The sequence below is a fragment of the Dermacentor andersoni genome, chromosome 2, assembly GCF_023375885.2.
Source record: "Dermacentor andersoni chromosome 2, qqDerAnde1_hic_scaffold, whole genome shotgun sequence".
Classification (NCBI taxonomy): Eukaryota; Metazoa; Arthropoda; class Arachnida; order Ixodida; family Ixodidae; genus Dermacentor; species Dermacentor andersoni.
The window spans coordinates 95316633-95581381 of NC_092815.1; the positions used below are offsets into that span (position 1 = coordinate 95316633).

The 264749-nt window shown below is 45.4% G+C and overlaps 6 protein-coding genes and 1 long non-coding RNA gene across 12 annotated transcripts; 3 read left to right on the plus strand and 4 right to left on the minus strand.

The window, feature by feature from the left end:
• Positions 1-269: 269 nt before the first annotated feature.
• LOC126541608 (sodium-dependent multivitamin transporter-like) lies at positions 270-59813 on the minus strand. 3 transcript variants are annotated; one of them, XM_050188453.3, is made up of 16 exons: positions 59613-59813; positions 39175-39673; positions 33118-33183; positions 31657-31708; positions 31165-31232; positions 30104-30258; positions 28168-28308; positions 27395-27524; positions 25291-25379; positions 24578-24690; positions 23171-23238; positions 16860-16946; positions 15220-15401; positions 8846-8946; positions 4160-4281; positions 270-3778 (listed from the first exon to the last, which is right to left on the minus strand). In XM_050188453.3, exons 2-16 carry the CDS (start codon positions 39574-39576, stop codon positions 3563-3565), a joined length of 1992 nt encoding a protein of 663 aa, XP_050044410.1. In that variant the 5' UTR covers positions 39577-39673; positions 59613-59813; the 3' UTR covers positions 270-3562. The 3 variants fall into 3 exon arrangements, with proteins under 3 accessions (XP_050044410.1, XP_054932750.1, XP_054932751.1); XM_055076775.2 differs by lacking the exon at positions 59613-59813 and adding an exon at positions 51615-51856; XM_055076776.1 differs by lacking the exons at positions 270-3778; positions 4160-4281 and having other exon boundaries at positions 8349-8946.
• Positions 51860-53556, plus strand: LOC129387604 (uncharacterized). The gene is made up of 2 exons (XR_008614767.1): positions 51860-52272; positions 52725-53556. It is a non-coding gene; the product is annotated as an uncharacterized lncRNA (long non-coding RNA).
• Positions 59814-80418: 20605 nt separating the features above from the next.
• Positions 80419-97589, minus strand: LOC129387603 (uncharacterized). Its single transcript, XM_055076777.1, has 5 exons — positions 97418-97589; positions 96998-97098; positions 94719-94837; positions 92460-92652; positions 80419-80987 (listed from the first exon to the last, which is right to left on the minus strand). Exons 1-5 carry the CDS (start codon positions 97585-97587, stop codon positions 80869-80871), a joined length of 702 nt encoding a protein of 233 aa, XP_054932752.1. The 5' UTR covers positions 97588-97589; the 3' UTR covers positions 80419-80868.
• A 3254-nt stretch (positions 97590-100843) lies between these two features.
• LOC126541607 (sodium-coupled monocarboxylate transporter 1-like) lies at positions 100844-127677 on the minus strand. The gene is made up of 11 exons (XM_050188452.2): positions 127296-127677; positions 125661-125726; positions 121789-121840; positions 118759-118826; positions 115600-115754; positions 113693-113833; positions 111726-111855; positions 109829-109917; positions 109638-109750; positions 102089-102156; positions 100844-101002 (listed from the first exon to the last, which is right to left on the minus strand). Exons 1-11 carry the CDS (start codon positions 127668-127670, stop codon positions 100844-100846), a joined length of 1416 nt encoding a protein of 471 aa, XP_050044409.2. The 5' UTR covers positions 127671-127677.
• A 59395-nt stretch (positions 127678-187072) lies between these two features.
• Positions 187073-188309, plus strand: LOC126541614 (ubiquitin-conjugating enzyme E2 Z-like). Its single transcript, XM_050188459.3, has one exon. It carries the CDS (start codon positions 187223-187225, stop codon positions 188102-188104), a length of 882 nt encoding a protein of 293 aa, XP_050044416.1. The 5' UTR covers positions 187073-187222; the 3' UTR covers positions 188105-188309.
• A 5957-nt stretch (positions 188310-194266) lies between these two features.
• On the minus strand, positions 194267-216615 carry LOC126541613 (uncharacterized). The gene is made up of 8 exons (XM_050188458.3): positions 216223-216615; positions 215626-215870; positions 215349-215412; positions 215116-215246; positions 213145-213263; positions 210451-210583; positions 209716-209812; positions 194267-205117 (listed from the first exon to the last, which is right to left on the minus strand). The coding sequence occupies exons 1-8, from the start codon at positions 216458-216460 to the stop codon at positions 204996-204998; spliced, it is 1149 nt and encodes a 382-aa protein (XP_050044415.1). The 5' UTR covers positions 216461-216615; the 3' UTR covers positions 194267-204995.
• Positions 216616-216700: 85 nt separating this feature from the next.
• Positions 216701-261668, plus strand: LOC126541618 (tRNA endonuclease ANKZF1-like). Of its 4 annotated transcripts, none has more exons than XM_055076774.2 (18): positions 216886-216912; positions 217800-217932; positions 222321-222511; positions 230097-230191; positions 231710-231806; positions 235020-235218; positions 236942-237066; positions 239360-239471; positions 240703-240856; positions 241919-242141; positions 249082-249318; positions 250672-250866; positions 252967-253459; positions 254549-254660; positions 255589-255675; positions 257103-257183; positions 258775-258845; positions 261362-261668. In XM_055076774.2, exons 3-18 carry the CDS (start codon positions 222322-222324, stop codon positions 261483-261485), a joined length of 2595 nt encoding a protein of 864 aa, XP_054932749.1. In that variant the 5' UTR covers positions 216886-216912; positions 217800-217932; position 222321; the 3' UTR covers positions 261486-261668. The 4 variants fall into 4 exon arrangements, with proteins under 4 accessions (XP_050044418.1, XP_054932747.1, XP_054932749.1 ...); XM_055076773.2 differs by lacking the exon at positions 217800-217932 and adding an exon at positions 220971-221025 and having other exon boundaries at positions 216891-216912; XM_050188461.1 differs by lacking the exons at positions 216886-216912; positions 217800-217932 and adding an exon at positions 216701-216873.
• Positions 261669-264749: the final 3081 nt, after the last annotated feature.

Genomic DNA, 264749 nt, shown 5'->3' on the forward strand with positions numbered 1-264749 from the left:
TCTGTGGGAAGGTCAAGTTAGAAGGGCTCTGCGACATTGTCGCTTAACCTTTGCAGATGTCATCCCAGACGAAAGGTGCCGTCCGCATGTTTTCTTGAGCGAAAAAGCAGGAAGGGATGGTAGGCTCATTGGCAGGGAAAAAGAAAGATGGAAAGCAACCCTGGGTTTCAGCGTGTGAGCAGGCGTTTATTGTGGATATGACCAGTAATGCGCACGGCATGATCAGCGAGGTAACGAAACCGAGAGAAAAAAATGGGTACGCGCAGAAACAGCTGCGTCGGCGAGAGGTTTCGCAGGATCGCTTTAAACAAGAGACGCTCGTCATAGAGACACTTCTGACGGCTCAGCTGCCTGGAGAACAACGATCAAATAAATTTTCCCGCGAAATTGCGCGGTGGAAGAAAGAAGGCACGGTGGATTTTCAGTAATGCTTGACATGCTCGTCCAGGAAGTGACTATTTCGGACAGACATCATCTGCTATAACTCAGTCATACGTGTACAGCAAAACTGTTGATCTACAGAGAGCAAGCTGGGAAAGTGCACTGCTGCACGGAACAACGAGGCAAAGTGGATTTGCGGTGCAACAAGGAATATCTTTTTTCCGGAGAGCAACAGTAGCGAAATACACACGTAGTGGCCCCGTGGTAGATAAAAACGCGACAAAGAAAAAGACCACGGCCGGGAAGTTTGATTGACAACGCAGTTTCAAACGTTTGCATGAAACTTTAAAGCTGACTGGAAATCTTTAGATTATGTAGCGAGCCTGTTAAGAACACGTTGCCGACGTCCTCGATAAGGAAAGCGCGCCATGAAAGGTATTTTTGTTCCCACAACCACATATCACCGCCGTTGGCGGATTTCCATTCCAACAATGAATTCACTTTCAAATGAGGGTGCCACGACATGAACTGTGATCTAAAGTCCTGCACTACCTTTACGTTAACTCGAAGGAGGGACTGCGGAAGACTGAAGTTTAATGCAAGTCCCAATCTAGAAATTGCGCATTTTCACCTTACTTTAGAGCCCTAGAAGAAAATTGTTTCAGCAGAGCTGGAGGCGCTGCTGCTGGTGTTGTTCTCTGTTGTCTAAAGTGCGTACACGTGTGCTATATTATTGATCAGATACATGCTGTGCGTGAACATGTGGACGTTGACAAATTTTCGTTTAATGTTATTGAGTCGTAACAGACTAAAAGCAAAAAGAGACATGGATGCAATGAATGTTCACAATCTTTATTTACACGTTGAATAGATAGTCACCTTTTGCGTGATCTCTTAAAGAAGATGACAAGTATGTACAAATAAGTTACGTCTATGGTGAAGACCAAACTACACGTATGCTTGCCGGCGCGCGATAGCTCGCGCCGGCGCGCCTACGCATGCGCAGATGGTGCGGGACAGATCGTATACGCGTCCAAATGCGGCGCAAGCACGACTAATGCTGCCTCAAGTTTCTACGCGCCTTTCCATGCAGCTACGGCGTGGTACAATCAACACTCAGTGAGGCAGATTTATGTCATGCGGGAATGTGCTTTCTCTTTACGTTTCGCGCTTGTCTAACGAAAAATAAAACAAATTTGTTTATGAATATTTCTGCATTTCAAGGCCCTGTCAATAACGAAGCACGAAATGGTGTCTGTCAAAACGTTAAGAGCGAGCAAAGTGGGCACGCGTACTTGTAGATGCATGCCGTCATTCCTCGCGAGGCGCGGCAAACGCAAGGCGCGCCGTTGCAAGCTTTCGCGCGTCGGCAAGCGTGCGTGTAGTTCGGCCTTAAGAGTTTCGGCATGGAGCTCTACCTTCATATAAAAGAAAATCTGCATGATAAGTTATAGCTAGACAACGGGCCAAGAACTAAATAGATGAGCCTTGGCAAAGAACGTGTGATGTTCGGCGACTTCAAGTCACGAAAGTTACAACCGAGGTTTGCTTAACAGGATACTGCATCTGAACATTTTTTTACGCTTTGAAGTTGTAGTTGTTTGATGAAAGGGGATATTGTCATAAATCCTAAAGTAGCACAAATCTACAAAAAAATAAAAAAAAATAAACACGGGTCTCTAAGAAAGATACCTTCGCAGTTTAAAAAAACTCGTCTCAGATTGAACATGGAACAAAAGCATTGACGGGGTGGCCATCTGTCATTGTGGCTATTCAGGAAGCTAGCAGATCACATGGCGAGGGCAAAATAAGCTATAGAACTCGAACCGCCGGGATAGTCAATATGACTAACAAGCTTTGCTGAAATCCGCAAGGTGAAGGACGTTTCGTGGAAGGGTAAAACTCATGCGCCCGACAGTAGCACAAAAATACACTTCGTTCTAGCCTGAATTCGATCACCGGCCCCGACGAACTTTTTCTCAACTCCAAAGCTTTCTTTTTGATAAACAATATGGGTGTCTTTTGTAGCTTTGGGCTACACTACGGTGAAGGAATCTTTTTTTTCTTTTCATGAAACTCTGTTTCCCTTGTGGATAGTAGCGCAATTCATTTGCCACATCGTGTTTTATACATCGGTATGAATGTCAAATGTTTTCTAGATCATGAACGTGCTCTCCTATTGACGGTAAAGGTACTTTTCGCTTGGTGGCTAGGTGGGTGTTGTTTAGTCGATGAAAAAGAAAAATAAGTTGGTGAAGATGCCTAGCTGTGAATTAAGGTAATTGAGGCAGTCATTTCAGGTAACAGTTCACTCAAGAGTTGTCACTATATGTAACCACAAACTTGTGTCTTGCGAGGCTTACACTGACTATGTTCTCAACCTCATATTTGTAATTCATTTGATTCGCTACTGCTGGATCAGTGTTGATGACTGGTAGGTTACACGCGATCTGAGGCTAACTGTATTGATCGGCAGTTTCCCAGTTAGAACGCCGGTCTCAGGAGCAGAATGGAGTGCCAGCACTTGTCCACAACTGTACACAACTCCAGAGAGGCACAAATGCGGGCACATTTCTAATTTTGCCAAGAGCTTCCATTTATGAGCATCCCTGCACAGACGCACGTTGAAGGCCCTTAGAGATTGCCAAATCCCTTCATCCGGCCTTCAAAACCGGCAGCGGACGGCTTCACTGTCACTTTCATCTGGCGGCACTGATTTCACAGTTTGTATAGCCGACGTAATAGCTGAGAAAGCAACCCAGAAAACAAGAAGCCTAGAGGCCAATGTATAATGTGCGACACAGTTAGGGTGGCTAGAACTGCGTTTGGCTAGTTTTAGCCAGCCTAGCACAGTGTAGCACTCTAGGCACGAGATCGCTTTTTTCTGTACACTGGCACAGCGATGGCGATGGCGAGGTGGCGGTGAAGTTTCAGGTCGCTTTAGCATACCACAGCTGCCGCGCTAGTTCTCATTCCCTCCATTACCTCCGCTGTAACAAACCTGTCTAGCAACAGACCGGCAAAAGAGGAATGTCACACAACTTCAAGAAGCAGACATCCTAGTTCATGGTTAAGTGCTCTAGGCCATGAAACATCACGGCTTCCGCGTGGACGGAGCGTGTATTAGACGGTTAGGAGGCAGTGACTGCAGTGGTCGGCAGTAGATGCGCCTGTGCGCTCTCTACATGTGCGTTTTAAAGTCACAGGACGATGGCGGTATCCGCGGGGCAGGTGGAGGTGGAGGTACCGCTAAAGACGCACTCGTCCCCCGTCGTATGTACGAGACGGCGGCGAGGGAGCTCTCGTGCTTTTTCTTATCCGCCTTCTTCTCGCAGTCAAAGACTACTTGTGGCGCAGAGGCCCGTTTTTCGAGGCTCGTCGGCTTTTCTGGCTCAACCTGCAACGATCAAACAAGAGTCGAAAAGAAAAACGTGTTAGTTCCGGATAGGGAATGCAGTCTACTGTTACCAAACCTTTTCCGAACATACTAGCGTGAGAACACCTTCACTTTATTTCACGCGGAACGAGGTCATCATCCAGGTAATAATTAGAAATGATCGCCTTGCCCTGGAACACCCCGTCACGGCTCTTACCAAGCTGTTGTGAAACAGTTTAGGCCTTCTTCTTAACATTCTTTTCTTACTGCTACTGCAGTTGCTCGGCTAAGCAACTTAGGGAAGGGTAAGTGGCCTCTCAATTCGCCTCGTGCTATTTTTCTTTCCAGTTCCCAAAAGTTTTATGTCCCCACAATAAGTGACAACGTTCTCGCATTACTTACGTAGTCCTTTCCGATGTTGAACCTTAGGCGACCTCGAAATTTCTCCGGCGCAAACCAGAAGACTACATCAGCTACTTGGCATATCAGCTTTGGGTTCATGGTGTCTGTGCTAGAGGATGTCGCTGCATACAAAAAAAAAAGGATACAGGTGAACATGTCTTATAACCGGTTACAATAAAGGAACAGAGACGAGTCATTTTCGACTTTTTATTATTATGAGAGTTCTTGTCTTAAATGAAAGTCCCCGTACCTGAAATTCCTAGAAATAATGTCGACAAGACCTAGACCACCCTGAATAGCCTACTATACGCGTAGTGCGCGCCGATGGACGCGCCACTGGTGGCGGCCTTGCGCAGAACACACGGGAAAGGAGCCAGCCGCGCGCCGTAGTTTGTTGTGTCGTTTATAGCGCTTCTCTGTCTTATTCACATTTTCGGAGCAAGATAGGCAACACCCTTCGCATGTGTGGGGTGGCCATAGCTTCAAGTAATGTTCAAGAATTGTTGCAGGGTTGCAATTGCAATTGTTGCAAGCAACGAATCGTCGCTTCGGCGGGAAATTTCGTGTTCTCATCCTTTCCTTTGTGGCATCGGTGTTTTTTTTTTCCACTCCATCATAGTTAGACGCGTAAGCGACGAAGTTCGTCTGCAGTGCAGCATGCGGTTTAAATGCATTTCGCTAAAGTTCGGAATGTCGTTTGCCGCTTATATTGTTTTCCGCTTCTTTCCCGCATTGCGCTAGCTAGGCAGCACGACTGCACGGGCGCACTGTGTTGTATGTTAAAGCTACTGAAGTTTGCAAGAACTGAAACTGTTGGTTTTATGTGACCCGGTAAATCTTCGTACCAGCTGTCGCGCACTTCATGTTGTTGCATCTATTTTGTGAGTGGCTCCGCACATGTTTAACTGTTAATTGCTAGTTGTTTCATGCGTAACTCTTGCTGATTCTTTTGAGCTGCGAGGTTTTCACCCTGCCTCTTTTGTAAAGGGTCTAAATCACGCTGTGTCTTATTGGAATGATACCAAGCAAGTGCTTCTTTAACAGCTTTATTCTTTTCGCCCGAGGGCATTTTAGATATTGTGGTTTTTTGGGAAATGTGTTTAGAAAATAGGTAGTTCAGGGCGAGAATTGCTAATAGTTGCTGCATATGGTATTTTTGTTCCATTTTTCGCTGAAAAGTTCGCGTCACATTTAATTGAGAAGTCATCACACCTCAATGCTGTCTGAGCAGACTTAACACGCCGAGTAATTTGTTTGTTTCACAACCTAGTCCCTTCTTGCATGTGAATTTTGTACTCAACTGAATTCTTTCGTATTATGCTTACACCGCAGAGGACTAAACCCGGCCTTGCCGCCAGCGCTCATCTACTTTGAGTAGCACTGCTCTGCCTTTAAATATATCATGTGGCACCTCTCTCTAGCAGCATTAAAATAAAGTACTGAAAAGTTAGTCAGACTTTAGCTTTGTGCATTTCTAAGCAGCTCCCTTGGAGAATTTACAATTGCAAAAACTGCAGCGGGACTGGCAGTTCATCGGCGCATGCAGCAGAACCGCATTGGCGGTACAGCGCTAACACGCGCTTTTTTATTAACCCGTGCGTTTGGTGACTTCGTTGACTAGTGTACACGTTTCCATCAATAGATTCGCAATTACTCTTCTTGAGCCGACGTTCACTGCACTTATTCGGCGATGTCACATGTATTCATCGGTTGAAAAATCACAACGGCATATGCAGACATCGCACCGTGCGGGTTTGTTTGATATAAGTCTGCACTAACGACGGGTGCTTATTATTGAGGTACAGAAGCAGCGTTACGGCAAGGGTAGAATTAAAAAAAGGCGATCGAGACATCGCATTACTCAACAAAATTTATCGGCGAGTTAACATCGGCGCCACTTCATGTAAATGGGGTTGGTGGCGTTTGTCTGCGGGACGCACCTGACACTTCAATTAGTAAAGGCAAGGCGCAGAAGACCAGGACTCAAGAAGAACACAAACGACAGGACCGACAGGCGCCGGCCCTGTCGTTTGTGTTCTTCTTGAGTCCTGGTCTTGTGGGCCTTGCCTTGAATAATTCAAGCATGAACCAACTAGCCCAAGCAAGAGTTTTACTTGAGCACCTGGCACGTATGTACGTGCACCATGTTGCCCCAAACACCGGTAACATCGTGTTCATACCCGCTCCCGCAGAGGTCAGCGTCTTCCCTACAGCTGTCACCGCAGAAGATGCAGTGTGGCACCCGAACAAAGGAGAAATCGCAGCCGTGAACTTCAACCATCCTTGCTGCAAAGGGCTGTCGTCTGCTACTGCTCCCGCGCGTACCGTTGCAAGCGCCCGCTAGGTGGCTATCAGTGGCGGTGCACGAGGCGTATAGCAGCTTTCTAGGAATCAACTTCGGTTTCGTTTCCGGGAAGGTGTAAGTGTCCTGACATCATGATACAGAAGGTGGTCACGTGGGAGCAGGACATCGCGACGTTTTGGCACTCGCTCCGGCTTGTTCAGTGGTCTGTCACGCTGCTAACCCAGGCCATCCAATGAGCAGCAGCATAACAGACGACAGAGCGGTCCGTAATGAGTGCCAAAATCTCACAATGAGCTACACCAGCGCGAGAACCTTCGACGCGATTACGTCCTGAATATACGCCTGCTGAGAAACGAAACCAAACCTGCTTCGCAGAAAAGTTATCGTAATATTTTTTTAGACGCTCTTAGGCTTGTCACTATATATTCTGGGGCATTGAAGTCCAGGACTTTCATTTAAAGAAAGAAATGAAAAGTCGTTAATGTCATGTCTGCAATCCTTTAAACATACAGTTGGTTTTACCCATTAGTCACATGTATAAATGGAAGAAAGAAATGAATCCAAAAATACAATAAATTATGCTGCTGGTTCTAGCTCCACAATACTAGAGCGCACAGAGGAATGCGGCAGTGTTTATAATTGCGGTCACTTGCTCTTCGATGAACCGCTTTGACGCCACCTGGGTATGTGCTGTATATGACACCACCACTGGGTATGTGCTGCTCTTCATAATAATCATCATAACATATAAAACATATCATCACCGATTATACACCCATCACAAACTAAACCGCTGTTCTTAATAACGCCGCCAATTATCTCCAGACGATGAATGTGTCGCCATTTTTTTCTCGCCAGGTTTCTTAATGCGAAGCATTCTTTTCTGAGTGCAGCCACTTTTTCAGGTGGTTGGCGTATCTCGCCGTTTTCGGGGGGAGGCCGATTCCTTTGATAGTGGTGTCTAAGATTATGTGCCACAGGGGGACTGGGTATGTGCATTGGGCATGCGCTCTAGGCCCACAAGGCCACAGCTTTCAACCTTATATCTCGCCATTAGAAACATTCTGTGTTATTTTCTGTAAAGTATAAACACTACAGCATATGATATCTACATATCGTTCGCTACACAGCAGTTACATTATAGTCATACAACCGTTCTCAACAAATCATGAATGCTTCTCATTATGTAGGCGTCAGCTACAATTTAGTCTGTCAAATTTATTGTTGCATTTGGCAGTTCTGATCATGTGTGCTGTATTGCTTGTTGTTCAAGGACACTTTCATGAATCCGGCCTCCCTACAAGCAATTTTCATTGATATTGCTGTTTTCATATTACGTTTACTTCTGCTATTAGATGTTCTTACCGGCCTCAATAAAGCTAACATATTCGTGAAGAAGCACAGTTTCCTTGAAGCAAACGCATGCGGCTGGTGCGTTGACAGCTTACTGTTCGTGTTCTTCAGCGTCATTTCGCAGCTTCTATAGCCGGATGCGGAGCAAGGGCATGTGAGCACAGAATATTGCAATCGTAACCGAACTGAGGCAAACCAAAAAGAAACTTATTAAATATTTAAATACACCTTCCAGAAGTAAATATATTGTGTTCGGGCTGGTGATGACATTGCGCTTTAAGCCCATCCCCCCCCCCCCCAATTTACTTTTTTTTCACTACATTTCCTTTGGTCGGGGCCAGTATTAGCGTTGACGCACCGGTTTCACGTTGAGAGGTTGTATAGGGGTAGTAAATTCCTCCGCTTTAGAGCGTAGCTATCAGGTGCCCGTTGCTGCGACGAGCGTCGGCGTTGTCCCTCGTAACCAAGCACAGTTAAAGATGAAAGCGAACGCCGAGCGCTGCGCGGGATGAAAGACGTGAGGAGGAAAGCGGAGGAGGAGGGTATGGCGAAAGGGTGAGAGGAAAAGCTTACTGCGGCGACGGTGGCTACGAGATGGCGCCAGAGCAGCGCGCGTCATCTCGGAGGTCAGTCGGCGGCGGCTGCTGTGAATCGCGCCCGCGCGTCACCCACGCGCGGCCTCTCGCGATCTGCCGATTAGCGAGGCAGTCGCGCCACACTTCGCTCCATTTTCATTGTACCGCGCAAGGGACTGTCCGCGCCAGCCAATATATCGCGAAATAAAAAGACGCATAGAGCTGCGCTCAAATTTCGCATGAGGCAGCATCGCAACCGTCGGTGAACTTTCTATAAGTGCGCATAACCTTGTTCGTGACTTCAATCATCACAATTAAATCTATGAGGATATGTAGAAAAGAACATTGCATTTAGGACAAGAACATATATTGATAATGTCACGCTACTTTTTTATCATTATTCAAACAGAGCACGAAGTGTTGCTCAATGCTCGGTAACAAAAATACACTTACAAGTGAAGCAGCTGACTGGAACGGCCACCGCGATCAAGACGAACCAGGCTAGCATGCTGTACCAAAGGCTTGAGAGAGCGTAAATATCTGGTGACAGACCACTGCACAAAAAAAACATTAAAGGAATTAATTATATCCCTTCCGAAAAATCTCATGAAACATATGACACATATCCATCAATCTCGTGTGATCATATAAGAACACAAGTTTCATATGTGTTCTCATGTGATCATACCAAAATATTGCATATTTAACATATGTATCATGCGGTATTTTGCTAGGAAAGGGTTTCAGCGGTGCCTCTGGTATTTTTTAAAGTATCTTTACTAAAGCTCGCTTTTTTACCTCATTCTATCATACTGGCTCATAATTGAATTGCATAGTCGGGTGACATTGTAAACATGTATATTTCCGAATTTTCATAGCTGTTTTCAAAGGGAACGTTATGTGAGACATTGTTAAAAGGTACTCGAAAATTTATCAAACGTTGTGGGTCTTTTGCCAAGACACCTCTTCCATGCCAGAACAAGGCTCTGTCTAAAATCCAACATACCTAAACAATGGAACTGGAGCAGACGTACTTCTTCTCTCTTTTTGGAAATATACAGCGTTTTTGTTATATATTGCAAACTTAGTAATTGACTTCACCGGTGGTTGCTTACATTAAATTACTTTTCCACTTCGATGCTTCAGTCACTTCGGGGATATAAAGTGGGACCGTATCGAAAACCTTTTTGCTGTCAGTTGCCATGATGATTTTCAATGTCCACGACTGCTAAAGGTATAAGTGCTCTGTTCTGAAAGTAAAAGAAAGGCTTCTAAGGTGCAAACGTGCTTTCACCGAAACCAAGTTGCACGTAGCAAATTGCATTTTGTGGACTCGTGTTTCCTCTAAATATGCCGGGCGTTGCATGACCTTGTGCAGGTTAAACGTTAGAGAGATGTGCTTTAAGCTCGCAGGTTGTTGAGCAGTCTTGTCAGGTTCCAGAGTGATAAATGTACATGAGAGCCTTGAATCATCCGGAAAATCAACCAGAAACTTTAACATACACATAAGGCTGAAATTTAGGTGCACGTTAATGAATTTCAGGTGGTCAAAATTCATCTCGAGCCCTCCACTACGGCGTTTCTCATAAACCCGGTGTTGTATTAGGAGGTTATAATAATGAATCAATCAAAATCGGCAGTTTCTCACATCGAGTTGATGTAAAATAGAAGTTCCTACTGTTATTCTGGAAGATACCGTGTTGATGTGTACTTGACGGCATCAGGCTCTCGCGCACTGTTTACTTTCGAGCCGAAGATTCCTGCTTCGCGTTCCGCATTGACAAGCGGTTAGTTCATTGAATTCATCGCATTTCTTCAGCAGAGGTGGCGTGATCTCTTTGCTTACCGTAATTTTCAACAGAATACTTGACCAAATCGTTTTGCTAGTTCATCAGGTGTTCGAGTGCCAGTGCGATGTTATCTGCTGGTGTCCCCTTCTTTCCTTTTTTTTCATCGAAACTCTGGAATGTATGTCATAACTTGGAGACATCCGGGCTGTAATGGAAGATAGCTCATCGATTCCACCATTGGAATCTGCAGTAAGTTTACAGACTATTTCCTTGCCTGTGCTGTTGCGTGGTGAGGGCGGGTCTTTAGTTACAGTGATTTACCCTCTTTTGTGGAAGCTTGGAGCGCCTATAGCATTGAGGTACATAGATTTCAGAGATTAGTTAAAGGAAACAGTAATATTGTCATCCATCCGTGAATAGCGCGAAGCTACAAACGAACCCCCCCTCCTCCATAAGCATTGCTCAGAAATCTTCACATCTAAATAAACATGCCTCCTTATCTGGGCATCTTACCATGAACCAAGGTCATTTCTGGGTGACGGCTCTACAGTCTGAGCTAATAAGGAGCTTTGCATGTGGCAGCACGAAACAGAAATACCCAGCTAATTGAAGACCAAGAAAACAGAATAAACAAATCTAATGATGCGTGCAACTCTCGGCTACTGTCGAGTTGACGACAATTTATTCCCCTTCATAAAACCTCTTTCCTCTAGCGATTTCTTCAAAATCGATTTGCTATGTCTCCAGTCGTAATTTGGTCATGCAGTCTAACCATTTGCTTTACCTCTCACGTATATGGCATGTAGTGACCCTCTGTGCCTTGACGCCCCCTGTATACTCGTGCCACAACAAACTTGTGGTCTCTGATAGGGTCGTACTTGGCCACAACTTCCCTGGCTTCGTTGCAAGAGTGTAAAGTCTTGAACTGACTTGTAGGAGCACCCCTAGGTGTCGGGGTAATGGCCTGGAATGTTAAGTAGATGGAAGCATGTTATGGGTGAAATACGCGAGTACAATGCACAGTTCGCGCTGACCATGTGAAGGAGAAAAAGACGACGCTGAAGGGCGGCACGAGCTCATCAACGAGATTCGTCGAAGATGAAGACGACGCGCGTCTGTGTCACGAGGTATGGAAAACTGTCGAGCAATGAGAAGTTCTACTGCAAGGCGAGATGAGCAAAAAGGGAAATGCTGCAGTTACAACCGAAGATAATCGTTTAAACAAGCGAATAGCTTATGCCGACCGCAGAAGTCGAATGCACATACTATCAATGCTTCTGAAGTATGCTGCTGACGTCGATAACGGTGTTTGGTGATGGCGGTACAAGTTATTGTGGACATGTTTTGGTAGACGGCATGATAGCGTATTGATTATGATGGTGCGACGACCAGTTTGATGATGACGGCGTGGCAAATGCGGCAGTGTGACAAAGATGGCATGGCGACAACGAGTTCTCGACAGCTTGACGACGACGGTGGCATGACGAAAACGGAATGACGACAGTCCGACGACGATGGCATGACAACGACTGGGCATCTGGCCTGTTCTGCGCTGGCTGCCTACATCAACATGCATGCGGCAAGATGCCCTGACTGTATCTATGTCTACACCGACGCAAGCGCTTGCGCTCAGGGTTCCGCAATAGCAATCGTGAATAACGACCTACAAGTTGTACAGACGGAGGTACTCACAGAGACAAATAATACCTTTGGGGAGATGACAGTTATCGCAATCGTGAAATAAGATATGTCTTCTCGCAGCTCAGCCTCCCCAATAATCATATTTACCGACGCCATGGCGGCATGTAGGGAATTCGCGAAGAACGATGTCACTGGTCGTATCTCCACACTTATGCGAGAGCCCCTACAAGGTCCTTTAGAAATCGTCTAAATGCCTTGTCATGGCGGGATGTCGAAAATGAGAGAGCTAATCAGCTCGCCTGCAAGTCTTTGCACCAGGCACCTGGCATCCCGCGACCAGCTCAGACGACAAGATGCTCAGACGACCAGCTCAGACTCCACTGCTTCTGAGACCTTAAAAAGAGGCTAGGCGCAAGTTACTAAGCTCAGCAAACGTTCACTTGTGATTAGGGTGCACTCATTCGTCAGGTCCATTCTTAAACGCTCCGTTTCAGAATGGACAAAAGGAGGCGAAGGAGGCAAAAGTGCACCTCCTTCGTGCACTCTTGCCTGAGGGTCCCCCAACATGCGGACACTGTGGCGAATACCCGAAGATATTCAACATGCTCTGGTCCTACAGACCCCTCCCACCTCCCCTACCTGCCCCCACAAACATTTCCACTGAACCACATGGCGTCTGGCTAACATAGCCACCATGCCGAGGACCAACGGTACGTTGCGACGTTTATCATCATCATCATCAGCCTGGTTACGCCCACTGCAGGGCAAAAGCCTCTCCCATACTTCAGCAACTACCCCGGTCATGTACTAATTGTGGCCATGTTGTCCCTGCAAACTTCTTAATCTCATCCGCCCATCTAACTTTCTGCTGCCCTCTGCTACGCTTCCCTTCCCTTGGAATCCATTCTGTAACTCTTAATGACCATCGGTTATCTTCCCTCCTCATTACGTGTCCTGCCCATGCCCATTTCTTTTTCTTGATTTCAACTAAGATATTATTAACTCGCGTTTGTTCCCTCACCCAATCTGCTCTTTTCTTATCCCTTAACGTTACACCTATCATTCTTCTTTCCATAGCTCGTTGCGTCGCCCTCAATTTAGGTAGAGCCCTTTTCGTAAGCCTCCAGGTTTCTGCCCCGTACGTGAGTACTGGTAAGACACAGCTGTTATAAACTTTTCTCTTGAGGGATAATGGCAACCTGCTGTTCATGATCTGAGAATGCCTGCCAAACGCATCCCAGCCCATTCTTATTCTTCTGATTATTTCAGTCTCATGACCTGGATCCGCAGTCACTGCCTGTCCTAAGTAGATGTATTAGCACTTACCACTTCCAGTGCCTCACTACCTATCGTAAACTGCTGTTCTCTTCCGAGACTGTTGCACATTAGTTTAGTTTTCTGCAGATTAATTTTTTAGAAACACCCTTCGGCTTTGCCTCTCCAGGTCAGTGAGCAGGCACGCTTCGGCCTCTGCGGCCCCAACCCACGGGCCGCCCTGCTTCCAGCTTTGATCCCCCCGCTACCACTTGGGTGCCCCGGAGATCCTGCGCCGCCTGCTTTAATAAAACCTCAGGTGCTCTCCTGAGGCCTCCGTTTGCCGGTTACATGTGCCCTTCTTGGAGCAGTGCTTGTAAAGAATCCGATCTATCGTCGTGACGAAAAAAGCGACCCGCGACTTATACAACACCAGTCAGAACATTGTCCCTTCAGACACAACGATCACCAAGCGGCGTCCGCGCCCACTACTTCACCGCGCGGGCAGCCAGCGGCGGAGCGTATAAACCAACTCGACCGCACTCCGCAATGCCGGCATGTCTAGGGGACAAACGAATACAACGCGCTCTAAGAAACCTCCTCCGTAGTGCCTAGGCTGAGTCATATATTCAAGGAGCAAAAGCCCCCAGGTTTTCTCTGTCACGCCCGCTCTTACTCGCGCCTGCGCAGAAACGTCGAGCTCCGTCAAAAGCGCCACGTCCCGCTCTACCTACTAGCAATTCTAAAAACGCCTCCCGGACGACCTGAGGCTCCCTCAGGCCGCTGCACCAACACGAGAGGGTCTGGACATAATCACGGAATCTCTTCGCCAGTCAGGCGTGTCACCGTCTCCAGGACAAAAAAAAACAGTCAGCATTGCAATAATGCCACCTTGTGTCATGGGGAAGCACGTAGCAGACGAATAAGTAAACGACCTATAGACTCTGTTGTCTAGAAAATACGCGCAAATTTTGGATTTCAACAGAAGTCAAGATCTTCTTAGCCACTGAAGTCATAAAGCCGACTGACGAGGAGGTGACATACGCGGGGGCGTCAACAGTTACAGTTTATAAAGGGCCGCGCCAGTAAAATTACATCACGTTCAGGTTCGAGCACCGATATTGTTTTGTACTGGTAATACTAAATAGACTAAGAAGATTTAAGACAAAAAGCGTGCGCTGTGAATGCTATGCTTCATGACACTTGTTAGTGGGCTGCCATTCTCAAAATTCTGAGAAATAATTTAGTCACGAGCGTAAAACCACGGTATGAGCAAGTTTAGTGATATGGTATAATAGCAATATAACCCGCATATATGGCGTAGGTAAGCACTTGGCATACATACGCCTAAATATATGAGGAACCCCATGGCGACGGCGATGATGGCGATGAAAATTCGCTTGGTGTGTCTGTATAATCGCTGTCGCAATAAAAGAGACCTTTACTTTGACAAAGGCCGTGCCACCGCCGAAATACGTTAGCAAGTGAATGTGCTTTCTTCGTAAGCGTGCTCTTTTTTCTGAAATATGTAAGAAATTACATTTCCGATGGTTGGTTTCGAACCCTGTTCCCCCGGAACCGAAGCCCGCTGCTCTAGCCACGAATATCTCTTAAAGATTTGCCTCGTGCCCGCCAGCGACGCCTGGCCGCCATGGACGCGTTAGCCTCTCGCAACAGCGACAATTTACTTATAAAAGGAAAGCGCGTGCATCTTCAAGCAGGCGATGACAATTAATCAAGGACGCGTTCGCCGGTCGAAATTGACTCGCGTCTCCTCTGATCGTATTGTGGCGGTGTGGTGCATTCCTACAAAGTCAAACACGTCGTGTCCTGTGATTGAACACGTTTCAATGCTAAATGAAGCTTCTCCTTGCTCTACAAGATACAGCGTGGTGGCTGAGCGACCACTTCGTCACTGAAATGTCCAGCGCGTCTGTTAACGTTTCATGTGCCTTTCCGGCGCATGAAAGCTTTGCGTGCACCGATTCCCATAGTGAGTGGGATCCACAAATTTATTTGTAAAGAGACCCATCATTTTGACCTCTGACTACGTGATTGTAGGAACCAAGGCTTTACCACACTCAAAGAGCATTCCCATGCTTCTTTTGAGAATGCTGGTTCTTAACACCACCGTGGGCTCACCGGCTGGCTTCTTTCACGACTTCCGTGACGACGCCCAAGGTGGCTGAAGTTGCATTTCGCACTTCAGCGGGACAGCCGTCCATAGATGGAGGTGGCTTAGCGAGAGCCATGGAGGTGACGAATTGACCCAAGTTTATCCAGAGTGAGAAGCTCAGGGAAATTATGAGTCCTGAGATGGCCCCCTGCGCAGAATGAAAAATGTGTGGCCTTCGCGCACATGTGAATGTCGCAAGCGACTGTAATTGTTTCATTGAGGTCGACATACTGTGAGAGATTACGGCGCAGCATTGTAAACAGAAACAGAGATTATTGGCAGCGAGAAATTGAAGTACTCATGTTGCATAAAGATGGTTAAGTGGACTGTTTGGTGCTACAATATATTTTAATCAGCACAAAGTAACAAATATGAGATAGAACACAACCCACAACGAACCACTGGGCTAACAACTGCATTCTGCATTATTTAAAAAGGCATTGTTAATCAGGAGTGGCACAGTTCATTGGACTTATAATTGCTGGACTAACATTAAGAGCAAGTATTCTGAAAAAGTAAGGGCTGCTTCTTTCACTAAGAATCGTTCTTTAGTGACTCAGCCCATAAAGAACGTGTATTCCGAATGACATAGATTGAATTAAGATGAAGCTTTAGCTCGGGGCTTCCATCTAAAACTATGGGAACGCAGAAATAATTTTTTTATGTGGTTTGTGGCATTTAAAAGAAAATGTGAAAATCTAGTGGCTGTTGGAAGTGGATCGTTTATTTAGGTGCCCTAGTTTTTAAAATAAACTGTGTGAAAAATAGCGCAATTTCAAGAAATTAAGCTATGAAATTTACAACTCTTTAACTCAGCAGTAAACAATGATATCATGATTCTTAAAACTGCCTCTTAAAACAACTAAAGGGGACAAAATTGATGTATTATACGCTCCTATCAATTATACAAGTAATAAGTGAGTAGGGCTTTTGCAAACACATTGTAAACATCGCAACAAATTCACGTAAGCTGTAAATTATTATTTCACATTTGTCCGTTTCAGAGGCTCTAAAGGATGCAGTTTACAGAACTTCTTGGTTTACAGATCTTTTTTTGGTGAAAAGTTACGAGTTTGTAACCTTCGCGCTTCTATTTTATTAAGCATACCAATTTTCGGCAATTATCTCAAGTATTTGAAGTCCAAATCAATATTCCGCTTCTTACGGTCGCTAGAATCTAGCCTTTTCTCTCAAATTCAAGACATTCAAATTGGTCAAGAGGTTGTTTCATAAAAGCGTTTCCCCGTTTTACATGTATTTGAATAGGCGGCATAGGAGTTGGGTCCGAGCTAAAGCTTGGTCTGAATAGGATAGATCGCTGCTGAGAACTGAGAATGCGGTGGAGTGCGCATAGAAGGCCTAGTTTATAGCTGAGTTAAATGTGGTTTTTAATCACGAGAAAAAAACGGGGGTCTTGATGCTGGCGCCTGTCTGGAATTATGGTGCAAGATGGCGTGTCGTGTGCTTCAGCAATGGTAAGCATGATGTTTTTTAAGATAGTAGGAACGGCTGCATAACCTGACTTCAGTGCAGTTATGTAGGCACAATAGTACATACATTCTTACTTGTGCTACACATTGAACAGACTGCCTCTCAGGGTACTTACTTTGCTGTTGGCACATGGAACAAACATTCCCAATGTAAAGAGGCCCAGCAGAGGTCCACCGATTGAGCTGTTGATGACCTGGGATGCCTGGAAAGTTCGGTGAAAGGGTACAACGTGCCGAAAGCATTGCGACACCGTGAATACGGTGAATGAAACAAATGTGGTTAGGTGAAAGCAGTGCTATTCTTTTGCCTAATTTGAATAGGAAAAGTAACGCAGAAGTCAGATTTAAGAATGTTTAATTTGTTCACATTTTCTCACTCGGCAACAAAACGGACAGAAGGCGACATTCAGCTTCGCCGCAGTGAGCTTAGAGCTTTATCTTGGTGGCTCGTTGTGGATTAGTCATTAACCGAAGGTAATCCCTCCATTGAGTTATGCGTAGATTAGCCTCTGAGAATTTTGGGTGATAGATAGCTTAGCAATTGTTAGGTACTTTTATTGCGTCAGCATAATAATCCGGTGATTTTACCAGAGTCCATTAATCTGTAATTATTCTGCAGTAAAGGGAAATCTCTAGGTGGTGCAACAAAATAGGATGCGATGCTCAGCAGGCAGCCACCAATGATGGTGTGGGCTCCTCCACGATCATCATTGCATTACGCCGAACTGAGTGCTTCAATAGGAGCGCGGCTTTCGCATCACTCTCAGCGGTCGCCTTCTGTCTCCAATACTTGCTTGAGCAGTCTACAGTCGCTCAATGAGAAACAACTCACATTTCCGTCATTGTCCGGGTTTTGCATTCGGGGCGTTCACAAGGTGTTTTTCGAAGCACATGGAACGAATTCGTGCTCGGGAACGAAGCCGCAACCGAAGCTTTCGTCGCAAATACGTCTCCTACGCAGGAAGAAACCGAGTGACCATTCCTTCGTCCATCAGTTTAGGATTCAGAGTGTGTACTTTTATTTACAACAACGTTTACGTGTGACGTTGATATAAAGCTGTGCACTAGGGCCCGCCCGTATTGTACGTGAGGACTGTTCATGCGAAAAAATTTCAACCAATCCAGCTACTGTACATATTATCAGCGAAGGCCGCCCGCCAAAGGCAAGGAACACTTACGAAAGAAAAGTTCGTAACTTCGGCCCCAGATATGAGTTTTCGAAGTGTGCTAATTTTATAAGCAATCACGAAGGGAAGTCGAAGGCGATGTCATCGAACACACACACACAAACGACATTCCTGGCCCTTTTGTGGCAAAGAAATCACTGTCTATACAGCCGATACGACAACAACAAAGTTTTTGTCGTTATGGCAGAAAACTGAGTTTGGTGTACCCGCCCTTTTCGCCACGTCAGACCATGTGGTCGAAGAATTCACTTTCACCGTATATGGTGAAATCGGCAAGCTGTCGCCTCTCAGGATCAAAACCATGCCCCAGTGGCGGTGTTCGCTTTCGAGCTGGACGCTACAATCCCTGCACTTCCGCGAATTTCGAGGCTTGGTAACTTGCGCGGCGATTTGTACGCCACACGGACTGGGAGAGTGGCGGCTTCTGTGTATGCATTTAATAAGCCACAGCAGGCAATGCTAAGTGAATGAAGATGAAGCTGCGTGCATCGCAGAGAGGCGCTGAGTACTAATAAGATGGAGGTGCCCGCCGTGAAAGCCCGCTGCTGTCACAATAAATTAGACACCTTCATCCATCCTGCTGGATCAACGCGCTGAAGTGCTACCTTCGACGGGGCATACATCAACGCGCTCTCTGCCAAGCACTGAAGTGCTACCTTCGACGGGGCATACGTGCTGCAATTCCCTCGCTTGTCTGCTTCCTTCTGTGTAACATTACCCGGGCACAGGAAATGCCTATTCGGAGGCTTCGGGCTGGAGTGGCCCTTACACCGTCCCTTACGTGGGCTGGGGGATCGACAAAAGACGACCAAGGAACGTGTCTCAAGTGTTCGTCTCCAGTCTCAGCGTGAGACGCTCGACACCTGCTTTGTCTGTACCTTGAAACGTGGCCGATCCGATTAAAGGTCTTCAGAAAGGCTGCACTGAAGCCAGGCATATCTGAAAACTATAGCCATTGGGAAGTTCTTGCCCGATGCAAAGTGGCAAGCTTTCATTTGATATTTATTTATTATCCATATGTATCATGGTAAATCACCCCCCCCCCCAAAAAAAAAAATTAAAATAAAAGAAAGGGTTCGGACCTGGAGAAGTCGCCGAAGTCAGTTTCCTTTCTTCAAGTGTTGGGACGTGCAGTTTTGCTACGACAAGAATGATAAAACTTGTTTCCATGTTTTCAACGCAATGCGCATCAAAGTCGATTCCATTGTAGCAACATAGAGCGCCGCATATCGTAAATGCGAAAAATTCTATGCATGACGAATGGCTGCCCCACTTGGAGGGCATTGTGATAAATAGCGCGCCCACCATCACTCTAATGTCCATACCGCAGGACGAGTTTCGTGTGCTACATGGACTGATCGCAGGGACCACGTGACTTGCTCCTAATTCTACTCGTTTCCTGTAATCATACGCACTTTCACGAAGTCGAAAATAGATCTTGTTAAAGGATACTTGTAATTTTTTGAACCGTCAAGTGATGTTAAAAGGAAACAGTGGCGTAAGGAGCAACAATGAGGTAATAGCACCAGTGGTCTCAACGCCGAGTGCTATTAATGCGCGTGTTCGCAAGCAACCTGCCACTTTTTGTCTTTACTTGTCTAGAAGAAACTGACTTGCCTTTATATTTGTAGCATATTTTCTCTTTCTGAGTGACAATAACTCGTACTTCTTTCTTCAGTATTTTCTTCAGTACTTCTTCTTCTTCAGTATTGTCTTGCATAGTGCGACATTTGTGTCATTGCTTTACTTTAGTGTTTGTAGTCTGTCGTCTTGTTCTTTCTTCCATCTTTCCTTCCCTTCTTTCTGTCTTCAATTTGTAAGATTCTGTCCCCTCATTCGTGAATAGTAAGCGTGCGTTGTGGATCCTCCGGTGACAGTTTCTAATCTTCTTCATTTATTCTGCACTCCTTCAATTGTGTATTTGCCTTCAAGCCAAATAATAATATAGACAATAATTTTCTGTCTCTTTTGTCAAAAGATTCCAGTGAATACTACGTGGAACCAGAAAAGATTTCAGGTCATAGGTCGGAGTCCACACCAGCGTACTAAATCTCTAAAATGTAACAGCAACTCTCTTTGCAAGTCTCTCTGCCTTAGAATTCAATAGGAGCTCCACCAAATGGCTTATTAATAGCTATGTCTACGACTGTATTGTCCAGAAACTTCCGACAACCGCTTATGTGTTTGTCATTGTAATCCTAAAACAGTACAAGAAAACCTGCAGAACATTAGCCGTCCTAAGATACACTTATTACCACTTCAGTGAAGAAGCAGTAATTTATTTACCCCTCTGGATACATTTCGAATTTTTTTCCAACAGCAGCACTGGGGATGACACTTTACGTTCACTTGTCAGCGCTGTCGTCTTTCTTTCGGTGCCGCCAATCAAGCGCCCGCCTTTTGAAATTCTGTAGCTTGTTCTTGTTTTGCAAATGTCGTGGTCTTTGGCCTCCACTTAGCGATGAAGTCAGCTATTTGCTCTTCCGTTCAGACCTATGTGAGCACAAAAATGCAGATCTATAGTTTTACAGACAATATTGAATTACTCATAGAACACTGACTGAACGTCTAACAGTTGATCAATGCATTATTTTACTAATTTTATTGTAGGATATTTTTTAAAGCTCTGGATACCTAGATCACGTGCCTCGCCCATGAGCGAACGCGAAGCTCCAATAATAAGCAATAATGCATACCGAGTGAAGCACCATCATTTCTTAGTCGAAACACCGTCCTAGTGTAAATTACCTTTGGTTGTACCGGTAATTAAATCTTGGACCTTCTGTGATATCAATAATTTTCATCCCGTTTCCTTTGTGGTTTTTCGGAGGTTCGGGAAATGGTTATTTACGATCACCTTAATTTTTATTTTAGGCAGACCTCGCCCATGCGACATGGTTTTCAGAAAGGAACATCAGTAGAAACAAACGCGCGTGTTTTTCTTGACTATAGTGTACCAATAGCACTAAAAACACTGTATTTTGACATGACCAAAGCATTTGATGCCATTTCTCATTAGATGCTGTTGTCGAAATTAAAGGCGTACAGATTATGTCTGCGTTATCTTTGATGGTTTGCTAGCTGCCTCTCAAATCGCTAAAACTGGGTGAAGTTTTTTGGAATGTACTTCTCAGCCTTTCGTGTCTTCGTGTGAAATGCCCGAGGATTGTAACCTTGAGCCACTGCTCTTTTTTGTGTTTATAAGTTATTTGTGTGTATAGAGCATTTTGAGCTCTTGCCGTTCGTCGTTGGCCTCAAACTGTATGCAAAGTGCAAAGTGGAATGCTCACATGACTGCCGAGCGTTACAATGTGACATCATTTCCACTGAAAAATGGTGTTTATACTCAACAGGCCCAATTCGAACCCCCCCCCCCCCCAAAAAAAAAAGCTTCAGTAATGTCGTACACTAAGAAATTTGATATAGGAAAGTTCAGTTATTGGTTTTCAGGTGGTCAGATACCACGTGTATCGCATGTAAGGGACCACGAATTTGGGGCAGACAGCGAGCTGCATTTTTGTCTACATCTGTTGAGTATTGCTGACGTGGTCGTATGATATTGATACAAGGCAGAAGCCATCTTTAAACCACGCGCGCAGGTTCGTGCGCCCTCCAGGAGGACAATGGCGTATTGGTAAAAAAACAAAGACGAAGACACAATGGCACGTGCATTGGCCGCACGCACTCGCGCCGTACGTGACCTGTCGGGCAATACAAGCAGAGGAAGAGGTGGAGCGCCGCTCTAGAGAAGAAGAGAAGAAGGCATTCCTGATCTCCTGTTTGGAACGCGCCAGTCATCTCTTTATTTACTCCCCTTGCATAAGTTAGGCCACAATACATAGTTGTATCTGAACTCCTTGAATTGTTCGTTACAATATCTAACAACAACAACAACAACAACAACAACAACAAAAACTTTCATAGACATCAATGTATTCGTGCTCCGTATACTGTGGACTGGATTTCTCACGGCTATAGAGGATGCATAAGTTGTTTGGAACTATGTGTCACTTTCTTAAAGCAACTTAGATAAAAATGTGCAGCATAAGTTTGTGCGCGTGGTCTATTAGAGGTACACTGGCCGACGCCGGTTTTATAGTATAGTTATGAACTGATATTGTCAGACTTCGGTCTTGTCACTGCATCGAAGACGGATCGACCGTGACATAATATTTCTACGCTAAGTTGCATGAGGTGAACTCGACTGCGTCACACTGCTCACGTCCTTACGCTTTCGCATGCTACCAGCTAAAACTAAGTTTCTGCGTGCATTTGATCCTGACGTTTCTTTACCGTGCCCTACGACACGACTGCAGTGAACATATGATTCTATGTTTCGGAACAGGAATACCTTTTTCTTACTTTACATGTGTTATGATCGACCTGTCAGGTGTGAGAAATATTCAAATGGGCTTCCCCATGTCAACATAATTGCCCTCTTCTCTGAAACGACGCCACCTCGTTCTCCACGAGCTGACACAAAAGGATAAAAGAAGAAACCGAAGGTTAAGATGACGTCACACTTTTCCCCGAGCTTACACAAAACAAGACGACGTTCACGCTTTTTCCCGAGCTGACACAAAAGAATAGAAAAGGAAACCGACGGTTAAGACGACGTCACCCTTTTCCCCAAGCTGACACCAAGAATGGGAAACGGGAAAGACAGGCTCCAGAAGAAGACGGTGATGACCACAGGACCACCAGAGGTTATTTAAGGCCGTGCTGGCCCGCGTGTTAATAAGAACCGCTCGAGACTCAGATGAGAGTCACATCCATGTACCAATGAAGTGAATACAACCTTTCCATTTTTTTCATCATCACGATGCCCGGCTTCACCATGGTTTCCCGATTCCTGCGGTGAAGACCCACATCACCCGGTCGAGATTATGTCACATGAAAGTATGCATGTATTTTTGTGTGACTTTGTAACCGTGTTGTTCATGGTTAGCTTTGTCATCGGATTTTACTTCTCTGCTGTGCTGTTGCTCATTTGACAGATTTTTTTGCTATATTATCCTCCCATTGTGCAAAAAATGTGATGTATATGACGTATTCAGCTGCCACCAAGGCCGCAAAATTGTTGGCAGCCACTAGGAGTAAATAAGCAAATAAAAAATAAATCACGGTGCGGCGTCCTTTCCCAAGCGCACTCCCGCAGAGGCAGTTCGGCTCCGATACAAGCACCCTTCGAACGCCCAGGAGGCAAACTCCGGCAGACGGAAGCGCAAGCGTCTACTCACGGCGAGCACGTTGCCCATTTTTGAAGCGATGCCCACCAGGCCGATCGTCAGCAGGCCGAAGAACACCCCTGCAAGAGGACCCACAAGCAAGAGGACCCAGGAGTTGACAGCTGCACGGCGGCACTCTAGACGAATTAAAGCGAACACAAGGAAGCACGGATTTGCTTGTACTCGAACCGGCTATCAAAACATGATTTTATAACGATAGTGTCAAGTTCGGTTAGAACATTATTCCGAGAAAGACATGGCAGCAACTAGACTGAATAAATAAAATATATATATAGTAAAAAAATCACTCAGCAATTCATCTGCGATGACTATCCAACTGCGCGAATAAAATTCTTTTGAGACGAAAATGAATTTGGAGAAGTACGAAAAAAAAATAATTAAGGAGTGCCGTGAACGAGGTCAGGCACACATTTTTAGACAGCGCCCATATTTCAGACTTCGCTACCTACGGGATCGGCCCACGAATACGGTTAGTTTTCGTGGGCCGATCTCGCAGAGAATGCAGGCCGTCGCACAAGAGATAACCTGAAACAAAGCTAGTATGACAATGCCAAGAACGCTATTCGCCTTAAAAACAGCTGCCTGTGTTGCTTTTACTTTCTTTGGTTCTGTTGCTGCGCGGTTTTTCTCGGAATGATTATTTCATAATTGGTGCTATGCTATACGACAGCAGTTCTCCGTGGAAAGGGCAAAGCCTGCTTTTCAGAGATTTGAAGGGTCTGCTTGCAAGCTCAGATTTTTCGTTGTAAAATGTAAATGTGTGCATTCTCGTACAAGTGTGTCTTAAGCGCAATAAATGTATCGCCCTTTTAGGAATGGACACGTTCTCGATTGGCTTTGTCAGCTGTTCTCCGGGTCTTCTCACATTATCGACGCGTCATTCGACACTGGCGCGAAGTGATGCTGGAACGCGTTGCAGCGCCGTGACCCGGTGCTCAGAAAGGGACGGAAAGAACCGTGCGCCCGCATTAATGTCAACTATATTGCGGTGACTTCTCATTATCATTATCAACTATGCGTCGTCAGTTGCGGCACTATACTACCATCAACAGAAAATAATCGAAGAATTCCTTTGTCGGACCCTTACAACTGCCCTCTTGAAGCCTTGATTTGAAGTAGCTACAGCTGGAAAAGGCAGAATGACAAAAGGCGTTATTTTTGTCATTTCTTATGCTCGTTTAGAGAACAAGTGAGTCGTGGGGCTACTTTCTGACCTTTCTGAAGTTAAAGACGGCAATGTATTTCTTAAGAAATGATAATGCGGGTGTAAACACCGAATGTTTGGTTGACAAATGAGAGGTTTAGGACGAGACCGACGAAAAGGTGTAACGTGCATCACCTTCCCTTATGTTTAGATTTTCTTCCCCTCTCTTTGGGTGACGAAGTGCCATCACCTACCTAGTGCCATAATAATCTTTGCGCCGATTTTGTCTGGTATGTCTGGCTTGATGAGGGCAATGATGTCCACGAACGACACCGCACACAAGGCGTTGACTCCAGATGATATGGAGCTATAGAGGCATTATAATGAAACAAAAATGATATCAGCAAGTCTTCTGCAAGGGTCGAAATACTAAGTTGTCCATATTACATGGCACTTTCATGGAATACGTGGCAAGAATATAGGGGAAAATATTCTGCCTTAAAATGGCAAGGTGATGAAGAGAGTGAAATAGCTGTTGTGAAACTTAGAGCGTCAGTGAATAGATGACAAAATGGCATTGAAGTTGCTCGACGATGCATTGAGACGTGGCGAAAGGAAGTGTGCTATATTGATAGCAATGAGATCAGCCTCTAATGCTTTCGTGTTTGTGAGAATTTTGTCCAATATTTCTACAAGCGAATCATTTCCAATGCATGGATTTCAAAAGATTTATTCCTAGTAGTTAGGCGAACCAAGTACAGAAGTACGGCCGTGTGTGGATATTTTCAGTTGTGTGCTTTTAATTAGATAAAAGATGTCCCATAAAGCGTAAGCATTCACTCAATACTTCCCAGTTTGATCCTTTTCTTGTCAGCAAATGAAATTTCAAAATTTAGATGTACCTTCATTTAGTCACTGCTTAGACATACCAAACCTCGATTGAAATCTCTGCAAAGGGGACGTTCACCTCAGTGAAGCCGCAAAGATACCGGCAACGAACAAGCCAGGAACTCCGGTCATCTTTCCAAGCACGTCCATCACAAAGTAGGGCAGCAGCTACGGAAACCGAAAGACCATGGCTTTAACATTAACCGGCGTCATGCTTACTTCACTTCGTTGTCTGATTAAACAAGGTAAACGAAACTAATTTTTTTTTGTTAGCCTTAAACGTGAAACGATTGCTTTTAAAGATCATCCGCGGGTGGTGCCACCTGTAATCTTCAACATTTCCATTGTAACAGCGTCAATTAACCAAGAATAATAATGCCACCCTGCTAACTGCTGGATGCAATACATATTTATATTGTTTTTTAAATGTAACAAATTTTATGATTTAATTTCAGATTTTTAACGATAAAGCGTTATTGACGTCTTAAGCGTCCGGAGGTGCAGATTTGCTTAAACAAGTACAAGTATATGGACGTCAGCTGGCATCATCTGAATAAGTGTATGCAAAGGCTGCAAAAAAAGTACGAACAGCAACATCTGAAATGCAAGTGAAAGAATCTTACATGTACAATAAAGCTCTTGAATAAGCTATGAGCGAAAACGCACGCGTTTTCTGGGCAGCTGTGCCTTTAAATTAAATTTATGAAAGGAGATGGCGTCTCTCCGAACCTGCTAGGCAAAGTAATAAATGTAACGTTAGTCAGCCGAAAACTATACATTAGCATTGTCGCTGAAACAAGACCTATATAATGATAACAATGGTTAAAGAAATTACGACTGACTGCAGCGTCGAGCCGACCATTAATTTTATTGTACAGACTCGAACGAGAAAGGATAGAATATAACTTGAATGACACCTTTACTTCTAAAGCGGTGCATAAAGATAAAAGCAGTGCCACTTTACGTCATATGAAATATGCACTAGTTCGCAGTCTAGGGGCCCTATAACGTAAAACTATTCCAATATGTTTCTATTCCAATCTCCTGACGTCAAATTTGCGTAACCGCCAATGCAAGCACCGGGCGGTCACCCGCAGGGTTGTCTGAACAGACCAATCAAACGCTCTCCTCGTTCATAGGAGGTCACTTCTGCTTGCTTGAAAAACGAATAACATTGCCTACACTGAGCGGCTTGTCGTATCTAATTGGCTGACAAGAGGCAAGGAGGACGCTCAAGTGGAGAGGGATTCGATGGGGCCGAGCCACTGCACTGAAAGTCGATAACCAGATGAAGAGGGTGGTGCCGGCGTCTACGATTGGTCGGCTTTCTCTTACTTAGCTTGCGGTGGCTGGTCGAAAATCGCGGCGGCATGCAACGGAAGCTTAAGAATGACGCTAAAGCGGACCCTCAGCAAAGAACAGTTGGCAGAATGAGGGGTAAACGTGCCGAAAGTGCTCGAAAACGTTACACGGCCACGCAAGAAGCTTTATTATGCCCAAATACACCCACGTACTTCGGCAGGTGCGAGTAGCCAGCGTCTCAGCGATGGGCGGCAGCTATCTTTTATTCCTTTCGGAACAGGGCAGCCTGAGGCTATTCCGAAGAAAATTCAGTTTTGTTCGGCATATTAATGCATCTTTATCGCGTACACGTCACTTTGACGCGATGAGTTCTTGCGGTTTTGTGACGTCGCGTGACAGGCAGGTGAAGTGGGTGCAGCCCGAAAACTTTTTACCAATAGCCGAGGGCTAATGGCGAAAAGGGGTCGAATAAGAAATAACTGGTTTTCTTTTTTCTGTCAAATCATGCATAATTAGTGTGTACACATCATATCAGATGGGGAGGTATCGCGGTTTTCGTGACGTCGCGTGACAGACAGGTGACGTGGGGGTGGTCGAAAAAAGTTTTTGACCAATCGTGGAGCGCTGATAGCAAAATTGGAATAGAAAAGTTTGGAATAGTTTTACGTTATAGCGCCCTAGGTTTCCCCAACACTTTGGAACAGATCCAACGATTATTTAATTATGCATTGTTTTAACCGCACCAGCAATGCCCCAGTAGGCGTCAAATGTTTCAAATGCGTATTATTAGGTATCAAGTAGGCAGAGAAGGCACTTGTGTTTGCCTCGTATAACACACGCTGGCTGATGAACGTGGTATAAATTCATGCTGGGGAGCTCACCTGGTCCTCTGAAAAAATTTGATGAGCTGCCACGGGATCACAGCTGGCGTATTTTACGTAGACTAGTAGACCAGCCAAGCAGCTCAGCGACAACACAATGCACAGCAGGGGAAAGTTCAACCAGACCACGCTTTGGAAAAAGAAAACAAAGAACAGAGAATCAACAAATTTCAAAGCGAGTATATATATATATATATATATATATATATATATATATATATATATATATATATATATATATAATCATAAATCATCATAAACCGTCGTATATATATGGTTCTTTTGCTTCTGTGCAGCTTCGTTGCAGTTCGCATTGTACATATTTATGACGACTGTCTGTCCGGTACATGGCCTCTGGTAGCTTTGGTGGACTGATTCAGAAGATAGCACAGTCCTAATATGCCGGCACTTCCCGTGAATGTGTGTCATTACTAGGCACGTGCCGCTCTTCAACGAACCTCTTTGATGCCAACTTGGGCATTCGCAACTGGGGCGACTGGGGCCACCGGATATGTGCCAATCTTCAATTTTATGTATTTATCACATTACCCACAGCGCCCGTAGACATAAAACTCTTTGACGCCAACTTGGGTCACTAGGCATCACAACTTCTACGCAATCACGATGACATCGGCGTAATGCGTCACATTACGTAGATGTTACCTGGAGCTGTTTCTTAAACAGCTTCTTTTGTTTCTTAAATTATGTTTGAGCTCGGGCACCAGTATACTTATTGATCATGCTGCAATGAGCACGTACTAACAGGTACTCACAACTTGGCTTTGCTGAGTGTAGGTACAGTCAGGTAGCGCAGCACCATCATGTGGTTGGTCGCGTAGCTGGCTGCGTTGTTAAAGAAAGATCCAATAGCCAGGCCCCAGACAGTGTAGTGAACCGTGGGGTCCGGGTCGATACTGAGAAATGAACGAGCCAAACACTGTGAGCCATTTAGGAGACTTTTGCGCAAGCACCGAACATCATGCACATATTATGAATTCACTTCGGCGTCAGGAACATGAATAAGGCTTTCCGAGTCGATGCTTTTTACATTTGTTTAGATAACCTAAACGCCTTAGATGGCACTAAATAGGGTGATAAAAAGTAGAATTATCACATTATTACAACATGCAATGAGATGGCAGAAGACAAAGTTGCCCTGAATGAAATGGCTACAGTTCTGTAATAAAGAGGAGTTCATTCAAACATAGTAAAAAATTGTTCGGATAAACTAGGTCAAACAAACGAATCACAGGAGTTTAGGCTTTAGTCACGTGCTCGCATGGTTCTGTAAGCTCTGAGTGAGTCAATACGCGTGCATTATGGACATGTATTACATTTTCACCAACGCGAACACTAAATTTCACCCCCGCTACAAGCCGAAGCTACTCGGCTTCGTGCAGTCGCTGGGAAATTTCTCCCGTGAGTCAGGAATGCTTACAAGGATCTGTTTGACCCCTTTTTTGTATTCTTTCTATTCTTCCTGTAGGTTACCATAGGACAGCGTTCCATTAACTTACATCATAAAGTTTTTCTATTTTCTATTCCGTTATACGAACACCAGGCTGGAAACGAACCATCACATGCTGTCGCCCGAGAGCATACCAGCCGGAATTTTCTGTCGCACGGACTCCTGAAAGCGAAAAAGGTCGAGGATATTCGCATCAACTACGCCGCGATAGTACAATACTACCGAGTGGAAAGGAGACAGCATCCGCTACCACATCCAAAATTAAGCAAGGCAGAAGCCACCGCCCTCCACAGACTGCGCATGTCTATGGAATAATTATGCCCCGGATGCACCACACACAATTTTTATACCTATGCCGATTCTCTAATGCACCGGGCAAACTCCAACACATGGTGTTGGCGGGCCAACACCGCGAGAAAAACACTCAAGATGAAGCTTCAGAATCCCATCACACTATCGAAGAAACGCGGGAGACAATGTTAGCGACTCCGAGCCTGTGGGAATAGCGAAGTCTGGTGAACTGGGAACGGGCTGCGGCATTAGCCGAGGGCTTTCTGGACTGCTTTCTGGACTGCTTTCTGGACAACCGCTTTCTGGCTTTCTGGACCTAGGGCGAAGAAATAACACTTTGTCGCTGTTTAGTACAATAAACGTTTATTTCTCCTCCATTATATCTACTCATGCGTCTGTTTTCTGTACGTGTTCCAGTGTTTAGTTACTCGGAGTGGTAAGCTTGGCATGGCCTGGACCAGACTTACTTCTACCACCAACACAATCATAATCATCATAATACCGTCGTAATATCACCCGTCGCAACGTGTACCAAAGGGCTCATGCATTAGCGTGTTTAGTTTATTCTCTAGAGCAACGTTGCTGAGGTGCGGGTGTTGCTGACCCGTGAGTTCTCACACCAATTTCAATGTTTCAGAATAGCGGTCCCTTCTCCAATCACATGAAAACACCAAACAAAAGCTAGAGTGACGCAAATATATTTTATTTTCTGAGGGGATCCTAAACTTTAGAATTCTACCGCGAGTCGTCAAACCAATCTTTTTTTTTGCATTTCAATAGAAATTCACTGTTTATTTAGAGCTTCCAAAACGTTCTGCTTCTTATCAGTATTTGTGCCAACAAATAAAGATAATTTTTTCATGGTCAAGTTTGCACCTTTTCCCAACTTGATGCATGCTGAGCAGCGCTTCTCCTACATGCAGAGACACAAGCTCGCCGCAGCAACTCACACATCGAACTGTACACGGCCGCCGCTGAGTGAAGCCCGCCACACTGCCTGCAGTCCTCCCATCTGGTACATGCCCAGTGATATCACGACCAGCATAGCCACCACTGTCACCACCGCCTGAAAGGTATCCGTCAGGACCACTGCCTTGATGCCTCCCTGCAAGAAAGTCCCGAATACCATGCACTGTCGCTGAGTGCGAGATCACAAACGACTACGATCTTTACAGGCGGCTATGTACTGCGCTGTACACAGTTATTGCAACCTTCTAACTTGACTGTGTACCTCTGGCTTACGTGAAAGAGAAGCACTGCTGCTTGAAAAATGGCAGCAGAAAAAAAACCACATGCCAAACGAAAAGAGCACGAAAAGCTAGAAATAAATGTGTCGCTGTGCTACCAATTGCACTGTCTGATAATACTATGACTTGAACAAAGCTAGTCGTTGGGAACACATTTGTATGCATAAGGGAGCGTTCTGCCTTATTCTGAGCAAACACTGCAAATCCTGACCTTTCCTTAATCTGATTGACCTCTCTGCCCTTCATCTCTTAGTTTCACTCTCTCTCTCTCTATCTCTATCTCTTTGACCTTCTTTTGAATGAAATATGCTAGGAGACTAGAATTTGTCGGTCATGCCTTTTTTTTTCTCGCGCCCTTGTTGCTGTGCTTCAGTCTCGCACTATACTGAACCACAACGAGGCTTCTTAAAGCTGTTGGTGCCGTCTTGTGTTTGTCAACAGTCTGGTACCGCAGTTCGACCTAATAGTGGGAATTATGCACGAGCAGTTTAGGTAGAACACCAGTTCGTTCCCTTTTACCCCACTTATTCTGCCATCATCTTGCCGTTTGAAAGCGTCAAGCTTGTATAATGAAAACAGCTGACTTTGCTTGTGTTTGGAGAGTCGGTTCCCCCCCACAGCACACATTACATCTAGCTGTCTAATATCCAGCCTAACCATTAATTATGCGATGCCTTGAGGGCGCAAGTGCGTTCTATATATATATATATACACACACAGAATCACAAAGTTCACAGTAAATGTCTAAATAACTGAACACGTACGACGCTTGTGTAAACAGTGCAGACCAGGCCGATGGCCACGACTGCCGACCACAGCGTCATTCCGGTCACTGCAACGTGAACGAAACAACGAATGTTAGGACAACACGCCATTCTGGATCACATTAAATGTCATGCCCTTTCAAGTTCCCTTCTTTACTCGTGCTCTAAGTGCGCGCGATTTGTTACCGGGATCGCTATGCCTGGCTACGGGCGCCGTCGTAAAAATGCCGCATGACACCACCACACACAAAAAGAAGGCGCACTTAATTTGTAATTACATTACGTCAAACAGCATAAAAAAACAACTTCCACGCAAAGACTGTAGGCGCCTTGCGGCATAACCTTAATGTAATCGGCGCACCCACGTTTTAATCAGTAGTGAAAGCAAGTTTATTTGGTGTGGTCAAGGATTCTAATAAACAGGATCTCACGCATGAATGTTATGCGAAAATGGAAATAAAGTACTACAGAAAATGTTTCACATTTACTCACGTTGAGAAAGTGCCAGAGCTGGAGCATACAGAGATATCGCGATGTAAATTGTCTGAAACAATGAAAATAGATATTGAGACAGTCAGTAAAAAATTTCCCATTCACACTTCACACTCTATTATCTTAGCCAATTGGTCGCTTTGTGTTTCACCGGATTTTTGTACATTTATTTTTATCGTCACCCAAAAGGAAAAGAAAGACATTGTTATTATCGGTCTCTCAGATGTGGGAAACGTTCAAGCGTGCTTTCCCATGTGGAGATGATAGTTCTAATCCCCGAAAAGGCTGTTGTGATCAGCCTGGACTTCGACCTCTCAAGTGTTGGGAATATTCAAGCGTGCTTTCCCATGTCGAGATCGTTTCCCTAATCCCCGAGAACGCTCTTATGGTCAGCATGGACTTCGACCTCTATAGTGTGAGAAACTTTCCAGCATGCTTTCCCACGTCGAGATAGTTGTCCTCTTCCCTGGAAAGCATCTCCCTTCTACGCCCTTAGCAAACCCAATGGAGAGGACGCGAAGGGGACGAGGTCGTCGAGTTCACAACCTGACAAAGGCACTGACACACAAGTTCCCCAAGCTTCCCGAAGAGGCATCGCCTGTCACGAGACCGCAAGGGTTATCTAAGGCCGTCCTGGCCCACGTGTTAGGCAGAACCTCTCAATACTCGGATAGAGTCACAACCATATACCAATGGCTTTGGTGGCTTCTATGGTTGTATGCCTTTGCCTCTTTTAGTTAAGGTAATCGGAGTGCCTGTCAGGCTCGTGTCCTGTAAGACCGACATGGCTCTTTGTGTTTTGGGTGCAGTAGCTCAGTCGCGCTGCACCATAGCACTCCCCTTGTCCGAGGAGGATCGTTGGCCCGAACCAAAGCCTCCCGCCCAGTCAACCCACGTAGAGGGGGAGTGCCGGGTTCAATGTACCGAATGATGTTGGATTGATTAGCACATGAAATTTCTGGAACGCGGCATCTCTGAGTGTCAAGTCATCTTCCCATCTGAAAACGGCACCAATAAAGTGAATATATTCTTTTCAACGTTTTGTTTCCATCGTCAGGATGCTCGCCTTCGTCGTCGTTTCCTGATTTTTCCGGTGAAGACCCACCTCCCCCGGTTGAGCTCTTATCAGCATGTTGAGGAAGGGTAGGTATAGCTTCGCTGCTTACCTTGCTGTCCTATCCATTGGCCTAGGGCTCAGTTCCCCGCCTCTTTGCAGATAACTGAAGCAGCAGCTTGGCGCCGACAACTGAAGTTCTGGTACGTGTAACCGTCAAGTGAATGATGAAAGGAGAAGTGGACTTCTGCTCCCTCTTGCTCCAATGTCGACCGCGCAAACAATCGTTCGTTCATGCCATGGCACTTGAATATGCTTCTTTAAGCTAGGATGGTTTATTTCGCGTCCTATCGCGCTTTGTCCGCTTTTGAATTCATTTGACTGACACGCTCTGCACCACTGCTTACCATTTCGAACATATACAGGATGACGGCAGCCATCCGTACGATCCGACTGAAGCGTAATTCCAGATACTGTAACCAGAAAAGATGCAAAAGCACAAAAATAAAGAAAAAAACATAAGAAGACGTATAGTATCACAAAAGTTGAGTGTAATTAAACAAATCATTTGGACAGAATATGCTGAGAGCAATAAGGGTCAATAATTTTTCTTTCAGCATTTAACAGGAAACCTTGAATACCAACAAAATTCACGTAACATATTGCGTTACGATCCTACATGTTAACCACTCCTGAGTCTGAGGTCTTTTAGACATTTGAACTTCTACTAGACAACGAAAATATCCTTTAATTTGCGAAGTATAGGCTGTGAAAAATAAGTACACCAGGACACCGTGCATCAAAAAGAAAGGACACATTGAAAATTGTTAATCTTACTGATGCGATATGGTTAACTGACCGTGTTGTACCTATTTAAATCCACTTCACTACTGCAAACGTCATGGCAAAAGCATGGACACTTGAGCTTGCGAGAGATAGCTTTTATTGCGAACTGCTCTCTCATGGTTAAGTATGGACAGCTGGGCTTGTTGGTTGTGATTGGCATTATGAAACATCGTTCCAGCGCACAATTGAACACAGGCGAGAAGAGAAGGACAACACAAACACCGGGCGTTTGTGTTGTCCTTCTCTTCTCGTCCGTGTTCAATTATGCGCTGGAACGATGTTTCACAATGTCTGTCATGGCTTACTATACCGGGTGCTTAAGCGAAGATTTTCAATTTATTTAGTACCTGTGGCAGATAGCACAATTTTAGTTCATGAGCTGGTCTACTCAAAGAGGCGGACATTATTTGCACAAAAAAAATTGCAACGGAGAATTGACTAATTAACAAAAATATCTAAATATATTTTTAGCTTACATTATTGCAAATATTTCAATATACAAATTCTGGCATTGGAGTTCAGAAGGTGGATCCACTTGGAAGGAATTGTCAAGATGGCACCAGTCTCAACATATTAACTTCCGAACTTTGCGAAGAAATGCATTGGCGTTCCAGTTATTTTTGTGCTTCAGTGCATAAAACGACGTGGTGCTAAGAAATTAAGTGGAACAACAGTGCATTTTTACTGCAAGTTTGACGGCGCATATCTCGTAAATGCTGTCATCCACACAATTCTTTTCAAGGGGATAAGCCTTGAAAGCTCGCCCGCTGGAATTTATAAATTGCAATAAAATGCCATAAGGTAATCAGTTAAAAACTTAATTAGCGGCTTTTTTGTTAATTAATTGATCATGCATTTCAATTCTTTGTGCAAGTAATGTCCGCCTCGTCGAGTAAATCGGCTCATGGACTAGAATTGTGCGATCTGCCACAAGGAGTTTTTACATATTTTTCAAAGTGTTCGCCGAAGCACCATGTATATAGGTGCAGTTGCCCGGCCAACAAACCAGCATCTAGCTCGGAGATATTGCCATGTGGTGAGGGTGCCTCAGTCATCAATGGGCAATTTTTTTAACTTAGAAGCCTCCAGGCCTCCTGCAGCTTTTTCCCTTACAATTCAAACCAGTGCCAGCAAGCACATCTCTGCCATAAAATTTGAATAGCAATGAATAGCGCGCAGAAGACGCGACAGTAAAATTCAGACACCCACGAACAGTACGTTTGTGTCTGAATTTTACTGTCTCGTCCTCTGCGCGCTATCTATTGTTATTCAAATCATGCACCAACAAGCCCCAAAAGCTACGCTGTTGAATTACATAAAATTTACCCACGCTGAGTGCGTGTTCGTATGGACTGGGAAGTTTTGCCTAAAGCAGTACACGTATGATAACGAACTAAATGTCCTTTCTGGGCACGCATTTTTGTTCCTCGTAAAAAAAAAACGTAAATTTAATGACAAAAGCTATAGTTCGAGGCACAACAGCGCTTATGGGTCGTGAACCTCCACCACTAGTGCGCTTGAAGCGACGCCAGCCTATCGCTCATCAGCCTGCCTGGAACCAGGCACTGCACAGCTGCGAATGACCGGAAGTAACAAATGCGCCATGACTTTCGAGCCCGAATTGTTGCGTAGGTGAGCTAAACAATATAGCGTTCAATTTTGTTGCAGCCGAACGACCTCCAGCTTTATCTGCCCTGTCTGCGCTTTCAATAATTAAATAGTTAATCGCGTAACTTGAGTCAAACATGAAATACAAAACAGCTATTAATGCGATGGTTGCAATGAGATAGGACTAATGGAAATTGGCGGAGCACACCGGGTGCTGCGCTCGGGGGGGGGGGGGGGGGGGGGTGGAGGTGACGGGGTGCAGCTGGGCACTGAAAGGAGGGGCGCGGGGGGAAGGAAACTGAAAATAATTATTTGTCAAAGAAGCGAAAAGTTGCCGGGCGCCTTTCACTTAGTGGAACAGTGGTCCTATGCGCTGGCTAAAGGGAAGAAAAAAGAAGAATGGAAATTGGTAAAAAAATTTAACTCTGGGGTTTTACTCTGCGGTTTGGTTACGAGGCACGTCGTAGCGAGGAGCCCCGAATGCATTTTGACCACTTGGGGTTCTTTACCTTGCACCCACTGTACCGTACATGGGCGTTCTTGCATTTCATCCCCGTCGAAATGCGGCCGCCGTGGCCGGGATTCAATCCCGCGCCCTCGGGCTTACCAGCGCAACACCATGGCCGCTACTCCACCGCGGTGGGTCAGGTTATTTGTCGGAGCGTGCTCTTAGCAAAGCTTAATGACTTAGGGTGCTTTAGAACGTAGAGTTAAAATTAAATATGCATTAGGAACGTCACCCCTGAGATGCGCATAATACGTTTCGCAGATGCACCCGCGTAGGGCTTGTTGTAACTGCTGTAGATATACTTCCCCACCGGGGCCGACTGCGCTAACGACTGGTGCGAGATGAGCATAGAGTTGTGCTTTAATGTTCTTACGAAAGCTCGTTTAAAATATCACACTTTCTACGTAGACTGCATTCTTCTTCGCCTAGTCGCCTACCGTTCCTGGTTCGTCCTCATTTTCCTTTCCTTTCCCTTTAAGGTTTCCTTCTGCGGAGGGGCTTCTTTCAACTTCACTTAAAAGTGTGGATAACCTATTCTTGTATGTACTTATGCGGCTACGTATGCAATGTGCAACGCACCTGGTTTTACATGCACTATGCTTACACATGCACGTACATATCGCTACAGGTCTTTGTACGCGCTCAAGTGCTCGAAGTTTGCGTGTCTGAGATGAATTCGAAGTGTCTCCTGTGAAGCCCCTTCGGATAGCCAAGACATACTCGCAGACAGTTGTTCCGTACTGCCTCAAGTTTTCGTTTGCTTGTGGGAAACAATATGTCCAAGGACATTTCTAGAACCAGTTCTACGTGTAGTATTGGGAGGCCTTCGGAAGCATATCTATCTCGATTACTGCTCAGGTGTCGCCGATTATGCCACGAAACATACGTCACTACCGGACATCGTGCAACATATACCTGGAATCAGTGCAAGAAAAAAATGCCTTATGCAGCGATGCATACCAGACTTCTTTGGAATATTTAAAGAATACGCAGCCGGCAGCACACATTTTGACACGTGCTACAACTCATAGTGTACAACTCACGCGCTACAACTCATAGTCGTGCGTCGTGAGGTTCTTTTGTGCCTTCTACAGGACAAGGATTCTCGTTTCGTCTTGAGTGCGTGACATCACCTACGTCAGCTGAGAGCTAGTAGGACATTAAGAAGGGAATTATGCAGTACTTCGACATCAGCCGCCAAGGAGCTGGGTGATATTTATGGATTCGAAAGCGGCCCTACAAAGCATGTAGAACAGGCAAAAGCGATGTAACAACCAACCTGCAGCCTGTGACATTTCCAGTGGATACCTGGCCATGCCGGGTATTTCCATAAACGAAAAAGCGGATGAAGCTGCCCGAAATGGACTTAAATACCGAAAATTTAGAAGAACGTTTTTTTTACAAAAGCCGACGCTTCGAGTATGGCAAAAAATATGCCCGTGAAGAAAAGGATCGTCTTTAGAATCTGCCGCTTAACCAAGGTAGCTTTATGCAGTCGAATGACCCTGCAGTAAAATGATCAATTCCACAGTCCCTTCCTCGCCACTTAGAGACATTGTACCATAGGCTTCAACTGAACGTAGCATTCACGAACAATTATTTGTGTCGCACAGGGCGTACCACTGATCCCTACTGTGATAACCGCGGCAGGCTAGAGACAGTGGAGCAAACATTGAATGCCTCGCGCACCGTGACGAGAGACATTCTCTTTCGAGTGCCGAATGGACATGATTTGTCATTATTCGCTAACGTTACTTAGCAGCTTAGGTCCAATGCCCGGCCCTTCAAAGCAGCGGTTGGTTCTGGATTTATTGATCCAATACCTATCAGAAATTGGGTTTGTTGGAAATCCCTAAAGAGTCACTGTATGATATAAAAAAATCCTGAATTCACCCATCATCTCACCTGTAAAAATAATTATCAGGTTCACTGGTTCATTTCCTATATATTTTTATTCTATTTCTTTTTTTTTCACTCTCCTCTGGAATATTTTAATTCCTGTGAGAACTGAAATTTGGGCGAGTTTGCGAGAATTCATACTTCACTTGAAGCATAAAAAACGAAGACACAAGAAAAGAAGAACAAACATGACGAGCGCTGCTTCAAACTAAAGTTTATTCTCGGAAAACCACCCCATTTATCAGTCGACACAGATTAAAAGCAACATACATCATTGGGCAAGCGTGCTCCAAACCACCCAAAAAGCCTAAGATGGTTGTAGAATTCAATCAAAGCACTGCTATGCACATAAAAAAACATACAAAAGAACTAAAGACTCTGAGAGCGTAAGACATAGATACAAATCCAATACTGCCAATGCCCACATGATAAGGGCCTGAGTCAGGACTTGTTTCTGTCTTAGGTTCTCGGAGCCTTTAGTTTTTTGTATGTTTGTATGCGCATAGCAGTGCCACGATTGAATTTTGCAACTATCTTAAGCTTTTTGGGTTGTTTGGAACACGTTTGACCAATGATGTATTTTGCTTTTAATCTGTGTCGACTGATAAATAGGGTTGTTTTCCGGGGATAAATTTTAGTTTGGAGCAGCGCTCGTCCTGTCTGTTCTTCCTTTCTTGTGTCCTCGTTTTTTTTTTTTTTGCGCTTCAAGTGAAGTATGACTTGTAGTCCCCTCCCCCTCCTTATACAGAGTAGAATGTCAGTGGTTCTATATACATCGTCAATAATATCTTTTATTACGTGTTTTCTAATATAAACACTCTCTGCCTCTGTTTCAAAGTTTCCATTTGCTGTGTTTTATGTGCGCGTTTATTTTTATAATTTTAATGTGGACACTCCTTTGGCGAAAGTAATTTTGCTCTGTTTATCTTTCGAGAAGGGTTCTTTTTTATTCAAAAATTTGCGTGCTCCTGTTTTTGTGCCTGTTACTACAAAATAAACACGTAAATATGCGCTTTCGATGTGATGTGGTGCTAAATTGCGAGTTGTGGGGTGCGCCCGTTACTTTAGACATTTCAAAAAGAAATAAAGATAATTAGTCGTTAGCTCCGGAACGAATTCACACCGCGCTGAAGCAAGCCAGTGAGATAAAATTGTGCTTCGTTACTTGAAACAAGAATGCGCTGAAGGGAGAGTAGGGGCCGCGGCGGGCCACCCCCCTGGGTGCCGCTGAAGCTATAGTGATGCCACTGCGTCTATGGAAATGAGCCACGTAAACACATGTTCTATATACTACCAGGCTTTCTTTTTCTCTGGTAATCGCGTATTCTGAATCCTAATATCATAGCAGAGGTACACATGCAGACTATATCGACATTGCATAGTTATACAGGAATAAAAAGCGTGTTTGCATTTCTACGTTCGACGGAGAGCCTGATAAGTTCGTCTTTTTGGCCGGGACGCGGAGCTTTTCGGCAGCCGCAGCATGTTTAGCGAGGCACAAGCGCCCCCTGTGCTACTCTCCGTAATCAATTGATCGCGCACGTAGATACATTTGAAGTCACATCTTTCCATTTCCATGACCCAACGCTCACGGTTCACTCACCTCGTAGGCTGTCATGACCTGGAGCTGGTAGAACACGGGCATGAACAGGTGCGCCGTCACGGCCAAAGCAAGCCCGTACGACACGAAGGTCATCATGTAGAGCGTTCCATTGCGATACACCTCGGCCGCATTTCCCAGTAGGTAGGCGGCCGATATAAAGCTGGCCATGAGCGAGGCGCCAACGGGAACCGCGGGAAGCCGCCGCTCGCCGTTCAGCAGCAGCGAGATGCCGCTCTTGGCGTCGCTGCGGCTGTCGTGCCAGGCGCTCCACAGGCCCAGCGAGCCGGACATGGCCAGCATGCACACGAACACCGCGTAATCGTAGTACGTGAACCTCGCCAGAAGCTCCTGGCTGCTCGGAAAATGCAGCAGCGTCGACGCTTGAGTGTACACAGACTCCATGGAATCACGAGAGGGCTGTCACGTGCTCGCTGCGCAGTGGTCGGCGAAGTTCTCGCTATGCGATCTTACAGCAAGCCTGTATTCGGCAAGACTGCAGCTGCAAGCATAACCAGGAAAGAGGAAGCGCTCACTTCGTGTGTCTGCAGTGAACCAAGACCTCTCGTACAAAAGAAGGCCTGCACACACTATCTGTGACTTCAGATAGGATGGCTGACGCCTGCAGGTGTTGAAAACCCCGCTTTGTAAAAAAAGTATGAGCACGCTAAGTGTCGCCCGCATCTCGCTACTGCAGTTTATAGGCTTTCCCGCGCGACGTTACAGATCAATAGAAGCTGGTCTCTTGTTATAGAGGAGAATAAACGCTGGATTGTCGTCACCACGTGCTTGTAGATATCAGAAAAGTAGTACCACGAGACTACTCGATGCGTTCACAGTAGTACGATGCAACATGTTATTTTTTTATTGAGCAGCGTAAACACTAAGAAAAGAAAAAGTAGCAGTTTCGCCCGAAAAGCGAAGCATCGACTGCGATTTCAAATTAGTGGACAGCTATACTAAGTAAGGACAGTAGTTTTATTAGCGGTATAAAGTTGTAGACATAGGCATACTAAGTAAATTAACAAGCATGATGTCACGTGCGCACGAGCAAACATGAGCACGTCTCATCCGATGACTTCGCAAACAAGCTGTCAAAACGCTTCAGTAAGTAAGAGCGGCAACAGTACCGAGCCAATTGACCTTCGTGGACCTGTCGCTTTAACGCGAACAACACGTCGAAAGCGCAGCGCATGCGAAGCCACCGGCACTACGCGCACTCTGCAAACATCGCAGATCGCTTTGAAGTTGAGGCCCGCGCGTCCGCGCGCTTTGGCCACGTCGCAGATTGCTTTCAAAATAAGGCGGCAGCACGGCCGTGCCCTAAGCAGCAGCCGCGGGACGAGAACGCCCCAGCTCCCTATTCGCGCCCTCGTGCCTCGCGCGCGAAAGGAGAGGGCGCCCTTCCGGCCGGCCTTCCTCGCTCGCGCACTTGAGATTGAGCCGCGTTCGCCGGCTCACCTTCGCGCGCTTTCGCTCGTACATACAGCATACGGCGACGATTTTCTCGGCCTTGGACTTTGTACGGAACCTCACGGCGACGGCGACGGTTGAAATGCGCCTAGAGTACCCAAATAATTGCTATCGCAATAAAATGTTGATGTGTACAGATCTTTTGCGAAAGTAGTTTGTCGTGCATTCCCATACAGCGTGCTCCTGTGACTACTGATACCGAAAAAGAGCTCGCAAGCACTGCATGCACTCACTCGCAATAGGTGAGTGATCGCGCGAAATTGCCTCGCTTTTTATTTTTCAGTATTACAAGGAGCACATGTTTTTTTGTGTGTGTGGTTCATGACAATAAACTGAGATGTAAGAAAACATCCCACCTAAGCATACATGTCACTGACACGGACAAGTCATCATAACGTTACAGTGGGTAAAAAATTATTTATTTAGCTCTATTCAGAAGGAACTAGTAAAGCTATTGTCCAGATAGAAATTGCGTAAGGCCTTTTGAGCTTCTCCATTTTTCGAACAATTCATTCACTGATAATTGAGGCCTATTTAGATATTTCCCGCCGATGTTGGTAAAATCGTGGACAACCGATGATGATGCGTTTTACGGAGGAGTCATGTGTGCCCCAGAGTACGTCGTCTGAAGGGTATTTTCCGAATCCGATATAGAAAGCGGGGTGTGTAGCCTACGCCAAAACGGGAAGGGTAAGCAAAGAAAGTGTCGCTTTAAAGACTCAATTCTCTAAAGCCAGACACTTATTTAATTGAGGTTGTTGATCAGCCGACATCGTTTACTTACATTACAGATCTTTACGCACTTGCCGTGGTGGTCCAGTGCCTATGGTGTTCAGCTCGTGAGCACTAGGTAGGGGGCTCGATTCCCACTTCCGGCGGCCACATTTGGGGCTAGACGAAAGAACTACCGTACTTTGGGTGCGTGTCAAAGTTCGACAATATGGTTCAAGTTGATCTGAAGCCACCACCCCATCACGGGCGCTTCTTACAACGTCAGTCTGTTGTTTTGGGAAGACTAACTCCAACACAAATATTTAAACCTCTAGCTCGTGCAATATTTACGCGTTATGGATCATGCCACCGTTGACATGTTAGCTGTTAGCTTCTGGCAACAGAACTTGCGTTGCCCCTATTTTTATCACATGAGCTTGCTCTCTCCTCTTGATCACCGAGTGTGTGGGTGTGTAAGCAAGCACGCTTTTCCGGTGTTCGTCGACGTCGAGGACGTTCTCTTCCAAAAATAAAATGTACAGTGCCATTTTCAAACCGGGTCACGGATGCTTCCTACCTCGACAAGCAAAGAAATGCTAACGTCAATGCACACCTCACCTGTATGTCGGCAGAATTATTTTTACGAAATGCCCTCTTCCTCTTTTTTTTTACTGTAATGCGCAAGGCTGTCGGTCACCATAACCATCATCACCATCCCAAGACAAAGTTCCATTGCAGAACAAGGACCTCTGCAAAAATATCCGTGCACCGCTGTCTTGCGTCAGCCGAAAGCAATCCGGGCTCACAGATTTCTTAATCGCACAGCTTCATTTCCTTCTCGTCACACTCGCCTGGGTTTTCCTGGCTTCCCGTATACTTTTGCGTCACTAATGGACCTCTGCGGATCTGTGCTATGCATTGAATTTTTATTTATTTTATTTCTGACCTAATCGATAACACTTCTTCTTAGCCTTAACTAAAATATCACCAATTAGCAAGTGTCCGATTGACAATGTTTTGTTGTACTTTGTTGGTGCGCCGTTCAAATCCTTACTGTTGCACTATTTCTTCTTTTGGGAACTGCCTTTTTTTTACTATGTATCTTGTATAATCGTTTTTTGAGTACTAAATGCCCCTCCTGCTAGTTCTAAGTTCAGGACCTGCAGTATTTTGCTGAATAAATAGTTTAAGGAACCTATGCTTAACCCTGTCAGTCACGGTGTCACCATTTTGTGACCCAAGTTAAAATTTTAAATCTCCCGACTGTGACGACGAGACAAAAATTGAAAGTGGTGCTGAAAGTAAATATACAATTTTTGTCTCGTCGTGGTGGTGAATGTAAACAAAAATTGAACGTGGTGCTGAATGTAAATGTAGGAAGAACAAGAAGAAGTGTATCTGTTCGGTCGCTGTTTTTAGGTGGTGCTCTGAGTTTTCTGGTTTTTTGGACATTTACGGTTACCATTGACGACGATTGATTAACAAGACGCCGGGTGAAGATTAAACGAGCCAGGCGCCTTACAGGTACGCCATTTCTTGTTTGACGACCTGGCTATTACCCTGCCGCTATGGTGGTCGGAAGCCGAGAACATCGTCACGAGCCTTATGCTCGCCCAAAAGTAACAAGCCATATGAATGATGCTACGGGCCGTAATGAAAAGCCTGGGGCCTTGCAAACGCCGCAAAACTTCATAAAGCCGGCACGTTTAGTTCTCCACAACTCGGAATCAACTTCAGCGAATTCAGGAATAATGGCTGACGGTGAAGCCGAGAGCAAGAAACCTCGCCTAGAAGACAGCAAGCACGATGATACAACATCGAATTATGAGCTAAGTCATGAAGACGAGATGGGTGAAGATGCACCATTTACTTTGGTCACATATAAGAAAAAGCGAGCCGAAGGCATTCCGGTTGTCTTTCGCCCAACAAGTGAAGGTACTACTTTTTGGCAAGTAAATCCAAACCGAGTGTCTGCCGAAATAGTTTCCGCTGCCAAAGAAAAAGTACAGTCTTTCAGGACGACCAGAGAGGGAAGTTTCAATGTCAGCATTGCTTCCTTAGCATCGGCGAAAAGCCTTTTGATGCTCTCAAGTGTAGGCGGCCTGGAAGTCAAGCCCTTTATCCCAGAGGCATACACGCGAAACGTTGGGAAAGTAAAACATGTGCCTCTGCAGTATACAGACGAACAACTCCTACACTTCTTGAAAGACGCAGGATTTATATCGGCACGCTGACAGATAAGGTATTCCCGCCAAGAAGATGGAGGAGTAAAGTCACATCCACTTCACACGGTAATTCTGACTTTCAGAGACGATCGCCCTATTACAGGAAGAATTTAGTTGGGTTTCACCAGTCACCCTGTCGAGGAATACCTAGGACCAGCACTTGGCTGCTATAATTGCCGGAGATTTGGACACATGGCGAAAACCTGCCGCAGCACACGTCGATGCAAAATCTGCTCAGAAGATCATGACCACAAGGAGTGCAAGTCACTTCTTCAACCTAAATGTGCAAACTGTGCCGGGAACCATGCCGCCTCCTTCTCAGGCTGCCCTCAGAAAAAGGCAGCGGCACAAATGTGTCGACATGAACTAATCCATGGAAGACAACCGCGACGCAATGAACCCGCACCAAACCTTGAGATTGTTCATCCAGTGCCAGATCACCCACCTCAGCGGGCACCGGAACCACCGCAGCCAAGAGCACCAACAAGCTATCCCTCCTCTAGAGAACAACCAACAGTGCAATCAAGAGACCAATCAAGAGGATAACAGTCAAATGCCCAGTCTTATGCATCAGTACTACGGAAACCCAGACGACAACAGGCAGAAGGTAATACACGAAAAAGCTCCAGTATTCGCACACATTTCCCTCAGCGACCTTACGCATCTACTGCAGAGGTAACACCAGCAAATAGCGAACATACCACAGCATCGGAGACACAACTGATTTTGCCAATGCTTTTCGCAGCTCTTAAGGCAATCCTATCTGCTCTGCCGGAAGCAAACAACCTACCAGATGTGAAAGCCTCTGGAAGCACTATTGTGTCAACAAACCGGGCTGAAAATGCGGCAGACAGTACATGAATAACCACTACGAGAAGTTCTCCATATTTGAATGGAATGCCAACAGTATTGAAGGAAGTGTGCTGACTTTCATAAACTGCTTGTGCAATACAACTTCCCAATACTTTGCATTCAAGAGGCGGGAATCAATGACGACTTTCGCCTCTCGAATTATGTGATATACAAGACTTCTCGTCAAGGTGCTGTTAGCAGAGTGCTCCTGCGCGTCAGAAAGGACCTACCATCTTATCAAATTCAGTCCAGTGATTCAGACTTCCCGGAATTCATCGCATGTAAAATATCCTTTGGCAAGCTCTGTATAACAGTGATTAATCTGTATCTACAACCTGCAAACCGGATTTCAGTAGAAGCGCTAGTGGTCTTTTTTAAAATAGCTCATTTTAATGTATTTATATGTGGCGACTTCAATGCACACATCATCTGGGGTAGTGATCATTATTATGCACGGGGTAACGTTATTGAGTGCCCCACAGATAAATGCAACTTGGCTGTTTTAAACGATGGGTCGCCAACATTCCTTCGTGGATATAATTACTCAAGCTGCATAGATGTTACCCTGTGTTCACATGATCTAGTGAATGGTGTAGGATGGACAACAGATATGGAAACGCGTTAATCCTTGTTAATCACCCTAGCATGCACTATGATATCAGGCGTTACAGCAGACTAACCAACTGGCAAGATTTTCTGTACCGCCTAACGAATCAAATTAATCAACATGCAACAGTGGAAAGATTTACAGAATTTTTGCAGGATAATATGAACATATGCACAAAAAAGGTCCCAATTCCAGAAGGTTATGCTGCAGTTGACGGAGGGTATGAACACCTAAGAACCATCCGACGCCGATCCGAGAGAGCTTACCGACGGAGCAGAAGTTTAGAAGCATACAGAAACGCTCAGAAAATACAAAATGTAATGCGCCGACGAATGGAAAATTTAGGCAAACGGCGCTGGCGCGATTTATGCGGCACGCTGTTTCCTCGCACGTCTGTCCCACGAATTTTTTTAGTAATTCGTTCTTTAAGCGGACCTGTAACTTAAAAACTTTAAAAGTTTTTAGGTATGTTGATGATTTTTTAGTGCTTTTAAACAATAAGGGTGACTTTACATCCCTTGCTTTTATTTTAGAAGCTTTTAACAACCAAGGCCAAGGGCTTGTTTTTACTCATAAACTTCCTGACGACACAGGCCTGCAGTTCTTAGATTTAAAACTGTCTTTTGAAGTTGGCCACGTCTGCTGGTCCTATCAACCGCGAACCATGAAGCAATTGCTGCCGTACGATTCCGCACACTCTAAAGTGGTGAAGCGAGCAGTTGGTAGTCTTTGCTTGGAATCGGCTTTGCGGAAATCATGCGCACGCCAAATGCGGTCTAGTTTTACGAACCAAGTTGGACGCCTTTTGGCAGCTGGTTTCCCTTTGACGGTCGTCAATGCTATAGTAGAGTCTCTTCTGCAAAAAGTAAAGCTTGGAGCACGAAGGGCGAGCGCTGAGGTCGAACGACCGAAGGTAAGACCAGAGGTTATTCCCTATGTACACAAGGTGTCACACAACCTTAAACAGGTTGCTAACCGTCATGGTATTCCTCTGGTTTTCTCTGCGCCCAACAAGCTTTCGAAGCTGTGTTCTCGAGTTTGCTGTAAGAGCAGGCGGGGCTGCCGCACGAGGCATGAGAAGCCCTTTGTTGAGTGCTCCAGAGGGGTTGTTTATGCAATTCCCTTGCACCCTTGTGGGCAGCTCTACATTGGTCAAACTGAGCGTTGTGTGAATGACCGTTTAAGGGAACATGCGCAAAAACTAAAGGAAAAAGAGGATAAGGGAGCACATTTGGTGGCTCATGTTACCGCGTGTGGTTGCGACGCTCGATTTTCTGCGACAACTATTCTTGGCAGGAGCGGCAACGCGTCTTCTAGGCTCGCACTTGAGGCCTTCTTTATCAAGAAGAATAGAGATAGATGTGTGAGTGAGCCTTCCATCACATTACTGGATGCCGAATTTAACTTCTTGCGCAACCGCCTTTGATGTGCATGTACCGGCTTCTCTTCTGCTTGGTAGGCGCAAGCGTGGCAAGAGGATATATATATATATATATGCACTATCCTTCCTTCCATTAAACAGTTGCGAGTAGCACTTGTCCTTGTCTGTCTTCCTTGTGTCTGTGGTTTTTTTTTTGCGCTAAGCTACTACTTCAAATATGGACGACCAACTAGCCCAACAGTCAACTCTTCTGTAACACAGAGCTTCCCATTTCGTGCTCTCTCTGTAGCTCGGGAAACGTGTGAAATAATAGTTGCAGATGAATTTTGTGAGCTTATTTCCAGACCTGCTTTTTCATCGCAATGTGCAGAATTTGATATTTCACTAATGTTGGCTAAGCGAAAAATTACTGCTTGCTACTGGGCCCAACATCCTCAATTAGATCACACTTTCACATTAAGCGAGCTTCAATGTGCAATTGCATCATGTCGCCAAAAGTCCGCTGCTGGGCCGGACGGCATTACGTACAATATGCTAAGAAACATCGGACCGACAGGTACAAATGCTCTCTTAGACATCTATAATAACTTATGGATAGAGGAAACTGTACCTGACTCTTGGAAAGTCGCTCGAATCATACCAATTTTAAAACCTGGTAAGACGCCCTTGTGCCTTGAATCCTTCCACCCAGTTAGTTTGACAAGTTGTTTATGCAAAGTAATGGAGAAAATGATTGACGCACGACTCCAATGGTGGTGTAATGAAACGAATGTGTTGTCCAACTACTTAGTAGATTTTAGAAAACATAGATGCACAATGGATGCAATATTAGATATAGTAACCTGTGTGGAGCACGAGCGTGCACGTGGAAACATGACTATAGCAGTATTCCTAGACATCAAGAGGGCATTTGACACTGTTAGTCACGTTCATGTTCTGCTAAGCATGTTGGAACTTGGTCTGTCTGGCAGGTCCTTGCGATGGATTTATGAATTTTTATCAGGTCGCAAAATATTTGTTCAGGCGGGTGAAGGAAATAGTGCTGAACATGTTGTCAAACAGGGAGTACCGCAGGGAAGCGTACTTAGCCCCTTCCTTTTTAACTGCGTCATGGCTGATTTAACGAGAAGGCTGCCATCACAGTTAAAGTTTTCACTGTATGCAGATGATGTGTGTATTTGGACTTCTGGGTCTAATGCTCAACTACTTCAGATGGCATTGCAAGACGGCATAAATATCATCAACCATGCAATTTTTGAGAGAGAGGAATGGTACCATCACACGCAAAGCCAGCTGTATTGCCCCTCACTCGGAGGCAGTAAAAAAATTTAACTCTTAATCTGGAAGGACACCCTCTAATGATTGTCACACAGCATCGATTTCTTGGCGTAATACTTGATAGGCAGCTATCCTGGGCACCCCACATAAAAAAACTCGAAAACGAGGTCAGTGCCATAGTGACTGTTCTTCGCAGACTTGCAGGCACATCATGGGGTGGATCAGTATCGTCCATGCTGACTGTTTGAAATGCATTAATCCGACAAAAGATTGTGTATTCCGCGCCAATCTTACACGGACTTTCCCTCACTTCAGAAGTGCGACTTCAAAGACTTTTAGCTAGAGGACTACGCCTACGCCTACAGTTCTCTTGTAATAGCTGAGGCTCGCCAATCACCATTTCCAGTTACGTGAACTACAGAAACATGCCGCCATTATTTCCGTCTTCAAACCCAGCATAAAAACCACCCATTGGCTCTTTACATAATGAAACGAGATAGAAGTTATGTTCCTATAGAAATTCAAGAAAATCTTCACATATTGGCCAAGAAATTAATTTTGGAATTCAGACATCGAATATCCTCCATGGCTGCTTACAGTGCCAAAAATCGAATTGTCAGTAGATGGGATATTAAGAAAAAGAGACATGTTCATTCAAGCTGCTCAACAACTAGCACTTTACCAGATATATATATATATATATATATATATATATATATATATATATATATATATATATATATATATATATATATATATATATATATACACACACATATAGATTCAGGATACACACCCGTCTATACAGACGGCTCCAGTACAGCAACCTCTTCAACTTGATCATTCATTATACCGCACCTCAACAAACAAGAATCATTTAAGTTATCTTGTGCGACTTCGTCCACAACGGCTGAACTGTTCGCAACCCTATGTGCGATAAAATTTATATTGTCATTAAGAGATGATGCGCAAAAATGGATAATTTTCAGCGATTCACAGGCGGCTCTAACATCACTCTGCAGCACAAAGGGGAAAACATTCAGCGACAGTATAATATATGAAACACTTAAAAACCTCACAAAGGCAAGCGAAGCGAAACATGCAGTAGCATTCCAGTGGATACCAGGGCATTGCAACATTCTTGGCAACACAGCAGCCGATGAAGCAGCACGACAAGCGCACCTCAAAGATCATACGGTTCCGCTCCCAATATCAAAGAATGAATTACGCTGCATCATAAGGACAACGTCTTTCAGAATGTCTAGAAACACTTGGTTTGACCAGAATTCTAAGAGCTCGGAATTATACCATATTGATCCATTGATTGAATTCAAATTTTCATTGTCATTAGATAGAACTATGGAAACCCTTATTCATCGATTACGGCTAGGCACTGCCTACACAAAGCATTGCTTACACAGAATTGGCCGAGCGGAAACCCCCGAATGTGATTGTGGATTTGTAGACGAAGATATATACCACCTCCTTCTAGATTGCCCACATCACGACACACCAAGATGCCGACTTAAATCAGCGCTAATTAAACTAGACCGCAGACCTTTCAGTTTAAGGAAACTTTTGGGCCCTTGGCCAACAACGGCCTTGCAGAAGAGCGCTTTAAAAGCAATAAAAACTTTTCTTGAAGACAGCGGCATTGTTGGACGTTATTAGCGCTTTCATTGCTGCCTTCATTTCAATGTCACTGTATATATGCATCTGTTTGTGAATTATGTTAAGTTGCCTGCTCTGTTGTGACTGTACTCGATAATGCATTTACGCGATGTATGTACCACCCGCTGACTAGACAATGTGTTATTAGGCGACAGTATCGTTTGTACTTTTGAGACCTTTATCTACATAAGTGTGGATACATTTAACTTGTATATTGTATGTACCATGTGCTCCTTACGTCATAGTCTTCCTGCGGAAACGTTGCATGATAAGTCCTGGTGCTTGTGTGAAAAGATTATTTGATATGTAACCTTGAACGGAGTATGACGGAACCATTCAGGAGATAAGGAGTAGCCGGCACCTTAAATTGTGCGCCAACATCTCCTTATATCATATCAATAAAAAAATGTAAATGTAAGCCTCTGCTAACCAAAAACCAATGTCATACGTGACTTTAAGAGTAATGAAAAACAAATGGAATTTAAGAGAGCTAGTTGGTTTGACGAGAACTTAATTCTAGCATTTGCTTTTTATTATTACTGTCAATTCGTGTCTTTTCTTGCATGAGTAGCCCATCAACCTAATTTTAAGTAGCCCGTCCACTTGTAAGAAATAAACATTAATAAGAGGTCAATATTCGCAATTGATAAGCTTTGCCAACTGCGAATATTGGCCTGAAGTGATGGGAATAATAGTGCTAAACGTTCGAAAATATTTTCCTGCAGAATTTGCGCCTTATTTTTATACGTGTCGGGGGGTGGGTAGATCACCTTATCCGTTGGAAAATAAAGTTTATTCTATCTATCTATACAAACTCAAATTTAGAGACCTTAAGAAAAATGGAATAATAATCCGTGACTGAAAGGGTTCGAGATGTCTTATTTTGTTCTTGCTTCGTTTTTTCATTGGAGGCGTGCGAGAACTTTTGAAATCTGTAAGAATAATTCTAGACAGGTAAATATTTTCCGTATAAATTAAGCTTTTCCAGTGCATTCCGCTTATTAGTAATTTATTTTTTCACCCAGCCTTGCACTGCACTAATGGCTTTCAACAAGGAACCATATCTAGCTTACATTCACCTTTCTCTAAAACAACGTGAAAGAACACTTCTATCTCCGAGCATGCTATCTGATGGAAATTAGCAACATTTCCTTTATCATCTTGTAACCTTTTTAATGTCGCCCCTACGAACAAGTAGCTAAACAAATATTGTATGCATAGGCTTCTTTGCCCCATGGTTATTACCCAAGCGCATGTTTCAGCGTTCTGGGTTTTTATTTTCCCAATGTTTGGCGCATACTTTCTTCGGTTACCTTTACCTGACAATTAGTGGGTTTTTCTCAATGAACATGCCTTTCCAGATGAACTTTTATCGGCTTCAGTGAATACGTTTTAGCGTCGAGTATTTCTTTTTCTTTTCCGCAGATATATAGCTCGCTATTATGTGCTGACGTTGAAACGCGTTTTGTATAACCGCAGATCCGTCCTTTCAACACTTTAGTTACTCCCAATATACAACAAAATTTTCGAGAATCAGTCTAGACAAAAGCAAAGTGCAACACTGCGATGTGATTTTTACAAGAATATGGTTGAATGCATTTCATAGTCGAACGCGAATAGAGCGAGCATTCACATCTAAAATTATGCAGATGCAAACGTTCAACAAACAATGCCTGAACATATCACTAAGGTCAGTGACACACAGCTCAACCACCCCAGTGGCCGGAAACAAGAAGGATCAGAGCTATTCCGACCTTCTCTGCGTATATAAAACGCACTTCCAGTTTTCGTCGCAGCGGCAGGTTTGCTTGGGTGGCAGGCTGACATGACCTGGCAACTCCTTGCATAGAAGTGCATGTAGACTCGCATGTGTGCGAGTCTACATCTAACTGTCACTCGAGCAAATTTTCTTTCATTGACTCAGTTCAGTTAAAGCACGCTTCCGAAAAAATACAGAGAGGTACTTCTTTTCTTCTTTTTTTTTAACTCAGAGCACTGAACCTTAGCTGTGGGCTATATCGCTCTTGTTTTCTTTTTCTTTTTTTTTGTGTGTATGGCAGTTTTGTTCACCTGTGCTGTGGCACTGTTTTTCAAGGATACATTTATAGATATGACCTCATAACAAGCAATCATCAATGATATTGCTATATCCATCTAACATTTAGTTGTGCTATTAGGCATTCTTACTGGCCGTACCGAAACGGATGTATTCGGGAAAAGGCCAACCAAATTGAAAGAGACGCACCTGGCTTAACATACGTGCATTGACAGCTGACTGTTGTTCACGCGCGACTTGCCTCGATAGCCGGATGCAGAACAAGAGCAGCTGCAGCACAAAAGGATGCAATCGTAAACCGAACTAAGGAAGGCAACAAAGAAAGTGGGAACGGGGATACGAGCGGCTATTATACAGAACAGCCGTCTGGGATGGCGCGATGGCTCGTACGTCAAAGATTTTATATCGTGCTGAGATTGTTGGAAGATATTTTTTTTTTCAGAAAGTCAATTTTGCAGCTGCTCCTTCCAGAAGAAAAGATATCTCGCGTTCGTACTCGTGGTGACAATGCGCTTTTAACGCCTTAATTTACTTTTTATGCCTTGCATGCGTGTATAGACAATATCGTTACTCGGCCGTAAGGTTTGACTCTTGGGTTTAAAGAAATGTGCAGATCCGACGCACATGTTGGGATCTACGCGAAAGGGAAGCTTTAGTTAAGTGGTTAATCGAAAGCTTCGCAACTATAACGGCGCTGCGTACGATTTGGTTTCCCTCACAAGATATGCCGAAATAGAAGCTTCAAGTCAAGCGAAGGCTCTGTGTGACACGTATAGGCAGCGGTGTGACAAGGACGAAGGCGATGCATGTTGCTGGCCAAGGGTAGAACAGCGCACTTCACTATAAGGTAGCTACTTGCGCTTGTTGGTATGCCACAGGTATGCACAGTGTTGAGCATAAAGGACACGGACACAAGAAAGAATGATGGTGACGCACAGTTTAGGCCGCAGACTTCCAACAATTTTATTTCAGAAAGATCATGGCCCTTTTATACGCTTGTGACAACACAGCGTGTGTAAATATCTCTACACGCGTGTGAATCCACTCAAAACAAGCTATCTCTTTTGTTGGCAGTGCAATTGACGCCTAACTGATGCACCCATCTCCTAATTTATAATAAAATTAGAAATAAAATTGTTGTAAGTTTGCGGCCTTGTGTGTACCATCGTTCTTTCTTGTGTCCGTGTTCTTTATGCGCAACATTGTACATGCTGTAGAAAAGTCACTACAGGTGCTGGCACAGGAAAGTATGGCACGTATCAAACAACATTTAGGGATTCTGTACCTCTTGTGTCGCAGTGGGACATGCCCAATCTGGAGGGCTGACCAAGAACGGGCACATCCACCGGCCACAAACCGAATGGCTAAATCCAAGAAAATAAATCAAATAATCCGGTAAATAAAACTCGCTATTATATTAACAGGTCGGTGTGCTTTAGATATATATGCAGTGTGTGCCGACATTATACGTTCAGGCTTTACGCCGGCAACTATGGTGGGACGTGCCCGTTCTGGAGGATTGCCCAAGAACGGGCACGCACCAAGAGGAACATATTGAGTAGCTAAATCGAATAAAATAAAGTAAATGAAGAGAATTCCGTAAATAAGATCCACCATTCCACAAACAGATCAGTGGGTCTTATAAAAGATGCCCTTGTGCCGATCTTGTATGTTTTGGCTTATGTGGAAAGTCTTTTCGGCTACGCATAATTAAAGTGAACACGCTTGGTCAGCTCGTTCGCTGATATACTTTCATTCGGCGCACATACATTATTTGTAAATATATCGATAAATATGTCCGCCGAGATAGCAACCGGCTGAACAACACCCAGCTGCCAGGCAGTCCCACCAAACTCGGAAAAGTAGGCAAAGAAAGGTTCGCCTTAAAAGGTGCGCTGGCAACAAAACATGTTCGCAGTAATACTTCCATGCCAATATCTCTTTCGTAATTTATACGAGGTATTGCACGGCTCATGTTAGAGGACAGGCAGCGGTGCGTAAGGGCGTATGGACCTTTCGCAATTCCTATGATATTATGCTGTAGAAATTATTGTTTGTCAAACAGATGGCACAGTTGTTTTTCTGGGTGGTGTAACCATTATGTTGCTACTGGGCCGATGTAAAAAACAAATGCGCGCGAATAACGTTGTTGTGCAGGCTGTGGATTATTCCGTGTGTGCCAGCTGACTTTAGTCTAGCTGTTCAACGAAAAAAGAATATTTTTTTCCAACTTTGTTTCCCTCTCCCAGTCTGCTTTATGCTCAGTAGAGGATCTTTGGCAATACTTTAAAGATCTTGTGTTGCAATGCGTGAATAACTTTGTACCGACTAAAGTAATCACTGTCCGCAAAACCCGCCCATGGATAACAAAAGAAATTGTACGCTTGGAACGCAAGGCGAAGAAGACAAGAAAACAACTGCGGAAGCACCCCTCTGAAAGTCGCATGCGCAAACTTTCAGCGCTGCGCACTCATTTAAGCCAAAACATTAAAAAAGCAAAAGACTACTACCACAATGTCACTATGAAACAATTTCTCCTTTCGTCCCCTGCAAAATTCTGGCGGCATTTTTCTTCAAAATCAAAAACCGTGCCCACCCTCTGCATTAATGGTGAAACAGTATCGGAGAAATTACAAGTTGCAGAATCGCTCAACAACTTTTTCTGTTCCGTATTTACAGTTGATAACGGTGAAAAACCCATATTTTCGACATTGCAAAGCGTTCCACCTATTAGTAATATTATAATAACGGAAGAAGGTGTTCTAAAGCTTCTACTTAACATTGATACAAAAAAATCTTCTGGCGTCGATGCGATACCCAACACATTCCTATTCCGGTATGCCGAGTGGTGCTCTAAATTCTTATGTGTGATTTTTAATAAGTCGTTACAACTATCCGAGTTGCCTCATGACTGGAAGTTTGGAAAGATTGTTCCAGTGCCAAAAGGAGGAGACCCATCGCTGCTTTCTTCCTATCGACCCATTTCTATACTCTGCACATGTTCCAAACTTCTTGAACACATTATCTTTAAACATCTAACAGCTTATCTTGAGCTTCATGGTTTTCTTGACCCCAGGCAGCATGGATTTCGTAAAGGGCTTTCAACTACTACTCAGCTTATAGAAACCATTCATGATTTCGCAGCTATTCTGGATGAGCAAGGGCAAATTGATATTATTTTTCTAGATTTCGAGAAAGCGTTTGACCGGGTATCACATACCAAACTCATGATAAAATTGAAACCTATACTTAAAAATGAGTCCCTTCTTTCTTGGATTCAAGCATACCTTACTTCGAGACGACAAACTGTAAACATAGACGGAACACATTCACGTTCAAGACCTGTACTATCCGGAATCCCACAGGGATCAGTGCTTGGGCCCTTATTTTTCTTAATTTTCATCAATGATATTGCACAGGAATTGCCAGTTAAAATAAAATTGTTTGCTGACGACTGCGTTTTATATAAAGAAATCCGTAGTCCCGCTGACCAATCGCTGTTAAATACCTCGCTGTCTACAGTGCAATCATGGTGCAGCACATGGCAAATGAAAATCAATGCGAAAAAAACTGTAGCGATGACCGTGACGCGGAAACGACACCCTTTAAACAACCGGTATTCGATCGATGGGCAAATTTTAGACCGCGTGACAAGCTATAAATATTTGGGTGTAGTTATCAGCTCGGATTTAAAATGGAATGAGCACGTGTCATACATAGAAAAGAAAGCCATGCAGAAGCTTGGTTACTTGAGGCGTTGCTTAAGAAATTCACCCCATGAGATAAAGCTACTAGCTTACAAAACTTTCGTCCGCCCGATTCTTGAGTATGGGTCTGTCGTCTGGGATCCACATAGCGATATTAACATACGAAAGGTGGAAAAAATTCAGAGAAAGGCGATAAGATTTGTATTCAACTCCTTCAGCCGGTATGCATCACCAAGTGCTATGCTCGAAACAGCAGAACTGGTTACCCTGCAAAAACGGCGATTTAAAGAACGATTAAAGTACATGTATCTGCTCTATCATGGAAAATTGGGCATCGACAAGGACACGTATACCGAGCCTCTAACTCGTCGATCAACTCGGTCTAGCCGCGCTAAGCAGCTTAAAGATTACTACTGCAAAACAGAAGCCTTTAGAAATTCATATTTTCCCCGAACCATTAGGGAATGGAATGTACTTCCTGCTGCGGTGGTTGCCTGCGACACCATCGAATCATTCTTAAAGCTGCTCAAAGAAATTGTGTAAATGACCGGGGTACATACCTGCCCTCCTTTCCTTTTTTTCTTTTCTTTTCGGCTTGTCCTTCCACATAGCTGAACGCACGTGTTTTCTGATGCTTCTGCCACGGCTACACATTTTTACACACTACCACATTATATTTCTCTGACAGGATGTATGTTCTGTAATCGTTTACCACGAATGGTATGCTTATATTATTCTAGTTTAGTTTTTCTGTCTCTTAAGTGTTTGTGAACTTGGCGCTAAGAGCAGTTTACATTTCCTTCTGGAATAATTTCACATTGTTAGCGCTAATTGCTACGTTTTCGCAAATGACACGCTGCTTATATTTTCAAATTCAGTGCTATTTCATTTTGCTCACGCTTCACACCTTGTACTCAGTCTTGTTCGTCATGTATGTAACCACTCCTGCTTAAGGCCTCTAACCAGAGGCTGGCAGTAATCTTGAAATAAATAAAATAAATAAATTTAAGAAACACGGTGCGCAATAAAATTATAAAATGCATCATGTCCGGTTGTCAGAGGTCTCCCGACCAAACATCGCAGATCTTCATATCTTATTTTGCACCTCTTGTTTTTAATGTTCTCTTTTTCATTGAACAGGGGCCCTATAACGTAAAACTATTCCAATATGTTTTTATTACAATCTCCTGACGTCAAATTGCTTAGCCGCCAACGCAAGCATCGGGCGGTGACCCGCAGGGTTGTGTGAACAGACCAATCAAATGCTCTCCTCATTCATAGGAGGTCACTTTTGTTTGCTTGGAAAACGAATAACATTGTCTACATTGAGCAGGTTGTCTTATCTAATTGGCTGACAAGAGGCGAGGAGCACGCTCAAGTGGAGAGGGAGGCGATGGGGCTGAGCCACTGCACTGAAAATTGATAACCGGATGAAGAGGGTGCTGCCGACGTCTGTGATTGGTCCGCTTTCCCTTTCCCTAGCTTGCAGTGCCTGGTCGAAAATCGCGGCGGCATGCAACGGAAGCTTGAGAATGACACTAAAACGGATCCCCAGCAAAGAAACGTTGGCAGAACGAGGTCGCAAATGGGCCTAAAGTGCTCGAAAACGTTATATGGCCACGCAAATAGTATTATTATACGCAAATAAACCCAGGCTCTTCGGCAGGTGCGAGTACCGAGTGCCTGAGCGATCGGCGCCAGCAATCTTTTATTCCTTTCGGAACGGAGCTGCCTGCGGCTATTCAGAAGAAAATTCAGTTTTGTTCGGCATATTAATGGGTCTTTAGCGCGGACACGTCACTTTGACGCGATGAGTTTTTGCGGTCTTGTGACGTCGCGTGACAGGCAGTGGAAGTGGGTGCAACCCGAAAACTTTTGACCAATAGCCAAAGGCTAATGGCAAAAAGGCGTCGAATTAGAACTAACTATTTTTCTTTTGCTCGGTCAAATCATACATAATCAGCGTGTACACGTCATATCATATGGGGAGCTATCGCGGTTTTCGTGACGTCGCATGACAGAAAGGCGAAGTGAGGATGGTCCAAAAAAGTGTTTAACCAATCGCGGAGGACCGACTGCAGAATTGGAATAGAAAAGTTTGGAATAGATTTACGTTATAGCGCCCCAGCTTGGCTAACGTTAACTGGGACCCGCTATTTATATCTCCTTCTCGCTGCCTGTTAGAAGTAAACTAATATTTTGTTACGAAGAAGAAAATAGAGATACTTCAGAGCATTTGTACGCAACGAAACGCGGGCACTTATGCTCTAGCTTATGAACTTCGATTGGGATCAAGTAGTTTTTTTTGGTCACGGCTTGTGAACTACTCACGGGAACTCGTTTCTGAGTGCTTTTGCGTTGCTATGGATTTGGTGTCCCATGAGTCTCAATGTTTTAATGCATGTCGGTGCAGAGGAGTAGCCGGCACCTCTACGAGGCGCGAAAATCTCCTTACATATATTTAATTGAAAAAAAAAAAAAACAGGGTTTGAAGCTCCTACCTGTACCGTCTCCATCACAAATAAACGAAGCTGCGAAGTGAGGTCAACGAGACCAGGCATAAGCGCTAAAATCTGCTTCATGGATTTTATCGAGGGCAAAATGGCAGATCTTTCGTATTTTGGACGCCAAATATCCCAAGCCCTCAAGACGGGACCACGCTCTAGAGGTAAGCGCGAACCATCGCCAACATGGACTATGGATCAAGTTCGAGTAAATAGTGTTATTTACGTTCGCAGGAAGGACCGGCGTGGATGAGTCGTGTAATGAGCCTAACAGGCATGCCTGCGAATAACCGGCTTCTCTTAAAGTAGCATACTAAAACACATTGGAAGGAAAGTGCAGTCGATGGCGGTGGAGCAATAACCGGAGGAATGAGCTTGAGATATAACTGGTTGACGCAGGAGAGCGGCAGTTGAAGTTCCGCGCAAGACGCCTTCTTCCTCCTGTGGCCACTTAGCCGAGATGACAGAGCCTGTAGGCCCAATCGGTTAAAAAGGTGGTGTCAGCTTTAGCGTGCCTAAATCTGCGCATGTCTCGTGGCGTAAGGGGGGTCCTTTATCGGTTATAAATCTAATCACAAGTGGTTCGCCTTATGTCTTCACAATATCTAGATCGGCTAGGCGCAACCTAGAGTGCTGGATACCAAGCGAGGGTCGTATAGGTCTTGCCACAGGTGCACAGCTTAGTGAGACACATGATGAGCCACTATAAGAACGGAATCTACGTCCCGGGGCGTCCAGGGTGGTGAAGATGAAAGCATACGGTTGGGTGCACAAGCAAGATGGCGGATGTCGACATAAAAAGAGCTGACGGTTGAGTCATTCCGAATGGTATGATCTTTCCAGCCATCCTGACATATATATTCTCAATGGCCAGGCATAGCCAAGCAGTGTGTGCGCTCTCTACAGCGTGAATATTAGTCTTGCTTGTCGTCGACAAATGATTGCACCGGAGTGGTCCTGTCGTGACCATAATAGAAGTAAGGTTCTTGGAAATTTCAACATGAGTCTCTGAGAAGCGTTTCACACTTTCCCTCTAAAGTAGTTTCAGAAATTGGGCCATGGAAGAAGACCTCTTGAAGCTCAATTTGATGGTCAGTGTCACGATGAGCTTGAAACGTTGAGGCTGGCTGCCATACGCATGCGGAATCTCAGAACTCTAAACGACGTTCTGACACCAGTTAGCGCTATGAAATGGTTGTACTGCGGTGAAGGAGCCGTGAACAATTCATAAATAGAATAAGATAACTCTCAATTAGCACACACACAGAAAAAGCTAAATATTGTACATAGATAAATTTGCAACACGTCAGTAGCAGACATGGGGATTAGTACGTTTAACAAACAGTAACAACTGCATCATGTTAAGTGGATTCTTTTGACACGCATAAATTGTCTTCTATGATTTATAATCATCATATCATATGATGATATGATATGATGATTTATAAGCCAGTGCTTTACTTCGGTGTCTAACAAAAAATATTGTGAATGAATTAACGCCTTTATCTTCCCTCTCAGCTTTTGCTTGGTATGAGGTATGCATCCTCATCGTTTTCAAAAAAACATTTCCAAAGTCTGCCAGAAGTATACATGATTGATGATATGCGTGGCATTTGAAGTTAATTTCATGGTGATCTCCTGAGACTTACAGCCTTCGGAGATTTTCGACGCGATATCGGAAAGGTTCCGAGCTCTTGCTGCCGTAAACAGATCACTAAACTATGTACCGAGGGGTACAATACGCAAGAGAAACCATGAAACAGGGTTACCTGACACTTAATAGCGACAGTCAAGAAGCGCCAGCAATGGAGTATTCTTTTGAGAATGCCAGTGCTTCCTGAGGCCACGTGACCAGTCGCGTGCCATACAAAGTTTCATCCCAAGGCCACCAACAGCGGTACATAAAATAGGGAAACAGGAATGAAAAGGAAGGGAAGAGTAAAAAAACAACAACAACGAGAAAAGCCGTCACGAACCTGAAGAAGAATGGGCGCTCCTCCGCAGGGCACACCCGATGGGGTATCTATCTTGCCTTCACAGTTCCAAATGAGGCAATACGAGATGCAGCACAAAACGGCGCAACACCACCGCACAGACTGTCAAAGACAGCTGAGCGGCCTTCTCTCAGCCCGTATATATGCGCCAGCGCAAATGTCGCGCGCGCGTGCTCGGAAAGCACTAAAGTCTCCAGCATAGGGGGGAAAGGAGGCTTCCGATGAGAGCGAGGGACGAGAGGAATGAGGGAGCAGCTGGGCCGAGCGTGTCAGGTCGCTTCAGATCGTATACACGCTGCCACAGGAAGCAGATACGAGCAGTTCTGTTTTACTCGCGTCGTGGCAGTGGGCGTGTGACGTGCGCAATCGTCGTTGTCAGGTTTGTGTACGCGCTCGCCTCGCCCCTGTCTTGTAGCGCACGATCGCACGCGCGTCCTGTCCTGTCGTTGTCGTCGTCTTCGTAGATAAAGATTCCCGGCAAGCGGCGACGACGACCCCTTGCTCGTACGCGATGGATGTGCGAGTCTTAGATAACGGTGTTATGCGTGGCGCGTGTATCCAGAGTATACCTCGACGTAACTGCGCCCCCGCGAGAAACCAGCTCCGGGTGGCCACGCAGTCCGGAACGTCGGTGACACAAAGAAGCTTCTCGATCAAAACAACAACAACAACAACAACTGCCTCGAAAAGCGTTTCCAAGTCTTTATGAGTGCATTTCAGTCGCTGCTCAATTACCACATTCAAAGATACGGTGATGGGTTCCCAACATATTGAAACGCCATGTTGAAACAACATATTCCCAACGCCATTGAAAAGAGACGGCTCTAAATATGACTCTGTTATATCCATTTCGCAGCTGTTCAATCAATACTTCCGTCGTTCAGAATGGGTCTGTGGAATAGGAAAACATTTGGTTTTCGCTCAGCAACCAAAGATACAAAGACGAAACATGCTGTTTACACCGCGAAGTGAAATATTGAGCAAACGTCGACATTCTTTGTTTTTCTTTTTGTTTTTTTGTTCGAATGAGTGCTCTTTTTTGTACTTCTCATTTCGCCGTTCGGCAAAACGATGCAGCACTTCAGTCATATGTCATGGCATAGGGCGATCTCTGAGTTCACCAATTCTGCTTTGCCAAAGGTGGTAGGCTGCACAGGAAGCGGGCAGCAGCCCGTGTGTCGCAGTGGCAGTTATGCTTCGAATGGTAGTCGGGGGGGGGGGGGGGGGGGGAATCTTGTTACAGCAGTTTCAGCCTGACAGACAAGGCCGGCAATTGCTCCGCCTTCAGCGCCTCTTTCTGGATGTACAGTTCGTCGCCAAGCGATGGTCTCGTGTAGAAGTTCGATGATGTGACGCGATGAATTATGCCGGACACAATGCAGGACAGATAGCGTTTGGTGTACGTCGAACTATAGTATATTAACTTCAGCGTTTCGGCATCGCGGGCGCTTCCTGCAGGCTCCCATCAGGAACCGCGTACGGCGCGTCACCTTTACTGCGCAGTGCACAGAATTTGAAGACGCTGTCTTTCTACTCTAGAGTACGACGCGGCGTGAACTGTATACTTGACGTTTGACAGCACATGTATTGGGCGTTTTCAAGGCAGGCGTCGCGTCGACGCCAGAGCAGCGCAACAAAAGCAGCGAGTTAGTTTTGATTCGACAACAGGCTTTTCTGGACGTGCACTTATGCTGCACTTATAGTGTGCACTTATGCACTTATAATGATGACGTCTACTCGTTTTCACGCAATAGTAAGACTAGCTAGCAAGGAAAATACTGTAAAATAACAAGTGCCGTCACAGCCACGGAAATTATACAGCGGAGTCAGCTACAGAAAGCATTCGAAATGTGAGTACATTAAACGGAAACATACAGAAAGAGGTTCACTAGTCAAGGATGATTTGGGAACTCTTGCAACCGTTATATAAAGAATATTGCAAGAGCTATATGCAGGAGATCATACAACTGTACAATGGAAATCAATCGACCAAAGACGGTACAGTAGTAAGTCCATTCCATCTAACTTATCTTCAAAGGTTACACCAAAGATGTTCGTTAGTTATGATAAATAAATAGTGAAAGTAAGTGTCAAATAAAAGGGAGAAAGAGATAGAAGAAGAAATGTAAAACCGAAAGCACCATAGGAATAAAGCACTCATAATAGCACAAAGCAAAACTTCCATTCGCGAATGTAGTACTACAGAAGAGCTTAATAAAATTTAGATTATTAAAAGCACTGCAATACACCATGCAAATCACCATCATACAAATAATCTGATGGACCAACAGATACATCGATATTGCTGCAGAAGCTGATGAAATACAAAATACATCAGACGAAATGGCTAGAATATGTGTCTGAATATAATACTTGAATAAAGGAGCACTCTTAGCAGTCGAGGGCAAGATATTCCAGCATTTTATTACGACAAACGCAGTTCTTTGTTTGGCATAATCAGTGCGTGCTTTCGGAAATAAAATTTTGTTATAGAATGGAAATCTTGTGTTATTGGGATTAGTGAGGTGCTGTGTATATATGAGGTACGGTAGGCTAAGCTTTTTCCAACTGGCAATCAAGAGCACTTATATTGAAGCTTAACATTTCGTTTACGGGAAGAATATGAAGACTGCTGAAAATGTTGGTCATGTGTGCGCTCTAGGGTCTGTGAGTAATGATACGATGCACTTTATTTTGAAAGTGCTGGAGGGGTGCAATATGGGAAGCATATGTTAAACCCCAGAGTAAATGATGTCCGCATATAGTCCTGGACACACTAGTTCATAGGGAGACGAGAGGCGAGGACAGGTTCCATCCCACACTATATTGAGTCCCAACATACGCGTGCTATATACAGGTTGTCTCAGCTAACTTTAGCCAAGTGGTTTAAAGAAAAGAAAGATATAAAAAGTACGTTGCAAGATAAGGTAAGTCCGACGGTGTTCTGTTGTCAGACCTCTGATGACATACCGTAGGCCTTATAATCGTATGTTGGGCTGCGTTTTTATAATCATTTTCCTCTCTGAACAGATTGGCTAATGTTAGCTGGGACACATGGTATAGATAATTTCCAAACCCACACATGAGCGCGATGCAGTCCAAGATTATCAGTGCGGTTTTGCATAGGAGTTCACTACACGGCATTACATATCCTGGGACGCTTCGATCAGTGCCCTTGTACTCGAAGAACTGAAGTATAAAAAAAAAGGCTAACATCGCGACCCGCGTTTCTTCAGCTCATCGCTACAAGCGACCACTTCGCTGCGGTTTTTGATACCACATGCGAAGCTATGATAATCTTGTATAGTGCAAATATTTACAATCACGTTAGCAAAATTATTTTGTCATTGGTCTATGCTGTATCATTTCTATACTCTGTCACTTTTCAGTGAAGCTATTATTGCGACTAGATATTGGGGTCAATGTCAGAGTGCACCAAATGTCGACGAAACTTCTTTTTTGATCACTATTGAAGGTAGTATAGTGAAATTTAGAGGATGTTGGGAGTATCGAAGGTGTTGTGGAGACAAAGTTAGAAAAGTGTGTAGTAGCTATCCGCTCTGCGCAAAATTGCTAAAGTGCTAAATTTCTGTTGAATATGGCTAGCATGGAGCTCTACAAGAAGTGCGCCGGTTCAGATCAGGTATATCACGATAAAGCATAATAAGAACAAACTGTATTTTAGAAAAGAAGCATGTTGAGGAATCCCCAAAACTGTAAGATGCTTTCAAGGCCTCTGTGGGATGTTATCCAGTTTGCGCTATTGGGGACTCCTTTCGAGGCTTCTCGGGAGCTATAAAGCGATTTGCCGTTCGCAAACTATGAGGCACTGAATTATAGATATGAAACTTCGTAGGAATAAACTGCGTGCTGAGAAAAACCTGCTGCGAGGACTTGAAAGTTTTGGGCTCATTGGCAGCGCCGTGGAATGTTTCCAAAGTACTGTCGGAATCCTGGAAACGCTAACTTGAGCAGTGGAGTTACGGTTAAATGTGTTGTGAGCAAGCAGCTCACTATTTCTGCCTGAATCTTTACAGGCGCATACGAGATGTCCTTCTCGGGGTACATATGTGCTGAGAACCAAGCGTTTGAAAGTGTGTCATGTGATGAATGTTGACTACAAAGCGCTAATTCTTAGGCAGTATAGTGTACAGTGCCGCCAGCGAAACAACTGTGGCTATAGGCTAGGTGACTGGAAGCGGTGAGGTGCGTCCACAGGAATCGGAAACGCATGTTTGCCGGCAAGATGGTCGAGACACCGTGGGTTCTTCGTCTATGACCTCGCTTCGCTGAAATTAAGCGCGTCGCGCCTGTGCCACGTCCCCCTGCATAAGTCTACCGGAACTTTTTTCTTTTTCCGTAGGCATTTACAATGCGTACGGAAAAAGAAAAAAAATGCGTACACAATGCGTACACGATGAACGACCTGGAGTGACCAAAATACCCGCATTTAAGGTATGCAGATAACATTGAAACTGATACAAAGCTGCAGCAACGCACGGAGTACTTGACCTGTAGTCATAGAACGTTCGGCCTCATATAGCTTTGACTGTAGAACAACAAGCATGTATTTGAGCACATGGCACGTAAAACTGTGGGCACAGACCTTAATAAGTCAGCAATGAGGCAGCCAAGAATAAAACGGGTATACTGAATGCGTGCAGTATCACAAGGCATGCACACGAGTCATGTATATACAAAAGTATACAGGTACGTGAAGACTTATTCGACTTTCGTAAAAATGTCACCATTATAAATGCGCATTATGAACCTAAAATTTCACGCTTTGATTTGCATATTTTTGCAGCATCCATTGTTTCATTGTGGTTCACTGCATATTTGAGGTTTATTTTGCCCCTTTAGGTGCCGTAACCGAGTACACTCGTCTGGACGGCCATTCACATTGCTGGCCTTGCCTGAGATGATAGGTTAACTTAAAGCACCCGTACACTGGTTGCGCCGTTTACTCGAGTTCGTTAACCTAAACATTTAAGGCAGGTTTCGTTTTTATGCGACAGATGGTGCGACAAAACTTATCGACTGTCGGTGTTCCTCGCGACTTTCGTTTTCCGACATGGCGGACCAACGCAAGAAGCCCCCGTGTCCTTTGTTTTGGGTGTGTGTTTTTTGTAATCGTTGCAGAAATTAAAAAAAAAACTCTCCTTATGAATTCGGATTTAGAGGTATTCAATGTTGATTAAGAGGTGTCCTTAAGGGAATCAGCGACAAAGAGGCCATGATATATCAGGAAAAGTTCGCATAGGTCTTAGTTCTTGCTTTCATTTTCAAATTTAGAAAACCGTAAAATGTTCAGGAAAGTATCGCCAATAAATAACACTTGAATTTAAAACCTGTGAATGTGGTGTACTTAGAAATCAAATTAGTCGTCCGACGGAAAACACCCGACATTAAAAGGGCTAAATACCTTTATTGGGCAGTCATTCGTTCAGCAACAACAAAAATAAAATATTAAAAACAACTGAAAGATGCTATGGTCAGCAGCTTCGCAGTGATTCTAAGATTCGTTTTTCCTAAGAATGCATAAATTAATAAAGAATGTCGTCATGGAAGAGCTTACGTATATATTTTTGTGGTAAGGTAAAAACGCACTGTAGCTAAGGCAACAAGACCTGGATTACCGGTACATGGAACCTATTGACCTTACTATTGATGGTATTGTTCAGCTTATTAATAACTGGAAGGTTTCGTCTTCAGCAGGTATTGACAATATTAATTCTAAATTACTAAAGAATACAGTATCAGTATCTAGCAAGTTTTTATTTCACGTTTTTCGTCAATCATTAATGACAGGTCAGATACCCCAAGATTGGAAAACAGCCAAAGTCATACCCATCTTCAAATACGCTGACAAAAACTTAACTGAGAACTACCGACCGATATCACTAACGTGTATATGCTGTAAAATGATGTAACATATTATTGCTTCTCATGTTTACCAACATCTAGAATCGAACAACTTCTTTTTTCATAATCAACATGGTTTCAGGAGAGGTTTGTCGTGCGAAACGCAACTGCTTGAATTTACGACAGATTTACATTTTAACATGGACTTCAAACTGACAGCATCTTTCTGAATTTTTCTAAAGCTTTTTACCGCGTAGCTCATTGTCGCCTGTTTTTGAAGTTATCATCATTAAAACTAAATTCACTAACTCTATCCTGGCTTCGAAATTTTCTTTCTAACAGGCAGCAGTTTACTTTCGCTAACAGCTTCTCCTCGCCCCTTTCAGATCTTTCATACGGTGTACCAGAAGGAAGCGTTCTTGGTCCCTTACTCTTTCTGATATACATTAATGACATACCCAATAATCTATCATCATGCATGCGCATTTTCTCTGACGACTGCATTATCTATCATTCTATTAACTCTCCTGATGACCACCTGATCCTCCAAAATGATCTTAACCAAATTATTAATTGGTTTGACACCTGGCTAATGACCCTAAATTCATCAAAATGTAAAGTGATGTCCTTCACCCGCAAACGCACTAACTTGGACTATTCTTACTGTATTAAAAATGTCCCATTATCTCGGACCTCATCATTTAAATATCTAGGCGTAAATCTTTCAACAAACCTCTCCTGGACTTCTCACATAACTACCATCTGTGCCAGTGCTTCTCGATCACTGGGTTACCTGCGACGTAACCTTCGGAACACACCTCCACTTATCCGCAAACTGGCATTTCAAGCATTTGTTCGCCCTCGACTTGAGTTCGCGGCTCCAGTCTGGTCTCCCCACCAAAATTACCTAATTACCATGCTGGAATCAATCCAAAATAGAGCCGCACGTTTCATTTCCCGAAATTATGACTACCGTTCTAGCGTAACTCAAATAAAGATTCACCTTTCACTTCAGCTGCTAAGTAATCGTCGCGACATAGCCCTTTTGTCATTATTTCATAAATACGCCCACCACACTAACAAACGTTCCTTACATCTAGAAACGTCATCGCACACGTCGCACCGATTATACAACCATCATAGCTTAACGCGCATTTATGGTAAAACAGAAGCATTTAACTCGTCTGCAATTCCACGTGCCATTCGGCTCTGGAACAGCCTCCCCGACAACATAGTTGCGGAAACTGACTGTGAAAAATTCAAGCAATCACTGAACTCGCTCAAACCATGTTAACCATTAATATCACGCTCACTGTTCTGTGTAATTTTTTTTCTATCATTTTCTAGCACTGTAATACGTTTGTTACAAACTTATATTGTTCCTTTTTATTGTAATCATATGCAGCTTTATGTAGCTAATATGTTTCTCTGACTTTTAGGCTGTGCACTTGGCTGCTGATTTCATTTGTTATTGTTGTTAATAGATTGTATGTTACTGATTGTATGCCCCCCTTACTCAATCTCCATGTAGGGGCCTTGTAAGGTATTTTACAAATAAATAAATAAATAAATAAATAAATAAATAAATAAATAAATAAATCGTATGGAGTGGACACGTTTCCCACATCCGGCAAACCAGGAAGCTGCGCAAACTTAGAAGCGTCCTGTCCGCTCCACTCAGACAAACTATAACAGAGACACAAAATGAGCATTCTGATATAAAGCCGACCGCTTCAGCAGTACAACGCGCAGACATTCTTCAGAACAAAAAAACATTACTCACACGGAGTAAAGCAAATCGTAAATAAAGGAAATGCAAGGTACTGCTTGTCCGGCCCACTTATCACGTAGTACTTACGTGCTCGAACACACACGGCATGTGTGAGTTGCAGTTGATTGCGCAAACATTTACTTCAGCGAGATATGCTTTGTTTTAAATGGTAGGCATGTGGCCGTACTTAAATGGTGCGCAAATTCTACCGGAAGCGATCGCTCTCCGAGGCTCTACACAGGGCAATGTGACAGTCTGTTCGGTGCGGGTAACCGATATGTGTAAATATCTAGAAATTTTGCTTTCGAATGTACTAGTGATCACTTGCCGCAGCTTCTTGAAGGACCTTGTAACTGCGTTTTCCCCTTATCTGCCGAAGGAGACCGTGGAAGTAGTCATTTCTCAAACACGCATAGATTGAACACGCAAGGTTGAAAGGCCGGCCTCGTGACAGTGATTGCTGCACAGTTGTTTTGTGGAGAGACGTTTACTTGCTCCTAGATACACGGGACATATTCGTGAGAAAAACACGTTCCCAAAGCGCTGCGTTGCACCACGTTGACGTCATCCTTTGTGAGAGTGTAAGAAGAAATTAACTTTCCTTCTTTTTTCATTGCAGCTTTGTCTACAGAAACTTCACCCCACTCTGTACAAAACTGACAAAAACATTTGCGACATTTGATGAGCTTTCTAGGTCGAGCAGCGCCTGATGACGTAGTCTGTAGCTTTCGTGGCATACATTTGAAACGGCGCTTTTTCTTCTCTTTATTATCTGGGATCAAGTTACGTGCTCTTGCACGTTCGTGCTGTCGCGCGCACGGGGCAATCGTCTGAGACCGCACGGACCATATATATCAGTAGTCGCACGGCACCTTTTGGTACTTCGCAGGCTTTCTTTCAGGCTTGGAATAACTTTCTTTGCAGTCCGTATTGCGTAACAGAAAACTGGATCGGGAGTTTTTCAGGATGTTCGACATATTTTCCCATCGGAGCCTTTGCTCTTAATGTAATATTTGAGCAGTTTGTTAGTTATTATTAACTAAATATACAACTAGGCGAAACAAAATAACATATGCTGACTTGCTCGAAGCAATGGCAAGAAACATTACCTAGGTTCTGTCCAGCTAAAAGGCAGATAGATAGCGAACTTTATTTGATCCTGAGGCGCTACTGTTGGACCTCCTAACGGGCTCTTGCTAAAAGGCACTTGCACATATATATATACATGTATTTTTAGTTTTGCCACAGGTTACGTGGGACACCCAGTATATTAAATAAGACTTCTCGCTCATTTCTATCATGAGTGGAAGTTTGCGTTAGCCGTCACGGTGTGGGCTGTGCATTGTTTTCTCTATTTTACTTACACCACACACATAACGTAAGCAAGAAAACCGAACACGAGTGTTATGTACATGCGGTGAAAAAAAAAATAAAGCATACAGTTCGAGCACAATAAGGACATGCACGATGTAGACGAGAACTTGTTACTCTCGCGCACCTGTTTAGGGCAACAGCACGTAATCTCGACCCCACTCGCTAGCTGTCTGCTGAGCCTGAGCTGGGCCGCCAATTTGAGGACGGAGCCGCTGAAGACAAAGCCATGTCGAGCTTAAACATCGGGCAAGCATGCGACAACAACAAGGAAAGTGTTATAAAGGTAGTGTGATACGAAGGACGAAGCAGTGAGACGCTTCGATTTTAACTACCAGGTGGTTCCCGACAGTGCAAGCTATGGCGGTAATAAATAATCTGCATATGTAGACCGATCGGCGACGTCCCTGGTAGCCCACGGTTCATCAACATAACAACTAAATGCATTGCTTATATGACCGTTTATAACAAGAATGCGCGTACATGTGTCAAGTGTCATTTAGACCGACAAGGAGAGAGAAAAGAATGAACGACAGGTCGGCTATGCAGGACAGTGCCCCGTTCTTGGTGCCAAGTTAAATGGAGAGAAATGAGATTGAGACTCAAAAGGGCGTTTAACTGAGCTAGTTGGTTCTTTCGTCGAGGATTGTAGCAGCAGAACGCAGCCACAGAAAGGAACGAATAGACGTAGTCGCAGCTGCGTCTACGTCTATTCGTTCCTTTCTGTGGCTGCGTTCTGCTGCTACAATCCTCGAAGGAGGTTCAGACAATCGCTTTTGTTTGAAATATCTAGAAAAGTCTGCTGAGCAGATTAAAAATCAGGCAAACGAAGTGAGAGGAGCATGCCAAAAAATTAAGCGATGATTGAAAATGAAACAATGCAAGTCTTAAACGAAATAAGGGTGCCAACAAGTGCATATTAAAACATTAAATTACGGGCTATTACGTGCCAAAACCACGATTTGATTATGAGGCGCCCCTTAGTGGTTGGACTCCGGAATAATTTGGATCACCTGAGGTTCTCTAACATATGCACCTAAATCTAAGTACACGGGGGTTTTAGTATTTCGCCCCCACTGAAATGCGGCCGCCGTGGCCGGGATTCGATCCCGCGACCTCGTGCTTAGCAGCCGAACACCATAGCCATTAAGCAACCACGGCGGGTAACGAGTGTAGATAATCTGCCCGGAAATTTAGTAAAGAAAACAATCAAGACAGAACATTAGCTTGCAGAATGCAGTCATGCAATTGATAACGTTCGTATTACGCCAGCGGCAAGCAGCGTGCCCTACAAGCCGAAGGCCGGTACAGATGGAGATGTCAATTGGTTTTACTTCTAGCGCGCGAACACATGTTTGCGACTGATGCGAACAAGCACGACTTGTGAAAAAAAAAATGCTGGGATTCTCACTGTAAAAGCAGTTGTTCTTATTCATATTTGTGCCTCGTATGCGACGAAGCCCACTTTTGACTGTCGTACCTCACGCGCGCGTATGACGTCGCCTGTGTGTTTTACTTACCTGTACGTGCTTACCTGTACTTACCGTTCACCTTGAACCGCATCGCGGACTGGTGTACGTGTTTATAACTGGGCAAACGCGCGTGTGTTGGGATTCAATCCAGTGCAGTGCGTGATGGAATTGGTCCTCACCTTTTGTCCAGGACTAATTGCGCACTTCGTTTACTCGTTCTAGGTGACTACGCTCCAGACATTCCGAGCATGTGACGTTTCTCTTCCCACTGCAATATTTTTCTCGTTATTATTATCCATGCGATCAAACGAGCACATGTCACCGTCACGTCACTAAATCTTTTTGGTTTATTTTCATTACAAAAAATACCTGTTGTTTGGCCTTTCCTCCTTTGGCCTACACCTGCGTAGAGATATCTACGTCCGCGTATTTCAGCGCTCGAGTATAAGCGAGGATGTCTAACCGCATCAATGGTTCGATGGAAAACTGTGTACTCGCTTGCTTCAGAAAAGAGCTTTAGTAATTTTCGCGTAGTCGTTGTCATGGTGCTTGGAGACAAGCTGGCAAGTTATTACATCATCAATTCTCATGTTCGCTTTGAAGCTTAGTCAGCAAATAGATTGCTAGTTTGTATCGAGTTTCATTTTTAAATATCTGTGAGCATTGTCGCGGAAGCGCCTTAACTGGTTTAACTAAGACTGTGTGGTGCACTCTTCGGCGTGACGTGAAACATCGGGGAGGGAAAAAAAAGCTGCGTATATATTGGGCAACACGAAGAGCTCAAGTTCTCGATTTCTTGCGGAGCATAATAAATGTAATTCACTGGATATCGCTGCCCCTGTTTCACAAATTCACTATTCCACTGAAATATTTACACTTCTTTAACAGACCTTTCTCTTATGCGTCGCAAGCGGTACTGGAGACAGTAAAGCAAATGCCCAGTATTGCCTTGATGAACGTCTTTTTATAGTGGATTATTGGCCACGTATGCTACTTGTATACAGTGCTATCCCAACCGCCTTCGTGTGATTTGCAAACGGCACCGTCTGTGGATTTTCGTTTTTCTCTGGAACAGTGCATCTGTACTTCATCGTATAGCAGCAGTTCTAATTTTAGACTTACCTGGGCACTCGTCGAACTCGATGGTGGACTTTGATGCACAAACAAGATAAATAAAGGAAACATTCCAGCGCCGGCCCACGTGCATGCAAGCGTGTGCAGTGACATGAAAAGCATGCGCAGCGCGAATAACCATGAATCAACAAGGCGTCAGCACGATATAGTTTTCAACCGCTGCTTTCCGAAAGGGCCACAGTACAGGTCAACCAACGGCGCTCACGGATAGCAATGAAGCCTCTGACGTTTCACCTTCCTGTGGAATTTATCCCGCACAAGCGCATAATATGAACTGACTGTCAGAAGGTCAGTCGCAAAAAAAAAGAAAAAAAAGAATTTTACGAACAGTTGTTGGCGTCAGGAATGGTCGACACACCACATATGTGACCGGGTCTTTTTTCTATTTATGTAGCGTCTGCACAGACGCCAATTAAACGAAGAAATCCAGCTCTGCAGTACAATAGGGCTGTGATTCACGCCTGTAACATATAGCAAATAGCTTGTTTTGTTCTCTGAATAAATAGCACAAGCACAGTGCCCTCCTTCTTTTCCTCTACATACATACATACATACATACATACATACATACATACATACATACATACATACATACATACATACATACATACATACATACATACATACATACATACATACATACATACATACATACATACATACATACATACATACATACATACATGTCTGCAGCTTCTTATAGGCAAGAAGCAGCAGGAAATACTACAAAGACAGAGCGCCGGGACTGTCGTAATATTCTTTGCAAGGAAAAGCATTCATACTTTACAGACATGAGTTTTATCGAAAATCAAGATTAAGACTAAGAGACACGCTTTAAAAATTTACTTCGTGGATGTTGTTGCTGAATGCTGGGAATAGCGAAGGCGAAATATGTCAAATTATTTGCCTGCTTTATTGTCTGACACTACGCGCCGGCCCGGCCGTTTTACGAACAAGCAGCTTTGTCTATAATTGTCGACTTTCCCTTTGGATGGTGCGCGGTGCTTTTCACTGACGTCACAGCATTGGAGACACTTTCAGTTCATTTAATTTTTCAAGATGTTTCTGCGCTTTTCCTCTAAATACCAATGAAATCTATCTAGCTCCTTTGGTGCTCGTAGACAGCCCTTAATGGTGTGCTTGGGTCACTCCCAAGAAAGGGCGCCAAGTAGCTTTTAACTGAAAGTGACCAATTGTTGAGCCCGTTAATGCTACACCTGGGACATCGAGTGCGCTGCGCTGAGGGGTTCAGGATTATCTTTAATCATGTGGAGTACTAATGTGCGTTGATACTGGGGCATTTAAAAGTAGGGATAACATTTTTTTTTAAAATTTTATTCGAGAGTTGCCTCAGCCGCATAAACACTGATATGCACAGGTCGGCAAAATAGACAAAACTCACACATATTCACTCATGAAATATTTCTTTAAATACGTAAGCATTTGTATGCGTACCCATCGAGAAATTTGTCCATCACGCAAGACAATGAATGTCTCATACCCACGTAAGCCAGAAGCTAGAAGCGCTCAGCAAAGTGAAGCGAGCAGTGCATATATTCATTGAAACCCCCCATACAACACACAGAACAGCATATGTTTCAGTAAAAAACACGGTCAAAACAAGCATCCGAACCATCAATAAAGCACTCCATTCCATTCCTCAGCAAATATAGTGGTGGTTTTGCAACAACTTCGCCAAATTAACCTTAATTCACCTTACTTGACATCAAAGGTCGTGGGTTCGACTCCCACCAAAGGTTGAGGGTGCAAGTGCCTTAGTAACTGTATCTTAATTAACGGTGACTCATTGACTACACCTTAATTAACCCCAGTGGTCATGTTCGCTATCGAACATGATAAGCGAACGACCAATGAGGGTTGATAACGGTTTATACTGGTGGGATCGAGAATCATAACATCAATAATGACATAATAATGAGATGAGCAAGTGGAACGATGCTTAGACATACTTAGACGACTACCAGAGGAGTTTCTTCGTGAATTTTTTTGCTCAGAGCTCACTTCGACTCAGACTCACCAAAATTCTACTCCGCCATGCTCACTGGGACTCAAGCTCACCAAACTCTACTCATCTGGGCTCACCCAGACTCAGACTCACACCCCTACGACGCACTCGAGCTAACTGCCATTTAGGAGTTGGCCTGATTCTGAGTGAGTCTCAGTAAGTCGACTAACAAGAGAATTTACCGACCTCTGCTTAAATGTAAATGTTATGACCTGTTTCCGCAAATTACATCAGTGTGGCGCGATCATGGGGACGATAGAACCACGAGTTGGACTTTCTTGGACCCACGTAATATCTCTTCGAAGCGCAGCTCGCGGTACACACTAAACCTTGCAGTGCCCCGCCCCTTCATTTTAAAATATTTTTCTCCTTGAGAGTACACATCAAGAGGTCACATTTGTATCTTCTCTAAGAAAAGCTGAATTAAGCGTTTGGCGGTTTTCAATCTCTAGTATATACTGACGTTGCTTTTTTGAAATTAAGTGGAGGTTTAACAGACATTGGCATCTGAACCAATATCAGCATCGTTAGCGAGTAGCATTACTATTTATGGTGGCCAACAGGAAACACGAGAAAAGCAATGCCATGTCAGTTGTGCTCAGCGGGCTTGTTGAACAACTGTAGATTACAACCCGTTATTTGCACATTGTCGCTGCTCGCCTCTTTCTCGGCTGCCTTTCAATCTTTCGCAATTTTCCTTTCTCTCGGCGGTGTGGGGTTTTCGCGATCCGTACCATCACGGAACATGAAAGAGATTTGTTTGAATGGTTGTGCAAAGAATGTGCTCTGACTGATAAGAAAAAATAAAGAAGCAAAGTTGCAGTACGGCTCTGCTTGACTGGCCGTTTATCGTTGTCGTCGAATACGCTGCACCTGGCGTGTTCGAGTGTGTTTACAATTCCGAAATACGAGATATAGTAGGAGATAAATGCGAAGAAGCAAATCGCCAAGATTCGTCATCGAACCTCTTTAATGTTTATACCGTTGTCCACAATCCGTGCGTCTTATCTGGGGGTGTTTAAAATGTCTCTCACGCTATTTGCTGAAACGTAACAGTTAATAATTGTCAAGGTCTAACACACAAGGAGACAGGAAGCCGTTTAGACAGACGTCGTCAACAGTTTCCGCACTCGCGAATGCACGTAGCGCGTGGAGGTCTGGTTTTTACGGCTTCCTTTCGCGTAGTTGCTGTGCTCAGGTAACGACGTGAGAAAGATAGCGTAAAACCAATGGCTAAGCGCTTGCGAGTGATGCGACCGAAAAGCACTAGTGTGAACCGGTTCTGCCTGCACTTCGGCTGCGCGAACAATGCCGCAGACACCAACTCGGTGTGACTGCTGCGAGTTGGTTTGACTAGAGCGTGCATGAGAGGTTCAGTGGCGCATAGTTAGGGTTCAGCGCTTTCGGCTGAAACCGAGGGAACGAAAATCCCGGCAGAAACAACAATAGGTCTTCGTAAGCGATAGCTTGCGCAAGAGGCGTGCTGCCGATTTCAGTGAAGAATGTACCCCTCAGCCACCATGGTGGACCAACCTTACAGAGAAAGCGGCACATTTAGTCAGCATTAAAATGTGTTTAATCCCAAGACACGGCTTGTTTAACCTTGCAGAAATACGCCACAGCGCAGCAGTATGATAAGGTAGGTGCAGTGAATTTCTTGTTTTTTTCTAAGGATATGGCCCATACCCACTGCGGGAGTATGGCCCACAAGGAGGCGATTTTACAAGTGTTCTTATTAGGATTGTAACCAACATAAAACTTAGCATATGAGAGCGTAATTTCGGGGATGAACATATACTGGAACTACTCTTGATCGTCGTCTGGAAGATGCGTGCGATCACTTATAAGTAAATTGTTGCGATGTGACGCGCCTAGTGCGCCAAAGTTCTCAAGCGCTATCTTGAAATTTCGAGTTTATTTGCCCTTTTTGTTGGCCCCCCAGCACAGAGTTATCGTGAATCTGTGCTGGGGGCCAAGGTTTAAAACAGATTAGCAGACACTCTTTATTATTTTTTGTAGTTCACTGATGACGACGCGGAATCGTGTATAACTAGTCATTTCTTTATGTATTTGGAGCGGTGTACCCGCATAAAGACACCAATAAAGCATCACCATATTTGTGTTGCAATAACAAATGCACTTACCTTTTAATTATTGTGTAGTCGCATCATCGTGCGGAGTTATGCCCTGGCTCGACTACTTCGAGAAAACTTTGTTATTATATGTATTGGTTACACCTATAAATAAAAGCAGAATGTCCCAGCATACGGCCCGTTTTAACATCTACAAAATTAGTAAGCCGAATATTCACAGAAAACAAGACCTGATAAGCTTGACGCGAAAAATTACTAGTCCAAGAACGTGGACCATGAAATATTGTCTGGGAAAATACATTCACTGAAAAATGCGGAATATTTGTGCGGAAATAAAAACGTGCCAAACTTCCCCCAATTTTGTGAGAAAAAAATGAGAGCATTGAACCCTACTTCGTCATAAGTGCACATGGGAGGTGTGTTTATTTCTCAGATGCATAACTGCTCGCGCCTGGACACAAAACTATATCCGCCTCGATCGTGGGCTATATATAAGACCATAAGATTGCAAGACACAAACGTGAACACATTTGGGTTCGCTGATGGTTTTATAGGACAGAAGAAATTTCTGTACCTGGCTTTCTCATTCCGGCACACGGTAATTTTAAATCTTTCCAGTTGTTGCACAGTATGTCGTAAACATTGCCGAATCGTGCACATAAGCACGGAGATGAATACAACATTGCGCTGTTCACTCGCGACGTTTGGAACCTATTACAAAACGTTGTTCAGATCCCACGCATCGTGGGATTCGATGTCATGCGAAGCATGTTTCAGGTATACCTGGAGTTCAGCAAAGTGTTTCCAGATGGGCCAACGTGTTTGCGTAAGGCGAGCAATAGTGCCTGTGATACGAACCTGGGTGTGACGACAACAGCAAGACGACGACGACAACGACGTTATCATGGCGGCGGCGGCGATGACATGGCGGCTGACTATTATTATTATTATTTTTTTTTACTCCTGCGAAGAGACCTCACAATCTGTTCCGTTAGCCGGACCGATCCTGAAAGCGGCCCAATGCCGCACAACGTCTACGTAGCGCCAGGTACTACGAGCGAAGAACTGGGCAATGTGGACTGATCCCGAATGGGGAATGCAGTCTAACACAGCGTCTCAAAGCGCTAGTTGTCACGAGGGAATATTTGGAGGAACTGGCACGGGGGTCTCTCGCTTTCATAAGTAACTTGTTGCTGCGTCACGTTACTCGAGCGAAACACAGTGCTAATGTTTGCTATTATTCGCGCGTTCCATTCATGTTTATTGCCTAAAGGACATTGAAGTGCGCACATGCTCTCGCTCGTGCTATGCAACGTGACGCACACGTCAGCCATTTCGATGAGCTAGTTGGCATTGGCAAACGAGATGGATCGACAAACGAGTGTGACCTAACAAAATATAAGACAGAAAAAAAAAGTTTGGCCTAATTGTTAAACCATCAAACGCTTGGGCAGCAATGTTGGGGCCATTTTTTTTTATTAAAGAGACTTGAAATGATACAAGATGGGAGCCTGCCTACGTGCAAACCGCAATGTGCCTGGAATTAGGCAAACAATTGTATCAAAACATTCCGCAACAAGATCATCAGTGGCGTAGTGCGCCAACGAGGTTAAAAGATCCATCTTCTGTACCGTATACAAATAAGTATGAGCATATTTCAGCAAATCATCTTCTTGGTCATATCCTACGGGGAAATGTTCAAACAAGAGGTTCATGTACACAATACGGAAAGACGACAAGCGGGGTCACAACAACAAAGATGACGACTGAGTCATACTTCGTCCTCCTTCGATAGCTTCTACGTAACACTGGCTCATAAGACTTCCTTCCAGCGGCAAAAACGCCGGCTCGGTGCAATCGAACAAAGGCTGCGTGAGAAAAGTACAGTCAGCCACTAAAGTTTACAGACCACGGGATCTCAGAAAACGTTCAATTTCGGAGCAGCCTGTAACAGTAGTGAGTAAAACCGAACAACACAATGTTGTTCACATATACTGGTAGATGCTGTAAGTGCGAATACTACGATGGATTGTGCGGTTGCGCAGATATCCAGATTTTTTTCTCAGGTTTCGCGTGCCGTAAAATTTTGTGGTTGACAGCACCTTACTAAGTATTAAGGAGTGTCCGGGACATGATGCGGCTTGAGGCGGGCAACGTGTACAATGTCGGTGAAGGGATGATCAGATAGGGACGAAGGCAACAGAGGAGCGGTTACATAGGTGACATTGGTCACTTGGTGGCACCATCGATATGGGCCCGTGTCCTGGTAGAGCAGCTCTTCATAGCAGCATACACGTCGTGCTGGGGACCACAGAGCACAAGTGATCCAGGGACAAAGTCGGTGTGGTGCCTATTGTAGCGACACTGTAGGCGAGTCTGGTACACGAAAAATCGAGCGCGTGCAATTTGACGTGTATGGGCAGCACGGGCGATAGTCTCTCGAGCATATTCAGTGGGACACGCAGAAGGAGGCCCCAGAGTGTCTATGATCACTGTAGGGTTTCGACCGTACTAGAGAAAAAAGGGCAAATGACCAGCGGTCTCATACTGGAAAGTGTTGTATGCGAATGTCACAATAGGCAAAGCAGAGTCTCAATTCTGGTGGTCGGCGCACACATAAACATTGCCAACACCTCCGTAACCGTTTGGTACAGGCATTCTGTCAAGCCATTCTTCTCTGGATGGTATGCTGTAGACAACTTGTGTTGTGTCGAGCAAGGCTTTAGAATGTCCTCGATCGCTTCTGAAAGGAACTGTCTGCCCCGGACTGTTAGGAGTTGCCGAGGAGCCCCGTGCTGAAGTACTAAATTCTGCAGCAAGAAGTCTGCAACGTTGGTGGCACAGCTAGTGGGAAGATCACGAGTAACGGCGAACCGCGTCGCAAGATAAGTGGCAACGGCGACCCACTCTTTTCCAGAGGCGGATAGGAGACACAGGTCGAGTAAGTTGAGGCCGATGGAGTGATATGTTTCGTATCGAACATTGAGAGGCTGAAGATGGCCAAGAGGTGGGAGCGTAGGCATTTTCCGGCACTGTCACGCATCACACAAGTGGGACTTGCCAAGCCAATATAAATGACGACTTGCAGGTTGCATGTGCGTGACACGCCGAGATGTCCTGTCTTTGCAGCATCGTGAAGCTGGGTCAGCATAGTGGAATGGAGGCGGGCCGGAATGAAAATATTGTTTAAAAAGAGGCTTGCGAACGAAACATCTGCGTAATTCGGCCCTCGATCTCAAGAGCCAGTGGTGCCCACTACGACAAATACTAATTTGATCAGACACACCTTTTCACAGGCCTTGGAATTTTATTTCGAAGTTGTGATGCGCAGTAGTACAAGAAGTGACAAACAGTGGTCGAACGTTTTGGCAACGAAACTTGCCTTAGTCAGGACAAGTACCATGGTCCAAACGTTGACTCCAACGACGTTCAATTTTCTACCGCTGTTTGTCGCTTCAAGTTTCCATGTCCCTGTGAACCTATGTCTTGTTCGGCGGTAGTACATGATAATACAGATTGGGGTGGGGTGAGGCGAAGCACGAAGATATGCGCACCTGAGGACAAATGCTTCAGGAATGCAGGAACGAAGCAAATTTATGTGCACCTACAGAGTTCGCATAGTCAGATTTCAGGGCGCACCCTTCTTGTTTCGGCAACACGTCTACGTGACGAAATTTTCTAGTTTCATATCATTAGTTCTTGGGCATTATGAAAATTTAAATGTGTATACTTAAACCTGTGTTATTAGATAGGTTCATCTTTTATGAAAGATCTGATAATAATTCGATACATGCTGCGCAGGACTGTATTCACTGAGGTTGTTTTGCATTAAAGAGAGCAGGCACATGTTTTGTTTATATCTTACGGCAGTATGCCCGTTTTTATATTTGTGTCCGTAAGACTACGAGACGGTAGCATGATCTGCGAAATAAAAAGGCTTAAGTTCAGATGTTTATGGTAATTATAGAGCAGGCAGCAACCAACCAATACACGTAATTTACATGGAAAGATTAAGAAATACAATACTTCCCCCCAAGTACGCCTTTAGACTAAATAAATGCAACCAAACGGAGACAGCGCTGTTAAGAACTGCAAAATTAAGCCCATGATCAAATAAAGCGAGAGAACGCAACCATAGAAGCAAGAATGCACATAAAAAGTTGAATAATAACCGAGGAAAGACATGGAAATATGGCTCTCCTTATATAAGTGTAATAAATTATCGCAAATTCTTTGTGAAGCTACAGGCAGATTGCTGCAATAGGACGCATGCTTACGTGAGCAAGACTTAGCGTTTTCTCAACGCGGTGTGCTTTGTGCTTGCTTCGGTTCTGTGTAATGTTAAAACTGCGTCTTAAGGTGTGACAGTCTGTTATTTTTAGAATATGAGAATATGCACGAATACAAAACTTCCTGCGGATTTCCTTGTTCGGACATTCTGGACCGCAAATGCAGTGGTCCACAAGGAAAGGGGATGGCTTGGTGATTTGTCAGTTATAAACCTCACACCCCTGCAAAGAGGTCCCCAGATGTCTCTCTCGCAAACTCATAAATGCGCACGGCGCTCGGGCAACTACGAAAAAGATCTCCAAGCAATAATGCTGCAAGAGCCGAGATGGCTTGTGGCATCGTGAACGCTGTAATTTAAAGTTTTGAAGGCGCGTTGAAGCTAAATGGCAAAACGAAGCGTTCGCTCGCCGCTGCTGCCACTCTTCGTCACGCCAGCGTTCTGACAGCGAGTGCCCGCGGCTATCTGTTCATTTTTGCCTGTGCGCGCGATACGGTATGTTTGCCAATTTAGTTAGTAAACGAATGCTTGCTACAATTTATAAAGCCGATAAAACTACTAATCTTACTTTGTACAGCTGTCTAATTATTTGCTATCGTAATCGATGCTGCGCCTTTCGGACGAAACTGCGACATTTTAACTCAGCTACATGAGAGTAGTAATTGATGTTGCCTTCTTGTAAGGTGTACCAGCAATCTGACGTGTTTTTTGCGTTACAACAGCCGGATAGTCACGCATGAGTGCACGCAAATCAAGTGTCCCTTAAAATTGCGTTTTGGGTGGAAAATTTTATTTTGTTTGAGATCACACAAATCGATCGGGCGCACAGTGTCTGGTGGTCAAACAGTAAAACCGAAGAATCGTCCTTTTCTTACGCTTTCGACTTGATTTGCTTTCTCGGGTTGTAAATTGTGTTTTATGGCGATGCCTAAAGCAGTTCGTTCGACATGCGTCGTGCGCTTTAGGAAACAGCTATCATTTGACAAGCTTGCAGGTCACATCTTTCGACGCACCCGGAACATCAATAAACGATGCAATTTCTTGCCAGTGATAACCATTGTCATACTAGTCTATGACCCACCACCGTCACGACCGACCGCTATTGTTTTCTTCGCAGCTGGTGGTGGCTCCGCACTCCAAGGACAGCTTTCTGCGAAGTTTCAAGTCGCTTGACTGCCCCTTATTCTCTCTCAAAAGTCAGAAAACGTGAGGGTGGTCCTACATCTTGGACGACTCGTCCCTGCTGCCACGATAACTAGAGTGCCTTCTTCGTGGGACGGGAGGCACAAATGACTGCGGCTGGAACACGACATCGGTTGGAGGCGGGAACGGTGAGCCTACGGGCAGCCAGAGAACGCACGCAACCGTGTATCAGACGCCGGAGGCACTTGTATTTTACGCTGTGCAAGATGATGCCAACAGGCACCGGCATGGCAGTAAGTAAGACACATGTATAGCTTCTCAGTTACAAACAGTTGATTTACGCTACCTATGTCACATGTCACCTCTGTTATCGCTATATCTGAATCGCTGATCTCTTTCCAAACACACACAAGAAAGACAACTTGCACAGGTGCGTTATGAAGACTGGATAATCAATAGCAAATAGTCTTTCTAAGATCTAGGACCAATTAAGTTCCGGTAATATAACAAGTTCATAAAACCGGCTGGCTATCATAACCGGGACATATTACCAAAAACCACACGAAAACTATTATATGCCCCGCTGTGCTTGTTTTTTTTTTTTATTGTTTTTTTATCCCCTATAGTGGAAGGAACCTTCCAGTAGGAGTCTTCCTTAAGAGCAAGCTTCAGCTCAGGGCCAGCTTCGATTTCCTTGTTCAAGTACAGCTAAACCCGCATAAATGCTTTTACGAGACAACAGACGGACCCAGTTAAATGAAATCGGTTTGAATTTGAAAAGAGAAAGTAAATTATAGCAGCTTTAGAAAGTAGAATAGCGATTTATGATCTCGAATTCTTTACAAACATTGCCAAAAATCGGGAAAATAAAAAAGAAATTGAAGCACAAAATTTAGAAATCTAACTCTGCACAAGAAACAAATGTCGCAGTTCTGTAAACTGCACCCCTTAGATAATCTAAAACGGGAACATTTGATGTATAAGTTTACAACTTCCAACTGTTACGTTGTTCACAAGGGTTTTGCGAAAGCCCTACTCACAAAATGATTCGCATATGTAGGAGTTGTGTATAATACATCAAGTTTGACCATCTTACATGTTTTATTAGCTCCAGTTTAAAGAATTGCAACGTCTTTCTTATAACCGAGAAACATTTGATACTTGAGCTTTTACATTTCTGCAACTTTCAAGACTTTTTCTATAAACAAAATTTTTTTCAAACTGAAAGTCCTATTCCAACAGTGACTTTATCTTACCCTCTCTCAATTGCACCAAATTTGATTAACATTGGTGCACTGGCTGCCAAGGAAATTTATTTATCCATTCCAGTTTATTTAACTAAGAGGTCCTAAGCTAAAACCTCATCTCGAAGTAATAATTTTACTTTCAAGAAGGTTTGCTATTTAAGCACCCTCAAAATCTGTGTTCGCTTTTGCGAATCAGCTTTGTAGCAAGTTTCACCAGTAGGTCATTTTGTATTGTCGATTTAGAACGATGACTACAACTGCAGCGATCTCAGTTTTATGGGTACAAGAACTATTCCGGAGTGTGATCTTGCAACCATGCATCTAAAATTTGGCCTGCACCAAGTGATGGTCGCCTAGATATCACGGAAGAAACATCAAAAGAAACAGTAACAAACTTTCCACAACTTTCCACTTTCCGCATAGTGCAGCAAGAAAATGAATGACGTGTTATCCGTGTCAAAAACTATTTATTGTCAACCATAAATGGGGGGGGGGGGTATCTCTTTGCGAGATGAACTACGCTTTCTTTTCCTTCCATGCGTCACATAATATGAACGGTGGTGTCAACATACAAACTGAAATAAATAAAAGAAAAAAGCCATCACGTTCAACGAGGTAAAGAGAGAAGGAAGGAAAACACACGAGGCAGGGAGGATAGCTAGAATTGGTCCAGTTTGCTACTCTACACAGTGCGTCGTCTGCTGAAACTATTGTCCTTGCTCAAGATTGTTCAATCACGACGAACCTCGCCATCGAGACAATGTGTGCACATGTCAGGCACATTGCCCGGACCCCTTGCCACTACCTCGCCGCACTCACTGTGGAAAGACCCCGCACGCCATTTAGCACAACTGTCAGTTCATATCGTGCCTCGCTTACATCGGGGTACACGCCTGCGGCAAGGTCGGGGTCTCCTCTATGGTGTTTGTGTCGTCCTGAAGTACATCTCAGAATTCCAGGACTTCAGAAAAAGTCAGATCTACCACCGTCGGCACTAAAACAATTGAGCTTACTCATGTTGTACGACAGATACAGTAGCCACGTACACATCTATACTGATGGATCGACTACATCGACCAGTTCTGGTGGTGCTGTGTTTATACCAAAGAGATGAATAACACTGCGATTCAAGACGACACATGCCGCGACGTCCACGGCTGCAGAACTCACGGCTCTGCGCAGTACGCTTCAATTCACTGACACAGAAAGTCCTGGTACATGGGCCGTGCTTTGCGACTCGAGACCGGGAATGCAGTCAATTCTCAGACGTGGAGCTCACGAACAGCTAACATACGAAATCGTCAAACTTCATCAGGACGTAAAACAGAAAGGCCACGAAATTATTTTCCACTGGGTACCAGGCCATTGCGGAATTGCTGGAAATGATCAAGCAGACAAAGCTACCCGAGAGTTACATCAAGAACAACACAGCATTCGCATTCGTCTTTCCAGCACAGACGCTGCAAGACAGCTTCGTCACCTGGCGCGCGAGCTCTCTTTAGCAGAGTGGAACACCCCACATATAAGGTGCACCAGGTTGTACGAACTGAACACTTCGCTCCAACTCCGACCTCCACCCGGGCTTCACCAACGTGAGGCATGGCTTCTGTACCGGCTGTGGCTGGGAGTTGCTTTCACGAATGCGTACACTACTTTGATTGCACTGACCGACAGTGCTGCATGCCACGTCTGCGGCGTCCAAGAGAACATCGAACATTTATTGCGCCAATGTTATCGATTTCAGTCGGAAAGACAAACATTATCTATCGCATTGCGACGACTCGATGGTCGGCCGTCGTCTGTGCCGGTGCTACTTGAAGACCGTCCCCATCGCTCGTCGGTCCACAAAGCTGTGAAGGCACTTTTGTCTTTCTTGAGGGTGACTGGCCTGTGTGAACGTCTTTGACTCACTCAGGCCCTCCGTGTGCGTGCACGAGCTCACCGCAGCTTTCGTCCCCTTCCCCTCCATCTGCCTCCTTTTTCTATTCCCTCTCTCCCGTCCCCCAGAGTAGGGTAGACAACCAGACGCATTTCTGGTTAAAATCCCTGCTTAGTCTCTTTATTTCCTCCTCCTACTACGCGAGAGGAGAGGGAAGGGGTGAGTGAAATAGAGGGAGATAACAGCAATTCAAATCAATCACGCGCACAGGACAAAGACCAGCTGTACTTACGGCCGGGCCCTCCAGAAAATATCACTTCGCTTACACACCAGTGCGCACGAGACAGTTCGACCAGAGCAGTGCCCATTCAACACTGACTAAAAAAGAAGCTGTCGCAGAGGATCACTTGACAGAAGCAACAAGGACACTTCACAATGCCTCTGCGCATGCGTTCAAGAAAATACAATTACTGTTCCCGCATGAGCATGCATTCAAAAGACAATATGCGTATTATTATCATTATTATTATTATTATTATTATTATTATTATTATTATTATTATTATTATTATTATAAAGAAATGTCGTGGTTGAGCCTGCTGCTGCAATATTAATTTATCAAACGGCGCGTATGCACTATCTTACGAAATTGATAAGGCGTCGCGCATCTGTAAGAAGCGGAGGCTTACACGCGACGCTGTTTCTTCCCTCTGTAGACTTATCCGATGCAGCGGGTTACATCCGTCACTACCTTCCACTGTACCTAAGCTGTAGTTTAGGTTCTGCTTGAGAGATTACTGAAGAGCGGCCTCCCCCTAAAATGTCTTCATCCTTTAATCTGTTCCTGCAAGAGTTCAGAATACCCACAAGTAGTCTTACGTACTCGGCTTGAATTTCTCAGCGACGCCGGCTCGCTGGACACACGGTGATTCACCTTCGAGTTCGCGTGCTTTACAGTTTTCTAGGTGAAGCACGCCTGAAGAAACCCGTAGCCTCCACTAATGGTATTGCAGAAGACGCCTAGAATTCTCCCCCCGCCCGTTACGTGAGACCAACGTGCGAACAGTGAAGGTGTATTGAAGTTAGTTAGTTAGTTAGTTAGTTAGTTAGTTAGTTAGTTAGTTAGTTAGTTAGTTAGTTAGTTAGTTAGTTAGTTAGTTGACGCACAACCGACTAAACATATGCTGCGCCAGACACAGGGTGACAAAATTTCGTTAGTAAATGGATGGAAAAGAAATCGAAATGGAAGAAAAAGGACGCCACAGAAAGTGTAAAACACGTCCTGCAAGCGCCAGCTGTACGTTACTGCTATAACCAAATATGGTCTACTCAAGGTTGGCTACCCTCACAGGCTTAACCACTGCCACCCTGAAAATCAGAAGCAAAAGGAAGTGAGTAGAATACCGAAAAAATAGAAACTGAGAGAGAAAGACGGAGATTGAAGTGCAGGACAAGAAAAGGCGACTGCCAATTTCCCCCAGGTGGGTCAGTCTGGAGGTGCCGTCTATGTGAAGCAGGTTACCGTTAAAGAAAGGATCGCGGAGCACTTTTATTCAGTTATAGGAGAAGTATTTGTTCAACGATCGGCCACAAGTCGATATTTTGTCGCCGCCGGCTGCAGAATGAAGCCATAAGCGACGTATCAAAAGGCGCCTCTCTGTTTGCCGGTGAGCGAGTTACTTGTCAAGGAGCTCTCTATGGGACGCATATTCAAGCTACTCAAGACATTCGTCGCAAACTCATCGGGAATCTGTTTAGACTCTAAGGCACTTATCGCTATACAAAGGCGACCCACCAAGGAAGGACACTGCTGAAGGACAGACAAGGCTGGTTGATAAATTCTGACCCCACAGAAGGCAAGGCGAATGCAGGGAAACACGAGGCAGAAAAGACAAGCGTCAGTCTTATTTTCTTGTCCGTGTTTTGTTTAATATTTTCGTGTCGTTTACTTCAAAGCGGAAATATGAGTCGGGACTCAGGTGCCGGAACTCGCGCCCACTCAGCCGACGCGCTGGACACCGACAAACACATCGCGAACAAGAAGGCACGGAAGGCACAACTATACAGTGGCGACGGACTGTGACAAGTTATAGCTAGGATCCGGGACTGTATAGTTCTCCACAATAAAAAGTAATCAATCTGTGACGTGACTGATTTCACGGTTTCTTGTTCGATAACGTCGGCGGCGACTCTCCTTAGTCAGCGGCTGCTGACGCACGTGCCCACAATGCGTCAGGCGCAGACCAACACCGCGTATTAAAATGACCTCACAAGCAGCCGACTTGTATTTGGCGGTTGACGGTGCCACTAGAAGCGTGTTTGTTTGAGGCCCCGTGCGTCACCGCTGCGCCACGGAATCGATGTTCCGAACGAGCGCCGAGCGAAGTGGTGTCTGCCGAAGGCACACGAAACGTAATCGCTGCTAGGTAAACGCGCCGTGTGCCAGCCGGGTCGCGCGCAGTCAGGCGTGTAACGCTTTCTCGCATCGATTCCCACATCGCGAGGCACATGCACGCCGCTTCGCTCAGGCAGCGACATTCCTCCGGAAAACGTTTCCCATCAACCGCTGCGACGCAGTTTTAATGCTGACAACTGTTTGTTCCCTGCAACATGTGCGTATCTTTTATTGTTTACACGGTAGGTGTGCAGATCACTCAGCGTTTTATTCTTTTAAGTTCCACCCTTTGCACCAGTTCCTTTCATTTTCTGTGGCTGAGTGCCGCAGTATTCACTGGCAGAAACTTATACTTTACATGCCGTTGGCTCATTTCAGAGAACACTGACGTAACTCGACGGGCGAAGAGGTCAAGGGTGCCTATGAGTCATGCGACCTCTGCGATCCAGGCGCATCGCACTAGACGTACGCTTCAATTGGGGCCTTGTAGACGAGATAGATAGATAGATAGATAGATAGATAGATAGATAGATAGATAGATAGATAGATAGATAGATAGATAGATAGATAGATAGATAGATAGATAGATAGATAGATAGATAGATAGATAGATAGAGGGGGGGAGGGGTTGGGGGAGGGAAGGATAGCGGTTGCTTCACGGGAAATAGTACTCTTGAAACGTTTAAAAGTAGTAATGTAATTGCTCTACAAACAGGAAGATGTTTTTCATAGTACTGGCAACACTGCTGTTTCTCCAGTGCGCCTTGGATGATAATTCCATTGCTAGTATAGATCTTAATGTTCTACGTCTTCATTGATCGTCAGTACTTCATAACAAACGTTTTTATCAGAAATTAATGACGAAAATTGTAGGCGTGTGCGAAAGGGAGGAGCAGGAATACCACGACTCTCGCTGCCATTAAGCATTGGAAGATTTCGCGACCAACTTTTCCCACGGTATATTTTCAGACACGGAGCGCAAAAATTGGGTTCGGAACTTATTCATCTCTATTTAGTGAGGCCCTTCCGTTCGTCTTTGCGTTCTCGCTACGCCGCGTGCTCTCAGGCGCATTACTGGAGATCGGGTTGAGTTGAGTTTTTACTAATACGGTAGAGGGGGAGGGAGGAGGCATAATGTAAAGGTGCGCGCAATCTGCATGGCCCCATAGCCAGCGGTTGTTCATAAACGCACGGTCTAGTCTATTTCGGGCATCCGCTTCCGTACCTAGTGCATGGCGGGTGCACGTAGGTGAAGGCCCAGACATCTCTGCACGTCTGCCTCATTACCTCTAGATATCCGGCAGCGTCAGTGCTGGAAAGCGCTGGCCGTGCACTCAACGTTATGACCTTTGGCAGTACTCTTTCCGGTCGTCGGCCTGCGAAACATGCGCAACAATAGCGTAGCCTTTCAATGCCATTGCGATCGGAATCGGTGTGTGACGAGCGTAGCGCACTACCTCGGCTGAAGGGTGCCACAGCATTGCGGCGTTAACATCTTGTCTCTATAGTCCGCAGTGAACAGAGCATAAGTGGTTGTAGTTCTCTTTTTCATCGGGACTACACGCTCCTGTCTATTCGTGCTTCTTTTAAACCCCACCGAAGGCTGCTTATCTATAGACTTGTTGGGTTCATTCAGGGATCAGAGGGTTGCTTCCTTCTGTCTTCTTGGCTTGATTCCCCGAACGGCGCAGTATTATGGGTAAATGACGTCATTTTCCATTACAAAGGAGGTGTTCCTTGCCGGCAAGGATTTTGCATATGATATTGGCTATGTGATACAGTTTTAACCTGTGCCCAAGTGGTTCTTTTTATTGTTTTCAATTCATTGCTGTCCGCCGTTTACAGTCTCACCTATTCTGTCCAGCTTTTCGCGTGTTATCGGCATTTCACCTGTATCTAACACCGGTAAGTGAAACACGAATAGAGACAAGAATCAGGCACTTTGGAAAAGACACGTCACAAAGTCGCAAAATCCTCAACTCTAGACAGCAACGCTACCGCGGCCCCGCCTAGGTGGACGGAGATATATCGGTGTATTGCCAGCGCGGTAAAGGACAAACAAATAAATCCTAATTGCTCAGTTCAATGCGCTTCGCTGTTCAGTCTCCTCTGAGTCGGTGTATTTCACTTATACAGTGATCTTTTTTTTTGAACTTCGGCCACATAAAAAAAAAGCCAACAAAAGTTATTCAAATGACGTCGCTACAGATTGATTATCAGCCCAGGCTGATATTTGCAAGAAATACATTAATTTATTCAGCTATTCAAATTTCTTAATTTCTTAACTACAATCTTTACAACGCATGTTAATATCGGAATGTTGAAGGGATCCGCCACGAAACTCTAGTTCCACGTTCTCTACATTTAGGAATGGCTATGTGAATCGAAATCATTCGTTTAATACGCTTGATTACGTACGCAGCTCTGTGAATCGCGGCTCCCAGTGCAGCCTCCCTGCTATGTATTAGGGCGGCCTAAAATGAGGCTCGGCTACACGGTGCGATAAAGCGGTCCGCCTCGCCACTGCTACTCGAGTGACTATGCATCCAATCGTGAGTTGCTCGCAGCGCCAGTAGGAACGAGATCGCGGGAAAATGGAAGTGCGACGGTAGCTTCAGTTACCTGCACGCTTTCGCGCCGCACGGGGGTTGGAGCAGACAGTGCCGTCTGGCGGTGCGGCGTGCGTAATGCGGTAAACCGAACGTACATCTTGACGCCAATTATTCGGTCTACGTGGTGATCTTGATATGTAGAAACACGGAACAAGAAAACCTTTTATGACTATTCTCTTCAACTTTCCAATATAAACTCGGACCACAATGTCGTAACTAGGAAGTTAAATAATGCAATTAGTTTGATAAGTAAATGGATTACTACGGTTTTTTTTTCTTGCAGATGACGTGCGCCTGGGTGGATGACAAAGAAAGACGCACACCGACCAAGTAAAACTTGCTTAAAAGAAAAGACGTTTCGGCTTCCACACGGAAGCCTTGTTCCCAATTGTGAACAAGGCTTGTTCAGATTGTGAACAAGGCTTCCGCATGGAAGCCGAAACGCCTTGTCTTTTAAATAAGTTTTACTTGGTCGGTGTACGTCTTTGTCATGTCTCATCCCGACCAGACGGCGAGGGTGGCGACATATGGGCTTGTTGGTCGGTCATCGTTGAAAGGTATCTGTGTATATATATATATATATATATATATATATATATATATATATATATATATATATATATATATATATATATATATATATAGCGCAACAAAACAAGGACACACGAAGAAACGAAGACGGAGACAAGCGCTAACTATCAACAACGAAAAATTTACTTCCGGGATAGGTCATACTTATACCCCCAAACAACCACTTGCACACTATGATATCAACCATGAGGGCGCACTTATGTACATGACGGTATGAAAACAATTTAAAACCGATATACAACAGAAAACACAAGAAAATCTAGATGACATATGGAAAATGCAGTTCAGCCTTTATGCCATGCACAAATAATCCAACGCTCTCGCGGACAATGACAATGATGGTTTGCTGATGCATTGGTCAGCGGCCGAGAGGATCTGCTCCGTTTCTATTATTAGTCTTACACATTCGCGCTTATCCCTATCTATAACAGTGGTATCTTCTAGAAGCGGGCGACATGGCTGACATGGACACGTTTTACAATGGAAAGCAAGAAAACCGTTGCCTGATACACTGTGACACTCATTTCTGTGCTCTCTTAAGCGCTCATTGATGCAACTTCCGGTTTGGTCTATGTAGCATTTACCACATGGCAACGGAATTCGACGGATCACCCCGACCGCGTAGCCTATGAACGGATCTTTGTGATTCTTATCACACCCCAGCCTTATCGTCCTCATTGGGTTCGTGGTTTTGCACAAGGTACGCAGCTTATTTGGAGCTGAAAAAACAGCTCGTATGTTGGCGCGACTTCCAATATTTTCAGGCTATGTGATACTTGGTGTACGTACGGAATCACTACGGTTTTCACCTGCCCACGACTACTAGCTGTGGCATTCTCACCGGGGCAATCTCTCGAGCATTCCTGTTTAAGTAACCTCTCCGCCACCGACACCAGCACATGGTTAGTATATCCAGCCTCCTTAAGACGTGCAGACCGTTGCTGGAGACTGGTTTTCATTAGGTGTGGGCATGATTTTCCAAGGGCGTTTTTGAAACACATATTAGTTATGCCCCCTTCAACGAGTTTGAATGGGCTGAATGAAATTGGAGAAGAGGCTCCTTAGCTCGTGGGCTATAAGCCCAGCAGGTCTTACCATCAGTAAAGGTTAACTGAACGTCAAGAAACCGAAGCTTATCGTCGACAGGCACTTCAAAAGTCACTTCAAGAGGTCTCAAACACTCGTGAAAAGTTGTAAAGACATTGGCACATTTTTCTTGGAAGCACTTACTAGTGCAATCTAAGAGCACTAAAAAATCGTCGACAAATCTAAAAGTTCCCTGAAATCCTGGTAGCCATGTGAGGCGTACATACATGTGCCTATGTAAATATGCTAAATAGAGGTTGCCAAGGACGGGAGCTAGACACGACCCTATACAAGTGCCTTACTTCTGCAGATGCGGCCTATTGTTCCACTGTACAAAAGTTTACGACAGGTAAAAACGTAAAAATTCTAAAAACCCTTCTACTGAAACACATGCTTCCTGTGAAAACCTTGTGGCGCCATATTTGTCAATACAATCCTCGACACTCTGACGAAGGTCATTGTGCGGGATAGAGTAATATAATTCTTTAACGCCAGCAGAGAAGGCCTTGAAGCCTTTTCCGCGTGGTCTATTCTGCTGACGTTAAAGAATTATATTACTCTATCCCGCCCAATGATCGCACAATGAATGAAGTGTAAAAAGTGCAAACGGGGAAATGAAACCAATGAGTATAAAACCGCGTTTAGTCGAAAAGTGAAAGTGCGAAAAAAATAGGCATTGGTGAAATATGAAATAACTATGTAAGTAAATTAAGCTTTTGTTGCGGACATTCCTCGTTCGAGTATAAAGTGGTGCCGGAATCGAGGTTGCAGCTGGCGACTGCCAATCAGAAGCGCGTTCGTGCAACGGCATGTGTCCCAATACGTCGCATGTTTTTCCACGTCAGTGTTGCCCGCATAGAGCCAACCACAGTCTCGAGTACTGGAGTACGCCTTGCAGCTTCCACTTCCGTACCAGATTATGTAAAAAGTAAAAAAAAAAAGGTTCTCGTGTACCACAGATGTTTCCCTTGCGCAAGTGTATGTAACTGCATTGAGGTAGAATATACGAGTAAACATAGGAGCGTTAGGCGACCTAGTTGACAACTAAAGGGCATAGCAAAAGCAATGTGAAGTGTGGGAGAACAAAGGTGCAGCGGACGAGTCCTGGATTGCAGTCGCAAAACACACATTGAACAAGGCTCTCGTCGTAACCATGTCAATGACCGTGAACACGCTTAGTGCTGCCACATTGAAGATTTCACAACCAAGACACTATGTGTATTGAGATCAGATGTAGTGGGTGAGCGCCGGTCGTGTACTACGCGGGCAGGCTCTGCGTATTTTGACAATGAACCTCTCAAAGAGTGTTGATGCTTACTTCCTCTGTTTTGCCCGCTAATGGAAGCCTAAGTCAGGCTCTGTAAATAACTTGTATGCGACTGCGGTTCGCGTGTTTGTGTGAGTGTGCGTTTTCGTTTTCTTCACCGCTCGCCATATATTCTACCTGGAGTAGAATGTCGAGCCTCTCAATATGCAAACCTCTGCAGTAATCATTAAAACTTAATCTATCTTTCTCACTGCCAAGCTGACCCATTATGGCGGGAAGCCTGTGGCGTGGCTCCCTGTTGCGGGAGCCCAAAATTATTGGAAAGACAGCTTGCGTCGTACAAAATATGCTTTCCCACCTGAGTTTGTATGTTCACCGGCCATTTTACCACTAATTCATAGTCACAAATAATTGTACGAGCGAGTCATTTCCTTCGACTTAATATAGTCGCAGGGAGAGACGTGGATCGGATCAGAAGCTTTCACCAGCGGCACTGGCATGGACGCAAATTTGTGTTGCGCTGCACGGTGGAGACTTGCTCCCTTTAGGTAAGTCTGACGTGCGCGCTATAAGTGCGAGGAGTACTGACTAGTAGAAAACGTCGAGTCATAGCGCAGAGGCTCCACGGGACGTAAGGCTGCGTTCGGGAAGAGCTTATCCGTGAGCGCCTGGATGTAGGACACGTTCTGGCCCAGGATCTTGGGATCGCGCTCGATGGGTGGGACGGCCATCTTGGCGCTTTGCTGTGACAGACTTCTACGATGCTGAAGCTGAGGGTCGACCTGTGAACGCGATAGAGGAAAGAATTACGGACGTTGAAAAAAATAACTGCAAAGTGACTAGGCATCAGGGAAGCCCCTCTACTGCGGATTTTCGTCCGACCCACCATTTTTGACAAACGCGTAGTATGGGTATGACAACCATAGTTGTCTTTCTGCCTGTTTAGCCACCGCGGTATTAGCTTAGTGGCTATTACGGTGCGCTGCTAAGTTCGAAAAAATTACCGACGATTACGTTCCTAATGCGAATTTGAGCGCAGCAAATAAGCTGTTTCACCTTTTCGATAGATTGAGGCAAAGAAATCGAGCAACACATGTATGCGCTATCACAGAATTTTTTTGTTTATTTTTCACACGTATTTCTTTAACAAGGACTCCACTAACAGTTCTTGACAGTCATGAAGGAAGCTTTGTGGTCGGAGAAATAGACTGATATATGTTCGACTTGGTACACCAATGCTTGATTCTCAAAGACGAGATCTATACAAGTGCCTCGCGAGGTTGTCACAGCCGTGGGACGCGTTACGAGCGAGAGGAACGGGATGTTCTCCCGCATAAGTGTTAGGAAATTGCTGTTTGTCTTTATGTCAACATTAAAGTCCCCCACTACTAACATCGGTGTGGATCGATGGACGGTTAATGCGAGTTGCAGGAAGTGCACGACGTCCCACCGATCTGGCTCTCTGATTGCCACCGCACAGGGGTTGCATTGGAGGAGGAGCGAAGAAAGGAATTAAGTTCGAGCCGGCGCTTTGACAACCGGAGACTCGCAGGAAGAGGGGGGAGGGGGGCGGCGTGTACACCCAGCGGCAAACGATGGGGGCAGAAGCGCGCGCAGCAAGCGGACAACACGATAAAGGGAGGAGGGAAGAGATAGCAGCGACTGACTGATGCCGCTGACGCCGATAGTGAGTCAACCCCAGCTGCGGAGTTGGTTTCAGGGACAACGCCGCTGATGCCGACACAAACAATATGATACCCTCGCTTCCGCAGCGCTAAGAACCAGGTCTAGCCGTGGGAAGGTGGTCACGTATTCGTCGACGTGCCGGGGCCTACGTGAAATAACCGGCGCGTCGGCAACTGAAGAGCACCCTATCCGCCACACAAGAACAGGGGGGGGGGGGACCCTTTCCTCCTCTTTCTGCATGGCGGCGACGGTGTTCTATGCAGTCACGTTATCTTGACTCTCTAGCGGCGTCAGCGGCATCCAGCGGTATCAGTCGGTCGCTGCTAGCGCTGGGGGGATGAAAGGGGGGCGGAGCTGGTTACGAGGCCGACGACAACGCCGACGACGACGCGAAACCCAGGAACGGACGCCAAAGAGCTGCGCTCTAAAATAAGACCGGGTAAGATCATGGCCATGGCGGCCGTATTTCGATGGTGGCGAAATTCAGAAAAGCTCCTGCACTTAAATTTAGGTGTACGTTAAAGAACCCCAGGCGACCAAAATGAATCCGGAGTCCCCCGCTATGGCGTGACTCATAATGAAATCATAGTTTTGGCACGTGATACCCCCCCCCCCTATCTCTCTTTCTCTCTCTCTCTTTTCCCACTGGCCTGCTCGTCACACGCTCATCGTCACTGGTTGCTATGACGACAAATCTATCGCAATGGCTCAGTTACTATGGGGTTCCACTGATGACTAAAATGCCGTGGATCAGAATGCCGCCAGCGGCGGTTGCATTCCAACAGGGTCACAATGCAAAAGCGTCCGTGTACCCCTCTTAGGGAACGCGTTAATGAACCTCAGGTGGTAAAATCTAATTTGGAGCCTTTCACCACGGCTTCTCCTATAGCCTCTGCATGACTTTTGGACGTTAAATCTTCAAGCAATACCGACCACGTATAACTTAAAGAACAGCGTTATACTGAGACACCATATTATGCTGCTCATGTGGAACTGAACGAGCACTATAAGTGATTGGGCTGAAGTCTCATGCTTGTAATAAAACTTTTTCTCGTTCGTTTCGCTGACACGACGAGACTGCCACTGTCTGCCAGCTATACAAAGAAAAAAGCCCGCGAGGGGTTGCTGCTGATATATGGGTGATAAGGAGCGCCGAACTCACATATTCCTCTCCCAGCTTGAACCTGAACGGCCTTCTGTATCGGTCTGGAACGTACGGGAATAGGATGTCCACGATGGGGCAAATCAGTCTAGGGTTCATTTTCTTGGGATCGTTTGCAGCTACAGGAAAGAATAAACAGTAACGGAGTGAAAATTAGATGGTTCTTGCGCTTGTCAGCATTTGGTAACACCGAATGATCAATTGGTTGAATAGTCACACTGCGTACAAATTCGGGGAGGGGGGAGTGGGGGTAGTTCTTCGCGAAGAACAAGTATCAAGTGAAAATATTAAGGGCACGTGATCGGAGCATTGCCCTTCCTAAACGGATATTAAAGAGCCACTGACATCAAATCGCAGCCTTTCTTTTTCAGCTAGGAATTATAGCAACGTGGTTACTTTCCTTATCGATCGACTTTATGTTATATTGGTAAGCACTGCTCACTATTTTGTTTATTGTAAACTTTCTTGGGCTTAGCTACATCGATGTCAGTCTCCTATGCCAGACGTGTAGCGCGATACCTAAATAGATGTGCTCAAGCGCTGACAGTTGATCTTTTTTATCCCAAATGAATGTCTGAAGGCATGTTAGAAAAAAGCGTCACAGCTGCAAGAGCAAGTTTTTTTCACGAGAAAACTTTGAAAGAGATCGGTGCAATGACTGAGGCAGTTCTTCAAGGCGCGATTTTAGACAATGTGCCGATTTCATGCCATAGTTCTCATTGGTTTAAACATAGTCGGAATACTAACAGAATCTAGCTTATACGTTTTTAAGAACTTCCTTACGAGAGGGGAATAAAATCTGGGTGGAAATCAGGATACTTTGGCGTGTGGACGTGATGTTGTCGAGCACCTTTGTTAGTGTTTTCTGGATTGTCCCACTGTTCGCGCAGCAATTATCCATGTAACATTACTGCGATTTGCGAATTTCGCGAACATTCGCGAACCTCGCTTGTTATGTACAGTCGGTGCCAAAGGTTTACGGAGCGTGAGTTCCGCAAGAGCGTTTAATTACGCAACAGTTTGTGCCTGGAGCCAGTGAAATTGTACGACACTATGTGATCGCCTAACTTAGTGCAGACCAGAAATCTGAATACCAGGCTGTTCGGGCCCAGGCTGAGGAACCAATCAGCTTTTACTCACACGCCCCTCTCCCTCAGACTTCTGACGCCGATAACACCTAGATATAGTTACGCACCTAAGTTTAATACCAAACTGCACGAATTCGCTCCAAAAATATCAGACTAGATCAACGCAATCACGTTGAGCGTACCGTAGTCGTTAGCCGCGCTGGTATGCCGATTATCCATGAAAGCCAAGGGAATGGTAAGAAAAGAATAGTCCTGCTGTCCTGCTATGCCGGCAAACGAAAATATAATGAGATGACAACTATTCTAGCCTGCCACAACAAACAACGAGACTTAACACGTCATTGGTGATTATGGCCTTTACCATTATAGCTAAAAAGGTGACATCGCGAGCATAGTCATGCGAGCATCCATAAGAGCCAAGACGTTGGCCATGTGGGTCGTCCATGACAACCAAAGCACTTAGAACGAGATTACGGTCAGTAAGCTGATCACTGGGAGACCACCATGTCGGAGATCCGTGATGGGCGACAAGATCATAACGAGAAGGCAGCCACGCCAGCCTTTCATGGGAAAACCAGCTGACGAGACGACAACTGCACCGGCCAAGATAATTACGCCAACTACCGCTTATGCTCCGAACTTATGAACCAAATCACTTATGCTTATACTTGTGTGACCTTGCCAATATAGATAAAGATGTGATAACAGGGTTATATGGTAGCAAGGATAAGGTAACAAGGCCAAGTGAGTAACTAATCAGTTATAGTACTTACTAAGCAAAAATCTTGTAAGTCATGCGCCAGGCAGCAGGATAATGCCTCACAGGAAAAAAAAAATCACACAGCTCCCATAAAACCAACCGTTTTCAGCATTTATGACTAGACTGCGCTCTTTCATCGATGACCTCAATCCTTCTTGGCCACATTATTAAAGTGAACTGTCGGATCAACTGAAGTGGAACAAATTTATGAGGCAAAACCAGCACGAGACCAAACAACGACAGGCAAGCGAACTGTACTAGCGCTGGCCCGGACAGTTGGCTTCCTCGTCCTTATTTGCTTTCTTTCTCGTTTCGTCTTGTAATAAAGCAAGGACGTAGTTTTGGTTGCGCTGTTCCTTTTTGCTTGCTTATTTTCGAGCTTTACACATTCGGGCAGGGATATAAAGTTACAATGCAAAAGTATGTCTTACTTGCATAGAAGCTGGCAGGAATGCCAACCACGAAGCTTATGAGGAACGCCACCATCGTTTGCCACAGGTAAGACATCGAGTAGACGTCGTCACCGACGTCTCTGGAAGTGATAAAGAAGAGACACAAAATATGCAGTGAATAATTAATTTCTTGCACCGTTAGATTAATTAGGTAGGTTAAAGATACGGCGCAAAGCCTCTGGGCGTACGCGCCCGCTTGGAGAAATCCGAGCTCACGTCAGTATTTGATGTGGCATTTCATGCGATGGGACTGCTAAACACATCGTCGTGCACGCGGCAGTACCTCTGTGCAAAGGGAAGGAGTCAGTTTAACAGAACCCGGATTTCTCAACAGTAGGTAAGCTTAAACCTATCGTCTCCACTTTTGGGTTATATGCAGTTACGAAGAGCAGCGCTTACTCGTTGGTAATCGTTGGGTGCACGTATGGCTCGGAGCAGTTGGTGGTGTTTCGGTACAGCACGGGGCAGCCATCCACTGAGAGCGGCGGCGACGGGTACGTGGCCGGATTAACCAGGCTTCCGATGCTGATCCACAGGGCGATGCCCAATGACGTAAGCAGGCCCAGCATGGCGCCCTGCGTGCGGCAAGCACCACTTCACAAACTATACCAGTGTGCCTTCAGGGAAGTGAAATCTATGGAGCTGACCTATAGAGCCATAACGTAGGCTTGCGGCGTCGAAACGGAAGTGGTTTCGTAAATTTGCGTCATTATAGCATGCATGTGTTCAACCAAAACTGTATGCATTCAGGGCGTCGTGATTCGGAACAAGTGGCCAAACGTGCGAGCAAGCCAGGAAGGGAATAATTGACAGGCTTATTCATGGTCGAATGCAACCTCATTACCGGCTCACGGCGTGAATGCTTAGTTAACTGAGTCAGGATGAGCTTCATTAAATAAACCAAGGAAAGGAAAGTGACAAGCTAAACGATCGAGGCAAAACTTTACCGGTGTTCTGCAGGTTCTTATAAGGGAACTAAAATGTACGCCCTTTAGATTAGCGAAAGATAAGATGTTCAAAGCGCGCGAATATTGGCGCGCTTTTAGTGCCTTTCACGATTAGTCAAATTTCTTGGAAACTCTATGCCTATGAAACTCAGTGAAATTCTATGCCTAATACCAAGCATAATTATTCTTATTCGTATGTCTCGAACAACGGAATGACATATGCACAATATACCACATTTACCTGCGCCCAGTTCTCACACAACGCTGATACAGCCCTGAAAGACGGTCAACCACATGTTTCCCGTCTGCTATTTTACTTTGTTTTCACAGTACTCGCTTTAACGAGACGCTATGCAATGAGTGAGACTAGAGCGGCAGAATTCCGACGCAGCTGTTTATTTAATCTTGGACATTTTAGCGTAGATGGGTTGAAAATTGAGCGTGTTGGCAAATTTTGAAAGTCATTTGAGGGAGCGCCAGACGACGGGACAATTGGAAAGACAACACAATTTTGCAGACTAACAGCCAGTTTTTATTTCAAGGGACATATGTACTAAAAGACGATGCGCAAATAGTTAAAATCCGTTTACTTCGACGCCAAACGATCAACGCCTCGAGTAACCCTAGCACAGAGTAATTTCACACGATCAGACGATCAAACTTTTCAGATAATTGGGGCTCATTGTCGATTAAACTTAGTGATGTCTCGCTTGCGCAAGAGAAGCCATTCCTACATGTATCGTGTACGGTTCTACGATTTCGCGCCTTCTTTGGGTCTCTGGGCCGGCTCAGGAGTCGACACTTAATAAATGCCGGCGTAAAACCGCACGGTGATACATGAATGGCTACGTTGCCACCGCGTCCGGTGGCGATAGACCCAGCATGTTCTCGGAGGCGTTCGTTGAGGCCCCGTCCCCTCTGTCCTACGTAGTTTCGGCCGCATGGACAGCGCGATTTCTTTCACAACACCAACCGCAGCGGTGACGAACTGTTGCGCGTGCTTCTTGCCGCAAACTTCGCGCCTAGGCTTCGTCCGGTAGACCTCCCTGCACAACGCGCCTAGCTTGTTCCATGCTGGAAAAAACAACGCAAGCTTCAGCTCTTCCAGCAATTTTCTTAATGCAGTGGCTCACCGTGCGTGCACACGGAGTTATCACGGTGGCGCTCGGCCGGCTTGCCGTCCTCGGTTCTGGGGCATTGTGTGCGCGAAGCTCCATTGAAAGATTGTCAGAGATGTCCACCAGGACTTGCGATAGCAACTTTTAAGTTTCTCTTGCATACGGGGCAGCTGGTGTATACGTGCACACGTGCTTTTGCTCATCCCTCGCCACTTCGAATCCACGCGGCCACTTCTTCTAGGAAGGCCGCAGATACTTCGCGCCTCGGTGAGGCCTCTCTCTTTGTACCAGTGCGGTATTGTGGTGCCACGTAGCACGGATTCAACGAACTACGGCTGTGCCTTCAAAATCTTGATTCACACCCTTCTGCCTTTTTCCGCCCATCTTTATAGTTTCTTGCTTTATTAGACATATGACAGGCAAGCGGCTTCAAACAAGTTTGTACTAACCGGTGCAAATATTAAGTTTAACTTGCTGTCGGAAGTAAAATAATGCGTGACATGTTTATCTCGGAAACACTTATGACATACTAGCTGTAGTGAAAACAATAAGTATAACTTTAAATCGCCAATACTAATACTAATAATAATAATACTAATAGTACTACTAATAATAATAATATTAATAATAATAATAATAATAATAATAATAATATAATGCTATATCTTTATCTACACTAGCTACACAGGTGTGGATAGTGTGGAAATTCGACATTTATTTTAATCTGCGAGGACAAAGTCTAGCTTCGCCCACCTGCACAAGATATTTTTTATAACAAAAGTGTCGCATGAAAAATACACTTTCTGTAACACAGTTTCAATGGGTGTAGGTTACAGACGACAGACCAAGAGGCGGGCGTTGCAAACGCATGGCGCCATTTTTTTTTTGGTACTATAGGTGCTGTTAGTATACGTCATGGTGACGACAATGAATGTTCGCTGAGGGGGCGGCAGCGAAGTGCTGGCGCGACCATGTGTCCCAGAGGAAGGCGAGCTTATCTTCGATGAAGAGAAAATGACCTTGCTCACGCATGGTGCCTATTAAAGCGAAAACTTTACTGGCCGCGAACTTGCGATTTCACCGTGGCCGTGCTCTGATGAGGCACATGGCGTCACACCGCGTTCCTCGTCGTTGCGTTCGCCTCCGCTCGCTTCGCCAGCGGCGTCGCATGCCTGATAACATGTCTGAGGATTGAACAGGAGAGCTCGCGTGCGCCGCAACCACAGTTGAGGCGGCAGTGTGGACGGTGACAATTCTGATAAGCAGGAGGAGGCCTGGAATCGACATCGGAACGAGATGAAGAGGAAACGAATCGCCCAGGAAACAGACGAACAGCGCGCCGAACGACTGGCTAAACGCCGCAACATAGCTAGACAACCAGACTAACCTGGACTTGCAATCAAGGTTAACCAAGGCTAACCATGCTATGCCTTAGCTTTCGCTACGTATATCCTGGCATAGCCGAGCTAAGCCACTGCCAATCTTATATACGGACAGGCTGTTTCGGATTCCGCGCTGTCTTATATGTTGTCGTCGTGTGCTGCGAATTCGCGGTGTTTTTAGCTGCAGTTTGAGGAGACTTGTTGCTGAAAGAAAATTATGGCATTAATTGTAGAGCACCGTGGTGCAGAGTACACACGCAGATAGTGGGTGCGCAGTGGCTCCGTCTGCTAATGCATAAGACTTCGAGCAGCCTGCTCTAATTGGCTATAATCTAGCCAACCAAGCGCATCACAAAACGCCATAGCCTCAGCCATGCACTACACTCGTCTGCAAGAGTCTGCATGAACTGTACGTAAAAGAAATAGCCCTAATGACTCGTGTGATCGTACCTTTGATGAGACATGGGGGATGAACATTCCCATGGAGAAGAGGCCGAGCAGTGGCCCTCCAAGTCCGCTGTTGATTGCTGATTGTGCCTACAAAGCAATAGTTCCACGTTGTTGCATGGTCTCACAGATACCCCATTTAGGGTACGGACATAAGCATGTTACGAGTGGACATTTATGTGACCACCATACGCAAAATACCTTGAAATCATATGCTCCTTTCAGCTTAGCATTATTCCTTGTAACATCACAGGCGCAATGTACAAGAAAGAAACCTAGCAGCACAGACTACGCCGCCCCAGACCAATATTCTAGGGACAGACTTGCTACTGGTATAAAAATTACACCGGGTGCTGTACTTGTAACGGAGCCATCTAGCTAATAATGAGCTTCACCTATCTTGTATGCATGCAGTGGTATGCATCTCCTTCTGAAATGCTGAAGTACTACATCTAACATTCGCGAACTCTAAAACCCAAAGGTGTATGTGATATCTGATATCACGATTAATTTCTTTCTTTTCTTTTTATTGAAAGAAATGCCGGTAACAATGTCGCAGCTCAACGCTGAGTGGCAACCACGCATTCTTAAACTTTATTTTTTTTTTAACGAGCGCCTTTTGTGTCAGTTTAAGGACAACATGGACCCATTTCGGCGTCGCAAGCGTTTAAATTATGATATCCCCGGCCTCAGATACCGTATCTATTTTGGTCGATGTATTCTGTAGCGGAAGAGGACACAAGAGGATTATGCGTTCCCCGATGGTCTCGTTCCCAAGCTCTGACACAGGTCAACGCTGCTCTGCTTCATTTGTGTGGCGAGAACGGATTCATTCCGCCGTACAATACCGATAGCCATGAATTGATGTGACCATACGAGACGCTATAGGGCAGCTTGTTCAAGAACTGTATAACGATGCCCATAAGCACATCGTGCTTAATGAAACCAGAACCACGTTACGAGAAATCCTGCTATGATATATTTGCCATTATTGAATGCCGTCCAAACATGGTGCTGCGTCCTTCAACAATACTTGCGCATGTGCTACTCGGTGGACGGAAAATGCAATAAATCATGTAATGTCTTCTCTCGTCTAAGGGCTGATTGCAGGTTACTTTCGGCTCAATCAATGTCAAGATATTAGGTTATCTGCAAGAACAGGAAAGCGTACAGTACCGCCAGAACGTCTCCCAACTGCTGGGCCACCGCAACTAATGCAATAGATAGTATCCCGAAGAACACACCTGCGAAAGGAAGATGTTATTCAAACGTTGAGTCTTCTTCACAAGTATTCTACAATGTCATGGTTGATGAGCCAAACTTTAAAACGGAGAGTCGCTTCGAACACGTGCCATATAACCAGAAATACTGATATTCTGCTTTCCTATCTCAGTAAACAGTCTAGTATACATTCCGTCACATAGCAATGAAAGTTGCGACAGTCTAGTTGCTGTTTGTCGTTGCGATCGCTTTGTTTGTTTGGTTTTCCTCCTTGTGTCCTAGTTTTTTACGCTTTAAGTCAAGTATGCACTCGTAAAGGAAAAGAAGTTTAATTTCACTGGCTTGAGGAACGATAACTATTAATTAAGCTTTCAATTATACAACGTTGCAATATGTGTTTTAGTTGGCATGTGTTGACCTATATCTTTATAAAATGCTGCACAACATTGTTCACTGTGTATCGGTGAAAAAAATGATGCAGAATGAATCACACTGCCTGCGATTGCCACCTTCTTTTTCGTTGAAAACATCTAGTAAGAACAAATTATGAGCTGCTTTTCTTTACTTACATAACCGCTAAATAGTTGAATTAACTGCGCCCTTCACATAAACTCAACAAAACCACTTTAGAATTTCAAACAAAATCTTTGTTCGCAACTTACGTTGTTCTTGGAGGTTGACAGCCGATAGCAAAAAGCTGATCGAAACATTCCGTGCCCCGCCACAGAAATCTCTTGCAACGCCATCGTTCTCCCAAGCACTAAATATACTTGAACCGGGTTTGGCAACTCTCTGGTTGTTTTAAATGTGCTTTAGATTCGCTGTTAGTCTTGTGAAAAGCTTTGGACTCGCCTCCGCAAAATGTTACGTAGATTTTCTCTATCTGCAAGCCGTCTAATATGGCTTACTTATAACGAACCTTCTGTACACTGCGATCATGCTAAGCATGTCGGATATGACGTTGACATGGCGCGATGCGTGGTGAGACATTGGGTTCTCCGAAACCATGCGCGCATTTGGTCGGAACGGTCCAAGTTGAATACCGTGGCTCCGGCAATTTCGTTTGCTTCTTATTTCGTTTAATTACGGTCGTCGTTGCCAACTATAACGTTCTTGTTCCTGCACGTACATAAATGCTTATGGCATAAAACAACGCTCTAGAGGGTTTAGTGGCAGCGGCGTTTTTTCTTTCTTTTTTCTTTTTTGAACACGGTGGGGTGGGTTCAGTTTCTGACTTTGGAAGTCATATTCCGATAGACCTGCGGAATGCAAAAGTAGCCGTGTGCTCATGCCGAGGTGTACTTGAAAAAAAAGAAAACACGCGCTTTGCGTTAATCTACAGTGCTCCATTACGGTGTGACCTCGCAATCCGGTCGTTGCTCTGGGACGTTAAAAATTTGGCTTAGCCTTTAAGAGTGGAACACGACAGCATCGAAAGATCCCAGACTGCTTCTCACGCTTCCCGGCAACTGCAGCTTATGTAATCCGCGATATTTACCGGGAAACCCTGGCGCCGACCGCTATGCACGAATGCGAGCTTTCTGGTAGAAACGCGGCCTCTCGCGTAGGCCGATCCCGGCGGTAGTGCACAGACGCGCCAAAACATGACATCATTTTCAGGTTTTTGTTACTGCCTGCAGCGTAAGCTGTAATGGGATAATTCCAATAGCCGTTTTGCTTGGCAATGGCGTCCACCGCTGCCACCTCCGCCGCCGGTGTCCGATGCCCGCAGCAGCTATCGCCGGCAATAGAGAGCTTTAGGCTAGGGGACGCAAGTGGCTTGCGTACGCAAGAACTAGGGACGACGGTACTGTGCATGCGCAGACCCCTACGTCTTGGTCTGCGCATGCGCAGTACCGTCGCCTCTAGTTCTTGCGTACGCAAGCCGCTTGCGTCCCCTAACCTAAAACTCTCTAATGGGAGAGAAAATAAAAAGAAAGACCGGTTCCCACAGGGACCGAAAAGCTGGCCCGTTGCGCGCGAGTAAGCTATTTTATCACTGAGCGAAGCCAGCACTTTTTTCTTAAACATGGTATTTATTACAATGAATGAAATGATGTATGTGCAGGAACTATTTGCAATAATATGAGGGCCAGGCGGTCATAAGCAATTGCAGGTATACGGAGAGCCCATACAAAGAAAATGTCACACAAAGCAATATCCTCCATTACAACAAAAACTCGAAAGGAGAAGTTAAACACCTAATCAAAAGTTTAATAAATAAAATTACGGGGTTTTCATTGTCAAAACCATGATCTGATTATGAGGCACGCCTTAGTGGGGAACTCCGGCAAATTGGACCACCTGGAGTTGACGTGCACCTAAATGTAAGCCCTCGGGTGTGTTCGCCCCCATCGAAATGCGGCCGCCGTGGCCGGGATTCGATCCCGCGACCTCGCGCTCAGCATCCCAACACCATAGCCACTAAGAAACCACGGCGGGTTAACCAGAAGTTTGTACCAATCCGGCTGACATTCTTCTTGATCGTAAATGTCCTCTGAGTGCGTAATCGTTTCAACGAAATGCGGTCTTGAGGGAATTGTGCTATTGAACGCCGTTTTATTAATTGTAAAGATGCCATTTTATTCCGGGATGGCATTCATAGAAATTTGCTAAAATCTTTTGATCTAAATTCTCACAGCATCCGATATCGTGTTCTTCCGTATGATGACGTACCATACGATTTGTTTTTGCTGATAGGCCTGCATAGCCTATGGAAAGCTCGTGTGCAAGACCATAGTGAGCTACGCCAGCGCTTGCTAGCACGCAGCGGAAGAACGGGACGTGACATGCGCGCCACGTAGCGTCGATACGTGCGCATTTTCCATTTCACTTGCATATATATCGCATCAGGTAGAACGCTATGTAGCAAGTGCACATGAAGCGGTACAAGGCAGTTGAAGAAGTTATGAGGAAGAAAAACAAGGTTAAGGAGATATATACAAGAATGCTAGAAAAAATATGCATTGTGTACCTGATTAAATCAAGCTGGCTCTGTGTCCATGTCCCGCCGCGTTTCAAATGGGATGCCAATAAATCGCCACCATCCTCATCATTAGAATCGTATCGTTCCACTTGTCAAATCAAGCTGGCTGGGTGACTATGTCAACGCCGCGTTTCGAAGAGGACGCCAATAAACCATCATCGTCAGCAGGAGCATCGTATCGTGCCACTTGCGTTGCTATGTGAGATGCTTGCCGCGTCTATACATGCGCCCTTTGCTTTACAGTTGCATATTATTACACCAGGTGGCACGCCATGTAGCAGTTGCATAGGTAGCGGTACAAGGTAGATAGAGAAGTCTTGAGGAAGGAAAGGAACATTATGGGGATGTATAAATATTGATGCAATGAAAAACCTGTTTGGCATACCTAATTAATTCAAGCAGGCTAGGTGACTCTTGGTCACTGTCCCGTTTCAAAGAGAATGCCATTGAATCATCATCATCTTCTTCATTAGCATCGTATCGTACGATTTGACACGTGATAACACGCGATGTGACATGCGCGCCGCGTAGCGTCGATACGCACAAACTTTGCATTGCAGCTCCGTTATATTCCACCAGGTGTCCCGACATGAAGCAGTTGCATACAGCAGTTTCATGCGGCATGTAGCTGGACCTGGTTAACTCAGGCAGGCTAGGTGACTATTTGTCACCACCCCGTTTCGAAGGCGATGCCAATAAACCGCCATTATCATCATCAATAACAACAGCAACGTACCGGGCCAAGAGTCAAGGGATGTGACATTTGCGCCATGTAGTCCGGATACCTGTGTTTAATCAGAAACCATATAAGGCATCTGGCCAGGACGCCTCATCACCACTTGGCCTCCCTAACAGCGGACAGACCACACACATCTTTCAGCCAAACGATAACCGCATATGATCAATCATTGACAGCTTGTTTCACTCCGGCTGCGAGACCTTCGATTCCTCCATGGTGCCTCACTCAGCCAAAAATCAACCTCACTATACCTGGTATCTCGAAAAAACCTGATCTATCATCGCCAGCCCTTAGACAGCTCACGCTACTATATTTGTACGAGAACTACCGTGACTCTACGCATATTTACACTGATGGATCTGTCCTTCCAAGCAGCTCCGCGGCGGCAATCGTCATACCAGCGAAAGCTACAACAATCAAATTTAAGACGACCCACGCGACAACATCGACGGCAGCAAAGCTCGCAGCGCTCTTTACTGCCCTTCATCACATTGGTGATGAACCACCACACAAGTGGACAATATTCTGCGATTCGATGGCGGCACTGCAGTCTCTATTGTCACCTTTACGGCGCGGACCACACGAACAACTAATATTCCATATTATAGAGACGTTACAACATATAAGTGATGTAGGCCATGAAATAACCTTTCAGTGGCTTCCAAGTCACTGCTGGATTATCGGCAATGAACGGGTGGATCACGCTGCGCGCTCAGCCCATACTGAGGAGCGCCACGTCCAAATTCCTCTTTCTAGAACTGACGCAGCACGGAAGCTCCGCCTGCTTGCTCGGCAGTGCACCGCGTCGCAATGGAATGAGCCACATTTAAGAAATACGCGACTGTACTCACTTGATCCCACACTAAGTCTTCGAGCGCCATCACAGCTTCGCCGTAGAGACGCCACGCTTTTATATCGACTTTGGTTGGGCGTTGCCTTTACCAAAGCCTATGCATTCCGCATAGGGATCACCGACAGCCCAACCTGTGACCCCTGCGGCCATGAAGAATCAATTGGCCATACTTTGTGCGCCTGCCTGCAGTACAGTCCACAGAGGGCATGCCTTTGCCACGAACTTGACCAACTGGACGACCAACCGCTATCCGAAAAAAAATTCTACAACATCGAAAGGACCTACCGTCACAGAAGGCCGTGCAAGCGCTATTGCGCCTTTTGCGATCTACCGGCCTGTGTGAACGACTTTAACTGGAACGCCTTTTGTGTGTGTGTCTCCATGTGTGCGTATTTTTTTCCCTTTTTTTAGCGTTTTCCTTTCTGTCATCTTTCTAACCCCTATTCCCCATCCCCAGTGTAGGGTAGCAAACCGGAGACTCATATCTGGTTAACCTCTCTGCCTTTCCTCTTCATTCTCTCTCTCTCTCTCTCTCTGTCTCTCTCTAATTCGGTGCAAGTTATGGCGCCTCCTCGCAAGGTACGAACCGTCGTTGGAGAAGCGAATCGTAGCTACGCGCGCGGCTGCAACCAGGCAACATCGGGCTCAGCAGACCGCTGTGCAAAAAGCAGGACAAGCCGCAGCTCACCGACTGTCGGGCGGACAGTTCAGATCGTTCTCGTGAAAACGACGTGAAGAGACTTCGACGCGAAGACCCTGTAATTCGTGGTGCCGAAAATGGAGCTCGTATAAAGCCACTCTTCCAGCTCACGCTGTGACTGCTCTGCCGCGTGACTGGCCGCTCGAGGCACTTTGCGTGTATTCGCGGGCTTCTTTCACGCTCGGAAATATACTTTTATGTAGCCCGTATTGAGGGACAGATGGCTGTATCGGGAGTTTTTCATGTCGCTCTAGAATTATCTCATCGATGTTTTTCATCTAGTTACAATATTCAAGAAGTTGATTAATTAATGAAGGCTAATTATCTAATTAGCCAGAATGAAAAAAGATAAAGTTTGAGTATCTCCAAGCGACGGCAAACAACATTACGTTTGTTCTATCCAACTACGTGGCATTTGCATATTTTTAAACTCTGGCTAAAGTTAGCTGGGACACCCTGTATACTACCGACGGTGGCTTAGAGGCTATGGTGTTGCGCTGCAAAGCACGAAGTCGCGGGATCAAATCCTGGCAGCGGAAGCCACATCTCGATGGTGGCGAAATGCAAGATCGACTTGTATTGAGTGGACGCTAAAAAGAACCCCCACGTGCTCAAAATTAATGCGGAGTCTACCACTACGGCGTGCCTCGTAATCAGATCATGGTTATGACACGTAAAGGCCCAGAATTTAATTGTTTAATTAGCATATAATGGCTATCGCCTGTTGAACACGATAATTGGAGCACGTAACTTTCGGCGCGTGTTTCACTGAAGTTGTATCAGGGAGTGAATTTTCTTATAGATTGCATATAACATGTGGATACCATACGAGCACGTGCTACGCCGCTCACCCTAAAGTAACCCCAAGTGAAACGTATTTCCATGCACAGTCACGGTTGATGCTGTTTCATTGACAACGCGCAATGTGCAATAGTCGTGCCATCTACGAGTCTCAAAAAACAGCAGACTATAAAATAACGGTGGGACGGAACATATAAACTGCAACAGAATATGCGTATTTGCTCAAATATTTGCTGGGAAGAATATCTGTCAGATGATCAGTGACGTGTGATATCATCTCCTCGAATTGCTATAACGGCAATGGTTTGCTTTCATTGCATAGTTGCCTGACTTCACTTCTCTGCAGCTGCAAACTTGTAAATTTGGTGTGTAAAACTATCTAATGTCTGCGGTTTCTGACCATTTGTTTGGATCAGTGGGCGCCTAAATATATAGTTGGCATTAGAAAGAACCTTAATGCAACACTTCTTTTCTAGAGAACACAAAATAAATTTTCCGCGGCCTTAGTGCGCCATTGGCTTAAAAGGACACTAAAGGCAAATACTAAGTCAACGTGGACTGTTGAAATACCATTCCAGAAACCTTGCAGAGCTTGTTTCGTGACAAGAAAAGATTTAGTGTACGAGCAAACTGCGTCTGAAAGGTCCGCGTACCTTTAGCGCCACTCAAAACTCCCACCCCGACTGGGGAGTGGAGGTGTTGCATACGTCATCACCGTTGGTGAGTAAAACGGCTCCTGACAGACGGCGCTACGGTTATCTGCGAAAAACGCAAACGCCCGGCCATAGCGAAATCGATCCAAGACCGCGTTGGATCCGCCGCTGCAGCTGCTCTTGGTCAAGTGGCGTGGACCGTTCGGGAATCCCGGGACATCACATGGACGCGGCCTTCTTTGCTACTTTCAGTTCGTGCGAGTTTCGCGAGCCAGCAAAAGCAGGACAGCATTTCGCGATAACGAAGCTACTCAAACGCGAAAGTGCGGGCGGAGTATATACGTAATGTGGAGAAAATGAAACCTGAGTTCGATCACGCGCGTCGTTGTGAAGGGTAACGCCAATTAGTTTTTTTTTTCTAAAAATAAAACAGAATTCGACAAGTAGCATTTCTTGTGTCTGATAATGCAGTACAATCATTTCTTATTTCGGGTGTTTGAGTACTAGTGACAGAATCGTGCCTCCGTCATCGGACTAGTACTTGAATGTCCTGGAGGAGCCTGTTTAATCGTGTCTCCATTTAACTCAATTTCTCGATCAGAAAAGCTCTGTTCGCGATAATATTGACATATTAGATGTTCTCAAGCACTAATCTATGACTTTATATTGACTTAATACTTGCCTTTAGTGTCTCTTTAACGAGTGTATTTGAGCGCACCACAGCTTCTTCCTAGCAGAGACTCCAAGAAGACGAAAATAGACGCGAACTCACCCAGGGCGACCATAATATGGGCACCCGTCGACTCTTTGATGCCTGGCCTGAGGACGGCGATAATATCCACGTAGAAAACAGTTGCCAGTGCGTTTATTCCAGAAGACACAGAACTGCAATGTTAGAAGCAAAGTGAAACGAAGGGTGGTGGAGCCGTGCAATAAAGGATCAAGTTCAAATCACCCTCTTACCTAAGTGACGCCATGAAGATTCCCGTGACGAACACGCCACCCACTCCTGTAGTATCAGCGAGTACGTCCATCACAAAGTATGGCAGCAACTGTCAACGAGATCAGAAAATGAAGTTAGGCCACAACAATCTGTGGTGAGATCGCCTCGCTTACAGCTATTATATCTGTGCTTTATTTATTCTGATAACGATAAGCGGTTAAGTTGTTACACCCTGGACCTCATGATCTTGTTTAAAAAAAGTGCACCAAATGGTTATCAGGCACAAAAGTCAATCTTCGTAAGTCTGTTTTTAAATCGCACCACATTCGTCATTCGTCCCTGAATTTTTCGTGGAGCTGCCCGAGTCAATATGTTCGTTCTGCTTACTTCATTTTCCTGTTCTTTGAAGGGACAGTGTTTCACATGAAATGTTATGCGAGACTTTATTCATGTTATCTTATTTCTGTGGAGCAAGAAGATATCTACTCCTGATTGACCGGTCGAGTGAGCGACCGATCGAATCCATCTTGCTTATAAGGAAGGCCGCTACACAAGGCCTCAAATCAAATGTCCACCTGGACTTTCAACATGAACTGCAATCTGCACTCACGGACGTTGTTATCGTATTGACGTAGATGGGTTCGAACCTGTAACAGCAAAGAGTTATACAGCAAAGCAAAGAGTTATAGCAAAGAGTTATAACAGCAAAGAGTTATAACCGCGGAGGCATCGAGGTAGAGTCATACCCACTTCTACTTTTTCTCCTCGTTTCCATCGGTATTTAGAAATCGATCATGCCGCCTGAGCGAGCCACGAAAGCCTGTTGCGCAAAAGGTAATTCCCTAATTAGCGATGACGGCGCAAATTCCAGTGTCCATATGGTGGCTACTAAAACGATGACGCCTAAAGACAGCTTTCGACATGTGCATAGCTTGTTGCGGAAATTTACGGATCTCTAGTGATTAAACGAAGGCAACTATCAAAGAAGACAAGAAGACGTCACTGCTCTTGCTCTTTGTCTTCGTGAGCTGCCCACAACAATTGCTTACCAAGTAGACCACTTCCCTGCCGCAATTTGCCTCAGACAGCGTAGCACAGTGCTTAGAGATGCGTTCATGGAAGATCAATGCCGCTAGTACCAAGTTTCTACCGCGGGGCCCAACATTCGGCCTTCGTCTAGTCTACGTCATATTCTACGTCAGTAAGGCGCCTCCGTGCGGCATTGTGAATCCAGTACTTACGACACGTGCATGCTCTGCGAGGGAAAGAAGGAAATGTAGGCCTATCATTAAATGACAAGGAAATCGCCGCGTTCTGAAGAACAATGAAATACAATTTGTTTGTGTTTTACATGAAAGCAAGCGCGAGCAGACTTTAACAGGATGTGTGGTGCGAAGAGGAGCTAAATTACGGCATTTTAGATTAAGAGATTAACCAAATAGACGGAAATAGTGTCTAGGAAGCAAGGGGTTATGCAGTTCTTAAAAGAGAGAGAGAAAGGAAATGCAGGGACGTTAACCCAGAGGCAAGTGTCCGGTTTGCTACCTTGCACTGGGTTGGGGGATTTAGGGGTTGCAAAGACGACAAAGAGCAAGAAGAAAAAAAAAGTAACAAGAAAAAAATGGAAAGGAAAAGAAAAACAGGTACTAGTGAGTGTTTTTCTGTTTCCTGCAGTTGTAAAAGTCTTAGCTGCATTGTATGCATGCAGGGGTGGGGCATGTCAGGAGCTGATTGGGGCAGTGCAGACGAGATTGGTCTTGCTGGGGAGTTTCCTTCCTTTTTTTTTTTCCAGAATGATAACGACGTCTCTCTATTCTAGAATAAGTCGCTCACGTTCAGCTATGCAAATACATGGGCATTCAACGACACTGTTCAACGTGCGTTTACAGCACTTCCTTTGAGAGGAATCAGATCTACCTGGTCGGGTGTGTCGATCCTTTTCGTCAACAGAGGGTCACATGTGGCGTAGCGAGCGTACATCATCAGACCGCAGAGGCAGCTCAACAGCAGGATTAGGCACAAATACGGCAGGTTCAGCCACACCACTCTGCATGAGGTAAATGTGTTTTTCAACTGAACGTCGAATGTTACGAGCAGTGCGCAACTGCCGTAAACAATACGTATGTTAATGAAAAAAAAAAAACGTCATCACTTGTTTCGCCTGAATGCGAAGCATTTAAACCTATAGCAAGGTTACAGCGAACTGGAAAAGCAAGGTTTAACGTTGTGCTGAATGTGTCTCAGAACGCTTGCGTGGTGAGGACTGTGCCAGATGCGTTGAATGAATTGAATTCTTTGGTTTTACGTGACAAAACCAACATTTAATTATGAGGCATGCACCCCGTAGCGGGGGATTACGGATTAATTTTGACCACCGGGGGTTCTTTAACGTGCCCCCAGAGTACAGGACACGGGCGTTCCTGCATTTCGCCCCCATCGAAATGCGGCCGGGATTTGATCCCGCGACCTCGCGCTTAGCAGCGCAACGTCACAGCCGCTGAGCTACCGCGCGGAGGGTCCATAGGCGCTGCAGGCATCACATCTAGATGGTGGACAAGATGATAGGGAAAGAAAACCGACTGGGGGGGGGGGGGGGGGGGGGGGGCGCTTCTAGGCGTTCAAAGAAACGATAAGCTGGATTTACCCTGACGTTAACGTTCCATTCCGCTCAGACCAGTGTGCAACACTGTGTGGTACGCACACAGCTATACTCAGCATGAATGCTTATGTGTCTGTGCACAAAGCTGTGTCTGAATGTGTGTCTGAATGTGTGTCTGAAGCTGTATGTGTCTGTGCACAAAGCTCATGCCAGCAGCGGAAGCCAGAATGCTGTCCTGGTTCCGGCAGAGCCGACTAGCTGAGCGGAGCATGACAGGGCGTCCATTTGGCATCGTCACTCTGGCAGCCAGCGCGTCACGGGAGGCCTTGTAATTCTCAACGCGCGATCCCCGCACGCTCCGTCGGTAGCAGATTAGCACGACAACGCCGTCAACGACGCCATGAGAGCATATGTGCCTCAAACTTTCGCAATACAGATTTCATCTCTGCTTGCAGTTGTATCAGTATGATTATTACTTGAACAAACAAGCTAACAAGGTTTATCGGTAAAACCTAGCTCAGATAAATTTAATCCTGCCAAAGGCTATATTGCATCCATGCAAAAAAATACGGAGTTATTTCTTTTTAGCACCATTGCGCGCGAAAGTTATTTTCTTTTTTTGCGACATCTTGCTTAAAAATTTAGGCAACGCAAGGAAGTTGAAGTATTGCGCATTGTTGGGGCCATTAGAAATAACACTTAGCCACCACCGCCGCTCTATCGGGAACGCGGCCTGTTAGTGTTCATTTCGAGCTCGTCGAATAAATAAACACGGTGCATTAAACGGGGCAATTGGCGCTGTACCACTAACTTGAACTATATTCCGTGAAGGTGGACGCCTTTCCATAAGCATTTGAACGTAATGAATTCGTCAGCTTTCGTGGGAATCAGGCGAACTAAGCATCTCCCAAGAGCGTGAGATTTCCTCATTTGGACAATGTAAGAACTCCCTCATTGTCATTCCTATTCCGGCCTTCTGTATCAACTGGTATACTCGTACACTCCTGCGAGGCTCAGTAGCATGCTCAAATACTATAGTTATCGCGCGAAGCCTTCAATCCATTCCGTCACAAAACCAGCAACGCGTGTATCTTAATTCGGTTCGTTTCTCGATAATCAGTGAAATCGTAGTTTGGCTTCCACCTTTGAAACCACTGCACCTGACGATAGACCTTTCGCTACGTATGAAGGTCTACCTATTTTTTCTGAGGCTAAATGCCATAATTTGCTTCTGTCTGTCTTCGATGGCTTCTGGCCTACTGTAACATCCACAATGAATACGTACATTTTTGCCCTGGTGAGAGTTTTCACTGTCAGGTAGCGCAGCACCATCATCTGGTTCGTGTTGTAGCTGGCAGAGTTGGCGAACCAAGCGCCGATTGTGACACCCCAGATGGTGTGCCGGACGTTCAGCTTGTAGCTCGCACTGGAAAGAAACAGCGCGGATGTTTTCCTTGGCTCTTTTGCTCTTTGACGGACCTTAGTCACGTCTAGAAGTCCTACGAATCCTTTGATGTTCGTCTGTCTACCTTTAGACAACACTACTAAAATTCACAGTTCCGTCAATTTTTTCGATTGTTCCGTGATTTTAAGTGTGATATGCTAACTGGCAACCTCTGGCAAATTTCAGTCAACCTTCCTTCGAGTCTCGCTAATGTGACCAACGCCGCGTAGTATTGCGAAATACCATTCTTCATCGCGAGTTCTAACGTGCAACGTTATTGATTGCGACGGGACCATATAGTACATCTCCCTTATCTACTGTCCTTCTTTTCGTGATGAAAGAGAGACTTCGCGTGCCGCCTTAAGCCGACTGGACTACAGGGTGTGCACGGAGGAAAAAGAACATTGGGACCATGCATGGACTCGGCCATCATATACACAGAAAGCCACCAGAGCCCTGCTGCACTCTTTAACGCGCGAGCGTTAAGGGCCTGGTTTCGTAGAAAATCCGGTGCTGGTCTGGGCGACCGCGGCCGAGAAAATCATCCCCAACCACGCAGGCCCTCCGCGTTGCGCATAGGCGTTAGTGAACTAACTTAATTTGTCAAAGTAAAATGCGCCAGAAAATTCGTAAACTACGACTTACACAGAATCTACAAATATGATAGCGTCGGATTGTAATTTGAGTATGCGAGAAAACGTAATTCTGTTGCGCGGAAACCCAAACACAAACCCGTTTTCCAACTGCTGTTTGAGGTCTGTCTTAGTAGGAGCGGCGCGGCCCGCTCGGTTCCTTGCAACACCATCAAAAAGAAAAGAAAAGAAAAAGAACCAGAAAGCTCGCTTTCGTGCATAGCGTTCACCGCCAGCGTTTCCCGGAACACATTACGGTTACACAAGCAGCAGTTGGTGGGAAGCGTGAGAAGCAGTCAGGGACCTTTGGATGCTGTCGCGTTCCACTCTTAAAGGGCGAAGCTTAAGCGTACTCTGAAATTTTTAACGACGGCTGAGCTCTGCGACAGCCTTTGAATGCGCGATAAACGCAGTTACGAGTGCGCGTGCGTCACTTCATCTCCCTTTGCGTTTTCTTTTTCTTCCCACTTCCCTCTCCCCCAGTCCAAGATAGCAAACCAAGTGCAACCTGCCTCCCTCCCTTTTCTTTTTTTCTCTCTCTAACACAACCAAGCAATGCAAAGTATTTAACTTTCTTTTATTCTTTATGCATTACGGCAAATCCTCCCGAATGAAAAAAAAGTAGCATTCATGTATATCTGGTTCAGACTGAAATAAAACCCCGTGACTTTTCTATCCATATCCTTGCGATGTACTGACCTACCTTTCTACCCACAGCGACTCCCTTAATTGTTTATTTTGTGTCTTCCTAACCGGCAGGGCACGGACTGAAGATAATACGGTTTGTTTCCCTTGATGGGTGCCCTTGCCTCTATTTGTTTAACTATGCATGCCATGTTGCCGTTAGCGCTGTTTCATTGTGTCAACAATATCCCATTAAGGTCTGGGCTGAATGACGATTACTTTTTGTGTGCTAATTGAGCACTTCAAATCCAAGACGCTTACTGCGCCTGATGTCCTCAATGTTTTCCTAAACATGGCCATTTGTTTGCATGCTATACTAAACGTGGAACACGAATTCTTAAGAAGTTTCTTGCATAATACTTACCTATTCTTAAGTAGCATTTTTTTGCCCCCAAACTGTATTAGAGAGTTAAAAGTTATAGCTAAGGTCACCTGTTGAACTGGACGCGTCCTCCCTGTTTGGCGATGTTCCAGGCGTTCTCGAATCCGCCAACTTCCTTGAAGCCCATACTAACCACCACAATTAAGGCGATGAACATGACGACGCACTGGAAGGTATCCGTGTAGACCACTGCTTTGATGCCGCCCTGCGTACAAACGAGCCCGTTCAACTTTCTTTTGCAAAAGAACTGTAGAAAACCGTGGTGTGATATCGAGGAATAGCTACAATTTGATAGTGCAAACAAAAAAGCCCTAGATTGGCTGCTATCTTAGCACCAAATTTTAGCACCTCGTTTAAGCTAATATAAATGAACCTATTAAATTAATCGTAACTGGTGTTTATCACTAGAAATCTAAATGGTAGATGTGATTGAAGAAAAAGAATTTGTGAACTGAACACAAAGCTGTAAATTGTAAGCTCGAGGAGTGCCTAAATACACTAAACCAGCTCGTTGATTGCTCTTCAAAAACCTTCTGTGCATTTCTTGGGCATAAAATGAATCCTCCTTAGAGGAGAAAGAGAAGCGGAAATTGCGCTTTTCCTCTTTTCCGCCTAAACCGTACCATATACCTTATTTGCCGCATTATAGACCTGACGGATTCATTAGTATTTTTTGTTTTTGTGCGCACTCGGTGCTGATTTCGTGAAACAAAGCGGCCGGGACTGCTCTTTTATTCTCGAATCTACGTAATTATTTTCTCTTGGTAAGCCTCCGCCCGTCGCTACCAAAATATGTGACGTCACGGTAAGATGCGGGAATTGAAACGCGGCGTCTCGGCATGTCGTTTATATTACGCTGCCTCTTTATGGCGTACGAAGCCTCCGGTCACGGTAAAACTGCTATATTTATTTGCGAGTGCAGAAGCATGATATAAAAGTGTAGCTCTGGATTAATCCCTTTCATTACAACCTTATTGTCGATGTAAACGGTAGTAAACCATGCTGCTTATAAAATCGTAAATCTTCTATTACGAGTGGCGCGAATTCAGAAACGTTGTTTAACGCTTCTGCATTAGCCAATAAAAATACCTTCATTCACAAAACGGTTAAGATTTCTCGCGCGTCCTTTCCTCTTACTCGTTCACGTGTAAAAGACATGGCAGCCCCTTTGCCATGCTCTGCCGTTGAATGCGGAATGTTATGCCATTAAAACTCCATGTATATAGCAACGAACGCAGCAGTGAAAAGTGCAAGAAGTCGCAGAAAGTTTGTAACGTACAACCAATATTATTTCAAATAAACGCGTTCTTTTTTTTTTAATGATGGCCCGTACCACAAATGCCAACACCATCCGACAGCGATGCAAATGCTATTAGCACTCCTTATGAACACAATATTTTTAGCGCCCCAAACGGCGGGGGAAATGCGGCCATGCGCAGGCGCTCGGCCGCGATTGGATAATATTCCTCATAAGCATAATTCGCGCGGCTCGTCGCACCACAAATTATGGAAAGAAAATCTACGCAATGGCGGCCCAGCGCAACGTCAGGCAACGTCAAACTGACGTTTACGAAACGGCCCTTCTAGTGACGCTCCTCACGTGTTATTCCTTCAGCCACTCAACAAGCTGACATGGCGAATACCTTGGACCGCCACCACATATTCGCGAAAGGGTAGATGCACTGCGCGTGCTTGTGCATGCTACCGTTCACTTTTGTTTGTTTTTTAATCGCCAGCATCGCTAAACAGCCGCCAAGGAGCAGAAAAGCTACTTATTCGAAATAGTCTGCAGCTCGTCGTCACGTTCGTCATCTTGGGTTTTGCAAAACTTTCGCTTCCCGGCACAAATCTAAAAACACGTGACCTCTTGACAGCCAAACAGAGCGCCAACATAACGAAAAATGGCGGCCGTGCTGCGGCCATGCTTGTCGAGAATATAGCCTGAAGGCTTTTATTCGCAAGGCTGATTATATTCTCGCGCTGTACTGAGGGTGAACAACCACAGAGACACAACGCAAGTCCCCAAACTAACTGTTTGTTGGGCTAACTTGTGCCCAGCAAAACAACTCGAAATCTGGTCCGCCGATTGGACATGTCGGCTATTTATACATGAGTCATTGAATCTGACAGCGTAATCGCTGGTGTTCGTTTAAGTTCTAGAATCTTCATTAGTTATTCTCGTCCTGCCCGCAGTCTGATTACACAAGGCTCGGCGACAGCAACCATAACAGCAGTTACAACCAGCGAAAACATAAGAGGAACTTCCGATACAGGAAAGACGCGTCTTGTGCTGGGCGATAACTGGCATATTCGTTAACCGGTTAAATGCGGTCACCAGGAAAAGTCAGTAAGTGCTCGTAGCAATATTAACTATTTACATGCTGCTCTGAGAAGCTATGCCAGCTTTTCCATATGCGCCATCTGAACAAAGTGACGGAAGTTTCTTCTGGGCTGTGTGACCACGAATGTCCAGCGTGAGCTTTTCTGTTTAATCTGCTTACGAGAAGCGGCAAGGCCTTCCTAATTTGTTACAAGTCCTTTACCTCCTGTCAATTTGCCTGCATTATCAACTTAGAGTTTTCATCAAAAGCTTATTCTCATATCCATTTTTTTTCTCTGCTCATTCCCTCTGAGCAGAGTATCAGTTTCAATTACCTTTATCTGACGATTACATGTCTCACTGCGAGGCTTTTCCTTCGAGGAACCCGCATGGGTTTTCTTTGTAACATGTGCTACGAATGGGTCGCTGTTTGATTTTCCCTTCAGTAATGAACCTTTCTTGAATTGTTTCAATTAAACACTGCGCGTAGAGACGCATACTGCGTGTAATTATACTTTAAATTCAACTTGTGTGATTGTTTACACCTTGTGCGCAAACGCGAACACAAATTCACATGGCTTCATGTCAGGCGAACTGTATCCATGAATGACTTGAAGGCTAATGCGGTTTGCGAGCGGCGAAAGAAGCATTGTGTGAAAAGGTGCGAGTAGTACAGAGAAGTATAAAACATAGCGATGCATAGCGAAATGTGCGAGTAGTATGAAGCATAAGTAGTATGAAACATCGCGGAGACAGCTTGAGCTTTAAAACAGGGAAGCTCGACTTCACTGCATTTCTGCAACGGTCACTGAGTCACTGTTACATCTATTCCAAAAAAAAAAAAACAGTAGTGTCGCACTAAAAAAAGAAATCACCAAATTGTACTTACAATGCTAGTATATACAGTGCAGATAATTCCAAGTAGCGCTACTGCTGCCCACAATGGCAATCCCATCACTGCGAGAGAAAGAACAAAAGCGAACTCTAGTAGCAGTCATTGGACCACTACACGTTGTCGCGATTCTTAGCCTTGACACAGTTCTCCCCAACTTCTTAAAGCATGCTACTTGCTCAGTTCCTGCAACTCACGCGACTTCACATCTTGAGAAGTAGAATATATTGATTTGCTGACCATAAAACCTCAGCAATTTATAGGTCACGATTACGAATTCCTGAATTATTTCCATTTGGCCCGCATGTTTGCGTTTCATATCTTCGAACTTGTGCAGCCTTACTGTGTGCGTACATGCGGAATAATAATGTGAGCATGCGCACGCAATCCGCGAACGATGCCAGTTGCACGAAGACGTATAGAGTGAGTGAGGCGCTAGAGAAAAGTTGCCTCAAATGGCATCGCTACTGGGCCCGTATTAACAAAAATTGTCTTACGCAAGAACTGTTCGTAAACACAGACGCCAGCCGATGGCGATGTTGAAGACATCATTAGTGACGGTTGCCGGCCAGGGTCAAAGAACCCTTACGAACGAAACGTTTTCTGGATTCTGTCCCCGAATTGCAGGTGCACAACGAAGACAGAGGTATTTTATTTATTTATTTATTTATTTATTGCTGCAGAATAAAGAGAAACGAAGTAGCAGAGGTACCCTTTACTTTCTACACCATAGCAGCCGATGTATAAGAGAACAGGGACCGAATTCACAAACATTTTTGAAGACAAGGTCTTAGCTGTCTTCACATGGGTTTGGTATATTTGGGATTGGGTATCTTGTAACCACTTCGAGATAAAAACGGCCCTTTTGGGCCTCCATGGCGTCATAAAGAGTCGCAAGAGGTATTAAAATGTAGGACTCAACGTGTCGAGAAGCGCTAATTAGTCGCGGAGTATGTGCAGTTACCGAAACGGGCGTAATTAGTGCCGATATGGTCGAACATTAACCCCATTGGATTATAATCCTGCAAAGGATGCACGGCCATAGATATAGATAAGTTGAGGAAAAGCCATCGTACGGTACACTTTTGGAAATTGGAGCGAGTTCGCTTGGACTGAGCACGGCTCGCCCGAGGCGACTTCAGTGGTGCCCAAACGAAACGAGCATTAGTCGAAGAGTCGGTAAATTAACGGAATCGGCCTACCTGTCCTCGTCGTCAAAAAGAAGACCATAGGCGCTAAAATGTTAAGCTATTCCAAACTTTTCTATTCCAATTCTACAATCAGCCCTCCATGATAGGTCAAAAAAATGTCCGGCCACTCCCACCTCGACTGTCTCTCACGCGACGTCACGAAAATCGCGATAGCTCCCAATTTGATATGATGTGTGCACAGTGATTATGCATGATTAGACCGAACGAAAGAAAAATAATTATATCTCATTCGACGCCCTTTTCGCCATATATACTGTGCCATTGATCAAACGTTTTCGGGTTGCGTCCATTTCGCCTCTCTGTCACGCGACGTCACAGAACCACGAAAACTCACCGCGTCAAAGTGACGTGTACGCGTTAAAGACGCATTAATACGCCGCACAAAACTTTTTTTTTTTTTTAATAGCCGGAGACTGCCCCGTTCCGAAAGGAATAGGAGATGGCTGCCCGCCAATTGCTCTGGTACTACCTAGTCGGAGAGGACGGAGAACATGGATTTATTTGCGTATAATATTTTTCCGTCGCAGTATAACGTTATCGAGCCCTTTCGGCGCATATAAGACATCACTTTACCAACTCTTTGTTGAGGATCCGTTCTGGTGGCATTTTTAACGTTCTGTTGCACGCCGCCGCGATTTTCGACCAGCCACCGCAAGCCAAGTATAAGGGGAAGCGGATCAATCCCACACGCTGGCATCACCCTCTTCATCCTGTTATCTACTTTCACTGTGCTGGCTCGGCCCTATCGAACCCCTCTCCACTTGAGCGTGCTCCTCGCCTCTTCTCAGTTAATTCGATAAGAAAATCTGCTCAATGTAGGCAATATGCTATTCGCTTTGAAAGAAAAAAAAAGTGACCTCCTATAAACGAGGTGCGCGTTTGATAGGGCTTTTCAAACAACGCTGCGGGTTACCGCCCGATGCTTGCGTTGGGGGTTACGTAAATTTGACGTCAGGAGATCGGAATAAAGACAGATTGGAATAGTTTTACGTTATAGGGTCCCATGTTGACGTAATATCGCGCGAAGTACGATATGAGTAAGATATTTATGAGTGAAGAGAGATACAACCATCTTTAAATCACCCAATCATTTGAATCAACATAGACACAGAGAAACCGATCACCATAGACACCGAATCTTTTTACACGTCAACACTTGGGTGAGCCTTTCTTTTTTCTAAGTACTATTTGCCATTGGACGATCGCCTTCGCTAATTATATGCACAGCGCCAAGATTTGCTGGAATTTTCTCTTACGGACGATTCTATAGCGTAAGAGCCTTTTTTTGCAATCCATCTTTACTAGTACCAATTACGACAGGGACCAGCTTTCTTTTTCTTGCCTCTGTCTAAGATGGTGAAGATGAATTGTTACCAACTTGCCCAATTTGCAATGCTAACAAGCTTGTTATGAATACTGGCCCAGGATCACAGGAAGATGAATAGTTGAAGTGATCAGCAGTGGGCCGAACAAGGAAGGCCCCTTACTCTAAAATCGTTAGTAAGTTAAAACTTCAGCCAATCCCGATGCTAGACACCTAATTAACTAATGCAGCCGGCCAATGGCAAATAGCACTTACCAACGAAAAACATTTGTGAATTTGGCCCTCAGTATTTATACGACGTTTTTACAAGGGGACTTATCTTCTGTCGCCCTGGTGAAGACAAGCGCCCCTGTTGAAACGTTGGCACCAGTCTTCCGTTGTTCGCACAAGGAAGTATTTTACAGCAAAGGCACAAAGTTAACAAAAACGTTTTGTATAGGGTTCGTTCAGAGCTTCTTTAAAAAACAAAAACAGTTGAACTTCTTGACCCACCTTTCGATAGCGCCAGTGCTGGAGCGTAGAGGGAGACGCTCAAATAGAGAGCCTGGGTGAGGGAACAAGAGAGAAATTATGGCACAATATACATCGAACCGTATCGACCACCACACTCCAGCTCAGCGTCGTGCAAATACGCCCAAACGCACGCATTCAGATACGCATTCACACACACGCAAGCACGGGGAAACCAATTACAAATAGCTTTGATGTCGTTTTTGAGAAGATTGGATGCGCTTTGTAGACGATCACAAGGAAGAAGACGGGACAGGCGCAAACTAACAACTGAGGTTTATTCGAAGGAAGCACTTAAATTTAAGTACATGCCAGCGTAGGCACATGTCGTTCTTGCAGATGGGGCATTGTGTTGCTTGCTGCACTGAAGAGGCCACGTATTGAAGGTCCCTCCTTTCTTCTTGAGTGAATTTCGCGAGCGAAAGACCAGTACAACACAGCGCAGTGATGCACAGTTTTCTCTCCCGCTAGAGATGCTCTCTCTTGCTCGCAGTGCAAATAAACTAATTTCCCCAACGCATTGCCATAAGAGGGTCGCTGAACAAGATTATCGCCAAAATCTTCGCTCCGACTCTTGCAAGAGAATCCAGTGTCAGTCTCGAGATTTAATTTTTCCCCTCGAGACAGACAAGAGAGTTTCGCTTTGGAACCACGACGAGTGACCGAGTTTGGAGGAAACTGCGAAGTTCCACGGGTGCACGGTGGACGCAAGGAAATATCGGGCCAATCATTATTTTAGTTTCGCAGAGAATTACCACAGGCGAGCGACGTCCATTCTCTATACAGACTTAGCATAATGCTCCATGATTTGAGAGCTTCTCTCGATCGCCGCCCTGCAAACCCCCGAACAACACTGCAGAGCTTGCAACGTTTTCGACCAATTAAAGCACGCCGACAATTGTTACGTTAAGTCTGTGAAACGCGCCTTAACATTTCACGTAAACAATATGAGTGCAGCACATGCCCCTATACTAAAAAGGGGAGCGGAGATTTAAAAGGCAGAATGGCAGGCAATTCAAAGAGAACTGCCACGCTATGCGACGGCCACTCTAGTTGAACGTGACAGAGGCCTGCTCCCGAAAGTTCACACACACCTCAAAACATTGACAACGCTCCCAGTGACGACAGCAGCTGCAGAACACAGTTTCTCGACAATGAAGTGAGTAAAGACATATTTGCCGGCATGACAATGGCTTAATCATGGGGGAGGGGTCTGGTTCCTATGTTCATTCACCGGGTTTCAGGCTGCGTCGGCGGAGTTATTAGATTGTAATGGACAACGCAGGGTACATTAAAGGTGTTAAGGAAATATTTGAACCCGTACCGAAACCATATCTTTTCAATGAAAGAGGAACTGTTTCAAAGCCAGTGTGTTATTACCGTCACACTAACAAAAACACGCAGCTAGGAAAGGGTTTGGCGTAATAGAAGCGTCGTCATGCCCCCTCCTCACGGAATAATTGTATGCCTCCTATATATGCAAGCGCAAACGTTGTCACAATGGCGAACAAAAAATCCCTGCCGAAACTCCCCAGTGGGACTTGTCAGATAATGCGTGAGTATTACTTCTAGTCGCTCGTCTTGCACTCATGCAACGAAGGATTGACTGAGTGGCCGAGTTACGCACACCGCGGCACACTGTGCCAAGCGTGATGCTAGGTGCCGCAAGTATTGGAATGATCTGTTGCAACTACCTAACTGGTGAACGTAATTTGTCGGAATTAATCATATTGGGCGAAATATTCTAATCGTAATTAATCCTAATTGGGTCAGATTCATCTATATTATCATTAATTAATCCAGATTAGTCTCAACCAATTTAAAGTTGCTAGGTCGGAATTAGGCCTAATTATACTTAAGTACCCTCAGTTATTATTCATTAGGCTTGTTTGATTTAACCTTAATTACCTTTGGCTAGGTGAATTAGAAATTTAATTGATTAGTTCACTATCTTCATTGGGCTCCCTTGGCCTTCAATCTAATTAGGGAGTCTTATTTGGCATTAATTAATCTTATTATTCTTTTATTTATCTTAATTACTTTAATACCCCTTCATACTATATATAGTCATAATCATAAATCTTAGTAGTCATACGTAGTCATAAGGTAGTCTCATATATACCCCCATAGGAGCCCATCTATACCTATATGAAGCGCATCGTGTCGCACGCTAGAGACAGAGGGACATATTTCCGAGGGAAGTAGCCCTAGAATGCTGACGCATTAATACGTTGAGCTTGAATCCTCGTCTGTGGCTGTCGTTGCATGCTGTTGCATGTCTCAGTGGAGCATCATTCACCAACATGTTCGACCTTTCGCCTTTGTCTGGCACGATAAAAGGACGGAAAACTGGCCAGAATGTGTCGCGAGACGTCGGTGGAAATTAAATGACCACGATTTATAGTGGTAGAATCGAGAACCCTGTTCGCGATTTAAGTATAGGAATTATCATTTTAAGTTGGCAAAGAAAGTCTCAAAAACCAGTAAGTGGCGCGACCTGGCGGTGAAGTCTTGGTACTTCGTATGGAGCATATGAGATTACTGTACGTGAGTCGGCTTTTATTAAGTACAGCATACTTATTGCTTATGGAACGAAGAATGCTAAGCATATCATTAAGAGACAGAAAGAGACCGGTTTGGATCAGAAAGCAAACGGGTATAGCCGATATTCTAATTCACATTAAGAGAAAAAAAGGGAGCTGGGCAGGTCATATAATGCGTAGGTTAGATAACCGTTGGGCACTAAGGCTACAGAATGGGTACCAAGAGAACGGAAACGAAGGTCGAGGACGACAGAAGACTAGGTGCAGCGATGACATTAGGAAATTCGCGTGCGCTAGCTGGAACCGGTTGTCGCAGGACAGGGGTAATTGGAGATGGCCGGGAGAGGCCTTCCTCCTGCAGTGGACATAAGATAGGCTGATGATGGTGACTTATTGCTTAAAATTTAAGTTCCTATATTATACGATTTTTGTGCTCTACTCTATGCATATTGCGAAGTAAAGAAGTGCGCGCTAGCTAGCGACGCTCCCTTCGTAGTAACGAGCTGAGCGAGCAGAGCTGTTCGGTGCATCGGGGCGCACATGAGGGTTGCTGTGCGCGCGCGAGTTTGCGAGTTTGCACGCCGTGTCCTGCGACCTCAGTGAGATACAAGATGCCATCGATGAATTCGCCATGAAAGGATGTCAGCACTGCGATAATAGCCCTGCTGGCACGTTCTACCACTTGGCTTGGCTTGGCTAAAAAAGAAAGGAGCCTGGCGCATGCAGATAGCAAAAGCATGACCTTTGAGATCAGCGCGTGTTATTTAGAGGGAGAAGTCGCTGGGGCGTAGGTTGGGACACTACCTATTATTCTAAAAACAATTCAATGTTTCGTAAAACATGACCAGCAGCAACATCGACTTGATAAGCAAAATATTGCTTTCTTACAGCTAGAGTCGCATTTTGTCGTCCGCTTCCCACCAGTGCCGGCGCATAATCGCTACCGCGCTCACCTGTCACTCTTTGCAACACACACACACACACACACACACACACACACACACACACACACACACACACACACACACACACACACACACACACACACACACACACACACACACACACACACACACACACACACACACACACACACACACACACACACACACACACACACACACACACACACACACACACACACACACACACACACACACACACACACACACACACACACACACACACACACACACACACACACACACGCACGCACGCACGCGCACGCACACGCACACACACACATATATATATATATATATATATATATATATATATATTAAGCTATCACGAACAAAGTTGCATGCTTACCATTTGTACAGTGAACATCGCCACAGCGATGAACCGTATTGCTCGGTTGAACCTCAGTTCCAGGTACTGCGGCGAATGGAATGATAGTCGTAAAGAATGTCAGAGCAACACCAGGCTAAATAACTCTGGTTGGGTCACATTGTTGCATCAAGAAATTTTGTTGGGTCGAAAGGAGGTCATGTTTGTCAAGTTTAATTAGCGCATTTATATGCCACGTCCCTATCGCGTGTCACTGAATGACTGCAAAGGTTACTTACCAATAGCTGACAACAGTCCACTACACTGCATTTCTGCAGTGTAGGTAAACATTGTGTTTGATATAAATTATAATCGAGCAGTAAATTTCGGTTCAGCCTGGCATACAATAAACTATAAGTATTCAGAGTCCTTTGCAAATGTTTGGTACCATGGTCTTCATTTTGTGGTTTGCAATCCATTTACAAGTATATCGGGATATTAATGTTCGGATGAGATCTGTGAACTGCTTTGTTTGTGTGGACACGCATGTCGTTCTGTGTAGCGCTATAGAAAGCAAGCTCTGTACGCTACTACTACTGGTCTCCTATGCTATAAAATCGTAAAGGTAGATTAAACGGTTGACGTTACTGCTCTTACACCCCCCCCCCTAAATTATTAGCAGAGAATTCTTAATTTTGTCTGCAGCCATGTATTCTGCAAACTAACAGCCCACTACGCTATGAAACACCAATAGCTTCGTGTCATGAGGCAGAAATGAATATCTAAACAATTTTTCACTCTGATTATTACGAAAAATAGCCTAAATTTGAATGTGTCTTCGCACAAATGGCAGTATGCACACGAATCACAGGTAGGTTATGAAAGTGTCAACGGCACGCACTGCTAACAAAGTATCGATGTATCAGGAAAATATAAGTTTAGCAAATCGGAAGGCAGCATCACGAATTACTCTGCTGTCAAATTTCCTCCTGCCTTTTCAATTTCTTAGTATCATGGGTGCGAATTTTCGTGTGCGCGTTCTGGTTTGTTATCGCGCGTGCATGTGTGTGTGTGCACGCGTGCGCACGTGTGTGTTTGTGTGCACTTATTTACGCAGCTACGCATTTCTCGAACTCAAGTGCGTCATAAGGTATCGAAGTAGTCAGGTTGTTATATTACTTTTTAAACGTTCGCTTTCCCATGTTATCTTCCTTAGCTTATCTTAGTTGTCATATCTTGTCATATTTATCTTAGACCTGGCATCCGTCGCACGTCATCGTCTTTCTTCTATTTCTGTTGTAAGAAAACATGTTACCAGCACCACGTGGCGACTAAGAAAAAAAGTAAAATTATGGGGTTTTACGTGCCAAAACCACTTTGTGATTATGAGGCACGCCGTAGTGGAGGACTGCGGAAATTTCGACCATCTTGGTTTCTTTAACGTGCACCTAAATCTAAGTACACGGGTGTTTTCGCATTTCGCCCCCACCGAAATGCGGCCGCCGTGGCCGGGATTCGATCCCGCGACCTCGTGCTCAGCAGCCCAACACCATAGCCACTGAGCAACCACGGCGGGTACTACTTCAATATGACTTCAATATATACTTCAATATGAGAAAAAGGTAGTGGTCCACCGTTCTCGCTACAGCCAGAGTTAAAGCCTGCACAGTGACTCACCTCGTAGGCGGTGCACACTTTGAGGTTGTAGAAGACGGGCATGTACAGGTGCGCCGTGACCGGAATCACGAGAAAGTACGAAATGAACACCAGGAAATACATGGTGCCGCCGTTGTAGATCTCGGATGCGTTGCCGAGAAGATAGGCCGCAGATATGAAGCTCGCCATCAGCGACGTGCCAACGGGAACAGTTGGCAGGTTCCTGCCGCCGGTCAACATGTCCTGCAGAGACTGGCTGCCCCCAGAGCCACCGGCGAAAGCCTGGTACAGACCGATTCCGCCCGAGCCCAGTAGAGCGCAAACGAACACGGCGTAATCGTAGGACGTGAATCGGGCCACCAGCTCGGCCGACGTACTAAGGGTCACTTTGTCCATGACGACTTTTTTTTTCAGTTGCAGGACGCCGGTCGACTGTAAATTTCTTTGAGCGAATTGGGGGTCGACGAGCTGTTATACCTTCGAATTCTGTTCTGATACCTGCAACAAAGGAACCCAACAAGCAGCGAAGCGTGAGACCCATGTGAGCAATCGACAACACTGAACTTTTCTTCATAGGACTAAGTAAGACAATGTCCCTGGAGAAACTGCCAAAATTTAAGCGTCAAGCACCATTCTAATCAGAAAGTTTAGAGAAATTTCAGAAGCTTATTACTGTCAATGCTTCGCGCCTATTGCTTTTTGGTAAGTGAAATCAACTTTAGCTCGCCTTGGAAGTAACGTAAGGCAGTCATTTAGTGAAAGGTAAAAATCACCAAGAATGCCTCCGCGACATATAAAAATCATCATCATCATCGTCGTCGTCGTCGTCGTCATCATCATCATCATCATCATCATCATCATCGTCAGTCTATTTTACGTCCACTACCGGGCGAAGGCCTCTCCCTGCGATCTCCAATTACCCCTCTCCAGTGCCAACCGATTCTGGCACCCAATCCGTAACCCTAATGGTCCACCGGTTATCTAACCAACGCATGACATGAACTGCCCAGCTCCATTTCTTTCTCTTAATGTCAATTAGAATATCGGCTATCCCTGTTTGCTCTCTGATCCACACCGCTATCTTCCTGTCTCTTAACGTTACGCTTGTAATAAGATGATTTATTACAAGGCACTAGGCACAGTCTAGTCGCACTGACAGTAGGCGAACGCTGATCGCGCGCACAGCCGACACAAGAGCGCCTTCTTCGTCTTCCTCTTCACCACAATGGCCCCCGGGAGAGAAGAGGAGCCATCCTGGCGACTTACGGCGTAGGTAGGATGAGGGGGTCATAGTACGGCTTAAGTCGGTTGACATGAACCGTGCCACGCCCGCGATGCCTATGGTCGGGTGAAGGCGTCACAGGTTCTACAACGTAGGTGACAGCGGAGGTACGGTCTATGACGCGGTAGGGGCCATCATAGCGTGCAAGGAGTTTGGTCGAAAGGCCAGGGCTGTGAGGCGGGACCCACAACCAAACAAGGGAACCAGGCGGGAAAACTGGTGTAAGCGCGCCACTGTCACGCCGCAGCTTTTGACGACCTTGAGCAGCGGTCGTAAGGGTTCGCGCGACCTGCCTACAGTCCTCGGCGTATTTGGCGGCTTCAGACACAGGCGTGCATTCGGAAGCGTCGGGTCGGTATGGGAGCATTGTGTCCATAGTACACGAGGGCTCTCGTCCATACAGCAGAAAAAAGGGCGAAAAGCCAGTGGTAGCTTGTGTGGCCGTATTATAGGCATACGGGACGAACGGCAAAACAGTGTCCCAGTTACTGTGATCCGAGGCGACGTACATAGTCAACATGTCACCGAGTGTGCGGTTGAACCTCTCTGTCAAGCCGTTCGTTTGCGGGTGGTAGGCTGTAGGCTTGCGGTGAACGATGCTGCATGCAGCGAGAAGGGCTTGGATGACTTCGGACAAGAAGACACGTCCCCTGTCGCTGAGCAGTTCGCGTGGTGCGCCATGTCGAAGAACGAAGTTCCGCAAGATGAAGAAGGCAACTTCGCGCGCAGAGGCCGCCGGGAGTGCGGCAGTCTCGGCGTAGCGCGTCAAGTGGGCGACACCTACAATTATCCATCGCTTACCCGAGGAGCTGCAGGGAAGTGGCCCATATAGGTCTATGCCGACGCGATCGAAGGGCCGAGCCGGGCAGGGCAGCGGCTGTAGCTCACCAGGAGGGCGCTGTGGAATTTTACGCCGTTGGCACGCCGTGCAAGCGCGTACGTACTGGCGCACGAAGTGATACATGCCGTGCCAGTAGAAACGCTGCCTTAACCGAGTATACGTTTTCAGAACACCGGCGTGACCATTATGAGGAGCAGCATGAAAATAAGCGCATATGTCAGAACGCATGTGGCGTGGTATCACCAGGAGCCATTTGCGACCATCAGGCAAATAATTTCTGCGGTAAAGAACGTTGTCGCGGACAGTAAAGTGAGCGGCTTGGCGACGAAGTGTTCGAGAAGAGGGTGTGGCGGATGGGTCGTGGAGGAAATTCAGCATAGTTGAAAGCAGGGGATCCTTACGCTGCTCGTCCGGCATATCAGCGACGTTGAAGGCTGACATGGATGCGAAGAGCGGAGACACTGAAGCCACATCACAAGGTAGCGGTGATCGGGAAAGCGCATCGGCGTCAGAGTGCTTTCTGCCCGATCGGTAGACAACGCGGATATCATATTCTTGTAAGCGGAGTGCCCATCGGCCTAGGCGACCTGACGGATCCTTCAACGAGGACAGCCAGCAAAGTGAATGGTGGTCGGTGACAATGTCAAAAGGGCGACCATATAGGTATGGACGGAATTTGACGAGCGCCCAAATAATGGCCAAGCACTCCTTTTCTGTTACTGAGTAGTTGGCTTCTGCCTTCTTTAAAGTGCGGCTCGCATATGCGACGACGTACTCGTCATAGCCGTCTTTCCGTTGTGCGAGGACTGCACCAAGTCCGATACCGCTGGCGTCCGTGTGTACCTCTGTAGGCGCTGTGGGATCGTAGTGTCGAAGAATCGGTGGCGAAGTAAGTAGGCGACGTAGTTGCTGGAAGGCTTCGTCACAGGAAGTTGACCACGCGGAGATGCCGTTGGTAGCGGTAAGCAAATTGGTCAGTGGTGCGATGATAGTCGCAAAATTGCGCACAAAACGCCGAAAGTAAGAGCAGAGCCCTATAAAGCTGCGGAGCGCCTTAAGAGTAGTGGGCGTCGGAAACTCTGCGACCGCGCGAAGCTTGGCTGGGTCAAGAAGCACACCGTCCTTCGATACAACGTGACCCAATATTGTTAACTTGCGAGCAGCAAAACGGCACTTTTTGATGTTAAGTTGGAGGCCAGCAGAGGTAAGGCAGGTCAGTATCTCACGCAAGCGAACGAGGTGCGTCGGGAAATCTGGCGAAAACACCACGATATCATCAAGGTAGCACAGACATGTTTTCCACTTGTAGTTGCGAAGGATGGTGTCCATCATACGTTCGAAAGTAGCGGGCGCGTTGCAAAGCCCGAATGGCATTACGGTAAATTCGTACAAGCCATCGGGCGGGATGAAAGCTGTCTTCTCACAGTCATCATCTGCCATCGGCACTTGCCAATAGCCGGAGCGAAGATCCAAAGATGAGAAGTACTCCGCGCCTTGCAAAGAGTCGAGGGCGTCATCTATCCGAGGCAGCGGATAGACATCTTTACGAGTGATCTTATTGAGTCGACGGTAATCCACACAGAAGCGTATTGACCCGTCCTTCTTGCGTACTAATACTACAGGAGACGCCCAAGGACTGTGGGAAGGGCGAATGACGCCACGGTGCAGCATGTCGTCGACCTGCTCGTTAATGATCTGTCGCTCGGCTGTCGACACGCGGTATGGTCGCTGGCGTAAAGGAGGATGGGAACCAGTGTGTACGCTGTGAGTGACGGTTGCCGTACGCCCCAGAGATAGTTGGTCACAGTCAAACGACGAGCGAAAATTCTGAAAAAGCGCGAGGACTTGCTGGCGATATGGAGGCGGCAGATCGGCGTCTACGACAGATTCAAGAACGTCTGACGACGACGACGACAATGATGATGATGATGTGCACGGCACGGGAGAAGTGAGGGCGTCGAGTTCATAACAGGCCGTGTCGTCGGAAACATCGAGAATGTGAAGCGGGTCAAGGGGCTGAACACGACCGAGTGATTCGCCGCGCAGTAACGTCACATGGTAGTGAGACGGGTTACACACAAGCATGGAGGATAATCCAGACACAGTGGTGAGGACGGCAAATGGGAGAGGTAGGGCCTTGCGACGTAGAAAAATCGGCGACGGTGTAAAAAGTACTGTAGCGTCTGGCGCGGTAGAGCAAGAGACGGGCACAAGCACACACATGTCGGGTGGTATGTCCGTATTGGACACAATAGTGAGCTTGGAGGCTTTTTGTTCAGAGGGGTCAGGCAGCGGGGCATCGGCAAGCGGGAAGAGCGCCACTTCGGCCCGAGCACAGTCGATGATGGCACGATGGTGAGACAAGAAGTCCCAGCCGAGAATAATGTTATGTGAACATGATGACAACACGAGAAATTCAACAACATAGACAATGCCGTCGATGACCACCCTTGCAGTACATTGAGCAAGCGGGGCTATATGCTGTGCAGTCGCGGTGCTTAGAAGCACACCAGCTAACGGCGTTGTGACCTTATGGAGGCTGCGACAAAGCTTTTCGTCGATAACAGAAACTGCAGCCCCAGTATCAACAAGCGCAATTGCGGCGGTTCCTTCGACCAAAACGTCCAATAAATTGCGTGGCGACTGTGCAGGCCTTGTAGAAGTCGCGAAGCTTGCAGTTCGTGCCTGCGGAACTGCAGCAACTAGTTTCCCTCGCTAGGTGACTGGCGGCGACGTATGGGTGAAAGTGAGCGACGACGTGGTGATGGGGAACGATGGGTGCCGACAGGGCGTCGAGGAGGCGGCGAAAACTCGTGGTCGGGAAGCATCGCATGCCCGGTAGTATCGTGGGAATAGGCATATCCAGGCGGTGCGACAGTACCGTTAGCAGGTGGCATGCGACGATGGCAGAAGCGCGCAACGTGGCCGGCGACACCGCAAGCGAAGCATATGGGTCGGTTGTCGCGTGTGCGCCAAGGGGTTTGAACTGGGCGTCGAGGTGGAATGGGAGGCGACGCGGGAGGAGGTGCAGCTTGAAGTCGCATTGGCGCCGCAAACGAGAACGTCGGCGGCGCAGGTCGCGCGGCGACTTCTGCATAGGTCAGAGGTGCAGCCACGGGAGGGCCGGGTTGGGCGAAAGGTAATGACCCAGCAAGTTCCTCGCGAATGGCCCGCCTAATGGGAGCAGCCAGAGATGTGTCAGGCTGGGGAGGTCCATTGTTGAGAGGCAGCATGGACAATTGGCGCGCCACCTCCTCACGAATGAAACCCTTAATCTCAACAGAGAGCGATGCTGCTGGCGTGGTGTTTGAGCGAAGCGTGAGGCCCGCGAGAGAGTCGCCAGGTCCGAGAGCGCTGCGCGCAAGTACCCTTTGTCGACGCAGCTCATCGAAGCTCTGGCAAAGAGTGACGACAGCTGCGACAGAAATAGGGTTCCGCGCCAGGAGCATTTGAAAGGCGTCGTCCTCGATGCCCTTGAGGATGTGCTTCACCTTGTCCTCTTCAGTCATGGTGCAATCGACACGGGCGCAAATATCAACGACATCCTCTATGTAACTAGTATAAGTCTCGCCGGGCTGTTGAGCGCGCTGGCTGAGGCGCTGTTCAGCACGGAGTTTTCGCAAGGCTGGGCGACCGAAGACTTCCGCGAATGCAGTTTTGAAAGCTGACCAGGTTTGCAGTTCCCGTTCGTGATTGTGGAACCAGAGGTTCGCAACGTCAGCAAGATAGAAGATGACGCTACGGAGCTTCGTCGGGTCATCCCACTTGTTGTGTTCACTGACGCGCTCGTAGGTAGAGAGCCAATCTTCGACGTCAGTCTCACCTGATCCGCTAAAAACAGGAGGGTCCCGCTGCCGTTGCACGGCGCCGCACATGACAGGAGCGGCAGGTGCGCCAAGCGGATTGTTGGGAGCGTCGTTCATAGTAGCGGCTGGAGCAGATGTTAAAGTTCGGCTGCGAAGCTCCAGGGTGAGGTCGGGGAGTGCAGCACCTTCCACCAAATGTAATAAGATGATTTATTATAAGGCACTAGGCACAGTCTAGTCGCACTGGCAGTAGGCGAACGCTGATCGCGCGCACAGCCGACACAAGAGCGCCTTCTTCGTCTTCCTCTTCACCACACGCTTAACATTATTCGTTCCATCGCTCTTTGCGCGGTCCTTAACTTGTTTTTGAGCTTCTTTGTCAGTTTCCAAGTTTCTGCCCCATATGTCAGCACCGGTAGCATGCATTGATTGTACACTGTTCTTTTCAATGATAATGATAATCTTCAAGTCAGGATCTGACAACGTCTGCCGAATGCGCTCCAACCGATTTTTGTTCCTCTGTAAGTTTCCTTCTCAAGATCAGGGTCCCCTGTGAGAAATTGAACTACGTAAACGTACTCCTTCACGGGCTCTATTATAGAGGCTGACTGGCGATCCTGAACTCTTGTTCCCTTGCCTGGCTATTGATCATTATCTTTGCTTTCTGCATATTATTCTTCAACCCCACTCTTATAATCTCTCTGTTAAGGTCCTCGATCAAATGGATGGATAGGTGGTCCTAGTTGGTAATGCATTATAATAAAAACTTAGAGCACTAAAAACCCAAAGGACGTAGAAGAAGAAACACACCACAGGCGCGTGTGATGTGTGTTTCTTCTTCTACGTCCTTTGTGCTTTTAGCGCTCTAAGTTTTTATTATAGCCCTCAATCATTTGTTGTAACTCGTCCCCAGTGTTTCTGAACAGGGAAATGTCATCTGCAAATCGAGGGTTGCGGAGATATTCGCCCTTGATCCTTGCTCCTAAGCCTTTCCAGTTTTAATAGCTTGAATGCTCCTTCCAAGCACGCAGTGAATATCATTGAAGAGATTGTGTCTCCTTGTCTGATCCATTTCATTACAGGTATCTTCCTACTCTGTATATACTTTACAAGATATTTACGTAAGTTTCCTGTACTCCCTGATTACGTTATACTTCTATGACTTCTGGTATCTCTACTGATTCAAGTGCATTTACGTAATTTGTGAAAGCCATATAGAGGGGCTGATTGCACTCTGCGGATTTCTCCTTTACATGATTGATGACATGGATGTGATCCATTGTAGAGTATCCCTTCCTGAAACCAGCCTCTTCCCTTGGTTTACTGAAGTCCAGTGATGTCCTTATTCTATTGGAGATTATCTTGGTGAATACTTTATATAATAGTGGAAGCTAATTGGCCTATAATTTTTCCATTCTTTAACGTCTCCCTTTTTGTGGATAAGTATAATGGTGGCATTCTTCCAGTTCTCTGGGACCATTGAAGTCGATAGACTGTTCGTAGTCTGGCCGCTAGTTTTTCAAACATTTTTCTCCACCATCTTCGATTAAATCAACTGGTAGTGCATCATCTCCTGCCGCTTTACCCCGTTTCATATCTTGCAAGGCCCTTCTAACTTCATCGCTAGTTATAGAAGGAGCCTCTGTAACCCGTTCATTACTACTTCAAATGGAGGTATCGTGGTTGCTTTGGGTATTGTACAGGTCAGTATAGAATTATTCCGCTGCTTTTACTATACCTTCGAGATTGCTGATGATATTACCCTGCTTATCTTTCAGTGCATACGTCGTGTTTTGTCCTATGCCAAATTTCTTTCTCACTGATTTCATGCTGTGTCCATCTTTACTGCTTCCTCAGTCTTTCTCATGTTATAATTTCGAATATCCCTTATTTTCTCATTGTTGATCAGTTTTGAGTTTCTTTTGACAGTTTTGACAGTTTCCGCGATTTCTTTCTGATCTCTTCAGTTGGACACTTTCATTCTTTGTTGTTTCTTTATTAGGTCCTTTGTTACTTGGGAGAGCTTGCCTACTGGTTGCCTTGGTGCCTTACCTCCCACTTCAATTGTTGCTTCTGAAGCCAGCCTAGTTACGGTTTCATTTATTGCCTCGATGTCATCTTGATCTCTCTGTTCTAAGGCTGCATATTTGTTTGCAATTATCAATCTGAATTGGTCTGTTTTTACCCTTACTGCATCTACGTAGGCCTGTTTCTTCTTGACCACTTTTACTCTTTCTCTCTTCAAATTGAGGTGAATCCTAGCCCTCACTAACCTATGATCACTGCACTTTACCCTGCCTAACACTTCTATATACTGCACTATGCTGGGATCGGCAAAAAGTATGAAATCAATTTTATTTCACCATTAGGGCTTTTCCAGGTCCACTTTCTGTTGCTACGCTTCCTGAAGAAGGTGTTCATTATTCTCAGCTTATTTCTCTCCGTGAATTCTACCAACATCTCTCCTAAAGAGTGTTCTTAGAATCCACGCCGTAATTTCCAATTGCTTGTTCACTAGCCTGCCTTTTCTTCACTTTTGCATTGATGTCGCCCATGACTACGGTATACTGAGTGCATTTTTTGCATCACCAATTCAACATCTTCATAGAACTGTTCTATTTCCTCATCATTGTGACTGCAGGTTGGAGCATAGGCTTGTACTAACTTTATTCTCTAACTCCTATTCAGCTTTATTACGACATATAAAGTTACTGCCAACTAATGCTTGCACATTTCAAGTAGTTCCTAAACTCCCTCTGACAGGCGATTAGTTTCATAAGTTGTAAGATGTCTTCTTAGCATATTGTTACGCCCACAAAAGGCGTTACTTTGAAGCCGGGTAGAGTTAGATGCGATGGCCTTGATCAGCTGAGCGCCTGTCGATATTCAGCTAGCCAGCCACACCTCGTCTTCCTAGTTCACCACCCTTCGGTGCCCCCGCATGCTGTTTGTTGAGGCGTGAACCCACTATGCACGTAAGAGCGTCAGATTTCCCTCCGCGCAGACGAAGCCCGCCGGGCAAGTCAAACAGGCTGTCGAGAAACCAAGGGCTTTAAACGAGCGACATGCGAAAGTTCGGTCTTTGCTGACCGTCGGCCATTTGATGTGAGACGTGCTATGCGGTAGGTTAATTCCCTGATACGCTCAGTAATAACATAGGGTCCATCATAGTGGGCCAGCAGTTTTTCACACAATCCACGTTTCCTGGTTGGTTTCCAGAGCAACACTAAATCACCAGGGTCATATATCACGTGTCGGCGTCGGCGGTCGCAGCGTGCCTTCGAGCGGTCTTGTGAAACAAGAGTGCGTAAAGAAGCAAGTCGTCAGGCTTCTTCAGCAAGACAGACTGTCTCTGATATACAAAGATTATCGTGGCTGGAGAACGGGAGGATAGTGTCTAGTGCATAACGAGGCGGACGAGCGTAAAGAAGAAAGAAGGGACTGTAGCCCGTAACTTCATGCTTTGAGGTGTTAAATGCGTACGTAATGAAAGGTAGCACGTTGTCGCAGTTCCTATGATCTGACGCGACATACATGGACAGCATGTTAGTAAGAGTTCTGTTCGTGCGTTCCGTAAGGCCATTTGTTTGGGGATGATACGGGGTGGAATGTCGAAACCTTGAAGCACATAGACGAAGCATCTCTTCGACCACGTCTGCAGTGAACTGCCGCCCACGATCACTGATGATGACTCTGGGAGGTCCATGTTGGAGAATAACAAAACGCAGCAGAAAAATACACACTTCGGTTGCAGTAGCCGATGGTATTGCAGCTGTCTCACAGTAGCGTGTCAAGTGGTCGGCACACACGATAATCCAGCGATTCCCGTCGGATGAACGCGGGAAAGGACCGAGAAGGTCGATGCCAATTTGCTCAAAGGGAGTGCTGGGGGGTGGCACTGGATGGAGTTGACCAGGAGGAGCACTCGTCGGACGCTTGTAACGTTGACACTCGCTGCAGCTGGACACATACTGGGCGGTCGTCTGGCGCATTTTAGGCCAGTAGAACCTTTCTTGAAGGCGGTAGAGAGTTCGCGCAGAACCCAAATGACCAGATGTTGGATCGTCATGCATAGCACGCAAGACGGAGACACGGAGACTCTCCGGGACCACCAGAAGATATCGTGGGCCTGTAGCAGAATAGTTCTTTTTGTAAAGAACCCCATCACGAACGCAGAAACGAGTGGATGGTGCTGATAGCGTTGTAGTAATGAGCAGTGGTTCTAAAGTTCTGTCTTCTTGTTGCTCGACCTTGAAGGTATTTAAATCAGGAAATCCCGGCTCCAGTGATGCGATATAGCAGTCGAAGTTGTCCGCGTCGCACTCCGTCGTTGGAAGCGGCATGCGCGAGAGGCAGTCAGCGTCGGCATGACGGCGGCCGCTTTTATAAGACACGGTAAAGTTATATTCCTGTAAACGGAGTGTCCAACGCGCAAGCCGGCCCGACGGATCACGGAGATTAACCAGCCAGCAGAGAGAAAGATGGTCTGTCACCACAGTGAAGGGGCGCCCGTACAGGAACGACCGGAAACGCTGTACTGCGAAAATAACTGCAAGACATTCTTGCTCTGCAACGGTGTAGTTACGCTCAGACTTACTTAAAGAGCGACTCGCATAGGCGACGACGTGTTCTTTGGTGTCGACGCGTTGAATAAGGACAGCGCCGATGACAATACCGCTAGCGTCCGTATGAACTTCTGCGGGAGCCGCATGGTCGAAGTGTCAGAGAATGGGATGTGACGTCAGACGAGACTTCAGCTCATGAAAACTAGCTTCACATTCAGGAGTCCATTCAAAGGGAACGCCCTTCTGGAGGAGGCATGTCAGCGGATACGCGATGTTGGCAAATCCACGAATAAACCGGCGGAAGTACGAGCAAAGCCCTAGGAAACTGCGTAGCTCTTTTACATGGCGAGGTTGCTTGAAGGCCACCGTAGCAGCCTTCGCTGGATCAGGTCGTATACCGTCCTTATCCACTAGGTGTCCTAGAACGAGTGTTTGGCGCTCTCCAAAATGACACTTCTTCGAGTTGAGCACCAAACCCGCTTTGTCCAAGCAATCTAGCGCAAGATCGAGACTCACGTTGTGCTCACGGAATGTGCGCCTGAAAATCACTACATCGTCTAGATAGCACATGCATACTTCCCACTTCAAACCACGCAGGATGTTGTCCATGAAGCGCTCGAAAGTTGCAGGTGCATTACAGAGCCCGAACGGCATCACATTAAATTCAAGAAGTCCATCTGGTGTTACAAATGCCGTTTTCTCCTTGTCTGCCTTGTGCATAGGAATCTGCCAGTACCCCGACCTCAAGTCAACAGACGAAAAGTAAGACGCTGATGAGAGGCAGTCGATAGCATCATCAATACGCGGAAGAGGATATACGTCCTTTTTAGTGATGGTGTTGAGGCGGCGGTAGTCAACACAAAATCGCCATGTACCATCTTTTTTTTCTAACCAGAATCACTGGCGCTGCCCACGGACTACAGGATTCTTGGATTACATTCTTATTTAGCATTTTGTGGACTTGGTCATTGATCACCTTGCGTTCCGATGGTGAGACTCTGTCTGGTTTCTGTTGCAACGGTTGGGCAGATCCCGTATCTATGCGATGGTGTATAGGAGAAGGAGGAAACAATGGTGGCCCCTCTTGCTGGAAAATGTCAAACAGTCGGTCATGTTTTAGCAGGATGTTCGCCACTTCGTGACGTTGCTTAGTGCTGAGTGACTTGTTTAACATAGTCATAAATGAGGAGTGCGCCGCAGGGCAGGCATTAACGAAATGGCGCTCATCCGCAGAATCAAGGGCCTCTGTAAGAATGGCGAGCGATAGCACTTGATTTTCATGGTAGGCAGCAAGTTTCAGACCCTGTGGCAGTATTGTGGGTTCACTCGAACAGTTTACGGCCCATAAGTTAGTGCGTCCCTGAACAACTGACAGCGTGCAATACGGTATCAGTACATTCCTCTTGATGCAACTCAGATGAACGGGCTCCACGGTAGCGTCAAATGTTCCGTCGGTGGTAGGGGAACAGGCAACTGAAACACACGTTGCGGATAACGGAGGCACAACTGTATTCCGGGATACACAAAGCACACTTTCACGATACGATGGGCCTTCCATAAACGCAGCAGAAAAGCTCGTACCTACACTGATTTCACCTGTATTGCAGTCAACGGTGGCACCACACAGTTTCAAAAAATCAAGGCCCAGGATTACGTCATGCGTAGAATGAGTTCATCATAAAAGTTCATCATGTTCATCAAGCACATGTTCATCATAAAAGTGATGAACATGTTCATCACACGTCCATCATACCACAGCCATGATACCCTTTATTACAACGAAGCTGTTTATCTGACGGACCTTTATGAATTAGCTGTATGCGTGGTCTCGTAGTGGAGAGGGGGGGCGCTATCTGGGCGGGCTAGCGTCCGTAAAGCGAACAAAAAAAGATGGCTGCGCTGCGTGGTCTCGTAGGGGTGTACCACGGCCGGCTAACGTCCGTAAAGTGAACAAAAAAGATAACGAACGATAGTGCGGCGCAGAAGAAGAAAAGGACACGTGATTTCACAGCGCGCCGCACCTGCGCAGTGGGGAAGTGCGCCCGCTCTGGCCGCCGTTGCTGCCGGCTGTGTTCTGCTGTCGTCTGCCCTCAGTACAAAGGCGCGGCAGTTGTGGCGGGAAAACGCGGGGATGTGCGCCGCGGTAGCCGCCGAGGTGTGTAATAACCGGATTGTGCATTGCAGAGGTATAGACCACTGCAACAGTTGTAACTCGAACAAAAAATGGAGAAAATGGGAAGACCACGCATTGTGCGCAAGGCCGAAGAACAAGCCGTGATCACCATCGTTTCGAAATAAGATAAATAAAAATTATATATAGATGCACACTTGTGGGTGAATGTATGATTTATAATGAGAAACCTAATCACTTAAATAGCTTGGCTGACTGATCCGCCACCATATGAATGATCCGGCCCGAATTTTTTTTTATTTTACTCTCATACCCACAGTGCCATTTAGTCATAACAGAGGGGAGAGGGTACACAGAGCATTGTAAACAACATATTTCATTTTTATATTAAACATCGGGAGAATATGAAGCACAATCAATATCTCTAAGGAACAAAAGTAAATTATGGGGTTTTACGCGCAAAAACCACGATTTGATTGTGAGGCGCATCATAGTGAAGGACTCCGGCATAATTTGAACCACCTGGGGTTCTTTAACGTGCAGCTAAGTCTAAGTGCACGGGTGTTTTCGCATTTCGCCCCCATTGAAATGCGGCCGCGGTGGCCGGGATTCAATTCCACGACCTCGTACAGCAAATAAAAGTAGTTAATAAAGACTTCAATGCGCATTAGTAAGCCCTTACACTGATTCTGCATTTACACTGATTACCGCCTTTACAGTGATTCCAAAAGACACTGCAGGCCGCGCATCACAGTTCATGGAGAGCCGACCAGAAGGACTCCACTTACCTTCTGTGTTCCAGCTGAGCTCCTCAGTTAGCCGCGCAGATCACTGTGACAGCGACAACAATCTCGTTTCGTTTGTTATCTACCGTGTTGATGGCAACGCACAGGCGCCGAAGCGCATCGCATGCAGATTAACGCGCCCTGTGCACAGCCACGCGCGCAAGTGTGCGTTACACGGCCGCAGCTTCCGGTGCCGTAACACCGCTGCGCCAATTTCCATGAACCTGACTCGCAATGGCGACAATCGGCAACCTTGGCTCACTGGTATCGGTCGATCATGCGCCCATAACGCGGAATGACAAATGAATGCCTGGCGTAAGGACACCGTTGCATGCGCCTATATACGTGGGCTTCACTTCAGGCGTAAAGAGGTGTGTACCATCACTTCCGCTTTGATCCACGCAAACAGACAACAAAGAGTCACGTGACCCCTGTGTGCTTCTGGTATAGGCAACCTTGATGCCAAAGGAGATGCGAGTCGTAAACGCCCCTCGGCTTTGAGCAATGTATAGAGAGATGCAACTGTTTTGTTGGGCTGTATTCATGCGATGCGCTTAAACTCGCACAAGTGCATAACGGCATCCACTTCTAAACGCATCCCCCAACGCTAATACCACGTCTAAAACGATGCCCTCACCCCATTAATACGTCATTACAACTGCTGAGGTACAAACAATGCGCCGTGGACGCCGTACCTTTTGCAGAAATCCTTTCTGGTGCTGACTTCACGACACCCTTACTGTGCAATGCGAATCATGCCAGCATTTGGGGCAGAGAGCAGGGCTGGGTTGAATTTTTACATTTGGTTCATTTCCAGCACTTGGTGTAAAAGGAAAGTGCTAGGAGAAGAAACAGCAACAGGACAGGGTGGACAGGGACCAGCGTCCTTCCTGTCCAGCTGTCTTTTTCTTCTCCTAGCATTTCCTGCTTTTCCCGCAGCGCTGAAAATGCGTAATATGCACATCATGCCTGATAGTGGAGCGAAACAACACATCGAAGGGTTCATGATGGTGACAAACCTGTAATTCACAACTGCACTGAATAAGCAAGTCTTCGAAACCGTAGCCTGGATTTACCTCGCTCAGTATTGGTGGCCTGCCTCCAAAGTTGCAAAGAGCCTCCAATGTGACAAATCTCCAAATACTTCTTGAGTTAGTTCTCACGCTGAACCATTTCGGGTTCGATTCTATTCACTACCTGCAAACTTTCGGCACACGCATTGGAGCACCATTCTCTCCCACGTATGCCAACACTTTCATGGGACAGGCTGAAGCAAAGCTGATAAAATCATACCCTTTCACTGACCTGCAGCACGGCAGATGCCCCCTTCCCACCTTCCTGTCGTCCAGGCCCCTTCCACGAAAAGACAACCGGCTGACACAAGGGGCTGCCTGTCATTCCTCCAGCGACGTTCAGTAAGACATCTGTCTTTTTTAATTCTACACCCTGACTGCCAAAACATTGCATTGCATCGCCCACCCGCCTTACCCTCCCCCACCTTTAGAAGAACCCTGCCTATATATACTGTACCGAGGAGAGCATATGTCGCCTTGAAGAAGACAAGGCCACTTGTCGAATCGCTGGCTCCTGCTTTCATCTTGTTTCCGTTTTGCTCATCGTCTTAATTTTCATCTCCCGCATTCCCCATGTTTTCCCTGCTTTGAAGGATCGCACAGAATATGGCAAACTGAAGTGATTAATTTAGCTCTGAACTCGTTTCTCGCTGTGAAAACCATGATCTTGTTTTTGTTTACGGCCTTTTTCTCAAATAATTGCGCTCACGCAACACGGGAAGATGGCCTAGAAGCCATATGGTAAAGCGTTGTTCGTTACAGGGGCCAGTTGAAGAAGACTAATGCATAATTTGAAGTAAGAATGACAAAAAATAAGTATTTAAAAGGATATTTAAATGCTAATATTAAATTATACGATGTTAGATCAAACTCTTCTTTAGATAAATAAAAAAAAAGTTATGGCTTTATCTTCTCTGGAATATGCGCAAGTTCCTTTCTGTATGCTATTTGAAAACATTTCATTCAGACCACCATGGTGCAATTTGTCTATATACGGCTACTCACCCAGTGGTCCGGAGGTGGTTTTAATGCGTTCGCATTCTTGTGGTACTACACGCACTTTTGGCGGGATCTATATCTATATAGCTATGTTTGTATCTAACCGTTTTCCCGCCTACCTGGGTCCCTGTGTAGTTCAGTGGTCGAATGGTTAGCGCACCGGGCTGCTGTGCTGAGGTAACAGGGTTCGAAACCAACAATCGGATCAACTTGGGTCACTGAGCATGTGCCAATGTGCACATACCTGCCTCTCTTCAACGAAGCTTTTTCACGCGACATGGGTCGCTGTAGATTCGGGACTGGGTAAGCACCACTCTTCGAGGAAACTCTTTGACGCCGACTTAGACCACTGGGCATGTGCCATCTGTTCTGTGCCGGTATTCAATGAACCTTTTCGATGTCAATTCGGGTCACTGCGAATGTGCCAGAAGGTGTGTGCCACTCTTCAACCAACGTCATTGACGTCGACTTGGGTAACTAGGTATGTGCCACTGGGAATGTGCCACCCCAGAGTGTCGAAAAAGATTCTCCAAAATTATTCGATGCTGGAGAGAATTGAGCCACGTCACAAATGTTCCTCGAGAACAGCAATCCGACGCATTCGCGCGCCACAAATGTACTGGGTATACGCGCCGCTTTTCAATGAACGCTTTTCATGCCAACGCTTTACCGAGATGTGTCATGAATGCACTGGCTATGTGCCGCACTTCAATGAACGTCTCGCAAACTTGGGTCACTGAGTGCGTGCCGCTGAGCACGCAACAAGTGAGGGAACAATTATCAGCGTTCGCAAGCATTGGCGCGGCACGCCTCTCGTCTCGGAGGCCACGCGCGGATGTCTCGGCAGCGTCACTAGATGGCGAAGCGTGTCCAGAAAAAAGCGCGAGAGTTATCGCATGGTTATCGCCCGGTTATCGCATGGCGCGTTTCTCAGCATTCGCAAGCACTGGTGCGTCATGCATTTCGGAAGTGACGTGGGGGCTTCGCGGCGGCGGCGCTAGATGGCGCCTAGCGTTCTTAGAGAAGAGCAAAAGTGGAGTCCCACTGCAGTACACGCCTGACACATAACTCGTTTAGACGGCCGCAATATTGTGTGTCGCTATATTAATTAAATGCTAACGCATTACCGTCGACAGTCGGTGTTTTCGGTCAACCTCAGAAGGAGCACTTTAGCGTCACGAGAGTTGCTAAAATGTGGTTAATATATAAAATCTACGTATAAGGAATCCGACAGGCAAGTTTCGGGTTCCAAAGTGCTCTCGTTAATTTTCTGAAACGAATAAAAGAGAGAGAGAGAGAATGGTTAGCTTTATGTAGTAAAAGATAGAAAGGTTAGCTTTATTAAAGGAATTGCGTTCTTGATGACATATATTTGCTGCAGTGAGGACCATTAGGTGTAATTTGTTTTTTAACTTAGGAATTTCGTAAAAAGCAAGGCCAGCAGCCTGTAAACCTATGAGGGTAGTATATGTAATAGTGTTTGGAAGTGCCATTTTTAGCCATTCTGTTGCTAGATTAAGTGACTTTTTTGCCTTTTTAGCGGCAGGGTTTTATATTTAGTAACCGGCAATTTTCTTCAACGTCATGACAGAACATTTGGTGATATCCTAGCGACCTCAAAGTTAGGAAAGTGACTTACATAATTTATTTCTAGGACGCGCTTTAGTACTAAAAAACTACGAATAAGCCCTATATGGCCTGCAAGGCGCGTGTGATCCGCGCTTTGGATGAAAGAACGATTGTCTTCACACGAGTTATGTTTACATAATGCTTGTGCTTCACGCGCTTCACAATATGCTCACAAAATTAATGTTTAGTTTTTTTTTTTACAGAATTGATTTGAGTGGGTTTTAACTCTGCATGTTGTGAAGTTTCATTAGGTACAGTCCCGGCCACTGCTAACGGGAACACTTGAGCCGTGGCATCACTCTGCAGAGATCCACACCACCGGCACCTCATGAAGTCTTGCGGCGCATGCTCAATCAAAGGGATTGACGAAAAGCCCGACGAGTTGTCTGCTATCGTGAGTGGTATGCCAAGAAAGACTTCATAAGGCGCAGTTGGTGGCACTCCGCGGAGGGCTGCCACGAGCTACCGTGTTCCCGCTAGAAGTGGCCACGCCTGTACGTTCGATTCGCGAACGTTCGCAACCGCAGCAGTATATGAACTTACTGCTGCGGTAAATTCATTATTGATAAATCTATTATCACTGTCATATTGCTTCGCCATTCGAGCAGAACTGTAATTAACGAAAGACTATATGCACAAATACGTACCGGTATTTGTGAGTGTGCAACAAAGCTGCCATCGCTTCTCAGAATAAATGTTTAATGTTTTCGTGTTAGACGAATTCCTCTGAAAATGGGATCAGACAATTGTTGTTGTTGTTGTTGTTGTTGTTGTTGTTGTTTTTGTTGGTTGTGGTGGTGTGGGAGTGGGGGCGGGGCGGTGGTGGTGACAACCATTCGAACAAAAAGGCAATGAAGCTGCAGAAAGCATAGCGTAAGTGAATTATTATGTTTAATTGAAACGTAGAAATAACGAGGTGAAAGGAAATGACAGTGAACGGAAATGCAACTTGCCGCAGGTGGGAGTCGAACCTACGTCTTCCCGCATCCCGCGTGCGGCACCCTATACAAGCTACCGCAGGGGCCATCCTCCCGTCATCTTTCATGAGTATTTGTGCATGTGCATTCGATCTAGCCCATGGACAAAGTGCCTTCGTAGTGCGTGAAGCCGGCACCTCTTCAAAGCAGTAAATGGTTCAGCTCAGTGTAGCTGGAGCGGATTGTGTTTTGTATATCATATGGTAGTCTCGACTGTGAAAGTTTACTGAAAAGCTGGTTCAGATATGCAATGAGAGAGGGGAACAAGGCTTATAAAAAAACACCGAGAAGTAAATGTGAACGTTCAAATCTCCGGCCACACTTCGTTTATTTCTGCAAAGTATCAGAATGCGGCATAGTAAAAATATGGCAAAATAAGAGTTCAGTGTGTGGTAGCGAAGGAAAAATATCCTTGATATATAGAATACGCCTGATAGCGTATGCAGAGGACGGAACTTTCACAAACTCAGTCTCGCACGGTTTGACCGAAAGAAGAAACTGATGAAAGGAGTTTTCTTTCAAGGAACATTTACTGAGACACTTCGACATTTTCACAAAAAGGAAGCCGCTGTTGAAGTGATCCACGAAACGATATAGGTATATATGGCTATACATGGCCAAAGTATCACAGCAGTGTTGGCCTCCATGTTTCATTGAAATAGTCGCTCATATTAAAAAATATATAGAAGCACGACTCAAGATTCAAGATGCCACCTTCCTTTGGCAGGCAGTTTTTTTTTTTTTTTTGTGCACTACGCGCGTTGGGCGGCCGTCTGCACATCGCAATATGCCGGATGTTCCAGGCTATGCCAAAGGAACCACGCATGACACGTGACCCTGTAAAAGCAATAGCCGACATGGCTTACGCGCACCGGCCGTCACGTTCCATGCAGCAATACGCAACGATGTACCCAAAGCCGATCAGCGTATAGGCACCGAAAAACTGTACTGAAACGCTACAGTTGCGATCATCCATTACGTTGAAAAAACGCTTTTCTAAGCAAAAAGGAGATCAAAAGCGCAGACCACATGCGCGTCACCTTCAGGTACGTGCACTGCTGTAAGCTTCCTTGCACTTTTCGGTAACATTGACCGATGTTGAATAACTAGCTAGCTCGGATTCTGAGCTTAAACATACATTTATCTAAAAATATTGACACTATGTGAAAAACATATTCGCGAAGCAGTGCCTCAAGGTGAGAGGGTGGGGGCGGGGGAGGAGGAGGCGGGAAAGCCTATGAAATCAAGCAAATGTATTGTTGTTTCGACGGAAGGTGTTTCAAGTGTTAAGCTCTAAGTTGTCGCTGTCTCGAAAGGACTTGTTCTTGAGCGAGTGGGTGAATCTATCGAACATTATTTATTGACGCAAAAGAATGTGTACACAAAAAAAAGACACACACACACAAAGCGCCTTCGTGTGTGTATGTGCGACCTTTTTGCGCATGTTTTCTTGCGCGTTAAATAACGATGTTCAGCTATCGCCACCTTTCAACAAAAAGGACCTTGCACACCTATGGAAACATACAATCATTGCACTAGAAATGCACTGAACGTCACGGTACTACAAAAAAAGTCAGTCACGGTGCTACAGTCACGGTACTACAAAAAAAAAATGCGAAAGCGAAGAGCCTTTCCCACCTTCGGTGGTGCTCGGTAAGTAAATGTCTTTCCAAACATCCGCGTAACAGCGTGTAGACGTACGCACTTGCAGACTGCACCAGCGCAACGACTGACACGTCACAAGCTCACAAGTGTGTCGGCTGCGTGGCCTTGGGTCGTCCGGAGTATGCGTGCATAAACTTGGTGACTCAGGGTCCGCCCGATTGCGAGGCGCACGTGGATCACCCGGCAGCGTTTGTCGCGCACCTAATGTATAGCCGAATCGGAGCCAGGTCTTGGCGTCTGTGAGCACGCGCGCGCGCTCGCGTGTGGTTCTCGTGAATGGAGCGAACAAATCGTGACGCACTGGGTGATGTTTCTTGCGAACGCCAATGCGTATCGACGCGGTTTTGCAAGAAGTATGCGTCGCGATTACGCGCTCGGCGTGCAGCCTAGCGAGGCACGTGCGACAGTGACCGCATTCGTATCTTGAACGCACGGGTCGCGGGGCCCGGTTTCGTCTGGTTTAGCCCGCACCCTGGAAGTGCAGGCGAGGATTCATAGGCCCAAGGTGTTCAAGAAAACAAGGGAGTGCCAAACGACAATTTCCGAAGTTCCTTTCTTTTTGTTGTTGTCCAGCGATTCTCGTAACTATTTAATGGGTGCACAAGTAGTTCAGCGCTATAATAAAGGTAAATGAAAGCGGTCGTCAATGCCCCCCCCCATCTCGTGAACAGACTCTCAACTTGCTATTCTTTCCTCATTCCCCGAACCGGTCAGTGCATCATTTTCCCTCTTTATTTTCTTGTGAATCTAACAGGAAGCCCCATTGCAGGCGGTGATTCTGCCCGATCTCCTACTGCAGGCTATAAGCTTTTAACATTTCTTGAGTAGTTGTAGGCTGGCTTGCGAGATCGCACCCACGCTTCGCCAGTGTGGCCAGGTGTGACCGCATTATAAACGTGTATACATATTACAGGCTGCATTTACTCTGACTGCCCTTTCTGCTCTTTTCCATCTCGTCACCAAGTCCATAAGAACGTCATGGCCATAACGTAGCACATATGCTTGCGCTCGACATTATTGCCAAGGCGATAACCCTGTCACTTAGATGAACAATCCCGCCAATACAGACTACCATCCTGCTCCCGTATAGTTACGATTCTATTGGTCGTCCACCGTCCGCTCTCGATCATGGTACTACGACCTAACGTTGAAGGCGACGGTGGAACGGACGGGCTGTAGCATAGACTACGGATTCCGTGGTTGCGTAACACCTATACAAGCTTGACATACCTGCTAGAGAATGGTCTCAGCGAAATGCTCTGCCATCTTGCATTTTCAACTACTTAAGATGGGGACAAGCAAATTAACACAGGACACGTAGTGACTACCAATTCATTTTATTACATGGAAACAACAGCTTATACCAGGGATTTCACCTAACTGCATGGAACCAAACATCAAAAATAGAACGGTACACTTTACACAAGTGAGGCCAACGGCATATTGTTCGCAGTTGTCTTGAGTAGCTGAGGCTGTCTTTTGAACTGGGATTAATTAGTTTATTAGTCACGTTCCATTATGGCAAATTCGAAGTATTTGTTTTAGGGCATACGTCGCATTTCATAAGGTGTATATAGCGTGCTCAGAAACTAACAATGAAGTTTTTTTTTTATGTCGTTACCTTTTACATGAGTATTTGTCGGCTCTGAATAAAGTCCGTGAAATCCATAAAAAAAAAAACAATGCGTCGCTGTACACTTGCGTGTCTGGATTGCAGCGCTCTCAATCGTGCTCTTAAAGAACGAAGCCCGCACGATCGTTGGAAGCCGACGAGTGTATGGATCCCTGTTCAGCGCCGGCCTATCTCTTATCACTTAGGACCGTGGTCGATTTCGGTCTGCACAACGAAGGCGCCAACGTACGCTAGACGCTATTGCCGACTGCTCTCTTTTCTTCTTCTTCTCTCTTCCTTTCAGTGAATGTTAAATTATTTAAATTCTGTCTTAAGTCTTAAGTGCCAAAAACACGATATGGTTATGAGGCACGCCGTTGTGGGGGACTCCGGATTAATTCTGACCATGTTGGGATCTTTAACGGGCGCCCAAAGCACTGCGCATAGACCTTTTTTGCATTTCACCTCAATCGCAATGCGGCCTCGGCGGCTAAGATTTGCTACCGCGACCTTGGTCTTGGGAGAGCAACGCCATCGCCCCTACGCCACCACGGCGGGTAACTGTTACGTTCCCTTACCCTCGTGCTTACACACCTTCCGGTCTGGCCCACCTACGTGCCAACAAAAGAGAATGGCACGTCATACACCCCTGCGCAGTCCGAACTTCACCTAATGCTTAATAATGACGCTCGCACCATTACCGAGCTCCTGCTGCCTCCCACTAGTCTTTCTTTTTTATTGCTGCCCATACTGTGATAACCTTTTTGTCGAAAATGCTACGTCTACACCGAACATCGAGGCTCACTTGTTTAAGCTTTGTGGCATGCCGTGAATATAAGGGGTATAAACCACTTTTCTGCTCGACGGACCGGTCGTGCAACGCCCTTAAGTACCTTGTCCTTGGACTTTAGCGACCGCATTATCTTCATTAATTCCGAGGCCAACATGTCATCTGGAGCATCCTTCTATGATAAACTGATTACTTATATTAGCTTTGCATGTGCCCGAGTGCATATGTTGTGCGAGTGTAGCGTATCATTTCGTTCGTCATCGCATTCATTTGTCATCGTTTGTGATCGCATACTTGCTTGGCGTGCCGTTGGGAAAATCTCTCCACTTTTTATTAAACAGTATCTCTCTCTCTCTCTCTCAAACGCCATTGTCACGTGCCTAACGCGTGTGCCCACATGATCTTCAAGTTTCCGGCAAACGTACACGTGTGTTTCTTTCCGGTCTCCTGTGCTATTGATGTACGCACTGTCCGTACAATACATGCACTCACGTATCGCTCCCCGCGCGCTTGGAGGTCACAGCTGGCCACGCCCCGAAGCACGGGGACAGCCTCGAGCTCCATTTCCCGTCACTTCTCTTTCATGGCGCCGGCAAATACGCTGTGCCGAGAGACCGCTACACGTACCGTTCGGGCCCCACGTGGCGAACCTGGCTGGCACCCCGTTGCCATATAGTTTCATAATCCCAGCGTGGCACTCTTTGGTCGTTATCACTGGACCGTTTGAGTGTGTGCGGGTGAAAACCAGGAATTCGACTACGCCACTGAGCACCGACGCGTGACGGTGTTGTTTTGCAGGTACAGAAAGGTAGCGCGTGTTCCTAGATTCCATTGTTCCCAGAGCCGGTGCTTCACACGCAGCTTTGATACCGTTGTACCCACTAATCGTGATATTACATATGAACTATTTGTGAGCTTTCCCACGAATGTATAAAACCGTCAGTGAGCAAAAAGCGCCGATGATTTGGTTCGAACGGGCTATCACTACGTGGACAGTGGCTAAGCCTAAGAAAGAACGCCTTTTCCTGATTTTTTTTTTCGCTCGTGTACAGTGAACAGAAAACTCGGCTTTTCTTCTCCTACCGCAAATGGCATATGATAATTTAGTGCGCAGTTTAATAGGCGGAGGCCGTTAACGTTTGTGATGCACAGTGAAACGTGTGCAAGGAAGACGATTGTCGCACTTCTTTCCTTGCTTTGGTCTCTCTAAGTAAACCACTAAGGTACAATGACGCCGGAACGCACACAAATTAAATAGCTTATTCGAAGACTTTTCCTTTATTTCAAAGCGGTGTTGTGACTCATTTTTCGAAGATGACACATTTCAAATTGGTACGGAAAGTTTTGAACGATAAGTACGGCGTCAGCAGCCGTCAGCGGCATAAGCGGGGCATCACCCACGCCGAAGGTGCCGAGACCTAAGCAGGGCTGAGTCCAGATTCTGGAACCGGCGCGCTCGGTTATTAAACAGCACTACAAGTATTAGTAGGAGCACGAGTGCTGCTTCCTCCAGGTGGACCTATATAGCCTTGTATATGTTGCCTGCTATTGCTCCGCCCGAACGCCCCTCATAAAGTGCGGTAGAGCCCGAAGCCCGGCACATTTCATCTGATAACGGCACCCGACAACACCAGCAAATTGACACAGATCGCAACATCTGCGCGTCATTCATTCCTCGTCGAGCCACACTGCTTAGTCTTGTTCCTGCCACCGCCAGCTGCGGACGGGCGCGCGACTGCGGACCGGCTGCATCTCCATGGCGACCTCTCTCTACCTGAGGGACCGCACCACATCTCCTGCCTCCAGAATGTTCGACCACTTCGAGACTCCGGATCATCTCTTACGTGCCTGCCCAGCACAGCATAAGGAAGAGCCAGTTTGTTCATCATCTAGATGCCCGCCTGCCGGTGCACATCCCGGGAGGTTTGCCTAATCCTACTGCCACGGACGGATGAGGGTATCTGCTGCTCCTTCCTACCATACTCCTTGTATACTATGCTTTCGCTACCACCCCCCCCCCACACACACACACACACTCCACAGCCGCTGCGCAGTGCTCCCTAAAGAGCTGCAGAACTAAGTGTTTTTCCTTATTTAACCACTACCACCAGTACCACCACTACCATGGCTCCAGTCCTCTATCACGGAGGAGGAGCTTTAGAAGAAGTCAAAGCACTTCTCCCCAAGATATCCAGTGTCCTCGCAGGAACAACATGTCACTTGCGCTTGAGTGTTGAGCCATATCGCGCTTCAGTCCATCTATTAAAACTTCGCATTCTGGGTCAAGCATAGGGCAGTTTAACAAATATTGGTCAATGTCATGAATAGCTTGATAATGCACACAAGACGATGATGTGATGTGACCCGTCTTGCACCGCCATGCTTGAGTTCGCGCTGACCTTGTGAGGATGCAATAAAAGAGAGCGGCTGCAGTTCTGTGAGGTCCCTTAGTCACACAAGGTTGCTGCGGTGGACACCACAACGAACGAAAGTGACTGACTCTTTTTGCGTCCTGGTGAGTCTTCTTTTTTGACCTGAACTGCAATGATTCACGCACTGTCAGCCGCCTCGTGCCTGCTACGCCGATGTGTGAAGGTAGCCACTGGAAAACGATGTTCTGTAATTGTTTTGTAATTTGTAATTTGCTTTGTGACCAATGTATTGTAATTTTTAACAGCATGTAACGTACGCTGGATACACGTGTCAAGGGGAAGTCTACACGGTAAATAGTTACACAGCAGTTATGCTTTCTGAAAAGATAACAACAGGCTGCGACTGGTAGGACTTTAGTTTCCGTAACGCTTATTTAATGGAGGCACATTCGCATGCTGTAGAAACCACGACAGGGTCAAGTCTAAGAGCTTTAGAACCGGGATCATTTAAGCCGTTGCATTAGCTTCGTTCTCTTTGTCAAGAAAGCCGTGGCTGTCGTACATTCTGTCACGGTGTTCGATCTCCAAATAACTTGCTTCCGCCACAAATGTAAGATGCATGGTGCGAACATCAGGAACGTCAGTTGACGCTTCCCACTCTCCTACAATCTACGGTGGTTTCTGCCATTTAAAGTTTGTTGAGTGTTATAAAGATGCGAGCTTCAATCTGCCTCCGAAGTCTCTGGAGAAGAGCTACAAGCGCAGAGTTTTTTAGAGCAGAGTTGCAAACCTCTTAAAGGGGTCCAGAACCACCCCTTGGGCTTGGTGAAATACCGTAGCCCGCAGATAGCCTAAGCGTCTGTGAGCATCTCGGCCAAGTTTTGCTGTCGTACGCGCTGCATGGAGCCCGCAAGCGGAGCGCGAAGTCGCCTTTCTCTCAAACGCTCTATTTTCAACAGAAGCCTGCTCCTCAGTCTCTTCTGGACGCTTTATTTCGTAGTAAAGCGGATTCCCTTACGCGGCTGCTATTGGTAGCTGCGGTCTGCTACGTAGCGTAGCTACTGCGGCCGCCGCGACGAGTCCACTGGCTAAGCGCGCTGCGGCTCGCTGATGACAACCGCGTTTGGCTTACGATCAGCGCGTCGTAGACACCAAAATCGGAAGTAGTTGCGTCTACATTAACATCCGCAATTAAATTTCAACTGCGCGCCACGGTGACATCTAGAAGGCGGAGCGTTGTGGGCAAGCCCCGCTCCGCCGTAGCTTTCGCAGTGCAAGGCATTGAAGAAGTAATGGGAGCTCATCGGAGACGCATTGAAGTACTCTTTCCGGCAAAATATTTCTGAAATAGCCTATTTAATTTCAAATGCATTTCTCTTCTTCAATAAGAAGTGGTTCAGGGCCCCTTTAACGTTTCAACCTAGAACCGATATGCACAATATATTTCCCTTTAGCTTTTGAACGCTGGATATGCTCTTCATTGCCATTGACGGATTTTTTGTCTGCACTTGATGTTTTCCTCACTCGGTCACTAGCCCCAGCGGGGCTGCAGTATGTGTAAATAAATAAATACACAGTGAATGCATCCTGGACACGATCATTCACAGTTACGTAGGAGAGCTAGGACGTACGGATGTATATAGGGCCAGGGGTCTAAAAAGTTGCCTTGTGTTGTAAAGAAAAGAAAATAAGCGTAATCTCGCAGAAATCTCAGGATTAGGGATAAGGTATCCTTAAGAATATGTGTTTTGTAGGTTTGCGTGGCTTTTCTTGAGTTCTAACAGTTTGTCTCAAATCTTAAGATTGCTTCCGAATATATATACAGGGTGCCCCACTTATCATGCATCATGATTTAAAGATACACAGATGCCAAGTAGCTATACAAAACCGAGGTATTGTTGTTTGCCGTGGCTTGGAGATACTCAGATTATTTTTCATTACGTCTAATCACATAGTTAGTCTTAATTATTTAATAGACTTCTCAAATATTATATATAGATGAAAAGTGTCGATGAGAAAATTGCAGAGCAACATGAAAAACTTCCGATACAGTTTTCTGTTGCGCAATACGTTCTACACAAAAGTGTTTTTTTCCGAACATGAAAGGAGCCCGCGAATACGCGCTGAGTGCCGCGCGACTGGCCGCGCGAAGCACTTTGCGCCTATTGGATGAAGGGATGAGGGTCAGTTCCACCATCGAACACTTCAATCCTTTTTTATTGAAGAAGCCCGAAACGAGGCGAGACAGGAACCTACCTACCTGCGGCAAAGTGCCTGGTATGAGCCAAAAAATACTTCGCATTAAAGGAATCTAGAAGATTCACTAGAGTACATGTGCACTGCAGCGGTGGTGGATCGGCACCTTGTCACGAATTTAGGCGCTCTGAAGCAGCCAGGAGACAACGTGTACAGGATAGAAAAACATTTATAAAAAATGAATTAATAAAAAAGACAAATATATACTGCAAAGAATAACTCTATAAACACCCGCTATATCCCTATCCTAGCTACTCATGCACAACAAACCAACTCCCAAGATATAGTGTCTCAGTTCAGAATAGGCTAAAGATGTCTATCCGTCACGACATGGCGGAAGCCGGTCCGACGTGTCACAAGACGCGGCCGTTGTAATTCCGACGTGACGCAGCGGTCGGCCTCCATCGGTGTCTCTTGACGGGGCTGGTTCCCGCAGCGGCGGCAGTGCATCCGTGGCCCACGTGACACAAGACACGGTCGTAGTTAAGGTCCCTGAATAGTTGTAGTCGGTGGTGCGCCTGATCATTGACGTGGCCAGGAGGTTGCCTCCGTGGCACCGGATGATGGCAGGTTAAGGCTTCACGGAGCTGGACCGAGGCCGTGGAGCACTGCCATGGCACCGCAGATGGGACTCAGGAGCTGGAGCTGTCTCCGGCCGACTCTCAGATGTCCCCTCTGCAGCCCGGGTCCCCAACGAATCTCGACGACGTGACCAGAGCACAGCTAGCGATGCGTCTGCACCAGTTCATGCCCACGTCAGTAGTGCCAGCTCATCTGTATTTTCTTTTTTCTTGTTCTTTTTTCCTCTTTCCTCGTTTCGCCTGCTGCAGGTAAATGTGTGGGCGCAGGTCAGGCAGACGTGCTGAGGAATTACCCAAGACAAAGAGAAATGTATACATGGGCAATAGACATGGGACTAGACACATCAGCTAAACACAGGTAGTACATTAAACAGGTTTGCCGCGCTATTGTCACTTGCAATTGTATTGCTCCTTGCAATTGTATAATTTCCTTCGTTAGATTTCTTGTAACTAACTCGTAATCTTGTTTTGCATTCTCCAGTACTTACTTTCTTCCATGTTTGCTTATATATGATTTTAATGTAGTTCAATTCGTTGCTTTAGAAAGCGCATATTTATAAATAACAGGAGGTCCCGATAAAGTCATTGACTATGTGACCTCCTTCTGTATATTATTTGTTTTTATAACCTGTAATCTATAATGAATCTATAAAGAACAAATCAATTTCAATTTCAACAGTGACGGGGGTCGGGGTGCAGGCCGGCCTGGTCAGGTGAGGAATGGCGATGAATGCCGTAGGGCGGCCTACCTCGGCAACTACAGGAGCCAGGACGCAGCCCGGTGTCGACAGGGCAGACCGGTGATGAACACCGCAGCACAGCCTATCTAGGGAGCGTCAGGAGCTAGGGCGAAGCCCGACCACGGCAGGATCTGCCAGGTTACACAGCCTCCGAGTCCAGCGCTTTAGGCTGGGATGAATCCCGGTTAAACAGGGTCAATACTGGACACGTCGGGACGTGGTCCGCCACTCGGTACGCAATGCCCGGCGAGAGTCCACTTTCCTGTCACGCTCCGTTCAGCTTGTCGGTCCCGTCGCTCGGGCCCATCTCAAGGGACACGCGCATCAATCACGCGCACACTCGCGCTTTTCGGCCCCGGACACCGACATAACCATTGGTTTCGACGCCCGCGCACTTCAAATCATCATCATCATCATCATCAGCCTGGTTACGCCCACTGCAGGGCAAAGGCCTCTCCCATACTTCTCCAACAACCCCGGTCATGTACTAATTGCGGCCATGCCGTCCCTGCAAACTTCTTAATCTCATCCGCCCACCTAACTTTCTGCCGCCCTCTGCTACGCTTCCCTTCCCTTGGGATCCAGTCCGTAACCCTTAATGACCATCGGTTATCTTCCCTCCTCATTACATGTCCTGCCCATGCCCATTTCTTTTTCTTGATTTCAACTAAGATGTCATTAACTCGCGTTTGTTCCCTCACCCAATCTGCTCTTTTCTTATCCCTTAACGTTACACCTATCATTCTTCTTTCCATAGCTCGTTGCGTCGTCCTCAATTTGAGTAGAACCCTTTTCGTAAGCCTCCAGGTTTCTGCCCCGTAGGTGAGTACTTCAAATGCCGTCCTCCTATTACACCTGCCTTCTATTCAGATGACTTCATTTCTGACTTTTTTTTTCTATTTTGTATTCATACATTCCTTCTTTATTGCCCACCGGCGTCGTCATCTTCTTCATACCAAAAGCACGTGGCTCACTTGTGACTCATGGCTCACTGGCATGAGACTCATGGCTCACTGGCATTGGGAGAGTTGGCAGGTATGTAACCTGCCAACTCTCCCAATTTGCCCGGTGGACTATCTTACTCCGATGAATCCTCCCGATCGTATTGATACGGCCAATATGCCCCTAAAAATGTCCCCAACTCCACCGCGAAAGAAATAAAAGTAATAACAAAGAAGCGTCATGCAGCCCAGCCGCATCGTAATTGCCGTTATGCGATAGGCAGCTAGCCGAAGTCAGATTTAAATCCGTCATTTGTACGGAGACAGTGTAGGCTCAGTTTGCTTCAGACCTAGACATGAGAAGCCCGGACGCACACAGGAGTGCACTTGATGCAAAGGTTTGACATGCGTGGCTTAACGACCGGTTCCCTTGAGTTAACTTTGTCGTTCTACCTTTGCGTTATGCGGTGACGGATATTAAGAGCGGGAAGCGGCCACTGTCACAGGTACGCGCCCCGAATAGGAGACCTTAACCTTAACCTTAGCCCATGTTCCATAATTTTACGTGTGCACGCGCCACCTCCAGCTGCAGTACGTGCATCGGGATGCCTGATAACTGTATGACAGCCATTCAGAACTTTTTTAACGTTGCTGTGGCCCAGAAAAAGAACGAGGGAATATTTTTCTTTTATTGTCGCCTTCTTCCTCTCCCCCGCCCCTCGGTTTTCGAAGTCCCCAGGTTGGCAGCTACGCAGGTTTTTTTGTCATGATTTTTTTATTGCGATAGCAGTTAGATGGACACTCCAGGCACAGTTCTGCTGTCGCCGCCGCCGTGATGTTCCGTATAATGCCCAAGGACGATAACATCGCCGTTTGATTATATACGACTGAAAGCGTGCGAGAGTGAGCCGACGATGGTGGCTCAATCTCGCGCGCTCAAGAGAGGAAAGCGGGGAGGAAGCGCGCCGGGGATGGGAGAGAAGCAAAAAAAGAAAGGGCGTTCTACTTCTGCGATGGGCGCGTATGGCGCGGCCGCGCGGGCCCTATCTTGAAAGCGATCTGTGATGGGGGTAGAGTGCGCTGAGTGCTGATAGCTTCGTGTGCGCTGTGTTCTCGCCGCTTAGTCCACATTGAAGCGAGGCATCTCGAATGCCAGTTCGCTCGCTGCTGCCGCCGCGCTTTCTCACTCCAACATTTGGACAGTGAGTGTGCGCAGTTGTCGAATGAGATGTATTCATGTTTGCTTGTCCGCGCGTGACGCCATGCTTTTCAATTCAGTTAGTAGGCGAATGTTTACAAGTCTATACGGCTGATAAAACTACTATCCTTACTTCATATAGCTGTCTATTAATTTGCTATCGCAATCAATGCTTCGCCTTTCGGGCGAAACTGCGACTTTTACAGCGAAGCTATATATGCCTACCCCAGCAAACTTTCTGCGTCCGTGCGTGTACACCGTCGCGTCGGCAAAAAGTTTCGTCTCCAGAGCTAGTGTAAAAGATAGTCTAGTCTTGTAGGTTCATTAGCGTAAGTGTGAAAGCATATGATGAATGACCCATTGTTCATCCTAGTGCGCTCGTCGCAAGTGTCAAGTCGAGTGATTGATGACCCATTGGTCTCGGGGCGGCGCTCGTTCGCCGCCGCTAGGGGACACGCCGCTATAGCAAACGTGTCCGTGTGAAGGCCGAAATGAACGTACACGTATGTATCGCCCAGCGTGTGTTTGTCTGTAGAGTGACGTCAGTGTCGACTATCGACCTTAGCGGAAGTTTTTTTTTGAACGGTTCCTTGGGACTGACGCGTATCGTGCCCACGGATGAGGGGCAAAGTGTCCTTCTAGAACGTCGACGGGAGCGACAGCGAGAATTGGTGCGCCGGCGGCCGAAGCCACTAAGGCCGATCATGCGTCCATCGATGAGCCTGGCCCGTCGTGTTGTGCCAATCTACGAATACACGCAGCATGCCTGTCAAGAACGGCGGCGTGAGCAGAACCGGGAATGTCAGCGCCGGCGGCGGGACGCCGCTAAGGCCCGTCGTAGATTTGCCCTATACCCAGTGACGATCCGCAGCGTGCCCATGACGAGCGGGCACGCGAACAGAACCGGGAACTTGAACGCCGGCTGTGTCTTTGTCTTGATGTCTTAATTGCATATATATAGTCATATATCTATGTAATTTCGTCATTTTAGAAGAACACATAACAACTTCGCTGGTCGTCCTTCTTTATATAGTGGAAGGGACGATGCCTTTTTTTTTATGGTGGAGTTGTTAGAACCACGCTGGGTTTCTCTTGACGTCCGCAGCTTCGCCGAGCTGGGGTAAAGAGAGCTGAGAGAGAACGAAAGCACAGCATAAAAATAACATCGCGCAGCATAGCGATGTGGCGACGGTGGGTGGATCCTAGCCGGGGAGAAGGAGCGGCGGCCCTCTTTCTCGCAGTGGAAAAGAAATTATGCGTGGTTCTGCAATCGCAAACACCAGAGACTAGCGGAGCTGGAAGAAGCCCAGCAAAAGTTAGACTAAGTGCGCAGTTTGGCACTACTATACTGGCCTTCCTCCAGCTCCGCTGATCTGTGGTGTTTGCGATAGCAGAGCCACGCATAATTTCTTTCAGTAAAGGTAAAGATATGAGTTAACCTTTAAGCCGATTCTCTTATAACGCGCCCAACACTAGTTCCTTTTACAGCAACGATCGCCGAAGTATAAATGGGGAGAAAGCGAAGAAACTAATTCGCACGTGAAATATTCTGCAGGGCTCCTGTTGGGGACGCTCTGCTCGCTTCAGTAATAGGTTGCGTATAGGCTTCCTGTCGTTGCTCGTATCACCAGTAAGGGGGGCGGAAGGTGAGGGGCGCACAACCAACGGTGGAGCGATTAGAAAATCGATAACAATTTTCGACATATGGCCCTCCTACACGTGCCTCCATCACGTTTATCCTCTCCCTCTACACCAAATCAATGAGCCAATACCACTGCAGCTCGGACCGTGCGCAGTTGAGTGTTTAATGTGCACCAGCCGTCTGCCCCGAACACGTACAGCAATAGCGTGGCTGCATGACAGGCTCTAACCCACCATTACTGGAGTCGACTAGCACGAATTCATGCAGAGGGCTCAACCAGCGTGCGCGTCCCCAGTGCCACTCCAACTCAGCGAACATGCGTAACCAGATCGTTTCATACACGGAGAATAATATGTTATCATATGTGTCGACTTGTTTTGATATCGATTTCGAGGAAACGTGCTGCGGAGGGGGGTGTCAAAGCGCGTGACTGCGTGCACCTGTGCAATCTTGTCATTTGCATGTTGCTGCTGACGTATATCTAATAGAAAGCTCTGTTGCTGATACCACAGGCGGTCACTGACGCATATACCACGTTCGTTATGCGCAGTAGGTCCGTTCATAACGAACAGCCTAACCACTTCGGTTTGTAGCGATCGTTCAGAAGTCACTATTTTGATGAACCTTAGAGGCATCCGGTTTACCTCTCTGTCTTCTAGAATCGACCCCTTCATTATTGCCCACAAAACTGGCGGAAAACTCGCGCGCCCAGGCCGTACTTGTAGCGTCCTACGAATTTGATACTAATAAAATGGCTGTTACAGCTTCAAGGGTATTAATTGCGAGTAGCAACAACCGATGTCGTAAGTAATGAAGGCCTCTGAATCACTTACCTGCGTTCAACTGACGTGAAACTGATACGTGCGGCACTTCCTTGTATGCACATCACGCTTATATCCGACTGCGCTGGGAGCAATCACACACGTCCGGCAATTCACGACGTCTAATTAACCCATTCCAAGGTTCCCGCGATTTCTCAAGCTACGTTAAGAGCTCGTTGCCTTTATACACTCTTACGTATTATGCGTGGTTGTCTTATACGTCCTGTGACACAATGTACGGCCTCATTTTGCGCTGCAGCAAACTTCTAGAACTCGCGCCCACCATTCTGTACAAGTCAAATCTCTGTTTATTATTATTTTTTTATACTGCCGGGAGCTTGCGGGCTATAATTGACCTATACAAAGAGGAGACCCATTTTTTACGCAATAGCAACTGTGGATCAGTGTCATTGCTATCGCTTGTCTGCGTACAGCGATACTTTGTAAAAGAAAATGCTAACTTGAGCCATTGAGCTAAGGATCATATATGCTTGGCATATTTTACCTATCATCTTTCTTTTGCGTTAAATGAAAGTCCGAACTATATAAGGCTTAGAAAGAATATTGGCAAGCATCACAGCTCTTTAAGTAATTTACTATAATATTGACTCTTGTACTTGTTTCTCCTGTGACCGCTTCACCGGCTAACAAACGTTAAATGTAATCGCTCGGCGCGCGACACACCTGCACGTATTAGAAGTATCTCGAATGTTATCAATAGTTATATCTTTTGTCTGTTATCATCGAACTTCGTGTAATCAGACTGTATGCGCGACACGAATTGTGTGGTAGTTTCTGCAGGGCGCGCGGGCACCAGCGATTACGATGGAGCGTTCGACGGGTCATAATTAAAAGCCGACGCTCTTGATCCGCAGATGAGGTTTTCGACGATCGCCGACTGTGCTCGACGATATCGTTGTACTTTGAGCGACGCTTGCATCTCTTGGCACAAGTTGCCTAATAAAGAGTTAGTTTCGTGAATCACAGTTTTTGCGACTGTGTTCGTTAACGTCACTACGACGTGACAATATTTGTTTCTACACTCTTAAAAAAGTTTGCACCCTTTGGGGATTATCTTGTCCCACAACGATAATCGTCATCTGCCTTGCTTGCGTTTCCTTTCTTTAACGCTGCGAGCCCGGTACTCCCAGGTCACGAACGGCATGCCCGTTATCAGCGTGACATATATAGCACTCTCGACAGCAAAGTAGCGGGCGCAGATTTTTCAAGAAAGGAAACGCAAACAAGGCAGATGACGTTTATCGTGGTGGAACAAGATAAGCCGCAAATGATGCAAACTTCTTTTAAGAGTGTACTAACCGTTATCGCTTTGGCTACCCAGGGGGCAGACGCGTCATGACGTCATGACAGAGTGACGCACTCTATTACTGTGATCGCTGCGATACCTAGCGTTATTGCTATGTTTCGTCAGCAAATATTACTGTTATCAGCTTACAATAACATCAATGGCGCCAGGAGTGGCATTTTGAGACAACTTTAGCATAAAATGCCATATCTAAAGTTAAGCGATCCTGGTCTAAACCCCCCAAAAATGACAAAAGTATGCCACATTCTATTTTAAGAGCGCAGCTCTTAAGCGCCCGTTCCTGCGGCGAGCGTCGGCGTCGTACCTCGTAACCGAGCGAACGAGCACAGTGAAGGATGAAAGCTAACGCGCAGCAGAGCGGGGAGATGAAAGGCCGTGATAGCAAAGAGAGCGCGAGGAGAAAAGCGGAGGAGAAGGGTGCAGCGAAACCATGAAGCGGAAAACGGAGGAGGAGGGCATGGCGAAAGCGTGAGAAGAAAAGTGTAGTGCCGCGCAAGATGGGCTGCGCGGCGACGATTGCTACGAGATGGCGCCAGAGTAGCGCGCGTCGTCTGTATGGAAACAAAGCACTGCATGAGCGGAGGTCTGTCTGCGGCAGCTGCTGTGAATCGCGCCCATGCGTCACCCACGCGCTCACTCTTGCGAGCTGCCGATTAGCGAGGCAGACGCGTCACACTTCGCTCCGTTTGCAACGTGCTGCAAGAGACAGATTGTCCGCGCCAGCCAATATATCGCGAAATGAAAATGCGTATAGAGCTGCGCTCAAATTTCGCATTAGGGAGTATCGTAATCGTCGGTGAATTTTCTTCTTCTGAACTTATTCATCGCCTGTCTCAGACTCTATCAATACAGCAAAAATATAACCATGTAGCGAAGAAACTGGGACCCATTATTGCTCACGAACCCGGAGTTTATCTGCTGCCATTTTCAAGCATGCACCCAAGTAAAATAATACAAACGAGCTTTCCCTTCGTTTCGCCATCAAACGTTACACCACGTTTAGAAAAAAGGAAGTTAAGCCCAAGCGCGACCTTCTATTTACGTCATGCGTCTCACTTCACAATGAGAGCTGCAACAACCGATCACGGCACACGACCTTGTGCGGCAGCGTGGCCAGCGAAACGTACGTCGACAGAAAAGCATGACTGCCGTGGGGCACCGTGTTACATGGCAGCTGCTGTTGCGATAACAAGCCGAAATTAAAGAAAGTATACCTTGCTGTTACGATTTTCCTTTTTGCAAGTATACGATACCGCGAAGTGTTTGCGGTGAACGCGCAACGTGTTCGGTCCTTGCACGGAACATCGATTACGGTGAAGCTGGGGCCGTATAACGCAAGACTTCCATTTTTAATTACAATCTCATGACGTCAAATTTACGTAACCGCCGACGCCAGCATGGGGCACCGACCCGCAGCATTGTTTGAACAGGCCAATGACACTCTCTGCTCGTTTACAGGAGGTCACTTTTGTCTGCGGACAGGGTAAGCGAATATAATGAAAAAAAAAAGCTATTTTTTGTTTTTTTCTAAACCTGAAAGTACATGCTTTTCTGCATCTTTTTCAGTATCACACTTCATATTGCGCAATTCATATCAAGCAAAAAAAAAAAAAGGAGTTCTGAAAGCAAAGCGACCAGCGACACGCCCCTTTTTACGCCCTCTGTGTTTTCGTAGCTTTGTTTCAGCGTTATTCTGCAAAAACCCTACAGTTTTCCTAATTTTAGCCGAAAGAAAAAGCTGTCTGGCAAGTGTTCAAGTTGTTAGCCATGAGAAGCCTGAGACGCTGTTTCCCGCCTTTCACGCGTTTTCCATGTGTTGAGCTTTGGTAGCGTTGGTTCTGATGTATGTGCTGCGTCTTCCGCGACAGCAAATTGTTCTTGCATGTGTTTGAGTTTTTTGGTTTCGTCTGCCACGATGGGCAGACCGAAGATATTTCAAAAGCGTCGGTTTCATGGAAATCAGTACATTACAGACGCTCAACGAAATTGTTCTCCGGAAGGCCCTGGAACGGGGGCCAGCAGCAGACCCGATCAGCTCCTCCAGGTCGAAGCTTTCTGCGTTGCCGCAAGAAGAAAGGCCAGGTGTGTGGGATACCGGTTATGCTCTTGTGGACATGACCATACTTTTCGGAATTATAGCAAAACGTTGTGCGTGTAAACTACGTGGCGGTGAGGTGAAGCTTCAAGAAAATACTGCTGCACGCGTAGCGTCAGCGTCTACACGTTGAACTGTTTGGTGTGTGGTGCCTCACAAAAATTCCACACTTCTGAAAAGGCTTCTTATGGCCTCTATGAAGCCAACCTGAGAATGGTGTATGAATAGAGATGCAAAGGTAAGGAAGCGGCTGCTGGAAATGGGCTTTGTGCCATGCTGAACCTCCCGAAGCCGCCAACGAAGTTCTCAAAGTACAATGAAGAGTTGCTAGTTCATATTGAAGCTGCCGCTGAGGATTCCATGCAACGTGCTGTGAAAGAGGCTGTGCAGCTGAATGACAATGACAAAGACACCGCTGTTTCCTTGGATGGAAATTGGCAAAACCGGGGACACACTTCCAACAATGGCATCGTTTCAGCGACGAGCGTTGACTCCGGAAAAGTGCTTGATGTTGCAGTCATGGCAAAACACTGTCGGGTGTGCAGCTCAAAGGATGGATGTAGTGACCCACAGCACGAAAACGTTTGGCAGCGGAACTACCAAGGAACCAGCGATGGCATGGAAGTTTCGGGTGCACTGCAAATTTTCAACAGAAGTGAGGAACGCCGTGGAGTGCGATACATCAAGTATGTGGGAGATGGTCACAGCAGAGCATTTCTAGCGGTGAAAGAAGCAAAGTCATATGGGGAGAGCATTGAAGTTACTAAGCTTGAATGTATTGAACACGTGCAGAAGAAAATGGGCACGAGATTGAGACGGCTAAAAAATGAGAAGAGGACCGAAAAGTTGTCTGATGGAAAAAGCCTTTCGGGCAGAGGACGACTGACGGATGCAGCCATAGATAAGTTTCAGACTTACTATGGGTTGGCCATAAGAAGAAACGTCGGGAACTTCGAATAGATGCGGAAGACCGTTTGGGCAACCTATTTTCAGATGGCCTCATCTGACGAGAACCCATGCCACGGACTTTGTCCAAAGGGGCCGGGCACCTGGAGTGCCTACAACAAAAGTGTGCAGAAAGGTAAACCATTTGTGCACAAAGACACTCTTCCGCCACCTATTCTAGATACACTGAAGACCATTTAACGACAGCTTTCACAGCCGGAGCTTCTGGCGAAGTGTCTGCACGGACGAACCCAGAACCCAAATGAGTCTTTCTATAGCGTGGTGTGGGAGCGTGCTCCAAAAAATGTTTTTATGGGCCTGAAGACATTGAAGATTGCCACATTGGATGCAGTCCTAACATTATATGATGGCAACACAGCAAGAACTAAGGTTCATGAGGCATGCGGACTAAGTCCGGGCGATAACACTGTCCGTTGGCTAAAGGAAGTCGACCGGCGTCCAGTTTACTTCGCTGACAGAGCAACGCATCAAGCAACAATACAGGCTCGGGAAGCTAAACGACAGCAAAAGAAGCGCGAAGCTGACCAAGATGATGACTATGCAGCTGGCTCCTACTGAATAAATGGGTCAAAAAATTTTTGCAGAGTTAAAAGCGTGAGATTGAAGTTATTGTTTACTTTAAACTCAGCTTTCCCAAAACAAGAGTTTTCGTTATGTCGGTACCATTGTTTTCAATATGACAAAAGCTAGCATGCAGATTTCTTTTTGTGCATACTAAATGGTTACGCGGCAATATACTGAACCAAAATTAAGTCTGTACAATGAATAGTTTTTGTGAAATGAAAAGAAAATTGACAAAGATTGGTCTAAAAGCATGTCTGGGAAGAAAAGAAAATCCTTAATAATTCGATTTTTTGTATAATAAACTCTTTTTGGTTCAGTAGATGGAAGACACAGTACTGAACAAAATGACATCAACCTCTGGACGATATCTCTATTAGTTCCTGAAAAACGTGCGCTACAATATGGCCGAAAATACATGGGGAGTATAGGGCTTACCCTGTCCCCTTAAAGTGAATAGCATTGCCTTATTTGACAAGCTTTTCTTTTTATCTAATTCTCTGACAAGAGACTAGGAGCATGTAGAAGTGGACAGGGTTTCGGTGGTGCCGGGCTAGAGCAGTGAAAGTAGATAACTTGATGTAAAGGGTGCACGGTGCCTGCGTATGCGATTGGTCCGCTTCTTCTTGCTGAGCTTTCGGTCTCTTGTAGAAAATCGCGGCGGCGTGCAACGAAAGGTAAAAATGCAGCTAAAACGGTTCATCTGCAAAGAATTGGTAGAGCGATGTCATGTACGCGCTAGAAGGCCTCGACAACGCTATACTGCCACGCAAGCAAACTTTATTATAGGCAAATAAATCCCCCTGGCAGCTCCGAGGAGCCAGTGCCAGAACGCTAAGCGGGCAGCCATCTTATATTCATTTCGGAACGGGGCAGCCTCCAGCTATCCCGAAAAAAATTCAGTTTTGTTCGGTATATTAATGCAACTTCACTGCGTACACGTCACTTTGACGCAGTGAGCTTTCGCAGCTTTCTAACGTCGCGTGACAAACAGGTGAAGTGGGCGCAGCCCTAAAACATTTGACCGATTGCGGCGGGCTGGTGGTGAAAAAAGTTGTAGAATCGGAAAGGATTATCTTTCTTTTTTGTTAGAGTGCATACGTCACACAAAATGAAGAGCTTTGGCGGCTTTCCTGAGGCCGCGTAACAGACAATTAAGCGAAGTGGGGGTGGCCGGAGAGATTTGACCAATCGTGGAGGGCTGATTGCAGAAATGGAATAAAAAATGTGGAATAGCTTATGTTTATAGCACCCCTAATTTGAACTCAAGTCGGTCATGTCGCATACATCGAAAGGCATGGCGTGAGTGGGATCTGTCGCGAAGAACCACCGGCACCACATCATCAGTGGCATTTATGTATGGGCGGGATAAGGAGGTGGCCCCTTTCATTCTGCACAGTAAGTTACCTTGCAGAAATTGTGACCGGGCACTGATGCGGCGCGCAAGTAACCGTAGGCCGCACCCTTTCCTCCACCTCCGTGGACCAAGCGCTTTCGATGCCCAAGCATGGTAGTACAAAGTCTGCTCCAACAGTAATAGCTTAAACAAAACTGCAGCCTGTCAGTGGCATCGGGGTGCACTCCGCCTGCTGTGCGTATCTGTTCGAACCACAGGCGAAACTGAAAGGTGTGATCCCAACGCCAGAAACGTAACACCCTGTGACCAATAGTGTCCTGAACACAGCATTCAACTGCGATACAGTTCGGTGCCCTAGGAGCAACACGTTTTCCCCGAGACTGTCAAAACACCGTGAAAGTACAACCTCGAGACCGATGCCGGCGCTTCACGCTCACAGTTCACCCTCGTGCATGTCACTGGGGAAACACATCTCGACGAACATGCTCTGTACGGAATCGCTGAGCGCGCTGTCACCGCAGTCGACCAGAGAAGAGGGCGGCGTCAAGTCTTCCACGGCTGAGCCGAATGCGATCTGCAACAAGTCGCCGTCTGGCGCGACTGCACGAGACGTGTTGCCTGTGTGGTTTTGCGTTTCTGTGGCTTGCATCGAGTGCGCCGGTTGTGGGTGCAGCTCGAAGTCACCGGCACTGAATCCTGCGGCGGTGGCGGCGCCGTCTGTGGCTAACACGGCGGTGCTGATGTCGCAGTTGCCGCTGACACTTCCGTTACCGAAGCCTTCCATGAGTGGCTCAACGACGCCTACTTGAGTTGGATCCGCAAAGGAGTCGCTGGAGAAGCCGCCTGAAACATATGAAGAAAAGTTGACTCGCCAAAAATTTCACAGTGGCTGGATGCGCGCTCTGATTGTTGTGTCTGCTTTATAACTTAGTAGGGAACCACTTTGGTCGACACGGATGTGCCCTCACAGACGCAAATATTCTTGGCGCATATACACAAGCACACAAGCATATTGATTTCATCGCGGTAAAAGCTGCTGATGCATCAAGACAGCATTTTAAGTCAACGGGCCGACGTTATGTATAATGTCCCCTTCAATGGAGGGAATGTGTTGTGCAGGGTGTCGAACCAAACCTGAACCCGAAGACAAACCTGTACCCGAACCGGAGTTTTGGCTGGAACTGAACTCCAACCCTAAACAATATTTTTGGAACGTGCCTGAACCTTAACCGACCTTGAAACGAAAAACTCAGTGCCCTTCCACTCTGTGAAGAAGGATGACCAGTGAAGCGGTGTATGTGGCTCCTTAATGGCGAACTGTACATCCACCGCGGGTCGGCCCGGCATTGCACTATCTTCGGGATCGGCTCACGTATGGGGAATGATTAACGCCTGCTTCACCTCTGCCGCAGGTCGGCCCGGTATTTCACTATCTTCGGTATCGGCCCACGTAGGGGAGTGCTTAACGCCTGCGTCATCTCGACCGCGGGTCGGCCCGGCATTGCACTACCTACGGGATTTTTTTTTTCTACACGCGGACACAATAGTGGGGAAAATAGCCCTTAACAGCTTCGCTGTAAAAAAATCAATGCCCTTCCACTCTGTGGAGAAGGATGACCAGGGAAGCTGTGCATGTGGGCCCGTTAATGGCGAGCTGCACTTCCTCCACGGGTCGGCCCGGCATTCCCCATCTTCGGGATCGGTCAACGTATGAGGAGTGTTTAACGCCTGCTTCACCTCCGCCGCGAGTCGTCCTGGTATTGCACTGTCTACGGGATCGGCCCAAGTATTTTTCCATTTATATATTTACCATTTCCATTTATTTATTTATTATTATGGGGAATGCTTAACGCCTGCTCCACTTCTGCCGCGGGTCGGCCCGGTATTGCACTATCTTTGGGATCGGCTCACGTATGGGGAGTGTTTAACGCCTGCGTCACCTCCGCCTCGGGTCGGCCCGGCATTGCACTATCTTAGGGGTTTTCTTCTACACGCGGACACGATAGTGGGTAAAGTAGCCCTTGACAGGTTCGCTGTAAAATAATAGCGGTTACCGGTTCAGCACGAAACGGTTCAAGCACATATGGCGACAACTGGTACTCCATAGATTGAGCGACCTTCTAATAGTTACTACATCAGTCAGCGCACGTCACTAGCACATTGTTACGACTCACAGTTTGCGTTGTGTGGGAGAAGGGGCTTAGAGGATAGGTATGTGCTGGTAATTACTGCAACCTCGGCAGACACGCCTGCATTTCTGAATTGGGTCATGCCAGTTGTGTTCCGTGGCCAAAGAGTTATTTCAGGGGCTCTGCCGGATCATTTTTGGTGACGGTCCCAATTATATGGACACTCCAGCCGCACTACTTCCATTGCCGTCGGCGTCGCCGTGATTTTGCGGATAAAGTACAAAGGCGGTAACATCGTCGCCCTCCGCCCGCCGTATGCCGTATGTGCGAGTGAAAGCGTGCGAGGTTGAGACGACGATGGTGGCTCACTCACTAATTCGATGTTGCAATCGATGCTTCGCCTTTCGGGCGAAACTGCGACTTTTTTTTTTACTTCAAGAGTGTCACTTATCATCCCTGTGCATGCGCTACACTGTATCAGACTTAATAGGGCCTTTAATATTCAGATATTTCACGACAATGTTATTAAATATCTGCGATGGTATATCGCTAAATTTCATTATGCGATTTGCTATAACTCGATTGTGGCCATGGGAGTTTTGATTTTGCAAATATCAAAATCCTCGGGCTTATATGCGCTTTGAAATACTACTTCCTGCAATTTTACGCGTACTCAGTATGGATGACGAGGAAGGAAAGGCGGGAAAGAAAGAGCGCAGGGACGGACGCGTTGAGGCGCCGCACCGCCTGCAGCGCTCTCTAGCGACACCATTGCTTAATATGGCTGCCGTTATGTGCGTGCCTGCTGTAGCTGTATAAGATTAAATTGCATTCACATATATTCTTGTAAAAATATCAACTGCTCTCTCGGACGCACCAAGAAGCCCATTCTGCACACCCTCTTCACGAAAACTGGGCATGCGCCACGCGGACAAGTCGATAGCACCTTCCGACGTGGGACATGATGAAATGGACCTCCCCGAACCGGTTCAGTGTTGCAAAACAGTTCGCGAACCGTTGGAAAATTTTATTTCTCCCAACCGGAAGTGAACCGGAACGAAGTCGGGCTGCGTCGAAACCGAACCCGAAGCAAATCTTTCTATAGAAGTTTAACCGTCATCTTTTTTTATGTCTCGAATGCACCCAGCACAGTGCGTTCGACCTCCCTCAAGAAAACATGCCGTCTTACGCACGACTGTGAGCTGAAGTTTCATCCACCCACCGCGGTTGCTTAGTCGCTCTGGTGTTGGGCTACTAAGCACGAGGTCGCGGGATCGAATCCCGGCCACGGCGGCCGCATTTCGATGGGGGCGAAAACACCCGTGTACTTAGATTTAGGTGCACGTTGAAATACCGCAGGTAGTTCAAATTTCCGGAGTCCCCCACTACGGCGTGCCTCATAATCAGATCGTGGTTTTGGTACGTAGAACCCCATAATTTTATTTTGATTTTCCATCCACGTGCAAGGTTTTTTAAAGCGAAAGCTTTACTGGCCGCGAACTTGCGATTTCGCCGTGGCGGTGCTCCGAGGAGGCACATGACGTCACAACGCGCGCATCACCGCGGATATTTCTCTCTCTCTCTCGCTCCCTAGTCACTACTGCGCATGTGCCACTAGTAGCATAGAGGCCCAAGTGTTCCGCCGCTGCGCAGCGCCGCAAGTTCGTTCTTTATTGTATGGCGCCTTGCCTTGCCCCGCCGCCGTTTGGTATGACGTCAAACCGCATTCCTCGTCGTTGCGCTCGCCTCCGCTCGCTTCGCCAGCTGCGTCGCATTCCTGATAACATGTCGGAGGTTTGAAAAGGAGAGCTCGCGTGCACCGCAACCACAGTTGAGGCGGCAGTATGGACGGCGACAATTCTGATAAGCAGGAGGAGGCCTGGAATCGACATCGGAACGAGATGAAGAGGAAACGAATCGCCCAGGAAACAGACGAGCAGCGCGCCGAACGACTGGCTAAACGCCACAACGTAGCTAGACAACCAGATTAACCTGGACTTGCAATCAAGATTAACAAAGGCTAACGATACTATGCCTTAGCTTTCGCTACGTATATCCTGGCATAGCCGAGCTAAGCCACTGTCAATTTTCTTCTTTTTAGAGCGCAGCTCTTTGGCGTCCGTTCCTGGGTTTCGCGTCGTCGTCGGCGTTGTCGTCGGCCTCGTAACCAGCTCCGCCCCCCTTTCATCCCCCCAGCGCTAGCAGCGACCGACTGATACCGCTGGATGCCGCTGACGCCGCTAGAGAGTCAAGATAACGTGACTGCATAGAACACCGTCGCCGCCATGCAGAAAGAGGAGGAAAGGGTCCCCCCCCCCCCTGTTCTTGTGTGGCGGATAGGGTGCTCTTCAGTTGCCGACGCGCCGGTTATTTCACGTAGGCCCCGGCACGTCGACGAATACGTGACCACCTTCCCACGGCTAGACCTGGTTCTTAGCGCTGCGGAAGCGAGGGTATCATATTGTTTGTGTCGGCATCGGCGGCGTTGTCCCTGAAACCAACTCCGCAGCTGGGGTTGACTCACTATCGGCGTCAGCGGCATCAGTCAATCGCTGCTATCTCTTCCCTCCTCCCTTTATCGTGTTGTCCACTTGCTGCGCGCGCTTCTGCCCCCATCGTTTGCCGCTGGGTGTACACGCCGCCCCCCTCCCCCCTCTTCCTGCGAGTCTCCGGTTGTCAAAGCGCCGGCTCGAACTTAATTCCTTTCTTCGCTCCTCCTCCAATGCAACCCCTGTGCGGTGGCAATCAGAGAGCCAGATCGGTGGCGGCGGATCTGTATATGTGCACCGCCCGAGCCGAAATTGCCACTGCCGTTCGCCCTGTGCGGTGGCAATCAGAGAGCCAGATCGGTGGCGGCTTGACATAAAGACAAACAGCAATTTCCTAACACTTATGCGGGAGAACATCCCGTTCCTCTCGCTCGTAACGCGTCCCACGGCTGTGACAACCTCGCGAGGCACTTGTATAGATCTCGTCTTTGAGAATCAAGCATTGGTGTACCAAGTCGAACATATATCAGTCTATTTCTTCGACCACAAAGCTTCCTTCATGACTGTCAAGAACTGTTAGTGGAGTCTTTGTTAAAGGAATACGTGTGAAAAAAAAAAAATTCTGTGATAGCGCATACATGTGTTGCTCGATTTCTTTGCCTCAATCTATCGAAAAGGTGAAACAGCTTATTTGCTGCGCTCAAATTTCGCATTAGGAAGTAACGTAATCGTCAGTAATTTTTTTCTTTCTTTTCAGTTGTGCTTCTCACATCGGCTTCCCGTTAAACTCCCAATGATAAGAGATCACAAAAGCCAAAGATAAAAGCGCATGTTTCCAACAGATGTTTGACAAACGGCTCACTGTTGATTACAACATTATCACAGTGGAATTATATATACACTCCTTAAAAAAAGGGTCGTCATATTCACTAACTAAATACTAACACGTTAGTTGTTACAAAAAGCCCAACGGTAAGTGCAGGTGGTAAAATTGTTGTTAGTACTTTTCCCTACTTGCTGAAACTTGAAAAAAGCACTAACTTAGTACTAACTAAATACCACCTCAGTAATGCTGTCACTAACGCAACTGAAATATAATTACCAGCAATACAATGGGGCCTATTTAATTTGTAGGTGCTACTTGCATTGTCATATGAAGTCGATGGTATTGTAAAAGCATAAGAAAGTAAAATAAGAAACATATATGAAAAAGACAGAACCGCATCCTTTCGCTATATTTTAAGGCATCAATGAAGGGTATACATACCTAATGTTTACGAAGGACATTAAGGCGCACTGACTCCGGATATGCATGTGCTAGATGTCTCCAAACAAGCAACGATAAGCATGAACACACATACAGAACGACAAAGGTGCTACGCGACACTTACACGAACAGCAACTTCAAGAGTATTTATAACCCTAGTTTGTGCGAACATATTTTGCGTCGGTGAGCACCTATGTAGTTGGTTAAATAATCAAAGCTTTGTGCACAAATTTCTAAAGCCTGCTGTCTGCATATATACGTGCTACGACGTCGCACATAACTGTTAGTCCAACATAACGAACAAAACTACAGTTCATCTCACTTTTGCATAAGACTGTCACAATCACGACATATTAGGCTACGGCCAGACGACGTAGTAGCGGCTTAGTATTTACTTAGTAAAAATTGCTAAGAGGCCTTTTTGGCTAGTAAAGGCAGCACTTACTAGCTTCACTAGCCACTAGCTAGTACAGAACTAGTAAGAATGTGGTAAAATATATTGTAATCTAGTAAAATCATGCATTTACTAGCTATTTACTAACTTTATTTTTAAGAGTACACACACACACACGCAGCTCTGTATATATATATATATATATATTAATATATACGTGTGTGTGTGTGTGTGTGTGTGTGTGTGTGTGTGTGTGTGTGTGTGTGTGTGTGTGTGTGTGTGTGTGTGTGTGTGTGTGTGTGTACCATCTCTTTGTAGTATGCCTTCGGGTTCATTTAAAAGGTGCTTTGAACATAAGTATACCAGTATGACGTTAAAGCAAGCGCAACTACGCGCCGTGGCTGCACGTGAATAGAACTGAGCAAATTTTATCCTCGAAAAGCGCACCAGTGAACTCACATTTTGTAAAAATTAGTTTACATTCTGTTAGCTGTTCGCCATTGACCGGCACCAGTGTCGTGGTGGTTCTCGATTGCAGCTTAAGCGTGGCGGTAGAGGACTACAAGTACACCGCCTGAGCATCTCTTGCAGTGACACCAGGATGTGTCACTACAGTTCCAGCAAACGTGATGGAGAAGAATTCTTACAAAGCTCTCTTGCATTAAAGAAGTCCAGCCAACCCTGCAACACCTTTACCACGTGCTAAGCCTGTTAGTCGTCAGCCAACACTGTCGTAAACATCTAATTTTAATATTGTTGCTGTAATCGCAGCTGGGGAGCTGACACTGCAGTGCTGTTCAAAAGGCCGTCTGCTCATTCCTTCAACTTCCTGCACGCCTCGCCACATTTTGTGCATATTTCTTAGCAGATTTCAAACACAATGATCACTGGACAGATGTCTATGAAGTTCACGATTGAGTAGCGCTTCCGGTAGAAGCAAGTACGAAGAAATCACATCACCGATGGCTGTTGGCTTCATCTGTATAGTGAAGAACAACGGTAACGCATAGGCGATAGTATGGCCTTCTAGATCGAGCAGCGCTGAAGAAAGTTGCACCATACGGTTCGGAGGTCATGCCAACGCTAAAGTACGGCGCGATGACCGATGGAGCATTACAGCTCAAGTTCGGGAGCATCTCAAGATACGAAAAGCAGGGAAAGTTCAGGAGGCCCTTGAAGCGCAGCATTTAATTATCAGTAGCCCGTCCACACAAGGCACATTCAAAGATACTCTCTGGGGAGATTCCCTTCATTACACACACATTTCGCGCTATTAGCAAAAGATGTTTCGGGACCTATCCACAACATGTTTCGTAATCGTAAATAAATTTGCGTGGCGCGTAGATCACGCCGAGTACAACCGTGTCTGCAAAGTCAAGTGAAAACCAGCGCACCCTCTTAAAAGAAAAAGTGCCCCTGTTTCCTCTAACAGAGACGTCACACACGCATATGCAGTAGTGCGCCCTCGAGGGGAATTTCCAGAAAACGCAGAGTGCGCAAAGCCGCCACCGAAAACGCGCCGCTCAGCATAAAAGGAAGAGAGAGAGAAGATGTGGCAGGAGTCGTGACGTAAATCATCACGTAAGTCATCTGTTCTGATAAGGGAGAAGAGAGGAAAGTAATGTCGCTTGCGGATGCTCGTCGAGGCGATGGGAGAGAACGTGTGACGCTGGGTTCCTCCCTTTTCTTTCTAATCTAGAGTAAGTGAAACTTTAGATACGGCATAAGAAATTTAATGCCTGAAATGTGCCGTAAGAAGACGGGAAGGGGACAAAACATGTAAGCTACACACGTGTGCGTGCGTGCGTGCGTGTGTGTGTGTGTGTGTGTGTGTGCGTGCGTGCGTGCGTGCGTGCGTGCGTGTGTGTGTGTGTGCGTGCGTGCGTGTGTGTGTGTGTGTGCGTGTGTGTGTGTGTGCGTGCGTGCGTGCGTGCGTGCGTGCGTGCGTGCGTGTGTGTGTGTGTGTGTGTGTGTGTGTGTGCGTGCGTGTGTGTGTGTGTGTGTGTGTGTGTGTGTGTGTGTGTGTGTGTGTGTGTGTGTGCGCGCGCCAGGAAGGGTTGTTCTTAGCATCTGTTCAGTGACTGGTTCCAAAACGATGTGATATTGTAGAAGCAACACAATTTTTTTTTCGTTTCATTCCTGTCCCCCACCTACATGCACTATACTACGCGCCCGCACTTTCATAGTGTACACACGCGTACAATAAAAGGTGAGTAATATACGAGTTAGAAGCGGCACGAGGCAAGCATGTATACCCACTGAGGAGACCTTTGAGGACGTCTACGCTTATGCCGGCGAGTCCGTCCACGGCGACTGCCGACTCGACATTGCCCTCGCTGGCCAAGATGCTGGCTTCAGCTAGCAACGAAGACAGCCGCTTGGCGTCGTGGCGCTCCTGCTTGCGGAACTTGGCCCGCCGGTTCTGGAACCACACCTGCATGTATGCGCTGCCGTATACGTTACCGCTCACATAATTGAACCTGTGGTGCATTTTTCAGAACAGACGTGGGTACCATAGCAGCCAGGTAGGAGTGCAGAATTGCTGTGCGTTGGAGTACAATAGGGCCTGAAGTGTAACAGCTGCGTCGTAGAGCAACAAGGATGGATGCTAGGAGCGTCCCACTTGAAACAGAGCAGTGGGTTGCGCCACTAAGCTCTTTTTCTTATTTTGCCTAATGTTTTGCCAACCTTATTCATTTCTTTTTTACAGACACAATATTCCCAGCATCAAACTTTCTGATCTATTACTGGGAACATTGTTGTTGTACGCTTCCGTTCTTTGTGGTCTCCCTACTTTTCCGCCACCAAACCTCCAATAGCCTTCACCTAATCTCTAACTCTACTAACTAAATGACTACTGCTAACTCTAACTAAGAGCAGGAAGCAAAGCACGCCATCTGTACACGAAGGATGGTGGACGGTGTTCAAACATGCAGTTCATGTACATTCTTTAAAAGGAACAAATGACAAGAACTTGCTTTCATTCGCAATCAGTAGGAGATCCTTGCCTGTCCTGCTAAACTAACGAGTGTTGAATGACTCACTGCACACCCTAAGGAAGAGCATCCGACACTGCGCGCATGACAACTATCCGGAGCTCTCCTCACCTGCACCCTCGCTTCGGTCAGCTGTATCTTGGCAGCCAGGTCCTCCCTGGCGAACACGTCAGGATAGCGGCTCTGTTGGAATGCTTTCTCGAGCTCCTCGAGCTGGAAGCTGCTGAACGTCGTCCGGTAGCGCCGCTGCTTGCGCCGCTCCCGCCGACCACCGCCATTGCCATTCACGGACACGCCGCTGCGTGGCGAAGAAACTCGTGATGTGTAAAGACACTGTATGTCTTCTGATATCACATCCCAGCCCCAAGCACCCTAACTGCAGTGAATGAGTGGGCTCCCGTTAATGCGAACTCGAAGGGATTAAGAAAACTTGTTATTCTTAATAAAACTCGTCTAGGAAAAGGAAATCCCAATCCTAGGTCCCCCGATATATTAAAATTAAGAGACACATGTTACAAAAGAGAGATTCGTTGCCACATCGCAAGATTTATATCATTCATCGTTCATGGTGTATTATTTGGGCCACTCGGTAATTCTACTTGCTGGCGCTTTGTAAATCTGTGTGCAGTCTCGAGACTGACATTTCACCTGATTTGCTCAAAAAATTTCTTCGGGGTCATTATGTTGAAACGACTTGCCAGAGGATTAGTGGCACACTAGCTGCATAACGCCTGACCTTTTTCGTGTGACTCATAGTTATCAGCCTGCAAATGGACCCAAAAACTCCACATTTACGTGGTGTCAGTATTCTAGATTTTGACGTCATACTGGCATATCTAAGTACATAGACATATCTGCCTCTGCCGGAGCAACCAGTCGTTCTGGGCCCCTTGCTGAGCCGAGCACCCTTTGGTGAGGGCCATGGAAGATCCGGACTGTTTGAGTTAAGCAATCGTTCTCTTTTTTCTTTTTTTGTATGCAATTCATAGCAAACTAACCAAGTATTTGTGCGTTGTTGGCTTATTCTGGTTTGGCATACGGTTTAATTACAGTGCCGTATCTGGGTCAGCACAAGCAGACTGCCACTCGAGCCTTGTGTGTTATGCTACCTTTTATCGTCCACAGAGCATGGTCCCATTATCTTGGGGGTCGCTTGTCGGTGTCCCTTTGAGATCCCTTTACGTGCTGCTACAATAATGGCTTCAATATCATTCGTAGAATGAACCTAGCTTTGTGATGACAGCGATATGAAATTTAAATAAATATACGCTTTTACTCATATTCTCTATCACCACTGTTAGCGATCGACGTCTATTACGAGCGTTGAGCATTTGGCAACGTAACATGCGGACAGACGAACTAACTCCGGAGGTACCTATAGGTATAGCTAGTTTTGTGCAGCGGCCTGTTGGTGCTTATAGCTGGCAGTACCGATAACAGCTAACGTCGACAGTTTTACGGTAGTCACAGAAAGATAGCGTTCGTATAAAGAGCGCGACTTGAGCGGGGATGACAAAATAATAAGGTGAACATGCGAGAGCGAGAACAAAAAAAAATGCACGAATGGCACAAATAAATATACCATGCGTCTGGCTAGTCACGCGGCACTTTTCTGTGTTTCGCGGGCTTTGTTTCAGGCTTGGAAAAGAAAGCATTCATGTAGTACATATTGAACAACAGAAAGCTGAATCGGGAATTTTGCAGGATGTTATACAATTTTCTCATTCACACTTTTGCTCTGAACGCAACATTTATGGAAGTTGATTTGTTAACAATAGCTAATTATGCAATTAGGCGAAATACAAATAATTATTCCGACTTGCTCCAAGCGATGGCAAACAACATTACCTTGGTTTTGTCCAGCTACGTGGCACTTGCAAATTTTCAAAATTTGGCACAAGTTACGTGACACACATGCTAGATGCGAAGCATAAGAACGGGCTAATTTGTAATCCGCAATAAAAGCGACTACAGGGCAGAAATAGACAAAAGACAAATAGCAGTGGCAGACACAAGCACTGTGTTGATACATACACACAAATTTGTGAACACCTGAACACCAATTGCAAGACTCGTGGGAAGCGAAGGAACAATGATGGAAATCAGGCAAAAGTAAAACAAACAAAATATCTACAAAGGAACATCACCCGCGGCACTCCCCAGGTATGAGAGTTACAACTGTAGGACAGACAGCGCTTGTTTCTGCCCCAGTTACTTATTGCTAGCGGTTTTTTGCGCTGCAGTCGGTTTCCTTAACATATAGACGCGTACGTACATGGCTCCATCTTGTTTAGCCAAGCGATGAAATACTAAGTTTACCACTTTACGCCACTTCTATGCCTGCGGCACTGCAAGGCGTGACCTGACAGTACGCCTGACAGTCATTCCGAGCACTTTGGGACAGGCCCGTAACCATGGAGAAGGTTAAGCGGTCCTAAAAACCCCCTAAATTAACGCTTCAGTGATATTTTGCTCAGCAGAACTTACACATGTGTCAAGATGTTCCTTATGTGCTTATAATATCATACGTCAGTATAATGTGCTTGAGTCATACGCGAAAATAAGGTAACAGAAATACTTCATAATGGCCGCCGTTGTCTCCGCAAAACCCTTCCCGAAAATTATTCCTTGTTAAGGCCCTGCTTTGGGCTTTGCCGCGTTCACCTAGATGATTCGACTTGTAAATGTATTCTAGTAGCGGAGAACAACTAGGGCCAACGTCTTCCAATTCGCATGCGCCTTTCATATGGCTATCACTCTTTCGCAGCTATACCGTGGTGTGCATCGCTAAATTATCTGTCAGTCGTCTTTGACTCACCCGGTCGCTTGGCAGGTTTCTTCTGCATTCACTTCGTAAAGGCTTCTGTCGTGGTTCTCCGAACCCAGTGGGTCACTAAAGTCCATCTCGGTCCCATCTTCGACAGGTGCTCCGGCAACGCAGTCCCTGGCGTCCAAGGGATCTGCTGTTTCGTCGATTAAGAGCACACGGTCACAATCCAACTTTCTTAAATGTCACTGAGCCAATATTTAGCCACGCGCTTGCACTAGTCGGAGAGACACTTCAGACATTTAGAAGTTTGCACACCTTTCATATCACTTCAATGTGCATTACGCCCTTACGCTGTCTGTAAAGAGCGCATTTCTTTAAAACTGCGAAGCACATGCCAAATGTTGTTACCACACACTGTGACGCAGCTCATTTTCTTCGTAAACCAATTCCTTTGAATTTCTTCCACTGTTCTTCAGCTGGTCAAATCCACAAAATGCTGAAATGTTTTGAGTTTACGGCCATACAGAATTGCTTTAAATTTAGATACGCACCTGTCACTATGAGTGAGTGCTCTCACTGCAATACTTTCGTCTCAAGTCCTTATTTTTATTCTAACGTACAGCATTTCCACATAACAATCGGTGCTGTTCTGCACTGCATAAATCACAATTTCTCCCGCTCTGCCCACGTATAGAGCGCAGTTTGCCAAATACCAGCACAAATCTAGAAAAAAAAACTAATCTTTGTTACCTGAAAATGTGCTGGTCGCCTCGGCGTCGAAATTGTCGTCAAACACGGTGTCCTGTATGCACAACGGGTTGAAATCGTCCATCAGATCACAGTACACGCCTTCCGTCGTTGTTTCTCCGACAAGGCTGTAGCCTACAGCAGCTGAGAGTTCGTCGTTCATTTTGTGTTACTAACCAGTATCTCGATTCGCTTCCTTCTGCTCCCTGGTGAAGGCGATTGTAGCTTTCACTCGCACATCCAGTGCTCTTTCCTGTCTGTGAGAAGCCTTTGAGATTGCGTGTCCGAGAATGACCAACAGGGGTAGGTTCAGTCGGCGCCGAACGCGATCTCCTCGATGCGCAACACCGTCAGGCCGGTCGAAACTCGGGGCACCGTTACAAATTCAAGAATGCGCAGTATTCTTGTAAAGGCCCACATAAGTCAGAAAAGCAGACTTACAACAGAGAATTTCGACGACGACACTTATCAGACATGCTCTGTCACGGAGGTGGTCCATCAACAGTTGTTCTTTCTGTTGCTGCAACTCATCTTAGGTGAAAAGCTTGCTGCAGAAATCTCGATGGGTATTTCGGCTTTCAGTACAGCTCGACTTTACGTCAGCTAACGTGGCAAATATGTCGCGTTCGTCAACCTTTGCTTGAGAATATCACAGTATATACCGCCGGTGCGGACTTCGTTTCATACCAACTTTGTAATGGCCGCCGTCGAAAATACAATGGCCGGTTGGTCTCGTGTCCTTGCCTCTGCCCGCATAAGATGTCAGCCTGTCTGCCGAGAATTGCAGTATGCTGCTGAAGTCTCCGGTAGCGTGTAGCTGCCTACTGCCTTGGCACGTACGTCTTGTCCTTCTCTTTGTAGGAAACCAAGATGCGCATGCCCTTCTCGTCTGCCTAAGAGAGCTGCCTCCTGGAGACCTCTGTATAACTGTCCACCACACTGGCTCGATTGGCTCCTTTCGAGCTCTATATAGACATCTGTTTTACAGCGAGCGCCACCAATGCAGCGCACGGTCGCGTTCGTCGAGGACGCCGGGATGAGAGAAACCTCAGGGGCTTCCCTAGGCTGTCGCTCCGCGTAAGCCCGAGTGCAAAGGCAACAAAACGGAGGCAAAGAGATCGGTAACGGAAGGGAGAAAAACAATAATAAAGAATGTTGGAAGCGGCAAAGGTTGGTTTCACGAGGATTACCCGAAGCTCGACGAGGGAATCCGTGTCTCTCGCGCGCGGTTAGACTTTCGCTCGCCGGAGGCACAAGAAATGTGAGCACATAACGCAAGAAGAATAGAAGGTATGCGCTGTGTGCCAAGGCACGCATGCGTTTTGTGCTGACTGGGCTGGCTCGCAAGGGTTTCGTCTGTTTGGGATCTGTGTCGAGAGAATGCATGCACGCATATCATCCACGCGCACCTCTCGGCCTGTTTTGTGGCACACCTCTCCGGATTCATTTATAAGGAAGACTCAGATCCGTGTTGCAAGGACATGTTTGAGGCCGAGCCTCAACGACAAAGATTCGTCGCTGGATTAAATTTAGCGGCAGCACACCATTGACATCTACACGGACGCTGCAATCACAAACGACATAGCAAGCATCGCCTGGGTTAGCACATCTGCACCCCAACAGAATGGCTATCACACATGTCAGCTTCCCGGGGGTGCAACCTTGCACGCTGAACTCAGCTATATGGGGAGCGGTCAACACCATTTTTATTGACATGGGAGACATTGTAGATCAGAGTGTGCGAAATAATAATCGGATCCTTACTGACTCGTACGAAGCGGTGACCGAATTAACGGTGTCTACGACAGATGATGTTGTTGCCAACGACACCAGAAAAAAGCTAAAGAGAATACAGTACAATGGGACAAATGTTGAAATCCTATGGACACCGGGGCACACTGGCACGGACGGGGGAGACGCAGCCGCTCACGCAGTTGCCGCGCAAGCGGGTGGGCTTGATTACACGTACTCCCAGCACTCTACTTCCTTGCCAAACCCCGCGGACCAAAATCCATACCCAAAGATATTGGCCGAAGGTTCTCCTAGCAGAACACTGAAGCATTACATTCGCTCTAAAATAAAAGTAGACAGCAAACGGAGACTACTAGAAGCTGCACCAGTACATGTGTTTGACGACAAGGGCGGGCTTACTCGCATGGAAGAGGTTTTTTTTAATAAGGTTATGGCCAACGCTGCATACACACCACACATACTTGAGAAATGGCACCAAACCAGACAAGCTACGATTGCGAACACTTATACCCGATGCACACATTGCCAGGAGTCATGCAGAGCAGACTTGCAACACCTCATTTGGAGCTGTGCAGCTTTTTCACAAGAGAGATCCAACATTCAACATTTACTACACGGAGACATTGGAACAATGGGAATTGGAATACGAACTAACCCTGAAACACTGAAAGCCATTGCGACATATGGCAGACAAAGTGGCTTGTTTCGGGTAGTGTAGAAGGGGCCGACCAGTCCATGCGAGAGCGGCAAAACAGAACATGCACCTGAATCTGCATAAAACGGAAGATCAAAGAGTGAGATGAAAATGTGCTTCAACCAACAATCCGGGAACCCACATTCCTTTTCCACCTAATCCCCAACAGCGGCCTAGAGCCGTCCCCTTCCTTAAAATAAAGGCTTTATTCACTCATTTCTTATTGCTGTCGTTACGGGGAGTATTTACGCAGCAATAGCTGACAGGAAGCCGTGAAGCTACACAGCACACATGCAGTGGCTTCAGTGAGCTCGATCGTTCAGTCATGCCCACATCGTTGTCATCTTCATCGCTCCTTCACAAGTAGCTGCATCGTGCTGGTCTTAAGTAGCCGTGAGACTACCCCCGGCAGATAAAGCACGGTTTCGGTCTTACCATGGTTGAGACAGCGTGTCGCAGTAGTAAGGTTTCAGAAGGAAAGCATGCACGATTTCGCTTCGTAGTGTGGCACCCGACGACAAGGGTGCCCGTGGAGATATCTCATGTACGAGAAAGACGGTTGATTTCCAGCTCTACAGCATCATCCTCCAGCAAGGTGCTCCTCGTCAGCTACTCACAGATCGTGGTCGCTGCTTTCTGTCTCGCGTGGTTGACGACATTCTCCTCTCGTAGGCTACTCACCACAAGCTTACCACTTACTAGCCTCCCCCCCCCCCTCCCAGAATAACGGTCTTAACGAAGGCCTCAGCTGTACACTGACCAACATACTATCTGTGTACGTTTCCGACGGTCACAGCGACTGGGACACTGCTCTGCGTTTGTGACGTTCGCCTTTTAGTCATCTCGCCCTTTTATCTTCTCTTTGGCCATGACCCACTTCTATCCTTCGACACCCTGCTTCCGTCTGATCCAGCATCTACCACTTGTTACGCTAATGAAGCCATCAAATGTGCGGCCATCGTACACTCGGTAGCCCACGTTCGGTAGCCCCGCTCAGTTCTCTTTATCGCAGGCAGCAGGAAAGTCCCACTATGGTCGTCCACAGAGGGTAGCCCATTTTTCTCTGGGCCCTTCTCGTTCTACTCTGGCTCCCATCTCGTCGCGTTGGCCCTTGCGAGAGGTTTTGCCGCAGTATTTCGAGCCCTATCGAGTCCTGCTACGCCAAGTACCGTCTTTCTCGTACATGAGGTGTGGCACCCGATGACACGGGTGCTCATGTACGAGAAAGACGGTACTTGGCGTAGCAGGACTCGATAGGGCTCGAAATACTGCGGCAAAACCTCTCGCAAGGGCCAACGCTACGAGATGGGAGCCAGAGCAGAACGAGAAGGGCCCAGAGAAAAATGGGCTACCCTCTGTCGACGACCATAGTGGGACTTTCCTGCTGCCTGCGATAAAGAGAACTGAGCGGGGCTACCGAACGTGGGCTACCGAGTGTACGATGGCCGCACATTTGATGGCTTCATTAGCGTAACAAGTGGTAGATGCTGGATCAGACGGAAGCAGGGTGTCGAAGGATAGAAGTGGGTCATGGCCAAAGAGAAGATAAAAGGGCGAGATGAATAAAAGGCGAACGTCACAAACGCAGAGCAGTGTCCCAGTCGCTGTGACCGTCGGAAACGTACACAGATAGTATGTTGGTCAGTGTACAGCTGAGGCCTTCGTTAAGACCGTTATTCTGGGAGGGGGGGGGGGGGGAGGAGGCTAGTAAGTGGTAAGCTTGTGGTGAGTAGCCTACGAGAGGAGAATGTCGTCAACCACGCGAGACAGAAAGCAGCGACCACGATCTGTGAGTAGCTGACGAGGAGCGCCTTGCTGGAGGATGATGCTGTAGAGCAGGAAATCAACAACGTAAGTCGCGCACTTGGTCGGGAACGCTCGCGTGACCGCATATTGTGTGGTATATTCCATAACGACTGCAACCCATTTTTTCCCCATGGTCGATATTCGGAAGGGGCCTATCAAGTCCAGCCCCGCGAGATAAAACGGCTCGGTAGGGATTTCAGCAGGTTGAAGGCGGCCAGCAGGGAGCGTCGTAGGTTTCTTCCAGCGCTAGCAAAGGTCGCATGTTGCAACATAGCGGCGTAGGGAGCCTTAATTTAAAGGTCACACCAGATGAAGGGAAGAAATCGGGGCTAAAAAGGCCTCCACTTGTTCCGAACCCCAAGAAAAGGTCAGGTCCGGAGTGGCCGTGCAATTTCCGGAAGTTGATTATTAACAAAGCGTCGGAAATTTGAGCAGAGCCCAATAATACTGCAGATCTTGACAGCACGACATTGTTAGGGTCGTGTTGGACACCGGTAGCACTGACATGACGGTCAAGTAGTTTGATCTGACGACGCCCGAAAGCACATTTATACAAGAGTAAATTGTTAAAGAGAAAATCAGACATCCACCTGTTCGTAGCAATTGCTACAAAGGAAACCCATACGGGTTCCTCGATAGAAAAGCCTAACAGTTGCAGAAAAATTCGTCCTGGTCCGGGACTCGAACCCGGGACCACCGCCTTTCCGGGGCAGCCGCTTTACCATCTGAGCTAACCAGGCAGCTAGCAGATGGTCGGGAGAAGTCGGATTTGTCAACAACTCAAAGCAAAGGCAAGCGTTTGACGTAATAGTTCCGCGGAAACCCGCAAGATGGATAGAAGTAATTGTTAAAGGGAAAATCAGACATCCACCCGTTCGTAGCAATTGCTACAAAGGAAACCCATACGGGTTTAAACCAACAACTCTTATAAAAGAGTTGAGCTGGAGGCCAGCGTGGTGGAAAGAATCAAGAATTGCCGACAGACGAGGACTGTGGGACTTATGCTGACACATCTCTTGAACTCTCAAGCATCACAAATCAATAAAATATAAACAGGATTAACAAACATTATACGTGCTTCGTTCTGATCATTCATGTGTGGACATAGCTTGATATGCGGTATAGCTTTTCCTGGACTACATAATCATAACAGCGCCTATATAACATGTACCAATACATGAGATTATAACTTTTACGCGGTTTTACTCGACGGAAAGAAAGGTTACTGCGCCGCCTGCGACTAGGAGTTTCTTTCATGAACGCCTACTCTTTCCTTATTGCAATGGCGGACAGTGCGAATTGTAGCACATGTGGGGTAGAAGAAATGATTAAACATCTCCTGTGTGACTGCATAACATACGATGATGCCCGAAGCTGCCCGAAGAGTTCTTCGGGCAGCTTTAGGACGCTTAATGACAGGACTTTCACAGAAGGGAAGATCTTGGAATCGTGGCACAAAGCACAAAGCGCTCCTGCGTTTCTTTAGATGCACCAGGCCGCTCGTGACTGCCTCAGTGATGAACGCTTGATTGTGTTATTGAGAGGGTGTTGGTGTACCAGTGCAAAGTGTGAACTTCTCTCTTCCTGCTCATAATCCAGTCCCATTTCCCTCTTTCCCAGTGCAGGGTAGCCTACCGGGCACAACCTGGATAACTTCACAGCCTTTCTCTTATGACTTCTCTTTCGCGGTTGATTTTCTTTTACTGATGGTGGAGTTCATGACCACTATGGGGGTTCCACGAAGGGGCAATTGGAATTAGAAAGACAGGCTTAGTGCTGACTAGAAAATAACGGAAACATTTGAGGAAGAATTAAAGCTATGAAAAAATGTCCGGCGATTACGATGCTCCCTATAGCTCGAAATTTGAGCACAGCTGTACATGTGTTTTCCTTTCGCGATATATTGAGGCAAAGAACTTGAGGCCAAAATCACGGCACCGACTGCCAGTGCGCCGGTGCCGTCTGCGCCTTCGAAGAGGGAGAGGCAGTATGGGAACACTGGCATGATGAGTGCCATCGGAACCAGCAGTGGAAGAAGACGACGACGAACGCGCTAGCAGTGGCACGAGCGCGTTCGCGTGGTTACGCTCATGGACGCCGACGAGCCAGTTGTAGAAGACGACGACGACGAACGCGCTAGCAGGGGCACGAGCGCGTTCGTGTGGTTACGCCGATGGACGCCGACGAGCCAGCTGTAGAAGACGACAATGAACGTGCGAGCAGTGGCACGAGCACGTTCGCGTGCTTACGTCGAGGGGCGCCGACGAGCCAGCGGTAGAAGACGATGACGAACGCGCTAGCAGGGGCACGAGCGCGTTCGCGTGCTTACGCCGAGGGGCGCCGACGAGCCAGCTGTAGAAGAAGATGACGACGAATGCGCTAGCAGGGGCACGAGCGTGTTCACGTGCTTACGCCGAGGGGCGCCGACGAGCCAGCGGTAGAAGACGACGACGAACGCGCTAGCAGTTGCACGAGCGCGTTCGCGCGGTTACGCCGAGGGACGCCGACGCTCAACCCAGGAACGGGCGCCTAAGAGCTGCGCTCTAAAATAACTTATTGTACTATAAATTTAGCAGTAAAGCACTTTGTATCAAGTGCAAATATCTTAACAATTGAGCAAAGATTCATAATCAGTGTCCAGGAGGACTAGCAGAAAAAGAACGTCATAAATTTCATAAAATTCAGTCCAGGTCGTAGAAACGGTACTTGTTGACGTTGCCATTATTGAAATTGAGCTTGCTTTTGGTGACATCGGTCACCTTTTCTGTGTATGACTTTATCTATTGTGCGTTGCCCTATTTTCTTAATGAAACAAATTTACCGTAAGAAAGAAAGCGCACGTTTAAGATATGCTCAGTCCACCGAAATTCGAGCGTTCCATGCGCTCAGTTGGTTACTCTGAGTGGAACCATCCAATATATGTAAAATGCTTCAGTTTTCGGGTTTTATATCTTTCGAAATTCGGGGGGTAAAAATTAGGTGGTGTTTTTAAAGGAAGAATCCGAAGAGAAGTAGGAAGTTTCGAGCAGCCCATGTTAAAAGATATTTCTGATAAATATGACAAACAATTAACACAAGCAATAGTCTCCCTTTGGTCGCAAACGTTCTTTTTAAACAAGCGAATTCACTCACAGGGCCATGTAATAGAAAAGAGAACTGCTCGCAGATCATGTGACTAACTCACAAACTCGTCTCTACAAATGTTCGTTGTCAGGTATTATTTATACATTTAATAGCAAGCTGACTAACATAAGCAACAAATAGAGACGGGATTGGCGGTCTCTCCTATTATGCTTTGTTTTCTGCATTTTTTCCACAAATGACAAAAAGTACAAGCATTAGTGCACGTGGGCATGCTTCACAGGAGGTGTGATGTTTTCCATTATACTACAAGGCCTTGTTGACGTACATTGTCATATGCACTGGTAGCCTTTATAAGAACAGGCGTTTATTTATTCAAGGCGAGCAAGTGCTGAACTTGTTATATATTTATATATGCTGGTTTTCGTTTGAGCGTTAAGTGAAAACGAAGCATATACAATTGTATGTGTTAATAATATTTATAAGATGATACATTTTGATCCCTTGCCCATAAGAGGTTGGCAGCATTCCTTGGTGTTGTGATGCCTACATTTATTGTTAATCTTTACGCTTCGGGGAGACATATGATTAATCCAATGTTCGCATATTTTGTTCAGGATGCAATTATTGGCAATTCCCGGGTTTTACCAGAAATCGAATGACCCTAAATATATGCCTCGAGGACAAGCGGAAGAAAGAAAAGAAAGAGGCAAGCAGCCCACCGGAGCGGTGGATCGTTCGGCTCGCTTTCGTTCGATTCGGCTGGCACATCGTTTCAAAATTAGATAGGCCCTAGCTGCTGCGCAGAATTATGTTGGGAAACCTTTTTCAATCTTGGGACCCCCTTGGTTACCAGAATGAGCAGCCAAGCCCGCAGTGCCTGATGAGGGTTAAGCGGGACATCGCGGACTTCGACGCCAAGCCTCCTGTGGGATTGTTCATCGCGCCCGAGGAGGAAGACGTCACCAGGATACACGCCCTGGTCGTCGGTCCTGGTGGAACGCCATACGAGGGAGGCTTCTTCCAGTTCTTTATGAAGTTCCCAACTGACTACCCTCTCAGCCCACCTCGCGTTCGAATCATGACCACGGATGCTGGCCGAGTGCGCTTCAACCCGAACCTGTACTCGTGCGGCAAGGTCTGTCTCAGTATCCTTGGAACCTGGACCGGACCACCATGGAGCCCGGCTCAAGGCATCGAGAGCGTGTTGATATCTGTGCAGTCTCTGATGACCGAGAAGCCTTACTACAACGAGCCTGGCGTTGTCAAAGAACGGACACCTGGTGAAGCCGACCGCTACGGTGACTACATTCAGCACGAGACCATCAGGGTCGCGGTGTGCGACCAGGTCGAAGCCGCTCTCAAGGAGAGCCCCGACTGTCCGGTGGTCTTCAGGGAACAGATCATCAAAACCTTCTCCGAGTCCTACACCAGGTATGAGGAAATCGTCAAGGGAAAGCTCCATCTGACAGGCACGGAGATGAAGGACAGTTTCTCCGCCAATGTGACGGGCCATTTCCAGTACGAGGCGCTGTTGGCCAGGATGGAGGGTTTAAAAGAGCAGATCAAGCAGAAAAGCGAAGCTACTGCTGCCGCAGCTGCTGCGGAAGCTGCTGCGGAAGCTGCTACGGAAGCTGCTACGGAAGCTGCTGTTGCTGTTACTGTCGCTACTAACACTAATATTCTTCAGTAGGAATTGAGAAAACCAGCGAGTCAATGGTAGGAAAACCAGAAGCCTGCTGAGCAAGCCTTGGGAAGAAGTTAACTGAAACATTGCATCTCAAGTTCTTCAGTTTCGTCACGACGTGCTACTCGAATCTGCTGAAAAACATGACACCCAAAATTTTTTTCGCCAGAGAAGAGCTATATGGGATTAAATGTCTGAGTGTCATTTTCAATCACCGTCGTGCTATACTCTTCATTAGGTAGCAGTGAAAGCTACTTCATTATTATTTTACTTCGCTCACTGTCATAGCGCTTGCGACTGTAAGCGAACTAAACAGCACTGCTTTTCAAACATTTTCATAGAAATTTTTATTGGCATACTTAGGACGCGACTCATGCAGGAAATTTATGCTCAAGGTTTGTGTGTGTTTTCGCGCTTAAGCTACCGTAAACAAAAGTGTGTCACTCAACGCTAAACGGGACATTGGGGTCGAAAGCTAACATCCTATAGCGGCAAAAGACCGTGGAGAGTAAAACATCTTTATTAATAATATTTGAATGGCGAGAGCAGTGTGGGAGGAACCCTCAGTCCAGGGTCCCTAAGATGATACCGGCGATGTTTCGAGCCCGTTGTATCACAGCTCGGAGGACCTCGGGAGGTCCGTCGCGGAGGGCATCGTCCCACAGCTCTTTGTTGCGTAGGGGGTAAAGGAGAGTTGGCAAGGGAGGAAAGAGGTTTGCAGTGCACTCAATCGTGACGTGGAAGATTGTGGGCGAGCTGCACAGCCAGGGCAACGATCTGCATAACAGTGTGGGTAGAATTTATTGAGAGAGACAAGATTAGGAAAAGTTGCGGTTTGTAACTGGCGTAATGCCACAGCTTCCTCCCGCGAGAAGGACGGCGGTGGTGCGGCGTGGGTGCGACGAATGCGTGTATAATGACGGAGTATGTCTTTGTAACGGAGCAAGGGATCCCCCCACTCTGAACGAACTAGTCGCCTCACCACGCCGAGTAGCCCGGAGGGACATTTCTCGGGCAACCGCATGTGCGCGTTCGTTACCCGGCAGCGAGGTATGACCAGGGGTCCAGAGTAAGTGGATGCGGGGAGGTGTGGTTGGTGTATTTTGCGGGATCTGTTTGAGAATTTGGTGCACCGCTCTCGGGATGCCATGTCCTGATAGGAACGCCCGGCATGCCTGTTGCGAGTCCGTCAATATATACACTGTGGAATTGAGGAGCTGTGATGACCCTCAGCTTAGGGTGCCTCGATGTCCTCCTCGCCCGCCGCTCCGTTCAGGGTGGAGACATTCTTTGACGGCGCCGGTGCCGCCAGAACCGGTTCGTTCTAGCCACCGCCGCCATGTTCATGCCCGCCGCGCGCGCTGCACGGTGCAGGTGGTAGGACGTTGCTGCGACGAGTTCGCTGGGTGTCGTCGGCACAAAATGCCCGGCTGCTACGTGCCGTTGTGCAGTAATCACTCAAGGTGTTTGTGTCAGCCAATTCTTCCACACACCGTCAACGACTAGCTACGATGTCGATAACGCACAGTACCTGATCGACCTGCTGTCGGCAGGTATGCAAGAAGAAGCGGCAGCCGAGATTGAAGCAATCGACGACGCGGAGATCCCGTTTGTCGAAGAGCTAACATCAGCTGAGTGCGACGTTTTGTTTCATATCGGTGGGTTTCTTATAAAAGGGATCCTCAAATCTATTGGCCACTGCGAGCAGTGCAAGCCTGCATTGTTAGGCTCAAGCAGCAGTGAGCATGCATACTTGACGTCCCTCAAGGAATACGTCTCTGAAGGCAGCAACCTTCATTACCCAAGCGATGCAGTCATGCGAGTTCTCAAATCTTGCGAGGAACATTTTAATGGTATCACCACCTGGACAGAAATCGTTTTCACCATGAAATCTCCTTTGAAGGCTGTAACCGCATACTTGACAAAGATGTTGCGATGCGGCGTAACGGGCGCCTGTCAGGAACACAAAGAAACAGTGGAAAAGCTCCTTGTGTCAAACTACGCGAGACTGAGGCTGCGTGTGCACCTGCGTCAAGCCGCGGCAACGGGACTTGACGGGCATGCAAGCAAGACGTGTGCAGGAGTGCGCCTATAGTGAACACTGAAATTAAATTTTAATGCATATCGGCAGAATTCAAAAACTTTCGTTTCATTTGCATGTCTTACTCTTTTAATATAGTTTTCATTTATGTGTTTATTCTTACTTTGCTGTGCGTGCTGATTTTTCACCTTGTGTCTGTACAAGTTATCCGCTTTTTTTTCCAACTTATCGAGCTGAGCTGCAAGCTGACATTCTAATTTATTTTGTTCAAGTTAATTCAAGGCTTCTTTGTAGTTTCTGGTCGTTGGTCTGAGATCTACGAAAGACCTGTGGCAATTCACACCTCCTGACAGCTGACATAATAAAAACCTGCATGGCGACCCATACGTCGTGACCGAAATCACGTCGTATTGACCTCTTTCTTTACCACCGGTATCTTCTTATGCAATAGGAATTTCCAGGGCTGCATACCAACATGCTCACAAGCAACACAGGTTCACGGCGTAACTCTTCGCGAAGAACAGAAATGCTGGCAGCGTAGCAATTTTTGCATTCCTCTGTGAACGCTTGTGTTAAACGCATCATTTCCCACTGTGAAACAAAGTGATTGCCGCGCAACTTAATTTCTGTATTTACAGTTCGTAAACAAAACACGCCAGGCCGCTGATCAGTGGTTGCAACGCGTTTTACGAGGGTACTTCCAGACGACAGCATTAAAACGACACTAAGTAGAAACACGAAGGCATAAAAGAGGGGCCTTATGGAATGCGCGCATATTTTTTCGGTGCAAAAATATTTCTTAATAGTAGAGCAATTCGTCATCGAAGTAATCAAAAAAGCGCATTGCTTCCGTCAAAAAGCCCATCCACACGCGCGCCAACAACGCGCCGCTCGCAGCGGGCAAGAACATGGCGGACGCCGTAGCAGACGACGCACTTGTCTCCACCCTGAACGGAGCCGCGGGCGAGGAGGACATCGAGGCACCCTACCTCAGCTATGGCTCGTAAATCAGGTGGTACGAGGAAGCAAGCCTCTACTGTATATATATATATATATATATATATATATATATATATATATATATATCGTAGCTGCTAAGGGCTTATGATTACGTGTTGCTGAACCAATTACTTACCGTAAAAATGGGCTGCTGTTCCACTTATTATTTTAACAAAACGCTCTTTTATGCATTTAAGCACAAAAGTAACTGGAACGGCCATGTATTTCGTCCCACACCTTGGGAAATATCACAAAACTACTGTCCTCTTGGAAGTTCATGTCAAGTGGATACGTCTTGGAAGTTCTCCTGCTACAATTCGTAAATTGCAATATATGCCGTAAAAGTAATTAAGTTGTTAATTATGGGATTTGTGTAATTAGTTAAATTACTGTTTCGATTTCTCCTGCTAGGAGTGTTCGCCTCTTAGAATAATCCAGCTCAAGGGCAATAATTATGCTACCTGGCACGGGAGATTTTTAAAAAATCCGTAACACTTACAAATGATCAGCCCGTATTACAAGACGCTGCTGACACGATTACATGGCCTCGGGGTCAAGAAGAATGAGACATGCAAAGATCCGCCGCGGTAGCCCATGACGTAGCTATTCCGTTAAGCTGCTGAACTTTAACTTGCCCCCAACGCACGGGACACAAATTAAGGCGTTTCTGCTCCAATCGAAATGCCTCCGCCACGGCCGAGATTGGTGCCTCGAGTGGAGATGAAGGCGGCCCCTCGACATCTGATAACATTACCATACAGCGGTGAACGCAAAGCGCTTTTAAAGCGAAAGCTTTGCTGGCCGCGAACTTGCAATTTCGCCGTGGCCGTGCTTCGAGGAGGCACATGACGTCACACCACGTTCCTCGTCGTTGCGTTCGCCTCCGCTGGCTTCACCAGCTGCGTCGCATGCCTGTTGAAAAGGAGAGCTCGCGTGCACCGCAACCACAGTTGAGGCGGCAGTATGGACGGCGACAATTCTGATAAGCAGGAGAAGGCCTGGAATCGACATTGGAACGAGATGAAGAGGAAACGAATCGCCCAGGAAACAGACGAACAGCGCGCCGAACGACTGGCTAAACGCCGCAACATTGCTAGACAACCAGACTAACCTGGACTTGCAATCAAGATTAACCAAGGCTAACCATGCTATGCCTTAGCTTTCACTACGTATATCCTGGCATAGCCGAGCTAAGCCACTGCCATTTTTTTCCTTCAGCCACTTATGGTACTGCTTGACGTCACTGGTTTTAAAATGAAACTCGACCGTCTCGGCGAATTGTTGTTTACAGCCATGATGTATCACTGTTCAGCCAAAAGCGATATTTTAGCCTGGAACAGTAAGCTTTTATTTTACAATTAGCCTAGAGTTCCGTTAATTAACAGAGCAAAAAGCAATTGAACTGTGACCAGTCGCCAGCTTAATTGCACGGCACTCTTTTAGGAATGAAGTACTAGAGGCAAGCGCTTGGTTCACCTATGCTGGTAAAAATCTTTAAAGGCTGTCGCTTTCGAAAATTAAATTTTAGACCTTTAAAACCATCCTTTTGCCAACACTTCCAAGTCTTGAGTAAACAGATATTGTGTTATGGCTTGTTGGCTGATGGGCCCATAAGCGTTCCCGTGAACCACAGGATGTCATATGACAGCACAGTCGCACAAGAAAGCCATCACTATCCATCACCAACTTTCAAAATACCTTAAGTTATGGTGGTTTCTGCTACTGTTTTCTTTTTTTTTTAGAGGGGGGGAGGGGGCAGCCACGTTCCCATACAATTATGCAGGCTTTGCACATGTAAATGGTAGTTAATGTTGCCATGGCAATGGCTGGCAATTATTCACTAAAATAAATAGCCAAATGGACGTCATCAGCCACAATCAAGCCTACAATGGCCCTCTCAAATTTGAGGTCAACGCTCAACCGCTTGGCACATGCCACATGCACGGCATGCTTCACAAGTGCCATCTCGCATACAAAAGTACTTGTGGCTACAAGAGTCAATGGCTGGTTGCGTCTATGAACGCTACAATTTTTATAACTTGTCCTTGAAACCAACGTATCTGAGGTATTTCACGTACAGTAAGCTGCGCATTGTGGAAGTGAAGCGATCACCAAAAAATGACTGAACTCTAGCTTCCGGCCTACTTTTAGTTGATCTTTGGCGTAAAAGTGGAAGCCAAGTTTGCATTTTAAAATATTGTGCTCAACTGGCTGCATTCAAGAAGTCAGTGTGACATGGACTTCGCTGAATTATCACGCATATCCAAAAAGGAGCCTGGCGGTCGTACAGCCTACTTCCCATCAGGTGGATGTCCTTCCAAGCACCTGGAACTCCTGTAGTTATCGAGCACCAGGCCGGGAGTGCACTTGTACCTATTTTACTGGTACGTGCCTGGTGGCAGCACAACCACAGCAGCGGCGGATACTCTACTGTCACCAAAGCTGTAGTGGAACAAGGGTGGCCCAGAGACCTTCGCAAATCTCTAGCAGGGCCCATTTCAATATGAGAACTCATATAAACAATCGAGCACAAGGTCGTGGGACATCTCTACCCATTAGAAAAAACTGGCGGGTTTCCGGCCTTAGGTGGGATTTGAACCAAGTACTTACCGCATAGGAGAGGTATGCTCTGCAATTTCACCACCACAGCGGTATCTAAAGAAAATGCCATTTCTAACGAAGCCTCCGAAGGTTGACAGGTTGAAACTGCCTACCTTTACCAACAATATAACCGTGCTTTATTGATAAGCAATTATCTATTACTAAGTAGACACCCTCAAAATTTGTGCCATCATGGGCAACTGGCGTGGGAATTTCAAGTTGGCAGCACAACTCGTCTTTCATTTTTTAAGTGCTTTCTGGTTTGCCAAACCTATGCCAGTATGCTCACGGCAACGCCAACCTATCAGGTACTCTAACAGCGAACCGTACCAATCTAGCTCAAGTTAATATTTGCCTTTACTGGCCAAACAAGGAGGCCAGGAATAACACTTGTACGGGATTTAGGGGCCATTGCCAAGTCAGAAAGTGTTGTAGTACAAGTGTTGTAGTACAAGTGTTTCGATCACTGCCATTCTATTAGATTTATATGATTCAGTGAAAATTGTGTGTAAAAACAGACCATCGTGTAGTAGTGCAACAAATGCCGTGCAGATTTATTTGATGTTCAAAACATTCTTCTCACACGTCACATCACATGCTGCATACATGTGTCATATACATCTGTCTCTCTCAATTCCTCCAGAAAAGAAAAAGTGCAGGCACCATACAAGCTTAAGCAGTTTGCAAAAAGAACAATATCAGAAATAGCACTGTTGCTCTGAGAAACGTTCAATACAGTAATCAAGACAAGGTGCAAACAAACCAATTTTTCACTTTTATAACCAACCAGATTCTGCTTTGTGCCAGTGCATTAACTCAATTCAAATTCAAACATTCAGGCATAGCATTCACTGCGTACACGATTCAGTGCAAGCTACTGGAACCCTCAACCATAGTTCACCACTAACTGCATCAACGTCCCATCAGCAAGTTTCACACTACGTAACCAAGCCTTCTCAAGACAAACCCTGCAAGTAAACTACACACATAGAGAAAAAAATCACAGTTTCATAACCACACAGCTGAAGCACCATCATTTCCAATGGCACAATCAACCCATTAGTATTGGCCTGTTTTTTGTATTAAATAATCACAAAAATGGATCCATAAAAGGAAGGAGACTCTTATCTGGTAATCTCTGCAAACAGTCGGCATGAGCTGAAAAATACACAACGAGAAGTAGTGCAGCACAAATGACCACATCCACAGCATTTACAAGGTGGATTGGACTGGCCATGTCCTCCTAACAACAAAAGTATTCAACATGTTAGTTACACTTTTGCGAGTAATGTCTGTCTGTGTGGAAGTAAAACTGAAGACTAGCTCATATGCTGCATAATTTTTTACAGCATGGTTGCAAATTGTCATGTCATGTGAAAAAAAAAAGGGGGAGAATCAACTAAACAATCAAGGTCAGCATGGAGCTAATCTTACCTGACAATGAAAACATAGTGTACTACATAAGGCCACGCTCAAACTTCTCAGGTACGTGAACTACATATAGACGTACAGAGAAAAGAAAATGTTCTGCAATCCAGTGAATACCCCAGAATATTACACTAGAATCAACACCGGTCACCAATCTCTTACCTCTTTCTCTCTCTCTCTCATACAAACATGCAAGCAAACGCACACGCATGCACATACACACTGTAAGTATTCAGTAATAATTCATATGATCTAAAGTTTATGGCAGAAGTAAACGAAAAAGAGAAAAAGCGACTGGTTTCTCGCTCGAGACCTCTTTACAAAATGTGCAAGGTTTTATTGAAAAACTTTGCACCATCCAAGCTTTAACATTCACTTTGAATACCAGTTACTAAAATGCAATTGTGCATAACTCGCAGCAGGCCCTCATGACAATTGCATAAATGGGACAGTAAACGAATATCAAAGAAAGTAAAACTTCAATAAAGATGGGTGGGCGGCATACAACAACCCAAAAAGGAACATGCTGTAATTTTAATAAGAGTACTTGCATAAACACAGTTTACTGTCCAAATAGTTTACATTTTACTTAAAAGGGACACTAAACACTAATATTAAGTCAAGACAAAATGATAGACTAGCACTGTGAAATGTCCATATGTCACTTTTACCAATAAAAAAAGCTTTAATAAGCGACAAAATGATAAGATTGTAAAAAACGATTGGCACTGCCAATGTAAAAATTCATGTGATGTCTGATGCCCCGTTATTAATAAATTGTGGCCACTTCATTTAAGCACTACAGAAAATGAAATTTGGCCAATTGGATTCTCAAGTAAGATAACTACATAACCAATGCTGGTGCTGTTATATGCGAGACAGTGGTTCTGCAGGACCCTCTTACTCAGAACAGATAGAAGCTTGCACCAGAGCACAAATCACAAGACTAACAGAGCAGTGCAAGATACCCACATTAATGGCTCTGGCTGTAGCAGGCAGATTGAATCACCAAGGAATTGCGTAGCCTCTATCACAATTTCCTCTGCAACAAAGTCATCTCTCAATGTCAAATTAACCTTGAGAGATTTCTAAAAGGGTATTCACGTAGCCTGGATTAAGTCAATATTTCACATTGGCATTCCTTTAAGAAGACACTCTGACAGTAAGATAAACATTCCAACATTTAAAATGCATCGACTTTCTCAGAGTCTAAAACAAGACATTTTTTTTTTCGGACATTAACATACCATCAAAATTTCCATGTTCTTTTTTTTTTTTGTACATGAATCATGAAGCCATACAGCTTGGCTGATACAAAATGAGGTCATACGGGGCTCATTGATTGGCATATGCGTTTAGACTACTGCCAGAAAAGTAAAATGCTACAAAATGTGCCTAAGAAGCCCAATTGGCTCAATCGACATGAGAATGTGAGTGGTAAACCTGGCATAAATACAGAATCACTGAGGGTCTAGGTCAGCCATCACACACCCCTTCCATCACAGGCATTTCAAGAAAGCATATGCTTCCACTGACTGTATGTCATGTTTTCATAGCATAATTTGGTCACACGGGTTAGAGCAAAAAGCAAACTATCAGATAAGGTTGCTATATTCCATGTTCAAAACCACCAGACAATTCCTGCAAATTTTAGAGTTCAGTATTTCTTTCCACATTCCCCACTGAACAAAATACACAAAAAACAAATAATTTCAATATGCAGCTGCACAGGAAATTGTTATAATGATGATTTGATAACTTCAGGTACAACTTAGCATGACCATACCAAACTAGTGCTTGAACACAGGCTCCAGAACCAGGGTTGGGGAATGGGGGAAAACAGTGGGCGCGAGCACCCCTCCTGTCTACCCACATAGGTTACATCACAGTGTGGCACTGCCCCTGCCCTCTAACACCGAGAGTGATTTCCTCTTCACTATAGTAAATTAAGCCTCGGTTTCACAGTAACAACAAAAATATTGTATAGGTGAAACAAGCTCCAGCTCCAGCCCCCTTCCACCCCAATCAATATACACTTCAGGAGCCCCTGCTTTAACACTTGTACAGTACTTGAAAAGAGTCAAACATTAGGGTTAGACTTCCAGACGAGATGAGCTGATGTTACAGGAATTCTGCACTTCATCATAAGCTTTAAGTACCCGTATTCAAAAAGGTAAAAAATATATACACAAAAATGTTTTCCATGCGTACTAGCACTCCAGTAAAACACACCTACAGTACGGCAATATTAGCGTAGCATGTCAACTAAGTTGTGACATCCTGAGCGTCATTAAAGGTAGCATATTAATGTTACAACTACTGCATGAAAGCTGAAAAATTAATATACTAATCAGGGCATACAGTTACGCTTGCTATAGGTGGATTTGTTTTTGTTCTTCTGAATGTATCCAGTTATTTTTAAACCAGCTTTTTAGGATGTTTGCAGTCATTTGTTTCTAAAAAATGGCGATTTGGCATATATCCTCATCTCTCTGCATCTTTCCACTTATTACTTTCTTAGGCAACTCAGAATGACGGAACTGTTAATGCACCTTTTATTAAGTATGCTTGCAGCGCCCCGAAAACTCTCATCCTGATAATTTCTAATCTAACCAATAAATAATACTACCTTTCGTCAATGTTTCTGATAAGCAGAGCTGGGACACTTATAAATGTTTTAGGCTACTGCCATTATATTAACATATACTGTTGCTTGGATGAAGCATTCTGCCCTTTTTGGACAATACATGAGCATACCATGTTGCTCACTTAGGCCTTTTTGGAAATGGTTATCTGGTCGTTGGCCTAGCTTCATTTGGCCACCCTGATACTAACTTTTGTGGTCAGCAATCTTGTCTTCAGCATTTGCTGTGGTAGTAAACATGAAATGCATAATAGCGCATTGCAAAGGTCCATATCGTGGATCGACGCATACACATAAAATACACCCGAGAAGTGTACCTTACGTAATGAAGATGTTAGGCACACTGTAGGGCCAATCGCTAAAGTTTACTGCAATTGCAATCTAATCAGTTGCCACACAGATTGACAAGAACAAACAAGACTTCATCACAGCAGCATTGTGCTACAGTACTGCTTTTCTATTCTGCTCCTGTATCTAAGAAACAATCAAATCACAAGCAGGAATTGGGTATGAACATGCAAAACACAAATTGGTATTTGCTTTCACTCTTACAAATTTCATATATCTCATGCATGGCGAGGCACCAGCAAGGCTAAATTCTGCTCAGCAGGTATTGCACCAATCATGTTGCCACAAAAATAATAATAATATGTATATATATAAATGGTTGCAAACTGAGATCCACAACATTCATTACTGCACAACCTTACCAAAGCTTTACAAATGCAATGCAGCGAGATTTACATAAAATTTCCATAAAAGCTACATATACACCAAATTCACTGGTAGCAGGTGGTGACAAAACTTACTGCAATGATTTTACAGCATACACAACTCTGTTGGGAGTAAGCAGTTAACCTGTTCCTCAATTTCATGCAGTACCTCATTTAAAGTGACCTGCTTTGGTACATGTGTGACAAGGCAATACATTAAACCTCTTGCCAAGGGGCCAAGCAGCAGCATATAGAAACTAGTGCGCACATATCTTCCATCGCCAGAACAGCCACTTTGCAGTTGCATATGCACAGCTATCTTGCGCGGATGCCCCACAAAGAAGTTATAGATACCATGCCGAATAAATTTTTGCCACTTTCAAGATGAAACCACAAGGTATGCAAGGTCTGCCTTATGTGTACAGAATGATACGCACAACACTGCCATTTATGGAACCAGCAGTAATGGATACGAATGGCAGACATTTCCACCGACTTCTCCAGCACTATTTCTTCAGTAGCCAAACATTGAGACCCAACTCATCAAGTACACTTAGCTCCTCGTGCTATTCGCAAATGCTCTAATAGAGTGCTTGCCTCGCAAACCATACAAAGTTTTGCTAGGAAAAACTAGTGTGCTAGGTTTAGTAATTGATAATTGACAAGTTTGCATGTCCCACCAATGTGCAGTATGAATGCACAATGCTTTAATGAGGGACTCCAGGCTTGTCTTGAGCAATTAAGTTCCATAATGAGTGCCTGTATATGAGCACATCTTTCTTGCATTCTGTCCCAACTGAGATGCAGCTGCTAGGGTGAGGAATGAAGCGTATGCCCCAAGCTGAGCAGAACGACACTCTAGCCACACAGCCACTGCAGCAGGTACAATGAACTTCAACGCAGAATTCCTTAATTTATTACACAAAATGCCTGTGCAGAAATAATAGCACATGCAATGCAGTAACTCACACAGAACTTTTGACAGGGAAATATTTTTCTTTCTTCCTGACTGACAATGTCAAACTGAAAATAGACTAACAAAAAGTTCAGGTGAGCCTGAAAACTATCACTACAAATGGTAACATTGTAGGCAGAGAAAGTTTGGGACCGAAAAAGCAGGGAATCTCAAAGGACAGAGGCTACATGCTTATTTGAAAACAAAAGGCCTGGCAAAACAAAAATTTGGCATAAGAAACTGACAATGATATGACAGAACCTAATGTTGGAGCTCTCACATGTGCTAGGCAGGATGTACTTTTCTATACTCCTGTTTCAGCTCACTGCTAGTACGCTAGTTAAATATTAAAATATGCTAAGCTCAAATCTCCCTTTGAAAGATAAAACCCCATGAATCATTTTTGAAGTTCAAATACTATATTTGCACGAAAATAACGCACACGCGATTATATATAATGCAAGAAGGAACTTTTGACACTAAAAAAATTTTTAATGATATACGAATGTATACTAGTACGGTTGTAATGCCGCATAATAGGCAATGCAATCATATCTATGGGCTTGAAATAAGGCCTTTCAGAATACCACAATGGATGGCCTGTCACCTTGGAGCATACTTGTGCAGAGTCACCTGCACCTATGCTGGAAATTGCGCAGGCGCACATAACAGCAGCAAGTCACCCACCATGGTATATTAAAGTGCTGTAACGAGAGCATCATATGCACCGTGGACACAGAGGGACTAAATGTGCATGTGCCGAGGCAGTTGTGCTTGATGAAAGAGACACAGCAATGATCACTGAAGTGAATCAAGCTATTAGACCTTGAGATGCTGGACAGCTTTCCGACACCAGCTCATCTCAATCCCCTGCATTTCATCACGCTCTCCCTATCTGCAGACCTAGCCTTGCCAGCTAAAGGCCGATGCTCCAGTAGAATTTTGCTGTCTGAAGGCTGAGCTCACTACATTTCTTTAAGCACTAAACAGGGAAAACGAGGGGAGGGGGGTATACTTGGAACCATGCCCCAAATATAAAAGGATATCTTTCTAAGGATGGGAATACTGGAAAAAAAAGAAGGGCCACTATACTTGCAAATACGCTGAATACAGAGGTGCTGCCACACTCTCAAAACCTTCTTAAGAAAAAGTGGCAAAACATTACTGTGCAAAACCCTCTGTCCTATGTGGTCTTGGCATTTTCAACATCTTCACGTAGCTAAGCACAAGTAATCTCTCTTGGCATCTTTCTCATCTTCACACCGTATGCCAATAGTCATTCAGTACTAGGCTGAGCTGTAAAAGACATTTTTGCAAGTAATGGTGTTCCTAGATTGCTATTAACCAGCTGGTAACATCACAAGCCAGAAATCTGGATATAAAAGGGACAATAAGGCTATGGTTACAGCTATCATTAAACGTCATTGTGCCCCAACTGCTAAGACAAAGTGCTACTAGAGTGTGCAAGTGACAGTAGTAAAAATTCACTACGCTAACAAGTTTTCTGGCAAATGCCTGCCAACATTATTGATTATCAGTGTGCCACTGCCTGAATGCAGGTTCATGTCTTGCGGAGGTTCATGCCATGCTTTCATGCCTCAAGTAAACTTTAAATGCATGTCAAAGCTACAGTTTAGACACTTGCGCAAAAGTGATGCAGTAGAGTTTCACACTGAGGTAAACACAAGTTCTCTCAACAGACTCGGTAATATAAGTGAATGATCAAGGACACTTTGATGATTTACAGTGTGACAGACAATAAAATCAGGGGCCATATTTTTGGGATATATCATTTTCAGATGTACCGTTTTCAGCACCCACATTTCAGCAGGAACAGGAAAGAAAAAAAAAGAAAGAAGAAGGCACATGGCAAAAGAAATCTGCAGGTGGGCATGCGTCCTTCTAATGTTCATTTGACATCATTTTGATGTCTAATGCACTGGCAAGAAGTGAATCATGGAACAGTCTTGCACAAACTTGTTCTTAGTAAAATGTGTCTTAGTGTCCATAAATTCTACTATGTTGATGCACAGTGTAATTACTGCAAAGTGCTCACAATTTCTTAGAGGTCATTTACATGCATGCTCCTACGCTTGTGAGCAATTTTAACTGAGGAAAAGACCTGCTGCCGTCAATCACAACTTTGTCTGAGAGTGAGTCGTCCTTTGGTGTGAAGCAAACATGAAGAGCTTCTCAGATGTGTTTACCATCAGCTTAGCTACAGAATTTTTTGCTTTCTTAAAGCAGGCAAGGCAAGACCAACGCTTTGTAAAAGGGTGACTGCGCAAAAACACAGCCCCTGGTCACATCATGATCAATAAAATGAGAGAAACAGACATGCCCTTCCCATTCCACACAGTTTTCTTAAGCTTCCAAATTGCCAAGGTGGCACTAAGCTTTTCAGTGATAAGCAGAGAGTTCCCCATCGTGGCTATGAGCAGAAATGTTGAGTTCAAACTGCACAGAATGCCAAGCCTGCCAGCAGTGCTCATATAGCTCTGGAAAATCTAACCACACTCCTATAATACTGTTCGCCCATCACTGACAATGAAACATGTTTCCAGATTCTTTAATTTTCTACCTACCACATAAATGTCTAAAGAAAAAGAAAGCCATGTGATGGTGTGTAACAAATCATGCCTATACAACCCTAGAATATTCATCTACTGTAAGAATGTATAGAAACAGGCCACGCCATTATTCAGCTGCAGCCACGAACACTGTCAAACAAAAAATAATACCTTTATTGCCTTAGGCTAGATTATGCACTAGGTTATGCTTCACCAAAAAATGGGTGCAATTTTTCACACCGTAGTCAAACAATTCATGAAAATGGTCTTAAAACATAATGACATGCAAAAAAAGAAGCCTCCCCTGCAGTGTGGTAAGATAAGGCAGCACTTCAAAAGAGCGAGTGGGCTGCGAAACGCAAGCTCATCTTTCAATTTGCAGTGCGCAGCACAAAATTACAGGCTACAAGGTTCATGTAACTAACACCTATCATAGCCTAATACAATGCTTCAGTGTGAGATCTGTGAGATTTTGAGACAAAAGAATGTTCAGTATCATCATGTAGCACTGTACAAAGCTAGACTACTGAGATCTCCAGAAGAAAGCACACCAAACATTATAATCTGGCGCTGTGCAACACTAGAATCCTGATTCTACATTTTGGAAAAAATTATCTTAAATAAGCTGCCCTCATGCCCATTTCAAACCACAAGCGTTGCATTACTTGTCACAACTATCACACTACAAGTGTCACACCTATGCAACACTTGCCGTGCTGTGCCCTGTTATGACATGACCCCCCTTTTTTTCTCATATGGCAACATTTATCCCTTGCTGACGATGTCACTAGATCACTTGTCAACACAGTAACAACCAATCTAGTTTAGTTCCCTAAACCTGGGCTATGAGAGATGCAGTTAGAGGGAAATGTGGTTCATTTTTATGATAAGCTGGGTTTTTTGAATGTACACCCTAGATGTAAGCACATAAATGCTTTTACATTCTTCCCAAACCAAAATGCAGTCATTGCGATTAGGAGTCAAACCAATGACCTAGTGCACAACAACAGAATGGCTCAGTGGCTGAGCCACAGTGGTCAGTGCTGCAGAACACAGCCTACACAAGAAGGATGTTGTAATCTTTTGAGTGATCAGCTTACATAAGCAGTTTTCAGCATAGTGCTAAGCATCTAGGCATTTTAAAATGTAGTAGTGGCACCTGAGTTCAATTAATGGTGGCATCTACAAGTTGCAGATCTAGTGCTTCTGCACATTACCCCCCTTACAGAGTGTGTTTTACTTCCATTACAATGAAATAGAGTGATAAGCCAGTTTTCATAGGCAATAAAACACTTTGGCTAAAAGGAAAACAGTTTTGACACCCTCAAAATAAAGAAGTACTATATTATTTCTCATAATAAATAAGTGACTGTCCCGATAACCAATACCAACAGCCCCAGTATAGAAGTGGCATCTTATGAAACACTTTACAGCTTGTGGAGCTAGCAAGAACTGCATTAGTTTCCCGGTAGGGCACCAGGAAGAAGACGCCAGACAGCAGCCAGGTGGTGCTCAGTGCTAGCAGGCCAACTGTGATAGTGCTAGCTGCATACATGTGATGACAATGCTCCTTTATAAGCAAAGGCTTCCGTTAGTCCCAAACCTAGCATATTTCTTTTTCATGAATCAGCTTCATCTCTGAACACTCCAGCTGATCTGTAACAGCATTGCTGCTTGTTTAAAAAAAGAAAAATTGAATTCTGGGATTTTAGAGGGCAGAACGATGATCTGATTACGAGGCAACCTGTAGTGAGAGACTTTGGATTAATTTTGACCACCTGGGGCTTTTTAACGGGCACTTAATTCCAAGCAGACTGCCATTTCTGCATTTCGCCCCCATCGAAATACAGCTGCCGCGGCCAGCATCGAACCCACGACCTCGAGCTCAGCAGTGAAATTGCTTTTTGAAACATAGAAGTCCTGATAATTTCACGATAATTTCAGTAATTGCCAGTAAGTTAGTAATTAACTTTTAGTTAGCACGCATATAGCATTTGCAGAACTGATGCCAGTGAGTGGTCAAGGCTTGTCCTGTTGTTAGGCACCTTGAGACTAGCACCAGTTCTGAGATATCAATCTCCAAATTTGCAGTTAACTACGTTAGCATAGCATGGATTACTTTACCAGACAGACTCATTAAGACATTGTGGGACAAAACTACATGGAAAACAATGTACATATTGCTATTGATTTTGAACAGTTACTGGCATTCGCACTGTTCATGTGTTCCTCTACCTTCTTTCATTTTTTTCCCCCTTGTACTTTTGTCACTTGTTTCTCTTCTCACATCCATACATCTATCCTCAAGCATTGATAGTAGCCATCATACGAATATAAGCCATTGCTACATTGTTCTTGCACTAATCACATGCCTTCCCCTTGTTTGTCCTACAGCATCAGCGTGTGTCTGCAAGGCAACAATTTACACACGTATGCAATGCACTCGGATCAGACCCCAACAAATGCACGAGCAATTGGAATGCCAGAGATGCTGCTGAAACTGTCATGTGCTTTCGTTCATCACATCACATTGGCGAGTAGTACTAACAGGCTAGAGAAGCTTTCTTTCAAAAATGTGCCTGCCTCTCATGTCCATGTCAAATGACTATATCTAAAGATAATTTTATGCGTCAGAGTTTCCTTCTGGTGCAAACAACTGGAGTACATCAGACTTGCAGGTTTGCAGTTTTTACACTATCCTTTGATTTGAGCCTTTCAGAAGACTCACTTCACCTAAGGTGGAGATTACATAGGCCAGTGCAACAGAAGTGCAAATCTATCTCTGAAAGCTGCAGTTGGCCAGCTTGCCCTTAAACACCTCTTTCCATCACCACAAGCCGTGCGTATGGATGTAATGTATACATAAATAAGTGTGTATGCACATGTATGCATAAATATATGTACATAGGACTCTCCCTTTAACTTAGGAACCATTTTACGAATAAGTTATATTGCAGATGAGTTGTTATGGAAGCGATGCTTGGTCTCGCCGGTGGGCACCATTGCAGATGGATAGAAGTTGTGCAGTGGCATGTGCACGGTGTCCATGAGCTGACAGTAGTTGGGCTCTGAAAAATAGCGATCATCAGGTTAATATGCTTGTTCAGTCTGTATTGATATAATGCACGTGCTCAAAGTAAGGATAATCTCCATGCGTGCTAGTGCTAAGGCTCGTTTAAAGCCCATTAGTATATTCTTAAATAAAAGTGCACCAGGATGCACTATCATACACCATAAATTACGCACTTCAGTTGACATACTTAAGAATGTTGTTTACACTGCTATGGGTAGGAAAACATCCATCAAATTTGCCTGCATATCACCAATTCTGGTAGACATAAGCAACAGTCTTCATGCAGGCTTTACAATGCTCAACACATTGCCTTAGGAACTTCTGCAGAATGCAGTGAGGATGAATAACACAAAAGGGAACATCCCATTTGTATTCAAAATAGTACACTGCTCAGTGTCTTTGCACTAAAACTATGAAAGTACAAGAGCCATGTAGTTACGTTGTTTATGTCACTTCGACCAAAAAAGTATGAAGTTTGAAAGGTAGAACACCATCCTGAACTGCGATCTCTCAAGAGATAATGGCATAGCAACCGGTGACTCTCTGAAACTTTGCATGCTAGTGGCACATCGTGTTGCGCTCACGTCAACTCAGATAGTGTGAATATAGACAGCAATGATAAGATAGCAACATGTGAGCGGTCGTTGGTCCAAATTGTCCAAATAGGCATAGTGCATGCACAGAACTGTGCAAAAATGAGACTGCAGCGACACGTGCACCACTTTTCTCAGAGGCCACCACTGCTGTACTGCCTCACCTTGAAGGATGCTGGAGACATGCCCTGAAGGAATGGTTACCCTAGCATGGTTGAAAGTACATGACTTTCGTCACGGTTTATGAAATCTACATGTGGCGTTCGCTCATCTTGCTGGTTATATCTTTGTTGCGTTTGGACTGGAGCGAGGGGCATGCTGTCGTGCGCCCAGTTCGGTCATACTTCCGTGCTTTGGAACTTTATATGTGCCCTCCTTTTACCGCGACTGGGTTTGAAGTGTTCGTTGTAACAGTACAGCGCTCTTGAATATGTTCACTACATCTGGACGCAGTTTCCATAGGTGGGGTCGGAAAATCGTAAGTGCAATGAAATGTGGTAATTATAACCGATAATTTGTTATATGTGGGATAATTATAAGTGTCTTCAACCAGTATATCACAAGTTCTACAAAGCGTAAAGCATACGAAGTTAGGAATTCAGCCTAGGCACAGTTTTGCGATGAGAATTGCTTGAAGTGCCTTGCTTTTCTAGGCACACTGGAAAAAATTTATTGCTAAGGTCTGAATGATGCCTAAATCAGGCCTGTAGAAGTCTGGCTGCTTGTACAGAGCTCCATATGAAAACTGACAGAACACTATGTTAATAGCCACGGCGATACTACCTCACTTTCTTAATACTGTATGGAAATGTTTTTGCTTCTGTCGCTACCTGCAAGTTGCACAGTCACAATGCTCCTCTCAATTCCATTTTTCTAAGCAATGACACTTTCAAAACTCTACCGGAAACAATACTTGACTCTTGCATATCAAACACACTTTCAAGAAATGTCACTGAACATTTCTTGCTGACAAATGTCACATCAGGAAACACCCGACTAGACAATTGCAAAAATCAGCAGGCCTGCACAATTAGCTTCTACACAGATTTGCTTCTACATTTCTATCCAAAATGAAAGACGTATGCTACCAGGCCTCGATCAGCAGATTACGCCTCTCACTTATTTGAGACCTGATAGTCACCGCTTTTCCGGACGGCTGCGCATAAAAAGGAGGGGTTTCTTATGAGGAAGCTTTAACTCGGGGTCAACACCAATGCAACTTATTCAAATAAATGTAAAACACAGTGTTCTTGTGAGGCAACTGCTGGACCAACTTGTTCGCTTATTCTGTCGTCCCTATGCCTCTCCCTTTCCACTTGCAGTGGTTGTTGGTAGTCGCATAGAGAAAGGGGGTGGCCTTTTCCAAGGACTGTTCTGTGGCATGATTGGCAGAGTGTGCGCGAGGGTGACCTCTCCAGGACATCACTGGGTACATATACATTTTCCGTCTCGTCCAACAACACCTCTGTATGGGCATTGCTCAGGCTTGAGCTCCACTACAGTGCCTGGCACCTACAGTGAGTGTGTACCTTGTGTTGCTCCTTTTCCAAACACTAAGCCAAAGAAAAGTGACTAGTGCTTGCACGTAGTCACGTTATGCCAAGCCGCACTTATTCGAAGCTGTGGGGATCAAGGTGCCTTCTCACGCCTCATCCCCCAGCTCACGCATTGTGCTTTGCTCAATCTCCGGGATCCGCCCCACAAATGGCAGTGTGCAGACATGGCTAGTACAACAGAGCTAGTTTCCCGCATAAACCGTGCTTCTCTCTCCTGGTGCAGCATCACCATGCGAGCATAAGTCACCGGGACGTGCCCGGATTGGCGACCCGAGTGGCGGCCCTCGAGTGCCCTACCCCCGAGCTCTCTTTCGCTGAGCACTTCATCGCTGCAGCAGATGCTCACAGGCCTGTAACAAGTTGATTACGTGGGACCTGGCTTCTGCGACTTCTCGTTCTCGCACTTGGTGATCCATTACCCAGTTAGCCCTAGCGCAGCGGGCGCACATACTTGAACGGTCTTGCAGTGAGCCTTTGCCCATAGGTGCCATGACCGTAGCACTGTGCTGCATCTCCACAAAGCCACCGGATTGCCCTAGCTCTCGTGAGTTGGCCCATCGGTCATCAAAAGAGTACGCAACATAGCCATGGGGACACTTCCCAGGCAGCGTGTTGCAGAGAGCTGTCTTCACACAAAAATGCACTAGTGGCACCCTTTCCTCTATTCACCCTTGACAAAAGAGCCCCTTTGATTCCCATGCCAGCCTGGGACTGGGCGTTTGTGCAGTGCTGGGCGTTGCCGAAGGCATGTAAATTGTTTCCATAACATAGAGCAATACTGTGTTTTCTTGCATGTACAGTGCTCAAGGCCCCCTTTTGTGGCCTGAACATGCACGCTACATTATGTGAGGCGACAGCTTAAGCGGTCCTGTGGCTCACTAAGCCCGAACCCGCAGTAGTCGGTTCCAGTGAAATACCAGACAACCACAAGGTTAAATTCTAGCGACTCTGGAAAGCAGAATTTTCATTTTAGACCTCAGATTTTAACAAAAATTGCAGAAAATTGGCAAGCTTAAGAAGAATAGAAGCATAAAGGTTATAAATTCATAACTTCGCACCAAAAAAAAAAACAGCTGTCATAGTTCAGTAAACTGCATCGGTTAGAGCATCTAAAGTGAACAAATTTGATGTATAATAAATTTAGAGTTTTCATGAAATTGTCACAATGTTTACGAGGATTTTCTAAAACTACTACTCATAAATCAGTTGTAATGAAGAAGAAGAGCACAAGAACAAGGCCAGCCAGATCATCTCTTCCATGCCTACAGTGCAACCAGTGGGCCAGCCGGATCGCCAGTGCTTAGCACGAGTGTGAGCCGTTCGGGCAACCAGCTGTTCCTGCTCTACGTCACCTGCCTTCTCGGTTACGAACAGATGCTACCATCTGAACTGTTCAGTACATCCATTACACAGTGTGTAATATAATATTGTATGCTTTAAATGCATTACTGTAGAGAAGCAGGCCAGAGCAAGCTATAGCTCAGGCCGACCTCTCTGCCTTTCTATAAATAAATCTCTCTCTCTCTCTCTCTCTTGATGCGTTATTAGGTGCACTTAACAGAGTTGTAATATCGATTTTTTAATTACTTAGTTGTAAACTTGATACTTGAGTTCCCTGAAATATTGCAATTTTTCAAGAATTTGTGGAAAAATATTGAGAGCCTAAATCAAAGTTTGCTTGCTACAGACATTAGATTTACCTTTTTCTTTTAAATGCAACAGACGATGAAGTCTGTTGCAGGCATGGAAGAGACTATCTGGCTGGCCTTGTTCTTGTGCTCTGTTCTGTGCAGTGGTTGCCGAGAAAAACAATGTGTTTGTTGCCATGTATTCAGATGGGAGCTCCCAAGCTAAAGCTTCCTCTTAAAGGAGCTACTTCATTTGAAGAACAAGCATGGGAGAGTTAGGCCCTAGACAAAATCTCAACTTTCAGATTACCACTCTGAAAAAAGAAAAAGCAAGTAAGCATAATATCGAGCTAGGTGACACTGACCAGTAATTTCGTACGCATGCTTTCCCTTGACCTCTGAGAATTCTGCTCTATCGGTAATAATGTAGTATGTGCAATGGCATTCCTCTGATGCCTTGCAGGGTAGCAAAACTACAAAATCTTGGCAGTTTCTCAATTACAAAAAAAAAAAAATGTATAAAGGGCCACAGAATGGAAAGCCTTAATTGCTACCCAGAACAGCATTAGCTTTCCCAAACATGTGTCCTTTCGCTTTGGCTCATTCTGAAAAACACAGTCCTGAACTACATTTCTTTCTTTGGTTCACTGATCACACCAATGCTCCCTTTCTGCCATGGCACACGCTATTCTGGTATAATCTGGCACGAGGTGCCTACCAGGTATTTTTTTGTGGATGGTTACCAGATGAAGAAATGCACCACTGAAAGAGCCCAGAACATCTAACAGAGCAAAGTGAAGGGCATGGCTCACTCACCGTCATCTGGTGACAAGAAGTGGTGCCTCACCAAAAAGTCCAGCAAGATGGGGCAACTTGTAATCTTGAACTCCTCGGATAAAACGAGGTTTTTTACCTGGGCAGTGAAACAGCCACCACAACATGAGAAGTGCTACTCACGTCAATAAACTCGCAGACTACTCAATAGCTAACATTACGCGACATCAGAGTGCACTTGGTACTAGTTCGAGTAACATGATTACCTAAGCGATCCCAAATGTATACAACACACTGATCACACAGCAAATTTCACTACTAAACAACTAGCTCAAAAGGTGTCAGTACTGGTAGCTACAGTATTAGTGGACTGAATGGCAGCTATAATGACAAGTATGTAAGATGTTTTTTCTTATGGTAATACTTTCTTATCGTGACAGAATGTCTTAGTCCTTAACACACAGGAGCAGAAGGCGAGGATAAAGCAATTACAAAAGGCTGCGAGGACTCTATGGCAAGGACAAGATTAGGGAGGCACACTTGCACAAAGTACCCTCTCCCTCAAATACTTACTGGCAATACCCACAATGTATAGTTGGCATCAGCATTCAACTCGAGGTAGAATTTAGCATGGACACAGTATGAAACATGCGAGGACTATCAGCATGACAGTACCAGTACAGCAGCCGCACATACACTCTGAGCATGGCGAGACTGTTGATTCGGTTTCTGTAGGGTTTTGTGCACGCCTGTACAACATAGAGATCTAGTAAATACCTCTGGAATTGCCATTAAGTAGAAGTTGTCCACTTCGTTGTCCGAGCAGTGAGGCTCGAAGTCTGCAGGAAGCTCCAGGTCAAAGACAAAGATTGTTTCCGGAAATATGCCCCGATCATCCTCGTACACGAACCTAGCAAAAATATTCAATCATGTCGTCAAGAAAGTCCCCTAATATTCAATCAGATCGCCTGTACCCTGAAACTGTAAGAGGGAAGTGCAGTAAGTGCAGTTAAAGATATATGTGTTAAAAATATTCAGTTACTGGAAAGTGTCTGCTCCAACGAAAATATTTTGGTTATATACAATATTTGTTATAAGCATATATTTGGTACATGCTGCTATCAGCATGAAACATTTTGGACTGTTATATCTGATAATTCATTATATTCATGCTTGTTATAACGAGACTTGACTGTGTACTCTAATTCCACAAGAAGCCCTTGCAGCACTTCCAAAATACTTGTGCAACAGCACATTAAAAAAAAAAAGAAAGAAAACCACATAAAAGCCTCATGCAACATTATCACACATCAGCTTCAAATATGTGCATCACAAGCAAGTGTTTCTCAAAATACAGTTCGGCGTTCTTTCTCGCATTCTTTCTATCTTTCTCGTTCTTCCTCCCAGGTGCACATTCATTTGCTTTACAGTGCGTATCTAACCAGATAATTGCTGCAAGACCAAGTTAAACCGCTTGTGCATCTGCATTACAATTAACACACATCTCCAGCCTTTTAGTGCTCTTAATTTTTTTATCGATGAGAACACTGTCTGCTTAGTGGCACTGTCAGTTTTCTTCCCCATGCACCTTTTGCACTAACCTCATTTACTATCCTGGCTTTGCGCATACCCAAAACCACAGATAAAAAGAGAGACTTCCTGCCGAGAGAAAAGCCCATTGTTATATATATCTTTTTATCTTCGCAGATGTGTGCCACTATGAGCAACTGCTACACCAAAGACGGCGAAGGTGTATAAATGAGTTCTCACGCCCTTTAGTTGTACCACTAGGGGTCTGTTTACTGGTTCTTCTTAGTGATGATTCACCGCGAACAATGCCTGCACATTCTCACTGATGCCATGGCAATATGGACACTTTGGGGCCCTTATGCAAGCTGTATTGCTGATGTCCGATTGAAATTTGATACTGATCATGCCGTCAGTTTCCACCACCACAGCCGTACAAACTCCTAGCTAACCTTCAACGTGGAGTCAGGAAAATGCGATGCGAGAAACAAATAATAAGAACTAAATGGTAAAATTACAGCACAAAGAAGTTGTATATTCAAGTGAGCACATACACATGGTAACTTATTTTGTAATCAATGATGATTATGTTTCAAAGCATAAATTTAGGATGCTGATACAGGTTGCATTGCTGGCTGACACCAAGCATGCCGGCGTGTGTCAGCTTTTGTTGCATAAAAGTGGCTGTAAAACACCCCTTAATAGCTTCGCTGTAAAATGGCAAGAAGATGCAAATCCCTCGGTTCTGATCTTTCTCTGTCCAGCTATGCCACACAGTAAGAGGAACTGACAAACATGGAAATCTCATTTTTTTTAATGGCGATAGCTACTTATGACATCACAAACAGGTCGCTAATCTGAGGTATGTAGTTTATACTTGAAGAAAAAGAAACTCATACAGAAGCATTTAGAGTTGAAAATGTGGTCTGAAATATCCCCATACTGCGCATTAAAAGTTGTGAAAGCTTTAAGTGTTTTTACGTGTGCAACAAGAGCTTTAGTTGGGTATATTGTAGTAGAAGAAAGTAAAAACAGCATAAAGTTGACACTGTTGTGCTCTGCCAGGTGTTTGTAGTGTGACTTTCAGCACCTCGAATGCAAGCACTACTGCTAGGTGGTGTCACTGTGCTACATCCAGCATCGCAGTGTATAAATAGTGGGGTGCTATGGTAGTATGTCAGACACCAGGATACACCACTCCTAGCACTCGTGAATGAGATCGAGGTGGTAGAAGCTGCTGTGGAAAGAAAATGTCATAGGGCATATATCACTGCTGAAATTCCTGTCTTAATGCGACACTCGTCTGCAAGCTGCGAGACTACGCTTACAATGCTTAAACATAGGAATTATGAGGAGGAAGGCTCCACAATATGTTGGAGGCTCAGAAATTTCGCATTCAGAAAGAGACACAGGAACAGCGAGAAGGTCAACTTGGTGTTGCAGAAGCATCGAAAATGCAGCGCCTAGAGATCAAGGTTCTGCAACTATGCAACCTTATGGCTTGTGTAAATTTATTTATAAGCAGAAACATGGGTTCCTCTCAACTACTGCCACTACATCTCGTTTGCTCCCAAAATTAATAAGTGTAGTAGATTTTTTTCTCCGAAGAAGCAAGGTTTCTCCTCATTTTTGAAATTGTTATGTAGCGGACAACCTTAACTATAAACGTAGCTTAAATAGTCATGAACAGGCTTGTTACTTTTGCACAAAAGAGCACACTGCTTTAATTAAGGGCACATGCCCAACTAATTATGTTTCCTATGCAAGGTTGAAACGAAAAAGAAACGAAACACTGCAAATGACATTCTTGTTTTCCTTCAAGTTTTTCTTTTTGATATCCTGTTATGCAACTGAAGCAAAAACATGGAAAGAACCACTCCTCACATTTTCTATGCAGCAATTATAGCCAGCGAACATAGGCGAGGTCACACAAAGAAAACTCACGACACATTCCCAGCTGGCCGGATTGCACTGAGCAGATGATCTGGCAACGACGCCTCCTCTTGGGCTTCTTTTCGGACACACTCAGTTAGAGTATAGCCGACACAAAAACCACCGGTCACCTGAAAGACAACATTGCAAATGGGTTTCTGTAGTCCTACATACATCTATACTGACACAATTATCAAATTTATTCAACTTCGCACGAAATTTGTCTGGTCTTAGGAATGTACTTGGTAGAATCAAATATATACTTAACCACAACAGAGGATAAAAAGAAAAGCATAAATAAATGTGGCACAGGTGCCCTGTGGCACAGGTGCCCTTTTCCCAAACTATGGAATGCAAAGCAGCCCTCATTGTAATGTATACACAAATAAAAACGTAACGAGTTTCCATGTAAGAATAAATTTCATTTGGAGAGCCTCATACTGCTTATCAAGTGTGCAGTGGGTTGCACGTGTGATTATAAACCAGGCAGGATGATCAATCGTTCCAATTGTGCCACAACAACGGGCATTAATCCGTTCAATATCTGGGGTATTTCTGTGTACTAGATCAAACTCGGGGAGTGTTAGCTAGCCCCACTCAGGGCCTACTATGTACTTATCGCCACATGAAAGAAGCGTGATCAAGTGCACAAGCTGCTCCATACTTTGCCAGGACTGCTATTGCAAGCCGGTTTTTAAAGATTGTATGGCGGTTGGCAGGCATCCCACCCAAGTGACCAGAGAAATTATTGAGGTGGCAGAAATTGATCATCTGGGGGTTAAATGCGTCAGTGCAGTGCCAATAGGGTTGTCGCAAAAAGACCTCGATTGTCTGTGGCACAATCTATGGGCAAAAAAACTAGCATTTCTAGGTGCACGTAGGGCATATGTAGGTCCTTGGTGTGTGCTGCAGGTGTCAAGTTTTCATATTCCACTTGCTCATTTAAAGATTCTTTCTTTTCTTGTTTTAATCAACCGCATGCATGTCATTCATCGCCTGGGTACATAACTTAATTCCTTTCTTCCAATAAAATTCAGTTTAAAGTTTGCAATTGTGTTTGTCAGGTCTCCTGTCTTTGTTCTCTAGTTTGTGCGGAAAAGCTTGCCACCATGGAATCTACCAACTTGACCAAGCTGGTACTTTATTCAGTTGTATCTTGAATATACTGCAGTGGAAACAACAGATTTTGTTTGTGTGTGACAATTCTTTCTGGACTGGACCTTACAACTTCCGGATTAAGGGATGCATGTAATAGTGCATACTTTGCACTCTCCCTCTCTCTCTCTCTCTTTGATATTATTTTTTTACACCAACTTTTAATCTTATAGATTCCGAAGTATGGCCTTTTTTCTCTGTGTTTAGTTAGTGTTGCATAGAATGTTATGTTACTTGAAAGTGAAAGTACCGCCAAGAATGTTTGAAAGTCAAAATGACACTAGGAGATGTAAATATATATCTACTTCTCTATTGACTATCTGTGGCTTTCAAACCATTCATCGATCAGGCTTGCTTCATTCTCCATTAAAAATTTTGATGCATTCAAGAATTAATTACTGTTCAATTGCAAAGCTCACTGCACTGTTTAAAATATGATAAGCTTAACTTAGAACCACTTTTTTTTCGTAGACATGGCCATTCAGCTAGTAAGTTCACATTATTTAAGCCATAGGTACGTTCTTCCAGCAGTAACAGATACTTGAGCAAATGCAATATGGCTATTCCTGCTAGGATACATACAGGGTATGAGCATATAGACCAAGTTACTGGCCTGTTAACATAAAATGACATGTTAACTAGCTGCTGCAGTCTACAGATGTGTATGTAACCTATGAGATCAGTATAAATTTTAAGAGCCTTCAGAATTTACACGTTAAAAATATAGATGACATTATCATCTCGACAACTCTTTCCTAAAAGCAGCCAATAAAATGTCATCGGCGATTTATGCACTACTATTGAAGGCACGCATGCATTAATTGTTACCATGTTGTCGATCTTGTTTGGAAAGGTTTCCTTCGTTGCCGATCTCCGCTGAAACCACACGCTCATAGAGCCGTCGGGCCGCTTCACGTATCCATTTATGTGTACTCCATATCGCTTCAGACCGAATAGGCCTTCGAGAAAACGAAACAAGAGAGCACGTAGGTCCCGTTACGAAAAAAATTTCACAATGGAGATTACGGTTAAAATACACGCAAAAGGTTTTTTTCACTCACATGTTGCAGATCTTTCCATCTTCATTCCAGGTTTGTCTCCGAACCTGGCACTGACTTCGTAGCACTAATGAGAAAAAAAGGAGTATTAAATATATAAATATATCCATATACACTCAATCGGTCGTTGTGATGGATGACATAATGCAGTGATATGCGCGCTTTTCGCTCGAGCTGAAATAGTGCAATGTGCCAGCTGAACGGACGCCGCGGCTATAATTAGAAACAGTCGAGCGGACGACGAGAGCGATTCTACACGTAAACAAGCGAATACACATACCTCGTTCCTCCACCCGTTCAGTGTTTTGAATATTTTCTTCTTTCGTAAATCTTGTAAAACTTCGGCAGCCTTCGTGCTGCGCTCCTCGTACGTCTTCCAGCTCGGATTCAAGAAAACCCGGTTCGTTTTGATGTCGTACTGAAACGCGTCCTTGTAAGGGGCAAGATGTATCCAATCATTCGGCCGAATGAAACCCATGTGCTGGTCGCCGACGAAAAACAGCTTGCACTTTTCATGATAGAAACCTGCGGCGAAGAAAATAGGCGTAGAGAAATTCAGGCACATTCGATCGGCCCGTCCGATGCCACGCAGCACGCATTAAATCGCCACCGCGCTTTCCCTCCTACACCACTGAAATCGCGCACCGATCATCGCAAGCGGTCGTTTTTCGTACGTTTCTTGCCACGCTCGCAACCTCTCCACAATTCAGAAATGTGTGGGCACCGTTATTAATTTAATTACGTGCCCCAGATAGTCGTCAAAGAAGAAGAGAGAACATACATAGGTCGCATAAACATTACAGTGTATAATAGTACGACGGCAGTTAAAGCGTCCCATCGTGCATGATGATACGAAATTAATCAACGCAGGACTTACTGATTCGCGTGATGTCGAAATTCTCCAGTAGGCGTTGCAGTTTCGCCGACCAATTCATGTCGGCAGTAAATGTATGAATGTGCGATGCGCGGCTAAGTCCTGGAGCTGTGTGCTCCCAGGAGCTTATGCGCGCGATCGCAGCAGACTGCTTCCAAGCGGCTGGTGCCGACAGGCTAGGCCGAGCAATGCGTGCAGTGTTTTCAGCCGTGCGCAGAACAGCCAGCCAAACAAGATTCATTGTTTCGTTGTTGTCGTAACTGGCCGGTCTACTGCACAATCAGGACGTCCACGAAATGATTATTCGGTTAATATAGTTCCAGAATATGAGAATTTCAAACTATTTGATACGTTATCTAACTTCGAAACAATCTGCAAAACATGAAAGTGAACCAGCGCAGAATGCTCAAAGAAACAGCGCCTGCTTTGATGACTGTCCTGCGGGCAATACGGCCTCACACACCTCGCGCTAGTCAGTGTAACAACGTTGCGCTGCATGATAGACTTATCAGCTGTTTTAATCTCTGACCGCGAAGCGAACGAAAAGAAAGAAAAGCACAAATCGCGAACTACAAAACTTGCAGGAACAGCTGGCTCCATCTGTCATTCTGCAGAGCAAGCAGACGAAAGCCGGCGAAGCGGCGAAGCCTCGCAGTGAGTGGGTTCGGTAGGGTGCGCGTGGTTTGCCAAAATGTGAGTTATCCATTCATTCAGACTGCCAGCTGCGAAAGGAAGGAACAGTATTTGTTTACGACGCCTCTTTTTGTAACTTGACTCGCGCAATGGGTATCCACGTATATAAGCAACCGCACGTTCCAGGGCGGTTAAAAAGTATTACTGCAGATGTTACGTAACAGAGCGAATGTGATTAAAACGCAGAGGCGGCTGATGATGTAGTTTTTCCGAAGCTGTCATCGCTTACATGGTTTGCACGTCCTTTACTGACACAATCGGTAGTTCCATGCTCATCATACATAGTCGTACTTTTTCGCTTTAGTGCTGGTTTTTGAATATGTCTAGCTTTGAAGGGCCAGATCCACCGCGTCACGTATAAGCGTGTATGATCTTCTTCTGCGGCAGAGAAAATATGTTGCTTATGTCATTTCGCGCTTGTATGCTAAGAGGAACAAAAAGCGAACCGTATCCTGCTGAATGCACTGATTAACAAAGGTGAACTGTTCTGTAAATAAGTGAATGGTCTTGTGTGTATTTCATATACAATTTTCTGTAAGCATGTAATTGTGTGCTAGGCCTCAAGATGCTGAGGAATGGTAAATCTGCTTGATGAAATATATCAAGGCTGTTTGCCACGCATGTGCGCATGAACACAAATGAAAAAGGACGATGAATTAAGAAAAATGGGCATCTGCAGAGGTTTCAAGTCAGCTTTTCTAGGAGCATGGGCAAGAGTGAGCACAATCCTTTGGCTATGGCAAGAGTGTCAAAGAAGTACATGTGTTTGTAGGTAACATGCTGACATTGCAGCTAATAGTTGCAGCCCACATGCTTGTGGGGCAGCAAAGCTGTGACAGTAATTTTGACATTTGGCTTGCTTGATATATACCACATTGTACATGCAGGCACACCACCACTATGATGCTGGACATAGTCTCTGGCGGTATTGTTAGCATGGCGGCAAGCATTTGCATGTGTCACCGTTTCCATACACCATTCCAGGACACCAGAAATATAACGAGTGGCGAAGTAATGGCCGTTAGTATTGACATTTGACTGACTTCCTGGAGTACTGTGGCATATGTAGGGACAATACTAGAAAGCTTTTCATAAACAAGGCTCCTTAGGTTTACAGTATTTGCTTATATATATGCGTAAAATGAAATCAACGTGGTTGTAATGCTTTTGTTGTGTACTGCTGGTGGTGAAGAATTTAAGCGTGAGGCGGAATGTTCCGGGAGTCTGTGTTGTAGATTCTGTTAAAGTTTTTTAAGGTCTGTATTGAGCGGTGCAGAGGAACTGGCTCAGCTAATCAGTTGTGTGAACTAATCAAAATGTCATGTCCAATGCAAGATCCTGAGAAATTGAGTAGCACCCAATTCAATGTTTGCCCGTACAGACGTAAGGAAGTCAGTGTAAATTACCTTCTCTAAATACTCAAGAATTCCCTGTAATTAGTTGTGGATGATCCAGTTTATGTTGATATCAATTTTACCACTGCTGTGGTGCAATTTTAAGCTTTTTAATGTCTGAAGAGGCTGCTCACTCCAAATAATTTGTCTACATCGTTTTGCACTGTTATATCATCACGCTTTTATCAGTGTAGTTTAGCTTTTTATCCAGTTATAAGTCATTCAAGTGCAGTGGCAGTAAAATTTTAACTCATAAAATAGCACTCGTAAAAGCAGTCAACTCCAAATACTGTTTGCATGTATAGGCTTTTATGGCTGGCCTAAGTGGGAGTTGTGTTACTTTGCTCACTTTATGTTTGTTATTGAATGCTCTCTTTCTTTTTATCTCTTAATCTAGGGAGTCAGTTATTGCTGCTAGCAATCGCATGTTCTTTGATCACATTCGAGGGCAGATAGTACAGTGCTATTTTCTCTTTATTGAGATGTAAATGCAAGTGAAGCTCTTGTAGCCCAATTCAAAAAGTTGGGTTAGGTTATGACTTGACATTTTTAATATTTCCATTGCTTTGAAGAAAAAGAAAATGGGAACAAAGGAGCACTGGCCTTCAAATTATTTTACACAGAAAAATTACAGACCATGTGGCAACGTAGGCAAAGTACTAAAGTGGAAAGTGTAGATTAATGCGTAAAGCATATGACAACAATAATGGGTTTGTTAGCTGCTTCAACACCCCATTTGTCACACACTCAAATAAAGAATTCAGTTATCTGCGTCAGCAGCTACATGACATGGATGCATGATGATTTGTAATAGGCATTTTACTTGCATGCGCACCTTTTTTTGTTGCCACGTAATCTGTGATATTTACAAGTAAAACATTTTGTTTAAACCCAGAGTTCTTCTTGTCCTGTTCCCTTCTTATTGTTTCTTTGAAGAGCTGGAAGTACATGGAAATGTCTTGTAAGGTCTCTAAGGGAAAAGCAAAAGGATATTATTCCACATTCTAACATGTACACTCATGCTGGAATGAAATGCAGACATGAGTAAATGAACTAGAAGGCAAATTTCTCTTTCCATATTCGCTGTGTATTTCACTGAGGGGATTAATTTATAGAGGCTTAGTCTTGGTGGCAGAGTGCGCCTAGCAACCAGCAACACCCCACTTCACACATCTCACTTTGAAGTAGTCAACTGTGAGAGGTCCTCTTTATTTTTCTTCCCGTTTGTGCTTCATTCCTGCATTATACTATGTACTAGTATGTATTTCCATTTAACAAGCTTTTGTGATTTTGAAAGTATGAGAGATAGATTCAGCGTACGTATGTAGTCTTACTTTTATTAAGGCAAAAGCCTTAAACAGCTCTTAGGATGAAATTTTGATTGTACAGCGTTATGACACCAAAATTCAATGGCGCCAAACTTGGGGGTTGAACACACAATGTTTGGTGGGAATTGAACCCACGACCTTTGGTGAGAATTGGACCCACAACCTTCGCTGGGAGTCGATGCCGCAAGCTATGGTGTTAAAAGGAAGCTTTAGCTAGGGTGCTCCTATCTAAATACATGTAAAAGGAGAATCCGCTTTTCTCAACAACAACTGCACCAAATTTGATGAGGTTTTTTGCATTTGAAACAAAAACTTTAAATCTAGTGACTGTTGGTTTCGGATTTTCGATTCAGGTCGTCAATATTTTATTAAAAATTGGCAAAACTCGCAAATTTTCAGAAAAGGAAACTATAGGGTTACAACTCTGGTAACTCAGCAATGAAAAATGATATTACAATTATGTGAACTGCACCTAACAATACATCTAAAGCAGACAAAATTGATATGTTACACATGAATCTAAAAAAATTTAGTAATATGGAAATACAGCTTTTACAGAACCCTTCTACACAAAGTAACGAATTCACATTAGATATAAATTGACATATCAAATTTGTCCACTTTGAATGATCTAATGGATGCTGTTTACAGAACCACGATATCTGTCCTTGATGCAGAGCTATTAAATTGTAAACTTTGTGCTTTATTTTTTTCAAACTTCCGAATTTTTGAAAATCCTTTCTTTTTCCAAAATTCAGGCCCTAAATCGAAATTCTGCTTCCAACTGTCGCTATAATTTACCCTTATCTCTCAAATGCAACAAATTTCATTAAAATCGGTCCAAGGGTTATCTCGGAAAAGCGTTTCTGCATTTTACGTGTATTTCAATAGGCCGCGTCGGAGTTGGGCCCGAGCTAAAGCTTCCTCTTAAGGTGCAGTTAATTAAGATAGAGCTAATTACTACACTCATACCCACGACCTTTGGTGCGAGTTGAACCCACTTGAAGTTAGAGGCAAACCGGCCATATCTCCAAGTTGGGTTCCAGTTGACATCGTGAAAGTCGAGAGTCGAACCCATTACCATTGGTGTTAATTAAGAAAGAGTTAAATAAAGCATTCAAACCCATGACCTTTGGTGGGAGCCAAATCCACAATCTTTGGTGTTAATTAAGGCAAAGTTGCGTTCATATAGGAGGTTGTGGCCAGGTACTGCACCAGGGTGGCCAATCCTGCTCTGCTGAGGGAGTGCGTTACCGGTTCTGGTCACCGGGATCAGACCACATTCCAGGCCTGTTTTATGCAATTTTATCAACACGCGGATTTTTTTTTTTTTAAGCCCGGTGGAAAATTGCCGGCACCGGGATTCGAACCACGGACCTCCTGCACGCGAGGCGGGTGTTCTTCCTCTACGCCACCGCTGCATCTCATTGCAATGCATGCTCATTGACCTGGAGAGGCAAAGCAGAAGAGTGGGTCTAAAAATTAATCTGCAGAAAACTAAAGTAATGTTTAACAGTCTCGGAAGAGAACAGCAATTTACAATAGGTAGCGAGGCACTGGAAGTGGTAAGGGAATACATCTACTTAGGGCAGGTAGTGACGGCGGATCCGGATCATGAGACAGAAATAATCAGAAGAATAAGAATGGGCTGGGGTGCATTTGGCAGGCATTCTCAGATCATGAACAGCAGGTTGCCATTATCCCTCAAGAGAAAAGTGTGTAATAGCTGTGTCTTACCAGTACTCACCTACGGGGCAGAAACCTGGAGGCTTACGAAAAGGGTTCTACTCAAATTGCGGACGACGCAACGAGCTATGGAAAGAAGAATGATAGGTGTAACGTTAAGGGATAAGAAAAGAGCAGCTTGGGTGAGGGAACAAACGCGAGTTAATGACATCATAGTTGAAATCAAGAAAAAGAAATGGGCATGGGCAGGACATGTAATGAGGAGGGAAGATAACCGATGGTCATTAAGGGTTACGGACTGGATTCCAAGGGAAGGGAAGCGTAGCAGGGGGCGGCAGAAAGTTAGGTGGGCGGATGAGATTAAGAAGTTTGCAGGGACGACATGGCCACAATTAGTACATGACCGGGGTTGTTGGAGAAGTATGGGAGAGGCCTTTGCCCTGCAGTGGGCGTAACTAGGCTGATGATGATGAAGGCAAAGTTAAGGCAGTAGAACCCATGACCCTACATGGAGGTATGGGTGAACCGGCCATATCTGCAAGTTGGATTCCAGTTGGCATCACGAAAGTCGAGAGTCGAACCCATTACCTTTGGTTTTACTTAATGCACCATTAATTCAGATAGAGTTAATTAAGACACTCGAACCCACAACATTTGGTGGGAGTCGAACCCGCGACATTTGGTGTTAATAAGGGCGAAGTTGATTAAGGCACATTTAATTAAGGCACTCAGTCCCACAACCTTTGGTGGGAGAAAACAAGCAATAGGAAGTAACAGCAGATTTGAATGAAAATGTCAAGCAATGTAATGAATGTCTCGTAGCATACAGGCTTTCACCTTCATCCTTTTTAACGTATGCTGAAGTGACTGTCAATATTTACTTTGGGCATGTATATTTGTTGAGTGATATCACAGTTCAGTAACAAATGCACAAATATCACTTACACAGTGTAACTGATTGTCAAACAATTTCCTGTTTATCCGTTTCTTTGTTTTTCAGTATGTCTGAAGCATCAGTGGAACCAGCTGCATCTGGCCAAAGTACTGCCGAGTCTACGTCTTATCCAAATTTTTTTACTTGGCAGCTGACTGACCCATTCAAGGTTGAACGATACCTGATTGGTCTCTCGCTTGCCAACTGCACGCCACAGTTGGAGCAGGAGTTCTATTCGTCGCTTGGCCCTGGACATGGTAATTATCAACACAGAACTCTGCTGACAGACTGCATGCATAAAATTCAGCAGAGTGAAGTGGAACATAGTTGGGCGAGTTTGCAATAGTTGATTACAAAAATTGGGGTGAACACAGAATGTGTGCACAAATAGAGAAGCCAGTTCTATAAACATGCTTTGTTTAGCTGGTTTCATTCTGTACAAAATCATTTTCAGCAACTTGGTGCTTATAGCAGTCATATTTTGTGTGGTGTATGCATATTGTGAGCATTATATTACCCCTTCATCTTCATCTGTATATATTCATCATCATGGCCAGCGTCATCGTCTTCGGCCCGCGAGCTGCGCAATAAACCGTTGAGGCTTAACAGCTGTATCGCAAGTGGTGGAGGCTACTTACGATCCCTTGGTCCTCTACGCCTTCGAGTTTCCCTGGAGCTTCGTTCAGGCTGCCGCTTGCTCCACCTTTCCGCCAGGATGCCCCAAGAAGATCCTCCAGGAGCCTCCAGCGTCACCGTCTCTGCCCCACCGGCCGTTCCTTCATGGACCGTCAGCACGTAGCAGCGCGATCCCACCATGTTCGCTGGCCTTCATAGTGACGACGTTGATGACTGGCTGGACAATTATGACCGCGTGAGTGAGTCTAACCGGTGGGATGACATGCACAAGCTTCGCAACGTCGCATTCTACCTCACTGACATTGCCAGGACTTGGTTTCTCAACCACGAGAGCACCTTGCCTGACTGGGCGGCATTCAAACATTAGCTTCGGCAGATTTTTGGCGCTCCCAATGTCCGCTCTGAGGTCAACCAAGAAAAAGCTTGATGGATGCACGCAACTTCACGGGGAAACATACACCTCTCATATCGAGGACGTCCTTGCCCTTTGTCGCCGTGTTGACGCCACCATGACGGAATCTGATCATGTTTGTCATATCCTAAGGGCATTGCTCACGTCGCGTTCAACGCACTGGCGATCAAAAATCCAAATACCGTTAACAATGTGATCACGACTTGCCAACACCTGGACGTACTGCAGGCCATTTGTTTACAACCTGTCGTCGGTGACGCGCCTCCTTCGTCGGATACCGACCTGCGTATGCTGATTCGGACTCTCATACGCGAAGAGCTCCAAGCATGTGGCCTGCTCAGTCCTCCCGTTCTCCAGCCTCAGCCTTCGGTTCCTGGCCTGCACGACATCATCAAAGAGGAGCTGTCCTCCATGACCTGCGCTGCGAGCTGTGGCCCTCCTTCACCATCCACCTCGTATGCTCAGGTTGAGGCTGTGCAACCAGCGTTCGTTCGGACAGCGCCTCCTGCTCTTGCTACTGCCCCCAACCATCTGGCGACTCTACCACCCCGTCCGCCTGCTGCAGGATTTTACACTACCCGGCCTACGCCCTGCCCCATTTGTTATCATTGTAGTATTCGCGGTCACATATCGCGTTTTTGCCGAAGACGACAACAGGACGAACGCCGTGGCTACGATATTTATGAGAGAGACCCGTTGCTTCCTCCGAGTCTTTACTAGCGCCGGCTCTCCCCACGCTCACCTTCTGCACCTCCCAAAGCGCCTCGCAACTACTGTCCAGGGCGCCGCCACTCACCCTCCCCTCTCCGACGCTCGACGTCACCCCTGCAACCGGCCACCCGCACTCCTGACTACCAAGTGGAAAATTAGATGGTGCAGTTTTTGGAGGGAAAGCTGCATGGCTCGTACAGACTACAATTCCTCCAGCGTGCCTGACCAATACTTTATTTGTGTGTGTAGAAGGTGTACCAGTCCTAGCATTGCTTGATACCGGAGCAGCTATTTCTATTATTCATGCTGGCTTGTGCGCTCGTCTACGCGAAGTTACTACACCTTACAGTGGAGCTCTTCTTCGTGGTGCAAATAATGTTGTGATTCGGCCATCAGCGCAATGCACCGTTAGAGTTTCAATCGACGGGATACGCCACCATATCCAGTGCGCAGTGTTGACTTCCTGTGCTCACATGCTTATACTAGGGTGGGACTTTCTCTCTTCGGCGTCGGCTTTCATCTCGGGCCGTGAACGCCTCGTTAACTTGACAGAGACCGACAATTCCGACGACGTGCACGAACCGCGCCTTCGCTTATGAACTGCTGACGATTGTGTGGCGCCCCCTGGTCGCGAACAACTCCTTGCAGTTAAGTCTGACATCATCGATGGTGACGTTTTAGTTGTACCGTCACCCCGTTGCTTATCCAAAGGGATTGCTCTGGCACCCAGCCTTGTTCGCTTCACCAAAGGCATGGCCTCTTTGGCTGTACTCAACACAACCAATGAGCCAGTCCTGCTTTCTGAAGGCGCTGTTCTCATGTGCGTCTTGGACACTCAGCCTGTCTCTGTGCTTACCTCGACTACTGCTGTTTCACAACCACCCACAGCTATGGATCCGTTCCCTGCTTCTGATATCGCTAGTACCATCAGCTCCAATCTAACGCCACAGCAGACGGGGGAGTTACTGGCGTTGTTATCCAAGCATAAAGACTCCTTCGACGTCCACTCTCCTCTTCTGGGACAGACTTCTGCGACGGCTCATCGCATACACACAGATGGAACTGCCATCGTACACCAGCGGCCATATCGCGTTTCTTCCGCTGAACGACAGATCATCGATATCCACGTTGCCGACGTGCTGAAATGTAGCATAATCCGCCCATCTTCAAGCCCTTGGTCGTCACCTGTCGTTTTGGTGCGTAAGAAAGACGGCTCAGTGCGATTTTGCGTAGACTACCATGCCTTGAACAAAATAACCCCTCAAAGATGTATATTCCCTGCCCCGAATCGATGATGCGTTAGATTCATTACAAGGCGCGGAGTATTTCTCCAGCCTTGATCTATGCTCCGGATACTGGCAGATACCCATGCACGAAGCAGACAAGGAGAAAACCGCCTTTGCCACACCCGATGGACTTTACGAATTTAACGTAATGCCTTTTGGCCTGTGTAATGCTCCCGCCACATTTGAGCGGATGATTGACACTGTACTACGGGGCCTAAAGTGTAAGACTTGCTTATGCTACCTTGACGACATCATCATATTTCCGTCGACCTTCCATCAGTACTTGCAGCGCCTCGACGAAGTCCTGACATGCCTCTCAGCTGCTGGCCTTCAGCGCAGTACAAAAAGTGCCACTTCGCCAGCAAAACCATTAAAGTGCTCGGACAGTTTGTCAGCAAGGAGGGCCTTCGACCCGACCCCGACAAAATTACCTCTGTCCTCCGCTTCCCCAGGCCTCAACGCGTCAAAGACTTGCGTAGCTTCCTTGGCCTAGCTTCGTATTTCCGGCGCTTCATACGTAACTTTGCCACCATTGCGGCACCACTCCATCAACTCTTTCCTTCTGGAGCTCCCTATGTATGGTCGGACGAATTCCAAACAGCTTTTGACGCCCTCAAGCGTGCCCTCACGTCCGAACCTGTGCTTTGTCATTTCGACAACACCGCACCCACTCTTCTACATACTGACGCCAGCGGACACGGTATCGGCGCTGTTCTTCTGCAACGTAAGCAAAATTCTGAAGAACGTGTGGTTGCATACGCAAGTCACACACTAACAGCTGCAGAGAAAAATTATATGATTACCGAGCAAGAGTGTCTCTCCGTTGTTTGGTCCGTCCAAAAATTTCAGCCTTATCTGCACGGGACGTCTCGGCCGTTGGATACTCCGTTTACAAGAATACGACTTCGACGTCACTTACAAGTCTGGAAAGAAACACCAGGATGCCGATGCTCTCTCTCGTTGTCCCCTACCACCGTCTTCAAACGCTGCTTGCTTACCATCTTCCGTGAGGAAACCACAGGACGCGTCGCCTGCATTCCCTTCACTCGCAGCTCTCAACTGGCTCCCATCCAGCCATTCTCATACGTTTGCCTCTAGCCAACGTAATGACTCCTACTGCCACTCCATTATGGAACGTATTCGCGGATCATTTCGCCCACCTAACGCTCAGCTCCGTCGGCAGTTGAAGAACTTCAAAATCGAAAATTCGATATACCGGTACGTGTTTTATCCCGAAGGACACCGTTGGGTTCCTGTCGTTCCCCGATCAGTTCGGGCCGAGATATTGGAGACCTTTCACGACGATCCCACTGCCGGTCACTTTGGTTTCCATAAAACCTACGAGCGAATTCGCAGCCGCTTCTCTTGGCCTGGACTTGCAACCAGCGTAGTGAAATACGTGGCTTCCTGTTCACTCTGCCAACACCGCAAATGACTGACCTCACCTCCAGCTGGACTGCTCCAACCTGTCCCGTGTCCTGAAGCTCCTTTCGCAGTCGTTGGTATCGACCTCTATGGACCGCTACCCTTAACCACTGGCGGTAAACGATGGATCGTCACAGCTGTAGACCACTTGACACGGTACGCTGAAACAGACGCACAATCTTTGGGTTCGGCAGAGGAGGTTGCAGGCTTTTTCTTGAAAGCCATCTTTTTACGGCACGAAGCCCACGTGTCCTTTTGAGTGACCGCGGCAGGACCTTTCTCTCTAAACTTCTCAACGATGTTTTTCGTGCGTGCAATACCATCCATAAAACGACTTCCAGCTATCACCCTCAAATTAATGGTCTCACAGAGTGCGTTCATCGCACGCTGTCTGACATGATATCTATGTACATCAACCCTGACCACACCAATTGGGATGTCATTCTACCGTTCGTCACTTTCACATACAACACTTCCGTCCAACGCACTACGGTATACTCGCCCTTTTTCCTCGTGTACGGTCGCCTACCACTCACTATCCTCGACGTTTCTTTCTTCAGTGTCCCCGTGCCTTCGTCCACAACAGTGTGTGAGCAGTTCGTTGCACGCATTGCCCGGTGTCGCCAACGTGCCCGCCTCAACACCGACGCCAGCCAACAAGACCGCAAAATTTGCTATGATGCAACTCACCATGTCGTTTCCTTCCACCCTGGAGATGAAGTGTTACTGTGGACCCCAGTTCGCGCTCCTGGATTGTGCGAGAAATTTCAGTCCCGTTTTATCGGGCCCTACATTGTTCGGGAACAGACTTCGCCAGTTAACTATCGTGTCACTCCAGTTGTGCCTTTGGACGGCCGCTGCCATGCCACGGAGATTGTGCATGTTTCTCGTTTAAAGCCTTTCATACGGCATTTCCCGCCATAACCAGCGGCCAGGTTGGCTGCTTCCACGCGTGGGGGAAATTCTGTGAGCATTATATTACCCCTTCATCTTCTTCATCTTTATATATTCATCATCATGGCCAGCGTCATCGTCTTCGGCGCGCGAGCTGCGCAATAAACCGTTGAGGCTTAACAGCTGTCTCGCAATATTTGTAAATTCACCTTTCACTAGATACTTCGTTGTGAATGAAGATGCCTTGAAGCATTTGTGTGCTTCTATTTTATGATGGTAAAGTTTTACTGTCTTACAATGTTAACGGTCTGAATTTCAGTGTATATCATTCACATGTTATCAAAAGAAGAGATTAATTTTGTACCAGCAATCACATTAGGGCAGGCTCACAGTTCAATCTTGTGACAAGGAGGCGTAATTAGATGCAATTAATAATCCTTTTATGACAGCACATACCAGAAAAAAAATTTCTATATGAACATGCAAAACGCATCGAGAATAAGCATATTCAGTGAAGAAAAAAACAACAAACTGAGTGCCCTTTTACTTTGTGAAGAAAGATGACCAGTGAAGTTGTGTATGTGGGCCCTTTAATGGTGAATTGCACCTCTGCCGTGGGTCAGCCCGGCATCGCACTATCTTTGGGATCAGCCTACGTATGGGGAGTGCTTAACGCCTGCGTCACCTCTGCTGCGGGTCCACCTGGCATTGCACTATCTTTAGAATTGGCCCACATAATGACGCCACCTGTGCATACTTGACGGCACGAACACAGCTGGTGTCTGACGTGGAAGCTGGAGGAGAAGGCACGAGTTTTGTGTCAACACACAGACGTGATCCTGGGGGAAGTAGACTTTAACAGCTGTGCTGTAAAATTTTTTGCAGGAAATTTTTCAGCAACTGGGGGTAACCCCAGGCAGAAAACTGGAAGTGGGCTTCAACCCTAGCCACCTAAAACTTTGTTTGGAATTTGTACCGACAGCTCTCGTCATATGTTGTGGGGTCTCAAACATGCTCTTGGGACAAAGGAACAACGACATAGTAGTGCAAACAATCACAAAGGTATTTATTCCACCTTTCGTACACCAATGCCAGCTAGCCAAATTACAACCTGTTGAACATGCCGATGGCCGTGCGACAAATCGAGGAAGTCCAACTCACCGTGACCAGATAGCGAGCTAATACATTCGCTTCCATGCTGGACACTGTTCACGTGAATGGTGGTGCGTTCAAAGGATTTAATTAGTTCATTTTGGTGTCCTGCTCCTAAACCTTTCACAGAATGGTTCTGCGAATGGCTGGCGCACATGCGAAACGTCTATGCAGCTGGCCAACCCCAAGCCAAAGAAAAACGGACTACTTACTCCTTTTTGTACCTGAGTAACCCCACCGTTAGATGGCATTAGCAGTGCAACGCTCGCGTCATCTCTCATACTAATCGGCAACCACACCGCCTGCCACAGGGGCTTAGCTGCGTGGAGTAGCTGGATTACAGGAGACACAATAGCCATGCAAGGCAAACAATATTAGGGGACACATGAGAGTCCAGCATCCCCACAATGTGACCCATTGGTGTATATTGGTGTATATTTCATTTGCTTTACATCAAATGCGTGACATCTCTGCAGCCGGATACCTTGCATCAGTCTGTCACCTCTGCCCGTGCCTTCAAAAGAAAGCGAGCCGTGTGCCAAACTTCTTTTTCCTCGGCCAGTGTTCCTACTTCAAACCAACTAATAATCTTGCCTGTCATTCAGTGTTAGCCGAAGGCATTTAGTCAGAACTTCGTACTTACTAATAAAGCACTACAAACAAAAATTTTTTTCTAGTATGATGCCTATAGGCAACACTCGTCAATAAAGGGTTAAGCATCTGGGCTTGTATTCACTGTACAAACTTTCTTGTTGGCACATATTGAAAAATGTGTAGCTATGTCAGTCTAAACGAAGTCTCGCTAGTTCAGTATAGGTTACTTACCTGGTTTTGTAAGCTTTTTCTATAAAAAAAATATAAAGGAAATAGAAAAATGTGTTGGGGTTGTTTTTATGCCTCTGGGCTTGTACACTTGTGTTCATATGCTTTTATGTTCCTGCACTCTGCTTTTAACAATAAAAAATTACCTCTTCCAAGCTATTGCATGCGATGGAGAAAGCGTGGAGTAAAGCAGTGACGCTTCTGGGTGCCTCTGTTTTACTACAGAAAACAGAGAAAGCTGTTTATAAACTTTGACCTGTATGTTCTTTCTCAGTTCTGGGTGTTATTGTGTCTTCTCAAAAGAGCCATTGTGGATTATCTCGTTCGTGTGTTGTGATGTTCATTTTAATCATGCTTTGTTTTTGTGGTTACAACATGTTGTGTTAAGTAGACACATCTAGCATTGCATCTACAAATCCCACCAGTTTCTGGCAATTTGCGCAATGTTTCCTTACTGCAGCCAGTTGAGTTTCTGCAAAGCTTTTACAACATTGTGTTCTGCAGATAATGTGGCTGTTCCAGAGAGTGAGGACCTCAAAGTGTCTACAGTCATGTGCTGCTCGCTCTGTGGAGCCGAGTTTGAGTCACGGGAAGATCAGGTAAAAGAGCCTTTTGTTGCTGGTGCATTTGTTGCTGCTGCACAAGCATATAGGGAGAAAACATCCCCAGAGCAGTTGGTAAAGCACCCGAAGTGTGCATTGGTTAAAACCTACCGGGAACTATGTACAGTGGACCAGATCCACTGAGTGCAAGGCTAGATTTATTTTGGGTCTTGCATGCACTGCATAATCACCCGTTTCTTTAGTGAGCTTCGTCGCAATAGAGCCGTGTTATGCGGTGAAGCATATGCAATATATTACAGTGAAGCATATCAAGAGTTCAAAGGGGCTACTGTTTCGGAACATTGTATGTGTCTCTTAACCCTTTCAGGATCGATTTTATTGCCATATGCGACTGCCCAGGGTTGAGTTTTGTTATTGTAGATTCCAATTCTTCTTAGGGACCTATTTCAAAAAAAATTTACTGGAATATTTCTAGGGTGACTGTAAAGTGAGAAAAAAATATTTTGTGTTTGTGTATATGTGCTCTTCATTCATAAATAACAACAATAAAAAAAGGAAATAAACTTATAAGAATTAAAATTTTGATACATTGTTATACACATAGTTCAAGGCTTTGAAAATGCGCACATGAGAATATTTCGCAAGTCTCAAATGTTCCTGCTCTTACACTAATATGTACGCCCATATCGTAATCGAACTGCGTAGGTGCACACACTCGAGAAAACTGTGCGGTTGTGTGCCCGTCAAAAAAGCAAAACGTGTGACAAACTTCCACTAATCTTCATCTTATCGTCAACCAGAGGCAATTAGTTTTCGTGAGTTTCTCCCCCCAAAAAAAGAAAAGAAACGGGAACAAATGCACGGCGACATCCTTCCTATTCGCACCCATGTGAGCACTAAACGAGCGAGAAACAGGCGGTCGCCATTTGAGCGATTAGTAACGAGATAGCCATCAGTTTTGCAAGCACAAGAAGCTGAAACTGCCCGCGAAGCAAAACCCAAACCGCCGCCCGCATGCGCGGGCCAATGCACGAGTAGTAGTATACAGATGCGCTGGAGCAAATTGGCTCTAAAAGAAACCATGCAACGAAAACCGAGAGAGGGAGGTGTGCGAAAAAAATTCCCTATATTCCCACATAATGGCAGCACATGACAGAAAAGAAAAAGTTAGGAAATTGGCACTCTTTAAACGTACAGACGGCGGCGTAAATATACTGCATCAACCATTTTGGACTTGCTCGCGGCGCCTTTTAATTGCACACGCATGCAAACACCATCCTCTGTCACAGTACAAGCTCCGAGACATGTAGTAACTGTACTGGCAGCCATTCAGGGCTGTTCTGAAGTTGCTGTGGTAATGTGCAGGCTTCCTCATGGTTACGTTTTCTTGGCTGTAAAATTTTTATTTTCCGTGGTCCCTTGAAAATCTTGAAAAACAATGGGATTCTGCTGTATACTGAAAACCAAAACTTGGCAAGAAAAGAAGTATTTTTCTGGTGTGTAGGCAACATTCACCTATGAATGGTTAATATAAATCTTTTCTGCTATCTGCAGGTACAACACTACAAGGCGGACTGGCACAGATATAACTTGAAGCAGAAGATATGTGGGGCAAGAGTTCTCAGCGAGCAAGAGTTCATGAACATGATTGGTACTTTGTCCTTGTGCTTTTGAAAATCGTGTTTAAAAATCAATTATTGTATAGTTAGGTAAGGTTATTCTTATGTTAGGGAGGGATTTATTCTCTAACCACTGATTTTAGACAGGCAGCACAAAGGCTCATAAATTTGACACTAATGATTTGAAGCCTGTCATTAAAAAATTATAGAATACTTAGAAGACACTTTAGTTATACGTATTTCTAATGCCCCATCTTGACTTATCGCCTTTGATTCAAGAATGTATCGCAGTTGTACAGTGGCGTAGCCAGAAATTTCGTTCGAGGGAGGGGCAGGGGAGGCTCACGTTGCAGCTCGGCCTCCTCCTTACAGAATTTGTCAAGGGGTCAAATACATGAATAATAACTGCATTGCCATTGCCAAAGATGCTGCAAATGAATTCTTGGATGCTACGCACTGTCAAGACAATTAAGATAAGTATTTTTTCATAAAACAATATATTCGTATGTCTTGAAGATTGTGCCAAAAATAACTGATATCAATGCCTCCATCTCTTTTGTATATTTAATAAATAAATAAAACATCACACGAACTTTAGAACTATATCAGTTCGAAACCAGCAAAGCAGTGCACGCCGCTGATATGATAAACGTAAAGGACATAAAATGAACAAGTTGAGGACAAATATTTTAATGAAACTTTGTCATTCAAGAACCTTGCTTACATTTTTGTACATATGCAATGGCCAGGGAAAAATCTCAATGACGCTGTCCTTCGTTCCAATGTATTGCGCAGGAGCGGCTGTCACCCGTCGTATATTGTAATTGCACTGAAATTATAGTCGCAACAGAGATCACATATAAATGCAAGGAGTTCTGCAAAATATACATTAGAAATATGAAGATACAATGGAATACACAAATGCGAAGATAAAGCTTGATAAAGGGCAGAAAAGTGTCACTGGAAACAAAGTTCACTGCATGTATCCACAAAACCTCACAACAAGATATTTAAATATACGTACAAGTCTCCAATAAATCTACGTATCTAAGCAAAAGTCAGTGCATATAATGCGTCAAACAAGGCAAATAAACATGTGCAATCACAGATTCACAGATAGCAGAATCCTAAGGCCCGCCTCCCTCCACTCCCCCTGACACGCATTGCGCGTGACGGAAGGCGTCGCACTTCCTCCCCGCTTTTCTCCATTGTGCACACGGGACTGACCCACCATCGTCGGCTCCCCTCTCCCCCCCCCTTTACACTTTCACTCACACATACAGGATGGGGGGGGCGCTGTGGCGATATTAAAAAATTTTAGTGTGTCCGGTATTCCGGCAAGCGCAGGCGGTTTGCCGGATGAGCGGGGGCGCAAACGTGAATAGCCAGATTGGTGGCGCCAATTGGTGGTGCAAAGCTCAAGCACTTGAACACAGAGCCAATTACTATATTCTTCTTAGCTGGGGTGTAAGTTTTCAACAGCAGCGTAATTGTGAGCACAATTACGCCGCTGTCGAAAATTTGCACCAGCAGTGAAGCAGAATAAAGTAGGGTACTGCAATTTTAGCTCTGTGTTTGTCTGGTTGAGCTCTACAACACCAGGCGGCTACACCGCTCCGGCCGTTCACGTTTACACCCTCGACCATCCGGTAATCCGCCCAAACAGCCCCCATTTGCCGGAATAGCGGACACGCTAAAAGTCTCTATTATTGCCCTTGGACTTCATACGGAACATGACGGCAATGGCGACCACAGGAATGCGCCTTAAGTGTCCATATAATCACTATCACAATAATATAATAAGAGTATCCGGCAACTGAAGAGTCCCGTGGCCCGTTACTTTCCGTAGAAGAAGTAACAAAATGGAACTTTCACCATGCGACAATTCGCTGCGCCGCAACAATCTCTCTCTTTTTCTTTTGTGGGGTGGGTGGGGTCACCGAAATGAAAAAACGCAAAGGAAAGCATGTTGGCCACAATCGAATGCCTACTTTGGGCACATAACATGGCTACCGCAGGAGTATCAAAGAAAACGTGAGACGCTTGGTCAACTGAGAGCCATATGCATGCTGCTCGTTATTCTACCTTGGCGAGACAAAAGACTTTCTGGAGAGGTTGTGATAACATTGAAATAAAGGTGATGCCCTCAAATCAACGCGTTGCAATCCATTGAGTCCCCACAGTGATGCCAGCGAACGACCATTGTTTCCTTTTCTCGTCTGCTAGCCAGAATGTGTCCAAAGCTCCACGAGGCCGAAATCCACTCTGCCAGAGAAAAACAAACACGCACCGGAGTGCGCCGCGCGATGGTCAGGGCAACACGAAAGAAATGCATGACCTCTGGCTGGCTCTGGCAGCCTGCAGGTAGTGAGAACAAGAAAATTGAAAAGGCTCAATGTGACCTTGCGAATAAAAGTCAAAGTAGAAAAAATAAATAAACGTAGTTGCCTTTGCTGGCTTTAGTGTTATGCTTTGGCGCAGGTGAAAAAAATGATGTTATTCTTTTCTATGACGTGATGGCACAAATGAACCATCACAACACTTCATTTCATCTGACCTCGCTGCGTGCTTTGTCGACTTGTCTGATAGTGTGTTGATTTGGCTTGTCTCGTTGTTGTATGGTCCGATGTACGACTTTAAAAAAGTCAACGCACCTTTGGTGACAAATGTTTATAATAACATTGAACCCATAAAGATGCGGAATTGAAAATCTAAAGCACGACTTTGGAAATGCCAATGCACCTTTCGCATCAAAAGTTTGTGATCTTTATACCCATAAAGTGTCAGAATTGAAATCCATGTGCTCTGTACATTCTGCGCCCTCCGTGAGATGCCGCAACGAGCCCGCTCGCCGTCAAAATCCCCTTGAAACTTTGTGCTCAGATGGGGCTCTTTGCGTTATGCGACTCCAGGTGCATGGGTGTTGCCACGAAATCCAGCCCAAGTACAATATCTTCGCACCGAAATGCCTTTTCAAGCATGAAAAATACATTCCAGACAAGATCCGGAATGATTTCCCGCGTCGGTGGGGGCTGAAGTGAAAAAATTTAGCGGGAGGGGGCTGAAGCCCTATAAGTCCCCCCCCTGGATACGCACCTGCAGCTGTAGACGGCACTGTTTTAGCTCTAGTAAATTCCTGTGGAGTGGTGCCTTGTGCTGATTGTACATATTCACTCTTTAGTGACCTAGCTTAGGCCTATAAAAAAAAAAAAAGAAGGAAATAACTTTGTTCTTACAATTTTCAGAGGAGGTCTCTAGTATTTCTGGTTCCGAATCGGGGACTGACACAACATCAGCGAATGAAACACCGGAGTCTGCAAGCGGAGGAGAGTCCAGTCCTCGTCGGGGGGTAAAAAGTGGAGACTCTACAGGTAGAAGTCCAACAAAAGCCAGCCGTTTGCCAAGACAAAGGACTAGCAGCGTTGCCTCAACTGATACTGAAGGGTGAGCCAGTCTTGCACATCTTGCAAGCAACTAAGTCTGCTGATCCTTGTAACAAAAGAATTGCTGTGCTCAGTGTTAGGTGGTGACTAGAGATACAATATAAAGTCTGGGAGAAAAACCCAGAAAGATTGAGAAAAAGCCTGTTTTCCTCCCATTCTTTTCAGCACAGAGGAAGTGCAAAAAGACTGCTAAAATTTCCACCTATAGTTATACTTGCCATCTCTGCTGTGCAGCATACAATTCTAGAAACAACGACGCGAAAACTGAAGCACACTTTTCCAGTGTCTTTACTATGTGCTTTCAGTTTTGTATTGAAAACATAGCACATCTTTCAAAGGTAGTGAAATACAGAATGTCCTCAGGGTTTTGGTCCAGGACTGGCGTTTGAGTTTCCATGAAGCACATGCAAACGTCAGCCTCATGGCAAGGCCTTTGCACTAATCAGCCGCTGACACCTATAGCTTCCAGGCTGATGCAGATACCTTCATCAGCCAGTTGTGAATAAAACTGCTTTGGTTTTTTTTTTTTTTTTTTGAAATGTTCATAACCAGTTTCATAACAGGCCCACATAAATGTATTTGAAAACACGTTTATGTACAACCAAATTTGAATGCGAAAGCAGCTGATTTGAATGTTTTGAAAGCAGCTTCAACTGTCGAGTACGTCCAATGAGACTGACACTGAGTTACCTTTTCCTCAGCTATCAGATTAGCAAACTGTCATAGAAGAGGACAAGGTGTTCATTCCCTTGCCTTCATGTATTACACGTAATTATCACATGTATGTATATTTATTTATAAATATAATTCCTTTTTATCACTGGAATAATAAATATAAGCTATTCTTGCTGTAGTTCGAATTTTTCCTGAAAAATGCAGGGAAAAAAGGCCTCGTTTTTGTTTTCTGCTGCTCAAAATTTCCGGAAATGTTGCATTCCTAGTGGTGACACAATTCAATTCATGCTTTTTGGTTTAGTTGTGTTAGGGCTGCGGCTGTTATACATTGGTACAGCTATATACTGTTATAGCATTGCTATGGTACTGCTATGTGTTGCTACATACTAGTTACTAGCACATACTTTTATAAATTATTCTTTGTACTCAACTTATACTAGCTGTGGTTCCTTGTCAGTTTGTCCGCATTGGCACTAGTGCATGTGCATTCAGTGCACAACTACTATTGTCACTTTCACACATTTCACATGGAAAAAAAAGCATCAACTTCTCTCTACCTTTTTTGCATTTGTAGCATGTTCAAGGCAAAATTTGCTTGGAAGTGTCACTTCATGACCTTGTGCTCAAAATTGTCATGAACATGCACAATGCTTCAACAGACAGCAGCGATGAGAGCAGTAGGTACTGAACACACACGATGCAATTGTTTCTGGACTGTACCAGTCCAGACACAATTTATGCCAGTAATTGTTGGGGACGCTTGTATGAAGACTTGAGAGTAGTTGTGTGCAGTGGCTTAGGCATGCTATATGTCTAAGTTCCTTTTTCTTCTTTATGAAAGTTGTAATGAGGATGTGACTCGCACGTGGTTGTTAGTTACAGATACAAAAATAGTAATACATTACTTCTCATGTCAGTAGGCTTACCATTTTGATGGTAGCACAAGTTGTGTTGGCGCCCAGTAAGTGCAATACTTCAACGCACATGCAAAATTCTGCATCAGGTTCTTACTTGCATTTCTCTCTCTTTCCTTTTTTTTTCCTCACCAGAGAAGAAACGGATGCTGACAAGGCTGAGAGCAGCAGGGCTCGCATGAATGCCAAGGTGTATCTCAAGAATGGCGATGGTCAAGTCCTTGCCCTGTACAGGTGCATTGTACATGGAAAACTGGCAAGTGACCTCTACTCTAACTGTTACACCTGAGGCTGGCTGTGCCACAGAAATTGCAAACTTTAGTTCTTTAGCCGTTTGGGCCATGTATGGTAGCCTAGCCGACTGCACTTGATTACACAGTGTTGAGCCATAGAAGAAGACTTGTGGTGCTTGTGAAATGCAACTGGACTCGGGGGTTTGGCAAGACCAGCATGACTGCACCGAGTACTTGCTGAACTTCTTGCCTGATGACATTGTTACACACTGCTACTTGGGAGTGCGGCATTGTCAAAATTTTTTGGAGCTCCTCTTGCACCATAGCCCAGTTGTTGTCCCAAAGACTATTGGTGTCTAACACACCGAATTCAGCGACAGACATCAAGCAGACTTGTGTGGTGCGTCCGTAATGTCTCCTCTACATCTCCATCTTTTTGGTGTTAGCAGCCTTCGTGACGAATTCTCGAATGTTTCTTGGTGAGTTTTGCATCAGTTCAGCGAAAATTTCTTCTGAACAGGTAGCCCAGCTTTTTCTCCTCTAGCTTCTCAGCATCTATCTGACTAAAGAGATGTTTCATCTCTTCTACAAATACGGCCACACTCTTGTTCTGATGTTGAAGTTTTGTTTGCAGTATCATTTCGACTCTAACTTTTTTGACGGCGCCAGTGAACGTGCGAACGAGGCTGCTGTTGATGGTGTTCCAGAACACAAGCGTGGACTCGTAGTTTTGAAATCTTGTGCCAGCGAACACTTCTCGGGGGAAGTATACATGATGCATCTTTGCTTAATTGTTTTACTGGTTGTGTGCTGCCACATGTTCAACCTGTTCAAGCTAGTCCTCCGGGACGTCGCATGGTGCGCCATGAAAAGTTGTGAGCTCTCGTGATGGTTGCAGTGGGATGGCTGCTGGCATCGGAGGCTGGTTCATTGGCAGTGGCAGCGTGGGCTGTCTGTCTGGTCTTCTCCAGCAACAGGCTGTACCCTAGTTTCAGTGCGTGGTTTTGGTGGCTTTTTATCTGCATTCATTGCCACAATTCAGGCTCTGGTTGTGACTTCCTGGAGCAGACTTAGACATGCCCAGAACTTCCACCAGATATGTCATGTACAGCATGTGTGCATGAAGTCAGCAGACAATGCATAGAAAATAAGGACCATTTATTTGGGGCGAACTTGTGCCCCCACTAAGAAAACAGATGGCTGCATGGCTGCAAGCATGCCTACATTGGAAAGCAGCTTTTAAAAGATGGCATGGAACATGTTACCACCCTCTTATCGACAACTGTGAAACCTGATAAGGTGTGCACATCATTCTTTGCTGTAGCTACCATCACTCGCGGTTTATCGCAACACAACAATCCAAATTAAAACGTCACCAAAAATTATGTGGCAAACAGCATGAAGAAACGCGCATGGTACTGCCTCCCTATGATAAAGAAGCATCACCTCGATGCAAAACAATAACAAAGCTGAATGGGAAGCCTTCCATAGCATAGTTTTGCAAGGTGTATGAACAAGTCAAAGAGATGGAAGCAAGTTGTAAATTCTTTTGCTGTAGTCATCATTTGCTATGATTACTGTTTGCTACTCCAGAAGAGCTTAGCAGAGGCAACAAACTGAATTGATTGCTTTGAAGAAAATAACTTTACAAATTTTCTGGGTTAACACCTGCAGTGTATTTGTGATTACATTGTGTGTACAGTCGAGTGCAAAAGTCTAAAGACCACGGCATATGTAAAAAAAAAGAACAATTTCTTCTAGTACAGCTGTGCAGCGTGAAATTGTGCAAAAGCATGGTGCTGGTCAAACAGGAGCATGTGGGCAGTACACTTGATTTCAGCCTTTATGCCTAGGCTTCAAAGAAAAAAGAAATTTAGCAGCTACTCTGGTCCTTAAACTTTTGCTCTCGACTGTACATGCAGGTACAGTTTAATCTAATATGTCATAGTAGCAAGTACGGTAGCCTTCCTCAAAGGTTGGACTAGCTTCAGAAGTATCTGTTTTAGTTCCCTTGAGCTGGCATTTCTGTTGCATTATAAATGTTTGATGAAATGAATAGATGTCCAAATTGTGTTCTTGTTCGGTTTAAACAAGAGGCAACAGCATTTATGTAAAGTGCAAGTGTTTGCAAATAAGCTTGCAGTTGTTAGTGTGCCTTGTGCTCATCCTGCTATCTCATTTTGTCCATTGGCACCGTTTGCAAGCCATGACTTCTGACTGTTCTCGAACTTTGTAATGTTTAGAGAAAGCACTTTGAGCACAGAAATGTAGTAGCATTGAAACAACGTGCTTGCACCCTCATGTTATTCTTTACAGGCAGCACCTGACAACTGTGCTCAGCTGATATCAGCAATTGGAGACGTACCACGCAAGATGCAGTGGGCCGTCCTCATGGTAGGCGGCGGACACTTTGCGGCAGCTGTGTTTAACGGGTACTGCACTCCCTTGCTGTAGCACTTTGAGCTAGGGACTAGTCACAAGAGAGCTCACCAGCTGGCAGGGTGAGCTTGAAAAGGAGGGCATGCCATGCAAATGTGCAGCACGGAAAAATTTCAGCCATCTGCTTTGCTAATGCCAGATTACAGGGCGATTTGTGTGCAGAGGTTTCTTTGCAGCAGAGTTTCGAGAGCCCAATTTCAGTATTCAGATTGAAGTGAGACTTTTGTTGTGCTGGTAGTTCTCATAACTTAATTTCAATCTTTTTGTCAGTGAAAACTTCTGAAAGTGTTCAGAAGCCTAAGTTGAAAACGATGGCTCACTAGTGATGTTTGTTATTGCCAGTTTGGCTAATTCAGGACTGCAATTCAAAACAGCACTATCCAAAGGAAGAAAATACAAGCAAAATTGTGATGTCTGTATTTTGTAGCGTAAAGCTATACTACGCGGGTTGGAGCCGAGCTTCGCGTGCTTCTGCGTCTGCCATACTGCGCATGCACGAGAACCGTGTGACGTCACGAGAGGCGCAGCTGCGTCGTCCTCGCTGCCGCCGACTGCGGTGCATTCCAGAGGTGTGACGTTGCAGTCGCCGCAGATGCGCGGGCGCCATGTGCGCCCGCTGCTGCATTTAAGGCCTAAATATAGTCTGACGTAGCGTGAACGCGTGCACACGTTACGTCACGTTGGCGAGAACAACAGCGCCTATAGTTCGACCCATGGTTCGACGCACTGCCGCGGCCAACGTAACCAGACGCGACCAACCAGGCCAACGCACTCTGGCGCCCACAGCGTCTAACGATGCTCGCCCGCGCGCCAATAACGTCGAACAACGCGCCTTTACGATTGCGGTGCCGTGCGGCACTGCGCATGCGCGAGGAGGGCGCACCGTGCGTATAAATGCACGGGAGAGACGGTTGATGCAGTGCGCTCGACATGGAGGTTAAGGAGAGTCGAGCTGCTGCCAGTCGGCGCAAAAGACCTGAAAATTAACCAAACATAACCTTTACGCTACATATATCCTGGCATAGCTGAGCTAAGCCACTGCCAACTTTTTTCATTTGCTGATGATAGCACATGCCTTAGGTCACGTTCGCCTTGTAAAACCCATTGCAGAATGTCGATTTGCCCCATCCATAACCTCAATAATCCTTTGTAAAGCAGGCTGAAGTCGCCTGTTGAGACACATTGGATTCCAGTACTAAAAGTACGTACTGCTCTCGTGTTCAGGTCAGAATCCCTGCTCCACAAGACATTCCACACTTACACCGTTCGCGCCAAGCAAGGTGGCTCTCAGTCAGCCAGGGATGGTAAACAGAAAGGCAGCCAACCCAAGTCCGCCGGTGCTAGTCTTCGGAGGCACAACGAGATGGCATTGGTGAAGGTGAGCTTTTGATATCCTTGATTTGGGACCATATCTTGCAATGGTTTGATTGAAATTACATTCTTCCTGCATTGCTTTTTTACTTTCACAACACTATGCCTTTGTTGTCACTGGGATTGGCCTTCATGCGATGCATTATAAGTTAATAGGATTGGCAAAAAAGAATATTTATAAAATAATCCTCTGAGCAATATTTGTGTAGCGTTGTTTGTAAACAATCTTACTGATCTGTTACAAAAATAGAGAAGGCCACAATTTTGCAGCGATGCCTTTTCCCGATGCTAACACCATTTGGCGCTTTTCACATTTGTGAGTGGCCGTGTTCGATGCTCTGCCTGGGTGGAGCGTCTCTTGACTACTCTTGACTACGTCTCTTGAGCGCGAAAGGCATTAGCATCGGGAAAAGGCATCGCTGCAAAATCACGGGCAAGGAAACAAACTGGCTGCTTCGAAGATTCAAATGTAATACTGTAAGCTTATCAGAAAAAGAAACATGGAAATGACAATCATGCTCTGAATAAGGATATCAAATCAAATTTGTACAAAACTAAAGAAAACATGACTGAAAGAGGCATGAAAGTGGATCCAAACCTATGCGTATACTGCAAGTTTGTTTTTGCTACAAAAGACTAGCTATGTGTAGCGAGTGTTGGAAGATATCCCCAGATTGTTTTTGCGCATAAGTGCATTCAACTGTACTTCTTTCAAGTTAACATTGGATGAAGTGAACACGTTTCCAGTCTGTCTAAAGAAAAGCTTGTGCTATACAATGTAGTGCATTGAAAAAGTCCAAACAATGAGTCTTGGAAGATTATTTTGAAACAAACACGCTCTCTTCTTCCAAGTGCAAATGATGCCACCTTGGTTTGTTGGCAGAAATAGCATACTCATGCCATCACAACCCACTTATCTGCCTAAAAAAGTGGTCTGTCACTACCTTCAACATCAAAATCTGCACCTTGTTCATAAATTTGCACATTATGATGCAGTGTAGCCCGGCTGCACGCTTCTTTAAACTTCCAAACTTTAACATTGTGGTTCTGTGGGACTTGGCAACTTCAGGACATCCAAGATTTGCTGCAGTCCTGGTCTGAAGAACTCCAGAAATGCTCAGCTGTGTTCTACAGAGCCCCAGGTGGAAACCGGGCAGTGCTGTTTTCTGGCAAGAACCCACCTTTTCGCAAGTCTGACCCACGAATGCGGCCAATCCCATTCCCGACCAATCGGGCTACATACAAGGAGGTGCTACGAGTCCATCGGATGTTGTGCACTGTCGAGTGCTTTGGTAAGCAGCAAGACTTCCTAGACTTCCAGTGGGCTTTGCATTGAGTTTTTAGGGGCATAGAATTGGGAATGAAATGTTCCTCTGTACATAGCATGTGTAATGCAAGCCTGGTTAATACCGTATTTACTCGATTCTAAGCACCCCCTTTTTTTCACGATCGCGATGCCCAAAGTGAGGGGGGGTGCTTAGATTCGAAAAATCTAGAATGAACCCCCCCTCCCCCCTCCCTCTTTTCGCTGCGACATCACGACGAGACGGGTGCAAAATTACATTTTACTTTGCAAACATTCAAAAGAAAAATAGGTGCACACAGTCAGTGAACCCACCGCTTGCGTCGGATGCTCAGTTACTATCACTGCCACTCGAGTTCGTCGCACCGCTTGAACCACCGCTCTCGGTATCCCACAGCAGGTCGTCTTCCCTTCCGTTGAAGTGGTTTGTGGTCGAGCAGTTCTTAAATGATTTGACCACAACGTCCACTTGGACGCGCTTCCAAGCGTCCGAAATCCAATTTGTGATGGTTGATGGGGACGCTTTCTGCAGCTTTCGCCATACATCCGTACAGTCCGGCTGTACGGCGTACTCGCGCCGCGGACGCCGTGCCACCTCGGGACTCCGACGGCTCCGGCTCGATGACAGAGTGAGCAAGCGCGCTTGGCGGCCTTGGCTACGTGCGCTTCCTAACAAATAAGGGGGTGCTTAAATTCGCATGCACACTTTTTTCCGAATTTTTTCGCGAAAATAGAGGGGGGTGCTTAGAATCAGGGGGTGCTTAGAATCACGAAAATACGGTAATCGTCTCTTAAAACTGACTGCCACAGGTGCATATTCAGTGCTTATGGTAATTTCTTATTAACTTTGTAGTGCAACATACATGCTTGCCCGGTACACTCTGTTTCAGTGTTGACTGAATATATTTGGTTCAGGTGACCCTGCACACACACAGACAACTCTAAGGTTTAGCTTGCAAAAACATCTTGATGTAAAAAAAAAACTTAAAATGATTGCAATGAGATAATGCTCGGTAAATAGCATTCCTGCATGTGCAGTAACACTTCAATACATTTCGCTGATGCATTGGTTGTGCCTTTAGCTGATGCCGACCTACTCTTGACATAGCTTGTTCTCCAAGCTCTTAGAATATTCTGTGCTTACTTATTTGTAAAGGTTGAAGGTAGGGACAGCTTATGATAAGGCCCAAAATTCTAAATTTTGATTTAACTGGACAATATAGTTCAGTAGGCTGACTCTTTTCCATCTTTTCCAAAATTCAGGTACAGCAAGTGCTACAAATCTCTATTTTTTAAACTTTTTTGCTACATCATGTCCAATCCTTCGATACGATTGGCTACTGGCAAAAAGCGATTGAAGGATTTTGAAGGGGTAAATACCACTATATCCTAAGCTAAATTAGTATAAAAGGTAATGTTCCCTTCATTGAGCATCCTCCCCAAATTTTTTCCATGAACCCTTCCCATTTCTAGCTGGTCTCCACTGCTGATGCGTCCGGCAGCGCCTTTCAGGCTAGCACAGCAACCGCAAAGGCAGTAGGGCACTCACACTCGCTTATGTTGCAGCCGTGTCATACGTCACCATATATCCGTGTCATACGGTAAAGATGAATGCCATGCCATGAATGCCGTTTTTATTTCGTGTCCAATTGCACCATGCAGGCCATTTTCGGCCCAATTTATTTGAAAGGAACAAAGGTGTGTGCTAGAATCAGGTAAATACCATAATAAGACATATTGAGCTACGGTAATTGCTTGAACATCTCCCTAGGGCTGGCCAAAGCATGGACGTTTTTGGTGCGAGATTTTACACATGAATTCAACACATCACTGTCCTCTAAGCTCCACAGAGGCAGACCCTGGCTGGGACCTTCAGTCAGGATCAAATTAATAGCAGTCAATTAATGGAAGTACCCTCTTTGCAGAAAATATTATATGCAACAGCGCAGGCAGATTAGCATCAAATATTTCATTTGTGTCACAGTTTTCATATGCTTCACAGGTCTTTTCACCAGTGGACATAATGGATGCTCTTTAAGTGGAACTTCAAGAGACCAGGCAAATTGGTGCCGTTTATCAGGAGTTTCATTTACTGAGGGCATTGCATGAATACAAAACCAACCAACCACGAGGATGTTGTTCCATTTAAGCAGCAGTTCCATTTATTTCCATTTATCGAGATTCCACTGTATATATTAGGCTACCCTCATGATAGTTTGAATGTCATACATGATCTTTGAGCAAGGCTCACTGAAATACTAGTACAATGTTTCATTGACAGTCGAATCCACTTATAACAATATTCAAGTGCCAAGAAAATCCCATTTTATAACCGATAATTGCTATAGCTGGGCTGCATGAAGAAAGCAAAGGGGACAAACACTAAAACATTTTAATTAGACAGAAAGAAGTACTGGTGAATCCACTTATAGCATTGATGGTTTTAACTATACCCATGTGTACCAGTGAGCAGCTGCTGCACTGTGAACTTTTGTGTGTGTTCCGTGGTAAAATAAACTGCCTATTACAGTGTTCCCATGCCACATTATTGGCCATAACAATTAAATCTGACTACTGGTTGTCTGCACCAAAAATAAAGGGAATTTGAAATCAAGGAAAAAAAAGAAAGAGCGAGCTGCTTCGTCACACCTGCCTTTGTCCCGCACACCCCACACAGCACGCTTTTGTCATCTCTTTTATCTCCTTTCCACCCCTCCAAAGTCAGCAAAAGGGTGGACTACGGGTGTTGGTGTCATTACAACAACAACAAAAAAAAAAACGCTTTGGCGATGGGATTTGAACCTTGGCTTCCCACCACAGCAACTCAATGCTCTGTCCATTAGGTCACAATGTCTTATTTTTCTTACGTAGTATGTATTGCATAATGTATAATACTATATGTGAGAAACGTGCAAGCACTAGCCAACACATCACATATTGATGCCCTAGAAAGGACTTATAAGTCACGGCGGGTGCACCATGCACCACAGAAAACAAGTACATAGTTTCGAACTTAAAAGAGTGGCAACAACAGGCAACTTATCAAGAAGTAGCACCAATCTGGCTGAAACTCTGTTAGGTCATACATGTTCTTTACAAGTATGACCTAACAGAGTCGCACCCAGACTTTGGCCAGCCCTTGATAAATTGCCTGTCGTTGCCATAGTTAAATTTCGACAAAACAAGAAGTTCAGCGTTTCGGACCAACATGCATGCCTTCATTAAGCTATATAGTCCAATTAGGAAAAACATATCACATGGCACTTTGTGGACTGCAATCAAGTATTAGGTGGTATGCTTACCATATTTGCATAATTCTACCACGCCACCGATTGTTATGCACAGTTCCACTGGCACACTGGAGGAAAACGCAGGCATACTGGAGGAAAAACCTCCAGTGTGGAGAGAAACTGGAGGGAAGCCTCCCAATTTCCTCCAGGAACACTGGAGGAACAGTGCACGTGGTGTGCCGCCGGTGACAGAACGATGCTGAGGCGGTGCAGCCACACCAACTGGTGGTGTGCCGCTGCTCGGTTGAGTGAGGGAACGGCAGCTTCTTTTTTTAACTTCCAAAAGAACTTTGTCAGGGACAATGAAAAGAAGGAAATTCAGCGCAAATTGACAAGCTATTTCAACGTTGCTAAATAAGAGTGCAATGGCTGCAGTTCATGTGGCATCGAGTGTTGCTGCTCTGCATAACGTGTTATGCGGAGCAGTATTGCTCAACTTCACATGAACCATTGCTTTTAAGTTTGTCACTAATCACACCTATTTTCATACTTTTTGAGCTTGCTTTGGATAATACGATTTTTGGATGATACGTTTTATTATCTGGTTCCCATGAAGATCATATCAACGAGACTTCGATGTATAGAAAGGCGGTGTGAAGTAAAAATATCTACACGGCATTGGAGCGCTCGTACACATTCTTACAGAGAAATTCTAACTAATCTTATATGTATCAAAAGGAACACCAAGGTATTTAGGTGATATGCTTGTCCATTGTATACCAGCATAAGTTGGATTGCGCCCCCATAATCCAAACCAAAGACCTGAGCTTTTTAACCGTTTTACCCTTTGTTTAGATCCATTGTGTATAAACATTCTAAAGTGCAGTGGCATTCATGGTTTAACATTTTGGATAACGGACTCAAAGTATTGGCTTAAACAGATGATCTTGCCTTTTTCTGCTCAGACAAACCGAGCATTGACAGAGTTCTATCATTGACTGAAAAACTTGGTACAGCTTCTGGTGCCCAGATAAATTAGGCCACCCTCACACGTATACTGCTATCGTGCCAACCCCAACTATCTCTTCCTGATGATTGCCATGTATTGATCATGATGATGGTTTTATGCTATGGCACATAGCCACAAAGGGGGAGTGACTAAATATCAATCGGTATGTAATGGGCCAACGCCAACTAGCTCTTCCAGATAATTGCTACGTAGTCATGACAGTTATGATTTCCATACGATGGCACATACAACAACGGGGGATTAACTATGTGGTGGTGCACTTGGGAGGCTTATGCAGCTCCTGGCAGCATGCTGATTATGAAGATGAGTTCAATACTATGGCACATACCCACAACGGGGGGATTGGCCAAGAAGCGGGCAGTACATAGCCAATGCCAGCTATCTCTTTAGGATGGTCTTTGCGTTTTCAGGAAGATTATGGTTTCCATACTGATCGCACATATCTTTCTCGTGACCTAATGCCATAACTATGTTTAACGTATTTACTTGAATCTAACACACACATTTTTTCCAATAAAACGGGTCCAAAAATTGCATGCGCGTTAGAATAGAGTTTGACCGTAAATCTTGCCATATTGCCCTCGTCATTCCAAAATGGCAGCCTTGTACGCACTTCGAACCTAGCTGCCGTAGCTTCCTCCATGTGCTGTAGTACATGTGCTTAATTTAGTGCACTGTCCTTCTTCCCAGTCTTCCCAGTCTTCCTGTTTTTTGCGTTTGCAAAAAAAGAATCAGCATAGAAGTGCCAACTGTGAAGACATGCCGATTTCATCACAATGCCGCAATTAGATGGAAAGTGATCACGGGTGCGGAGGCGAACGGAAATCAGGCTGCATCACGGATTTTCAGTTCCCAAAACTACGGTACTAACACAGACAGGAGAGGCATTCTACTCCGGTGGCTGCTGCGTACGGTACGGCCATGCGGCCCCTTTCTTAAAAGTGATCTGCGATGCAGACAGAGTCTACGTATCTAGGTGCACCGTGCTGTGTTCTCGTCGCTTAGTTTACGTTGAAGCGAGAGGCACTTCCTTACTCGAGCGTTTTGATGAGTCATGTTTGCTTGTGCATGCGTGACACCATGCTTGTTAATTTAGTGAGTAAGTTAATGTTTATAAGTTTATATGGCCAATAAAACTTCTATCTTTACTTTTCGTATAGCTATCTAGCAATTTGCTATTGCAATCAATGCTTCGCCTTTCTGGTGAAACTGCGACTTTCATTATTTATCGCAACTTTGGTGCATTAGGAGTAAATCTTTGTTTTTCCAAATGAAAGAAAGTTGTATTTCTGTATGAAAGAATGAGGTGCACGGTATGGTAAAGGACTTTTCCTTTTTTAGGTCACGGCAAATGGGTGGGCATTACAATCGAGGACGCATTGGAATTGAGTAAATATGGTACTCTTCCCATGATGTAATGACTGTGGAACCAGCTGCATAAACATGTGAATGCATTGATAAAACCACAACTGCGCATTTTGTTTCATTTCATTTATTTACTTTCAAAGTTAATAATGTTACAAAGAGGAGTGGGCAATATGGTGTTCTACATCCAGTGAGTGGAAATGGCAGTCTTAAGTTGTTGACGATGGTGGAGGCAAAATTGGCGGGAAGGTTGTTCTTCTCTGTGTTTATGGTTGATGCAAAAGAATGGAAATACATATTAGTATGACAATTAGGCACACCAACTTTGAACCAATTTCCCTCATTGCATAGGATTTCATTAATATTTCATGAAAGCTTTGCTTAAGCATTGATTCAAATATGGCTGTTGAATCTTTTTTAATTTTTTTCAATATTTAGTTTACAAAGAATTCTTGAGGTGTGTGACAGCTATACTTAGTAGTCTAATAAGCACGTAAAAATATAAGTACACGGAACTATCCAAGCTCAGTGGAGACCACCCTTGCGCGTGAAGTGTAGAATGCCCCCTTTCAAACAGCTTGATGCCCTTTATTGTGATATCAATTATGTAGGCACTCCAAGTGCATTTTCACCATCGGCGTCAGTGTTGATGTTGCTGTGAGGTTCCATATAAATTCCAAAAATCGTAACACTGTCGCCACACGCCCTGCGCTGTATGTGCGAGTAAAGGCGTGTGAGGGGAGCCAACGATTTCACCCGCACGAAAGAGATGTTAGCGGGGAGGAAGCACGTTGTTCGTTGTGCGCGAGGCGCCCGACGTTGCGAGGCACCACAGGTAGGGGAGAGGGGGGGTGCCATTCTTCTTCGGTTGTAACTGCACATGTGACGGCATATATTGAGAGCGATCTCTGTACGGGGCAGCGTCTAGGTGCATCGGCGGCTCATTGTTTTGCATTGAAGCGATAGACAGCACGAATGTTGCTTTATTCGCTGTTGCTGCTGCGGTTCCTCACTCCAGCATTTTGACAGCAAGTTTTCGTGGTCATTCAGTCAGATGTGTTCATGTTTGCTTGTGCACACATGACACTATGCTTGTTAATTTATTTAGTGTGCCTATGTTTACAAGTTTATAAGGCCAATAAAACTACTAGCCTTACTTTGTATAGCTGTCTACTAATTTGCTATCACAATCAATGCTTCACCTCTCGAGCGGAACTGCAACTTCTTTAGTATTCAAATCCCCTGCTTCATTATGTGTTGTAAGAAGGCTCCCATTGTCATTGTGAAATTGTTTCGTTGTACAGGCAGCGAAGAGCAGCTCAAGGGACGAATTCCGGTGTCACCGAAAATAAATGTTGGCGTCAAGAAACCTGGAAAAAGTGTTGAAGTGGGATCAGATGCTAAAGCTGCGACCAGTGCTGCTTCTGCAGGAGATGATGTCAGCTCTAAGCTCGAGAACATTTCTCTTTCTGATGCTCCTCATGATTCGTTGCTGCCTGTTGCGCCATGTGACTCACCAAAACTGAAAAGCAAGCTTGTTGGTAAGAACCTAGCTGCCCATTTGGCTTTTCCCTTTGCTTTGTTATATTCCTTTTCTCGTGTTTTATTTGTAAGGATAAAAAAAAATTGTCTTTCACCTAATTCTGTGCTTTGGAAAATAGCATTCTTTGTGTATCTGAATTGGGTGTCCTGTTCATGACCACCTCACTGTGTATGTTCAGTTGCCATGCTTGAGTGGCCCCCTTGTATTTTATCTTGTCTTTGTGTCTCGCACTGAAGTGTCATGGCTTCGATCATTCACGAAGTTAAGTATAAGGGCACTGTGCAAATCTCTGCATTGCGAAGAAATGTTTCGTGCTTTGTTACCCTTAGCCTTGCACCATCTCACAGTTTGTTTTTATTATGTGATGATGCTTGGAGCAAAATATAAGATGTGTCACGCGTAAGGAAGTGTTCACATATTTGTTGCACTTACCGCTTTTCTTTTTTTTTTTTCTGTCTTTGGCGGTGTTCAGTTTTCTATATAATACTAGCATTGCTTCTTTTGCTATTGCCATGAACATAACCACTTTTTGCTTCAGTGCCTCTCCTTAAACCTGAATTTTTTTCGAACTGCAGTATACTATCAGAAACGTTTTCCTATAATCGCTCTATGCTAGTTCTTGCACAAGGCCAGCTTTATCGGGGAGTTATGTGCATGTTCTTATTTATTTCATTCATTCATGATACCCATCCCCGAGTCATGCTTGTCATTAAAGCTCTCTCTCTCTCTCTCTCTCTCTCTCTCTCTCTCTCTCTCTCTCTCTCTCTCTCTCTCTCTCTCTCTCTCTCTCTCTCTCTCCGTTTCTTGCTATAGTACTTTGCTTTCTTTTTGATGGCTTGCTTATTCTGCTCTTGCCTTGCTTTCTTCTGGCATGCTTCTCTTTTCTTCTCATTTTTCTTTCTTTCTTGAGCGGTGAAGGTGTATTCACCCCGTCCGTGCCATGCTATCATCCTGAATTCTGACCGAAAATGCCTAACTATATTTAAAGGCACTAGTTGCCAATACGTTTCACTTCCTCATAAAGAATAAATTTGCTTGTGCTGCGCCATGGATCATGTGGTGCCATCTACCAAAAGCAAGACAGAGCACTGAGACGAAACTAGGCTTCATGACATTGCTAGAAAATGAAGAGTGTCGTCGGAAGTGTGGACTCTTCCTGGGCAGCTTTTACCAGAAACGTGTGACCAAGTCTAGTTCCGTGCCTTTGACTTCGTCCAAGGCACGGAAGGTGTGAAAGTGCATTTGCATCTGTAGTATTGATTCATTGTGTGGTCTTGTGAGGTTGCAGACATGTGCTGTCTGTGTAAAAATTGATAAGATAAATGACTTGTTTTCTACTGCCTTTGGTTAGGTACCCTGCAGTTTACAGAAGATAAGACAGACGATGACTCAGGTTCCGACTCTGATGCCACTGTGAATTGGGAAGTTTCTGAAGAAATTGTGGACTTCAGTGATCTGAGAGAATTTGCTGGAACTAGAAAGCCACGCAAAAAAAAGCGCATAAAGAAAAAGGGCATCAAAGATGCAGAACATGCTGAGAAGCCAGGTGAGGAGCTCATTGATTCAATTTAATTCTTTTATACTGACAGCAATCTAGAAGAGGTCGCAAGAAGTTCTGAATATTTTCCCAGGAGGCCACAGTACCGTATTTATTCGAGCATAAGATGAGGTTTTTTTCTGGAATCCTTAGCCTTTAAGTCACCTCCCACCACATTTGCAAGGCTGATAGATTCAGTTATTGTTTCAGTATGACAGCAGTTGCACCATATTTCCGGCGATCCAGATTTTAGACCCCAGCGCATATTGTAGCAACTAATAAACCTTGGCATGTGAGGCAGTACCATATTTTTGTGCAAATAACCACACCCAGAATTTGAATAATTTAATAGCAAAGGCGAGCTGTGGGTTATTTGTAAATTACACCTTGACATATAACTTCACGGCAGTGCAAGTTTTGCTTTATGGTGTGTCTTTACGGCAGTATGTGCGGCACTGCCATGAAGTCACGATAAGTTAATGGAAATGAAAGTGGATAAAAAAACAACTTGCCGCAGGTGGGAAACAATCCCACAACCTTGGCAGTTCGCGTGCGATGCTTTACCAATTGAGTTACCACGGCGCCGTTTCCTCATCCACTTTCTTGTGTATTTATGTTTCCTGGGAGTGTTAACCAGCGCCACCACTCGCAGACCTTGGCAGCGGACGTGGAACGTCCTTTCTGCTGCAGGTGTCACGAGAACGTGATCTTTTTGGTTGAAGGCAACCGGTCAATAAACCCACACATGCTACCTGAAGGCATCAATGTTGCCGGATTCGAGACCCTCTTGTAATAAAGAGAAGAAAGGGGATTAACCAAGGGGTCCGATTTTTATTAGTCATATCATAAGAAGCCAACAAACACTGACACCAAGGACAACATAGGGGAAATTACTTGTGCTTAATAAATGAAATAAAGAAACAATAAATTAATGGAAATGAAAGTGGATGAAAAAACAACTTGCCGCAGGTGGGGAACGATCCCACAATCTTCGCGAAATGTGAAGGTTGTGGGATTGTTCCCCACCTGCTGCAAGTTGTTTTGGAGCAGGCTAAGGTCACAGAGGAGAAGTAAATATTTGCAGAGCTGCAGAAACAAAAGAAAATAATTACAGAGCTCCACTCATTATCTTCATATGTTCTGGCAGAAATAGGTTGATGGGCTCTCTTCTTTTCCCATGCAGAAAAGGTTGAAAGACCAACTTTGTTCTCATGAGCCTTGGTAATATTGTGCTGGTAATGCCAAGTGTATTGTGCTTATCTGCTGTATGTTGGTATAATTGTCATTGACATTATAATCGCAATGGGTCTTTGTATATTTTCTCTTTTGAAGACGAAAGCCATCAAACAAGTCAAAGAATGTGAAATAACTAATGTTTTCAGCCTATTTGCGGCGGGGGGGTGCTATATTGTTGCATTGCAGATGGCGCCAGCACTGCAGTTGCCAAGTGCTTGCAATTTTTCACTCTATATGCAGACCAGTACATGAAGTTTTGTATTAATAGGCCAGGATGACAGCATCACAGAGCACTTGTTATACAGTTTGTAGGCACATGTTTGCCTCTTTGGTGGTCACATGCTTCTGATGGTACATTCGACAGGTTCCTATAGTACTCCGAATCGGTCTGCAGTGAGGCAGCACCTTCACGGTGACAGCTCAGGGTGACTGCTTTCCATGGCGACTGCTCAGACCAGTTAATTTTTGTATCAGTGAAAATTAACTACGCTGTATTCTAAAGGAGCTAAAGACTTAACATAGAAAGTTTTGAGAACTTTTACTGAACCACAGCGTCTTAATTAAAAAAAGATAAGGAAAGGAAAAGAGAAACTTTGAAATTTGTGACATCACACTGATGTGCTGGTACTGAAGATCTTGCACTTAAAAAAAATTTAAGCTTGGCTTTAATTTTATTTTCTAGTAATCAATCTCTTGCTATGAAATGAATGAAAATAGAGTTTCAATTGATATAGTACTTCATCAGTCTAAACTGACTTAGTGTTTCTTTTTAGTGTTTATTTAAGGCTGCATAAGCTCTCTTTTGGGATAAATTACTTAAACTTAGCATCCTGTCTTTTTTTCTCTTTTTTTTTTTTTTTTTTTGATGTCCAGTGCCGCGAGAGTTCAGGGCGCTCAAGACAGCTCTGTTTAATGCCTGCAAGGCTGCCAACAAGGAAGCTCTGATTTCCATCCTGCAAGCGATTTCTGGAAGTGGCACGAAGGAGTGTGAAACTGCTGCTCAGGAAGGTGTGGAAGCTGGGATACCAGGGCAGGCATCATCTGCTACTGTAGAAGATTCCTTTGTGCCTTCAGCTGTGGGCCAGTACTGTCTGCTCAGCCCAGTTGGCTCTGACCCAGATGCAACCCCTGTCGTTGAGAAGGCCGTAGAATGGGAAGCTCCAGCCAGACTGGAACGCTGCAATTCCGTCGAGTCTCCATCGCTAACAACGTGTTGTGAGGTTGTGCGTAGCCATGGATTGGAGCACTGCCTACTCAATGGACCCGTCGATTTTTCAGACTCTACACTTCTTCACTACTGCGCCAAGCTTTCAGCTGTAAAGCTCATCCATTGCCTTTTGGAAGCAGGCGCTGATCCTGCCGTAAAGCAAGTCCTATTCAGTTTTTCAGTTCTTGCTCATTTATCGCTGTAGGGCATAGCACAATTACACGCTGCTTGACGTTCTCAACTTGAAACATGCCTCAGATTTAGGTTTGGTGGAAACTTGAAGGGAGGCCGAAGGGAATTATCAAGTTTAGATTTATTGCGATCACTGTTCTGCTATCGCAGATACGTAATACAGTTTTGTTGTGAGCAAAGGTGCATGACTGGCAATACCAGCTTGAATTACTACAATGCTAGCTCCCAGTAACGTAGTAGATTTTTGACTGCTTCTTCTTGAAATTATACTTAGTTATTTAGTGATAAGAAGCGTTGCATTGCATTTGAAACAAATAAAAAGATTCAACCTGGAAACAGTCATGCAACTGGTCATGGCAGCTATCATGGTCATAGAAAAGACACAAATACTAGGGTATGTGAATATACATATGCGAATACAGTATTGTGACATCACAATACTGTATTTTACTGTATATTTGCATATACAAGTATTTTATTGACATCTAAATAACATATTTAGCATTGCAGTTCAGGCTTAGAAATTGAAATAAGAAATATTGCCTTGATCTTTTCCACAAACAAACAATACTCTATTGCTGATAAAAAGTGGGTAGAACGGTAAAAGTTTTAAAACTATACAAGCAAAAACCAATTTAGTGATTTTCTTATGTGTCACTAAGGCTTGCAAATAGGAGGAAACAGTGTAAGAACATGACAAAGTCTGTTGGTATTTCCAGCTCCTTGATAATACTGATTCCAATGATGGCACATCAAAAAGTTGCATACAAGTTTTGCACACACTTTTCAAACAAGCACTGCATCCTGATGACAGTTTCTGTTGTGTTACAAAACTGGGATTTCTTTAAAATCACTTGTTATTTACCTTAAATGTTAGGCTTAGTAAGTTCGAGTTTTTAAACATCGTTCAATAACTATTCAACTGGCTCGTCCATTTATGTCTCAGTTCTCACCTCTAGCAAAACATTTCATAATCATGATTACATGCCTTGCTGTTGAGTTCCTGTGCGTATTCCTTTCTTTTTTTAAAGTTTGTTGTTGGTTTGCACCTTACAGAAATGCTAAAGGACTGACCCCCTATGCAGTTTGCTCGGACAAGCAGACTAGAAATGAATTCAGGCGCTTCAAAGGTTTGCACCCAGAGCGATACGACTACGTTGCCGCTCAGGTGGGGTTTCTAAATGTTGGTTGTCTTTGTTCTTTTATAACATTCAGGGAACCCACTGTGCTGGCTCAGTGGATATGGTGTTCTGCTGCCGAGCATGAGGCCATGAGTTCAATTCCCGACCACATTCTGATGAGGGAAAAATACCCAAACACCTGTGTGCACAGATTTAGGTGCAGGTTGCGAAACTTTAGGTGGTTGAATTTAACCTGGAGCCATCTACTGCGGCATCTCTCATACCCCGTGTGTAGCTTTGAGATGTTTAACACTGTAATTTGAGTTTGAGTTAACATCGACGGACTCTTTCTGCATGGGGCACCTGTGGAGTTCTTTTCTCTTTCTTTCTTCTTATTGGCATTGCATCTCACACATACGTGGTGGCCAGTGTCAAAAGTAAAAATGAGGGCTTCTTGTAGTATTGTGCATAAGCTAGTTGACAATCCGTACGATTGTCTTCGAGTTTAATGCTTCTTGTGAGCATGGTATGCTGTGTGGTGTGTATGTAACATCCTACCGATCTATTAATAGCACAGACCAGCTAAAACGCCCATATCCTGCAGTAATTGTTGAGATGAACATTGTGCACTTTTCAGTCTAGTATATGTTATAGTTATCTAGCCAAGCTGGAGAAAAAAGAAGAGAATGCCCTGCTGTGAAACTGGTAGGATAGTATAAAACACTCAAATGTTGGTTGATTGAAATATCGTTAGTACTACAGTTAGAAAGTACACATTGCAAACATGGGGGCAGTGCCCATTGGCAACAAAGTGATAAAACAGTACAAGCGACACCTTGAACCTCATGGACTGCCGTTTACCTCATAGTCATTCACTGTACCTCCCATGAGAGAGAAAGCACAATTTTCTTTGTGTTTTAATGCCCAAGGACAGTGCCTCAGTTCTTTAAAAGTGATCTTTTGTATTTTGCGCAGATACCAGATGCTCTAACTGAGGAAATGGAAAAGGAACGCTCTGAAAAGCAAAAGGAGAAGCGGAAGCTCCACAGAGAGAAGCTGAAGGTTCCGTCTCGCTTTGCCAAGTTGTTGGGGTTGTGCATGTCAGGGGCTGTGCAACAAAGTGTTTTTCTTTTTTTTTTCTTTCTTTTTTGACTAAAATTTCTCTTAGTTTATGGGAATCCTAGGATCTTATAGGAGTGCTGACCACCGCAGGTTCGAGCTTAGTGAGCCGCAAAACCACGTCAGCCGTCGCCTAGCGCGCTGTTGCGCACATGCTCAGGCCGCAAAGGGGCTACCAAGCACTATGCATGCAGGAAAACACAGTATTGCCCTGAGCTGGCAGAAACAGTTTATTGTCTCCGGCGGCACCCTACACTGTACAAACAAGGGCAAAAATACAGGCAAGGGCACCTGTAGGATGTCGCTGCGAGAGCAAACGCTCCCGCGACACGCTGCTGAGAAAAGTCCCCATGGCGTGGTGCTTGCTTTTGCAATAACCAATGGGCCAACTCGCGAGAGCTCAGGCAATCTCCTTCGACTTGGGCTTCCGATAAGTGCAACTTGACGCAGTTTGACCACGCACGAGCACTAGGTACCGCTCTTTGACTTAGCATACGGAAAGGATCAGCACAAGATACGTGCTTGCCGTATGGACAAAGGCACCGTATGCGAGCTCAAGTTCTAGACACAAAGGGGCAAGTGGACGAAAGGAAAGTGTGTGTATCCAGTGCTGGTCCCAGAGAGAAGACCTGCGCTCCCGTCGGGAGGAGCCGACGGTGGCTATCCCCGTGACGTGAGTGCCCCCACCACAAACCATTGTAAGGGGAGTGCCACCGCGGACAACCATCGCGAGTAGAAATGAGGAGAAGCGTAGGGAGGGCAGAACAGGTGAATGCCCACGCAATGGTGCCGGGGCATACCTGAATCCCCACAAGGTTCATACACAACATGCGCCATGAATATATGTGCCAGAAAGGTGCGTAAGGTGGAGCTTTTGAATTGAGCACATGGAGTTTCTTTAGTTAGCATAGTCTTTACAAGCCAACTATTCTGCAAATTAATGTTAGGCATTTGCGAAAGCTGGGTCATTGTAGTGCTGGAATCTATGACTTATGGAACTTTATAGACTTGGCCTAATTACTGGCATCTCTTAAAAACTGCCTGTGTCGCATTCCAATATCTCTAGAATGGCCTGGCTTCCTGGCAGATGGTTCCACATATTTATCTGGTGCCGTGCTTGTTGATAATCGTGTGTGAAAGAATTCACTTTTCACAGCACTATAGCTTTTATCATGGGCACTGCCTTCAGCATGGCTCCCTACAACATGCACACAACTAGGCAAAGATGCCAAGCGTAAAGCAGTGATAGCTAAGCATGTGTATAAAAGTAGTTCACAAGAAGCATATGCTCAGATATTGGTGCATGTAATGCAATCATGGGCATCCCACAAAACGTCATAGTTTGTGTTTGTTTGTTTGTTTGTTTACAGGAAAGAAAAGCTGCTGAAGTTCAGAGACAACAGGAGGAGCTGGAGAAAAAAAGATTTCTGTCCCTAAGTGACAGAGAAAAGGTACGATAAAGGACTGACATAAGGATACAACTTGAGGCAAAGATTTGCGAGATGTACTCATGAACTGTGACATCTGCAAAATTAGCAAGCACATTAGCAAATGCACTATGGTCTACCTTGATAGGGCCATGATTTGCTTCGTCACCTCCAGCAACAAGTTATTTTTTCATCCACTTTCATTTCTCTTGTCTTCATTATTTTCTATATTTCACTTTCAACCACAGCTAATTACCCCTATGCTTTCCTTGGCTTCATTGCCTGTTGGCTTTATATGACACAAATATGTAGGCACATAGTTCATTAAACATATAAATATGCATTGTTTTAACTTTTTCTAATAAATTTAAAACTTGTTTGTATAGTCAGACTTGGTTGCTACTAGTATGCAGGCTATCAGTTTGCATGGCTGTCTGGTATACCACTTGGTCAGGGAAAGCAGCACATGATCGTAGATATTCTACTGTTACTACAAAATCTTTCTTTGGTAGTAATAGCTTGTTTTCATTGTTAATTATTTATTTTAATGTTTGTCTCTGCCAGTGATGATAACAAATGTGATTGATAAATGTCAAGATAGCCTGTGCATTAAATTGCAAAACCACGAATGATATTCCTCTGCTTTGGGTGATGAAGCTTTGGCTCAGAGCGAGTAGCTAGGTTTAGCCTTCTAATTTTATGTAATAAATGTTGACACATTAGCAAACAACAAGATATTATCCCCATAGATTGTGAACAAAGCTCCCGTCAGGGGAGCCAAAACGTCTTTCATTTATTTTCTTCTGTGGTCCGCATCTTTTTGACTTATTATAAAAATATTTACACAGTAATGTTGTTAGAAGGGTGTCCAAGAAATAACTAGGAGCATTATGACAAAATTTCTTACACTTCCGAATCGGAAGTTCCGAGTAAAAAACATTAGACTGAATGAGATGTATGGAGACACATTGTACCAATCAGTTATGTGCAACACTCCCATGACATCGAAATTGCCATATGCTGAGTTTGTATTATACAGTGGTGTCTTGAGGTTACATGTTTTCTGATGTGCCAAATGCACCGCCTTCAGCTCAAGAGTCTCGGCTGCACAATGAGCCCTCGCTGCATAAATCACATGGCAGCATCAGTCGGTGACATTGGCCAGTCGGTCAGTCAGAATCTTAATAAGACAAGCTGTATTCACTTGACATAGCTGTACATCTGCAGAAGCTCCACCCCTGTAGCTTTCCCTTCATTGCCCCCCCCCAGACAGTTGTCCGCAAGTATAATCTCCCAGGCATCCTGTATGAAAGAGCTTTCGTCAAGTGTAAAGTGTTTTAACTGCCTGCTTTGTGTTGGAAGAAGCGGAGTTGCATTTCTGCACTCAAGTTTACTTCTAGCATGCATTTGCGAACCCCAACAAGTGATGTGATAGGCTTAAGGGCAGCTTGTAAGTTATCGAAGTTGGGGGCAAATCGGAGGAGTTTTACTGCATCAAATTTAGACATAAACCAGCAGCTTTTTTTTGTGACACGTATCACTTCTCCATTTTTTTTGCTTGTTTTGTGGAAGTGTGTACTTATTGTGCATCACCTCTCTCTGTTATGTTTTTCAGAGGGCACTGGCGGCTGAGCGGAGGTTTGCAAAGCAAGTTCTGGAAACTAATGGAGCCCCTGTTGTACTCATGTAAGCAAACTTTTTTAGTATGCCATATAGTACAGTGCTGGGGTTCCTGAATTCTCATCTGAGCTTTACATACTGCACGCGTTCATTGCAGTCAGGCTTGAAAGTTTTTTATTTTGAACAGAAAAATGCCTAAAAGCATCCACATATAGATAACTTACAAAGCTGGTTTGTAGTAGATATGTATGGCAGCAAATACAATAATTAGTCAGTGCATAATTGTGTATGTTGCTTATGGCAGTGGTTCTCAAGATCTTCACTGTCATAGACGGCCTGATTTGCTCAAAAGTTATTCAAGGAGACTCCTACAGCAATTAAGGGTATTTTGCGTTTTAAGCTACTCAGGTTACGATTGGGTGATTTATGTGTCATGCATGGTCTGTGACGTGAAAGAGCTGGTTCGCCTGCACATTTGTGAAAAATATGTTCATGAATGAGTTTAGCTTGTAGCTGATTCTTTCAATATTTTTAGAATTCTCAATTTCTGTTTGAAAATACCTATTATATTTTTGTACTGCTCTCAAGCTTCACTTTTGCAGATTTGTATAAATAAGTGCTTAAAATAATGTCTACCCTGTTTTTGATAAAGAATTCTGCAGTAAAAAAATTGGCCTTTTTTGATCAAAGGGACACTAAAGGCAAATATTGTCAAGCTAAAGTGATAGACTAGTGCTCGAGATTCTCTAAGGCATCAATATTACCACGAGCAGAACCTTAATAATGGAGAAATTGAGGTAAATGCAGGACATGATTAGACCATGACTACTGCTGGAGTCATGGCACATTCAGAATACGGGGAATAACATAAACCGCGTGAAGGGCAACCTACCCTCCGTGTATATCCATGGCCTTCGCGACATGACGAAAAGAAGAAAAGGACGCACAGCCAGGTAGACTACCGCTTGTTTCACCAACACAAAAACGTCGGCGCGACCCTGTAACCTCCCCCCCGCCTCCCATCAAGGGCACCCTCGCGAGCACTCTCCCCAGCACCGGTCATCCCAGCACCACGGAAGCCGTCAACAACGCCCCCCCCCCCCCCCCTTTCCTTTTGTTTCCCCCCACCTTTCCGTCTGCGAAGTGTCTCCCAACCTCCCGTGCTCCCCCTTATTTTCTTTACAAAAGACGCTTTAAAAGCAGCACACCGCCACCCCCCGAAGAACAACCCCCTGAAGAAGGAGCCGAATGGGCTCCGAAACGTCGGGCTAGTTCAGTTATTTGGTTGGAGTCAGTCTCAAGTCCTAATCAATTTCCCTACCAAACAGGCAATTCTGTCGAAATGTTTAGCTTCAAGATGTGTCAGTACACATTGGAAACACAGTGTTCAAAGAGTACCAATTCATTACATACATGTTGATAATGACAAAATGTTTTTTTTTTTTTAATGCTTTAAGTGTTTTATTATCTTGACCAAAATGACATATGTGCATTAGGAAAGCACGCCCAAGTATAATAATTTCATTTATTAAGCACAAGTAATATCCCCTATGTTGTCCTTGGTGTCAGTGTTTGTTGGCTTCTTATGAATGATATGACCAAGTATAACAAGTAATGTAACACATTCCGAAGCGTCCTTTCCTGCTCATTTTTTTTTAAATCTTGAGTGCCAGGTATTGACTGTTTATACTGAATAAAATGTTAAAGCGAATGTAGGCACTTATAAATGGGCATCAAAAAAACATACATGTATCCAGACGGCTACTTCACTCAGCAGTTTGTAGCATGTTAAATTGCACCTTGATGTAATGGCGAACACCGCAGTATGAAGCTAGAAACACAAATTTGAAATAGCCAAGTGCCTATGCTAGACCCTTAGTCGAATGACAGTGCCAGAGAATTGCAGATAGATGCTTACACATACCAGTGTAACACGCAGATGCCCACTCGTACGCAATCTTTGGGGTTGTTTTGTGGCACTGCAAGACAAAGCAACAGATGCTTTGTGCAATTTTTTATGCAGAAGGCGTCCTTTTTTCTTTTTTGAGAGAGAGAGAGAGTGGTTGTAACAGCCAAATCTATTGCCTTCTCAATTTCGGCACTTAATAGAGACTCCTGCAGAATAAATACCTCGTGGCGCAGGAGTAGTGTAAAAAAACTTGCAGTGCAGGGGTGGTATCAAGGCAGAATGACGTAGCTCGCCTTGGCAACAGGAATGCGACTGGTGCATCGACACGGCTACTTTGCCGGCGTGACAACCGCCAGTGTCTGGTGCTACCGGCATGCCAAAGCCTCCCTGCCGGGGATCGCGTGGCAGCTCAGTTCAGATAATTCGCCGCAGTTTGAAAAGCAGTTTGCAACATTCAAAATTTAGCACATTGTTGGCTAATGGACTTCAGCTGGGACTTTTGAATCAAAAGTTTGTACTACCAGGCATGATCTTACTACCGAGATTCTACTTTAGTCATTGTATACATGAAGTTGCTTATATATGCCATTTCATTATACGCCAGTGTTTTGAGCAGCTACATTATTGGATTTATCTGTTTTACATCTTCTCATCCTGTATTCTCTCTTTCCAGGCGTTGCTTTATGTGTGGCACTGACATAACCGGAAAAGTTCCGTTTGAATATAGCGCAAACAAATTTTGCACAATGAATTGTGTCAAGGAGCATCGAAAGAAGCCCCAGACCAACCGTGCCTGATGTGCCTCAGTCATTGAGATGTGCCTCCTTTCTGCTAAGTCTTGCTTGACAGCTCATCAGTGGCTTCACTGTGTGCTTTTAGATGAAGGTCAAATGAGCAACTTATGGATGTTTCTGCTTATGCAAGTGTCACTGATTGAGGAAATTGTGCACTTGGAATAAATTATTGTTTTTAACTTCAAATGTCTGTTTTGTTATATTTAATTATATTAATTTGTAAAAGGGCAGTATGGGGCCTTACCCCCCCCCCCCCCCCCCCCCCCGCCCACGCGACCACTCCTCACACATGTTCCTAAAGCACCGACAAATTAATCTGTTCGCCGGTGAAAGCGAAAGCTGTGTGTGACTAACCCTCCGTAGTTTTTTCGGCGTCCGTCAACAGAAAAAATCATCATGTGGGCCAATCCCGGTGATAGTGCAGAAAGGGTCCAAGCTCAATGTCACATACCTGTATGGCGGGGTGAGGAACCTGTAACGTGCCCTTTGGGATCTTCGGAATGGGCCCACGTATGGGGAGTGCCTAACGCCTGCTTCATCTCCACCCCAAGTAGGCCCTGCATTGCACTACCTTTGGGCTGGACCCACGTATGGGGTGCGCTAAACGCCTGCTTCACCTCCGCCGTGGGTGTGCCCGGTATTTCACTATCTTCGGGATCGGCCCACGTATGGGGAGTGCTTAATGCCTGCTTCACCTCTGCCGCGGGTCAGCCCGGCATTGCACTACTGTCGAGATTGGCCCACATGTGGGGAGTGCTTGACGCCTGCTTCACCTCCGGCGGGGGTCGGCCCAGTGTTGCACTATGTTTGGGCTGACCTGCGGTGAAGGTGAAGCACTTGGCTTTTCATTTGAGAGCTTTGACTGTCGTCAGCTTTCGCTGTCATTCCATCTTCACAGACCGGAATGGTCAATTTTTTTCACTCTTTTTGGATGACGGTAGTTATCGGCATCTCCTGGGCTGTAGGGGCCAGTTTTGTCATCAATTCGGTGCCCGCGCGATTAGTTCGAGAGGAGTTCAGTTGCCACCATCTATTCAACGATTACGCGCATCGCTGTTGCTTCGTTAGTTCAATCTTCTTCGTTTAGACTGATCCAGGGACCAGGAAGGCAATTCGGTTCGTAGTCAGCTAGTCTGTATGCTCGTGGAACGAGTTGAGGCCGGAGAAAACACCATTTGCGTTTAACTTTTCCTTTTGCTTTATTATTTCCTTGAGTGATGGCTCACCGCGACGCTGGCAGAGCTTCGGAACCATATACCCACGATATGGGTTCGATAAGGTGGAAAACAAAGTAATGCGAAACAGTGTCCATCGTCAGACCCTGCAATAACGGTTAAACCCATAAGCAATATGACTGTCACCTGTTACGTCGTTTGGCTTTTCCCTAATTGTACAGCACTTTTCATGGAAAATTGACAACTGGAGACAAGAGTCGCAAGAAGTTGAGAAATTAAGCAATCTGCAAAGGGAGAGAACCAATGCGACAGACAAACAGGGAGGAAAAGCGAAAATTAACAAATATTACTTCTTTGTGAAAATATTTATCGACCATCTTTTTATTTAAAAAGGAAGTAGAGAAAATGCTGCCAGAAGTGAAGAATAATTCCGTGCGTTTTGAATGACGCTTCTACAGTTATCAGTCGAGCCATCTGATGTAGCCATTTCTCTGCTGTGCTAATGTAGGTGTTTTTCTAACCTTTCGCGGCGGGCGCAGTATGTCTAGAACCGCAGCATCCTGCGCTCTACGCAGTTGTACGGGAATGCTGACCACGCATCATTTCGCAACTTCCCAAATAACAACACAAGTCGGTTTTGCCACTTGGTAGAGCAGTAAACGAGGGATCCAAAAGAACTGTGATTGCGCCGCAAATATGTATTTCTCTATAGTTATTCCAGAGCTAATTAAAAAAGTGCTACTAGAATTTTTTTATTTTACACTTTCGCTTGTTGTTCTTGGCAGTGTTTTTTCTGCGCTACTTTAATGCAAGAGTCCATTTGATGTGGTTCCTTCTTTGTCAAGTAAAGGAGAAGTGTATCTCACAGGTGTACCTGCAAGATACACCTCATTTCAATTCTCTTTTGCGTGTTTACGCGTCTTTATGGTGAATGGTGGACATAATTCACATTTGTGCTAGTAAAGGTACCTCCAACCCCCGCCTCCCCCCACTTATTTGCATAGAAAAGTTACCTTGGGTTTGCCCCCCCCCCAAAAAAAAAAGAATCCTGGGTATGTGCCTGATTCACAACAAGGACTTATTTCAGGTAAGGTCTGCAGATGGTCAAACATTGAAACTTCCTCCCTTCATCCATTGCTGACATGGGAAGTCACAGAGGTTTTGGGGTATACTAGCGTTGCAAGACGAATTTGTCGGAAAGCATCCGAGTCTGACCTTGGCACGCAATTCAGTGTACACTAGCAAAGCCATGTCCTGCTGCAAAGCGTTTCAAGGTCTTGCTGCTGGGCAAGTTGGTTCATGTATGTATGGAAAACATCAACACGAACTGAGCTGACCACAGCGACAACCATCCAGCTTTTTTTATTGTGATCGCCATCATACGGGCATTCCGAGTGAACCCATGCCGGTGCTGTCATGTTCAAGTTGTATGTAGTATGTGCTATATATAGCTTACTTCGAGCGGGAGAAGAGAATGAAAAATGTGTTCTATGTACACTACACACAGCATTACTCTTTCACATACTATGCTGGAGCACTGGCATGTGAACTTGGGATTTTAAAAAAGTACTTGCAGAATGGGCAATGCCTCATGAAACATTGGCTACATATCTGGTGGTATAACGTGGGTCTCAGGGAAAACGAGTACATCAGTGTGTCCCTTGTGTTGCCACGTGGTGGGGCTGAGGACTACCTGCCGTGTCCACTCTGACGTGCCCATATATCGCAGCACCAACATGCCTCATACCATTAACCAGAAGAGCTAACTAGTAAAAGTTCCAGTAACATGTCTCAGCAGATCTACCGGGAAGCTTTCACTTGACTTCTTATGTTTCCTGCTCAATTTTTTTTTCTTGTGATTTTCTCAATTCACACTTTTACGTATTCTTTTACTCTAATGCTGCGTCAGATTGCTCGCTGACTGCAATGTTCTCTGCCGTCATGTAGTCTACAGACATAGAACAGTAGCCTTACATTAACAGTCAGACGTTGCAAAATATTTGCATAGTTTTGATAACAGAAAATACTAAATATTTAATTTTCAAATATGAATATTTAATGCGAAATAATATTCTATTTGTATTCGACACTT

What these genes read in the sequence shown, in the direction of transcription:
- LOC126541613 (XM_050188458.3), bottom strand. Translation starts at nt 216,460, where the DNA reads ATGAATCTTGTTTGGCTGGCTGTTCTGCGCACGGCTGAAAACACTGCA. An exon ending in TGAACGGGTGGAGGAACGAG is followed by an intron (nt 215,413 to 215,625) that starts GTATGTGTATTC and finishes TTTTCTCATTAG; the next exon opens with TGCTACGAAGTCAGTGCCAG. An exon ending in CGGCCAGCTGGGAATGTGTC is followed by an intron (nt 210,584 to 213,144) that starts GTGAGTTTTCTT and finishes TATTTTTGCTAG; the next exon opens with GTTCGTGTACGAGGATGATC.
- LOC126541614 (XM_050188459.3), top strand. Translation starts at nt 187,223, where the DNA reads ATGTTGGGAAACCTTTTTCAATCTTGGGACCCCCTTGGTTACCAGAAT.
- LOC129387603 (XM_055076777.1), bottom strand. Translation starts at nt 97,587, where the DNA reads ATGCTGGGCCTGCTTACGTCATTGGGCATCGCCCTGTGGATCAGCATC. An exon ending in CACCCAACGATTACCAACGA is followed by an intron (nt 97,099 to 97,417) that starts GTAAGCGCTGCT and finishes TATCACTTCCAG; the next exon opens with AGACGTCGGTGACGACGTCT. An exon ending in TCAAGCTGGGAGAGGAATAT is followed by an intron (nt 92,653 to 94,718) that starts GTGAGTTCGGCG and finishes TCGCGTTCACAG; the next exon opens with GTCGACCCTCAGCTTCAGCA.
- LOC126541608 (XM_050188453.3), bottom strand. Translation starts at nt 39,576, where the DNA reads ATGGAGTCTGTGTACACTCAAGCGTCGACGCTGCTGCATTTTCCGAGC. An exon ending in TCCTGTATATGTTCGAAATG is followed by an intron (nt 31,709 to 33,117) that starts GTAAGCAGTGGT and finishes TCATTGTTTCAG; the next exon opens with ACAATTTACATCGCGATATC. An exon ending in AAAGATTATTATGGCACTAG is followed by an intron (nt 23,239 to 24,577) that starts GTAGGTGATGGC and finishes GTCCTCTTGCAG; the next exon opens with GGGTGTTCTTCGGCCTGCTG.
- LOC126541607 (XM_050188452.2), bottom strand. Translation starts at nt 127,670, where the DNA reads ATGGACAAAGTGACCCTTAGTACGTCGGCCGAGCTGGTGGCCCGATTC. An exon ending in GCACTGTATATACTAGCATT is followed by an intron (nt 115,755 to 118,758) that starts GTAAGTACAATT and finishes GTTTGTACGCAG; the next exon opens with GGCGGCATCAAAGCAGTGGT. An exon ending in ACTCTCACCAGGGCAAAAAT is followed by an intron (nt 111,856 to 113,692) that starts GTACGTATTCAT and finishes TACCTCATGCAG; the next exon opens with AGTGGTGTGGCTGAACCTGC.
- LOC126541618 (XM_050188461.1), top strand. Translation starts at nt 216,716, where the DNA reads ATGATAGACTTATCAGCTGTTTTAATCTCTGACCGCGAAGCGAACGAA. An exon ending in ACTGAAAAGCAAGCTTGTTG is followed by an intron (nt 249,319 to 250,671) that starts GTAAGAACCTAG and finishes GCCTTTGGTTAG; the next exon opens with GTACCCTGCAGTTTACAGAA. An exon ending in ACGACTACGTTGCCGCTCAG is followed by an intron (nt 254,661 to 255,588) that starts GTGGGGTTTCTA and finishes TATTTTGCGCAG; the next exon opens with ATACCAGATGCTCTAACTGA.